The sequence below is a fragment of the Sarcophilus harrisii genome, chromosome 6 (genome assembly GCF_902635505.1).
Source record: "Sarcophilus harrisii chromosome 6, mSarHar1.11, whole genome shotgun sequence".
Lineage (NCBI taxonomy): Eukaryota > Metazoa > Chordata > Mammalia > Dasyuromorphia > Dasyuridae > Sarcophilus > Sarcophilus harrisii.
In genome coordinates this window covers 117,453,508-117,705,489 of record NC_045431.1, presented here as the reverse complement: position 1 = coordinate 117,705,489, position 251,982 = coordinate 117,453,508, and the positions used below count along the sequence as shown (strand labels likewise).

At 34.6% G+C, this 251,982-nt stretch overlaps 1 protein-coding gene across 2 annotated transcripts; it reads left to right on the top strand.

Moving 5' to 3' along the window:
• The first annotated feature begins 110,602 nt into the window (after positions 1–110,602).
• On the top strand, positions 110,603–231,118 carry IRF2 (interferon regulatory factor 2). 2 transcript variants are annotated; one of them, XM_012552092.3, is made up of 9 exons: positions 110,603–110,870; positions 179,077–179,169; positions 188,001–188,100; positions 188,807–188,983; positions 189,260–189,306; positions 196,115–196,232; positions 209,887–210,045; positions 227,588–227,634; positions 229,794–231,118. In XM_012552092.3, the coding sequence occupies exons 2-9, from the start codon at positions 179,083–179,085 to the stop codon at positions 230,100–230,102; spliced, it is 1,044 nt and encodes a 347-aa protein (XP_012407546.1). In that variant the 5' UTR covers positions 110,603–110,870; positions 179,077–179,082; the 3' UTR covers positions 230,103–231,118. The 2 variants fall into 2 exon arrangements, with proteins under 2 accessions (XP_012407546.1, XP_003773081.1); XM_003773033.4 differs by having other exon boundaries at positions 110,608–110,870; positions 209,881–210,045.
• Positions 231,119–251,982: the final 20,864 nt, after the last annotated feature.

Below are 251,982 nucleotides of genomic sequence, written 5' to 3'. Positions count from 1 at the left end.
AATCAATCATATTGAAATTAGAGAACTATTAATCATCATGCTAAATTAGATAACCATTGTCTTATCAATTCCACTTAGTTAACACCTTGTAAGAATCCTGGTTTCAGAGTTCTGGCCCATTGCAAACTAGGAAAGATTTTATTTCATAGTGCTAAAAGAATGGCCCAGGAGGCAGAAAGACATGGCTTGCAGCACTGTCTGAGATATATTAGTCCTGGGCAAATCACTTGACCTGTCAATCTCCCAGGTAATGAAAACTGTAAATTTGGACTTGTATAAGTGTAATGAGTTTCCATTCTGTTTTTTCAGACAGGTGAGCTCAGTCAATCTAATCCAGATTTTTTTTTTAACTGAATATATTAGTATGCCTTCAGTTTTTGTCAAATGATATATAAACATAACTAGAGATTAGTAGTGGCATGCTTTTACTTGCAAAATTCATATTTGGAAATGAACAAGGGAGACTTATAAATGAAGTTTTCTTAACATATAATCCCATCCTTAGTTTCTGAACACATAAAGGACATGGAGCAAAAATTTTTTTATCTGTCAAATAAAACCAATTTGAATATTAAATTTAGAAATCAGAATTCTATTTGGGCAAATATATATGTAAATTCAAGTGTACTCTTTGAGTCATACTTAATCATCAAGGGCAAATAATATTCATTCCCAAGCCAAGGTGCTGAAATGCAGCTTGTTCATCAGAGGGGTGCTTGTCCACACACTGATCAGATGGGCTGGCTCTCAGTCAACAGGAAGACATCTAATGACCTGCTATGTGAAAAACTGAAAAGTAACTGAGTGAGCAACACAAATTAAACAGATGCTAAGGATAAAACTTGAAGTAACATCACATATAGAGATCAGTTTTGGAAAACAGCCAGTGGCCACACCCTCATCAGCTTGGCACACAACAGTCAGTGAAGGAGTGGGTCATTTTCTTGAGTGGAGACAACATGGACCCCGTGGGAAGGAGGCAGGAAGGCCAACAGATTAATGGAAAGAATGGTTCAAGTCACTGCTTCTTCAAGTTATCAGTCTTCGTATACAAAGAACAAACCAAATAGACACAAGGTCAAAGTTTTCCAAACACAGTTGAGAACCTATACAAATATTGACATTCTTTGTTAAAGAATATCAATGCATGTTAAATTTCTTTCAGAGACATGAAATCAAATGAAATAATAGCAAAATTTCATTCCTCTTTAGAACCTTTAATGGATTTACTAAATATAGACTCTAATATAGTCATAGATTTAGCTGAAAGGGATCTCAAAGGTGAGAATACCTAGTCCAACTACCCTGTTTTACAGAGGAGGAAACTGAAGCTCAGAGAGATTGTCTGATTTGTCTAAGATCACATAGGTAAAGAGTTCTTTCCTTAGGACCTCATGCTGTGTATTCCCTTTTATAGATGAGAAAACTGAGGTCAAAATAAATTGAATGAGTAGCTTGAGGACCGATAGATTCTTAATGGCAGACCTAGAACTTCAAACCAAGTCTCTTGAGTTCTACTTAAAACAGACATCACTTAAGTCATTAACAATCTTTCAGTCCAGTGATTTTCATTTTACTGAGGGAAAGAAGCCCAAACTTACAAGAGATGATATTAGTTTCTCTTTTACTAGAATATAAATTATGTTTCTAAATTACATAATTTAAATTCATCATATAACTGTAATGGTATTTGATTATGCTTGTGTGATTACTTTTACAATAAAAATGTTTTACTTTGAGTGTTTTTAACTTCCAAAAATAAATTTGTATCAAATTCACTAATTTTTCTCCTTAATTTTTGACCTTTTTGAAATGAAATACATTTATCTCGTTGCAAACTTAAAATGAAAGTGTCATAATCCATTGAACAGATGCTTGGTGCAAATAATAGCAAACTATGTTCTGGTCTTTATAGTACATCATAGATAAGATTCCAGGCACTGTATCTAAGTGGTAGGATACAATTTCAAGAAAAAAAAAACCAGTAGCTATTTTCATGAAGTTTATAGTCTTTTTTTTCTAATAGCTTTTTAATTACAAGTTATATGCATGGTTAATTTTACAGCATTGACAATTGCCAAACTTTTTGTTCCACTTTTTCCCCTTCTTCCCCCCATTCCCACTCCCTGATGGCAGGTTGACCAATACATGTTAAATATGTTAAAGTATAAATTAAATACAATATAAGTATACATGTCTTAATAGTTATTTTGCTGAGACTTTGAAATAGTATACTATTAGCCTGTGAAGGAAATCAAAAATGCAGGTAGACAAAAATATAGGGATTGGAAATTCTATGTAATGGTTCTTAGTCATCTCCCAGAGTTCTTTCACTGGGTGTAGCTGCTTCAGTTCATTACTGCTCTATTGGAACTGATTTGGTTCATCTCATTGTTGAAGAGGGCCACGTTGATCAGAATTGATCACCATAAAGTATTGTTGAAGTATATAATGATCTCCTGGTCCTGCTCATTTCACTCAGCATCAGTTCATGTAAGTCTCTCCAGGACTTTCTGAAATCATCCTGCTGGTCATTTCTTACAGAACAATAATATTCCATAATATTCATATACCACAATTTATTCAGCCATTCTCCAATTGATGGGCATCCACTCAGTTTCCAGTTTCTGGCCACTACAAAGAGACCTGCTACAAACATTCGTGCATATACAGGTCCCTTTCCTGTCTTTAAGATTTCTTTGGGATATAAGCCCAGTAAAAACACTGCTGGATCAAAGGGTATGCACAGTTTGATGAAGTTTATATTCTAATGGAAGACTGCACAAAGGTGTGGGTGGGGAGAAGACAAGGGAGAAGGGAGGTTAGTAAGTAGATGGAAAAAGGTATGGAGGATCAAGCTGGATATAAAGTAAGAATGATGGAGACCCCCCCCCAAAAAAAAAAAAGAATAGTGGAGACCCTTCTTGAAATTTCAATCTGGACAAATCAGGAGATTGTGCTTCAGGCAAAGGTTTCTTCATAATTGGAAGTTGTTTGGTAAGAAAGTAAAGAATCTCTGACAGTGAATTGAGACAAGAATTTAACTGCCAAGTTAATCAATAAATACTCAGGTCCAAATTCTGAAATCTAAGAAAGGACCACAGGAAATATTTTAAAAGATGGTGGTTTATTTCAAAGGTATTCATTATCAGATAGAGGGTAGACCCTCACAGCAAATTTACTGCTTGTTTTAAATCAGTAATCCCATATACAACATGGACATTATCCATCCTCCCCCCCAACTTCTTGCACTCAAAGATACACTGTTAACCACTCCATTTGCCTTTACAATGGAAGAAAGTTCATATCCCTTAGGTTTTTACCATTGAATTCCCTATGCTTAGGAAGTTTCTTATAGAATAGCATAATGGAATATAATAGCTAATCAACATAGTCGAGGCTGTCCATTTTCACTCTTTTATGATAATCTCTCTGAAAAGATTTTCTCTTCTTTGAGGAAGTGGTCCAAGACACATGCCATACAAGAATTTAAAAAGTGAATGCAGAACTGATGTTCTTCACAATCCCTATTCACTATAACAATACTTTTGAGAATATAGAACAAGGTAATAAATGATCAGGTTAAGCAAAAAAAAAGAAAAGTACAAACTGAGTCTCTCGGGTCCCGGAGAGAAATTCCCTCTTGAGCTCTTCTTTGAGGAAAAAACATTAAAAACAGTCAACTATCCCAAAGCCAGAAGTAACATAAAAAGACAATCTCACATTCTTATTAAAAAAATATTATTTACAATTTATAATTGGGTGTTTCCTTCCACAGAGTCCTGTGCTGATGTTTTATTACAATGTAAAGAGGATTCTAGTTCTCAAAAGCTCACTTAATGATATGTTTTTGTAAGTTTTACTTTGTAGTAAGGGCTTTGAGAATAGTCAGTCCCAGGATCAGACTATGACTGTTTTCCAGGATCCTAGCTAACTACACAGAGAGGCTACATTTTCCCCAATTTAGCAATATCATCATCCCAAGATCATTTTTTTATTTTTTAATAATTATAACTTTTTATTGACAGAACCCATGCCTGGGTAATTTTTTTACAACATTATCCCTTGCACTCACTTCTGTTCCAATTTTTCCCCTCCCTCCCTCTACCCCCTCTCCCAGATGGTAAAGCAGTCCTATACATGTTAAATAGGCCACAATAGATACAATATATGTGTGCAGAACCGAACAGTTCTCTTGTTGCACAGGAAGAATTGGATTCAGAAGGTAAAACTAACCTGGGAGGAAAAACAAAAATGCAAACAGTTTACATTCATTTCCCACTGTTCTTTCTTTGGATGTAGCTGCTTCTGTCCATCATTGATCAATTGAAACTGAGTTAGATCTTCTCTTTGTCAAAGAAATCCATTTCCATCAGAATACATCCTCATACAGTATTATTGTTGAAGTATATAATGATCTCTTGGTTCTGCTTATTTCACTTAGCATCAGTTCATGTAAGTCTCTCCAAGCCTCTCTGTATTCATCCTGCTCGTCATTTCTTACAGAACAATAATATTCCATAACATTCATATAACACAATTTACCCAACCATTCTCCAATTGATGGGCATCCATTCATTTTCCAGTTTCTAGCCACTACAAACAGGGCTGCCACAAACATTTTGGCACATACTGGTCCCTTTCCCTTCTTTAGTATCTTTTTGGGGGTATAAGCCCAGTAGTAGCACTGCTGGATCAAAGGGTATGCACAGTTCGATAACTTTTTGGGCATAATTCCAGATTGCTCTCCAGAATGGTTGGATGTGTTCACAATTCCACCAACAATGCATCAGTGTCCCAGTTTTCCTGCATCCCCTCCAACATTCATCATTATTTTTTCCTGTCATCTTAACCAATCTGACAGGTATGGGTAGTGGTATCTTAGAGTTGTCTTAATTTGCATTTCTTTGATCAATAGTGATTTACTCCAATAGCATTTAAAGGAAAACTGGAAGGAGAACACTGGCAGGTTGGCTACAAGATAGTGAACTGGTCATGCCATCACAATCCTCCAAAAAAAAAATCAAAAATGAACTTTAATCTCATGCAATCCCTGTTTATTTCTGCAGTTGTGGGAAAGTGCACAAATGGTGTAAAGGATTATATGGGTTTTACCTGGAATGATTTAAATGAACTGATGCAAAGTAATGTGAGCAGAACAAAGTTATCTACATGGTAACAGCACTGTTGTATAAAAATCAATTATGTCATTACATAGCTCCTCTGAGTTATACAATGATCCAAAGGACTCATAATGGAAAATGCTATCCACATCCAGAGAAAGAAATGATGGATTTGGAATGAAGATGACAGCATACTATCTTTACTTTTTTTTTCTTTTTCATGTTTTTTTTCCTTTTGATCTATTTCTTTTTCTAGCACATTATGAAATGCAAAATGGATAATTTTGATTGTATTAAATTAAAAAGCTTTTGTACAAACAAAACCAAGGCAGTCAAAATTAGAAGGGAGGCAGAAAAAAATTTTTATATCCAATGTTTCTGATAAAGGCTGCCTTCCTAAGATCAAATTTATAAGAATACAAGCCATTCCCCAACTGATAAATGGTCAAAGGATATGGACAATTTTCAGATGAAGAAATTGAAGCCATTTCTAATCATATGAAAAATGTTCTAAATCACTATTGATTAGAGAAATGCAAATTAAGACAACTCTGAGGTACCACTTCACATCTCTCAGATTGGCTAAGATGACAGGAAAAGATAATGATAAATGTTGGAGGGGATGTGGGAAAACTGGGATACTCATACTTTGCTCATGTAATTGTGATACAACTATTTTGGAGAGCCATTTGGAACTAAGTCGACCTTTTGATCCAATAGTGTCTTTACTGGGTCTGTATCCCAAAGAGATCATAAAAAGGGGAAAAGGATCCACATGTGCAAAAATGTTTGTAGTATCCCTTTTTAGTAATGACAAGGAACTGGAAATTGAGTTAGTTGGGGAATGGCTAAATAAGTTAAGGTAAATGAATGTTATGGAAAATTTCTATAAGAAATAATCAGCAGAATAATTTCAGAAAAGCCTGAGAAAACTTACATGAACTGATGCTAAATGAAGTGAGTAGAACCAGTGGAACATTGTATACTGCAACAACAAGATTATGTGATTATCAATTGTGATGGACTTGACTGGTTTCAACAAAGAGGTGATTCAAGGTAATTCCAATAGATTTGCGTTGGAAAGAGCCATCCACATCCTGAGAGAGGACTGAATGTGTATTACACCATAGTATTTTCATCTTTTTTTGTGGTTGGTTGTTTACTTACTTTTTTTTTTCATTTTTCTCCCATTGAGCTGATTTTTCTTGTGCAGTGTGATAGATGTGGAAATATGTTTAGAAAAATTGCACATGTTTAATCTATATAAGTTTGCTTGCTCTCTTGAAGAGGTGGGATGGGAGAGGAGGGGAGAAAAATTTGGAATAAAAATTTTGCAAAAATGAATGTTGAAAACTGGCTTTACAATTTTCAATTTACAATTACAATTCTCAACGGTTCAGTGCTCCAAGGCAATCTCAATAAACTTTGGATAGAAAATGCCATCTACATCCAGAGAAAGAACTATGGAGAATGAATATAAATCAATGCATGCTATGTTCACTTTTAAAATTTTTCTTCTGCTTTTTTCTCTCATGGTTTTCCCCTTTTGTTCTAATTTTTCTCTCTGAACATGATTCATAAAGAAATGTGTATTTTTAAAAATTAATGTACATGCAAAACCAGAAAAAAGAAGACAATTTTAAAAAGTAAAAAAGAAAGAAAAAAGAAAGAAAGAAAGAAAGAAAGAAAGAAAGAAAGAAAGAAAGAAAGAAAAAAAGAAAGAAAGAAAGAAAGAAAGAAATTGTCTTTACATGCATTTGGAAAAATAAACTGCTAGTATGCGGTAAGTGTCTAAGACTGGATTTGAACTTGGGTCCTCCTGTCTTCAGGGCTGGTGCTCTCTGCTTCCCTTCTAATTGGCTGTATTAATTTTGTTTGTGCAAACTCTTTTTAATTTACTGTAATCAAAATTATCCTTTTTGCATTTCATAATATTCCCTAGTTCTTCTTTGGCCATAAATTCTTCCCTTTTCCATAGATCCGAGAGGTAAACTATCCCTTGTTCTCCTTATTGTCTTATAGTATCAACCTTTATGTCTAAATCATGAACCCATTTCAACCTTATCTTGGTATAGGCTGTGAGATATTGGTCAATGTCTAGTTTCTGCCATACAACTTTCTAGTTTTCCCAGTAATTTTTTGTCAAATAGTGAATTCTTATTTCAAAAGCTTGAGTCTTTGGGTATATCAAACACTGGATTGCTATAATCATTGACTATTGTAAATTGTGAACCTAATTGATTCCACTGATCTACTACTCTATTTCTTGGCTAATATCAAATAGTTTTGATGATCACTGCTTTATATGTCTGGTACAGCTTAGTCACTTTGTTTGCTTCTTTTCATTAATTCTCTTGAAATTCTTGACCTTTTGTTCTTCTAGATAACTTTTGTTATTATTTTATTTAGTCTATAAAGTGCTTTCTTGGCAGTTTGATTAATATGGCATTGAATAAGTAGATTAATTTAGGTAGAATTGTCATTTTTATTAGAGAGACAGAATATCTAGTTCATTGATCTTTTGGTATGTTGTCTCATTATTGTCATTCTCTAGGATGAAATTATCAATTGTTTCTAAGATTTGTGGTTTCATCTACTCATTCTTTAGGATTAGATTATTTAGTTTCTAATAAGTTTTGGTTTATTTTTCCATGGCTCTTTATTATGGGCAATTTTTATTGCAACATGATATGAAAAGTTTGCATTTACTATTTCTGCCTTTTTGCATTTGTTTGTGATGTTTTTATGCCCTAATACATTGCCAATTTTTATGTAAATGCTATGTATCACTGAGAAAAGGTGTATTCCTTTCTGTCCCCATTCAAATTTCTCCAAAGGTGTATTATATCTAACTTTTCTAAAATTCTAGTTACTTCTTGTTTATTTTGTGGTTAGATTTATAGTTATGATAGACTTCCTCTATCTCCCACTAGTATAATTTTGCTGTCTATTTCTTCTTGCAACTCACCTAACTTCTTCTCTACGAATTTGGATGCTATACCACTTGGTGCATATAAGTATATATATATATATATATATATATATATATATATATATATATATATATATATTAGTTTTGATATTACTTCATTATCTATGGTACCCTTTAGCAAGATGTAGTTTCCTCCTTATCTCTTTTAATTAGAACTATTTTTGCTTTTGCTTGATGTGAGGTCAGGTTCCTACTCCTGCTTTTTTTTTTTTTTTTTTTTTACTTCAGCTGAAGTATAATAGATTCTGCTCCAATCTTTTACCTTTATTTTGTATGTAACTGTTTCAAATGTGTTTCTTGTAAACAACATACTGTACAATTCTGCCATCTGTTTCTGTTTTGTGGGAGAATTCCTCAAATTCACATTCACAGTTAAGATTACTAATTACTATTTCTGACATCCTATTTTCCCCAAGTTATACTTTTCTCTCTCCTTTTAGCTTTTCCCTCCTCACAAGTTTTTCTGCTTCTTAATATCACTTCCCTCAATCTATTTTCCCTTTTTTCAGCCCCATCCTTTCTTATTCCTTTCCCCTTCTACTTCTGCCCTCCCTTCTACTAGTCCTTTTCTCTTTTCCTTCCTACTTCCCTATAGAGTGAGACAAATACTAAGAATGTCTGTCATTCCCTCTTTGAGCCAAATCCAAAGATTCAAACAATGCTCATCCCCCTCCTTTTTTCCTTCAACTGTAATAGGTCTTTTGTGCCTCTTCATGTGATGAACTTAACCTTTTTTACCTGCCTTTTCTCTTCTTCTAGCACAATCCCCTTTCCACTCCTAATTTCTTTTTTTATATCATCAAATTAAAGTGAACTTATGCTTACACTTTCTCTCCAAGTATATCCCTTCTAACTTACCTGATAGAAATATAGTTCTCAAGAGTTACAAGTAACATCTTCCCATGTAAGGATGTAAACATGTTAACCTTTAAAAATATTTCCCCCTCTTCCTTGTTGACCTTTTAATGCTTTTCTTAAGTCTTGTATTTGAATATCAAATTTTCTGTTCAGAAATTTGTTTAATTCCAAGCTAGCTCCCTGGAAGCCTCAGGATTGGCCAGAGTTAGGATAAAGTAAAAGTCCTTGGTCTTTTCGGGGAGAAGTGAAAGAAAAGGCAAACTGCCAGGAGTTTTGCCAAAAATCTCTTCTCGATTCTGGAATCCAGAATTGCCACCTCTCTCCTCCTCTTCCTGCCTCCAAGTGACTCTGGCCTGTCTCACCCCATCTTCTAATCCTTGCCTACAATTATCTCAACACAAAACATTGAGCCAGCATCAAGTGTGAGAAGACCCATTTATCCAAACATATGCTAATAGTGTCAATTGTCTCATATTGAATAGGTAATTAACCTTTAGTGCTTGGTTGTCTGGGTCAAGTACACCTTTTCATAGTTTCAGCCCTTTATAGAAATTATTGAAAATTTCCTATTTCATTGAATGTTTATCGTTTACCCTGAAAAATAATACTTAATTTTGCTGGGTAGTGGATTCTTGGTTTTTAGTCTAAGATTCTTTGCCTTCTGGAATACTATATGTCAGGCCCTCTAATCCTTTAATGTGGAAATTGCTAGATCTTGGGTAATTTTAATTATGGATCCTCAATATTTGAATTGTTTTCTTTTGGTTGCCTGCAGTATTTTCTTTTTAATCTGATAATTCTGTAATTTATCTACTATATTTCTTGGAGTTTTTATTTTGGGGTCTCAGGAGGTGATCAGTGAATTCTTTCAATGACTATTTTACCTTTTGGTTCTAGCTTATTAGGGCAGTTTTACTTGATCATTTTTTGAAAGATGTTGTCTAGGCTCTTTTTTTTTTCATCATGGCTTTCTGGTAGTCCAATAATTCCTATATTGTCTTTTTTTGATCTATTTTCCAGGTCAGTTTTTTTTTCCAGTGAGGTATTTTAGATTTTCTTCTATTTTTATTTTTCATTTTGCATGTATCATTAAGTCATTCACTTTCTTTTGTCCAATTCTAATTTTTATTGAATTATTTTCTTCAGTTAACTTTTTTTTTTAAAACCTCCTTTTGTATCTGGCCAATTGTACTTTTAAAGAAGTTGTTTTGTTTAGTGGATTTTCCCCCCCATTTCTCCAATTCTATTTTTTAAGGAATTATTTTCTTTTTCCATTTCATCAAATCTAGTTTTTAAAGAGTTGCCTTTTTTTTCCAACTATTATAATTTTCTGCATAGCTCTCATTTCTCCCCCTTTTCTTCTATTTCTCTTGTAAGATCCTTTTTTGAACTCTTCTAAAAAAAAACTTTTTGATCTGGAGACAAGTTCATATCCCCCTTTGAAACTTCACCTGAAGTCTTTTTTTTTTTTTTTTTCTGTCCTCTTCTAGGTTTGTGTTCTAATTTTCCATGTTTCTAAAGTAACACTTTATGAGCTTTTTTGCTTTTTTGCTCATAACTAAAGGTTAAGGTCTGCTCCTAGGGCACAAGGAAGCCCTACTGAGCTTCCTCTGCAGAGGGACAAGGACTTCTCTTTTTTTTTTTTTTTTTTTTATTTAATAGCCCTTTATTTACAGGATATATACATGGGTAACTTTACAGCATTAACAATTGCCAAACCTCTTGTTCCAATTTTCATCTCAACCCCCTCCTTCCCTAGATGGCAGGATGAAGTAGATGTTAAATATATTAAATATAAATTAGATACAAATAAGTATACATGACCAAAACGTTATTTTGTACAAAAGTCGACTCAAATATTTACAATTACTTGTGAAAAATCAAAAATGCAGGTTTGGCATAAATAAGGGATTGGGAATTCAATGTAATGGTTTTAGTCATCTCCCAGGTTTTTTTTCTGGGCAAAGTTCAGTTCATTCCTCCATTAAAATGATTTGGTTGATCCCGTTGCTGAGGAGGCCTGGTCCATCAAATTGGTATCATCTAGTATTTTGAAGTATATAATGATCTCCTGGTCCCATTTCCTCCAGCATCAGTTTGTAAGTCTCTCAGGCCTTTCAAATTATCCTGTTGGTTTTTTGAACAAATTTTATAATATTCATATACCAAAATTTTTCAGCCATTCTCCAACGTGGACTCAATTTAGTTTCAGTTTTTTAGCCACTCGAAAAGGGCTGCCACAAACATTTGCACATACAGGTCCTTTCCTTTATAATCTCTTTGGGATAATCCCAGTAGTAACACTCTGGATCAAAGGGTATGCACAGTTTGATAACTTTTTGTTCAAACTCTCTCAAAATGGTTGGATTCGTTCCAAACTCCACCAACAATCTTGTGTTTTCCGCATCCCCCAACAATCATCATTATTTTTCCTGTCATCTTAGCCAATCAGGGGTGTGGTATATCTTAGAGTTGTCTTAATTTGCATTTCCCTGATTAATAATGACTTGGGCATCTTTTCATATAATAGAAATAGTTTCAATTTCTTCATCTAGTTGTCTGTTCAATCCTTTGCCATTTTCAATTGGAAATGGGTTTTTTTATAAATTAGAGTTAATTCTCTATATTTTGGAAATAAGGCCTTTATCAGAACCTTTGACTGTAAAAAACCCAGTTTATTGCTTCCCTTCTAATCTTGTCTGCATTAGTTTTGTTTGTCAAAAAACTTTTCAGTTTGGTCTAATCAAATTTTCTATTTTGTGATATAATGATTCTAGTTCTGCTTTGATCATAAGATTCCCTTCCCGGTCTGGGAGGTAAACTATCCTGTGTTCCTCTAATTTATTACTAATTTCATTCTTTATCCCTAGGTCATGACCCATTTTATTATCTTGGGTATTTAAGTATGGATCAATGCCTAGTTTCTGCCATATTAGTTTCCAATTTTCCCAGCAATTTTTATCAAACAGTAAGTTCTTATCCCAAAAGCTGGGATCTTTGGGTTGGGACAAGGACTTCTCACTGACTGCAGTGATGCCAGTGTTGCTGCAGATTTCCCACTGTGCTGGATGAGCCTGGCCAAGTTCCTCATGCTATGCTGAGGATTGGGGGCTCACAATTTGCCTTCTGTAGTCATGTTGGTGGTTTCACAACTGGGCTGTTGATCTGAGTCAGGACAGAATAGCCAACACCGCTTAGTTTGGCTAAGAGCCTCTCATCAAATTCCCTGCAGTAGGCCTTCTTGCACTTTGCCTGTGCTGGCCCCTGTTCCCCACTTCCCAGTTGAGGTAGACCTTTCCTGAAGCCCTTTCAAGATATCTTAAGCTGGAAAATTATTACACTCTGAATATTTGTGGGTTCTGTGACTCCAAAATCCACGTACAGGTTTGATCTAGTGCTATTTCTAAGGAAAGCTGGGCAATATCCTATCTACTCTCTGATATCTTGCCTCTAAATCACTATCGAAAAGAAAAATGCAAATTAAGACAACTTTGTGATACCACTTCACATCTCTCAGTTTGGCTAAGATGACAGGAAAATATAATGATAAATGTTGGAGGGGATGTGGGAAAACTGGGACACTAATACATTGTTAGTGGAGTTGCAAACTGATCCAACCATTTTGGAGAATTTGTAACTATGTCCGAAGGGCAATCAAACGTTGATCCAGCATCTCTATTGGGTCTATATCTAAAAGCTATCATAAAAGGGTAAAGGACCCAGATGGGCATCATGTTTGTAAACAGTCCTTTTTGAAGTGGCAAAGAACTAGAACTTGAGTGGATGCCCATCAGTTGAGGAATAGCTGAATAAGTTATGGTATATGAATGTAACATAATATTGTTGTTCTATAGGAAATGATTAGCAGGATGATTTCAGAAAAGTATTGAAAGATTTATAAGAACTGATGCTTTGTGAAATGAGTAGAGCCAAGAGCACAGTGTACACAATAAAAGTTATGTGATAATCAACTGTGATGGATTTGGCTCTTTTCAAAAATGTGTTGATGCAAAGCAATTGCAATAGACTTGGCATGGAAAATGCCATTTGCATCCAGAAAGATTATGGAGACTGAATGTAGATCCAAGCATAGTATTTTGACCTTTTTTTTTTAATATTGTTATTTGTTTGCTTTTTTTTTCTTGTATTTTTTTTCCCTTTTGATCAGATTTTTCTTGCACAACCTGACAAATATGGAAACATGTTTAAAAGAATTACACGTTTAATCTGTATAAGTTTGTTTGCTGTCTTGGGAAGTGAGGGTTGGGGAAGAAGGGAGAAAATTTTGGAATACTAATTTTGCAAAAATGAATATTGAAAACTGTCTTTACGAATATTTGGAAAAATAAAATGCTATTAAGAAAAGTTAAGACAAACAAATGATAGTTACCAATATGGGAATCATTTTGGAATAAACTGTATTTGAGCATAAACATGACTTGATTGAGTAGGAAGGAAGGAAGGAATCAAGGATTTATTAAGTACCTCATATGTACCAGGGACTACTAAGAGTTTTACAAATATTTATTCATTTTATCTTCACAACAAAGCTGGGAAGTAGGTACTGTTATCATTCCCATTTTACAAATGAGAAAATTGAGACAGGTTGAGAGAGGTTTCATTTCTTTAGAGATATACAACCAAATGAGGCCATTTTTGAACTCAGGTCTTCCTCACTTCAGGCCCAAGACTATGTCTACAGGACCATCTCTCTGTTTTCAAAGTAAAGATCAAAATCAACAATAAACTGACCATTCATTAATCTGTTAATGCTTCATTATGGGAAAATTATAAAGAAACAAACATGGACATAGGCTATAACTTACTAACCTAACTGATAATAAAGCAATCTCCATAACAAGGAACGGTGTAAGAGTCTGAAAACTTCCTCATTTAGCCAAAGACTGGATCTCCTTTCCCAGAGAAGGAATTTGGCTGCCAAGTACAGCACCAGTTTAGAATATGAACATAATTTTCAAAATCTTACAGAAATATCTGACATTAAGTATTGAAAGCAAGCAAGAAAAATGGGGGGAAAATTAATTTGAAGAAAGCTTGTTATCTCCCAACCAGGAACTCTTACAACTCCATTATTTTCCTTTTCAAGAAAAAGTTAAGTTAAACTGCTAAGTTAAACACCCATGTAGCCACAACTTCCTTTCCCCCCGATTTTTGATAACAAGGATGGCAAGACCGATTTCTCCAACAAAGTTTCCCTTACCATTTCTGTGTATTGTTCTTTGTTTCATGGTTTGTCAAGACAGAATAGTTTCAGCATATAAAACATATCCATTAAAAAGAAAAAGAGTATTTCAATGCAAAAATAATACAATCTAGAAGAGATAAATGGGGGTAGTCCCCTTTAAAATAACCACAAATTGCATAAAATAACTGGAAATCAATCTAGCAAAGTACATTTAAAACATATTTAGATGTAATTTAAAATGCTCCTAAAAGTCAAAAAAAGAAAAAAGAACGTAAATAACTAAAGATGTATTCGATGGTATGACAATCCTACCTAAGTTTTTTTTTTTACAGACTTGATGCTATAACAATAAATTTACCAATATGATCCTTGACTAAGCTAGACAATTTTGTCATATTAAATGAAAAAACTTTAGGATCTAGAATATCAAGGAAAATAAATAATAAGGAAAAGTGAGGCTGAAAAGAGAATTAAGTAGTTTCAAACTTCATATTATAAAGTCATAATCATTAAAACAATTTGCCACTAATTAAAGAATAAAACAGTGGAACAAACTATATAAATAAGAATCATAAATAATTGAATTTAATGTAGCATTTGATAAATCTGAAAACATTTTGAAGAATTCTCTAATGAGAATTATTGGGAATACTGGAAAGCAATTTTGAGAGAAATTAGACTTAAATATTTTCATGCTCCACAATAACTTCAAAATAGGTATGTGTTCTGAAATTAAAGGTCCTTTCATAAAAAAATTAGAAGTTAATAAAATTAGATACCTTTTCACAGATATGGCTAAGGGGCAGATTCTCAGCCAAATAAGAAATAAAGGAGATAATAAAAGATAAAATAAATGATTTAGATTACATGATATTGCAACTGGAATGAGAAGGAAAAAGCAGAAGACTAAGGAAAAAAATCTTGATATTAAATATCTCTGAATAAGGTTTGACATGAAAGATTTATAGGCAACTAATAGAAATATATAAATCAAAAATCTGTTTTTCGCATCTCTTAAATGAGGAGGATGGAGAATGATAGGTAATTTGACCATTCTGGCAATCTAAAATTTCCTGGATTTAGGGCCCAAGGCAAATAACATTCTGTAAATCCTGCCAGGTTACCACCATTTTTGTTTGTATTCTAGTGAAATCAAGCTTGAAAATCACCAAAATAGAGAAAGAAAATCTATCAATTTCCCTAGTGAATATTGATGCAAAAGTTTTAAATAAAATATTGTCAAAGAGATTATAGCAATTTATTCTTAGGTTAATATGCTATGACTAAGTAGGATTCATGCCAGGAATATAGGGCTGGTTCAATATTAGAAAAATTTATCAGCTTAATGGACTATATTCACAAACAGACAGAACAGAAACCACATGATTATAAGAAAAAAATTGATAAAATAAAGCACAAATTCATATTAAAAACATTAGGGCAGCTCTAAAGGGAAAAAAAAAGTGCCACAATATTGTTTGTGGAAGAAAAAGGAACAGTGCTACTAGGTTTGCTTTAGTGAGAAGGAGGGAATTTATAACGGTTATAATTATGTCTACATTTTGGAACTTTAGTTCTTTTTAAATGTGCCATTTAGTTTTATTCTTTCCACTACAGATTATAAGAATTATTGATTATGTGGGGGAGTGGAGTGTTGTTTTTGTTTTTTTAACACCATAATTATTCAAATCAATTGTGGTTTATCACAGATTCACAGATAATTATCACCATTTTACTTTGAAAAAACAGAGAAAGAGATTAAATGACTTTCTCAGGTAAACAGCTACTGTCTGAGGACTCATTTTGAACTCATGTCTTCCTGATTTCAGGCCAAGATCTCTGTGTATTGAGCCTCAAATAACAACTCCTTTGTCTTTGAAAACCTTTCACAATCTATTCCAAGCTACCTTTTCATATTGTTATTACCCTACCACCCAAACAACCCTCTTTGCAGAGATTATTCCTCCTGCCTCCAGCATATATTATTTCTTCATGTATTTGGTCTAGTTGAGCCATTCTTTCCATCTATATTTTCTGCATTTTTTTTTGTTTGTTTGTTTAGTTTTGTCCTACTCTTCATGACCCCATTTGGGATTTTCTTGGCAAAGATACCAGAGTGGTTTGTCATTTTCTTCTCTAGTTCAGTTTACAGATGAGGAAACTGAAGGAAACAGGAAGGAAACCCTAACCCTAATCCTAGGATTTGCCCAGGATCACACAGTTAGTAAACCCTCATGTCTTCTGACTCTATGCCCAGCATTCTATTCATTATATTAACTAGCTGCTTCATTTTCTGTATTGCTATTTCTAATGAGCTCTAATTGGAGCTCATTATAGACTGACATTACCATTAAATTCTGGTACTCCACTTTGATGGATGGAGAAAATAATTTGTTACAGAAATATGGAGAGATATTTTCCATTTTTCTCCTTTTTGTTATCCTTCAGTTTCATCCTTAGATGGTCTCAAGATTACCTGACTTAATTGGACCTCTTACCAAGCTTTCTCTAAAATTGTTTTTCTTCCTACTATGTATTTCTGTTTTGTGAAGCATTAAGATACAGACTCTTTAATGACTTTCCTCTATAAGATTTTATTAATACCTTTGTATGAATATTCCAGCAATTTCTGGATATTCTGTACTCCCCATCTACCCTTGGAATTGAGCCCCCTCTTGTTGGAATCTTTACAAATTGTTAAGCCATTAGAGTTGATAGAGACAATAATTATCTAATTTAGCATGGTTCATTATGATTGATTTGATCTTAGGAGATATTTTGGGCCAGAACTTGAAACAAGGTACTAAGTACAACTGATAGAAACAATGCTTGTGTTCACACCTTTAGAGAGCTCATAGAAGCAAGAAATATTTAAGTATTCATTGGAGTTCACATGTTTGGGAGATTTCAGGGTTTAGAAAGAGATATTGGAATTCATACCTCCCTTAATCCCTGCTTCCAGAAGGCGGAGTCAGCCTTTTACACTCAGCATAAATACAGCTCCAGTGAGCCACTTGAGAGAGTTGCTTGGGAACATTGGCTGGGGTTGGAGAGGAGCACTCTGGGAGGAAGCCGACAAGCCTCTGAGACAAGAGAAATTCATTGCATCTTCCACCTTGGTGCTGGCTGGAGGCTGAAGAAAGCAGAGGCAGAAGCCAAGGACAAAGCTGCAAGATCTCTTGGAACCAAGCAGAGAGACAGGCCTCTGAGCTAACCGGGCTATATTGAAGGACACAATAAAAGATCTGAACTTTTATCAGCTGGCTGCGATTTTGGGTGATTATTTACTTGTAACTGAAACTAAGGCAGCCTCCAGAAAACCTTCCCAAGAAACCTGCTCTCCCAGAGAGAACCATTATATTATATTTTAAAGAAGAAAAAACACCAACACCCTTTTATAGCATGAGAAAAATTAAGTAAAATAACTGCTACATTGTATATGGCAATATATACAACACTGTCTTTACCAAGAGAATTCAGGTTTGTTTTCTTATCTGTTCTCTGCAACCAAGATTAGTTATTGCAATTATTCAATGTTCAGTTTCCTTTTAATATTCTGTTTAATTGTATTATTAAAATAAAATTGTGTATATTGTTTTTATGTTTTCATGCATACCATTCCTCATCAGTTCAAACAAATCTTCCCACATTTTTCTGAATTCTTGTTAGAGTTTATTGTAGCACCCAAGGCAAAAATGATTTGAAAATGGAAATCATGCCCCGTTTTTATAGATGAATTTCATAATAAGAGAAGACAGTCCTATAGGTACACATTTCTAAAAAGAAATGAGTTTATAATCCTGTTAGATGTACATTTTAAAAACAGTATCAAAGCACATGCAGCTGCCCTTTTCTACAACCCGGTTGGCATTTACTGTGGTCACTTCTTACAGGAGAGCTGATACTTCTACCTAGGAAAAACAGATGGGAAATCATAATTTGACTTTAATTAGCTTGGTAGTAGTGGCTAAGTTCTTTAAAACCATTTTTGCAGTTCTTCCAACATTGACTATTCCTGTGTTTTGCCATATTTTTCAATTTGTTGTGTTTGAGGTGAAATCTCAGAGTTTTTTTGAATCGATTATTTGGAGCATTATTTCATATGGTTGTCAATGGCGTATTATAACTTACAAGTTATTCCTCAATAAATGGTCAAAGGTATAAATAGGCAGTTTCAAGATGAACAAATCAAAAATGTTCCCAATTACTATTGATTAGATAAATGCAAATTAAAACAACTCTGAGCCTCATATTCATAGATTGATTAATATAGCAGAAAAAGGAAATGATAAATATTGAAGGGGATGTGGGAAAACTGGAACATCAATGCACTGTTAGTAAAATTATAAACTGGCCCAACAATTCTGGAGAGCAATTTGGAACTATAAAACTGTGCATGTTATTTGATCTAGTAATAATGGTATTCTAGATCTGTATCCTAAAGAGATTTTTTTAAAAGAGAAAATAATCTAAAAATATTTAGAAGAACTCTTTTTGTGGTGGCAAAGAAGTAGAAATTAAGGAGATATTCATCATTTGGGTGAACTAGTTATGGTCTGTGATTGTAATGGACTACTATTGTACTATAAGAAATGCTGAGAATTCTGAGAGCAGGATGCTTTCAGAAAAACCTGGAGTTAAATAACCTGATACAAAATAAAATGAGCAGAACCAGGAGAACATTGTACACAGTAACAGCAATATTATATAATGATTAACTATGAATGACTTAGCTATTCTCAGCAATAGCTGAGATCCAAAACAATCCCAAAGGTTCATGATGAAAAATGCTATCAACCTTCAGAGAAAGAATTGATGAAGTCTAAATGAAGACTGGAGCATATTGTTTTTACTTTATCTTTTTTCTGTGTTTTTTTTGGGAGAGGGCCTATATTTTCTTTTACAACATGACTAATATAAAAATTTGTTTGTATGATTACAAATGTATAACATCAACTTTCAGAAGGGAATGGAGGAAGGAAGGGAAAGAATATGGAACTCAAAATTTTAAAAAATGAATGTTAAAAACTTGGTTATATTTAGAGAATGAAAGAGCAAAAAAGAAATGTCTTGAAAAAAGAATGTTTTAAATCCCAGTTTCTTATAAACTATGATTTGCAACCCCATATTGGGGTCTCATAAATGAATGTAGAGGTTACAAAATCATGATTATCAACAATGTTTGATTTGCATATATATTATATGCTTATGTAGCTGGGGTCATGTAAAAATTTCTCAGGTGAAAAGGGGTCACAAGTGGGAAGAGTATAAGAGTTCCTATTTTTAAACCATCCTTTCTTCGTAAGCCTGCAGTTCCAAAAGCCTGTTCCTTTATTCAATTTTAGTTCTCTATGTTAAATAAATAACATAGCCAGCAGATGGCGCTGTGTGTATAGTTAATAATTATAAGCCAATCTGCTTGGAAAAAATTTAGAGAAAAAAAGCAACTTCAGGGTGCGGGATGGAAGTGGGGTGTGAATCTCTGGATGGAATTCTTACTTAGTAGCCATCAAATGTCAATGTGGAGAGCAGTTTGATCGAGGAACATTTTTCTCTCTTCCCTTTCAGGCATTTAGTGAAACTGATTCTTTTCTGGTGGTTGGCCACCAGGAATATCTGGGATTGTAAAATTTCTTAAATTCCCTACTTTTTCTTCACCTGGCCCCCATCTTGAGGAGAGTACAAGGGTGTGTCAGACAAAGCTCAAAGGTTACTTATTCCAAGTGACCTATGGATAAAAATAATTATTTTTGAGGTTTTCAGTGTGGGCCAGGAATACCAATTCTAAGCAGCATATTTTTCTCTCTGTGATTTTAGAAATCTTAAAAATTCATAAGTTAATAATATTGTAAAAGTTCCGAGTCCCCAGATGATCATTATTTTCTAGGTTGGCAATAAGACTTCCAAGAAGGCTAAAATCTGCAGATACTAATTTAAGAATCAAATGAGCTTTATCTGAGAAAACCATCATTAAAATTTAAATAACCAGCGAGGTGGCAGTGTATGAGCCTGGAATATGGAAAACCTGTGTTCAAATCCAGCCTCAGTCAATTAGTAGTTTACGTGATCCTGGGCAAATCACTTAACCCTCTTTGCCTCAGTTTCCTCATCTATAAAATGAGTTGGAGAAGAAACAGCAAACGACTCTAGTTTCTTTGTCAAGAAAACCCCAAATGGGGCTATAAAGAGTAGGGTACAACTGAAAAACTATTGCACAACAACAAAGCAAATTTAAAGAAGCAGAAAAACAGTAGTAGATAAAGCCCTTGTTTACATGTGGCAATAAAACAAAAGGCAGAAGCAGAGAGTAGAATAGTCACCATTATTTTAGTCGATTCTTGAGTAAACATAGTTCAGTGGCTCATTACTGGATTCACTTAGTAAATTGAAATTTAAGTCAGGAAATGAATAGCTACTACAAGGTTTAGGGCTAGTTCACTCTGACAGCAGCTGCAGTGACCTCTCTCTCTGTCCTCCTCACAGATCACTTGTATTCCAAAAGAAAGATTTAAAATAACAGCTACAGCAAAAACCAAAGCAAAACAAAACAAAACAAACAAGCAACAATAACAAAAAAAAAAAAAAACAACTCCAACATCTAATTAAGAGTCTAAGATAACTCCACCTCTTCCAAGTGAGGAAAAACCATACAAATTCCATTAACCTTTTGGTTACCCATCTTTTGCTTTATACTTAGTAGCACACCACTTATCTACCACCCAGTGCTTCTATGCCATGTATTAAATTTGAAATTAAAGTTCTCCAAACACTAGATTGATTTTTTTTTTTTGGTGGAGGTTTGGAGGTTTTAGAGAGTAGTTTTCAGTATCCATGGAGACATTCTTAGGATATCAAGAAACCAGGTTTAGAAAAATACCTTGGACTTGAATCTCTAAAATCTTTATTCTTAAGTTTTGATGGTAAAAGATTGAAGTATATTGCAAAAACCAGCTACAAATGCAAAGAACTTCATAAGTTTCCAAACTTATAATCAGTTTCCTTATGCATCAAATGAGATAATATAAAGTGCTTCCCTCTGTGAAGTGTCTGGCACATAGCAGACACTAATAAATGCTAATTCCCTTCTTTCTCTCTAATTCTAGAGTTTTTTAAACCTGGTAATTTATTTGGTATGACATTGAATAGGTAAAATTGTAATTTAGAAAATTATATTTGCTTCACCTACCCTTGAACAACAAATATTTAATTATTTAAATCTGAGTTTATTTGTAGAAAAAATATTTTATATTAATGTTCATATAGTTCATTTTGGCAGATATATGTTCAGATATTTTATACTTGCTGAGGTCTAGATTTGGGGTACCTAAATGAAATTAGGGTTTAGTTGAGGTCTAGTGGCAAGTTTGGGGTACAGGGAGTCAAACAGAGCTCCCCTGAAACCCCTTTGGATTTGGTGCAAGGATTCGGCGGTAAATGAGATCTAGTGGCGGCACAAGTCCCCAATAAAAGCATTTATTAGCTCGAGAGCTAGATTGATAAAAGAGGCTTATTATTGACTTTGGAAGTAAGGAGATAGATGAAGGTAGAGATAAGGAGGGCACCGGACAGAGGGTCCAGCGGACAGAGGGTCCTCACATGGCTAGCATGTTTGGAATCTTTGCAAAGAGAAGTCACTTAGCAAAGGTTTCCTTATCAGTAAAATGGAATATGATAATAGTACCTACATTCCAGGGTTGTAAAAATCAACCAAAATATTTGTAAAGTTCTTTGCAAACTTTAAAATTCTATTCCTTATGGTCATACCAAATATTACCAAAAAACTAAGCATTTTGTTATAGGGAACTTTCTTTTGATAGCTCTATAAGCATTGGAATCATTAGAAAATGTTTCTTTGGGAATGCATTTTAGTAAGTGTGGTCAAACATGTGATAGCAAGCTTTTAAAGAATATTTGAAGAGCATGGTGAGGCCCAGTCTATACTGTATAAATCCATCCATCAAAAAGCATTTGTTAAGCATGGACATGCCAAATATTGCTAGGCACTAAAGACACAAAGACAAAAACTAGTCAGTGAGAGGGAACATGGCGGAGAAGATACAATGTCAATTAGTACCTGTTACAACAATAACTGGTAATAACTACTAAACTTTTTTTCATGTTTTTTTTCACTTTTTTTTTTGTTTTTTTCCCCCCACAACACGGCTAATGTGGAAATATATTTTGCATGATTTCATATATATGATGCATATCATATTGCTTGCCTTCTCAGTAGATGGGGGAAAGACTGGAAGACAGGACAGAATCTGAAACTTTAAAAATTTATATAATTTTAAAAAGAACTGTCTTTTATCTCTTTTTGTATCCCTAGCACTTAAAATCATCCCTGACATACAGTAAGTGCTTAATAAATCTTTGTTGTTGTTTTCCTTCATTTTCTTTCTTTCTTTTTTTTTTTATTATAACTTTTTATTGACAGAGCCCATGCCTGGGTAATTTTTTTTACAACATTATCCCTTGCACTCACTTCTGTTCCAACTTCTCCCCTCCCTCCTTTCACCCCCCTCCCACAGATGGCAAGCAGTCCTATACAAGTTAAATATGTCACAGTGTATCCTAGATATAATAAATGCGTGCAGAACCGAATAGTTCTCTTGTTGCACAGGAAGAATTGGATTCAGAAGGTAAAAATAACCTGAGAAGAAAGACAAAAATGCAAGCAGTTTAATTCATTTCCCACTGTTCTTTCTTTGGGTGTAGCTGCTTCTGTCCATCCTTGATCAATGAAACTGAGTTAGATCTCTTTGTTGAAGAAATCCACTTCCATCAGAATACATCCTCATACAGTATCATTGTTGAGGTATATAATGATCTCCTGGTTCTGCTCATTTCACTTAGCATCATTTCATGTAAGTCTCTCCAAGCCTCTCTGTATTCATTCTGCTGGCCATTTCTTACAAAACAATAATATTCCATAACATTCATATATCACAATTTACTCAACCATTTTCCAATTGATGGGCATCCATTCATTTTCCAGCTTCTAGCCACTACAAACAGGGCCACCACAAACATTTTGGCGCATACATGTCCCTTTCCCTTCTTTAGTATCTCTTTGGAGTATAAGCCCAGCCATTTTCTTTCTTTTTTTAAAAAAAATTAATTACAGTTTTTTTATTTTCAAAACATATGCAAAGATAATTTTTTTCAACATTGACCCTTGAAAAACCTTGTGTTTCAATTTTTATCCCCTTTCTCCCCACCCCCTCCCTTAGATGGCATGTAATCCAATATATGTTAAACATGGTAAAAATATATCTTAAATCCAATATATTCATACATATTTATACAATTATCTTGCTGCACAAGAAAAATCAGATCAAAAAGTTTTAAAAAATTAGAAAGAAAACAAAATGCAAGCAAACCACAATAAAAAGAGCGCAAATGCTATGTTGTAGTCCACCTTCAGTTCTCATAGTCCTTTCTCTGGGTGTAGATGACTTTCATCATTACAAGCTCATTGGAACAGGCCTAAGTCATCTCATTGTTGAAAAGAGTCACATCCATCAGAATTGATCATTGTATAATCTTGTTGTTGCTGTGTACAATGATCTCCTGGTTTTGCTCCCTTCACTTAGCATCAGTTAGTATAAATCTCATCCTTCTGATCATTTCTTATAGAACAGTAATATTCCATAACATTCATATACCATAATTTATTCAGCCATTCTTCAACTGATAGGCATCTACTCAGTTTCCAGTTTCTTGCCCCTACAAAAAGGGCTACCACAAACGTTTTTGCATATGTGGGTCCCTTTCACTCCTTTAAGATATCTTTGGATATAATCCCAATAGAAACATTGCTGGATCAAAGGATATGCAAAATTTGATAACCCTTTGGGCATAGTTCCAAATTGCTCTCCAGAATAGTTGGATCTGTTCACAATTCCACACAATGTATTAGTGTTCCATTTTTCCCACATCCCCTCCAAAATTCATCATTATCTTTTCCTGTCATCTTAGCCAATCTGAGAGGTGTATAGTGATATCTCAAGAGTTGTTTTAATTTGCATTTCTAATAATTAGAGCACCTTTTCATATGACTAGAAATGCTTTCAATTTCCTTACCTGAAAATGTTCATATCCTTTGACCATTTATCAATTGGAGAATGGCTTGAATTCTTATAAGTTGAAGTCAGTTCTCTATACATTTTAGAAATGAGGTCTCTGAACGTAAAAATATTTTCCCAGTTTATTGCTTCCCTTTTCATCTTGTCAGCATTAGTTTTGTTTGTACAAAATTTTTTTTAACTTAATGTAATCAAAATTATCTATTTTGTGTTCAATAATGATCTCTAGTTCTTTTTTTGGTCACAAATTCCTTCCTTCCACAGATCTGAGAGGCTATCCTATATTCTTCTAATTTGCTTATTATAATATCACTCTTTATGTCTAAATCATGAACCCATTTTGACATTATCTTGGTATATGGTGTTAGGTATGGATCAATGCCTAGTTTCTACCATACTAGTTTCCAATTTCCCCAGCAGTTTTTGTCAAATAGTGAGTTCTTATCTCAAAAGCTGGGGACTTTGGGTTTATCAAACAATAGATAACTATAGTTATTGATTATTTTGCCCTGTGAACTTAACTATTCCACTGATCTACTATTCTACTTCTTAGTCAGTACCAAATGGTTTTGATGACTGCTGCTAATTTATAATATAGTTTTAGATCTAGCACAGCTAGGCCACTTTCATTGGCATTTTCCCCCTATTAATTCCCTTGAAATTCTTGACCTTTTGTTCTTCTAGATGAACTTTGTTATTATTTTTTTCTAGATCTGTAAAATAATTTTTTGGGAGTTTGATTGGTGTGGCACTAAATAAGTAGATTAATTTAGGTAGTAGTTTCATTTTTATTATATTTGCTCAGCTGAGCACTTGATATTTTTTTCAATTGTTTAGATCTGACTTTATTTGTATGGAAAGTGTTTTGTACTTATGTTCATATAGTTCCTGACTTTGCTTTGGCAGATAGATTCCCAAATATTTTATATTATTGACAGTTATTTTAAATGGAATTTCTCTTTATATCTTGGTAATATGCTGATGATTTATATGGATTTATTTTTTTTATCCTGCAACTCTCTTAAAATTGTGAATTATTTCTAGTAGTTTTTTAGTGGATTCTCTACAGTTTTTTAAGTATATCATCATATCATTTGCAAAGAGTGATAATTTGGTTTCCTCATTATCTACTCCAATTCCTTTAATCTCTTTTTCTTCTCTTATTGCCAAAGCTAACATTTCTCATCCCATACAATATTAATAGTAATGATGATAGTGGGCAACCTTGTTTCACCCCTGAACTTATTGGGAATAGTTCTAGTTTGTCCCTATTACGTGTCATTGCTTACTTATGGTTTTAAATAGAGACTGTTAATCATTAAAAACATTTTTTTCTTTACATTTTATTTTTGAAAGCTAAGTTGATTGTCACAAGTTTTAACTAACAAATGTTGTATTTTTTCAATGTATATATTTAAAAAATAATTCAAGACAGACGTCAGGATTAAATTGTCTTTTCTCTAAGAATATGCCTTTTAATAATAGCTTTTCTTTTTCAAAATACATGCAAAGATAGTTTTCAGCATTCACTCTTGCAAAATCTTATGTTCAAATTTTTCTCCCTCCCTTCCCCCACCAGCTCCTCTAGACAGCAAGTAATCCAATATATGTTAAATTTGCACAATTCTTTCTAAGAACATTCTAAAGTAATTCTGGAATAGTCTCAAAGACTATTTCAAAGAAAGATCTCAAGGGTTCTACTGTCATGGAAAACATTTGAATATTGGCTGCATCTTCTATTAAAAAAAACTAACTAAAAACACTTATGATTGCCTTTATGAACATCTGATTAATTTTTTATTTACATTAATCCCTAAATAAACATTTCTTAAATCCTTTCTTTTTTTTTCTTTTCTTTTTCAAAGCTTTTTGTTTTCGAAACATATGCACGGATAATTTTTCAACACTGACCTTTGCATAGCCTTATGTTTTAGATTTTCCTCTTCTTCCCCCCATCCCTTCCTCTAGATGGCAAGCAATCCAATATATTTTATACATGTTAAAATATATGTTAAATCCAATATGTATTAACATATTTATATAATTCTCTTGCTGCACAAGAAGAATCAGATCAAAAAGGAAAGTAAATGAATAAGAAAACAAAATTCAAGCAAACAATAACAAAATGAGTGAGAACGTTATGTTGTGATCCACATTCAGTTCCCACAGTCCTCTCTCTGGGTGTAGATGGCTCTCTTAGTCACAAGATCATTGGAATTGACATTAGTCATCTCATTGCTGGAAAAAGTTCATCAGAATTGATCATCATATAATATTGATGTTGCCCTGGTTCACTTAGCATCAAGTTGATATAAGTCTCTCCAGACCTCTCTGAAATCACCCTCCTGATTGTTTCTTATAGAACAATAATATTTCATAACATTCATATACCCTAACTTATTCAGCCATTCTCCAACTGATGGACATCCACTCAGTTTCCAGTTTCTAGCCACTACAAAGAGGGCTGCCATAAACATTTTTGCACATGTGGGTTCCTTTTCTTCTAAGATCTCTTTGGGATATAGGCCCAATAAAAAACACTGCTGGATCAAAGGGTATGCACAGTTTGATAACTTTTTGAGCATAGTTCCAAACTGCTCTTCAGAATGGCTGGATCTGTTCACAATTCCACCAACAATGTATTAATGTCCCAGTTTTCCCACATCTCCTCCAACATTCATCATTATCTTTTCCTGTCATCTTTCCAATGTGAGAGGTGTGTAGTGGTATCTTAGAGTTGTCTTAATTTGCATTTCTCTGATCAATAGTGATTTAGAGCACCTTCTCATATGATTAGAAATGGTTTTAATTTCTTCATCTGAAAAACTGTTTGTTCAACTGTTTGACCATTTATCAATTGGAGAATGTCATGAATTCTTATAAATTTGAGTCAATACCCTATATATTTTAGAAATGAGGCCTTTATCAGAACCTTTAAATGTAAAAATGTTTTCCCAATTTATTGCTTCCCTTCTAATCTTGTCTACGTGAGTTTTGTTTGTACAAAACCTTTTTCACTTAATATAAACAAAATTATCTATTTTGTGTTCAATAATGAACTCCAGTTCTTCTTTGGACACAAATTCCATCTGAGAGGTAAACTATCCTATGTTCTTCTGATTTGCTTATAATGTCTTTATGTCTAAATCATGAACCCATTTTGACCTTATCTTGGTATGTGGTGCTTGATGTGGGCCAATGCCTAGTTTCTGCTATACTAGTTTCCAATTTTCCTGGCAGTTTTTGTGAAACAGTTCTTTTTCCAAAAGCATGGGTCTTTGGGTTTATCAAATACTACATTGCTATGGTTGTTGACTATTTAGTCCTGTGATTCTAACCTATTCCACTGATTGACTACTCTTATTTCATAGCCAATACCAAATGGTTTTGATGCCTGCTGCTTTATAATATAGTTTTAGGTCTGGAACAGATAGGGCTACCTTCATTGGCATTTTTTTTTCATTAATTCCCTTGAAATTCTTAACTTTTTGTTCTTTCAGATGAACTTTTTAAAATTATTTTTTCTAGGTCTGTAAAATAATTTCTTGGGAGTTTGATTGGTATGGCACTAAATAAGTAGATTAATTTAGGTAGTATTGTCATTTTTATTATATTTGCTTGGCCTATCATGAGCACTTGATATTTTTCCAATTGATTAGATCTGACTTTATTTGTGTGGAAAGTGTTTTGTAGTTGTAGTCATATAGTTCCTAACTTTCTCTTGGCAGATAGATTCTCAAATATTTTGTAGTATTGACAGTTATTTTTTTTTTAAAGTTATCAAATTTATTGGCATAAAGCTGGGCAAAATAACTCCTAATTATTGTTGTTTTTTAAATTATAGCTTTTTATTTACAAGTTATATGCACGAGTAATTTTATAGCATTGATAATTGCCAAACCTTTTGTTTCAATTTTTCCCCTCCTTCCTCCCACCTCTTCCCCCAGATGGCAGATTGACCAATACATGTTAAATGTTAAACTATAAATTAAATACAATATAAGTATACATTTGACAGTTATTTTGAATGGCATTTCTTTTTGTATCTCTTGCTTGATGAACGTTGTTGGTAATATATAAAAATGTTAATGATTTATGTGGATTTATTTTGTATCCTGGAACTTTGCTAAAGTTGTGAATTATTTCTAGTAGTTTTTAAGTTGATTGTCTAGGGTTCTCTAAGTATACTGTCATTTTATCGGCAAAGAGTGATAATTTGGTATCCTCATTACCTACTCCAATTCCTTTAATCTCTTTTTCTTCTTTTATTGCCAAAGCCAACATTTCTAATACAATATTGGATAGTGGGCAACCTTGTTTCATTCCTGATCTTATTGGGAATGGTTCTAGTTTATCCCCATTACATATGATACTTGCTGATGATTTTAAATAAATGCTACTGATCATTTTAAGGAAAAGTCCATTTATTCCTATACTCTCCAGTGTTTTTAATAGGAATGGGTGTTAGATTTTATCAAATGCTTTTTCTGCATCTATTGAGATAATCATATGATTTTTGTTAGTTTGGTTATTGATATAGTCAATTATGCTAATAGTTTTCCCAATATTGAACCAGCCCTGCATTCCTGGTATAAATCCTACTTGGTCATGGTGTATTATCCTGGGGATAACTTTCTGTAATCTCATTGCTAATATTTTATATAAGATTTTTGCATCAATATTCATGAGGGAAATTGGTCTATAATTTTCTTTCTCTGTTGTCCCCTTATCTGGTTTAGGTATCAGCACTATATTTGCATCATAAAAAGGATTTGGTAGGACTCCTTCTTTCCCTATTTTTTTCAAATAGTTTGCATAGTACTGGAATAAATTGTTCTTTCAATGTTTGGTGGAATTCAGCCCTGAAGATTTTTTCTTAGGGTGTTGATTAATAGCTTGTTCTTTTCTTTTTCTGAAATGGTCCTATTTAAGTAATTTATTTCCTCTTTGTTAATCTGGGCAATCTACATTTTTGTAGGTGTTCCTTCATTTCACTTAGATTATTAAATTTACTGCCATAAAGTTGGGCAAAATGACTCCTAATTATTGATCTAATTTCCTCTTCATTAGTGGAAAATTCTCCCTTTTCATTTTTGAGACTAACAATCTGATTTTCTTCTTTCCTTTTTCTAATCAAATTAACTAAAGATTTATATCTTTTGTTTTTTTTTCATAAAATCTACTTTTAGTTTTTTTATTTATTAATTCAATAGCTTTTTTCCTTTCAATTTTATTAATCTACCCTTTTATTTTCAGAATTTCAAATTTGGTATTGGGGGTTTCAATTTGTTTTTTTTCTAACTTTTTTAGTTGTAAGCCCAATTCATTGATCTTCTCTTTTTTAAAATTTTATTCAAGGAAGCATCTAGCGATATAAAATATCCCCTTATAACCACTTTGGCTGCATCCCACAAATTTTGGTATGTTTCTTATTATTGTCATTCTCTTGGATGAAGTTGTTGATTGTGTCTATGATTTGTTGTTTCACCCATTAATTTTTTAGGATTAGATTATTTAATTTCCAATCAATTTTTGGTCTATTTTCTCCTGGACTTATTATTGCATGTGATTTTTATTGCATCATGATCTGAAAAAAATGCATTTACTATTTCTGCCTTTCTGCATTTGATTTGGGTTTTATGCCCTAATACATGATCAATTTTTGTATAGGTTCCATGAATTGCCAAGAAAAAAGTAAATTCCTTTCTGCTCCATTCAATTTTTTTCAAAGATCTATCATACCTAACTTTTCTAACATTCTGTTTACCTCCTTAACTTTTTTCTTATTTATTTTGTGATTCTATTTATTTAGTTCTGAGAGAGCCAGATTGAGATCCCCCACTAATATAGTTTTTCTTTCTATTTCTTCTTGCATCTCTCTTAACTTCTCCTCCAGAAATTTGGATGCTATACCATTTGGTACATATATGTTTAGATTGATATTGCTTCATTATCTTTGGTACCCTTTTGTAAAATACAGTTTCCTTCCTTATCTCTTTTAATTAGATCTATCTTTGCTTTTACTTGATCTCAGATCAGAATTGCCATCCTTGCTCTTTCTATCTTTGCTTTTACTTGATCTCAGATCAGGATCGCAATCCTTGCTCTTTCTATTTTACTTGAAGCATAATAGATTCTGTTCTAGCCCTTTACCTTCACTCTGTATGTATCACTCTGCTTTAAATGTGTTTCTTGTAAACAACATATTGTAGGATTCTAGCTTTTAATCCAGGCTGCTATCTGCTTCCATTTTATGGGAGAGTTCATCCCATTCATATTCACAGTTAAAATGACTAATTCTGTATTTCCTGCCCTCTTATTTACCCGAAGTTATGCTTTTCTATTTCCTTTCCTCCTTCCCTCCTCCTCATTATTTTGCTTTTGATGACCACTTCCCTCAAACAGCCCTCCCCTTTTAGAGTCCCTCCCCCTTTTTTATACTTTCCTCCTAATACTTCTGTTTTCCCTTCTATTAGTCTTTCCCTTTTTTTTCTCTTTTCCCCTTGCACTTTCCTATAAGATGAGACAAGTTTCTCTGTGAAACCAAATATGTCTGATATTTTCTCTTTGAGCCAAATCTGATGAAAGTAAGATTCACACAATGCTCATCCCCCTCACTTCTTTTCCTCAATTATAATAGGTCTTCTTTGCCTCTTTGTGAGATGTAATTTCCCTTATTTTACCTCCTTTTCCTCTTTTTCCAGTATGATCCCCTTTCTACTTCTAGTTTCTTTTTCATATTATCATAATAAAATCAAATTATACCCACACTCTTTAATTATACCCATAATAGAAATAAAATTCTCAAGAACTCTCTCCTTTTTGCCATTTTATTCTTCTCTTGAGTTCTGTGTCTGGAGATCAAATTTTTGTTCAGGTCTGGTCTTTTCATCAGAAAAGGGGGAAATTCACCTGTATTATTTCATGTCCCTCTTCTTTCCTGAAAGATAAAGTTCATTTTAGCTGAATAGCTTATTCTTGGCTATAATCCAAGTTCCTTTGCCTTTTGGACTATCAGATGCTAATTGTGGTTCCTTGATATTTACATTGTTTTTTTTTTTTTTTTTCCTGGATGCTTGTAATATCTTTTCCTTGGGGCAATAGTTCTGAAATTTAGCCACAATATTCCTTGGGATTTTAATTTTGGGGTCTCTTTCAGGAGGTGATCAGTAAATTTTTTCAATGGCTATTTTATCTTCTGATTCTAAGACATTAGGGCAGTTTTCCTTTTATGATTTCCTGTAAGAATACATCTAGAGTCTTTTTTTTTTTTTTTTTTCATCATGGCTTTCAGGAAGTCCAATAATCCTTCGATTATCTCCTAGATAGATCTATTTTCCAGGTTATTTGTTTTTCCTGGGAGGTATTTCATATCTTCTATTTTTTTTTTCTTTTTTTGTTTTTGTTTGACTGATTCTTGAAGTTTTATTGAGTCATTCACTTTCATTGGTTCAATTCTAATTTTTAGTGTATTTTTTTTTCATTTATATTTTTTAGCTTCTTTTGTATTTGGCCAATTGAATTGTTTTGTTCATTGCATTTTTTTCATTTCACAAATTTTTTTTCATCGAATTGTTATCTTTATTATATCTATTTTGTAAGGCATTATCTGCTTTTCCATTTCATCAAATCTATTTTGTAGGGAATTATAGGCTTTTCCCATCCCTTCTTGCAAAGATCTCATCTCCTTTCCCTATTTTTCTTCTCTCTTTTAAGATCCTTCATGCAATCTTCTTCTTCTTTTCTTTTTTTCTTTTAATTTAATAGCCTTTTATTTACAGGATATATGCATGGGTAACTTTACAGCATTAACAATTGCCAAACCTCTTGTTCCAATTTTTCACCTCTTACCCCCCACCCCCTCCCCTAGATGGCAGGATGACCAGTAGATGTTAAATATATTAAAATATAAATTAGATACACAATAAGTATACATGACCAAAATGTTATTTTGCTGTACAAAAAGAATCAGACTCTGAAATATTGTACAATTAGCTTATGAAGGAAATCAAAAATGCAGGTGTGCATAAATATAGGGATTGGGAATTCAATGTAATGGTTTTTAGTAATCTCCCAGAGTTCTTTTTCTGGGCATAGCTGGTTCAGTTCATTACTGCTCCATTGGAAATGATTTGGTTGATCTCGTTGCTGAGGATGGCCTGGTCCATCAGAACTGGTCATCATATAGTATTGTTGTTGAAGTATATAATGATCTCCTGGTCCTGCTCATTTCACTCAGCATCAGTTCGTGTAAGTCTCTCCAGGCCTTTCTGAAATCATCCTGTTGGTCATTTCTTACAGAACAGTAATATTCCATAATATTCATATACCACAATTTATTTAGCCATTCTCCAACTGATGGACATCCATTCAGTTTCCAGTTTCTAGCCACTACAAAAAGGGCTGCCACAAACATTCGTGCACATACAGGTCCCTTTCCCTTCTTTATAATCTCTTTGGGATATAATCCCAGTAGTAACACTGCTGGATCAAAGGGTATGCAACAGTTTGATAACTTTTTGAGCATAGTTCCAAACTACTCTCCAAAATGGTTGGATTCTTTCACAACTCCACCAACAATGCATCAATGTCCCAGTTTTCCCGCATCACCTCCAACAATCTTTTTTCCTGTCATCTTAGCCCAATCTGACAGGTGTGTAGTGGTATCTTAGAGTTGTCTTAATTTGCATTTCTCTGATTAATAATGACTTGGAGCATCTTTTCATATAACTAGAAATAGTTTCAATTTCTTCATCTGAGAATTATCTGTTCATATCCTTTGACCATTTTTCAATTGGAGAATGGCTTGATTTTTTATAAATTAGAGTTAATTCTCTATAAATTTTGGAAATGAGGCCTTTATCAGAACCTTTGCCTGTAAAAATATTTTCCCAGTTTATTGTTTCCCTTCTAATCTTGTCTGCATTAGTTTTGTTTATACAAAAACTTTTCAGTTTGGTATATTTGAAATTTTCTATTTTGTGATCTGTAATGATCTCTAGTTCTTCTTTGGTTCATGCAATCTTCTAAGATAGCCTTGTGAAATAGGGACCAGCTCATATCTCTCTTTGGAGCTTCATCTGGAGTTGATTTGCCTTTAGGACCCTCAGAATTTGAGGTCTGTTCTTCTCTCTCTCCATAAAAGCTATCAATGGTGAGAGTTATTTTTGGGGTTTTTTTTGCTCATTTTTTAAAGACCTGAAGTCTGCTCTTAATGAAAAGGAGCAACAGCTGCTTGTTTGTCCTGAGGCAGTTCTGCTGATTGATTTCCGGTGCTGAGTAATTGTATCTAGGTCTTGCCTTCTTCCAGGACTTAGTGGTTTACAATTTGCCAAACCACCTGCTTGCAACCAGGACAGAGTAGCCTAAGAGGTTCACTGAAGATTCCCAGGTGCATGGAAGCTGCAACACTCGGACTCCCCACGCCAGCTCTTTGCCCTCATTCACTGTGCTATCTGGGCTGGGCAACCTGTCCCTCTGCCTGTTTGAAACAGACCTGTTCTGAAGTTCTTTCAAGGTATCTTCTTCTGGAAATGTGTTGTACTCCAAATATTTGTGGGTTCTTTGACTCCAAAACCAGTTTAGAGGCTTAACTCTACTATTGGTTTGAGAGAAGGTTAAAGGAAGTCACAGAAAGTAATGTCTGCTCTCCACAATCTTGGCTCCACCCCCTGACTTTCTGCTATTGATCATTTTAAGGAAAAATCCATTTATTCCTATGCTCTCTAGTGCTTTTTTTTTTTCAATAGGAATGGGTATTGGATTTTATGCTTTTTCTGCATCTGTTGAAATAATCATATGATTTTATTTAGTTTGGTTATTGATATAGTCAATTATGTTCACAGTTTTCCTAATATTGAACCAGCCCTGCATTCCTGGTATAAATCCTACTTGGTCATGGTGTATTATCCTGGGGATAACTTTCTATAATCGAGTTGCTAATATTTTATTTAAGATTTTTGCATCAATATTCATGAGGGAAATTCGTCTAATTTTCTTTCTCTGTTTTCACCCTACCTGGTTTAGGTATCAGCACCATAGCTGTGATATAAAAGGAATTTGGTAGGACTCCTTCTCTCCCTATTTTTTCAAATAGTTTGCATAGTATTGGAATTAATTGTTCTTTAAATGGTAGAATTCACATGTAAATCTATCTGGCTCTGGAAATTTTTTCTTAGGGAGTTGATTAATAGCTTGTTCAATTTCTTTTTCTAAAATGGTACTATTTAAGTAATTTATTTCCTCTTCTGTTAATCTGGACAATGTATATTTTTGTAGGTATTCCTCCATTTCACTTAGATTATTAAATTTATTGACATAAAGTTGGGCAAAGTAATTCCTAATTATTGCTCTAATTTCCTCTTCATTAGTGGAAAGTTCTCCCTTTTCATTTTTGAGTCTAACGATTTGATTTTCTTTTTCAACTGAGAAAGTACAGTGTGTTCAGAATATTGGATACATATTTCCACTTTTATCATGCTGCACAAGAAAAATCAGATCAAAAAGGAAAAAAATTTAGAAAGAAAAAACCAAGAAAACAACAAAAATGTTGAAAATGCTATGTTGTCATAAAACTTGGATTTCTTAGGAAGAAAGATGCAATCCCGAAGTTTCAGTGTGTATAGTGTTAAGAATGGTAGACAGAGTCAGGAGAGCTGGTGTCATGGTCAACACCCAAGGACCAGCCTCAGAAAGGAAGATATATAACAAATACTGGGGGTCTGCTGTCCTCTATGTATTGAACAATATCTGTTAGGCATGGATTGCCTAATAGGTATTATGACAACAATATACATAGTACTTTGTGTACATTTTAAATAGTGTTTTAAAGCTTGCAAAGTACTTTAAAAATTCTCATTTCATCCTTGCTACAACTATGGGAGCTAGGTGCTACTAATATCCCCATTTTACAGATGAAGTAACTAAGACAAAAAATTTTTAAGTGGCTTGCCCTAGATCATAGAACTAGTAAATGTCTAAGAGTAGATTTGAATTTAGACTCTAAGTCCAAAGCTCAATCTATTTCATCAGCTATCTGCTTTGGACCAAAGTACATCTGCAATCACTCTCTCTCTGATCCTCTCCTAGAGTCCAATTACTGGTCAAGGAATAAAACTTGGCAAAAGATTGACTTCCTTGTGTGTCTAGTTCTGCCACTATTGTTGGCAGGTAGGAAAGCTTTTTGCCATGTGATTGACAGATATAATTGCATAGAACCTTGGCCCCAGATAGTGATGGGGCACTTACATTCTAGTAACTTAATTCTCTTTTGTTATTTGTTCTAATACTTCTGATGCCTTGTTTTTATTGGTCCTGGATGGACAACAGTTATCTTATGTATGGTTATATCTCTTGAGAATTCCAGGTTCTGTTGTCTCTGTTTATCCAGGGTAGAGATTCTTCAACTTTTTAGTCTCAAGGCCCCTTGTTTATATGATTTAATTTGTCATATGAGGATTTAAAACTAATAAAAATTTAGTGTATCTATATTTATTAATTTTAAAATAATATTTAATTGATCTACCACATATTAACATGAAACATTTTAATGAAAACAAAAGAAATTAATGATAATAAATTGTTTTACATACTTTTACAAATCTTTTTAATGTCTGACAACAGAAGACAGATGAATTCTTAAATCTGCTTGTACATTCATTCTGCTGCAAGATGTTTTGGTAAGTATAGGGAAAAAATCTAATCTCACAGAAACATGTGGTTGGAAAAAGAAGTTGTATTTTCATAGGCAATTAACTTTTTAGTATTATTATGAAAATAATTTTGACCCCTGATCTCTATAAAAGAATCGTAGGGACTCCCAGAAGTCTATAGACTATACTTTGAGAAACACTCACGTATATATCTACATGTATTTATGGATTAATGCAAATACACAAACAGATATACATATATATGCACATGTGTAAATATAAGTATGTATTCATGTGTATGCATGAACACATATATGTTATAAGTATATGTATACCCTCTGCTCCCCATTTATTTGCTTCACCTGCAAAATGGTAATAATAATGATATCTGCCTCATTGTCTTCCCAGAGCTGCTGTGACAACCAACAAGAAAAAAGATATAACAGTACTTTTGAAAGTATAATATTCTTTTAAAAAAAGTCAGCTCTTTTTATGGTTTTAACAAAAATCTAATTATGTACATTTAAGTTATTTACACTACAAATTATCTATGTATATCAGAAAACATCCAGTGCTGCTCAGAGACCCTCCCATCTGGGATCACGGTCATGTGCCCACTTCCTATAGCAATTTTCCTTATCATAGAAAACATGGTCTATGCCCTGCTTAGCTAGGCAGATTATTCATGGTCATCAATGATATGTTATTACTAATTACTCATTACTAATGTGAGTAATTTAGAGATAAATCAATATATACTTATTGATTTTGTTATTCACTACAGGACTAATTATCGAATCATTAATAAATAACTCCTAGTAATAGGTTTTCTTTTTAAATTTTCAACAGTATTTTATTTTTCTAAATACATGTAAAGACAGTTTTCAACATTCATTTTTGTAAGACTTCGTGTTCCAATTTTCTCCCTCCTTCCTTTCCCTGATTTCTGAAAAATCAGATTAAAAGAAAAAAAAAACTACGAGAAAGAAAACAAAGAAATAAACAACAAGGGTGAAAATATTAGACTTCAATCCATACTCTCCCTCCATAGTTTTCTGGATGTGGATAGCAGTTTCCATCCCAAGTCTATTGGAATTGTCTTGAATCACCACATTGTTAAGGAGAGTCAAGTCCATCATAGCTGATCATACAATCATGTTGTTACCATTATAGAGTGTTTTAAAGTTTAGAAAGGATTTTCCTGAGGTAGGGCAAGGATTACTATCTCTTGATGAAAAATGAGAAGCTGTGGCAATGACTTACCCAGGGTCACATAACTAGGGAATGTCAGAGCCAGAAGAAGAACCCAGAGTTTCCACATGAATGAATACAGCATTAAAAAAATAAAACATTTATTAAGCACTTACTTTATGCAAAGGACTGTGTTAAGGTTTGGGTATACAAATCCTAAAGGTACAGTACTTGAACTCAAGGAACTCATGTTCTAATAGGGGAGATATCTGTGAAAGTTTTCATTTGCATGTCAGATGGAAAGATCCCATTGTCCTTATGGTGCAGCAACAAAACCACCATAAATCAGTAGTGCCTCTTCTTTAATTACCTTTCCTTTAATAAATCACATTGGCTTCTGGTGTTGATCACTTTGACAGTGCCAAGGACTTTTGTGGCAAAAATGTTTTCTCCTTGGTCTTCGTTAGCCATGATGATGGCACCTGCAAAAGTAATATCCAGGCTATCTCTTCACAGGAGTTACTTCCCAGCATGATGTCTGAGGACTCTGAGATGAAAGCATTGTTTTTCTCAGGCTCGTGGGCTCAGGGTCCTGGACTGATTCCATCAGGATTTGAGAGGGGATAATAGTCAGGATGGTGGTGATGTTCTAAATGGCCGGACATATGATACTTTTTCTCTTCCTCATGGTGCCTGGCTGCTTCAATTGGATTGACTTGATTGCCTTGTGGGAGAGATGCCTGATCTCCTCTTCACAGGAGCCACCTCCCTGGATGATGGTCTGTCCTGTTAAATTAACCCATTTTTCATGGTTAATTAAACTAATCTCTAGCCATTTTAATAATGCAGATTAATGACAATATGAGGTGATAACATTAGTCAGTTCTCTATGCTGAAGTTCCTTTTGTTCTTTTATAAAATTATAGGGATAAAGGGATAAAATTATAGGAGTTCATGCTAGGACCTGAAACTTCTCCATAGCATTGAAGTTGAAGACATTTTTGTTTATTAAAGCTACATGGAAGATGAAAGAAAATCAAAGAAGGAATGAGATTGCTATGTAAGACAGATAAAATGATGATGTTTAACCAAAAAAGAAGCCAAAATAATTTAATTCTTCTGATTTCACTTCAAAGGAAAATAACCTTTGTATAGAGAAAGGTGGGAAAAATTTGTCATATGCAGTTGAAACCCAAGATAAATGAGGGGACAGCTCTTTGTTCTTAATGTACTTATCATGTTATAACTATCCCAAATAAACTTCATCCCATGGTAGTGGAAGTAACAGTAAGTATGATTATTGAGTCAGTATTAATGAATTTTGAAAGATCATGGAGAATGGAAGAGAAGTCATAGAATTGTAGAGTGGTAAATGTTTCATTTTCCAAAAAGGGAAGAAGGCGGCCTTTGTAAGTTACATACAACAGTGAGTTTTACTTCATTTCTAGGAAAGATTCAAAAACTTTTAACAGTGAACTTTTTTTTTTTGCTCTTCTGAACCTGACAAACACCAAAATTTTTTTTCTTTGTACAAATGAAGGTTGTAGCTGTAGCTGTGAATTTTTATTATATACACCTTTTTTAAAAAATATATACTTAATAAATTCAAATTGCTTTCCAGAATGGTTGCAATACTTCATTACTTCATTAATAATATATTTGTGTGCCTGTTCTTTCACATCTTTTCAAACAATTGTTAATTTTCCCTTTTTTGGTCATCTTTGCTAATTAATGAGTATCAGGTGGAAACAGAATTGTTCAATGTGCGTTTCTTTTATTATGGGTGATTTGGAAAATTTTCAATATGGTTTCTGATAGTTTGCTTTTCAATTGTTTTGAGGAGCACCAATTCATATCCTTAACAATTTACCTATGGGAAGAATTGCTGTTACATGAATTTGATTTAGTTTCTTAATATATTTTATTTTAAAATATATTTTGGATAACAAACACCCTTAAAAAAAAAAAAAACTTTGACTCCATCAATGTCCTATGAAAATATGAAAGTTCCTAAGGAGCATTTTTCTCTTATCCCTCCATTTAAATGTTAGCATCCCATTATCATATAGTCCCTTCCCATTGCTCAAATTTACCTTTCCAGGTTACTTTGAGTTCTTGCATTTACATTAAAAAATTCTCATTCTGCTCTGATTTTTAAAAATTTATTTAAAACAAATAGGAAAAAGAAAAAAAAACCCAGAGAAATAGAAGGAAAAAAATGGTCATGTATAGAGCAGAACATGAGACGATTCAAAATATCAACAATAAATTTCCATTTCAAGAAAGCATATAGTTATAAACAGAACTGTCCATCTTTTCTTTGTTTCCTTGTAGATTTTCTTTTGTTCTCTGCTGTACACTTTTTTTTACTTTTTACTCCCCTTTCTTCCTCCCATCTCTCCCAAACAGGTTACAATTAAACTCAGATATATATATGTATGTATTTACCTCTTCCTCTCATATATATATATATATATATATATATACATATATATATATATATATATGTATATACACACACACACACATTATCTCTTTTTCCTAAGAGTTTTCACTAACTCTTCTACTTTATTTCTATCTGCTAGCTTGCCTTTCCATTGCTTAACCTTCCCCCATCCCCCAGGATCATTCCCATATATTCTCCTCCCACTTTTCCCCTTCCTTTTTATTCATCCCTTTATCATTAATCTCCACACTTGATCCTACTCCCATTAATCTAAATACCCTTCTATACCCTACCTTTCCCCACTTATTTCTTTATAGATTTTGTAGGGTGTTATTCCCTGCTAGGGCTATGTCTGAGTGTGTGCATGACTCTGTGTGTGTGTGTGTGTGTGTGTGTGTGTGTGTATGTATTTCTCTCTTTAACTCACTCCCAATTTGAATACGATTTCAGAACTACCAACCCTACTCCCCTATCTAATTCTTCTGTGTCAGTTTTTGTTCTCACTCCTCATTGGTATAGCATAATTACTACATAACAGTAATTTTCCTATATAGATTTGCTTTTTAGAATCACATCATTGTCATTTCTACTTCAACCATTTTTTTGGGTTATCCAATTATTAAATACAATTTTGATATATGATTTACATTTCTATATGTAAAATATAGTTTGCCCTTAAAAATTAATCTTTGATGTTGGTTTTTATCTGTCACATTTTCTATTGAGTTCTTTTGAATTTACTGATTGTCCATTTTTTTCTATATTTTTTCTGAATATAATATTTCTGGTCATAGGCTTAGTTCTTTTGATTGTCGATATATAGTATTCCAGGACCTGAAGCTTTTTATTGGGTGATTTGAATTGTAGCTTTAGCATATATGCATTTTTGTTGTTGTTGCTGCTTCTATAATCATCTTTTTGATTTGGGCATTTTGAAATTTAGCAGTGATGTTCCTGAATATTTTCCTTATAGGATCTCTTTCAGGTAGTGATTGGTGAATTTTTTCTATTTGCATTTTCCCCTCTTGTTCTACCATTTCAGGACAATTTTCTTTAATTATTTCTTGTATTATCGTGTCAAGGTTCTTTTTTTTTTTTTTGGTCATAGCTTTCAGATAGTCCAACTATTCCTCTATTTTCTTTTCTTGATCTGCTCTTCAGATCTGTTGTTTTTCTTATGAGAGGTCTCACTCACCTCCTCCTCTATTTTTCATTCATTGTATTTTATTTTATTACATCTTGATCTCTTATAACTTCACTGCCTTCCCCTTGCCCAATTCTAATTTTCAAAGAGACATCTTCCTTAAGATTCTGGATCTCCTTTTCTAGTTGGTTATCTTTTCATAATCTTGTTTTCCTTGGATTGTTCATTTAAAAAAAGTTTTACCTGAATCTCTCTCATTTGATTTTTAAAGTCTTTTTTTGAGGTTCTTCTATGAATTTTTTTTGGGCAGATAATCATTTAACATTACTCTTGCGGTAGAAGAAATTTTTTTCTTTTACTTCAGTATTCTCCTCTGAAGATGAACCCTAGTTTTCCCTATTCCCATAATAACTTTCTATAGTTGAATTCTTCCTCCTTTGCTTGCTTTCCCTCCCCTTCTAAAAAAGGGCTTGTTAGTGTAATTATCTTAGTTGTGGGATGGGGAGGATGGTACCTCTGGCTTCCAATCTTTCTTCAGTTCTCTTCTCTGACCTGAAACCCAAAACCAAGAACTTCATCCTCCTATAAGTTCCTTCAGCCAGTGGCTTACCCGCCTTATGCTTCTGCAATTACCTTGTGTGTGCTGGTTTAGAGCAGCCTATGCTCTGGACTCCCTGCTGGTTAAATGAGATTCCTTTAACATTAATTGCTCCTATCAGTTAACAGAATGGCTTATGTTTGCACAGTATTAATACCTGAATATTTGTTTTTGCTTTTTAAAGTTTATGGCTGTTTTAAGGAAAAGTCATTTGTGATGCAGTGTCAAAGATTCTATTGCTTAGCAATTCAAGAAACTTTTAAGAGATTTGTTAGAACTACAAGTTCTCTGAAAATGATTATATTTACCAAGGTCTCCATCTGTCTTCAGCAAAATTATTTAATATTTATTTAAGTGCATAATGGTCTCCTTGTTTAATGAATATGATGACAAATATATTCTATAACTTTCTTGAAGTACCATTTATATATATATATATATATACATATGTATGTATGTGTGTGTATATATATATATATATATATATATATTATATATAGTTCTGAAGCCTCTGATCGATGAAACTTACTATTTAGATAAAATCTCTTGGGATTGTAACTAATATTGTTTTGAGTTTTGAATTTGGGAATAATTGTCTAATGAATTATTAAATCAGTAACCCACCACTTGAGGAAATTATCATAAGTTACTTAGAGAAATGTGATCCTGAATTGTTACAGATGGAAGTCTGTATCTGCACAAGAATTGGGAAAACAACCTTGGCCTTTGCTCAAGCTGGGATCCTTCTGACTCAGTCTTCCAGTAATATATCTTTGAAAAAGAGCTTACCTAATTATTCCTGAGGCTGGCTTATAAGGTCGAATTGTTATAATTGGTTATCAAACTGAGCTAAAGATGCTTTACCCTATCATGTGTATGCTTTCAGGCTGAGGACTGAAGAATCAGTTTTGATGATATAAGCCCCTGTTTTTTTCTTCCCATGGCAAATTTCTATAATTCGAATAAATGGTCAATAGGAGCTATGAGCACAATTCAATTATGTAATATCTTGCTGTTTTCAATCAAAAATATGTAGTAATCATCTCCTAAATAATTAGGTTATTGAGTATTTGGCTTAATCATCTATCTGATACTAGATGTTTGTGTCTGTATGAAATAAGGCCTTTAAAGGTTTCCAAAACAATGTAACAATGTAAGAACATTAACATGATTGTTTGTGAGACTTGTTATTTTATTATTTTAATATTTGTCTAAACTGTATGTCCTGTGACACACTCAGTTTCCAGTTTCTGGCCACTACAAAAAGACCTGCCACAAACATTTGTGCACATACAGGTCCCTTTCCCTTCCAGATGCTTTTTTATCTTGTTTAATTCTATAAAACAGTCTATTGTTTAAGTGAGGCCTGAGGATCATTTTATATTCTTATTTATACCATGGTCTGCCATTGCCAAAGAATTCATTAGGTAGCATCCAAGCTATAGTTGATGAGCCTCTCTGAAATTTATTAAACTGCTCTGTAAAAACCAGAATCAAACTGGAATGTATTCAAAGTCTTTCCAGCTGGCAGAATCAAGTTTATATTGTTGGTATAGCCTTTGGCAACCTGTAATAAAGTATTGGAGTATGTGAAAGATTTTTGGATATAATTTTGTGTATCTAATTGCATTGAAGTTTTCAGTTTCTCTTAAAATACATAATTGAGTGTCATTTTCTGACGATTCTTTTTATTTTCTCTTTGTTAGGAATGCCTCCTTTTCATTCAAAATCCTTTTTTTTTTTTTTTTGGCAATTTGATTTTTATCTCTTTTAAAAATTAGTGATTTATCAATTTTCTTTTTTTTAAAGTCTGGTTTATACCAGACTTAGTTTTTTCTAACTTTGAAAATTATTTATCTAAGAATGATTTTCCCCCTAAGAACTGTTTTGACTATATCCAAATAAATTTTGGCATGTTGTCATCTTATCATTTTCTTCATATAATTATTATTTTTATGATTGTTCTCTGATTACTTATTCTTCAGGATTACATTGTTTCTAAATTTAAATGCTTTCTTTTCATTTCCCTCAATAATTATAATTTTTGTGCTGTATTTTGTAAAGAATGTTTTAATTATTTTAAAAACATTTCTACCTTTCTACATTTATGTTTGTTATGCCCTAGGAAAGGGTCAGTTTTGTAAAGTACTATAGGAAGCAGCTATTTGCATCAGACTGGTTGACTCCTTTTTACAAATCTTGTCAAAAACTTTGAGAATGTGGCTATATAAGATGATGGTAGCTCATGAACTCTAATTCCACCTTCTCATGATACTGTAATGAAGGAAGGGTTGAGGTGACCCTAATCCGATCTCTTCATTTGAAACACTAATCAAGATTGTCTTTCTATTATATGGAAATTGCTTACTTCTCTCTATAAAAAGTAGAATTCAAAAGATTGAATCCTGGATGGTCCATCAATGTGTGCTGCCTTGGTGTGTTAATAAATTTCTTTTGTTTTACTTCCTGAGTTTGCCTTCATTGATCAGGGTGAGATAGTAGCCTAGATAGCTTTCAACATATCAGGCAGGAATTTAGAGTCTCTTAACCTATGCAGTTATTACTGAAAGAGTCCATTCTGGCTTGCAACTAGTACCAAGGCCTTTGTCTGATCCAGACTCTCCCCTAGTGGTTAGCTAGCCATGAAGTAGTTACAGAATTAAATTCTCTATACTCTGAAAGGATAAGAAAAATTAAATCCCATATTCAAAATTTGAATTTTTTCTTATTTGTGCACAAAGAAACTGAAGCTGAACACATAAGGGGAGGCAGCATAACTATGGATCCTTACCCAGTATTGGGTTGTCCAGGAACAGAAAAGTCAAAGGGATATTAGTACTAATATGGGAACACAGAGTAAGAAGATTGATGATTTCTGCTTAGGCATACTGTTAAAAGTTTGGAAAAACCAGGAACTGGTTGTCCAGCATAGATTGGACTTGGTAATTGAGGTTTACGATTGTGGGGGAAACAAATTTGTGCAGATAAATATGATTGTTAGTTGAACACATTAAAAACCAGACTTGAAAAACTAGAGCCTAGGAGGGGAAAAAAAAAAAAGGAAAAAGCAAAGACCCAACTTTGAAACTTAAGAAAATACTTTTGCAGGAAATAACCAGAAAAAGAAGAATTTAATAGGCTCCATGAAGGAGGTTAAACAGGGAGTGGGATGGACTTGGTGGGCTTCCATTTATATTCATAAGATTTTTTTTACCTTAGAGAAGTTTGAAGATGAACACTTTTTTTTTATTTTTTTATTTACAAGACATATGCATGGGTAATTTTTCATCATTGATCCTTGCAAAATATTCTGTTCCAACTTTTCCCCTTCTTCCCACCACCTCCTCCCCTAGATTGCAGGTAGACCAATACATGTTAAATATGTTAAAGTATATGTTAAATACACTATATGTATACATATTTATACAGTTATCTTGCTGCACAAGAAAAATCGGATTTAGAAATAAGGTAAAAATAGCCTGAGGAGGAAAACAAAAATGCAAGCAGGCAATAACAGAAGGAGTGAAAATGCTATGTTGTGGTCCACACTCTTTTCCCATAGTTCTTTCACTGAGTATAACTGGTTCTCTTCATTGGAACTGATTTGGTTCATCTCATTGTTGAAGAGAGCCTTGTCCATCAGAATTGAACATCGTATAGTATTGTTGTTGAAGTGTATAATGATCTCCTGGGTCTGCTCATTTCACTTAACATCAGTTCATGTAAGTCTTTCCAGGCCTTTCTGAAATCATCCTACTGGTCATTCCTTTTCTTTGTTGTTGTTGCCTTTTCATTTTTTATTTGAAAAAAACAAAGTAAGAAAAAAGAAAACAGAAAAGAAATACAAAACAAAAGAGTATTGTCATGTGCCCAGCAGAACATCAGGGAGGATTCAAAATATATAACAAATTGTCAGATCAAGAAAGTACATATACATACATACATATATATATATATGTAGAAGAAATTATATTCATGAATGATCATTTTTTCTTTACTTCCTTGTAAATTGTTCTTTGGTTCTCTGCTGCACACCTTATTTACTTTATTCTTTTTTCCTCCTTTCATCCTCCCTATCAGTCCCAAGCAAGTTACATTTAAGAAAAGATAGATTTATGTATACAAGATATATAGATATATACAACATATTCACATCCACATCCACCACATATACACACACATCTTTCCTATCCTTGCTGCTTCTTTAATTAAATTCTGCTCCAAAACCTGCTTTGCTATTACTTAATCACTCTCCCCAACCAAGGATCCTTCTCTTGTCTTCTTCCCCTCACCCTTTGCTTTCTCCTCTGCCCATCTCTCCCCACTTATTTCTTTTCTTTTCTTTTCTTTTTTTTATTATAGCTGTTTATTTACAAGTTATATGCATGGGTAATTTTACAGCATTGACAATTGCCAAACCTTTTGTTCTAATTTTTCCCCTCCTCTCCATCTCCTCCCCTAGATGGCAGGTTGACCAATTCATGTTAAATATGTTAAAGTATAAATTAAATACAATATAAGTATACATGTCCTACTGGTCATTTCTTTTTTTTTTTTTTTTTTTTTTTTTTTTTTTTTTTTTTTTTTTTTTTTTATTTAATAGCCTTTAATTTACAGGATATATACATGGGTAACTTTACAGCATTAACAATTGCCAAACCTCTTGTTCCAATTTTTCACCTCTTACCCCCCCCCACCCCCTCCCCTAAATGGCAGGATGACCCTACTGGTCATTTCTTACAGAAATTAATATTCTTTAACATTCACATACCAAAATTTATTCAGCCATTCTCCAATTGATGGACACCCCTTCAATTTCCAGTTTTCAGCCACTACAAAAAGGGCTGCCACAAATATTTTTGCACATACAAGTTCCTTTCCCTTTAAGATCTCTTTGGGATATAAGCCCAGTAGTAACACTGCTGGATCAAAGGGTATGCACAGTTTGATAACTTTTTGAGCATAGTTCCAAATTGTTCTTCAGAATGGTTGGATACATTCACAATTCCACCAACAATGTATCAGTTACCCAGTTCGATGAACACTTTTGTTACCCATAAAAACTGAGGTGAGACAGCACTGAAAAAGGAGCTTAGAGGATAAAAAAAAAATGTCTCCTACTGTTTTTTGATTAGACTTTCAGTGGGAAATAAGGAGGAAGAACTTCTGATATTAATTGTCAACTGGATCATAACCAACCTATAGAAAAGAATAAGTGAGATGTTTACCCTCTTAAAATATTGAGGAGAAGTTGATTAGAACACAAAATAATTGATTTGATTCACTGCATTATTTTAAAGGAACCAAAAAGATTTATGGGGAGGGAAGAAGGCCATCAGGAATTTTTGAAAATGAGATAACTGAAGGCAGTGGGCTCTGAATTTTGAAATGTTGGCACTTAATACCCCTTGGGAAAATTGTGATTCTGAATTGTTACTATTTGTGATTATAAATTCAGATTTGCTTTGGTTGAAATTTGTCCTGAAACTAAATTATAATCTCATTTACAATAAGATACACTTTCTTGTTAGGATAATTGTGATAATCAGAACTTAATGCAAAACACATTTGCTAGTTGGCAATAAGGCATTCTGGGAAAATGCTGGGATCAGGAAAATCTGATCTCAGAATTTTATTAGATGCATGACCTTTAACAAGTTGCTTTACTTCTGTTTACCAGTTTCTTAATCTATAAAAGGGATGATAATAGCATCTACCTCTCAGGCTTGTTGTGATGATCAAATGACATAGTTGTAAAGTGTTTAGTGCAGTCCCCGGCATGTGGTAAGCACTATATCTGTGTTAGTAAATGTAAGCACTCTTACTTACTGAACTTACTGAAATGCAATCAGTATGGAATGCCAAAGTTATAAAATGAATAATTTTCTGTGTAAAATAATTTGGAACTGCATTCAACTGAAATGATGTCATTTGTTTTATGTCATGTTTTGTAGACATGATATTGTGTGTGTTATTAGTTTCTAAATTTTTTTAATAAAAACTTTTTATGTTATAAAATTTGGGAAAAGTAGGCTCTTTTAATCTAGATACTGTTAGATTATGAGTTGAGCTATTAAAAGAATGTGTTCAAAAAGTTTGAAAACAGTTAAATATTTAATTAGGTATATTTTGCTTTTAAATGGATAATGTCTTACTTTTGGGAGAAAAGCAACAAAAATGTCTTTAATTATCCTTAACTGTACACTTTCTTGAGACTTTCTGTTTGGGCAAGAAAATTGGGGGATTGACTATGTATTGTCTTCTTACTGAGAGATTTTAGAATTTCCTAGGGAATCTTTTTAAGTGACTTGGAATCAGAAGAGTGGATCTCTTATGAGGAGCCCCCTTCAAAGATACCTCAAGAACAAAACCTATTCTAATGTCTAAAGGACAATGTGAATTTCCATAATGACATGGAACATTTGAGAGTCAAAATGTACTAACTGCATGGACATTGGGAGTGAGTTACAAGGTAACTTGAGATTACTTAATATTGGTGATAATTGCAGTACTTGAGGGTTTTTCCCTATAGTGTTTTGTCTAGAAGAAAGGCATGCCCTGATTCCTTTTATTTATTGATTGGGGATAAAAACCATTTCTCCTGTATGTTTTTGGCTAGTTCAAAGTCTTCTGTTTTACAATAACCTCATCTGACCAAAACCTGAATTATGGAATGTCAACTATTTAATAAAATAAAGTTGTGCTTTCTAAATTGACTTAATTTGTTTTCATCTACTAAATGGGAATATGTGAAACTCTTATCTAAAATTAATCCATTATAAGCCTTTAAATGTAGATTAATCTTTAACCTAACATATTTATCTATAGGACTTAAACAAGGTTTGTTTCCTTAAGAGATGTATAGAACTATGATTCTACTTAACTATATTCAACTTTGAAATCATTGAAGTAAACATGGGTTATGGTTTTTGTGATAGCCGTAGCTACACTGTTTCCTGTTGTAAATTTAAGTCTCCTATCTTATAGCCAGTAATATTTATTCAAATTGATTTGACGGAAATAGCAGAAATTGTGTTAGTACCAAAGGGGGATTGTGGAAAGTCAGCTATTTGTAATGAGTCATTCTGGATGACTCCTTTTAAAAAACTTTTGTTTAAAAATTTTGAGTACATGGCAGTATAAGGCAGTGATACACATGCTCACTAATTCAGTCTTCCCATGACATTGTAACAACGGAGGAGCTGGGGTGACTCTGATCCCATCTCTTCACTTGAAATGTGGACAAATCAATATTATCTTTCTGTTATATGGAAATTGCTTACTCCTGTCTATAAAAAGAGGCACACAGATCAAATGCTTATTTTCCACCAATATGTGCAGCTTTGGTGAGTTTTTAATTTGTTCTTTTTCTAGTTTTTTTAGTTGCATGTCCAATCCATTGATCTCCTCTTTCTCTATTTTATTCATATAATTAGAGATATAAAATTTCCCCTAAGAATTGCTTTGGCTGCATCCCATAGATTTTAGTATGTTGTCTCTTGGATGAAACTATTGATTGTTTCTGATTTGTTGTCTGACCCAGTCATTCTTTAGAATTAGATTATTTGATTTCCAACAGGTTTTCAGTCTATCTTCCCCTGGCCCCTTATTGAATATAATCTTTATTGCATTGTGATCCCAAAAGAAAGCATTTATTATTTCTGCTTCTCTGCATGATTGTAAAGTTTTTCTGCCCTATTATGTGGTCAATTTTTGTGTAGGTGTAGTGTTCTGGTTGGTTTTCTGGAGGTCTCTGGACCAGCCTTTGTTAAAGCAGAGTAATCACCACAAGAATAGCCAGAGATAAAGTCCAAAAATCTTTATTGTCTTCTTCACAGTCTTGTCTCCTTGCTTGGGACCCAGTCACCTATCTGGACGTCCTCTGGAATATGTCTTGGTTTCTGTGGGGGAGGCAAGAGGACCACCATGATAGTCTCTGTCTTGAAGTCTCCCTGAGTCTGGAAGCTTGTGCTCTAGTCTCCAGCCACCACAAAGGTGGGAGATAGAATGAATGTCTCTGGCTGAGTTTGTCCCAGCTTATATACTCTATTATAATTACATCATTTAGGTATGAATCTTGTAAAATAGGTATCAATCTTGTAGAATTATATTAAGTACTAAGTACATGTACTCAACTAGAGAACTACTAATCACCATGCTAAACTAGATAACCATTGTCTTATCAATTCCACTGAGTTAACACCTTGTAAGACTCCTTTCCTAAGTATATTTTTCCAGAGTTCTGGCCCATTACATGTAGGTGCCATGTCTATCAAATCTAGTTTTTCTAAAATTCTATTAACTTCCCTAGTTTCTTGTTTATTTTGTGGTTAATCTAATTCTGAGATGGGGAGGTTGAAATCCCTCACTAGTATAGTGTTGCTATCTATTTCTTCCTGTAGCTGGTTTAACTTCTCCAAGAATTTGGATGCTCTACCACTTGGTGCATATACATTTAGTATCAATACTACTTCATTTCTATGGTACCCTTTAACAAGATGTAATTTCCTTTCTTATCTCTTTTAATTAGATCTATTGTTATTTTTTTGTTTTATCTGAGATCAGAATTGCTACCTTTGGTTTTCCTTTCTTCCTTCCTTCCTCCCTCCTTCTTTCCTTCCCTCCCTCCCTCCCTCCTTCCTTCCTTTCCTTGCCCAGGGTCACACAGCTAGGAAGTGTTAAGTGTCTGAGATCAGATTTGAACTCAGGTTCTCTTGACTTTAGGGTCGGTGCTCTATCACCACCTAGCTGCCCCCTACCTCTGCTTTTCTCTGCTTTAGCTGAATCATAATAAATTGTGCTCCAGCTTTTTACCCTTATTCTGTATGTAACTGTTTCGAATGTATTTCTTATAAACAACATTTTGCAGTATTCTAGTTTTTAATGTTATGATTACCAGCTTTGTATTTCCCTCCATTTTATTTTCTTCCCTGTATTTACTTGTCTTTCCACCCTGTCCTTCCTTAAGAGTGCTTTGTTTCTAATCCATCCTACTTCAATTTGTCCTCCCTTCTATCACCCCTCCTCCCTTTTACTCCTTTCTTTCAATGTTTCTATTTTCCTTTGTATCCAACCCCTTCTTTTCTTTCCTTTCTCCTCCTCTTTCCTTATAAGGTAAAATAAATTTTTATACCCAACTGAGTTAATGTTATTCTCTCTTTAAGCCAAAACTGATAATTTTAAGCTTCAGACAATGCTCATCTCCCTCTCTTCTTTCCCTCTATCATAATAGGTCTTTTGTGGCTCTTCATGTTATCTAATCTGTTCTATTTTACATCCACTTTCCTCTTCTTCCAGTACAAACCTTTTTCCATTCTTAAATGTCTTTTTGTTTAATATCATCACATAGACTCCAGTCATATCCACACCTTCCATCCATGTATGCCCCCTCTAAATGCTCTAATAAGATAAAAATTCTCAAGAATTACTGATAACATTTTCCCATCTAAACAGTTTAACCTTACTATATATATATATATATATATATATATATATATATATATATAATCAGTTGGAGAATGGCTGAATAAATTTTGGTATTTGAATGTTATGGAATATTATTGTTCTGTAAGAAACGACCAACAGGATAATTTCAGAGAGGCCTGGAGAGACCTACATGAACTGATGCTAAGTGAAATGAGCAGAACCAGGAGATCATTATACACAGCAACAAGACAACTATACAATGATCAATTCTGATGGACATGACTCTCTTCATAAATGAGATGACTCAAACTAGTTCCAAATGTTCATTGATAAAGAATGCCATATACACCCAGAGAGAGGCCTGTGGGAACTGAGTGTGGACCACAACATAGCTTTTTCACACTTTCTGTTGTTGTTTGCTTGCATTCTGTTTTCCTTCTCAGATTTTTTTTTCTTTCTAGATCCGATTTTTCTTGTGTAGCAAGATAACTATATAAATATGTCTACATATTTTGGATTTAACATATATTTTAGTATATTTAACATTTAATGGAGTACCTGCCATCTAGGGAAGGGGGTGGGGATAAAGGAGGAAAAATTTGGAACAGAAAGTTTTGCAAGGGTCAGTGTTGAAAAATTATCCATTCATATGTTTTGTAAATAAAAAGCTTATATATATATATATATACACACACACACACACACACACACACGTGTGTGTGTGTGTGTGTGTGTGTGTGTGTGTGTGTATTTCCCTCCTGTTTACCTTTCTATGCTTCTCTTAAGTCCTGTGTTTGAAGATCAAAATTTCTTTTTAGTTCTGGTTTCTTTCAATAGAAGTGATTGAAAGTCTCTTACTTCACTAATCTTCAGTGAAGATACATTTCCTTCTCTGAAAGATGATGCTCGGTCTCTTGCTGGGTAGTTAATTCTTTGTTGTAACTCCAGGTCCTTTGCCTTCTGGAATATGGTATTCCAGGGCTTCTGATTCTTTATTGTAGAAACTGCCAGATGTTGGATAATCCTGACTGTTGCCAGAAATTATAGCTCTGGAGTTTTACAATAATGTTCCTTGTTGTTTTCCTTGTGGGATCTCTTTCTGGAGGTGATCAATGGATTCCTTCAATGACTATTTTATCCTCTGGTTTTCGTATACCAGGGCAGTTTTCCTTGATGATCTTTTGAAGAATGCCATCCAGACTCTTTTTTTGGGTCATGGCCTTCAGGCAAACCAATAATTTTAAAATTGTCTTTCTTAGTTCTATTTTCCAGGTTGGCTGTTTTTCTAATAAGGTATTTTACATTTTCTTCCATTTTTTCATTCTTTTTCTAGTTTGTTTCATTGATTCTTGATATCTCAGAATCATTAGCTTCCATTTGCCCAATTCTAGTTTTTAATGTGTGCTTTTCTTCAGTTAGTTTTTGTATTTCTTTTTTTATTTGATTAAATCTACTTTTCAAAGTGTTTTTTTTTTTTTTCATGGATTTTTTGGGGCATTTTTAAAGGAATTGTTTTTTTTCCTTTTCCAAACTGTGGACTCTCTCGTATATTTCTCTCTTCTTTTCTTATATTTTTTTCTCCTACCTCTCTTATTTGTTTTTTAAAATCTTTTATGATTGTGTCTAAGAAGCTTCTTTGGGTTTGAGATCAATTCATATCATTCTTTGAGATTTCCTGTGGGCATTTTGTCCTTGTTTGGTGTTTTTGTCTTCCCTGTCACAATAGTAGCTTTCTATGGTTAAAGTTCTTTTTTTGTTTCTTGCTCATTTTCTTTCCTTCTCTCTTTCACACCTCTTTTGTGCCTTTTATGGTTGAGCTCTGCTCTCAGGGTAAAAGGGGTGCTTCCCATGCAGCTGTGAGCCTTGGCTTTGAATACAGGGGCCCCTTGTGTTAGGTGTCTTGCTCACATGAGGGGTAGCCCTAAGGACTTTCTCAAGAAAACAGTCTGATTTCTCTAGCTGGCGATTTGCTTTCTGAGCTGAGACTGAAGGCTACCTCACTGGTCTGCTCTGCTACTGAGCCAGGACTGAAGGTCTCAGTTGCTGATCTGCTGTGATTAAGACACTGGCTTTCCCAGATACTATTTGAGCTAGACTAAACACCCTTTTCACCCTAATAAGATTGGTCTTTCTTGAAGTCCTTCTTAATCTCAAGTGGAGAATGGTTTCATTCTACCAAACTCTGTTCAGAGGCTTGGTTTCATGTGGTTTTCAAGGGAAACTGGAAAAACTTGAGTAGCTTTCTGATTTCACTTCAACATCTTGGCTTTACCTCCAGAACTCCCCTTGGTGTGATAATAAATTCCTTTTGTCTTTTTTCCTGAGTTTGCTTTAATTGATTAAGGTAAGACATGCATATTCCTTATGATTCATATTTTGTTATCACCAAAGGGCTATCATATGTAGTTTTTCTAATGTTTTGGTTAGATCTTTACCATTTTCCATTTTTTCCTTTTCTGCTGTTTTCTTGGATTTGGAAGGGGCATATTTAAGTCCCCAAAGATTATTGTTTTTTTATGTAGTTTTCTTTACAGTTTGATTAGCTTTCTCTTTAAGTATACCATTTGGTATATACATATCTAACACTGATATTGTTTTTATTTAGGATGCCTTCAAGCATAATATATTATTTAAAAATTTTCTCCTATCTATATTTTTACAACAAATAAAACACTTGAAATAATGGTTAGAAGTGGACACGGAACAATTGATTCATTTAAGATTAGAAAAGCAGTATAACAGGATTGTATGTGGTCACTGAATTTATCTTATTAGCAGAATATATCTTGTGAAATGCCAAGTTGGATGAATCAAAAACCAAAATTAAAGTTGGGAGAAATATGAACAATATCTGATGTCAGAAAGTGAAGAATGAAGAACCCTTTCACAAGGATAAAAGAGGAAAATGCAAAAGCTGGCTTGAACCTTAACATTTAAAAAATACTCAAAAAACTAAGATCATGGCAACTAGTTCCATCACTTTCTGGCAAAAAGATGGAGAAGAATGGAAGTCATGTTAGATTTTATATTCTTGGGCTTAAAGATCACTATAGATAGTGACTACAGCTAGGAAATTAAAAGATACTTCCTATCTGAAAGGAAAACTGTGGCAAATATGGATAGTGTCTAAAAAGCAGAAATATCACCTTGCTGACAAATGTCTATATAATCAAAGCTATGATTTCTTTTTCAGTAGTAGTGAAGAAATGTGAGAATTGGATTGTAAGAAAGTTGAACAATCTCAAAGTGTGGTGAAGCAAACCACTGTCAATATTAAAAGTAATTAATTCAGACTGTTCTTTGAAAGGACAAGTCCTGGAGCCTAAAATACACAGTTTAAATACTGTGGCAACATAAGAAGCCAAGATTCATTGATACTGGGAAAGGTGAAAATGAAGAAAAGGAAAGCAGATGATAAGAGGATAGATTTGTTGTTGTTTAGTCATGTATGTCTATTTGTGACTTCTAGTGACTTCAATGTCTTCCTCTTTCTTTAAGTTCTTTTGTTTCCTCTTCATTGTATTCACTGTAGGCTCAAATCAGTTTTGAATGAAGGTAGATTCCTGTGGCATTTTTTATGAAAGTGATAGTAGAAGCTTTGACTACTATGATCTTGGCACTAGGACATGAAAAAGTTACAAGGTAGAAAAGTCTGAAAAACACCATTGTAGACGATAAGGTAAGGTGGGAAAAGAACCAGATTTGAAGGTAAAAGATTATAGATTTGCAACTAGAAGGGACTTCAGAGGCCTTCCAGTCTAAGCCCTTTATTTTTCAGATGGTAAAACTGAGGCCCATAGTGGAAATAACTTTTCCACAGTCACATAAGCAGGAAGTGTCAGAGGAAGGTTATGAACCCAGATTTTCTGGATGCAATATACAGACTTCCTATGGCACTACATTGCTTCAGAAGCTTTATCATGGCTCTGCTACTTACTAATTCTGTTACCTGGGGTAAATCAGATATTTCTTTTGGGCTTCAGTTTATTCATCTTCAAAATAATGGGACTAAATCAGATGAACTCTTAAGATTTTTGCCAGCTCTCATTTCTGGGACTGTACTGGTTAGGGATCAAATTAAAATATGATACATTTTACTGAAAAATCTTAAGTTAGAATGATTAGATTGCCCTAATTTGAGAATAATGGTCCATATCAGGATATTTCATTTATTTTGGATATTTTATTTATTTTTATTGGCAGCCAGGCTTGGGTATTTTCTCTCCACATAAGAAGTATGTTAAGAAAACATCTTGTACCATTTATCTCTTTTTTAATCCTTGCTTTCCCTTAGCATTCTGTATATGAACAAGATTTGGTTTGTATGTAATGGCTGTTGAGCAAATTTGAAAATAAGTGGGTTTGCAGCAGTCAGAATGAGAGAAGTAGCAGGGTTAGAAAATAGAGTGGGAAGCTAACGAGCTATGGAACGGATGAGTCATCACAGTTCAATGTTTCAGAAACAGCTCAGCCTGGCCAGCTGTGTACACAGGCCCCACTATGCCAGAAAACTAATCAATGCAAGGTCCTAGTATATTCCTGAAGAGGTGAGAGATGGGCAGTTCTGATATAAAAAGGAAACATGCCTCTGTGGCAGATGCCTACTCAAGGATTCAAAGATGGAGAAGAAGGTTAAGGTTGTAGGAAAAACACAGAAAAAGTCAATATTTTTAAAATTTGATAACCTTCAGAGAAATTAAGCTAAATGATTTCTTATGTTTCAGATTCAAAGGTGGACCTTTAAGTTTAATCATTTTTCACAACAGAGTATGCAAAATGCTTATGTCACACATGTGCCAGCCAAATCAACCCCATGTGAAGTGTGTTTTCCATTAAGTATAATTCAAATTGCTCAAGCCGTCACCCTAGGATGAACTAAGGACCTCTGACATCAACCAATACAAGTCTAGATATGCCTATTGCCATGATAATAAGACTCTGAGGAAAAAATCTTAGACTTAGCAAAAATATTTAAATGAAAAGAAAAAGAAATTAAAAAAAAAATCCCAAGCCAATTAACATTAAAAGCATCAATATCACTCCTTTCCCAAATGAGTGTGCTCCCAGGAGAAACCAGTATACAATAAAAGCAGCCATAGAATAAAAATAAGGCAAATACAAATAAATGCAAGGTAGTTGGAAGGTACAACACTAGCAATTAATTGATATAGGAGATTGAAGAGGGAATACATTCTAAGTATGGAGAATGGTCAGTGCAATGACAAAGAGATTGTTGATGGAGTGTTCTGTGTTGGGAACAGAAAGCAAGCCAGTTTGACTGGATTACAGAGTAGGGCAAATCATATAACCTCCTACTCTTGGTTTCTTCAACTGTAAAATGAGAGTTCTAGACTAGCTGATTTTAAAATTCCTTTCTATTTCTAATCTATGCTGTTCATCAATCTTTGATACCAAGTAAACTTCAAGAATTGGAATCCCTGGCTATCTCCTTGTTTGCCTTCAATTTAACTTTTTTTTTTTTTAACCATCTCTTCATCATTATAACATTCCTTAAATACTTACATAGTATCCCTTGGGAATTCAGTATTGACCTTCTGCCAAAAAACCTCAATCCTGGTTTCTGGGCTTCATAGAAAATGCAGTTACTTCTAGATGGGCCTGTACCTGTTACATAGCATAATGGGAATTGTAGGCTGCTTCTCATTTGCTTCTCTTCCTTTAAAAAATTTAGGTCTGTGATTTTATCACTGTAGAGAACTTATAATGTAGAGACTTCCTGTACCCATGCAAATCGGTCACGAACTCTAATTTTTAGACTTAGAGAGTTTCCAGGGGGTGCGGAGGCTATCAATTTTCCATGACCACACAACTACTATGTATCAGAGCAGGGCTTGAACTCAGAGCTTTCTCATGTCTCTATCTACCTTGTCATGCTACATCATAGATAAATTAAAATGAGTTAATAAAAGGAATAGACCGAAAAAAAAAATAATGTTGCTTTATTTGGCTAAAACTACTAAGACAAAATTTCTTAACATTGTATCCATGCACCAGATTTCAGGAGGTCTGTGAACTTATATGGAAAGTTCACTAACTTCTTTATTTTCGCTAACTTCTAATTAAAATAAATAAAAAACTTCTAATTAAAAAAATAAAATAAAAACTTCTATTATGAATGTAAGCAATGAATCATTATTTACCAAGCTTTCAAAAAGATCAAAGTCCCCCAAAGTTAAGGATTCAAATTAATAATGTTATCAGAAGAGATCTGTCATGGGCCAGAAAGAAGGAAAATAATACGATTATAAATAGGTTTCACTATCTACACATTAAAGAAGTCTTTCCATAGCCTAACTCGCTATAATATTCTAGAATCTTAACAAGGACAAGCTTTGGGAATCTATAGTTTTTTAGAGGAAGTCCTATTGACCTACTATTGTCAAATTAAGTTGTTTAAAAAAAGTATTGTTTCTAAATAGGAAGACCTCTAAACTACTTAAGTGATTTTATTAATCAAAAATTGGTTACCAAATGCCTCTTTGTCCTTGATGCCCATCCAAGCTTGTTGAGGGTATTGGAACAAGTTTACCAATTAAAAAAATAACATCTAAAAACAGCTGGGCTGGTGCTACACATCTGTAATCACAGTCCCAGAGAAGCTGAGGAGAGTTCAGGAATTCTGAGCTATGTCAGATTGGGCTAATCAGATGTCTACTCTATTGACATTAATATTTAGAGTCTTTGGGAACAAGGGACCATCAGGGTACCTAAGAAGAAGTAAATTTACCCAGATTAGCACTTCTCAGCTCCCATGCTTATCACCTGTAGAATTGGCTCCATGTAGCCCTTATACTACCATCCTAGGTGAAATGGGGAGACCCAGTTTTAAAAAAAAACAAAATCAAAGCAACCAATCAACCAGGGATTACAAAAGCCAGTCAAATCATGTAAAAAATATGTTACCCCACAAATGATAAATTCAGAGTAATTCAACTGAGCTAGAATATTGAATATGTGAAACAAATTACTATATGGTAAGACCAGAAAAGGAAATTGGTGTCAGATTGTGGCTAGACTTGAATGTTAGTTTTAAGTAACTTGAAATTTGTATAGTAGACAATGAAGAACAATTGAAAGTTTTTTTTATTTGTTTTTTGTTTTTTTAGTGGAGGAATGGCATGGTCAGAGAAGTCCATCAGGAAGATTTTCTTGTTGTTCAGTCCTTTTCAACTGTCATCTAAATCTTCATGACTCTATTTGGGGTTTTCTCAGCAAAGATAATGGAGTAATTTACCATTTTCTTCTCCAGTGTGTTTTACAAAGTGAGGAAATTGAGGCTAACAGGATCAAGTGACTTGCCCAAGATCAGACAGCTAGCTAGTCAGGTTAGATCTGATCTTAGGAAGTTGAGTCTTTCTGACTCCAGGCCTGGCATTTTATCCACTGCACCACCCAACCTGTATTGTTTGTTAGCTAGAAATTCTGGCTGACATTTGTTCTTCTGTTTCTTTGGAATGGCATGGTAATATTTTACATATATAAGTATTCTCATCTCTCAATATAGTTAGTGTAGAGCACTAGATATGGAATCAGAAAGACCTATGTTCAAATTCAGCCTCAGATACTTAGCTGTGAATTTAATCTGTCTGACTTAATTTAATCATCAGCAAAATGGAAATAATAGCACTTGCCTCTGAAGGTTGTTAGAGGGATTAAACAAGATAATATTTTAAAATGCTTTGTGCACTTTAAAGTGTCAAATGCTAGTTATTATTAGTAGTATTGCTCAGTACTTACAAGGGAAAAAAGGAAAATGTCATTTTTTATCTTTATGAAATTTGTTGCCTGCAACATATATTCTAATACTTTAGTAATGAAGTATACAATGTTATGAAAATCCATTTAAGTTTAGGGCTCTTCATCAGGCTGCAGCAGATTAATAAAAGATAGGAGGAAAGAGTAGGTAGCCCCTATTGATTGCCTGCCCTGAAGGCTTTTGGGACATTCACTTATTGCAGGTCCCAAGGGCTAGCAGGTCAAGGAAATTTCAAATTCTCTGAAAAAGTGAAAGGTTTCTTCAAAACTTAATATACACTTTTGGATAAGAATGTCATTGAAATATGCAGGTTGACAGGATCATTTGATATTTAGTTATGTCTAGAAAGGGCACACTGAGCTGAAACTCATTTCTCTGTCCTATTTCATAATGACTTTGAAAGGGGTGAAAGGGTAAGCTGAAGGGAACATATATGTGCCTATTTTCTTCTTGCTTTTTTTATCTCTTGTTCACTTATCACCAAGTTCTCTTCTACAAGTTGTGTCTCACACACAACTGACTTCTTTTGCCTCACAGTTAAGTGTTATGGGGATCTGAGGAAAACAACTGACAACTTACAAATTTTAACATGTGTGAACCAATAAAATTTGAAAACAAAGCAAAGCATGGTGGTCAGCATCAAGCACAGGCAGTCACTGATACGCACAGATGAAAATGAATGTAACTCATTATGCTGTAAAATAACAACACACAGAGAGTTAAATAAAATTTTGCTCTTCGGGAAATTCCTGTGGTTGTCTATCAGGTAAAACACACATAGAAGAAACCATTGTCTGTATTCAAGTTTATGGTTTGGGCCAGCCCTGTTGGAATTATCTCTGGGAAACAAGTCTTAACATCACAAGTGAGAGATACCATATATGAGTCTGTTGTTCAGTATTCTGAGACACATGACAGTTTGGTAAGAAAGGTGGGGAAAAAAGTGATTCCACCTCCCCTCCTCCCCCTCTTATTTTGATTGTAAGAAGTGGAGACTCACTAACCCACCAACAAGTGCAGATGTTTCCTGATTCATAATAATGGCAGGAGACTATTGTTTCTAGAGAATCTTATCAGGGTGAAGGGAAAGGTTGCTTGGAAATCATGGGGTTCTAAGACTCTAGATCTAGATTAAAAGGAATTTACAATTCATCTGGTCCAACCCCTTTATTTTTACTGATGAGGAAACCAAGTTCCAGAGAAGTAAAGTGACTTGCCCAAGATGATGCAGCTGTAACAAAGCTGATTTCTGAAAATCTGGTATTTAATTTAAAAAGTTATAAACTTAATAATTAATGTCAAATGATTTTACAGAATAAACCTGTAAAATTTTATATCTACAATTTTAAAGTATATATTTTAATTTTAACAAAGTTATAGCAATCACCTCATTAGTTTCCATATCCTGTTCTTTTTCTCTCTGTAATTTCTGTCTTGTTGCTTTTATAATTTTTTAAATAATTTTTTCACACATGCATTCTACATTTTTTATGATTCTACTTTTACTCTGCATTACTTCAAATATGTCCTCACATTTCTTTGTATTTCCCATATTAGAAGGTTTAATATTTTATCTAAATTCAATCCTAGGTTGACTTTATTTGGAGCCTGTACTGTAAAATAGAAAATATTTTTCTTTGGGCCCAACACAGTTTCCCACATGACTGTTTAAGACTCCATTTTAGATAGTGAGGAAGCAAAGGAAATAGGAAATATTTTCTATAGAGCATTTCATTCCTACATCTTAGGCCAGTGGAATGTGATAGGAAGAAATGGTCCCTGCAAAGGATTATTACCTTTCCTAACTGTGGGGCTACAATAATGCCATCCAACATCAGCATTTTAGGTAAGTAAAAAACATTTTTACTTACCTAATGATTAAAAATTATCTCTTCTAACCAAACACAAAACTTTGTCTGTCAAATGCCTGCTTTTGCTTTGGAAAAGACAAAAGGTGATGAGGCTTATGAAACAGGCAGTGCGCATGCAAGCACACACACACACACACACTTTATGATATCTGGAGCTGGCAGGAGGTAAAATGGAATGGAATAAGAATTTTATACAGTGCCTATGATGTGCCTGATACTATGCTAAATATTTTTCAAATATTATCTCATTTGGTCCTCACAATAATCTTGTAAGGTAGATACTGTTATTCCCATTTCACAATTGAAAAAAGTCAGATAAAGGTGAAGTGACTTGTCCAAGGTCACACACAAGTAGCTGAGTCTGAATTTGAAATTAGGCCTTCCTGACATAAGGCTCAGGAGTATCACCAAAAAAAAGTTTCTATATGAAAAAGTTTCAGCTGAGAAACTGGTTGAAAAGAAAATAAAGACCTCCAAAGCAAGGGAGCATTAATTATGAAGCACAGAGGGGCCAGATGAATCTCTTCTCAGGCATCACAAAGGACAAAAGAATCCTTATTCCTTTGTCCCCAAGAAAAGCTGTGATTTTATTTGGTACAATGAAAGAATAAATAAAGCATTTATTATGCTTGCATTTACTATGTGCAAAAGATAGTGCTAAGCACTGGGGATTCAATTAGAAAAGTAACACAGTTCCTGGAAGCCATATCTCAAGAAGGAAATAGAAGATAGAAGCTTTCAACTGCAACTGAGATGGAGACATCCCTATGGTCCTTAAGCAGATATTAATGCCTCTTCTTTTATTTGATGTTATTATTAAATGTTACCAGGGTCTGAGGAGAGATGCAGTTAAGGTGGTGAAACTGGTTTGACTTACTTGGCACAGGATTCCTATGTCTCATGCTGCTCAGTATTACCTGTTCTGTGTGTGATGATAACCAAAAATGACCAAAACCCAAGTAAATTAACACATCCTCTTGATTTTTAACTGTGGATTGCATCCATATTTTCTCATATAAGAACAATATGGCATAGTGGATGAAGGGAGAATCTTGAGTTTGAAAATCTGTTTGCAAATCATGCTTCTGTCACATATTAAACTCTATGTCCCTTGGCACACCATTAAACCTCTCAGCCTTGGTTTCCTCAACTGAGGAAACCCACTTCATTGAGTTGTTGTCAGGCTCAAATGAAACAGATAGTGGATATAAATTATTTTTCAAACCTTAAACCACTATATGAATTTTAATTATTCTTCCCAAGTCCTTTTGATACACTTGCAGGTCATTGCCAGATCTAAAGTATAGGCATGAGAGAAAGGGAAAAAACAAGAGATGGGGAAAAAAATGTACTAGAAGAGGAAGGGATAAGGAAGACATGAAGTGAAAAGAAAAGAAATTTGTATATATGTTGGAGAGTGGGAAAGTGCTACCATGATTCTACCAGAGTATAAAGACATTAGGTTGTTGGCTTTAGTCAAGATCTAACCTTGAAAACATGGATAAGTCTGACCTCCTTGATTCCAGTCCACATGGAATCTTGGGGAGCCTATGTCTGGCAGGCATAATGGAAAGGCCCTCCCTTCCATTTCAGAGAACATACTGCTATACTCTGACAATTTCCTGTCAGTTTACTTCATGGAGATGAAAAATCTTTTGATACACTTGCAGGTCATTGGCTGCTGAGCCAGAACTAAGAGTGCAGAAAAATAGCACAGGCAGACCTCTCATTCCCTTCCCTGTGGGTTACTGGGTAGTGGTGGCGATAGATCCTCACCAAAGCACACGGAGGGAAGCCCCATCTCTGCTCAGCTGCTATGTGCTTTCCTGATTCAATAAATTCAACAGATATGTTATCAGACAATGTGCTAAGTGCTGGGGATACAAAATAAGGAAAGACCAGGTTAGTAGCTTTATAAGATCAGATGTACTTCTAGAGATCTAGCAACTAGAGATGCCAACATAAGTCTGCTAGGAGCCCTAGCAGGCAAGTCTGTTGAAGTGCCAGTTCTAAGAAGTAATCTGTTTGATATAAGAATCTACAGCCAATCCGTATCCCAAAGAGATCATAACAGTAGGAAACAGTACATTTTTTTTCCCATCTCTTGTTTTTTCCCTTTCTCCCATGCCTATACTTTAGATCTGCCAATGACCTGCAAGTGTATCAAAAGGACTTGGGAAGAATAATTAAAATTCATATAGTGGTTTAAGGTTTGAAAAATAATTTATATCCACTATCTGTTTCATTTGAGCCTGACAACAACTCAATGAAGTGGGTTTCCTCAGTTGAGGAAACCAAGGCTGAGAGGTTTAATGGTGTGCCAAGGGACATAGAGTTTAATATGTGACAGAGGCATGATTTGCAAACAGATTTTCAAACTCAAGATTCTCCCTTCATCCACTATGCCATATTGTTCTTATATGAGAAAATATGGATGTAATCCCCATGTTCATAATGTTTGTAGCAGCCCTTTTTGTAGTGGCAAGGAACTAGAAACTGAATGGATGCCCATCAATTGGAGAATAGCTGAATAAGTTAGGGTATATGAATATTATGGAATATTATTGTTTTATAAGAAACGATGAGCAGACTGATTTCAGAAAAGCCTGCAAAGACTTACATGAACTGATACTGAGTGAAGTGAGCAAAACCAAGAGAACATTGTACATAGAAACAATAAGACAGTATGATGGACTTGGTTGTTTTCAACAATGATTCAAGGCAATTCCAATAGATTTGGGATGGAAAATGCCATCTGCATCTAGAGAGAGAACTATTGAGACTGAATGTAGATCAAAGTATAGTATTTTCACTTTTTGTCATTTGTTTTGTGTTGGAATCCTTACAAAGTGATGTCAGTTGCCTAATTTAGCATGGTACTTAGCAAATCCTCTAGTTCACTAATGTATTTAAGTATTCATTGGGATGTGCCTGGGAGATTCACGAAGTTAACTTTGTAACTTTGTGAATTCACACCTCCCAGAGTCACCCTTTAAGAGATCATATATAAGAAGCTGACAGAGGCTCAGTCAGAAGTTAGTTCTGAACATTGCCAGGAGTTGGAGAGAAGCACTCTGGGACAGACACAGAGGCACTCTGGGACAGACAAAGAGCACTCTGGGAGAGCCAGAAACCCTTTCTTGGAGGCAAGACAGATTCATTTCAACTTTCATTCCAACTTTCACCTGGGTGCTGGCTGGAGACATTCCGAGTTGAGCTAGAGGCAAAAGACTAGCCAAGGGCTCTCGGAACCAAGGAAAGCAGAAAGATAGTCCTCTAAGAAAACTAACCGGGTTTGGAAAGAGATGAGAAATAAACATTTGGATTTTATCAGCTGGCTGCATTTGGAGTGATTATTACTTTTAACTGAAATTAAGGCTGCCTCCAGAAAACCTCCCCAAGAAACCTGCTCAGAGAGAACCATTATATTTTAAAGAAGAGAACACCAGTTTTGCTTGGTTTATTTTTTTCTCATTTTTTTCCCCTTTTAATCTGATTTTTCTTGCACAACATGACCAATATGGAAATTTTTTTTAAAAAAGAATTACATATTTAACCTATATCATATTGCTTGTTATCTCAGGGAGAGGGGAAGAGGAAGAAGAAAAATTTGGAATAGAAACTATTATAAGAAAGAAGAATGTTGAAAATTATCTGTACATGTATTTGAAAAAATAAAATACCAATAAAAACTGGGAGGGGGGGGAAAGAATCCACCGCCAAGACACCTGCAAACAAGAGGATGACTCATCCTTTTGGTAAGCCAAGCTCAAATATGAACTCGATGGGGCACTGTACTGTGGGGGGAAAAAAAAAAAAGCCAAGAGGGCCTCCTTGGCCACAAGTATCCTTAACATCTTAGTTTAATATCTTTGTGCTTTAAGTGTGGGCTTACCAAGAAGTTTATGCATGTGGTACAGCTGTGGGACAGAACTTTGTGAACCCATCACTTTAAGTCTGAGCCCACTCCATTGTCAAAAAATGATTATTAAGTGTCACTCTGTGCCAGGCACTATGCTAAGCCATGGGGCCACAAAGACATGCAAAAGACAGTCCTGACTCTAAAAGAGCTCACAAGGTAATAGGAAAGACAACAGAGAAAGAGAAGTTGAAAGGAAAAGGGAAGAAGTAGTTAAGAATACTCTGTGTGTGGGTATGGTGAAGTCTGGGATCCTGATGGAAAATGATGAAGTATCTGCCCTGGGCTGAGCCTTTATGGAAAGGATCTGAGAAAAGACTTTTAATACAAAAAAGCTTGAAAGCATGGTATTTATAAGGGGACAACTATCATAGAGATAGTTGCATCCCAAATCAAAGAGGAATTTCCCAATAGATAGAAGATAATGCAGATACTTTTGTTTCCCAGTAATATTGTGCTAATTGCAAAAAAACAAAACACCAAAGCACATTATATTTTCTTAAATGAGATACATAATCACTTTAAAGAATTTGGCTTAATTATCCACTTGAGAAAACCAAATAAATAAATAACATCCAGACTCTGATGTGCAGTCATTATTTCTTGAACTTTACCATCAGTATATTTCACATGTGTGTGTATGTGGATATTAGATATAAATGTTCATATACAGAATATATATCTAAACATATTCAGAAAGGCCTGGAGAGACTTACATGAACTGATGCTGAGTGAAATGAGCAGGACCAGGAGATCATTATATACTTCAACAACAATACTATATGATGACCAGTTCTGATGGACCAGGCCATCCTCAGCAACGAGATCAACCAAATCATTTCTAATGGAGCAGTAATGAACTGAACCAGCTATGCCCAGAAAAAGAACTCTGGGAGATGACTAAAAACCATTACATTAAATTCCCAATCCCTATATTTATGCACACCTGCATTTTTGATTTCCTTCACAAGCTAATTGTACAACATTTCAGAGTCTGATTCTTTTTGTACAGCAAAATAACGTTTTGGTCATGTATACTTATTGTGTATCTAATTTATATTTTAATGTATTTAACATCTACTGGTCATCCTGCCATCTAGGGGAGGGGGTGGGGGGGGGGTAGGAGGTGAAGAATTGGAACAAGAGGTTTGGCAATTGTTAATGCTGTGAAGTTGCCCATGCATATATCCTGTAAATTAAAAGCTATTAAAAAAAAAAAAAGAAAAAAAAATAAACATATTCAGAAAATCTATATCAAGATATGAGATTTTTGCATCTATTTCATATTATATGTAGATTTAAGAGATTTGGATATCACATAGAACATTTTTATATTATATATCTATACTAAACATCCATTATATATTTAGATATGCTATTCTGACATTTATATTACATATGTACATTTATATATCAAAAATATATATACATATCTAAATATATGAAAACATCTAGGTATGTAGATATAGAGATATTTTAAAATATAATTATATATTTTGATATGAACATCTAGAGTTATATTCTCTATATAACTATATGTCTACATATAGAGCTAGATATACATAAAACATACCTATACATAGTCTAGGTATCTATAAATATATAGTTATATTTATATTCTATATGCAAATATATGTGGATATTTATAATAAATGCAGATGAAGGGAAAAGTCCTATACCCCCCCAAAATACTCCAAAAGTCTTAGTGCAGTTTTAAGCTTTAGGATATATTTAATAGCATTTATTAACATGTAAATATATATCAATTATATTTATTGTTTGTTTTTGCTGAGGCAGTTGGGGGTTAAGTGACTTGCCCAGAGTCACACAGCTAGGAAGTGTTAAGTGTCTTGAGTCATATTTGAACTCAGGATCTCCTGATTTCAGGACTGATGCTCTATCCACTGCACCACCTATCTGCCCCTATAAATTATATTTAGATATTAGTATGATCTGTTTTTAGAGTCAAAAGGCTTTTCCCTTCTAATGACCCCATCTCCTTTTATATACACAATTAAGTACGCATAGATACGTATAGCTATGTAGTAGATACCCAGATATCTCACTGAATGTATCTAGGTGTGTGTGTGTGCATACAAAAAATATACATAGATATATAGAATATATTATGAAATAGAATATAAATTTACATATGTATATACAAGTATATGCATACACATATATAAATAAATAGTTAATAGAATATAAATTTGTATATACACGTATCCATAAGTACATGCATACCCATATATCCAAATATATAGACTACATAAGCTACAATTTTAGCATATGTTTGCATATATATGCATATGCAACGCTTATGTCTATTTTCCCCTGTGTCTGAATTTCTAACGAAAAGGTAAGCTGGGGCTGAAGGGGAAGAGTCGAGGGGACCAGACTTGGGGAAACCTGACAGTATTTTTGATGATCCCAAGATTCTTCCGGAAACAAGAGCTCATTTTGTGGGGGTGGCCATTGGGCGATAGGCTGCCATGAACTCCTTCACAAGTTATGAACAGAACACGTAAGAAAATAAAAAACGAAGATCTTCTAAGTCCAACATAAGTGACAAACCGCTGCTGTCATCGAGGACAGAGAAAGAGGGAGAGAACCCGAAACCCGCAGAATTTAGTTAGGACCCACATTTGCCGGGCTCCGCTGCGCTGGGTTCTCCCAGGCCGGGGACTCCGGGACTCCGGACATCCGGGAAGAAAGCAGGCTTCAGGTTCCAGCCGCACCGGATCCGCGAGAGCGGACGATCTGCGTGCACGCACGTCGCGGCGGAAGCCGGTACGTACGCACGCGCGCGCGCACGCGCACGCGCACGCTCCCATCCTTTCCTGCCCACGGGCACGCTCGGGCGTCTCCCCGGAGGAGCGCCGCTGCTTCGGCCTCCCGGTCCCTTAGGGGGCGTCTCGGCGATGGGCCAGTTGAGCAGCCAGGGCCAGAAGGGCCCGGGGCTTAGGGCTGGGACTAACGCCCCCTGCTGGCGTGGCGGATGGGGCCGCGGCGTGCGGCGCGCTTTTCGCAGAGCGCTGCTCCTCCGGGGTTAGGGCTGGGGAGCGGAAGAGGGTGGACTCCGATCTGGGATGCGGAGTTCCGCGGAAGAGCTCCTCCAGGGAGGGAGCGTAGAGGAGGACGGATTTGTCATAGAGAGCCAAAAAAGGGGCTCCGAGTTGGGACGGGAGGCAGACGGGGATGAGACTAGGAAAGGAAGAGCTTATCGATCGGAGCCAGGAAAGAAGGAGCCCTTTACTGGGATGCTCTGCCGGAAGTGAAGGAGTGCATCAGAGGCATGGGGGAGGGGTGACAGCTGTAGGAATTGGGGCTAGAAAAGGGTGAACTTCTCAGAAAGATGAGGGAGGGAGGGAGGGAGGGACAGAAAAGCATGGTTTTTTCTTAGGAATGAGGAGTATGTGCAGAAGAATATGGGACCATCACAGCATGGGGGGGGGAGGGGGCAGAAAAGTGGGTGGGTTAAGGGTGGGATTTTTCCCTTTTTTCTTCCCTTTGTTATCCCTTCCCCCCCCCCCTTTTTTTCTTTTCCTTTTCTTTTTTGTTCTTTTCAGTTTTCTTTCCCTTCCCCCTTTGGCTTTCTTCTGTTTTTTCTTTCTTTCATTTTTTTCTCTAGTTTTCTAAATAAACTATATTATCTGTATACAAGAATATTTAACAGTTATGTAACTCTTTAAGGTTATTTATATAACTTTATTTCATAGACGTAGCCATATACACATATATAGTATACACATACAAATATATACACATGCATATATATTTTTGTATCAAGTAATATCTGTGAAATAGGGACAATTTGCAGAATTCTGATTTTCAGATGAGAATAGATATAAAGTGTTAGCAAAGTGTAAAGACCATATGTAAATATTAATATATTGTGAATCTCTCATGCACTGCATATATATGTATATATACATATTCATTTGATCCTTACAAAAACTCTGGAAAATAGAAGCTTTTATTCCTATTTTAGAGATGAAACAGGGTAAAGTTTAAATAAGAGACTTCTCCCGTTGTTCAGTGTCTGAGACAGGATTTGAACTTAGGTTTGAACTGATTCTCAAACCAGAACTCTATTCAATAACCTAGCTGCCTTTATACCTCCAAAGTAATAGATATTTAGGTCTATTCCTTGTCTGTATTTTCTTAATTTTTAAAAATTGTCTAATATTTATAAAACTGAGTTAATGATGGTGAAAATATATTTGCTTTAACCCTGTTCATAGTTGCAGAACTTCTAATATTTGTCATCACAAATACTGCTAGCGCTTTTGTTATTTTTCTTGAGGATTTTGTTTTGGCTTTGGCCTATTTTTTCTTTCATAATGTGGCTGCTGGTATTTTTTTACATGAGTACATCTAACTCTATATCAGATAGCTTGCCTTCTTGATGAGGGGTAGGTGGGGAAAGAATTTAGAACAAGATTTTTTAAAATGAATGTTAAAAAATTAATTTTACATGTAACTGGGGTAAAATAAAATATCAAATAATTTTTTTTTAGTCAATTAATTTTAAATTTATTTTCTACAGAAATGTGTAGCTCCTCCCGCAAGTTTTTTTTTTTTTAATAACTTTTTATTGACAGAACCCATGCCAGGATAATTTTTTACAACATTATCCCTTGCACTCACTTCTGTAATTGATTTTTCTCTTCCCTCCCTCCACCCCCTCCCCCAGATGGCAAGCAGTCCTATACATGTTAAATAGGTTACAGTAGATCTTGGATACAATATATGTGTACAGAACTGAACAGTTTTCTTGTTGCTCAGGGAGAATTGGATTTAGAAGGTATAAATAACCCGGGAAGAAGAACAAAAATGCAAGCAGTTTACATTCATTTCCTAGTGTTCTTTCTCTGGGTGTAGCTGCTTCTGTCCATCCTTGATCAATTGAAACCAAGTTAGATCTTGTCTTTGTTGAAGAAATCCACTTCCATCAGAATACATCCTCATACAGTATCGTTGTTGAGGTATATAATAATGTCCTGGTTCTGCTCATTTCACTGAGCATCAGTTCATTTAAGTCTCTCCAATCCTCTCTGTATTCATCCTGCTGGTCATTTCTTACAGAACAATAATATTCCATAACATTTATATACCACAATTTACTTAACCATTCTCCAATTGATGGGCATCCATTCATTTTCCAGCTTCTAGCCACTACAAATAGGGCTGCCACAAACATTTTGGCACATACAAGTCCCTTTCCCTTCTTTAGTATCTCTTTGGGGTATAAGCCCAGTAGAAACACTGCTGGATCAAAGGGGTTATGCACAGTTTGATAACCTTTGGAGCATAGTTCCAAATTGCTCTCCAGAATGGCTGGATGTATTCACAATTCCACCAACAATGTATCAGTCTCCCTGTTTTCCCAAATCCCCTCCAACATTCCACATTATCTTTCCCTGTCATTCTAGCCAATCTGACAGGTGTGTAGTGGTATCTCACAGTTGTCTTAATTTGCATTTCTCTGATCAATAGTGATTTGGAACACTCTTTCATATGAGTGGTAATAGTTTCAATTCCATCATCTGAAAATTGTCTGTTCATATCCTTTGACCATTTATCAATTGGAGAATGGCTTGATTTCTTATAAATCAGAGTCAATTCTTTATATATTTTGGAAATGAGTCCTTTATCAGAACTTTTGACTGTAAAAATATTTTCCCTGTTTGTTGTTTCCCTTCTAATCTTGCCTGCATTAGTTTTGTTTGTACAAAAACTTTTCAATTTGATATAATCAAAATTTTCTATTTTGTAGTCAATAGTGATCTCTAGTTCTTCTTTGGTCATAAATTCCTTCCTCTTCCACAGGTCTGAGAGGTAAACTATCCTATGCTCTTCCAATTTATTTATAATCTCATTCTTTATGCCTAGATCATGAACCCATTTTGACCTTATCTTGGTGTACGGTGTTAAGTGTGGGTCAGTGCCTAGTTTCTGCCATACTAATTTCCAATTTTCCCAGCAATTTTTGTCAAATAATGCATTCTTATCCCAAAAACTGGAGTCTTTGGGTTTGTCAAACACTAGATAATTAAAGTTATTGGCTGTTTTGTCCTTTGAACCTAACCTATTCCATTGATCAACTAGTCTATTTCTTAGCCAATACCAGATGGTTTTAGTAACTGCTGCCTTATAATATAATTTTAGATCTGGTACAGCTAGGCCATCTTCATTTGATTTTTTTTTTCATTAATTCCCTTGAATTTCTTGACCTATTGTTTTTCCATATGAACTTTGTTGTTATTTTTTCTAGGTCATCAAAATAGTTTTTGGGAAGTCTGATTGGTATAGCGCTAAATAAATAGATTAGTTTAGGTAGTATTGTCATCTTTATTATATTTGCTCGCCCAATCCAAGAGCATTTAATAATTTTCCAGTTGGTTAGATCAGACTTAATTTGTGTGGAAAGTGTTTTGTAGTTTTGTTCATAAAGTTTCTGATTTTTCCTTGGCAGATAGATTCCTAAATATTTTATACTATCAGTAGTTACTTTAAATGGAATTTCTCTTTGTAACTCTGACTGTTGGATTTTGTTAGTGATATATAAGAATGCTGATGACTTATGTGAGTTTATTTTATAACCAGCAACTTTGCTAAAGGTGTGGATTATTTCTAATAACTTTTTAGTAGAATCTCTGGGGTTCTCTAAGTATACCATCATGTCGTCAGCAAAGAGTGATAATTTGGTTTCCTCATTGCCTATTCTTATTCCTTTAATCTCTTTCTCAGCTCTTATTGCCAAAGCTAGCATTTCTAATACAATATTAAATAGTAACAGTGATAGTGGGCAATCTTGTTTCACTCCTGATCTTATTGGGAATGGTTGCAGTTTGTCCCCATTATATATGATGCTAACTGCTGGTTTTAAATAGATGCTACTGATTATTTTAAGGAAAAATCCATTTATTCCTATACTCTCAAGTGTTTTTAATAGGAATGGATGTCGGATTTTATCAAATGATTTTTTTGCATCTATTGAGATGATCATATGGTTTTTGTTAATTTGGTTATTAATATGGCCAATTATACTGATAGTTTTCCTAATATTGAACCAGCCCTGCATTCCTGGTATAAATCCTACTTGATCATGGTGAATTATCCTGGGGATGATTTTCTGTAGTCTTTTTGCTAATATTTTATTTAAGATTTTAGCATCAATATTCATTAAGGAAAAAACCTACCGCTAGTTTTTGGAGTCAAATACTTGCTTTAAAAATCTGAAAAATTTTATTAATGGATGATGTATCTTGAGCTTTTTCTGTTTATATTGTTGAGGTCTAGATTTAAGGAACCTAAATGAGATTAGGGTTTAGTTGAGGTCTAGTGGCAGGTTTGGGATACAGGGAGTCAAACAGAACTCCCCTGCAAACCCCTTGGATTCGGCACAAGGATATAGCGGTAAATGAGGTCTAGTAGTGGCGCGAGTTCCCAATAAAGGCATTTATTGGCCCGGAGAGCTAGATTGATAATAGAGGTTCATTATTGGGTTTGGAAGTAAGGAGATAGGTGAAGGTAGAGATAAGGAGGGCACCGGACAGAGGGTCCAGCAGACAGAGGGTCCTTACATGCCTAGCATGTTTGGAATCTCTGCAAAGAGGGGGTCCCAGCGTCTCCCTTTTATAATGGGAGATTTAGCTGGAGGGGCTTTTGGGTATAGCCCCAAAGTTGGCTCAGATCCAGGTGGGGCTGGGACAGGTCCTATCTTCTATAGGAATTCAAAGGGACCATGATTTGTGAGTCAAAGGGTAGTTACATTAATTAGAGGGGTTTGGGAATCAAAGATAGAAATCTTTCCCACATCAATATAATATTGATTTCATATTTCATATTGGTGTCAAAAAGTTTTTTTAGTAAAATAAATTTGTACTTCTGATGTGAATTCTACTTAATAATATACATTGTTATACTTTATATTACATTATTTTCATATTTTTACAGAAATTAATGATAAAGGCCTTTACTTTTTTTTCATTGCCTGCCTAATGGCTGGGAATCAGGACTGTATTTACCTTCCTGAAATAATAAGTTAAAATGTCACATTTATTTTTAAAAATGTATATGATATATTTTTAAAAAATTCTTTGAAGGATAAAATTAACTTATGAAGATACATCCTGATATATAGTATATTAAATATAATTATTTAAATATTTAAAAGTATTTGAGTACTATTTTGGCTGTATTCTATAATTATGTACTTAACTTTATCACTTTATAAATATATATGTATATATAAATATAATATATAAAATTTCTGTAATTTGCTCTCTAAGCAAACCTTTGTTTTCACATAATTATTTTTCTTATTAATCAGTTTTTATTTCTTTTTAATCTGATATTAGAGTAGTTAAGAGAATTAACATAACTGGGAAGACCTAGATTAAGGTCTTATCTCTGACATATATCTGATTATGTGACCTTAAGTAAGTTACTTAACCTATTTGGTCTAGTCGCTTCTTCTCTAAGACTGTAAGTAGAAAAGGTGCTAAAGTGCAATGGTAGAAAGCATTCTGCCTTGTCAGTTATTTGTACCCTAATACATCAATGAATTTTTGTCAATGTTCCATGAGTATCTGAAAAAATATGTATATTTTCCATATTCCTATTATAAATATATGTCAAATTCAATCTCTTGAGCTCTCTATTCAGGATTGCAAATTATTATCTTTTTTGTTTGATTTATCATACCTTTTGTACAGTGGTATTTGGGAAAATTTGGAACCATTGGAATGGAGAAGACAGTATAGTGGAGTTGGAGGTATTATGGGAAAAGAAATCTGAAATGGAGAAACTTGGGCATTTATCCATTTGAATCCCATCTCTCATTTTGATAGCAATTGGTTCTGCATTGAATGCAGTGTAGTGATAATAGCAAACACAACTTGAACTTGCCTTTTGTGATGTAAAAAGAATCACTCAGGGTTTTGTTATAGAATCTTTGCTTTGTAGTTTTCTCTCCATTCATTCCCATGCTTGTTCAAGTTTTGAAATATTCCAGGAAAGAGGATCCTATTTAGCTTTCTAGCCAGAGATCCTTCCTCATCTTCTGAAGTCATTATAATTATAGAATCATAGGATTGAAATGGAATTTAAGAGATCATCTGCTTCTAAGAAAGGGATTTATCTATAATCCTATAAAGTCTTAGGCTTAAATGAGGCAATTCTTACTAGAATTCATAAGATCATAGATGTTAGAGCTATAAAGGACCTTGGAGTTTATATTAAGAAAGCAGACTTAAGGAGAATGAAGGGATTTATTTAAGGTAATATAGGCAGAAAGCTTTAAAACAGATTGAAACCAACATCCTGATATCTTACCCTATCCCCTCATCTCTTTCTGCAATGCCATGTGACTGCTGTGCATTCTCAAACTTTTTTTTATTGTTGCATAACACACAGCCTGATAGAATTTTGAATATTTGTTGGTATCAACTCTTACCCCTCAAATTCTAGAATGTCCATTGAAAAGGGCTTAGCTCAGATGTTGAGGAGTGAATGATCCACAAAAAAAGCTGATTAAGTGAATTCTCAGCAATTTCTATGGGATTAGAAGATTAGAAGAAGGGGGTCCTAAAAACAATCAAAATTCAGAAGTTTGTTTTGTTTAAGTATTTAGGAAGTGAAAGTAGACTATTCATTTATCAGTGTTTATTGATCATATTCTCCATTGAATTCTGCTCTAAGGCTTCATCTTGGCTTGGAGTTTCCTTGCCCAAAGGTGATGCCAGTAGAATGTAAGCTCTGGCTCCTACCAAAATGGAAAGACTTTAAGGACAAACTTAGAATCAGAAATACCTGAGGGGTGTTATGGAGTGTTGAGGGAGGACTAGCACCTCTGCTGTGAGGGCTTTGTGCACCGTGCATCCGCCTTTGGTGTGTCCCTGGCACTCAGCTCTCATCTGTGGCTCCAAGAAGCTGTAGCATGCACAGAGCTGTCATAACCTGGTAAAACTCTCTTAGATAGACTAAACCAGACTGAGGATAACTGAAATGAAATCCTATCTGTGATTTAGGAGACTGCCTACCCCAAGTGTGTGAAGACTTCTCCCTAGGTGAATGGACAGATGAGAACAGTTCTAGTGGCTATGAAGAAGGTTGATGGAAGTGCTGTGGAGTACTTGGAGCTTGGTCAGACATCAGACACACCAAAGTCACCCACTGCTTCCCAAGCTGTCACCGGGGGCTCTAACTTTTGTCTTGCTATGGTATTTTGACAACTTTGGAAGAGAGAGTAATGCTGATGACTGACTGTGCATCTCTGTTACACTTAAAATCCTGATAATACACAGCTTGAGACATCCTTGTGATATCATTAGTCTGTTTTAAAAAAGGATGAATGAAAAATTGTTCAAATCCCACCTTAAATACTTATTATTGTATAAGGCTGAGCAAATGACCAGGCTTCTCATTTCCTTATGGGACTCATTAAGTTTTTATAAAGTTCCTTCCAGGTCTAATCACCTTGTATAACTCTCATCATAAAGTGGGAGGGAAACTTCCCTTTATTGAAGGTGTATTCCCTTTAATATTATCACTCTGAAACTGTGTTCCCTTTACTGAAACTGTATTTCTTTTTTGATCTGTGATCCCTTTTGAAATCACTGCCCTTCCTGGGGAAGGTATATCCCCCCCCCCCAGATAAGTTATCTTTTGGGGATGCTAGAGCCTTTGATTCAATTGACCTACACTTTGAGCCAGCAATAACACTATTGGGTCTTTATCCCAAGGAAAACATAAAGGAGGGAAAGGGATCCACATGTGCAAAAAAGTTTGTAGCAGCTTTTTTTTGTGGTAGAAAAAAACTGGAAAATGAGTAGATGCCCATTATTTGAGGAATAGCTGAATAAGTTGTGATATATAAAGATAATGAAATATTCATGTTCTATAAAAAATGATGAACAAGCTGATTTTATAAAGGCCTAGAAATTGACATGAACTGATGCTGAATGAAAAAAGCAGAACCAGAAACATATCACACCCAATAACAGCAAGATTTTGTGATGATCAGTTGTGAAAGTGCATCTTCTCAGCGGTTCAGTGATCAAAGGAATCCCAATAAACTCTGAAAATGCCATCTGCATCCAGAAAAAGAATAGATGTTGAATGTAAATCAACACATACTATGTTTACTTTTTTTCCTGTTTTTTCTCTTTCATGGTTTTTCCCTTTCTGATTTTTCTCTCACAACAGGATTCATAAAGGAATGTACATTTAAAAGTTAATATACTTGTATAACTACAACAAAATAAAACAATAAAATTTTTTAAAAAAATAATGACCTAGTCATAAATAGTGTCTTCATGGTCCCTGGGAAATATCCAGCTTGTCCAGCAGGAATTCCACAAAAATCTATCTAAAATGAAGAGAAATCAAGACATGATTAATTTAAATTTACTACATTGGTTTCCATTTTCACAATCCTGGTCAAAAAGCACCCCTTTGAAATGTTAGTTCCAATAAGAGATCTGGGCTGGAAACTGATAAGCATCTAAGCCTGGGAACCTTGGCTTCCTGAAGCCTCAAGACTCCTTAAAAAGGACAGTATCTGGACTCATTCCTTGCAGAGGCAGGACTTGCCATGCCAAGGAACCTATCTCTCCTTGGCATAGCTGCCTTCGAGGACCCTCTGCCCATTGAGAAGACATTCTCTTTTCAGCGTTAATCCCTCTTTATCTTTCTCACCTATTTCACTAACAGGACCACACCCCTCTTTACCTCTCTGTCTGGATTTCACTGCTAGAAACTTTATCTTGCTTCTGAGGAAGTCAGCCTAGGATCCTAGCAAAGGCTGGCTTCTTAGTTCCAACAATAAAGTTTCATTTCTGCCATTAATAATTTGGGATTAGTGAATCCTTTCACTTTAAACCTGCGGCCTACCGAAAGGGGATTTTTAACAACTCTCTTATTGCCACTAACCTCATTACTGGGAATTGAGGGGATACAAACCTCATCAATCAGAGGATAGCCTTAGCTGGGTACAGAGAAGTATCTTTGTCAACCAGATTTTTTTAAAAAATCAACTCAATGTCATTTTGTAAGGCATGAAAAAAAGTCTGTGATCTGCAGTCAAAGTAGGGTCCACATTTATGTCACTAGAGATCTTTTGAAGAATGAAGTGCTGAATTATTGACACTGCATGGTTTCATTTCTTAGTTTCCTATTGCAAACTCGGTATAACTTAGTGATCTACCTAAATAATCAAGCATAATTTGTCTTTGATAAATAATTTTAGGAAACTGGAAACTGTTGACACTTAAGTTATGTATATTTGTGTATGTGGCTATAATATTCATAATCTCTTTTCTTGTTTATCTGCTGTTCTGGAATTGTTTTCTAATAGCTTTACGTGTATAGATCTCATTCTGTTACTATAGTAGAAAAAGCTCTGGAGATAATGATCAAAATAATGGAGTTAGTAGACCTAGGTTTGAATTTTTTTCTTTACCACATACTTTCTCTGTGACCAAATTATTTAAAAAATTAAGTAATTTTTCTGGGCCTTAATTCACCTATAAGGATGTTGGTTTCTTCTAAAAGATCTAGTGTACTCATTGAGTCTTTTCTGTCACTTTCCCCCTCCTCCATTCTCTTTCTATATCTATAACTCAGTAAATACTTTTGGAATTGAATTGACATATGAATATCAGTATAATCATTAACAAATGCAGATTCTGTTTCATTTATGTGTGGTTTGATAAATTATGATGTTCATGTTGAGCTCTAGAACACTTGATATCTAAGTTGTACAAGAGGCTGAACCATTCACGCTGGGAAAAGAGTAGATGAAAAACATATCTTGCCCAGGTTAAAGCATGCAGGAAGACACCCAAAGTGACTGGTACATAGTAGGTACCTAATATTTTCTGATTGACTGACAGTCCTGGTGAATTGTATGATAAGGAACCTGAAAAATCTATGTCAAGAGGTCTTAACATTTTTGGTGTCAAGGATCCCTTTAGACAACAAGGCTATGGATTCCTTCTCTGATTTAAATGCACAAAATAACAAGAATAATGATAGCAGCTAGCATTTAATAGTGCTTTAAGGTTTGTGAAGCACTTTAGAACTATGTCATTTTGCCCTAACAGTCCTTGGAGGAGGTATGTGCTATTATGATCTCCATTTCATAGATGAAAAGCTGAGCAAATGGGTCAAGTGATTTGTCCAGGGACATATAGCTGCTAATTGAGATCAAATCTGAATTTGGGTCTTATTGATTCTGTGCCTGAATTAAGACTTTGGAGATAACCTGTTTGTGACAGATATTTGGATACCGCTTAATTTTATTTCTAGTCTTTGTCCCTGTGTTTGGTATAATATGATATAATGTAATAATGATATAATAAAATGTTATAAATTATATATAATTGGAGTGAGACTGTTACTTGTTGACATTCTACCCATCTTTCTGAGGTCCCCTATAAAGCTCAAATGATGCTTTCTAATAATAATAGCTAGCAATTATACAGTACCTACTATGTGACAGGCACTATGCTAAGCTCTTTATATTATTTCATGTGATCCTCACAACCTTTGAGGGAGGGAGGTACTATTTTACAGTGAAGAAAACTGAGGCAAGTAGTTAAATGACTTGCCTGAGGTCACATGACCGGTGTCGGAAGGCAGATTTTGAACTAAGGAGTTGCTGACTCTAGACCCAACTCTATTCACTGAGCCTATACATCTAGCTGCTTCTTTAAAGAATTCTTTTTTAGTAGGACTAGGCAAGAGTGATCTTGTCCTCATTTCAACTTCTGGACCTATTTTTGTGGATTTTACTTATATACTTAGCACATTCAAATATGTATCAAAATTATGTTCTATTACTTACATGAGAGGCAGTTATAGAGAAAAACAGGTTAAGCCAATATCATCCGAGACTTTAATTACTTCCTGAAAATTTTACTTAAAAAAATTGAGACATGATATCTTGTCCATAAAAAAGCATTGTGATTGTAGTGGATAGAAAGTTGGTCTTGTAGTCAGGCAAAGTTTTGCTTCCCAGCATATCAGCTTTTGAACTTGGGAACTTAGCATCTCAGTTATTTAGGTAATTCCATAAGGCTATTGCAAGGGGTGGTACAGACTGGCACCTGTGGAGAGAATTGCTTCACTGGGAGTTTAATACATGAAGTCACAAATCTGCCACAAACATTATTTCTTTTTTGTTTTTTTTTTATTCATATTTAACTTAATTACAAAAAGACCAAATAAAAATTTCCATGTACACAGCACAACATAAAAAGGGGATTTAATATGAAATCTAGAATCTACTTCAGTTTATTTTTTTTTAAAAAACTATTAAATACTACACATCATTTTCAAAACTACTCTGCTTTTCTATGTTTCCTTCCACATTTTCTTTTGTTCTCTCATGGGCACTTTTTATTTTTTCTCCCCCCTCACCCTGCATAAGAAAAGGACAGTTGGCATATAAAGTTTGTATATGTGTTATATGTATGCATATAGTATATAAATGTGTATACATATTTATATGTATGCATGTATCCACACATACATATATAAGACCTTACCACACATATTTCTGTTTTTTAGTTCTGTCTCAGAAGTTGAAAAACATCTTCCTTCACAGGTCCCTTGTATTTAACTTAAGTATTTATAATACTAAGAATAACTTAGCTGTTCACAATTGTTCTTGGAATAATACTGCTGTTACTATTATATACATTGCTTTGTTGGTCCTGCTCATTTCACTCAAAATCTTTCCATGTTTTTCTAAAACCTACCATCATTTCTTATAGAACAGTTGTATTCCATCACAATCACATACCACAACTTGTTTAGCCATTCCTTGATTAATGGGCATCCCTTCAGTTTCTAGTTTTTTTGCCACCAAAAAGAAAGCTGCTATAAATACTTTAGAACATAAGGGTTCTTTTCCTTTTTCCCTGATCACCTTGGGAAACAGACCTAACAGTAGTATTGTTGAGTCAAAGGGTATAAACAGTTTTGTAACTCTTTGGGTATAATTCCAGATTGTTCTCCAAAGTGGTTGGATCAGTACATAGTTCTACAAACAGTGTATTAATTTCGTACTTTTTCATATCCTCTTCAGCATTTGTTTTCCCCTTTTTACTGTCTTAAAATTGTTATAATTTGTATTTCTTTCATCAATAATGATTTAGAGCATTTTTACTTGAATATATATATAGTCTTAATTTCTTCATTAAAATTGCTTACTCATATTTGACCATTTATCAATTGGAGAATGATTTATAGAGTACAGATTTGTCTCAGTTCACTATATATTTGAGATATGAAACCTTTATCCAAGAAACTGTCTATAAAAATTCTCTTTCCCTCTGCCTTCTGCTCTTTTTTTTGACCTTGGCTACATTGGTTTTATTTTTATAAAAAATTTTAAATTTAATATAATCAAAATTATCTTTTTTATACTTCACAAAGCTCTTTGTTGATTCGTAAATTCTTCAATAGATAATGTATTTCATGTTGTAGTTTTCTTATACTATTTCCTTTTATATCTAGCTAATATAACTTACTTTAGCTTAGTAAATGGTGAAAGATGTTATCTATACTCAATTTCTGCCAGATTGCTTTCCAGTTTTCTCAATAGTTTCAACTGGTTCTCAACTATTTTAACCAAATAGTATATTCTTATCCCTGAAGCTTAAATCTTTACATTTGTCAAATACAAGGTTACTATAGTAATTTATTATCATATATTGTATGTCTACTCTGATCCACTGGTTCACCTTTCCATTTCTTATCTAGTACCAGTTAGTTTTGATAATTACTACGTTATAATATAGTTTGAGATCTAGCACTGGCAGACCTCCTTCCTTTATATTTTTCATTAATTCCTTTGATATTCTTGACCTTTTGTTCTTTCAAATGATTTTTTCCCTAGCTCAATAAAATAACTTTTTGTAATTTAATTTAGATAGCACTGAATAAGTAGATTAGATAGAATTGTCATTTTTATTATATTGGCTCAGCCTGTCCATGGACAATTAATATTTTTCTAATTATTTAAATCTGACTTTATTTGTATAAAAAGTACTTTATAATTATGTTCATGTAGTTCCTGGTTTTGTCAGACATATTTTTAGGTACCTTATACTGTCTATAATTTATTTTTTTTTTTTTTGCTGAGGCAACTGGGGTTAAGTGACTTACTCAGGGTCACACAACTAGGAAGTTTTAAGTGTCTGAGGCCAGATTTGAACTCAGGTCTTCCTGACTTCAGGGCTGATACTCTATCCACTGCATCACCTAGCTGCCCCTCTACAATTATTTTAAATGAAAAATCTCTTACTACCCTTCTTGCAAGGTTTGTTGGTGGTTATATAGAAATGCTAATTAATGATTTATGTAGGTTTATTTTATCTCCTGCTCCTTTGCTAAAATTATTGTTTCAACTAACTTTTTGCCCATTCTGATTCCTTCAATTTCTTTTTCTTATTATTATTGCTAGTATAGTATTGAATAGTATTGGTGATAATGGGTATCCTTGTCACTCCTGCGTTTTGAAAGATTTCTAGTTTATCCCCATTAAACATCTGCTGCTGCTGATTTTAGGTAGATACTTCTTATTTAAAGGAAAAAATCCTTTTATACCTATGCTTTCAAGTGTTTTTAATAGGAATGAATATTACATTTTGTTAAAAGCTTTTTTTTGCATCTATTGCTATTTTGCAATCTATTGTATAATAATGATTTTTATTATTTTTGTTATTGATATAACAAATTATGTTATTAGTTTTCCTTATGATAAACCAATCCTGCATTCCTGGTTATAAATACAGTGTATAATCATTATGATATTTTGTTGTAGTTTCAGTATTTTATTTAGAATTTTTGCAATTATATCCCATTTTCTATAATTTTCTTTCTCTATTTTTCTTCCTGTTTTAGAGATGAACACTATTTCATAAAAGAATCTCTATTTTTGTTCTTCCCGTTTTAGGTATGAACACTATATTTATTTCATAAAAGAATTCTTTGCCTTTTATTCCAAATGACTTATTTAACATTGGAATTAGTTGTTCTTCATTTATATGGGGAATGGATGGGAAACAGTCAGGGGCTTGCCCAGTGTCCCATAACTAATAACTGTCCCAAGACTGGATTTGAACTGAGATTCTCTTGACTTCAGGGCCAAATTAGTCAATTTTAAAATATTTGATAGAATTTATTTGAAATCTATCTGGTTCTAATGCTTTTTTCTAAAGAAGCTTATTTATGGCCTATTCAATTTCTTTTTCTTAAATAGGTTTATTTAATTATTTTATTTCAACTTCTATTAATCTAGGCATTTTATATTTTTGTAAATATTCTTCCATTTCACTCAAAGTGTTAAATTTATTGGTATGTAATTAGGCAAAATAAGTATTAATAGTTGATGTAATTTCAGCTTTTAGTGGTATATTCACTCTTTTCATTTTCGATACTAGTGATTTGGTTTTCTTCTCTTTTAGTCATGTTAACCAATGATTTAACTATTTTATTCTCCCCCCATAAAACCACTTCCTTTATTTATTAATTCAATAATTTTTTTTAAGCTTTCAGTTTCATTAATCTTAGCTTTAGTTTTTAGGATTTCCAATTTGGTGTTTAATTGGGGATTTTTAATTTGTTTTTTTCCAAGTTTCTTTTACCCATCTAATGATTTGCTCCCCTTCTATGATTTAATTTTCAAACCACTCATTCTTTTTTTATTAGGTTGTTTATTCTACTAATTTTTAATATGTGTTTCTATGGTCCCTTATCAAATATATTTTTATTGTATTATGATTTGAAAAGGTGCATATTTTTCCTTAAAAGTAATAAATATTTCTTATCAATTTTAAGCATAGTATAGTAGATTAAATACTAGAATGGAAGTTGGAAAAACCTGGCTTCAAATTCTATCCCTGAAGCTTACTGGCTTTGTGATTTGTGAGCAAGTGACTTACTTTCTCTGAAACTCAGTTTCCTCATCACACTTACGAGTGAATGGACTTGCCAACTCATTATGTCATCATATTGTGGGGCCATCTATAATAAGTCCAACATTATGCCCACAAAAGCAGCTCTCACTAGGATCTCCTTAACAAGACACCTTCAGAACTTACAAATCTCTTCCTTGCTACTAGACCTTTCCATCCATATTTTAGCCATATCTGTTTTCTCTAATTGGAAATGTGAGCTCTTAGAAAAAGGATTGTTTTGTTTTTTACACATAATCTTCTTGTACCTTTTAAAAAATAATAGATTTTTATTTTTACACATACATGCAAAGATAGTTTTCAATATTAATTTTTGCAAAAACTTTTTTTCCAAATTTTTCTCCCTCCTCCTCTAGACAGCAAGCAATCTAATATAGGTTAAATGTGCAATTCTAAACATTACCATATTTATCATGCTGTGCAAGAAAAATCAGATCAAAAGGGGAAAAAAATCAAGCAAGCAACAACAAAAGGTGAAAAATATTATGTTTTGATTCACATTCAGTCTCCATAGTTCTCTCTTTGGATGTGGATGGCTTTTTCCATCATAAGTCTTGGAATTGCTTTGAATCACCTCATTGTTGAAAAAAGCCAAGTCCATCACAATGGGGGGATCATTTCACAACTCTACCAATAATGCATTGGTGTTCCAATTTTCCCACATCTGCTCCAACATTTATCATCTTGTCCTTTCATTTTAGCCTGAGAGGTGTAATATAATATCTAAGAGTTGTCTTAATGTGCATTTATCTAATTAATAGTGATTTAGAACGTTTTTTCAAATGACTAGAAATGGTTTTAATTTATTTATCTAAAAATTGTTCATATCCTTTGATACCTGGAGGGTACTATTAGATAAGATTAGACAGGTTGTCCTGTTGAGTGGAAGAGAGTGGAATAAGCACTATGGTGCTACAGTGGCCAATGTATACTAAGCGCTTCACAAATATTATCTTATTAGGTTCCAGGATAATGGCAGTGGGAACAGAGAGGTAGAGAGAGTGAGACAGTGCAGGTGTAGAATCAACAGGACTTAATAACTGTCTGGCTGAGAAAGAAGGGAGCATTAAGGACATCTGTAAATTCATGAATGTGACAGGACAGGGTAAATGATGGTATCTACAGAGAAATGATGAACTTAAACTGTGGAATAGATTTTTGGTGAATAATAATAATAAGCCATATTTGAATAAGCATCCAGGTGGGATTTTTCTACATTGACATCACTCTGGTATGAAGAGAGTACTTATCCTTAGGGGGAAGTGGAAAATTTCCTCTTTATAGTAGGAATTTATATGCAAAAGTATATTTTAAAAGTAATATATATTCATATCTCACATACTGCCTGTACTGATGCTTAATAAAGAGGTGCTGTGATACACTGGAAAGAATGATGGATTTGGATCTTTATTTGAATCCTGGCTCTGCCACTTACTACTTATGTGATCTTGAGCAAGTGATTAAACTCTCTGGGCCTCAATTTCCCCATCTATTAAATGATAGAACTGGCCTCAGTGATTTCTGAAGCCTCTTCCAGCTCTTAATCTATTATCCCTTGCAACTCAGAAACTAGTTTGGGAATAATGTGTGGTCCTTATGTTTAAAAGGATTCATATATTTAACCTATATCTGAATGTTTGCTGTCTTGGGCAGGGAAAAAATTTGGAACACAAAGTCTTACAAAAATGGTTGTTGAAAACTATTTTTACAGGTATTTGGAAAAATAAAATACTATTGGGAAATGATGTGATCTAGAAGAAAGAGTTGGATTTGCTATTTTCTGACCTGTGATCTTGGGAAAATCAGTTAACTCTCCTAACTTTGCTTACCTTTCTCTTAGTTCTAGTTCTTTGCTCTGTTGATTATCTATTTGTCTTATATATAGCTTATGTGTATATAGTTTGTATGTTTATCCCTTTAGACCATGTCTAAACTCTGAGACCATTTTTTTTAGCTTTTCATTGTGTTCTCAGCTCTTTGTATTATCACTGAACTCAGAGTGCCTGACACATAATAGTCAGTTTGTACAGTTGTTTTTAGTGGTTTCAGTCATGCTCAATTCTTCATGATCTTGATGAGGTAAATAAGACTCCAATAAATAAATTCCAGATCCTTGATAGCTTTGTGGATCCTAGGAAGGGGCAGGTAATAGGAGAGGGCCTGAATTTTAATATTTAAGCTATAACCTGAAGTAAGCAGAGAGGAGCACTGACAAGATAAGTGGACTTTTATAGCAGTAGGCCCTGGTTGAATACCTTGTCAAATTCAATACCTTGTCAATGCAAGCATTGACTTGTCCTCACAGTTTCAGTATCCAATCAGAAGGCCAAGTTATAATATCAACCCCTGAGGTTATTTTCCTTCTATAAAAGACCATACTTATATTCCAGTTACTTACTGTCACAGTAGCTAATTCCTTTTAGGAACTAACTTGCTAACAAGGGTCATAATAGTGAATAAAGTGTCACAATAGCTAATTCCTTAGGACTTAGCTTGTCTTATTAACGTGTTCCCTCTTGTTAATGGCTAGTTCTGTAAGTAACTTGATCTCTATCTTTCCCCTTTTTAATTGCCAACTTCTCTTTCAGAACTTAGCACACCAGTCAATGACATAATAATAAAATCTTTGCCCCTTCATTCAGAGATGTCCTAAGTCTACAAATTCTCTGACACCTTGCAACACTGGTCCCAAACCCAGTTACATGTCAAGAAAATTTATAGCATTCATTTTTATAAAATTTCGAGTTCCAATTTTGATAAAGTTTATACATTGCTATCATGTAAAATATTTCCATTGTTGTGAAAGAAGATAATAGATCCAAAGGCAGGGAAAAACTGCTAGTGTAAGTAAAAAAAAAATGCTTCAATATACATTCAGAGTCCATTAGTTCTTTATCTGGTTATGGCTAACTTTCCATAGTGAATTTTTTATACATGTCTTGGATCATTGTGTTGCTGAGAAGACCTGAGTCAGTCATAGTTGATCATACAATGTTGCCGAAACTGTGTACAATGCACTAGTTTGTATAAGTCTTTCCAGGTTTTTCTGAAATCAGCTTGCTCATAATTTCTTATAGCACAAGAGTATTTAATTACATTCATGTACCCTAGATTATTCAGCCATTCCCCATTTGTTTGGTAATCCCCTCAATTTCCAATGTTTTCCACCATGAAAAGAGCACTATAAACATTTTTGCAATATGATCTTTCTCCTCTAATGATCTTTTTAGGATAGTGACACTGCTGGATTAAAATGTCTGCGTTTTATAGCCCTTTGGGCATAGTTCCAAATTATTCTCTAGAATGGTTGGATTAGTTCACAACTCCACCAGCAGTGTCCCAGTTTTCCCACAATCTCAACATTTATCACTTTGATTTTTTTGGTCATATTAGGCAATCTGAAATGTGTGAGGTGATATCTCAGGGCTGTTTTAATGTGCATTTTGCTAATGAAATAATTTAGAATACTTTCTTGTATGTTTATAGATACCTTTGATTTCTTTATGTAAAAATTGCCCGTTCATATTCTTTGACCATTTATCAATTGGGGAATGACCTGTATTTTTATAAATTTGACTCAGTTCTTTATAAATTTGAGAGATGAGGTCTTTATTTGAGGCACCTGATATAAAAATCAATTCCCAGCTTTCTGCTTTCCTTTTAATCTTGGTTTTGTTTTTACCAAAGCTTTTTTTTTATCTTAATATGATCAAAATTATTTATTTTGCATTTTGTAATGTCCTCTGTTTTTTGTTGGGTCACTAGTACTATTTTGCTGTCTATTTCTTCATATAACTCATTTAACTTCTTTAAAAGTCTGGATGCCATACCATTTAGTACATTTATGTGTAGTATTGATATTGCTTTATTGTCCATGATATCTTTTAGCAAAATGTAGTTTCCTTCCTATCTTTTTTTAATTAGGTCTGTTTTTGCTTTTACTTTGTCTGAGATCAGGATTGCTACTTGCTTTATATACTTTCAGCTTAAACATAAAAGATTTTCCTTAATCTCTTACCTTTACTCTCTGTGTGTCTGCTTCAAATTTCTTTTAAACAACATATTGCAGGATTCTGTTTTTTTTTTTGATCCAATCTGCTGTCTGTTTCCATTGTATGAGTTATGATTACTATCTATTTCTTTCTTTCCATTCTCTTCTTCCTCCTGTTAGTTTTCTCTTTCCTTTCACCCCTTCCCCCCTCACCAGTGTTTTGCTTCTACCACCTCTCTTGATATGCCCTCTCTTTTCTTACTTCTTCTCTTCAATCAACCTCTCCCTTCCTGCTTTCCTTAACCATCTCCTCTCCTATTTCCCTGTCAGGTAAAATAGATTTCTACTGATTGCATATATTATACATTCTTTGAGACAATACTACTGAGAGTAAGATTCATTGCCCACCCTTCCATCTTCCTCTCCACTGTAATAGGTTTTTTTAGTCTCTTCATGTGAAATAATTTACACCATTGTAATTTCCCCTTCCTTCTTCAACCAATGTATTCTTTCTCATACCTTTATTTCTTGTGTCATTTATTCAAATTCACCTTATACCCATTGTCTATGTAAATTCTATCTAATTATATTATTAGTGATACAATTTTTAAGAATTATAAGTATCATCTTCCTATGTGCAGATGTAAACAGTTTAGCTCTGTTGAATCCTTTATGTTTTCTTTCCCTTGTTACCTGTTTATGCTTCTTTTGGGTCTTGATATTGGAAGTCAAGTTGTTTATTTAGTTTTGGTCTTTTCTTTATGGAAGCTTGAAATACTTCTATTTCTTTCTTTCTTTTTTTTTCTATTTATTTGAATGACCATTTTTTTTCTTTGATGTATTATATACTTCATTTTGCTGGGTAAGTGATTCTTGTTTGTAGTCCTAGCTCCTTTGCCTTCCAGAATATCATGTTCCATGACCTTCAATCCTTTAAGGCTGCAGCTATGTAATCCTGTTTGTGATTTCCTGATGTTTGAATTGTTTCTTTCTGGCAACTTGTAGTATTTTTTCCCTTGACCTTATGGCTTTGAAATTTGGCTACAATGGTCTTTGGAGTTTTTATTTGGGATCTCTTTCCTAAGGTGATCTTTGGATTCTTTTAATGCCCATTTTGCCCTCAGGTTCCAGAATATCAGAACAGTTTTCCTTGAAAATTTTTTGAAAGATGGTGTCTAGTCCTTCCTTTTGATTACAACTTTTAGGTAGCCCAATGATTCTGATTGTCACACCTGGATCTATTTTCCAGGTCAGTTGTATTTCCCATGAGGTATTTTACATTTTCTTAGATTTTTTCAATTCTTTTGAATTTGTTTGATTGATTCTTGATATTTCAATAAGTCATTAGCTTCCACTTGCCCGGTTCTAACTTTTAAGCTGTGGTTTTCCTCAACTGGCTTTTGTACTTTCTTTTCCATATGGCCAGGTGTACTTTTTAAGAAGTTGTTTTCTTCAGTGGATTTTTGCATCTCTTTTTCCATTTGGTCAATTCTAATTTTAAAACAATTTTCCACGCTGTTGACTTTTTTTCCCCCATAATTCTCTTGCATCACTTTTATTTCTTTTCCCATTTTTTCTTCTGTCTCACTTAATGTAATTTTTAAGTTCCTTTTTTTGAGCTCTTCCAAGAGTTCTTTCTGGGCTTGAGACTACTTCCTGTTTTTTTTTTTTTGGGGGGGGGGTTTATCCATAGATATTTTGACATTTTTTTCCTCTTCTGAGTTTGTGTGTTGGTCTTCCCTGTATCCAAAATAACTTTCCATGGTCAGATTCTTTGTTTTGTTTTTCTCCTCATGTTTTGTTTTGTTTTTTCTCTTCTTCCTTTCTTTTAAATTTGAGCTCTGCTCCCAGTGTGGAAGGATTACTATCTCAGGCTTCTTGTGCCAATGACTGTAGGTCCTGGCCTGAGTCCCATGGGAGACCCTTCTGTCTGGTGCTATGCTGGTGGAGGCTGTAGGTGTCTGGGAGTTTATCTGGTGTGGAGCCGGGATTGTAGTAGTGGTAACTTAGTGCTGAGACCTGTAGTAGTGGTAAGTGCTGAGACCTGATGGAGTGTTTCTGCATTTTCTTAGGGCTAATTGTTTTGAGCTAATACTATTAGAGGACTAGAGACTATTATAGGCTCAGCACAGAACATCAAGAGTGGTCTGTATTCTAGCCAAATTGGCTAACTTCTTGTTTGTCCATACATGGCATCCACTTATTGTCTCTGCCTTTGCAAGGCTCTTCCTCAAGTCTGGAATATACTTCTGTCTGTGTTTTAGAATGAATTCATAGCTTCCTTCAGGGCTCAACTTAAGTGACACATCTAAAAGAGGCCTTTCTTAATCCTACCTTCTCCACCTCCCTAGTTTTTAATGTCTCCTACAATTTTGTCTTTCATTTGTTTCAGGCATGTCTTTGATTCTTTATGACCCACTTGGGATTTTCTTGGCAGAGATACTATAGGGGCTTGCCATTTCCTTCTCCAGCTCATTTTACAGATGAGATAACTGAGGAAAAGAAGGTTAAGTGACTTGTCCAATATCACACAGCTAGGAAGTGTCACAGGTTAGATTTGAACCCTGAAAGAGAAGTCCTTCTGATTCCAGATTGTCACCCTATGCACTACAGCACCACCTAGCTACCTCTTGCTAGTACTTTGTATCTATTTTATATTATATCATAAAAGCTGGAATTGATTTTCTCTTTTTATCCCTGGTGGTTGGCACATTGCAGGCTCTCAACAAATACATACTGATGATAATTGATAGAGAGCTAGTCTTGGAGTCAGAAGTACTCAGGTCCAGTCCTTCCTCTGAAGCATACTGACTTTGTGATCGGGCAAGCATTTAACTTCAGCATGCTAAGCTAGGGGGCACAGCAAATAGCATGCTAGGCCGGCATCAGGAAGACTTATCTCCCTGAGTTCAACTCTGACCTCCAACACTTCCTACCTGTGTGACCCTGTGCAAGTCACTTAATCCTATTTGTCTCAGTTTCTTCATCTGTAAAATGAGTTGGAGAAGAAAATGGTAAACATTTTGGCATATACAAATCCCTTTCCCTTCTTTAATATCTCTTTGGGATATAAGCCCGGTAGTAACATTGCTGGATCAAAGGGTATGCACAATTTGATGACTTTTTGGGCATAATTCCAGATTGTTCTCCAAAATGGTTGGATTCGTTCACAACTCCACCAACAATGCATCAGTGTTCAGTTTTCCCACATCCCCTCCAACATTCATCATTATCTTTTCCTGTCATCTTAGCCAATCTCACAGGTGTGTAGTGGTATCTCAGAGTTGTCTTAATTTGCATTTCTCTGATCAATAGTGATTTGGAATACTCTTTCATATGAGTAGAAATAGTTTCAATTTCATCATCTGAAAATTGTTCATATCCTCCATTTATCAATTGGAGTATGGCTTGATTTCTGATAAATTAAAATCAATTCTCTATATATTTTGGAAATGAGGGCTTTATCAGAACCTTTAACTGTAAAAATGTGTTCCCAGTTTATTGCTTTCCTTCCAATCTTGTTTGCATTAGTTTTGTTTGTACAAAACCTTTTTCATTTGATATAATCAAAATTTTCTATTTTGTGATTAATAATGATCTCTAGTTCTTCTTTGGTCACAAATTCCTTCTTCCTCTACAAGTCTGAGAGGTAAGCTATCCTATGTTCCTCTAATTTATTTATAATCTCGTTCTTTATGCCTAAATCATGGACCCATTTTGATCTTATCTTGGTGTATGGTGTTAAGTGTGGGTCTATGCCTAGTTTCTACCATGATAATTTCTAGTTTTCCCAGCAGTTTTTGTCAAATAGTGAATTCTTATCCCAAAAGTTGGGATCTCTGAGTTTGTCAAATACTAGATTGCTATATTTATTGACTATTTTGTCCTATGAACCTAACCTATTCCACTGATCAACTAATCTATTTCTTAGCCAAGAGTATTGTCTTTCTTGACAAACATTCACTGCTATTCTTTGAACAATATTGCCTTTAATGTATACAACCTTCTCTTATTCTGTTACTTTGCTAAAATTATTTCAACTAATTTTTTAGTTGAATCTCAAGCTACCATCATATCACTTGCAAAAATAAATAGTTTTAGTATTGATTCTGATTACCTCAATTTTTTCTAACATTTCTAGTATAATATTGAATAACATTGGTGATATTTCATTCATGATTTTACTGGGAAGGATTCTAATTTATCACTATTACAGATAATGTTTGCTGGTGGTTTCAGATTTTCTTAAAACTTGAAAGAAAAATCCATGTATTCCTGGAATATGTATTCCTGTGCTTCCATTTAAAAAAAAAAAACAAACAAGAATGAGTATTGTATTTTATCAAGTTTTCCAGCATGTTGACATAATTCTATGATTTTTGATGATTTTTTTAACTTTTTATTTTCAAAATATATGAATAGTTTTCAACAATCACTTTTGTGTTCCAAATTTTTTCTCCCACTCTCCCACCCCTCCTCTAGCAGCCAAGTAATCCAATATATGTTAAATATGTGCAATTCTTCTGCATATATTCCCACAATTATCATGCCGCACAAGAAAAATCAGATCATAAAGGGAAAAAAATGAGAAAGAAAAGAAAAAGTAAGCAAACAACAGCAAAACAGGTGAAAATACTATGTTGTGATCCACATTTACTCCCTACAGTCCTCTTTCTGAATGCAGATAGCTCTCTGCATTACAAGCCTATTGGAATTAGCCTGAATCACCTCATTGTTGAAAAGAGTCTCATCCAACAGACTGGACCATTGCAGTCTTGTTTTTACTATGTACAGTGTTATCTTGGTTCTACTCACTTCATTTAGCATCAGTTCATGTAAGTCTTTCAAGACCTTTCAGAAATCATATAGCTTTTATAGAATAATATTCTATAATATTCATATACCAGAACTTATTCAGCCATTCTCCAACTGATGGGCATCCACTCAGTTTCCAGTTCCTTGCTGCTACAAAAATTTTTATATATATGGATCCTTTTCCCTTTTCATGATCTCTTTGGGACACAGACCCAGTAATGGCACTATTGGATCAAAGGGTAGGCACAGTTTTATGGCCCATTGAGCAGAGTTCCAAATTGCTCTCGAATGGTTGGATCAGTTCACAACTCCATCAACAATGTATTAGTGTTCCAGTTTTCCCACATTCCCTCCAACATTTATCATTATCTTTTCCTTTCATCTTAGCCAATCTGAAAGGTGTGTAATGGTTTTAATTTCTTCATCTGAAAATTGTTCATAGCCTTTTGACCATTTATCAATTGGATAATGGAACATTCTTATAAATTCGAGTCACTTCTCTATATGTTTTAGAAATGAGACCTTTATCAGAACCTTTGGATGTTAATTCCTTCCCCCACCCCCAGTTTTCTGCTTCCCTTCTAATCTTGTCTACATTGGTTTTGTATGTACAAAACATTTTTAACTTAATGTAATTATGACTATAATTATCCATTTTGCTTTCTATAATGTACTCTAATTCTTTTTGGCCCAAAATCCCTTCCTTCTTCATATATTTGAGAAGTAGATAGACTATCTTTTGTTCATTTAATTTGCTTATAGTATCGCTCTTTTTTTCTAAATCATGAGCACATTTCAACTTTATTTTGGTATAGGGTGTTAGGTGTTGGTCAGCCCCTAGTTTCTACCATACAATTTTCCAATTTCTCCAGCAATTTTTGTCAAATAGTGAGTTCTTATCCCAGAAGCTGGGATCTTTGGGTTTATCAAACACTAGATTACTATAGTCATTAACTACTGTGTCTTATAAACCTAATTATTTCACTGATCAACTACTCTATTTCTTAGCCAGTACCAAATAGTTTTGATGACCACTGCTTTATAATATACTTTTAGGTCTGGTAGAGCTAGGTCATCTTCATTGGCACTTTTTATCATTAATTCTTAACCTTTTCTTCTTCCCTATGAACTTCATTATTTTTTTTTCTTGCTCTGTAATTTCTTGGCAGTTTGATTGGTATGGCACTCAATAAGTAGATTAATTTAGGTAGAATTGTCATTTTTATTATATTAGCTCAGCCTACCCATGAGCACTTGATATTCTAGCAGTTATTTAGATCTGATTTTATTTTTGTGGAAACTGTTTTGTAATTGTGTTCATCTAGTTCCTGACTGTTTCTTAGCAGGTAGATTCTCAATTATATTATCTACAGTTATTTTAAATGGAATTTCTTTTTGTATCTTTTCCTGCTGGACTTTGTTGGTAACATGATGATTTATGTGGATTTATTTTGTATCCTGCAATTTTGTTTCCTCATTACCTACTCTAATTCCTTTAATTTTTTTTTCTTTTCTTATTGTTGAAGCTAACATTTGTAATACAATATTGAATAGCAATGGTGATAGTGTGCAATCTTGTTTCACCCATTACATATGATACTTGATGATTTTAAAATAGATGCTACTGATCATTTTAAGGAAAACTCCATTCATTCCTATGCTCTCTAATGTTTTTAATAGGAATGGGTTTTGGATTTTGTCAAATGTTTTTTCTGCATCTATGGAGATAATCATGATTTTTGTTAGTTTGGTTATTGATATAATCAATTATGCTAATGATTTTCCTAATATTGAACCAGCCCTGTATTCCTGGTATAAATCCTACTTTGTCATAGTGTATTATCCTGGGGATGAGTTTCTGTAATCTCTTTGCTAATATTTTATTTAGGATTTTTGCATAAATAATTCATTAGGGAAATTGGTCTATAAATTTCTTTCTCTGTTTTGACTCTACTTGGTATCAGCACTATATCTGTCATGAAAGGAATTTGTTAAGACTCCTTTATTTTTTTCCAAATAGTTTGCATAGTATTGAAATTAATTATTCTTTAAATGTTTGGTAGAATTCACTTGTAAATCCATCTGGCCCTGGAGATTTTTTCTAAGGGAGCTGATTAATAGATTGTTCAATTTCTTTTTCTAAAAAGGCACTATTTAAGAAATTACTCTTCTGTCAATCTGAGAAGCAGTATTATTAATAATATAATTAATATAATATAATACTTATATATATACTTGGTCTTATATATATACTTATATTATCATATAATATAATAATACGTATTACTTATTAATTTTCATAAGTGTTCTTCTATTTCACTTAAATTATCAGATTTATTGTCATACAGTTGGGCAAAATAGCTCTTAATTATTGGTCTAATTTCCTCTTCACTGGTAGAAAGTTCACCCTTTTCATATCTAATCAAATTAATTAAAGGTTTATCTATTTTGTTGATTTTTTTCATAAAACCAACTCTTAGTTTTGTTTATTAATTCATTTTCCTACTTTCAATTTTATTAATATCCCCTTTTATTTTCAGAATTTCAAATTTGGTATTTAATTGGGGATTTTAATTTGTTCTTTTTCTAGCTTTTTTTTTTTAGTTGCATGATCAATTCATCTATCTTTTCTGTCTCTATTTTATGCAAGTAAGCATCTAGAGGTATACAATTTCCCCTCAGAACCATTTGGCTGCATCCCATACATTTTGGTATGTTGCCTCATTATTGTCATTCTCTTGGATGAAATTATCAATCGTGTCTATGATTTGTTGTTTTACCCATTCATTCTTTAAGATTATTTAATTTCCAATTAATTTTTAGCCTATTTTTTCTTGTAAATGACATGTAATTTTTATTGTATCATGATCTGAAAAAATGCATTTACTATTTCTGTCTTTCTAGTATTTGATTTTGAGCTTTATACATGGTCAATTTTTGTGTGGGTTCCAGGTATAACCAAGAAAAAAAGTATATTCTTTCCTATACCAATTCAATTTTCTTCAAAGTTATATGGCATCTAACTTTTCTAAAATTTCTATTTGTAATTGTGTTTATATAGTTCTTGACTATTTTGAGTGGAATTTCTCTTTCTCTTGCTGCTGGACTTTGTGGGTAATATATAGAAATGTCAATGATTTATGCAGTACTTTACATTCTCTTCTATTTTTTAATCTTTTTGGTTTTGTTTGATTGATTCTTGATGTCTCATTGAGTCATTCACTTCCATTTGTTCAATTCAAATTTTTAGTGAATTATTTTCCTCAGTTAGCTTTTTTACCTCCTTTTGCATTTGGCCAATTGAACTATTAATGAGTTGTTTTGTTCATTGGATTTTTTTTCTAATTTCAGCAATTCTATTTTTAGGGAATTGTTCTCTTTTTCCATTTTGCTAGATCTACCTTTTAAAGAATTGTGTTCTTTTTCCATTTTGCCAAAACTAATTTTTAAAGGAGTTTTCTTCAGATAATTTCTGTATTTCCTTTTCTAAATTCTCCCTCAAAGTTCTCATTTCTTTACTCCATTTTTTCCCCTAACTTTCTTTTAAGATATTTTTTGAATTCTTCCAAGAGAGCCATTTGAGTTGGAGACCAACTTAAATCACCCTTTAAGGGTTCATCTGGAGATTTTTGGGTTTAAGATCTGTTTTTCTCTGTCTCAGTTATCTGTGATCAGAGCTCTTTATGCTTTTTTGTTCATTTTTAAATGTTGAAGTTGAAGACAAAGGATAGATTGTCACAAGTTTTTACAGGTAACTAGCTTCACACTGCCCCCAGGCCAATGCTGTAGGCTTCCTTCCTGTGCTGAGTGAGTGTGGTCAAGTCCAGCATTATATTGGGGTTAGGGACTCACTATTTGCCTTCTATAATTACATTGTAAGTCTCACAGCTGGTCTGCTGATCCATTGGCTTCTGAATCAAGACAGAGTAGCCAATACTGTTGTATTTTGGCTAAGAGCCTCCTACTGGATTCTCCCAGGGCATGGAGGCCTCTCTGGCCTGGGTCCTTGCTCTGCACCTGCACTGGGACACCTCCTCCCTTTTTGATTGAGACACATTCTTCCTGAATATCTTCTGCTGGAAATTTGTCACCAAATGTGTGTGGGTTCTGCCACTCCAAAACCCATTTGGAACCTTGATCTGAGGGAAGCCAGGAAAAGCTCAAAGACGTGTCTATTCTCTGCCATCTTGGTTCTGCCACCAATGATTTTGTTATTGATGTAATCAATTATGTTAATAGTTTTCCTAATATTGAACTATCCTTACATTCTTGGTATAAATCTCTCTTGGTCACAATATATAATCTTTGTGACATACTGTTAAAGTCGCCTACTTAGTATTTTATGTAGAATTTTTGTATACATTTTCATTGGTAAAATTGAGCTATAATTTCCTTTCTCTGATTTTGTGCTTCCTGGTTTAGGTATCAGCACTATGTTTGTTTCATAAAAGGTTTGGTAGGACTCTTTTGTCTATTATTTCAATTAATTTATTGAATATTTAATATGACCTTTAAATGTTTGGTAGAATTCATTTGTAAATCTACCTTGTCTGAATTTTTTTTTTTGGGGGAAGCTCATTTATGGCCTATTCAATTTCCTTCTCTAAGATAGGTTTATTTAAGATATTCACTTTCTGCTTCTGTTAATCTGGGCAGTTTATTCTTCCATTTCACTTAGATTATTAAATTTATTAGCATATAATTTCATCTTCATTAGTGGTATATTAATGTTAACTTTTTATTTTTAATTCTAGTGCTTTCCTTCCTTTTAAAACTCATATTAACTACTGACTTATCTACTTTATTTTTTTCCTCATAAAATTAGCTCTTGGTTTAATTTATTAATTCAGTGACTTTCTTACATTAAGTTTTATTAAAATCATTTTTAATTTTCAGTATTTACAATTTGGTGTTAACTAGGGATTTAAAATGTCTCCTTTTTGCATTTTTTTTAATTACAGAGGCAACTAGATGGCATAGAGGAAAGAGCACCAACCCTGGAGACAGTAGGACCTGAGTTGAAATCCAGCCACAGCCACTTAACACTTGCTAGCTGTGTGATCCTGGGTAAATCACTTAACCCCAATTGCCTCACCAAAAAAAAAAAAAAATCACATACCAATTTATTGAACTGCTCTTTCTCTATTTTATTGATATAAGCATTTAGAAAAATACATTTCCCTCTCACGACTGCTTTTATTGCATCCTGTAAGTTTTGGCATGCTGTTTCATTATTATAATTCTCTTTAATAAAAGTATTTATTGTTTCTATGACTTCTTCATTGGCCCACTCATTCTTTAAGATTGGTTTGTTTAGTCTCCAATTAATTTTTAATTTCTTTCCATGGCTTTTTATTGAATGAAATTGTTATTGCATTTGGCCTGAAAAGGATTTAATATTTCTGCTTTTCTGCATTTGACTATAAAATCTTTATGCCCTAATATATAGTCAGTTTTTGCACAGATGTAATGTACCACTAAAGAAAAACAAGCATATTCTTATCTGTTCCCATTCAGTTTTCTCTAGAAGTCTATCATATCTAGGTTATTTAAAATTCTATTAATTATCTTGAGTTCTTATTTTTCAAGTATCTAATTCTGAGAGGAAAAGTCCCCCATTTTTATAGTTTTGCATTCTTTTTCCATCTTTAATTCATTTACCTTTTCCTTTGTAAATTCAGAAGCTACAGTTTTTGGTGTATATATATTTACTGTTCATGTTACTTCATCATATATGGTATAACTGCAACAACTACTGTATTACTACAATGTAGTTTCCCTACTTATCTCTTTTAGTTAAAAAAAAATCTGTTTTTGGTTTTAACTTTGTCTGCTTTTTTAATACCAGCTAAAGAACAATAAATTTTTACTCCAGCCCTTTATTTTTTACTCTATATGTATCTCAGTTGTGTTTTATGTAAACAACATACTGTTGGGTTCTGGTTTTTGATTCATTTTCTTCTCCATTTACATTTCATGGGTGAATTCTTCTCACTCACATTCATAGTTATAATGATTAGTTGTGTATTTCCCTCCATTCTATCTCCCTCCCCTCCTTCCCCCCGTTTATCTTTCTTGATATCTTTTTACTCTTTCCCTTCAGAGAACTCTAATTTACTTCTGATTACTGTCTCCCTAATCTCCTAAGAGTTCCTCACTTATCCTATGTCCTTTCTCTCCTATTTCTTTGTAAGTTAAGAAGACTTTTATACTCAACTAGATGTATATGTTATTCCTTCTTTAACCCAGTTCACAGACTGTTACTGTACTCTCTTCACTCTGTCCTTCCCTTCACTGTAAAATTTATTCCATTTGTCTCTCTTATTATATGAAATAATTTGCTCCATTTACCTCTCCCTACACAATTTTATTTTATAAGATCTCATCATAATCAATTCAACTCCAAGTCCTCTACTATGTATATTTTTCTAACTACCTTAGTAATGACAACATTCTTTTTTAAGTAGTATTTTATTTTTCCAAATACATTTAAAGACAGTTTTCAGCATTCACTTTTGCAAATTGTTCCAAATTTCTCTCTCTCCCCTCTTCCCCAAGACAACTAGGAATCTCATATAGGTTAAACATGTGCAATTCTTCTAAACATATTTCCATTTGTGTCATGCTGCCCCCCAATTTTTTAAAAAAAGATTTATCAATATCACTTTCCCATCTAAGAAGTAAATAGTTCAACCTTGTTAAGTTTTTAATGATTAGTCTTTTATGTTTATCTTATGTTTCTCTGGATTTTTGTATTTCTAAATAAAATTTTCTATTCAGTTCTCGTCTTTTCCTTAAGAATGCCTGAAAATACCTCAACTCATTAAATATCCATTTTTTTCCCTTGCAAGATTATACTCAGCTTTACTGAGTAGGTTATTCTTGGTTGCTAAACCTGATCAGTCTCTTACGGTAGAAGTTGCTATTATTGGGTTTTCTGACCATAGCTCCACAGTATTTGAAATTGTTTCTTTCTAACTGCTTGTAATATTTTCTCCTTGACCTGGGAGCTTTGAAACTTAGCTACAACATTCCTGTTAGTTTTCATTTTGGGAACTCTTTTAGGCAGTGGTCATTGGATTTTTTTTTCAATTTCTACTTTAAACTCTAGTTCTATAACTTCAGGACAATTTTCTTAATTTCTTGAATCATAACATCTAGGCTCTTTTTTTGATCATGACTTTCATGTAGTCCAACAATTCTCATATTATCTTTCTTTCATCTGGTCCATTTTTAAAAAATGAAATATTTCATGATCTCTTCTATTTTTTCATTCTTTTATTATTATTTCTTGATGTTTTATAAAGCCATTAGCGTTTCCTTGTCCAATTCTAATTTTTAAGGAGTCATTTTCTTCAGTAAGTTTTTAGATCTCTTTTTCCAATTGATTGACTTTATTTATAATTGTCTTTGTTTTCTTGCATTACTTTGATTTTCCCCAACTTTTTAATTTCATCTTTAAAGTTCCTCTGCCTATTTTATTTTTAAAAATACTTTTAAAACTCTTCCAATAACTCTTTTTGGGCTTGTGACCATCAAAAACTTTTCTTTGAAGCTTTAGAAATAGCTGTTCTGACTTCATTGTCTTCTGAGTTTGAACCCCAATCTTCTGTGTCACCCTAGTAATTATGGTCAAGTTCTTTCTCTATTGTTTACTCATTTAAAAAAAAATAACAGCCCATTTCTTGGCTGTTAAGTTTATGTTATGGTTGGGCTCTGCTCCTTGTATGTAGGGAATACTGACTCAAGCTTCAGGATTTTTATGCTATTGTTTTCAGAACTCTATTTAGAGGGCTTTTGATTCTTTGGCTTTTCAGTACTATGAGGCACAGGAAGGTCTGGTATGGTCACTACTGTTTTAGCACATGCTCTGGTTTATGCATGGCCTCAACATATTTTTCTTTCCCCTGAGCCATGAGCAGAGCTCCCAGAATAGCTGTCACCATAAACACATATGTTCCCTGTAATTCTTCAGGTGACTTTGTTTTGGAACTGAAATCAAGGATTCCTCTTTCCTGGAAGTGACCATACCTAGCAGGGCCCTTGTCTCTCTGTGATGGGACTCATTGGTCTATGCTTGATCCTCTTAACCCACAGTCAAGTCTGGGACTGTGTTTGACCAATACCTCTCAACTCCTGTGGAGGTCTCCCTCCCCCTCATCCTCTACATCGCAATCTTCTCCTGATCACCATTGGATTCCTACACCCTGTGGGAAGAAAATTACTCCCATCCAGACCATCACCCAGGTAAGTCAGACCTTTCCTGATGTCCTCCCAAGTTGTTCTAGTCTGCTTTATCCCAATTAAAAAAATTTTTTTTTACCACTTTAAAACTCATTTTGAGGGATTATTTTAAGTTATTTGGATGGAATTTGTCTTATTCTGCCATCTTCCCATAATTCACTTCTTTTATCTATTTACATTTCATATGCATGTTTTTTCCATAGATAACTCCATAATTACCCCCCTGTTCCCATCTTTTTTTTTGGGGGGGGGGTGAGCCAATTGGGGCCAAGTGACTTGCCCAGGGTCACACAGCTAGTAAGAGTATTTGAGGTCGGATTTGAACTCAGGTTCTCCTGATTCCAGAGCTAGTGTTCTATCTACTGCACCATGTAGCTGTCTTTATCCTTATCCTTAATAAAGATAATTTTAGCTTTACCTAAGTAGGCCATTCTGCAGACCTCTAAGTAAAAAGATTTTTAGGAAATTCAAATTTAGCTGTGGATGTGGGGAAGGGAGGCAGGAAAGGGACTTGTGGAGGAAGAGAGCCAGCACACATGGGAGCCAGGAATAGAGAAGTGAGAATAGGAGGAGGAACACAATAGGGCTGAGGCCAGCCATTTGGAGGCCTCACTGAAATGTGTTCTTACACATTGGGAGCAGTCACATGAGGTCGGACTCAGAAACTATCTGTAATGGACAGTTACAGACTGGAAGGGGAAAGAAACATAGCCAGCCTGGTCTTATCTCCAAAATGGAGGCCTTGGAAAGAACTAACCAGTGGAAGAAGGGACCAGTGAAAGGATGTTAAGGGACTTAGAGGGGACTTAAAAAAAATTAAGACAAGAGTAGTGATGAATAAACCAATTATGCCTTTTACTGTTCTTTTAACCCATAAAGGGGAAGGCTCAGAACCTAAAGCAAAAAAAAAAAAAAAAAAAAAAAAAAAAAAAAAAAAAAAAAAAGGGGGGGGATGGGGGATGAAAGAAGAGAGGCTACAGGGGAAACAGCAATGGCAAAGACAGAAAGATTAAACTGTCAGTCATTGGGACTTTGAATGTATTGGTCTTCAAAAACAGGAGGAGTTGTAGGGTACTCATCAGTGGGCCCTCAGAGAGGCTGCACTTGCACAGTACACCCAGCTCCTCTAAACTATTTCTCTTGGTCTGTGCATTTACTATATGAGTTGCAATCACTTTAACCTTGGGCAGCAACCTGAGGCAGCTGAAGTTTATGGGTTTTAGAGGGAGCAGACAGATTCTTGCTTAGGTAAATTTGTTTGGCTCCCCATTTCTGAAATCACAGTCAGAGAGATGCCTGAGAAGCGTCTTCTGAATCAAAGAGGAAGTACAAGCATTTGTCAAGGAAATTTTCAGGGCCTGGAAGGGTGTGAACATTAGAAAAAGAAGACATTCCCAGTGTCTAGTGTTGAGGCAGTCTTTCTTATATGAGACTGTGGGTTTCACAGAGGTCTATAGGCTGTACCTCATTTTTAATTACATGACCTCTTTTGTTGGTGGCCTTCCTCTAGGAATGTAATGTAGTAGAGAGGCTATTGGACTAGTCAGGAAATCCTGGATTCTAATCCTGCTTCAGATACGTACTATGACTGTGGGCAAGTCACTTGATGTCTTTGGCCACAGTTTTCTCAGCTGTAAAATAACTTGATTAGATTGAGTGGTTTCTAGGGTCTATTGCTGTTATAATCCTATGAACTTGGGGGCAGTATCTGAGCCCTCTCAGATTATCTTTCTTTATCCCTTATTCTTGCCACAGGACTGGCTTACCCCCTCTTTCTGATGAGACATTTCCTTAGTGCTAACCCTGATGCTGTATTTTAAAATTTTTTTTGGACAGAGATCACCCTTAGAAATACACTGTGGGGGGTGGCTAGGTGGTGCAGTGGATAGAGCACCAGCCCTGAAGTCAGGAGGACCGGAGTTTAAATCTGGTCTCAGACATTTAACACTTCCTGGCTGTGTGACCCCGGGCAAGTCACTTAACCCTAATTGCCTCAGCAAAAAAAGAAAAGAAGAAGAAGAAGAAAAAGAAGAGGAGGAGGAGAAGGAGGAGGAAGAGGAGGAGGAGGGGGAGGAGGAGGAGGAGGAGGAGAAAAAAAGAAAGAAATGTACTGTAGTCTTCCGGTACTCCCCTCTTTATCTGGGTCACCTGAAACTTGGATTCTTCAGATGTTGTTATGTTATGTGATTCACAATCATAAAGCATCATGGGAAGAATGTTCATGTTGAAAAGATGGGTCTTTCCACCCATCCACCCATTAGGATGGCTAAAAAGCAGTGTGTAATTTCCCAAATGCAAGGCATTCCAATTCTGGATTCAACCTGTTGTTCTTTTGCTGGGGAGGCAAAACTGGAAAAATAACAATTTCTGAAAGTGGCTGATAAGATACTGTTTTGCTTAAGAGGATTTACATTCCAAGGAGTTCAAAACCTTTAAATGACACATTCTTAACTTTTTTTCATGTCATGGATTCCCTTACTAATCTTGTGACACCTATGTCCGCATTTTTTTTAAATGCATAAAAAACCAAAGAAATCAATTATATTGAAATAAGGAGAAATTTTCTCCTATCCCCTGAAAGAAGCCATGAATCTCAGATTTAAGAATTTGAATCTTTAATGGGAAAAAAATTCCTAAGGAAAATTGCAGATATAAAGTGAACAGGTTGGAAATTTTGGGTGAAAGGAGGAAGAAGAAGGGAAACCTTGTCTAGCCATCTCCCAGATCCTCAATGCTATCATGCTATTTGTCTTTTTTTTTTTTTAACAGGAGGATCTGAGAAACTAATTTATACTAACATGTTAATGATCTGTGGCATTAATCTTGGGAATATATATATATATATATAATTTTATTTTCTTTTAAATAATTATAGCTTTTTATTGACAGAACCCATGCCTGGGTAATTTTTTACAACATTATCCCTTGTACTCACTTTTGTTCCGACTTTTCCCTTCCCTCTCTCCACCCCCTCCCCCAGATGGCAGGCAGTCTTATACATGTTAAATATGTCACAGTATATCCTAGATACAATATATGTGTGCAGAACCAAACAGTTCTCTTGTTTCACAGGAAGAATTGGATTCAGAAGGTAAAAATAACCCAGGAAAAAAACAAAAATACAAATAATTTATATTCATATCCCAGTGTTCTTTCTTTGGGTAGCTGCTTCTGTCCATCATTGATCAATTGAAACTAAGTTAGATCTTCTCTTTGTCGAAGAAATCCACTTCCATCAGAATACATCCTCATACAGTATCATTGTTGAGGTATATAATGATCTCCTGGTTCTGCTCATTTCACTCAGCATCAGTTCATGTAAGTCTCACCAATCCTCTCTGTATTCATCCTGCTGGTCATTTCTTACCGAACAATAATATTCTATAACATTCATATACCACAATTTACCCAACCATTCTCCAATTGATGGGCATCCATTCATTTTCCAGTTTTTAGCCAACACAAAGAGGGCTGCCACAAACATTTTGGCACATATAGATCCCTTTCCCTTCTTTAGTATTTCTTTGTGATACAAGCCCAGTAGTAGCACTGCTGGATCAAAGGGTATGCACAGTTTGATAACTTTTGGGGCATAATTCCAGATTGCTCTCCAGAAGGGTTGAATTCGTTCACAATTCCACCAACAATGCATCAGTGTCCCAGTTCTCCCGTATCCCCTACAACTTTCATCATTATTTTTTCCTGTCATCCCTGTTTTCCCACATCCCCTCCAACATTCTGCATTATTTTTCCCTGTCATTCTAGCCAATCTGACAGGTGTGTAGTGTTATCTCAGAGTTTTCTTAATTTGCATGGGAATATTTATATTTAAATGAAAGGACTGATAGGATAGAGAACAATGATAATACACAAAAATTGAATCTCTAATAGTGGTCTCCCTAAGATCATTTCATGGCAAATGGAGGAAGTAGTAGCACAAGTTGACTATTTCTAAAGAAAGCAAATCACATTGATTGGATATTTTCTAGGAACTGTGAAATGCAGACAAGAGTTACTGATTTCCTTGGGCATAATTGGCAAAAGGGAATTTTTTTTGGGGGGGAACAACAAACCTTGCTACTTTCCTGGGGGCTAAAAGAATGGAATCAGAATAAAGATCTTTTCTCCCTTGTATATCTGGGGAAAACAGGTCCTGGAATAGGAATGGCTTTTGGCATCTGGTAAACTGTACAATATTTAGAATCAAGGGATCCAGAAGTGAAATTTTTTTCTCCTAATCTGGACAATGGGAGATGCTGACTTTTGTGTACCTATATTTTCCTCTCAGTTTATAGTTAATACTTGTAGCTATAGCAAAGTAATTTGTATTGCAGTCAAGGCAACTGTCCAGAAGATTGTGTCTATGTGTGTGTGTGTGTGTGTGTGTGTGTGTGTGAGAGAGAGAGAGAGAGAGAGAGAGAGAGAGACAGAGACAGAGACACAGAGAGAGAGAGAGAGAGAGAGAGAGAGAGAGGAGACAGAGAGACAGAGAGATAGAGAGAGAGACAGAGAGAGAGAGAGACAGACAGACAGACAGAGAGACAGAGACAGAGACAGAGACGGAGTTTTTGCCTGCTGTTACCTATCTGTGAGCTGGTTGTTTCTCCCAAGAGAAGAGCTGTTTCATTTGTGTCTTTGTATGTACTTAAATTATTTTAAAAGTTATCTCTCCTAGTTGAGCTATAACAAGCATAGGGCCCAACACATAGTAGGCACTTAATAAATGTTTATTGTTGTTTTTCACCCTTTATTTTTGAAGAGGACTGATGACATCATGGGTAATATCTTACTTAACTCATGCATGATTTGGATTTAAGTGGGCAAAATTTTACAGCTGTCAACCTCATTCTCTTTGAGAGAAATCAAAGTTCAGTGGCAGGACAAAAGTCAAGATGACTGGTAATGGTTTGGGATGCAGTGAATGATCTTGGTAATCTTAAATTTGACTGAGTTTTAAGTGCTCCACAGCTGTCTTCATGGCCATTGGAGTAAATTGCTGTCATCTGCCCATTCTTCTGGTATAAGTCTTCACATCCCCCAATTCACCCATGGGTTTGAGGTCTATGGTTTACCATCAACATGGTTTAACCTATCTGTCATGATGTTTTAATGGAGTGTGGCTGCTATACATGTTATAGCTTCTTGGATTCTTAAGGGAGAGTGAGGTGACAGATGGACATCAAAGATGGATCAGCAGCCCTAAGAAAGGTTCTCACACCAAAGATGCTAATATTCCATTAAATAAATACTAACTTGTATGCATTTATTTTCATGTTTGTTTCTCCATGTGAGTTCCTCAAGGGCAGAAACTTTTTAAAAAATTATCTCTAGTGTCTGTCTCTATAAGTTCCTAATAAGTGATTGTTGATTGACTGATATTACAAATAAAGAAATCTTGCCTTAGAGGGGTCATATGACTTATTTGTCTATGTTTCCTGAATTGCCAAGGGGACACGGCCAGTAAGAATCAGAATTGAAATAGTACTCTTGCCTCTAAACTACTTGCTTCTCAGCCCTCTCGGTGATGGGCAATAATGTAAGCAACAAAGACTTAAGAACTCACATTGTTTTATCCTTTGTATACAGTCAAATTGATACTTTCTTATTTTTTTTAATTAAATGTATTTTATGTGTTTTTTTCTGCTCCATTAGTTGTAGAATTTTTTAAATTAATATTGAAAACTGTTTTCATAAATATCATATTATTCTGCTTTTACTAAAGTCATACTCCAATGAGTCTTAAGGGCTGTGACATCAGGCTGGAAAGGTCCTAGACATCCAATATACTGTCTATTGTATAAGGTACCAGCTAAGTGGAGGGGACCCAAGTTCAAATCTACCCCAGCATGCCTACTAGCTGTAGACCTTGGGCAAATCATTTAATACTATTTATCTTAATTGCCTCATTTGTAAAAAGAGCTGGAGAAGGAAATGGCAAACTACTCCAATATCTTTGTCAAGAAAATCCCCAAAAGGGGCCATTAATAAAACAACAACCCAGCAGTTTTGAAAAGGGCTTATCACCAGAAAGTTGATTGATAGGTTCTAAAGGTATTTTGGCACAGTGACCCATAGAATGGACAAAAAACACCAAATAGTCATTCTGTTTTAAAAGTGATAACTGCAGTATCTGAAGATGGAGGAAATGATGATTAGAATCACAGTTCTTTTTCAAATAAGTAACCCCCCCCACTTAATAATATTTTGTTTTTTCCAATCACATGTAAAGATAGTTTCATCTTTATAAAATTTTGAGTTTCACATTTTCTTTTCCCTCTCTTTGTCCCTTTTCCAGTCCTCAAGATAACAAGCAATCTTATATAGGTTCTATTTGTACCATCAAATTAAATATATTTCCACATTAGTCATGTTGTGAAAAAAGAATCAGAACAAAAGGGAAACACCACAAGGAAGAAAAAAACAAAAAGAAAGTGAAAATAGTATGCTTTGATCTGCTTTCAGATTCCATAGTTCTTTCTCTGGATGTGGATAGTATTTTTCACCAGGAGTCTTTTGGAACTCTTTTAAATCATTGTATTATTACTAAGGAGATTAAGTCTAAGTTGATCATTGCTCAATGTTGCTATTATGTACAATATTCTCTTGGTTCTGCTTATTTCACTTAGCATCAGTTCATGTAAGTCTTTCCAGATTTTTCTGAAATTTGCCTGTTCATTTCTCATAGCACAATAGTAGAATCACAGAAGCACAGAAGACTAGTGTTTCTGAGTTCAAATCTGATCTTAGACACTTACTAGCTATAAAGTCAATTAACTTTATTTTCTTTAGCTTCCTTACTGGTAAAAGAGCTAAAGAATGAAATAGCAAGTTGCTTTAGTATCTCTGTCAAGAAAACCTCAAATGAGATAGATCATGAAGAGTTGGACATGACTGAAACTGAGCAACTAAATGGTATAATGGATAGTGTCTCAAGTTTGGAATCAGGAAGATTCATCTTCCTAAGTTCAGATCTGGCCTCAGCCACTTACTAGCTCTGTGACTTGGGCAAATCACTTAACCTTCTTTGAATCAAATGGTATAATGGATAGTGTCTCAAGTTTGGAATCAGGAAGATTCATCTTCCTAAGTTCAGATCTGGCCTCAGCCACTTACTAGCTCTGTGACTTGGGCAAATCACTTAACCTTCTTTGAATCAGTTTCCTCATCTGTAAAATGAACTGGAGAAGGAAATGGCTAAAACCATTCCAATATCTTTGCCATGAAAATTCCAAAGGGAATCACAAAGAGACCATTGAAAACAAGTGCACAATAAGCAAAAATAGTAGTTAAAGAAGATGAAAAAGAAAAGTTTTTTGAAATTTCACAAGATATGACAAACTATGTCAACATATGACTTCAATGTGAAAGTAGGCCTTGAGAGGTGAAATATATCTTGGAAAATTTATTTCTGGATGAAAGACAAGAACCAAAGATTTGTAAACAAAATACTTTTCACAAAAAGTTAAAAATCATTAGTTGTCGTGATATAAAATGAAACTGAGTATATACTAAGAGTAAACATAAATTTAGCAGTCATTTCAAAATTATGTGTTCAGATCATCAGATGATTAGAGGTTCAAATAGTGACCATAATCAAAGGATAAAAAAGAATATTGATTCTAAGTAGAGTAGTTCCAATCCAACCTTTTAAAACAAGGTGCCAACACTGAAAAAAACAGGAAATAGATGAAAGTAAAGGTTAAGAACTCTTTTGTCCTTTTGTAAAAGTTAAATGGATAAAAATCATTTACCATGTGGTAGATACTGAAAGCATCCAGCAACCACCTCAGTCAGAAGACATTTATTCTCTTTGCCAAGTGACACAACATTGGTAATCAAAAGCAACCCTCCTTTCTAATACAAGCTCATTTGTAAAACATCACTGAGGAGGATTAAAGAACACTAGCTGGAAGATCACAGGAAAAAATAATGATGAATGTTGGCGGGGATGTGGGAAAACTGGGATACTGATGCATTGTTGGTGGAATTGTGAATGAATCCAACCCTTCTGGAGAGCAATCTGGAATTATGCCCCAAAAGTTATCAAACTGTGCATACCCTTTGATCCAGCAGTGCTACTACTAGGCTTGTATCCCAAAGAAATACTAAAGAAGGGAAAGGGACCCATATGTGCCAAATGTTTGTGGCAGCCCTTTGTTTGTAGTTTCAACTAGAAAATGAATGGATGCCCATCAATTGGAGAATGGTTGGGTAAATTGTGTTATATGAATGTTATGGAATATTATTGTTTTGTAAGAAATGACCAGCAAGATGAATACAGAGAGACTTGGAAAGACTTACATGAACTGATGCTAAGTGAAATGAGCAGTAACAGGAGATCATTATATATTTCAACAAAGATACTATATGAGGATATATTCTGATGGAAGTGGATATCTTCGACAAAGAGAAGATCTAACTTAGTTCCAATTGATCAATGATGGACAGAAGCACCTACACCCAGAGAAGAAACACTGGGAAATGTAAACTGTTTGCATTTTTGTTTTTATTCCCAGGTTATTTTTACCTTCTGAATCCAATTCTCCTTGTGCAATAAGACAACTGCTCGGTTCTACACACACACATATTGTATCTAAGATATACTACGACATATTTAACATGTATAAGACTGCTTGCCATCTAGGGGAGGGGTGGAGGGAGGGAAGGGAAAAGTCGGAACAGAAGTGAGTGCAAGGGATAATATTGTAAAAAATTACCCAGGCATATGTTCTGTCAATAAAAAGTTATAATAAAAAAAAGTTCTTCCCTAGGAAAAAAAAGTGCAGTAGCTGGGTTCCCTCATACACACAACTTCTAAAAAGTAGTCAAAGAAGTAACAATGAGTGAATGAATGAAAAAAAACATTTTTCAAGCACTATGTATCTCCAGCACTGTGCTAGGTGTTGGGGATTCAAGGAGAAAAACTGATCCATGCCTTTTTTCCTAGGAGTTCAGTCTAATTGAGGAATACAACACATAAAAGCAAATTCAGCTGTAGGACAGATGGAAAAGGTCAGCACTGGTGAGATGCTAAGGTCTAAAGATCCTTAGGTTACATAAGGAGTTAAATCCATAGTACCAAGGGTCCTATAGGGCAAGGTAGATTCTAAATTTTGGAGTATGTAAGACCTAGTAGTTTTCCATCTCTCTTTAGAAGAATTGGTAATTATTCTTCTTCTCATCTAGATTTAAGATATTTTATTCCAGATAAGATAATTTACTCCAGAAGTGAATTCAGATGATAACATATTCCTAACAGGATTTCTGGGATACTTTAATGAAATAATAAAATATGCAGCAAACCTCAAAATGCTACATAAATTTAAGTTATTATAATTAATATTGTTAGCCCCAACAGGATTCTCTGTTAATGAGGTTCTTTAAAGCCTCCTATTTGCATTGCAAATTGCATTGAGTCCAGGAACATTACAAAGTCTTCATCAGGGGAAACTAAGGGAATGTGAAAAAAAAATTAGTCTTAGTATTGGGGAAACAGATGGCAGAAAAAAAAAAAGCTGCTCAAGCTATGTCTTAACAGTCCATCATATAACTCCATGAATGAGCAATAATAATGATAATAGCTGGCATTTATACAATACCTTAAGGAATGCAAAGTACTTATTTTATTTTAATCTCATAACAACCCTGTGAGATATGTGTTATTATTCCCACTTTACAGAAAAAAGAGGCACAACAATATTAAATGACGTGCCCAAGGTCACTCAAGTGTGTATAACAGAATTTGAACTTTCTGACTCTGAAGTCTAGTTCTATATACATAGTTCCCAGCTGCAGGAATAGATCTTGGACATTTACTCATGGCTGGACAATGAGCTGAGCTCAGAAGACAGTGGCTAAGTAGGTCATAGAGCCACAGAACAAGAGTGAAAGGTATCTCAAAGGCCAATCCCATCATTTTACAGAAGAAGAAATTGAGGCCTATTGAGGTAAAGTGATTTGTCCAAGCTGAGACAGTTAATATCATAGAATGTGACATTAGATCCTCTGACATAAGAATCAATGCTCAGAGCTGCCTCCCTGAATTGCAAATGCTTTCAATGATTCCAAATTATCCCCAGCTACAGAAACTGCATCATCTCAATATCAAAATCCTTCAGGTGTTGCTATACGACTGCAAATCATGAAAGGACCACTCAATCACTGAAGAATCAGCATTAGAAATAGGTGAGAAAAGGCAAGGGGAAAAGGTACATGGTGATGCAGTGCACAGTGTTAGGCTTGGAGCCAGGAAGACTCATCTTCTGAGTTCAAATTTGACCTCGACATCTGTGTGACCCTGGGCAAATAACTTAACCCTATTAGTCTCAGTTTCCTCATCTGCAAAATAAGCTGGAAAAGGAAATGGTGAACCGCTCCAGTATTTTTGTCCAGAAAACTCCAAAAACGGGGTCACAAAGATTTGGACATAATCGAAAAGAATAACGAAATGTTTACATAAGCTATAATTAGATACTAAAGACTAGTCCTCTTCCTCCCCGAAGTAGTTTAAAAGACTTTAGAAAGTAGGTATATTCACTTGGTTAAGTACCAAGATGTACAACTCTAGTGGTAGGTAGAGTGCACACAGAAGATATGAAAAGCAGCATTCGATTAGGAAGAATCCCAGGGACAGTTTATAAGAAAAGATGGCTTAGATGAAGATGGAGCAAGCCTGGAGGCGCTAGTTTGCCAAGGTTGAAGTACTGGTCCATCAAATACCAAAGTACCCGTAGCTCCAAAACGGAAAAACAACCCTCCCCACCCCCTTCCCCAGTATCCTTACCAAATACAAGTCTCTTGCCTCCCCTAAGCCCCACCCAAATCACCCTCTTCTCAAACCTTTGTTACTTCAGCTTAAGGAGATGCTGGATATTTTCTGTCACTGCTTCTTGACTGTGGCTCGAATGAAAACCTCTCTCGATTTTCGACTTCCCTCCCCCTCTTCTGTGTGTGTGTGTGTGTGTGTGTGTGTGTGTGTGTGTGTGTGCGCGCGCGCGCAGCAGACCCACGAGCAGTTGCAGGTTGGAAGGAAGTGAAAATGAAATTGACTTTTCTGAGAAATGATGAAAGCGGCCCTGTGGGCCAATGAGAGGCGGTAGCAAACTTCCCTACCTCTCCCAGCGACGGCTGATTTCTACCATCTTCTTCCTCCCCTCCCCCGTTCCAACCCTGCTCTCCCCACCTCCCCAGTTGCACAAGGCGAAACAAACAGGGCCGAGGAGGAAGGGCGGAGGGAGGAGGGCGGAGAGAGGAGAGAGGAGGAAGGAGGAGGGAAGAGGGGGATTTCCAGCCTCTGCTCTTTGCAGTTTCCTCTCCTTGTTTTGCTTTCGATCTGGACTGTTCTCAGGCAAGCCGAGGGAGTAACTTTTAGTTTTGCTCCTGTGATTATTTCCACTGACGGGTTTTCATTTTCCATTTTTTTTTTTTTTACACAACCCTAGCAACACTTTAATCGTGCAGGGATCACACGGGTAGCGTTGAACAAGCAAGCACACAGTGAGAGAGAGACACAGAGAGAAAGAGAGAGAGAGAGAGAGGTAACAATTATTTATTTATTTTACAAATAATGGTTGTGTCTATGTGAGGGGCTGTCTCTCTTATGTATGCTGGTGTGTCTGGGTGATTCTCTCAGGGGACATGTCTATGAAGACACATACGTGGGTCTGTGTGTCTTCTGTGTTTGTATGAGGTGGGGGAGAGGGTTGACACAATGTTCTTCTGGCAGGAGATGCCCTCGTCCCGGAATATTCATCTCGAAGGTGGATCCTCTGCATTTTAGGGGAAGCTGCTGCCGCTGCAGTTGCTCCCCGGGCTGCTTGGAGGAGGAGGCGGAGGAGGAGGAGGAGGAGGAGGAGGAGGAGGAGGAGGAAGAAGAAAAGAAGGAGGTTGGAGGTGGTAGTGCTGGTTTAATTTCACTTTTGGATTTGTAGACGTCGAGAGGTGACTCCTTGGACACGGAGGTTGAGCCGTGCGTCCCTGCCTGTCGTACCCGCCGTGGGGTTGTGTCCTTGGCCCGGGCCACGCAGACGATCTCCTCTGTGGGGGCTGCCCCGGAGGCTCCGGGATGGGTGGGGGGTCGATGCTCTTCAGTCCTGGACACCCTCGCGAGCGGGGCGGGGAAAGGACTAGCAGCCCTTGGAACCGTTGGTGCGCCCGCCGGAGGGGCTAGTTCTGGGCCTCAGCTCGCCCGGCTCCCGCCGGGGGAGAGGACGCCGTGTCCTTCTCCCGGGCCCTGTCCTCGGGGGTCAGCCCAGATCGCCTAAACTATAATGGGGGCTATCGGCCTGCAGGCCCCCGGAGCGGGGGAAGGCGAGGGGCGCCTGGAGCTAGGCCTGGCTGCGCGCTTGGGGCTCAGCAAGTCCCGTGCTCGGGGATAGCAACCGGGACAGGCCCAGGCTACCCCAGGGGCACGGAGAAGGGGTACGTGACTTTGACGCAGCGCGCGCTGGGAGACAGCCTGGTTACCCTAGTGCTTGCTGCTGCCTCTTCTCCCCGGCTTGCTCGGGAGGGACGGCCCCGCGGGCCAATGGCGAACCAGCACCGAAGCCGGTGGGAGAGGAACCGGCCGAGCCGGGTTAGGGAGCGGGGTGCTCAACAGCTGCTTTCAGGCATGGGACACCTGGCGGCGATTCCGGAGCCTGCTTGAGGGAGTGGGGGTCACTAACCAGTCCGCTGCCCCTGTTCTAGTTGCAGCCAAAGAAAAGAGACCCTTTCTCCAAACTGGATCCTATGTGTTTCACCAGGGTAGTCCTAGGGCTGGCTGAGAGAAACAGAGGGGAGTGGGAAAAGGAATCTCCAGGGCTTCAATGAAGCTCCATGGGTATAGGAAAGCAATGGCATTTCTAGCCTCATTAAGAGTAGCCCAGGCATTGGCTGGCTGCCTCTTGCTTCTGTAAGTGCCGATCAGATTGGATGTGCTTTTGATGAATGGCGAGCGAGGGTGGAGGACAGCTGGATTTCCTGTTGTTGATTTTCAGGAATTAATAAGGTTGTGGTCAGGCTTTCAGTTATTCATTAATTTTCCTCGGAACCTAATGGTCTAATGTTTTGGTAATAAAGATCTCTGTCAACTCCTTTAAAAAAAAAAAAGATCTCATATGTCCGTGGATAAATGGGATCATAAGATTTTCGAATTTGTAGAGACCTGAGATCATTTAGTCCAGGAGTTTTTATCCTGTGGTCCTTGGGCCACCCTCCCGTTTCCAGAAACCAGGATGAAGTTACATCTTTAATTTCACTAATCTCTTATGGAATAGAGTTATGTAAAAATATTATCTTGAGAAAGTCCATAGGCTTCGACGAGATTGCCAAAAGAAGTCCATGAAAACAAAAAAAGTTAAGAACATCTTTTGGTTAAATCTTTTGGTTAAAAGTCGAAGGATTTAGGTAATTTATTCAATGACAGGGTGGCAGATTCAGATTTCCAACTCAAGACAGTGTTTTTGAATTCCACTGGAGAACAAATTTATTGTTGTAGTTATATCAGTGCATCAATAAGCATTTAAATGCCTACAGTGGACTGCTACTTGCTGGAGATATACCAAAAAAAAAAAAAAAATCTTTAAGAAAGAAAACGTTTTCCAACTTAACACTGATAATGCTAGGAGGAAAAGCTATTGATTTCAATAGCAAAGACCAGGATTTAATGGAAATTAGTGAGTGATTGTAATTTATAGCTTAGTTTATTGTGCAAGAAGTTAAGTGCAAGGAAAACCCTAAAATGTAGCAGCATATAATGCTTAATTGTTGTGATTTATGTTGCTATAATAAGAACTTTAAATTAGAATAAAATTGCATTTTGACTTTATTTTTCCATTTGACTCCCCTTTTCTTGGGTTTGGAAATAATAAAAAAATTATTTTGTACTTCAGGACTAACTATAAATGCCATTATAATCATTCAGGTATATGGGAGGCAAGCCATGGCAGAAAACTGAGTTGTCACAGTGAAATGATAGTGATATATGCCATGCCTACAGATTTCTGACTCCTGAATAATGATGTCATAGTAAACCTGTCCCCATTCTTACTTGCTCTGTCATTTGTACCGCTTGGTTAGTTGGTAAATATCATAAAGCATTATCCCTATTACAGATTAATATAAACTAGCTTACTTAATTTTGGATTTGATCTGTATTTATTTTTTTCCCTTTGCCTACTGGGCTTGGTTTTTTATTTACAGGAACTAATTTCTTAAAATCTTTTTTTTTAAGGAATCCTATCAGATATTATTAAAGTAACAAATCCAATTGTTTGTAGACCACAGGAAAAGAAATGTTACTTTGGATTAAATGTTTATTTTTCCTAGCTATCACACTGACTGTAAAATTTAGAATTGGAAGGATTTTGCTCTTTATGAGCAAACATAGACAGTAAATATAGAATTAAGCACGAAGTATTTTATACAGATTATACCAAGGAAATTGTTTAATTATGAAATACAATGCATTTTTGAATTTTCTCATGTTAAAATAAACGAAGGCGTCCATCTCAGTGCCTTTGCTTAGGTGTCTTCCAGCTTACATAGAAAGAGGGGGAGGTCCTCACCACCATCATCATAATCAGGCTCATTTGAGGCTGACAATTTACAAAGCCTGCCAAACAGACTTGGTCAAATTACTATGGGCATTATTTAAAGGCTAGTATTTGGAGAAAGAACATTGGTCTTAAAGTCTTAATGGATATTTGGTTCTCAAAGTAATAACTAGCTTGTAACAGTGGTAAAATTATATAATTAATCTGGGTTTTAGTTATTTTCACAATATAGGAGCTAGATGAGATATTCCCTAGTAAACTTTCTATGCCTAAGATTGTATCATCTACATTTGTCCATCCCTGGTTATGTCTACATTGTCAAACGAAAACAGAAGTTGATTCTTTTTTGACTTTGTAACCCTTGATCATTTCAATAATTGATAAGTGATCATCACTAATCCATTTTAATAATATTGGTTCAACCTGCCTTGTGAAGAAAATACTGTTGTGGCAGAGAGATAATTTGGTTCTTCCGTTGAGAAGGATCAACAGGAAGGAATTTGTTTTCTAAGACTAGCTCTTTGTGAAGAGAGCTATTTTGTTATTGTTGTTGCTTTGTTTTAGCCTCAAACTCCCTTTTTATTGGCTTGGGTATTCATTGTTTACCAGAAAAAAAAAAAACAGAAATTAAAGGTTGAACAAGGAGCCTCTTTGTCTACATCAGTCTTCTCAGGTCCCCGTGTGTTTTTCAGCTTGACCTGTCAGCAGGAGGAATGGACAGCTGAAGTTCTCCCATCCCATTTGAATTTTCACTAGTCCTGTCTTAACGATGAGACCTGTTTGGCCGTGAAAAAAAATGCTTTGGTTACAGTTTATGGAAGGTGGCTGCTCTGCTATACAGTGCTAGAGATGGAATTAGGAAAACCTGGTTTTAAATCCAGTCTGATAATTTACTTGCTCCATGATCACTAACAAGTCACTTTTAACCTCTTTGATCCTGTTTTCTTACCTGAAAAATAGACATAATAGTGAAGAGTTTCTATTTTATTCCACAAGTTTGCTGTAAGATTCAATGAACTATATACCCAATTTCAACACTGCAAACATTAAAGCATCTTATAAATATCTTTATTATTATTAGAAACAATAACTACTATTTATAGAATTTATAGAAAATACTATTTATAAAAACAGTATGTTGGCACTGTATTGTACTTATACAGCAAATTAAATAAAAGGAGAAATTTTATGTTCGACTTGATTTGACTCAATTAAATTAGATTAAATTGAGGGTTTTCTTTTTATTTGTTTTTTAACCAAGCTTACTATATGCCTAACATTCTGTTAGGTCTATAGTGTATGTAAAAGAAAGTGGTTTTCAAGGAGCCCTTTATACTCTTAAAAATTATTGATGACCTTGCAAACAATTTTTGTTTTTGTGGATTATACATGCTTATACTTATGTATTGGAAATGAACACATCTTAGTACTATTAGAGATAGCTAGGTGGTGAAGTAGCCAGCACTAAGCCTGGATGACTTGAGTTCAGTTCCTGACTCAGATACTTATCTGTCTTAATCTCTGTCAGTCTCAGTTTCTTTATCAGTAAAATGAGGCAATTAGTAGCATTCATCTCAGATAAATAGTGTGAGGATCAAATGAGGTAACATGTTTTGTGAACTTTCAAATGTTATAGAAATTAAAATAGCTTTAACCTCAGAGACCTCCTGAAAGAATCTAGTATCTGTGGACTTTGAGAACCAATGCTGAAATATGCTATTTCCATACCTCAAATCTGCAAATTATTGTTTTTCATAATCATTGAAGATGAGTATTTGATTGGACCAAACCCCCAAGCATTTAAACAAATATGCAATACTTGTACATATAGACAAATAATGGCGTTTTGTCAAATGCTTTGCAATTTTGAAGTGAATTTTCCTCTATTTAGATTGGATTTATGAAGAGAAAAACTATGAAGAAGAAAGAAAAATATTTTCTGATACTCAGTTAAGGTGATAATGGGAATATAGTTGAAGATAGATTGAGAAAATAAAGATATTCCTAGTCTAGATGGATAGTAAAATAATGGTTCCTGAATATTGAAAATATTGGGAATATTGAGATAAGCTAGCAAGCACACATTTACTCAAGGAAGAAATATTAAAGCAGCTTGGTTTAATGGAAAGACTGATAGACTTTAGGACAGTAGCTCAGTTTAAGTACATAACTTTTAAGTGTTTACTATGTACCAAGCGCTGTGCTTAATTCTGAGGATACAAGTAGAATAAAAATCAAAGATAGTGCATTGTAATGGAAGAAGCCATCATGTAAAAGGGATTGAAAAGGAAGCCTTGGCTATGGTATTAAAGTGCTGATCTTAGCACTTCTTCAAAATGTTGGTTCCAAGAGAAACTAATGGGAAAAGCATTCCCCAAGGAGGTAGGGGAGGGGTCTTATAAGATGAGGAAGTGTGGGACTTGGCTTCAAGCTCATATCTATGAGCTGTATTACCTTGATCTTTTAGCCTCTAAAATTGGAATATTACTTTCAGAACACACCTTACAAGATAGTCACGAAGAAAATCTTTGGAGATCTTAAGGTACTACACAAATGACTATATAAATGAGAGTTGTCAATATGATAAAGTAGAGAATGACAACTTAATTTGGAGTAGCCTTGCTCCCCAAATCCTTTGGACAGGCTGCTTTTATGAAGTGGTAATGGCTCACTTGATTAAGAGATTATCTGTAAATTTTTGTAAATTAGGGAAGTAGTGGCATTTGTTATGACTTAGACAAAGTTGGGAATCAGGTGAGAACTAACAATTTGGTGTGGTACTTTTTCAATGCCTAAGTCATCTAATGTTCTTTTAATTTCTAAATATTTAAGCTGTGACAGGTCACAAATAAAGATAGAAGAGACTGGATTTGTAGTCAGTTCCCATAAGTTCACTCCTAAATTTAGACCCTGAGAAAAGATGTGTAAGTCAAATTTCATTTTTCTTTTCAGTTATTTTTTTTTTAATGAAAGGATAGGTAAGAGATTTCTAAAGTCGTTTCTAGCTCTAATATCATTTTTAGTATTTATTGTTCTAAATCCCCATCATATTCTAACAATTACTAGCTGTGTGACTCCAGACAAGACACTTAATCTTTGTGTACTTCAGTTTTCTCATCTCTAAAATGGAAATAATAATAGCATCTACCTTTGAGAGTTTTGTGAGAATAAAATGTGATGTTTGTAAAGTGCTTTACAAATCTTAATGTGCAAATCTTCATCTTAATAAATTCTAGCTAATATCATTATCATAAGTTTCCTTTTGACTTCAAAATTCTATGTTCTTAGGTCTCTTTGAGCTCTAACACTCCTGTCTTAAGGTTTGTTGCAACTTTAACTTTTTTTCCCTCTTTCTATGATCTTAAAGCCTTTTCACTCAATCTCTGACATTCTGCATTCAGAAGCCCCTTTTAATTCTTGCGTTTTGTGCTCCAAGTCTCCTTCTAGCTCTGGTATAACATGCTCTAAGATTTCTTTCAGTCCCAGCTTTCTGTTTGGCATTGTTGTTGATATTTAATTTTTTAAAATTAATTTGTGTTGTTTTTTACATTACAAACATTTCCAGATTGTTTCCACTTTGTAAGAGGTCTCATTACAAAATTAAACAGCTAAGTAAAATTAATATTGCAATGAGGTCATCTGAAGGTGCATGAAACACACATCTATAGCACACTTCCCCCTCATTTATTTTTTTTTAAAGAACAGAAACCTATTTATTCTCCTTTTCATTGTGTGCCTAATTAAAAAAAAAAAGGGAAAAACCAATTCTCTCAGTGTCTCTCTGTGGTGTGGTGTGTGTGTGTGTGTGTGTGTGTGTGTGTGTGTGTATCATTAGGGACCCTAAATCTGTCCCCTCTCTGTTGTGGGTAAATGTTCTATCATCAGTCCTCTATAATCATGAGTTGTTATTCTATTGATCATATTGGTTTTACACCTTTAAAAATTGTTTTTTTAAAATGTTATTGTCAACTGTGTGAATTGTTGTTCTGGTTCTGCTCATTTTATTCTTAATCAATTTATAAAAGTCCTCAAAATTGTTCACTGTTATGACAAGAGTATGAATTGTTCTCCTGGTAGTGCTTTCCTTCATTCAGTATCAGTTCACAAAGTCTATGTCTCTGAAGTAAAACCTTTCTTTCTTTCAACTTGTTTAGCCAGTTCTCATCTGATGGTCATCATCTTAGTTTCCAGGTGATTTTTGCTACCACAAAAAAAGGCTGCTATAATTATTTTTGTACATGAAAGACCTTTTCCTCTTCGATATTTTTTGGGTATAGGCTTGTCAGTGATATGCGGCAGAGTATGCACTATAGAGTAGCTTTTTGATGATAACTCTATATTGCTTTCCTGAATAGTTGTGGCCCATTCATAGATCCACCAACAGTACATCAGTGTATCTATTTTTCCATAAACCCTTTGCATATCTCTAATTTGGAGTTTTGATAATCGTTGTTTTTTCTATGACAACTGCCTGTTCATCTCCATTTATCATTTGGGGAATAGCTTTTTTTCTTATAAATTTGGATAATTCCATAGATACACAGTCAGTTCCATGTATAAATTTGCAGAGACACAGACACACACACACACACACATATCTTATCTATTTATATCATGGAAATGTGACCTTTATCAGAGAAAATTTTCTCTAGTTAAATTTCTTTTTTAATCTTAGTTTTATAAGATTTGTTTGTGCAAAACCTTCATTTTTTTGTAATATGAGTAATTCACTTTTTATTTTGTGATTGTCTTTTCCTGCTTTCCTTTTGAAACATTCCTCCTTCCCCCATCCATAGATAATTGATGGGTAATTTTCTTTTACATATTTCTCTAATTTGATTTTGATATGGCCTTTTATATCTAGGTCAGGTGCCTATTTGGAGCTATCAAGGGTGAAATATTAGTCCAAATCTATCTAATTTCTTTCCTGTTCTGTCCAATTTCCCCAGCACATTTTGTCAAATAAATGAGGAGTCCTCATGGTAGCTAAGATTTTTGTGATTATTAAAGATTAGTGTATACATTTGCTTCTTTATCTGGCATATATATCTAATCTGTTCCACTGATGGACCTCTCTATTTTTAATGAAATTTATTAAAAACACTGCTTTCTAGTGTAGCAAACTACACTAGATCTGGCACTGCAAGACCTCTTTTGTTGCCATTTCTTTTTATTATCTTTCTTGAGATTCTTGACTTTTCTCCTCTATATAAATTTAAGTATCATTTTTTCCTAGTTCTTTAAAGTAATTCTTTGGTAATTTAATTGGAATAACACTAAATAAATTAAGTGGTAATGTTATTTTTTGTTATTGGGTGTGCATGAGCAATTTATATATTTTCAATTGCATTTATATAGTTCTTGATACAGTAGGCTTTCAAGTATTTTATATATTCTACAGTAATTTAAAGTGGAATCTCTCTATTTCTAACTGAGTTTTATTGGTTTTATTGATATTATGTTGATATACTGATGATTTGTGTAGACTTGTCAAATTTGCTGGCATTGTTTTAATTAAACTTTTTATTAACTTTTTAGGATTAAGTATACCATCTTATTATCTACAAAAAGGGATAATTATGTTATTTCTTGCCCTATTGTTATTCCTTTGATTTCTTTTTCTTATTGCTATAGCCAGAATTTCTAATAATAGGTCAGATGCAGGAGGTGACAATGAACATACTTGTTTCATCATTGAATTGATTGAAAAGGATTCTTGTTTATCTCCATTGAAAACAATGATAGCTCTTAGTTTGAGATATATACTATTTATCATTTTAAGGAAAGATCCATTTATTCCTCTATTTTCTAATCATGTTAAAGAAAAGTAGATGATATATTTTGCCAGAAACTTTTTATGCATTCATTGAAAATATCATGTGATCGATTTTTCATTTTGTGATTAATATGATTTATTGAGTCTATAGTTTTCCTAATATTAAATCCAATTTTGAATTCCTCATGTAATTCTAGTCTAGCCATAGTATATATTCCTTTTTATATGTTGTTTTAGTTTCTTAGCTGATATTAGCATTTAAAATCTTTTCATCTATTTTCATTAGAGATATAATTTTCTGTTTTGATTCTCCTTGGTTTATGTGTCAAGATCATGTTTGCCTCATAGAGGGGATTTGTTGGGATTCCTTGTGTGTCTGTGTGTGTGAATTTACAATTTATGTAATATTGCAATAAATTGTTACTTGAATATTGATAGAATTCACCTATGAATTTGGTCTTGTAACCTTTTTCTTTGGTTTCTGTGGTTTCTTTCATTTCTTCCTCTGGAATCAGATTGTTTAAATTCTTTTTATTTTAATTTGGGTATTTTATAGTTTTTAAAATGTTGATTTTTTTCATGTAGGTTGCTTTTTGTTATTGTTGGCATATAATTTGGCAAAATAGCTTCTAAGAATATGATTTTTTTCTTAATTATTGTGAATTTCCTTTTCACTTTTGATATTGGAAATTTGATTTTCTCTTTAAAAAATGTTAATGGTTTATCTATTTTATTATCCATGTGAAAAAAACCCTCAATAACTTTAAGCTTAATTTTTAATGTGTTTTAAAAATTTTGTTAATTTCTAATGTGATGTTAAGGATTTCTATCTTGATATTTAAGTATAGTTTTTTATTTTGATGTTTTCTAGTATTTTTATTTATATTCTCAAGTGATAAATCTGATCTTTTATCGATTTTGTTAATGAAAGTGTTTAGGGATATGCATTCTTCTCCCAAGGATTGCTTTGCTTCATCCCCCAAATTTTGGAATATTTTCTCGTTGTAGCTATTACCTTTAATGAAATTATCATTTTTATGATTTATTCTTTTAAAAAATGGTTAAGATAAGTTATTTTGTCTCCATTTGCATTTTAATCTTTTTAGTAGCCAACTTTAATATAATTTTCTGCTTTCTATATTTGTTTGTGAGAGTATATGCCCTCAGACCTGATTGCATTTGTAAAACATGTACAGTTGAAAAATATGTACACTCCTTTGTATTTCCGTTCAACAACCACCAATGCTTTATCATATTTAACTTTTCTAAAATACTATTCAGGTCTTTAACTTTCTCTCTGTCTTTGTGTCTCTGTTTCTTCGCCTGTCTGTTTGTCTGTCTGTGTCTGTCTCTCTGTGTCTCATATGTTTACACTTTTGTAGGGCTGATGAGATAGTTTGTCTATTTCCTTATAATTTACTTTTTCCTTTAAATATTTAGAAGCTATACTATAGGGTACATATAAATTAAGTGTTGAACTAACTTCATTGTTAAGTTTTCCTTTTCAGTGAAATAGTTTTTCTTTCTATTTCTTTAAGGTCAGTTTGTGCTATTGTTTTGTCTGAAATCATCATTGCTCTCTCTGCTTTTTTTGTGTGTTTAGCTGAATCATAATATATTTTGCTCCAACCCCTTATTTTTATTACCTTATGTCTTTATGTTGTGTGTTTCTTACAAAGAACATATTGTTGGATTTTGCTTTTTAATGCATTTTGCTAACCACCTCTAGGTGAATTAATTACATTCACAGTTATGATAATTAATCATTTATATCTCTGTTCTTTTATTTGCTTATGTTAAAATAACTCTATACTGTTCTCTCCTCTTTTAGTTCATTATTATACTTTCTTTTTCTTTTTTTTCCCTTTTAACCTTCTTTTCACAATTCCCTCTCAGAGTTTAAGATTTGTTTTACTTATGACTAATCCTTCCCTGAATCTGCCTTCTCATATCTCTTTTCCCACTTCCTGTTCTTATCCTTACCTCTGTTGAATTTAATGTATTTCTACATCAGATTGTTGATATTCCCTCCTTGTGTGTGAGTAGTTCTACTTGCACAACTCATCTGAGTTAATGTCTTAGCAAATTCTCCCATTTTCTCTTCCCATAGACTCCCTACCCAAGCCTTCTGACCCTCCCCCCCCTTATATCTTCAAAATATAACAAAACTATTTATAGGTCAATAACCCCTTTGACATTTTACAGCTTATCTTTACAAAATTTTATCATATTGTTCATTTGGAGTAACATTTTTATTTTTTTTCTGACTTCCATATTTATATTTTGAGGTTTCTTTTTACGGTGATTTTTAAAAATCCTCAGTTAGGAACATTGAAAATTTTTTGTTGTTGAGTTTTTTTGTCTTAGACCTTTGTTTTTTGACTTTTGAAATATTTTGATCTATATTTTCTGTTCCTTCAAATGATAGTTGGTAAATCTCATGTGATCATGATTGTGACTCCTTGATATTTGATTTCTTCCTTTCTGTATTTTTTTATTTGCTTATAGTATTTTTTCATATGCAAATTCTAGATTTTGACAATGACATTCCTGAGAGTTTTTATTTTGGGGTTTCAGGAGGTGTTTTGTAGGTTCTTTTTGTTTTTACATTTTCTTGTTCTATTATGTCTGGACAACTTTCTTTAATATGGCATCCAGCTTTCTCCCTTTCTCTCCTTCTCCCCCAAATGGATTTCAGGTAATAGGTAATCTTGTGATTCTTAAGTTATCTCTCTTATGTATTTTCCAGGTCAGATGTTTTTCTTTTCTTTTCTCATTCTTTGGAGTTGCATTCTGGAGCTGTTCATTTCCATTTTGTTTGGTTTGATTCTTAGGGAATTTGTTATTCGGCAAGGTTTTGTTCCTTTTTTATTAAGCTGTTGATGATTTTTACCACTCTGTTCTTTGTAGCTCTCATTTCTTTTGCACTTTTTTTTTTTTTACTCCCATAATGTCTTCAAAGAATTCTATTTATTCTTGTAGGAAAGCTATTTTTTCCTTTGTGGTTTTGGTTGTATTTTTTGAGTCATTCTTTTGTAGGTTTGTTTTTTCCTTGTTCATCTCTGGCATTATAAAAGGCATTTCTTTCTTTTCTTTTCTTTTTTTTTATTTTTATGTGTGTGTTCTTTTTTTGTTACTGAGTCTTCAGGAATTGAAGTCTAAATCTTCCATACTCTAGGGAATCAAATCAATTGGAAGACCTTTTCCTTTACTTTGGTCTTTAGGCTTTTTTCTTAACCTTGGACTTGTTTTTCCTTAGTTGAATGGAGTTCTTTCCCTTGAATGGGGAGAGAGAGAAAGGAGAAACTTTTTTTCTTTTTCTTTTTTTATTGTAGTAAAATTATTTATTTTTAATACACATTGCTTTATGAATCATGTTGGGAGAGAAGAAACAGAACAAAAGAGAAAAACTATGGGAGAGATAAAAAAAAAAAGAAAAGGTGTGAACATAGCATGTGTTGATTTACATTCAGTCTTCTTAGATCATTTTCTTGATGCAGATGGCATTTTCTGTCCAAAGTCTATTGGGATTTCTTTGGATCACTAACGTACTGAGAAGAACCAAGCCCTTCATAGTTGATCATCACACATTCTTGCTGTTATTGTGTACAATGTATCTCAGGTTCTGCTTGTTTCACTAAGCATCAGTTGACGTAAATCTTTCCAGGCCTTTCTATAATCAGGTTATTCGTCATTTTATATAGAGCAATAATATTCCATTACCTTCATGTACCACAGCTTGTTCAGCCATTCCCCAATTGATGGGCATCCACTCCTTTTCCAGTTCTTTTCTACCACAAAAAGAACTACTACAAACATTTTTGCACATGTAGGCCCCTTTCCCTCCGGAGAAACTTTTAATTCTCATTTAAATCTGGGTATGCCTTCCTATAGTGGGAGGGATCTTGTTGAGAAATAGGGAAGGAAGAGAAAGGTTATTGTCCTTTTTTCTACGATCTTTTCATTTTTTAATTCACCTGAATGAAAGCTTCCTCTCCCCCACCCCCCACCCCCCAGTTTATTTTTAAACCTTAATAGTGTTGTTTTTCAGTTTTACCTTGTACTCTCAGGGAGTTTTTTTCCTCCTAAGGCAGTTGAGTTTTTTTTTTTTTTTTAATTAACTGTCAACTGAAGCTTAGCCTTTTTTTTTTTTTTAAATTTCAAACTGAGGTAACGGACAAATTATATTACAGAAATATAAATTCAGAAACTCAAAACAAAAACAAAAATCCAAGCCCCTAAAGAAAAAAAACACTAATTTAGCTTCCTAGTTCACTTATTTTAGTCTAGTGTATATAAGTACACTATGAATGAAATTCATAGTGAATTTCACATTCACACACAGAATGAAATTTGTGGGCAAGAGAAATAGGAAAAGGTGTCAAGTAACTGATGGAGAATCTTTCTTTTTTTTCTTCCCTCCCTCCACTCCTCCTCTTCCTCCCACTCTCCCTTCCTTCCTTTCTTCCTTCTTCCCTCCCTCTCCCTTTTTCCCTCCCTCCCTCTCCCCCTCCCTCTGTCTTTCTCTTCCCTCTCTCTTTCTTTCCCTCTTTCCCTCCCTCCCTTCTTTCCTCCCTCTCTTCCTCCATCTCTCTCTCCTTTCCTCCATCTCTCTCTCTCCTTTCCTCCTTCTTTCTCTCTCACCCTCCCTTGCTTCCCTCTTTTCTTCCATCTCTCCTTCCTTCCATTCTTCCCTCTCACTCTCATTCTCTCCCCTTCCTTATTTCTTCTTTTCCTCCCTCTCTCATTGCTTCTCTCTCACTCTTTCTCTCTCTCTCTCCTTCTCTCTCTCTCTCTTTCCTTTTCTCTCCTTCTCTCTCTCTCTCTCTCTCTCTCTCTCTCTTCCTCCCCCCTCTCTCCTTCTTCCTCCCTCCCTTCCTTCCTCTTCCCCTTCCCTTCCTCTCTCCCCTCCCTTCCTCTCTCCCCCCCTCCCCTCTTCCTCCTCTCTCTCTTCCTCTTCCCCCAGCAATATGAATAGCAAAGACAGGGAAGCTTTAGCTTCTAGAAGGTATGAAAGGCAAAGGGAATTTTGGAATGACCCAAAAAGATTTCAGTGTTTTATTTGCCAGTGAAAAAGTAATGTGTATATGTAATATGTATAAAGTGCAAATTTGCCTTCAACTAAAAGAAAAAATGAAAAAATCGGGAAAATACCCCGCTATACTTCAGAATGCCAGGGAGAAAAAAGAATTCTTTGAAAGATTGGGGGAGGAGTAGGGAAAGGTTAAAGTACTTCAAAAAGAGGAAACCTGAAGAGGCAGAATTAAAGCCCAACCTGTATTAGAAGACTAGAAGAGGATGTGACCTAGAAAATAAATAGGAAGAAATGCTGAAGTCTTGTATCTATGGAATAGGCCCCAAACTTCCCCAACGGACATAGCTAGACCTTAATAGATGGAAACAATTTCTTCGGTTCCAAGGAACAATTAATTGTATGAGTAACCCACTGCCTTTGGTGTTTAAGAACTCTAATGAATGAGGCTGAGTTAATGTTGGCCCACTAGAACAATGCTTTAATAGTATATTCAGGAGATTACTTGTTAAACCCTGGGACTAGCTACCTATTATAATGTAAACTCATTAAATTGTAAGCCCCTCCAGGGCTAGAACTGTGTGCTTGTTTTTATTTTTACTTCTTTTGTATCCCTGACTTTTAGTCCTTTGCCCAACACTTAGTGGATACGTAATAAAAGTGGATTGATGCTTATAAGGACATAGGATACTATCAAAAGGAGCCCAGAAAATATTTCTAAAAATGATGGATTGTAGAAGTTCCAGAAGAGAAAGGTTGATTGTAAAAGGAATAAGTAATTAAGGAAATGGTATCTGAGAACTTATTCAAATTTCTAGACTACATCTTAGTATAACAATTATAACTAACATTTGTATAATTCTTTAAGGTTTACAAATACAATCTCATTATCTTTACAGGGTATCCCCAAAATCTTGAGTGTAGTTTTAAGCTGTAATAGACTATAGACACTGCCTCCTCCTAGTCTGTGCCATATTTAGATGTAGAAGTAAAACATTAAAATAAGTCAATCATTGGTCAGAATTTGGAAGACTTTTGTTTCTTGAATGGATTTAGATATTTGTTTTTATCTTGTTTTATTCTCATGATGTGACCTTCTTTTCTAGACATGCATATTAATGAAGACCTAATCATTGTTGATAGAGTTACAGCATACAAGCACCATATACATTCTCCATCTTTCCCTGTGATTTAGATTTCAACTCCTTAAGAGCAGAATCTGTGGTTTAGCTATTGTTGAATGTCCAGTGCATTATGTAGTGTTTTGCAAGTAATAAATACTTAATAAAGCATTGTTGAATTGAACAAGATTGGAGACTTAGAAAATTTCAGAGCAGCAGGAACATAAAGACCATTTACTTAAGTGTCCTTTTTTAGTTGTTGTAGTTATTGTTGTTTAGTTATATTTCAGTGGTGTCTCACTCTTCATTGACCGCATTTGGAGTTTTCTTCACAAAGATACTGGATTGGTTTGCCATTTTCTTCTCTAGCGCATTTTACATATGAATCAAACAGGATTAAGTGAGTTGTCTAGGGTCACACATCTAGTAAATGTCTGAGGCCAGATTTAAATTCAAGAAGATGAGTTTTACTGACTTCATGTTGGGCACTCTTATCTACTGTGCTTCTTAGCTATCCTTTTGGAAGTATTAGAATGAAGTAAAGATTGTGAAGATCTTGTAATTCATTTTATAAAGAACCAGTCCTGAATTCTGGGCACCAGTGTTTTAACTGAAAATGACAGATGCCAACAAGTTTTTTTTTTTTAAATTGAAGCTAGGGGTGCCAGGCCAGCCAGTCCTGAGTCTCATGTCCTCAGATTTTCAGAAACAGAAATTTCATTTTATTAACTTAATAAATTGACAAAGCTCTAAAAATTGATTCATGCTAACCAGAATGCCTTTATAGGATAAGATAACAGTATCCATCATTTATTCATGTTGCTCTTTCCTTGGGGGGGAAGAGCCAAATAATGAAACATCAGAAAATTGGTTCATGATCATAGAATCAGTAAAAAAAATTAGAAATTGCTACAAAGTTGTTAGCACAAAGTTAATATGTAGCAGAGAGTACTATCCTTTCCCACTGATTAGAAGTCAGAACTCCCACACACTTGTAAACAGATTTGTAAGAAACATTGGAAAAAAAACTCTTTTGCTCTCTAACCCCTCCCTTTTTGACAGTGTAAAACATCCTCTTTCCATTTATATTTGATATTCATATATTATAGTTTCTAGAATTATAGTTCATTTCACAGTAGTTTACATTTAGATTTGGTAGCTTCTTGGGAGATAAAGTTTCTCAGCAACCATTTATAAATAATCTCATTGTGGGAAGATTTCCATGGACGATTAAGCCATATTTTTATAAAATTTCAGGAGGAGATGGTGAGTAAAGGGAAAGCAGTGTGTATATTAAATAGTTGTTTGATTATAATAAAGGAAGTAATTTTTTATTTCACACTGGGAAAGGGTATGTATAGACTTAGTAAATGTCTATAGTTTGGGTGCATGACTGACACCTCCAGATCCTGGGGGGCAAACCTTAACAAAATTTACAACTACTTTTTAATCGACATATATTTATTTACTCATTGCTTATTATATGGTAAGTATTGGTGCTGTTGACAGAAGGGAAGTTATCCCTGCCCTCAGGGAACTTACTGGCATGGCAGATAAAAGAGTACTTATTCAGAAAGATCTGAGTTCAAATATATGACCCTGGGCAAGTGTCTTAACCTAGTTCACTTTCACTTCCCTAACTGTAAAACAGGGATAATAATAGAGTTACTTTGAAGGAGTGTCCTGAAGATATAATGAGATATTTCTAAAAAGTGCATACCACATAGTAAGCACTATACAAATGTTTATTCTTTTCCTTCATCTTTACTCTTGCTCCTTAACAGTCTACCTGAAGAAACAACATGTGGATAAAAAGTAAAGATAAGTTTTTTGAGTGAAAGAGACACTCTAGCAGCTTGTAGGTTCAGTAATGATTTTATGTCAGAGATGGTAGGTATTTTTTTAGCTAGACTTTGAAGGGATTCTAAGAGATGAAGATGATGAGGAATGGTAAAAGTTCTATTTTGTCTGAAGTGTAGACTATTTGGAGGGAGATAAGAATGGGAGGTAGAGGGAGATAAGAATGGGAGGACATGAATGGTGCCTCAACCTTTATTCCTGAGATTGTGGTTATTCAGTTGTGTCTAACTCTTTGTGACCTGTGAACCATACTATCTGTAGGGTTTTCTTGGCAGAGATACTGGAGGGAGCTACCATTTCTTTCTCTAATGGATTAAGGCAGACAGAAGTTGAATGACTTGCTCAGGCTCACACACTAAGGAAGTATCTCAGACCAAATTTGAAATCAGATCTGATATCAGGGATAGGAGACAACAAAAGATATGAGAGATTGAATGAGTGAATATGAAGAAGGCTCATTTGTCAGGATTGTGGAGGATGAGAAAGGAAATGATGGCTAATGAGACTAGAAAGGTAGGATAGGTTGGAGTGAGAATGATGAAGGACTTTAAATGCCAAAATGAAATATTAATTTAATCCTAAGGGCAAGATGGAACCACTGGAGTTTATTATAAGTAAAGATATGATCTAGTGCTTTGGCAGAAGTGTGGAGTACACATTGTGGGGAGAAGAGATGTGAGGCAGGAGGATCAATACTTATATTCTAGTGATGGCCTCCATGAGTGAAAATCAACGTTGAATAGGTAAGAATTGATAAGATGTGGCAACAGAATAGGTAGATATACTTGTGAGATTGCATGAGAAGGTGAGGATGACCCTGAGGTTATGAACCTAGGTAGAAGGATAATGATGTTCCTGACTGAAATAGGAAAATTTGGAAGAAAATTTAAAAGAGTGGTTTTGGATAGAAAGATAATGAATTTTGTTTTTTATGTTTTTGATTATATTATAATAAAAAGTTTACTTTTGGCTATAAAGGTACTTAGTTTTGGACTTAAAAAGAGATGTTAATTAAGGATCCTTTTGATGCTAGGTCTTTGCTTTTTCCTAATTTTCCTAATTCAATTCAGTAAGCACTTAAGACCTAAGTCTACTTAGGTGAAGGGCCTTTTGTTTGATGCTGGTGGTCCCAAGCCAAAAAAAAAAAAAGAGTTCTGCCCTCTAGGGATTTACATTTTGTAGTATGGATGAAAGTTCATGTTCTGGGATAAATACACATTGTATATAGTCATGTAAAGTAATTTCAAGATGGGCAGCATGTTACTAATTAGGGGAGGGGAAGCCTCATGTGGGAGAATGCACATTAATTTCTTTCATTATTTAGCCCATAATAAACTGTCATTGAATTGAAGTGAATTGACAAATTATCTCCCCTAGAAAATTGTAAGCATTTTCATGTCAATGATATAAAACACATGTGTCTACAATATATAAAGCTCAGTATTAGATAATAAGAATTAGTCCTTTAACCCTAAGGAAGATTGCAGTTTAATAGGGGATCAAGACATGTATAGCAATAATTTTAAAACAAAATAAGATCTAAGAGAGGCACAAAGTACTGAGAAAGAATCATATCCTGGAGATAACCACAGGAGGAGGTGACATTGGAGTTGGCTTCAAAAGATGGAGCTTGGGGGTAAAGGGTTGTCAAGGCACAAAGGGACTAAATTCTTTTTTTTTTTTTTTATTATAACTTTTTATGCCTGGGTAATTTTTTTTTTTACAACATTATCCCTTGCACTCACTTCTGTTCTGACTTTTCCCTTCCCTCCCTCTACCCTCTTCCCTAGATGGCAAGCAGTCCTAATATATGTTAAATATGGCACAGTATATCCTAGATACAATATATATGTGCAGATCCGAACAGTTCTCTTGTTGCACAGGGAGAATTGGATTCAGAAGGTAAAAATAACCCGGGAAGAAAAACAAAAATGCAAACAGTTCACATTCATTTCCCAGTGTTCCTTCTCTAAATGTAGCTGCTTCTGTCCATCATTGATCAATTGGAACTAAAGTAGATCTCTTTGTCGAAGAAATCCACTTCCATCAGAATACATTCTCATACAATATTGTTGTTGAAGTGTATAATGATCTCTTGGTTCTGCTCATTTCACTCAGCATCAATTCATGTAAGTCTTTCCAAGCCTCTCTGTATTCATCCTGCTGGTCATTTCTTACAGAGCAATAATATTCCATAACATTCACAATTTACTCAACCATTCTCCAATTGATGGGCATCCACTCAGTTTCTAGTTTCTTGCCACTACATAAAGGACTACCACAAATATTTTTGCATATGTGGGTTTCTTTCAGGGGGAACAGGTTTTGAGAGAAAAGATGAAAATTCCTAGAGGTTAGACATAATATCTTATGCTTTTTATCTCCAAAGGGCTTGGTGTAATGCTAAACAAAGAAATGAATGTATTTTAAGTTCCTTTAGGGTAGGAAGAGTGTTTTAGCCCTCAATATATATTTCCAATTTTATTTTTAGATCAAACCAATTATACATAGTTATATTTCATATATAAAATATGTGATATACAATAAGATTATTATATAAATTATAATCTAAACATAATAATGACTGAACATCAGCAATATGTAGGATCTGAATTTGGAATATTCCTTATAAAATCATCTACTTAAACCTCTTTATTTTTCAGATGAGGAAATTGAGGCCCATGGAGATGAAATAACTTGCCTAAGGTCATCTGGTTAGTAAGTACCAGAGCTGGGATTTCAACCTAGATCCTCAGGCTCCAGATTTACTACTTTTTCCACCTTCCCACAAAACCATCAATCATACCATGCACTAGAATTTTATATATTAAAGCTAAACTCTAGTATATTTATACCTTCTCTTAAAAACATGTTATCTTATTTATTGAACAACATTAGGTTTTATTGTTCTATGTGAAAGACAGTTTAACATATATAGAAGTTCTGATCACTTTTGCTTGTTGTCCCAGCATCTTTTTAAAAGAAATTAATATTTCATTTTTCCCAATTACATGTAAAAACATTTTTAAACATTTGGTTTTTTATTTGAGTTCCAAATTCTTCCTTCTTTACCCCATTGAGAAGGCAATTTGATATATTGATATATAGTTGATATGTTAACTATATGTATGATTCTGCAAAACACATTTCCATATTAGTCATGTTGTAGAAGAAAATACAGACCAAAACCAAAACAAAACAGCAAAACCAAACTAAGAAAAATAAATAAAATAAAAAAAAATGTTTCCATATGCATTCAGATTCCATCAATTCTTTCTCTGGAGGTGGATAGCATGTTTCATCCTAAATCTTTGAAATTGGTTGATTCAATTCACAACTTGACCAACAGTGCTTTGGTGTCCTAAGTTTTTCACATCCTCTCCAACATTTATCCTTTTCCTTTTCTGTCTTGTTAGCCAGTCTCTGAGAGGTGTGAAGCGGTACTTTGGAGTTATTTTAATTTTCATTTCTCTATTCAGTCATGATTTAAAGCATTCAAAAATATGATTACAGATAATTTTGATTTCTTCTTTTAAAAACTGCCTATTCACATCTTTTGAGTTTTTATTAATTGGGCAATGACTTGTATTCTTAGAAATTTGGACTTAATTGTCTATGTAATTTTAGAAATAAGGTTTTTATCAGGGAAACTTGCTGTAAATTTTCTTTCACAGTTATGATTACAGTTTCCCTTAATTCATTTCCTCTTAGTTTATTATTATTTTTCCTTTTCCCCTTTTCCTCCTCAAAAGTGTTTTCTTCTGATCACCACCTACCCTAATCTGTCCTTCCTTCTTCCAGTCTCCCTCCTTCTTCTTTTATTTCTTTCCCTTCCTACTTTGCTGTAGGGTGAGATAAATGTCTGTACCAACTGAGTATATATGTTATTCTCTCTTTGAGCCTGTCCCAACATCTTTTAAACCTTCCCGTCCCCCAACAACAATAACAACAAAAAAACCAGTGACATCAGCCAATTGTTTGGTATACTTACTTAACCTAATAAGAACTAACAGCACTGATATGCTTATCTAATAAGGATTAATAGCACTGGTACGCAATGAATAAACTTTCAATCTGTAAGGAAAGGAGATAGACAAAAACAATGATTTGCCTTAACATGTATCATTAACAACATATATATTATATTTGTGGAATAAAATATGCTATAAAATAAAATCTCTAATATCATCTTTGTATTGATAAGGGGAATTTTCTAGGCATATATATCTAAAAAATATAGTAGTATAGTCAGGTAGTGAGCTGGAAGGATGATGGATGGATGGCTCAGGATAGCTTGAGAAACACATTCACATGCCTTGGATCTTAAAAGCACCTGAAGAGAATCTCCTCTGTGAAGAATTTATAGAATGGCATGGACAAGAGTCGGAGAAGATGAGAGAAAGGGTACCAGATAGGTTTTGACCTGTGATAGTGGATTGTCTATAAAATTCTAACATGTTTAAAATAACCTTGTATAAATGCCTTTCTTTTTCCTATCTGACAAGCAAATTCTATTTAGCCAGCATTCTTAAGTGTCTATTATGCACAAGGCAGTCTGCTTGAATTTCATTGTTTGTTAGAAAGTAAAGATTTTTTTATCCATAGCCAAAATAACCTATTTTTTACAAGAAGTAAAAAATGCTTAGGGAAGTCTTTTTTTTTTTTTTTCCAGAGTTACATGAATCATTTTAATGAGGCCAGCCAGCTAGAATAATGAAGCATAAACCAATCTTTCAACAAAGAAATTCTTAGCTGCTTGATATGTCAAAGCTTTCATCATTGTATTTTTCTAACATAGACACTGTATGTTAGTTTTTAAGGACTTTTAGTAGTTAAAAAAGTTATAATTAACAAAAATTTTAAAACCCAATTTCATGCCCATCTCTACCTCCCCATAATTCTAAAGTGAAATTTTGATTAACCTTTCTCATGGATAAAAGACTTCCCCACCATTTTTAATGGGTATTTTTATAGCATTTTATTTTCCCCCAATTACATGTTAAAACAATTTTTAAAAACATTAAAAAAAATGTTGAGTTCCCAATTTTATGCCTCTCTCCCTGAGATGGTAAGCAATCTGGTGTAATTTAGATATGTGCAATCATGTAATCATTTTGTACAGGAACTCAAATAGAAAGAAAGAAGGAAGAAAGAGAATCAGAAGGAAAAATGGCATGCTTCAGTTTGTATTCAGACAGTATCACATCTCTAGAGGTAGATAGTATGCTTTATCATAAATTCTTTGGGATTGTCTTGGATCATCCTATTACTGAGAATAGCTAAGTCATTCCTAGTTTATCATACAATGTTGCTGTTACTATGTACATTTTTTTGATTCTGTTCATTTTACTTTGCATCAGTTCATGTAAGTCTTTTGGACTTTAAAAACTAAATTAATTGCTCATCTTCAGGTCAATAAATAAGTGTGATATAGTACCTACAACATGTAAAGCACTGCTAAAATAGTTTATAATCTAGAAGAATGTAATTTCCTAGAGGGCATGAAGTACTTTTTCTTCCCATTGTATTCTCAACTTGTAGCACAGTGCTTAGCACAAGATATGTGCTTTATAAATGCTTACTGATGAAATAATGTGCAAATAATTAATGCAAAATAGAAAATAACTGTAAGAGTAATATAACATTTTAGGAAACTCATAAGGAGGGAGCTAACCTTTTATGCTGGAAGGATCAGAAATGGCTTCATGGATGAGATGGTGTCTATGCAGTACCTTGAAGGACAGAGAGGAGGATTCCAACAGAATTTTAAAGGGGACAGTTTTGAACAAATGGGTGACAAAAGCATAAGATACATGAAGGTACTAGAAAAGAAAATATAAATTATAGTATATTGTAGAAGGTCTTGTATATTGACTGGCATTGGGGATTCATTAGAAGGTGTTTGAACTCTGAAATACTATGTTCAGACCTGGGTATTAGGGAAATTAATCTGACCAGTGGCAGATGAAGTGGAATGGGTTAGGCTGATTAGAAGGCTATTATAGTAGTCCAGATAAAAAGCAATTTGGACCTGAGCTAGAGTAGTGGCAATGGGTTTGGAAAGAAAAGGACAGATGGAAGAGAGAGAATTAAAAATATTTAGAATTCATAGTTGGGATAGCTCATAAGGGAGAGACAGTAAAATCTTGAATGTTCCAAGAGTGGATCCAGGGCAAAGGGCAGCATCTTTGCCAGGAATAGGGAAGTTATGAGGAAGTTCAGGTTTGAGGAAAAAGTGATTTCAAGAAAGCCTAAAACTCATTCTCTATCTCGCTCTGTGTCTCTGTCTCTCTATATATACAGTTTCTGTCTCTCTGTGTGTATCTCTGTTTCTGTCTCTGTCTCTCTCTGTCTCTCTGTCTCTGTCTTTGTATTTCTCTGTGTGTCTCTCTCGGTTCTTTACAACAGCTGTCAATATTCAAATAGAAGTGAATATTAATCAGGTGTATGTGAAGTGGGAATTTTGCATTGGAAGGAATCCTGGATTTAGTCTGAGGATAAGAGATCAAATTCCACCTCTTCTACATACTAGCTCTGTGACCTTGGCCTAGTCACTTAACTTCCATGGATCTCAGTTTCCTCAACTATAGAATGAGGGTGTCAGACTGACTTGTACTTATAACTACTCTCCCGTCTTTAAATCTATGAGCTTTTAATGCATTTGCAGAAGTCACAGATCCCTCTGGAATAGGGAGAAGTCCCTAGATAGTTATCAAGACACTATGATATTGCTGCTGCTCCCCCTTTCTGCAGTATTTATGATTGGAGATATGCATAATTATTGGGAGACTTGAAGGGAGATCAAAGTATTTATTATTGGAGAAATGTAGCTATTGCAGAAACTTTTGATTTAATTAAAAGCTTTTATACTTATCTTCAAATGGCAATTGAGAGTTTTTAAATAGACAAACTTCTTTGGACTTAATCCATAACAAAAAAAAAAAAATAAGGGAAGATAAAATGAGGCAGAACTCTGAGGGAATTACAATACCTGGATTATTTTCTGTTTTCTGATCCCCGTGAGAATTGGAGTGAGAGAACCTACATTTGGATCATAGCGAGGCTGCTTATTAACTGTGTGATTTAGAGCAAAATGTTCATAAGCTTTATGAATCTCATTTGTAAAATAATATAGGAGACTTAACAATGTGATCTTAAGCATTCTCTTTCCCCTCTATAATGCTTAGAGAAGGCATTTGATCTGGTTCTCTCCTTTGCTTCTATCACTACCTTGATTCATTCATTCATATCATTCATTCATTTAATATATTCATTCATCAGCCCTACACTTGGCATAGAACTTGCATTTAGCTATTTTTATTGAATATGCTATTCAATTATGCTCTGGATTATCTTCCATTATCATATTTGTATAGAATTTTTTGCATGTAGCATTAGTTTCTTGACAGGATTTTTGCTTTTCTTTGGATCCCTAGCACTTGTATGTGGCACAAAATGGAGTTTTAATCTATTCTTGTTGATTTGATTATAAATAACCCAATTTTCATGGTCAAGTAAAGGAGGCTATTAAACAGTTTGGTGAAATTTGCAACTCAGAAACCCATTCTAACTTGAGCCTTTCGTTAGTTCCCCACTGACTAGCATGATTTTTAAATTCTGAAACATACTTGGTCCAGTTGGTTTTGAAAGGAATGGCACTGTGGCAACTAATAGGTATAGTAAGAAAATGCCAAAAAAATGCATATTATCTTGATATTTTTTTCTATTTTGTTTGTGAATGTAAAGATAACATGACTGTCTAAAATTTAGTATAAAATAGCTCAGTAGTTATCTAGTGAATTTTAGTTAATACATAAAACCAATTTGGATAATTTGGGCCATTTCCCTCTTTTATATAATAAATTCATTTTTTTGTTTGAACATTCCTTATTATTACTCTGGTGTCCCATTTTTTTTGTCTCAGAAGGACAGTTTGAAAAATTCATTCTAGTTCTTTTCCTGGGTTTTTGTGAAGTGGGACACTTCAACTTCATTTATTATGGCAGTAGTCACTGGAAAATATTCTCCTCATAGAACTTGAGGGCACATTCTTTTACCCTGTGTGACTTAAATGAGAGAATCAGGATATTGTTTAGTTTTTAAAATACCATTGTTTCCAGACATGAGTAGGAGGAAAAGCTCAGACTGGATAGCATTTGGGAAATTGTACAGTTGTTTTAAGTGATGGCATATGGCTATGCTCATCTTTTACTGTTATTTTTCAGCAATGTTACATGGCATTGTTTATCACATTCTTGAGAGAATCAAAAGTTATAATCAACCAAATAGGGAAAATGCCTGAGTAGCATATTGGTAAGGATGATTTACATGTGGGAAGTGTAGGAGATATTATTGAGTAGAAGCATAGAACCAGGAAAGGAAGTGAGTCAGTCATATAGTGAAAAGAGACTAAAATGAATATACTGAGACATTCATTGGATGGATCTTCCTTCTTTGGAAGTTTGTGAGCAAGATCTATATATACAATAGCTACAGCAATGAATGATGCATTCATCAGAGTACCAACATGACTATTACTTCTTAACATTGTTTATAAGAATATATCAAAGTCTAGCCCTTCATAGAAAATCATTTTATGTTAGCATTCATTTATCATGGCAAAGAATACCATTGTCTGGAATAAAGAATGCTATTTGTCTGTGACTTGCTCATTGAAAGCACTGGGGGATATGATAGATTATTATTATTTCTTATGGTGTATTTGAAAATGATTTTTGTTCTGTTGTTCAGTAGTTTCAACTGCCTTCAGATCTTCAGGACTCCATTTTGGGTTTTTCTTGCAAAAACACTAGAGTGGTTTACCATTTCCTTCTCCAACCCATTTTATAGATGAATAACTGAGGCAACCTTGTTTGCCTCAGGGTTAGATGATGTGTCCTAGGTCACTTAGTTAAAATCTAAGACTAGATTTGAACTTAGGAAGATGAGACTTCCTGATTTCAAGCCCAGTGCTCTATCCATTGTGCTACCTAGCTGCCATTTGAAATGATAGATCAGCCCTAACTGATAAATTCCCAGCATTTTCTTACTTTATCGTGAGTATACAATATTGTATCACTTATTTATTTGGAAACATTGTAAGGCCTTTAACAAAAAATAAGACTGATAACAAGAATACTGGGTAGCTGAACTCTACAAGATGAATTAAGCCCATTAGTTAATAAGAAGAGCCTAACTTACCTGTTTTCTTTTCCTTCCAGGGCTTGAGAACCTTGTTTACAGACTTTCTTGGCAACTAACTAGATCTAAGGGTAGGATTCTGGCCCTAGTTTTATGGACAAAATTCTGTCTATGGAGAGAAATTCAGGAAGACCTGAGTTCAAATGTGATCTTAGACAATTACTGGATAGTGTGGCTAGTAAAAGGATAATCATAATTAATAATGAGGATAATAATACCTACCTCAGAAGGTTATTTTGAGACTAAAATGAGATGACATTTTAAAAAGTGTTTTGAAAATCTTAAAGCTCTATATAGATATCAACTATTGTTTATTCAGTAAGTATTTGCTATCTCAGTGTCCAATATAGGCACATTCTGAGGGATTTGGGAATCAATTGTTCCTCTGTAATTTAGTCTAATTGTCTAAGGCATATAAAGGTAAGATGACTTGTCCATGGTCAGGAGATACAAAATAAATTGTCTCTGCTTTCAATGGTTTATGATTACATAGAGGAATTAATTTTTGTACATAAGTAATATATTTAATTATGCCTTTACAACGCCTAAAAATGCCTTTAAAAGACAAGTAGGGAGAACTTGAAGAGAAGAACATTCCATATGGAGTGGATAGTGTGAATAAAGAATTAGTGCTGGATAAGTATAGAATATGTGCCCCTTCTTCCCCTAATGGGCTATGTGCAGCCCAAGGAGAAGTGCGTTATTGTGAGTAGGGATGGAAAGGATTTTGTGGAAGTTGTCATTTGAGCTAGTCTCTATAGGATATGTAGGGTGTATGGGGTGTTCGAAGAGGACTAGCACTTCTAATGATGAGGGCTTGCTGAACTTTTTCAGTGCTGCTCATCCTTCTTTGGTGTGCATCTTTTACTTGTGGCTCCAAGAAGAATACAGCATGCATAGATAGTGGTAACAGCTTGATAAAACTGTTTTGGCAGATGAACTAAACCAGTGTAACTGACAGGCTCAAACCTATTGGTGAGTTAGAGAGATATCTACCCTAAGCATATGAAGACTTCTCTGGCTCAATAGGTGGATGAGAACAATTTGTTCCAGTGGCCTTGAAGGTTGGATGAAGCAAGCACTGTGTAGCACTTACAGCTTGGTCAGGCATCAAAGGTGCCAAGATCATCCATTCCATTCTGGGCTATTACCAATCATCCTGTCTGTTGTTGTGTCACTGGACTGAAGTGAGTCTGGAAAAGAGAATAAAGCTAACCACTTTATGCAACTGCTTCACTTAAATATAATTTATTTATGAATCAAGACATCATTTTCATTGATGTCATTTGTCTTCTTTGAAAATGAAGGATAAACAGCGACAACAATAATTCATGGTATTTCTGGCAAATCAGTATGTGAAAAACTGAAAAGGATGAAAGCATAAAAAATAGCAAAGGCCCTGGGCATTTTGGTTGGTGGAAAGTAGGCCATTTTAGTTGAGAATGTAGAGTACATATATGAAATAAGGCTAGAAAGGTAAGACAGTATCACATTGTGGAGGGTCTAAAATTTTTGGCAGAGGAGTTTGAATTTTATTCAGTAGGACACTGAAAGTATTTTGAACAGAATAGTGACATGACCAGATCTATTCATAAAGAAGATTAATCTGGCAGCCCAATGGATGATGGATTAGAGAGGGTAGAGAGTAAGACAAAGATTGTGATTAGTGATTGAAAAAAAAAGCTTATAATGGAAAGTGCTAAATCAATGTAATGGTACAATGCAGAAAATGAGTTCTCTATTTCAAAAAAAGATTTTGTTTAGTACATGTATTGTTTACTTTTATTTTTTTCTCAGTTACATGTATTCAAAATTTTTTTTAACATTAATTTGGATTAATGCTGATTTCTAAATTCTTTTCCTCCTTCCCTTCCCTTCTTCCTGAGAAGGCAAGAAATTTGATACAGATCATATATGTGCAGTTATGCAAAACATTTTCATATTAGTCATGTTGCAAAAAAAACACAGACCAAAAAAAAATAAAGTTTTTAAAAATATATTAAGCAACTTTAAAAAAAATAATAGTTAAAAGCACCAGAGTTTTATAAGAGTACATAGAGTTTAGAGTTGGAAGGAACTTCAGAAATCATCTAGTTCATTTTAAAAATGAGGAAAATGAGACCTAAAAAGGTTAAATAGAATGCCTAAGTTTATACAGTGAGTGAGTAGAAGAGCTAGTATTTAAATCTAGCCCTCTCAGCTCCAAATCCTTTAGTGTTCCTTCTCAACAATTCTTTCATAATTCAGCATCATACTCTTAACTGGAATCTTTTTTCTAAATCCTTAAAGGAGGGCATTTTAAAGGTCTTGAATATTAAGTTGCACTATAAGATTTGGTCAAAGGGGAAAGCTATCTATTAATCCTTAGTAGTGCCTAGCATTTGGGTGATACTGCTGCCTTTGGAAAGAACCAGATATGTATTTGAGAATGTCAGCAGTTTGCAAGCTAGAGAAAGTACGGGGAACAAAAAATTGTATTATGAGTAGTTGCCTTATTTTGTTTTATTCTTTTAAAGTGAAATGTATGATAGAGGTAATTATCTGTATAACTGAGGTAAGAAATCTAATACAGAATAAAGATAAGGGTGAAAAGGACAAGGAGTTTTAAGAAGGATGTTGGATCTGCCATCTCTTGCATGAACAGTGAATGGGTGACTCATTGAGATACTATCATATCAGATAGTCAATACTTATGGACTTTGTTAATTGATGCCACCAGGGCTTATTCAAGGAGAATGACTCAGAGATTCACCAGATAGTTTGAAAAAAAAAATAAGCAAAGACTTGCCTGTGCCTTGTAACTGACTCATAGTTGGACTGGCTCAGCTCCCTTCTTTCTTCAAAATTCTGATTATGTGATGAAAGAAAAAATGCTTATATAAGCTTCCTTGGAGCTATGCAGATAAAAAAAGATGCTAAAGATTTATATATTCCTGTGCAGTGATAAAACTTAAAGACTTAAGATAGTTGGGTTTCTATCTCTAACATCAAAGAAGAAGAGCATAGATTCTTTAAATTATAGAACATTCTTTATTTCTTATTCCAGGCAAAACTCTAGAATAGATTATTAGAATGATATTTTTTTTTGAACAATTTGAAAGGGAATCAGTGATCACTAAGCATCATCATGGGTATCATAAAAACAAGTTAGATGCATTCAATCTCATTTCCTTTTTGGACAGATTTGCTAGACTGATGTGAAAACATGAGATTAATAACACAATCTATCTAGATTCAAAATTGGTTGAATAGATCTAAAGGGACATGTTATTGACCTTGTTTTTATAAATGACACAATGGAGGAGGATTTGTAATAATTTGGTTGCCCAATGTTAGATTTCAAGTGAATTTCCATTTTCCAGAAAGATGTGAATCTAAAGACCATGTCATAAAATAATAGAAGTTTAATAGCTGACTTCCAATATTTGAGGACTCATCCTGTGGAAGAAGAATTGTTTTTATTTTCTGCTTTTCCTGTGGGCATAACAAGAACTACCAACCAAATGGAAACTTCAGGGAAGCAGATGTGGTCTCAATATAACGTGCTTCCTAACAATTGCAGCTGTCCTAAAGGGAGAGTTTCCTGTTACTTCAGGTGTTCAAGGACAGACCAGATGACCATTCGTTTTCCAGGGATGGAATAGGGGAAATTCATGTTTTATACTAAGATTAGATGATTTCTGAAGTTCCTTCAATTTTTTTCCTTAATTGTCCAAAGCCTTCCACTCTAAAGAGTAGACTAGTCATGTACCACCTGTACCAGAATCATTAAAAATAGGAATTCCATTTAATTAGAGTTCGAGGCCATCAGTCTGGATTTTTTGATTGAACTGAATGAATTTTCTGTGTTGCTTATCTTTCCACTCCTTTTACCCCAGGATACTTATAGCTTTATTGAAGATCTTATTAAAATTAAATTGTGTAGCATAATTTAACAGCTGACTACTGATAATTCAAAATAAAAATTAAATAAATTTCTTTTAGGACTTCTGCATGTTCACAGTGAAATAGGTTGCTGAATTGCTATTTTTAGTTAATATAGACAGCAAAAACAAATAAATCATCTAGCTATTTTTGAACTGGATTATTCAAATTATTTCCTCAGTTCTTCACTTGGCTTTTCCTGTTTAACATAAACGTACACATATATTTGGCTTTAGTGACATAATGAGGCATATTTTCCATGTTTGGAAGACACAAAGAAAGAGTGATGGGATTAGAGATCTACTGTGATATATAGACTTCCAGTAATTGTGTTTGGAGAACAGAGTTCAACTTCATAGTTATTATTGATCATAACTTGAATCCTTTGTGTGGCACATATTTTGTGCTGAGCTGAAAGTCTGGACAATCATGATTCTCTTTCCTCTTTCCCTTTAACCTCTTCACCTTTAAATTCCTATTGGTAACTGTCTTTGAATATTCTAGCATCTCATTAAAATTTTTTCTTTGAAATTTTCCTTTTAACTTTAATAGTGTCTGTTGGTTATTTTTCTGGGCATTGAGCCCAGTTTTCTTTCTTTTAAAAAATTTTTAAATATATTTTTTAATAAAGCTTTTTATTTGCAAAACGTATGCACGGATATTGACAACATTGACCCTTGCATAGTCTTGTGTTTCAGATTTTCTCCTTCTTCTCCCCACCCCCTTACCTAGATAGCAAGCAATCCAATATATATTAAACATGTTAAAATATATGGTAAATCCTATATGTATAAACTTATTTATACAATTCTCTTGCTGTGCAAGAAAAAAGAGATTAAAAAAAAGAAAGTAAATGAGTAAGAAAACAAAATACAACAAAAAGAGTGAGAATGTTATGTTATAATCCACATTCATTTCCCACAGTCCTCTCTCTGGGTGTAGATGAGCCCAGTTTCTTATTTTTATTTCATTATTTTAGTTTATCAGAAGTGTTCTTCAGCATCATAGAAGACATCTCAAGTATTATGCACATGGAAGAAGGATTCACTGTAGTGGAGTTCTCTTGTTGCCTCCATTTATTTGCAGAGGGCATTGTGTTTTGTATTCAGGTTTGGAATGCTACAGGCCCCTCCCAGGTCAGAGCAATCAGCCAGAGCAATCAGCCTGACCACTCAGGAAAAGCCTAGAAGATCAAAAATTTCTATTGTTCAGATGATGACTTGAAATTATATGGACTATCTTTTGTATATGTCTGTCAGCTTGAGTGAGATAGAAAAACTCAGTCTCAAAAAAAAAAAAAAAAAAAAAAGGAAAGAAAGAAAGAAAAAGGAAAAGGCAGAGAAGAAGAAAGAAGTGTAGATTAAATAATGGATAACAGAAAGCTGTGTGATGGATGCAAGAGAGGTCCTCAATCCGATCTGATTTATAAATCGAAGCTATCTATAGCTCGAAGATGGGCTAATTATGCTTTGATAATGAGGATAATGGATGGAATCTAGAACATATTAAAAACTTAGTGGGAGTGTTAGAATCTCAATGGACTGTTTATGGGAAAACATGAATGAGAATTGAGGTACAGGATAGAAAGGCATGCCTGAATGTATTGTAGCTTACTTCATTTAGAGAAGTACCAGCAGAAGAGATCACAGACTCATTGAAGTGGTACAATTGGAAGAGCATTGGCACTCTAGTCTGACAACCTGGGTTCAAATCCTGCCTCTGTCACTTAATACCTTTGTGATCTTGGACAAGTCCCTGTCCCTTCCTCATTCCTCATTACTCAAACAGGATTAGGGTTGGACTACATGACACTTGAGGTCCCTTCTAGTTCAAAAATCTATGATCCTATTATTTTATAAGTATTGAAGCAATTGACACTTCCCCAATTATGGTTTTTTTTTTGGATATGTGTGTTCACAGCAATTTTATTTATTATATGTTATGTATAGGACAACATCTCTGAGTGGTGAATTAAACTATTATGACTAAGTCTTTCCTACGGTTATAATTATTTTATAGAAAATGATAGTTTTTTCTTTTGGATAAAATGCTTCAATTTCACTAAAAGGAATCAAGTGAGTTGTATTTGGTAAATGCATATGTGCTATAAATTAAGTGATATGCACTAAAACTATGCAATATAATTTTCTCTGGATTTGATTTTATTCATAGAGGTAACTATTGGGGAGTAATATAAACATGATATGTCTCTATTCTCTTTCTTTTAAAAATAATAACTTTTTACTTTTCAAAATACATGCAATAAGATAATTTTCATTATTCACCCTTGCAAAACCTTGTGTTCCAAATTTTTCTCCCTCACTCTTTACTTCTCATCTTCCCTGGACAGCAAATAATTCAATATAGGTTAAATATTAGGTTAAACATGTATAGTTCTTCTAAACATATTTCCACATTTGTCATGCTACGCAAGAAAAAACAGATCAAAGGGGGAAAATGAGAAAGAAAAAAGTTAACAACAAAAAAGTGAAAATAATATCCTTATTATTATTATTATTCAGTCTTCACAGTCTTCTCTCTAGATGCAGAAGGCTCTTTTCATCACAAGTCTATTGGAATTGCCTTGAATCACCTCATTGTTGAAAAAGAGCTAAGTCCAATCTTGTTGTTGCTGTATACAATGTTCTTTTGGTTCTACTCACCTCACTTAGCATGAGTTCATGTAACTCTTTCCAGTCTTTTCTGAAATCAGCTCATCATTTCTTAAGGAACAATAATATTCCATTGCATTCATATATCTTAACTTATTCAGCTGTTCCTCAGTTGATGGGCATCTACTCAATTTCCAGTTCCTTGCCACTAGAAAAAGGGCTGCTACAAATATTTTTGCACACATGGTTTGTTTTCCCTTTTTTATAATCTCTTTGAGATACAAACCCAGTAAAGATTACAGTTATGTTTTTTAAGAGGTATTACTACAAATTATTACTGTTTAAAAAAAACGAACTAAAAAACAACAAGGTGTGTGTATATATATATATATATATATATATATATATATATATATAATAGTTCAAATACTAAAGCCAAGGCAACTTCCATTTAATATAGTAAAGACCTTTCTTGTTAATATAATTAATTGGAATTAAATTCACAAATGGAATGCCTCCTATCAGCATTTAGCAACAATGCTATGGAATTTCAGGAAATATTCCCTGAAAAAAAAATAAGCTGGCCATAAAACCATGGTGGCATAAAGGTATAGCTGTACCTTTCAGATAGCATAGTTATCTGAACTATGCTATGCTATGCTATGCTAGTGATGGGTTTGGTGTTTGTGTCTTCCTGCTAAGGAGAAAATATATAGGAAATTTGTCAGCAGTGTGAAGTTTTTTTTGGCCTATCTGATTTAGCTTTGGGTGTTTTATTAGGGTTTTTACTTGTCAGAGCATTTTAAAATCTATGTTCTCATTTCATTATTAATTTTTTTCACTCTGTAAAAAAAGATAGGGCAAATCTAATAGCTGTTTTATAAATGAAGAGACAGGTGCAGAACCATCATGTGGCTTTTCTGATTCCTGAGTCTCTTTTGTTCATCTTAGTTCATTAGAAATTTCACTTTCTCAGATAACTAAAATATACCTGGTTAGTAGAAGAGCTGTAAAAAAATTTAAGCCTTCTGCTTTCAATCCCATTTTGTTTTCATAAGATCTTGATCTGTGATGGGATCCAAAGGCTTTCTAATAAAGTAATAGGACTTTAAAAGTTTGGGAGTTTTGAAATTCATCCAATACCCGCTTCCACTGTTATTTGTTTCTTTAATATTAATTTATTCAGCAAACTTTTGTAAGCTCATAGTATATGTACTATATACATGTGCCTAGAGTGTACCCTTTTTGTGGAATAAAGGATCCATAAACATTGGCCTAATCAGTCATGGAATTTTATCTTCCTCTCAATGCATAAAACTTTTCTCCATATAGTTACCAGATCTCAACTTGAAGGGTTCCAGGGTGAAGGGAAACTCATTCCTTTTTATAGCAGCTAGTTTTATGAGCTTTTGTGTTGCATACATGCTGTCCCCTCTTTCCCTTTCCAGCCCCAGTTTCACCCTTACACAAAATTCTGAATTCCCCGAACAACAGTGGCACTTAAGTTTTTATGGCATGGATCATTTTGACAGTTTTGCAATAATGTTTTTAAATGCTTGCAGCAAAATACATGGGATTATAAAGGAAACCCATTATATTGAAATAAATTTGATCAAAATAAGCATTTTTAAAGTTCATGGACTCCAAACTAAGAACTTCTGCTATATAAAGTCTTATAGAGACTCATCCACTTCCAGAGATGGGGACAAATGTTTTATTTCTGCTCAGGAAACAGGAAGAATGGCAAGGTTTGGAATCTGGAGCTATTTCCCATAGATTCATCTCTGGAGAACCCTCAGTGGAGTTCAGTCTTGCTTTAATTTAATTACTACTTAATGAGTTTCCAGAAATATTAGAGAACCATAGAATCTTAAAGTTTGAAGTTCCTAGAGATGGAAAAGACCTCAGAATCCATCTAATGCAACCCCATATTTTAGTGACCCTAAGGTAATAATCCAACTTCTCTCAGGTTAGTCTAGCCTTTTTACTTTGAACTGTCTCCTCTTTATAGCACCCTCAATATTTCCATGCTCCCCTTGAATGGTTTTCATTATATAATTGAAACTAAAACTAGGGATTTCCATTTATAAACACGTAAGCTTTTGTGAAGTCTTACTCTAGAAATTACAATCAGCAGTTCACTATAAATGCTTAAAATAGAGATTCTCAATCTGGGGTCTTTATTGTTTTTGAATATTTTTATAATTGTATTTTAATATAATTTGTTATTTTTGTAAGCTTGTGTAATTTATTTGATGTTTTTGAGAATATTATTCTGAGAATGGGTCCAGAGTATGAGGGTGCCAAAGGGGTTCATTAGACAAAAAAAGTAAGAATCTTGGTCTTATTAATATTTTAATTAGTTAGCTACATCTCTGTGTTGCATGTTTAAGGTCATGCTTAAGAGGCAGAGACCATGATGAAGGGAGGCAATGTGACAGGTGTGTTACTCTAGATGACATCTCATGCCGGGCAGATGCTCAAGAGTGAACAAGTGTCAGTTGCCTTTTCTGGGAAGAAGGAATAGAATTCTTTTATTAGCAGAATTGCATCTTCAAAAAATTGGGAAGCCATTCATCTGAACTAGGTCTAGTTCATAAAATGTTGGATTTTCCCCAAAACACAAATAGCCAAAAACTTTTAAATTGCCAGTATTTGATTGCAACTCCCCAACAAAGGAATGAATGTGGGCTTATTATGTGAAATAAGCAAGGGGGCAACACATTATTTTTCTAACTGTGAGTCGGATAAATTAGAACTGTGTATAACTGTGTCAACTGTGTATAATATGGCTGAGACAGCTCCTAATTAGCAGCAATAGAAACTTACATTGAAGGTTTGCAAATTTTAGATCCCCACAACAATCCTGGGGGGAAAGTGCTCTCTTTTTTTTTGTAACACAAAACAGAACAAATGATTGTGACTGTTAACAGTCAGGGCTTGAACTTGATTCTTTTGAACATAAGTAAAGTGACTTATTTTATCATGGTCTCTCTCATGACCTTAAATATGCGGCACAGAGATGTAGCTAACAGTGCTTAATATATATGTATGTATGCATATATTACTGAACACATGAATATAATTTGTGAAAACATTTAAGGGCAAGAACAAATTCAAAAGTGATTTTTAAAAAATGCCTGCACCTTAGCAGACAGCTTCCAAAATGGGAGACCAGCAGCATTATTTATTTTTTACTGGCGGTAATAGGGTGATGGATGGATAGCATAGTTGAGGGAGAGGCAGTTTGGATTTGGTGTAGAATGTCTTCCAAACTGTGAGCCATTACATTTTTTTCCTTCAATTACATGTAAAAATAATTTTTAACTTTTATTTATTAAATTTTGAGTTCCAAATTCTTTTTCTCCCTTTCCCCTTCATTGAGAAAACAAATAATTTGATATAGATTGTGCATATGTAGTTATACAAAAAAAATTTCCATATTAGTTATGTTGTAAAAGAAAAAAGATCAAACAAAATCCAAGAGAAATAAGGTTTAAAAAGTATGCTTCTGGTCACTTCACTTTGCATCAATTCATATAAGTCTTTCAGGTTTTTCTGAAAGCATCCTGCTTTTTAATTCTTATAGCATAATAATATTCCATCAGAATCATATACCATAACTTGTTCAGCCATTTCTTAGTTGATGAGCATTTTTCAAATTCCAATTCTTTGCCACTACAAAAAAGCCTTTTATAAATATTTGTGTACATAGAGGTTCTTTTCTTTCTTTTTTAAAAGTCTTTTTGGGAGACAGACCTTGTGGTGATATTTCCAGGTTAAAGAGTATGCATAGTTTTATAGCTTTTTGGATATAGTTTCAGATTGCTCTCCAGAAAGGCTAGACCAGTTCACAGCTCCAACAAAGTATATTAGTATCCCAGTTTTTCCATATCCACTCCAACATCCACAGCTAATTTGATGGGTATGAAGTGGTACCTCAGAGTTGTTTTAATTGTATTTCTCTAATAAATGGTGATTTGGAGCAATTTTTCATATGATTATAGATAGCTTTGATTACTTCATCTGAAAACTGCCTGTTCATATCTTTTGACAGTTTATCTGTCAATCAAGGAATGACTTGTATTCTTATAAATTTGATTCAGTTCTCTAAATACTTGAGAAATGAGATATTCATCAGAGAAATTTTTTTCAGTTACAATTATTGTATATTTTCTTCCGTCCTGTTTCCTCCTGTTTTTTCCTTCTTTCTCTCTCCTTTCTCCTTTTCCCTTCCCAACAGTATTTTCCTTCTGAACAGCGCAAACCTTATCTCCTCTCCCTTATATTAGTCCCTCCTTCCTTTATTCCTTTCCCCTCCTATCCCCTGTTGGGGCAAGCTAGAATTCTACACCCTATTATGAATGTTATACCCTCTTTGAGTCATTTCCAATGAGATTAAGGTTCAAGCACTGTCTATTACAACTCCATTTCCCCTCCATGGTTAAAAGCTCTTTCTTGCCTCTTTTATGTCAAGTAATTTACCCCCATTCTATCTCTCCCTTTCACCTTTTTTCAGTGCATCCCTCTTTCTTACCCCTTAATTCTATTTTTAGATGTTATTTTATTACATTTAGCTCACAATCATGCCCTCTATGTATACCCCTAACTGCCCTAATAATGACAAGGTTCTTATGAGTTACAATTACCACTTTCCCATGTAGGAATATAAACAGTTTAATTTTATTTATTCTCTTGTGATTTCCCTTTCTGGTTTACTTTTTTATGCTTCTCTTGAGTCTTATATTTGAAATTTAGATCTTCTAATCAGATAGTCTTTTCATTGAAAATGCTTCAACCACTTCTATTTTATTGAAACACTCCCCATCCCTATACTCTACCCTCCAGTCCCCACTGTCCAAGGATTACACTCAAATTTGCTGGGTAGGTGATTCATGATTTAATCCTAGCTCTTTGAACTTCTGTAATATCAAGCTCTCTGATCCTTTAATGAAGAAGCAGCTAAATCTTGTGTTTTCCTGACTGCAGTGCTGTAATATTTGGATTGTTTCTGCTTGCAATATTATCTTCTTGATTTGGAAAGTCTGGAATCTGGCTATGGTATTTCTGGGAATTTTCATTTGGGGTCACTTTCAGGAAGTGATCAGTAGATTTTTTCAATTTCTATTTTACTCTGTGGTCCTAGACTATCAAGACAGTTTTCCTTGACAATTTCTTGAAATATGATGTCCAGAGTCTTTTTTGATTATGCCTTTCAAGTAGTTCAAAAATTCTTAAATTATGTCTCTTGGATCTATTTTGCAGGTCAGTTGGTTTCTAATTAGACATTTCATATTTTCTTCTATTTTTTCTATTTCTATTTTTTCATTCTCTTAAATAGTTTTATTATTTCTTGATGTGTTATACAGTTTATTTCAATACCAAAAAAAGGTGAAGTAATACTTGCCTTCTAGAACCTTAGTTGCTCTCAGGAGATAGAAAGAGGCAAGATAAGACCAGGGCTCAGGGAAAAGATGAATGGTGATATATCCCAGTAGCCCCATTAGGTTTCTGGTTATCATTTGAAAATTATTGAGACTTAACACATATTTTCTAAAAATAGTTGAAGGAAATTCTACTGGCACAGGAAGTGTGAATTATTTAACCCAGTGTCTTGAACTCTTTCTTAAGTTTTTCTATGCCTTCAGCAAGTTACCATCCAGGTGGTTACTGATCTCTGTCGAAATCAATGTAAATCAGGGTAGTTTTTTTTTTCTTTCTCAGAACAAAATTAATTTTAACCCGAAATAGTAATAGTGGATGTTTAGGGCTGCAGAATGAAAACGTCTTTCTAAAATTAGCCCTGTCAAAGAGCAGTACTGAAGTATTATTTTGTATTCTTTTTTTTTTTTTCTGTTAAGATCATGAGTCAAAGCTGCTATCACTCAATGGTTTGATTTTTCACTCTTGTCATTGTTCTGAAAAACTTATTCTGTTAACTAAGTTAGGATGAAGAAAACCATTTTTTGATTAGAATATTGAAAATAGAATGAAGTTCACATGACTGTCCATCCAAGATTTCTCTACTTCTTTCCAGAGACTGGCAGTTGTTCAAGTGACACTTTGGAGAACATTTCTCACCAGATTGTCATGTTTATTGGCTGACTTCAAAGTATATAATACTTAACTAAGCACTGAATAGATTACCTTGTGCATCAGAGACAAAGATATATTTCAAAAGAACCCTACTACTCTTAGTTATCAGGGTCAGGAAGGGCCCACAACTATATTTAGATAAAATAATTTAGATGAATTAATATTTTTGTTTTGACTTCTACTCTTCCTTCCTCCCTTCCCCAATCTTCTTTGTAGACCTTTTCCTCTTTTATATTGCTGTCATTTGTTGATTTGAGGAAGCAGATCAATCAATTCATCCACAAACATTTGCTTACTATATTTACTCTATGGCAATGAAAATACAAACATAAAAATTAAAGTCCCTGCTTTATTCTATAGAAAGAAGGAGATTCCCATTGTTTCCAAACTCTGTGCTCTCAAGTATTTCCTATTCACTCATTTTGGAAAGGGGCTGCCAATCAAAGAATGAGTATAAAATGGCCAGTAGTTATTTGATACCATGATTGGAGGATAGCCCACTTCTTGCCAAAACTTTTGGTTTCATATATGGACCCATTGATATAAACAGTACTCTAATAACTTCAGACTTGACACTGGATATTTCTGATTTTGAAAGCCACAGTAAGACCAAATCAACTTGATCTGAGTGACTGTCCAACTTGTATGAAGAAAGCTCTGGTTTGAACTTTAGATCTGCTTTTAAGTGATTGTCTAGAACTACTCTTCCACTATACCACTGTCAAACAGCCCACTTACCTGTCCTCCAGTCTTGTAGTTTGTCTGGAACTAGGTCTTGAGCCTAGTAAGTTGATGTTTATAAGTTAATATAATGTAATATAACATAATCCAGTATCATATTATATGATGTAGTATATAGCAAACAGACATTTGTTATATTCTAATATCTGTATTTAATGCCTGGCTTTCCACTTTTATGAATTTATTGTTTTACAACTTTTAAAACATTGAATAGACAATTTCTGATTAATATTAATAGTTTGTTGTTGTGATTTAGTTGTTTTCAGTCATATCTGACTTTTTGTGACCCTATTTAGGATTTTTTCAGCAAAGATAATGGAATGGTTTGCCATTTCTTTCTCTTAATAACTCATTAATGACCTCCAAATAATCTACCGTACTTCTGAAATGAGATCTCTTTGAAAGGAAAAAAATAAAATGTGAAAAACAATTCCACAGTTAAATTATATTAAAAATAAAGTTTTTAAAAAACATTTCTTTTAATTCATTGTATAGTGTAAGGAGCACTGGATTCCATGTCAGAGTACCTGGGCCTCTTTCTATCTTGAACAAATTTCCCCTTCTCTAAAGAAAGGAAGTTTGTCCTGGATGGAATCCCCTTGAGCTTCTAGATTTAGGAAACATTATGATTCTATGAATTGTTTTTGTCATCATTGTCTTTGGTAAGCAAATAATTAACAAATAAGTGAATCTAAGAGAGAGATTATAAACATCACTTAAATTTTTATAAGTCAGATTTTGGAGAAAAAATGTGATCTATATTCAAAATAATTCAACTAGATATAGAATATTATATTAACAAAATTCTTTATAGACATTGATTCATTTGCTCCCTACCATAATCTTCTGAGTGCAAGCATTATCTCCTTTTATTATTGAGGATACTGAAGCTAATAAACCTTTTAAAGCTCATATTTTGTATGTGGTTGTTGATATGTTCCCACAATTCTGATTTTCTGATCCCTACCACAGGATTCTTTTTATCCAGTAGGGAGGTATGTGATAGAGAGGAGAGAGTACTGAGCCTGCAGCAAGAACAATTGGCTCAAATCTGATCTCAGATATCTATGAGAGGAGTGTGACCTTGAATAAGTCACTTAATTTTTGCCTTAGTTTTCTTAACTATAAAAAGATAATATCAGTATCACCCAGAGTGGTAAAAACCAATTGAAATAATATTCATAAAGTGCTTAGCACAGTCCTTGACATTTGATAAATGTTTGTCCCTTCCTTCTCCACTTCTGTAAAATGGGGATAATAATAGCACCTCACTGAATTGTTATGAGGATCAAATGAGATAATATTTATAAAAGCTTTTAGTACAGTGCTAGCCCATACTTAAAAGATGTCAGTTCCTTCCTCCTCCTCCTTTCCATTAATTACTTAAAGAGTAGGTGTGCCATTGGTGAAGAGAAGCAAAGTTATTCTCAGGAGGAGGAGATGAAGCCCACATAGTGAGTAGACCTGGAAGAAAGGAATTTATTTCACTCATTCTTATCTGATATAAAAGGTAAATTCTTCTATGAGAAGCACCCTGAATGTGGGGCATATGCTAGTTATACTAGACATTTTTCCCTGAGGAAAGGTGTGGTAAAATGGCCAATTAATTTTTTATGGAGCTTTCTCTTGTTAATTTAGAAAGTTTGTGCAAACAAGGTTTCTTAGGGGTTTTTCATACTCTTTCTAAAAATGTATACTTTCCATGTGAAAAATACTTACAAATATACAACTCTTGAGATTGTGGTTATGAATGTTTTCTCCCCCCATTTCTCCCCCCCCATTCACATTCCTCATTTTTGCCAGCAGCTTTTTTGACCACCTATCTTATGTATATTCACATTGATCCTGGAGTTCACCAAAATCACTTGTTCTTTCTCACATGAACTGTGGACTAGCCATGCCTCCTTATCCTGTACCTGTATTTTTGACTTGTTGAATCCAGGTCTAGGCCTTCAGATTTGTTCTATTAAATATCATCTTATCAGATTTTACCCATTGTTTAGCTTTTTAAAATACACTTGCAACTTTATTTGCAGAAAGAAAGGCCCTTGTTGTGAGGGCTGTGAATTTATCTAACTTTTCTAAAAGACAATTTAAAATTATATTTTTTTAAAAGGCTACTACACTTTATATGACCTTTGACCCAGTGATACTACTACTAGACATATATACCAAAGAGGTCAAAGACAGAAGTAAAGATTCCATAATATACAGTATTTAAAGCATCGTTTCTTCTCCTCCTCCTCCTCCTCCTCCTCCTCCTCTGAGGCAATTGGGGTTAAGTGACTTGGCCAGGGTCACCCAGTTAGGGAGTGTTAAATGTCTGAGGCCAGATTTGAATTCAGTCCTCCTGACTTCAGGGCTAGTGCTCTATCCACTGCACCACCTAGCTGCCTCTCGCATCGTTTTTTTCCTTTCTTTTTTTGTTATACTAGCTTGGAAGTGGAAGAGAAGTAGATACCCATGGAAAGTAGTTGAATAAATTGTAGTATATGATATAATGTTATTGTCCTCTAGAATGATTTACCTGAAGTCTAAGAAACTTGGGAAAACTTGTATAAGCTGATTTAGGGAACCAAGTGAACAGGACTAAAATACCTGACCTATTTTTATTATACACATTTGTATATATATTTTTACAAATACACTTACTTTTGTTTTTATGTCACTTTTTCTACTGTATCTTATGATAAAGAAATATGAGATACAGTAACTCAAGAAACATGAGGTATGTACATTTAGAGGCATCTTTACTCTAAATGTTCATATGGATTAATTGTGCCCCACCTGTGATAGAAAACTTCTGAGCTTATATTGGTCTGGTCAGCCACCTTGTCCCTGACATAGTGATGTCATGTTGGTCCTCTTTGAGCAAAAAAGCAACACATATAATACTTTTAAAAAATGATGGATTTTTCAAAAGCCAGCAATACTAATCAATACATGGAAATTTTCCTATCTTATTCTAAAGTCTTTCAATACAATGACCAATTGTGACTTTAGAGAACCAGTGGGAAGCAATAGACTATATTTTTAAAAAGCATCAATACAGCACTTTAAGAGGAAAAAAGAAGTGTGCTATACTTTTGCTGCACTGCAAAAGCATATTGGAAGGAAATGCTTATAAAGGGAAAACTGTGCCTTTCTTTTCTCCATCTACCATATGGAAAGAATGCTTGAAAAATATACTATATCTTTGAGTGCATCTGTCTTAGAATTTGTGTTCTTTTCTCTCTGGTTTTGCTGAATTGAAGAATCTAATGCCATCAGGTCTTAAAAGTTGTTTCTAAAAATTTATAATTTCTATTATCTTATGGCTCATAGATTTATAAGATTTGGGAATGGAAGAGAGATTAGAGGTCATTCCTTACGAGTGACTCATTTTATAGATGAGGATACTGAAGTTCTGATGAAAGTTACTCAGATGGTGATTTGAACCTTGGTCCTTTGATTCCATCTAAATCCAATGCTCTTTCTTCTGTTTTTACTCTGTACTACTTGATTATGATAATTTAAGAATACATATTTTAAAAAAGACTGCTTGTTTTTTTACTTCTTGCCTTATTAGACTGTTGAAAAAGTGAAAAAAAATGATTCCTTTCTGGGAGCGGTGGGAAGGTGTTGAGAAATTCATTAGACCATAGGATTTAAAGTTGGAAGATTACTTTGAGATCATCTAGGTCACTCCCTTTATTTTACATCTGGGGAAGCTGAGAACACAAAAGTTAAATGTTATATCTAGCATGACTTTAACATTAATAATGAAATTGGGATTTGAACCTTAGTCAACTATAATGTGCTATACACTAAAATATATATATATATATATATGTATACATATATATTCTAGAATTTATAATTTAGAACCTTAAAAACATATGCCTTATTTCCACTGGATATGTTAGTACATAAGTTAAAAAAAACAACAACAAAACCCCAAACCACTCAACAGTCTTCAAACAGCTGCACATTTTTATCTTTCCAGTTGATACATTATGTTCTTTTTACTGCTTTTTAGTTGAATATTTTTATTGTTGCTATATTTTGTCTCCCCCCCCAAAAAAGAACGTAATAATAATAATAGGCAGAAAACTGTATTTGGAGGCTGAGGATCTAAGTGCAAGTTTCAGTTCTGCTACTTACTGCTTGGTACAATCTAGAAGAAACTAGGTGGTATAACAGATAGAACCTTGAGCTTAGAATCAGGAAGATTTGAGTTCAAATGTGACCTTAGATGCGTATTAGCCATGTGACCATGGGCCTTAACTTCTGTCTGCCTCAATTTCCTCATATAAAAAAATGGGTATGATAATTAAAGTCATTACCTGCCAGGGATGTTGTGAGAATCAAAAGGGAATAATAGGCTCTTAATAAATGTTTATTCTTTGCTTCTTTTTTCAAAAAAAAAAATCACTTTTCTTCTTTTTGGCCTTAGTTTCCTTATCCTTAAAATGAGGGGATTGATCTATATTATCTTTTAAATTTCTTTGAGTAACTAAATCCATAATTCCAGTATTATGAAGCTATTGAATGGTACTTGAATAATTTTTGCTTTTTTACAATTTGGCATAGCTTAATAATAATAATTATAATAGATCATATATATATATATAATATCATTTATAATGATAATAGATGATAAAACTAATATGGTAATACCAACAAGATTTTTTAAGTAGCACTCATAATAAAATTGAAATATTAAAGACACTCGTAGCATGACTTCTGTAAGGAAGGTAGCTGAATCATTGAGTTGGCACTCAAGGTATAATTCCAAACTGATGGTTCTGTTGTGTCCTCCCCAATCTCTCTCTCTCTCTCTCTCTCTCTCTCACACATACACAAAGTGGCAGAGAGAGACTGAGAGACAGAAACTCAAAGAGACATAGAGATGGAGACAGAGAGACACAGAGAAATGGAAAGATAGAGGCTTTGAATTCCAGATTGAGTTTGCATTTTCTCCTAAAGCCATGGAGAACTCCTAAAGTTTTTTAAGCCAGGTGATGATACAGTCAATGATGCCATACTTTAGAAGCATTATTTTGGTAGAGGATGGGCTAGAGAAGAGGGAGAGACTAAAAGGATGCTATTGCAATAGACCAGGCTAGATTTGATAAAAATTTGTATTATTATAGTGACTAAATGGGTAGAGCACGGGACATCTATCTCCTGCCTCCTCTATTTTTCTTAGGTTGAAGAGGGGAAGAAGACCTATTATAAAGTTCTTATGATAGTCTAGGAAAGAGGCCATTTTTACCTTAACAAGAGGGATGCTCATATAAGTAGAGCATTTTCACCATAAGGTTGACCTGATCTGACGACCTCTGCCTCTTCAATTACTATTTGTATTTCCTTCTTCAGTTTTTCATTTATTATTTTTTTGTCTGGTCATAAAGTTCTCAAGGTTAAGGGCTGTTTCATATACTATGGAGATTCTAATCTTTACACTGTATATGCTGCCTCTCTTAATTTAGATTAAAACTTTATTAGGGTTTTTAGCTGTGCTAGTATGATCTAAAAGGATTTTTATCCATCCTAAGATTTCTGGAACAGTCTTGACTTCCGTTCAACTTAACAAAACATTTCTAAACTGTTTTTCATAAGATTTACACTTCTCTTCAAACAACAACAATGTGAAATAAGTAATAAAGTAATAAATAAATAATAAAAATAGATTAGCCCTATTTTACAGATGATAAAGACTGAGGCTCAGAATTGTAATTGATTCACCCATGATCTGTGCTAGTAAGGATTCTAGCTGAGTCAAACCCAGCTTTCTTAAGTACAAATCCCCAGATCTTTCCTATACACCTGACTGGCATCTGATTACCTAAAGTAACCTCCCTCAGTTTTGGGGGGAGGGGAACCTCTAGGTACTGGGCAAGGATTGCTCTTCCTTCATCAAAATTAGTTTAGCATTTAAAACTTAGAACTGACTTGTTTATCTTTGCAGCTGGAATTGTCCTGAATAGTAATGATCCCTAGCAAGGAATGCTTATTTGTTTTTTTCAATAGAACACTAAGGTCTTATGATTTCCTCTTTGTGGCCTAGTTTTAGCCACCTCATTTACTTTCATATCCCAACTAGACATCCCTCCCCCAAACCCCACCCTATGGGTCACTAAGGTACATAAGCAGTTCCAAAGGTGAAGGAATCAAAAGCATAAGTGAAATGGCTTAATTTCTCTTTTCAGTGTTATTTTTTTTAAATGCTTGTCCTAGTCTTTTTTTCTTTTTCCCCCCTCCTTGAATGGGATTTCTTATTTATTTTGGATTGGTAATACTCCATTTATACTAATAGATCCTTGCTCAACAATCTAGTTTTAGGAAGTCATCTGAGGCATTCGTCACACCATCTCATGGATAGGAGAGACCTGAGTCCAGGTATTCTGATCTCCAAAGCCAACACTTCCTCATATCCTAGGTGCCTCTTCTAAGTTCTTTATAGTCTTAATAAGAACTCACATTTCTATAACAATTTTTAAGGTTTGAGTACCCTAATTCCCATTTTATAGGTAAGAAAAATGAGGCTTAAGGGTATTAAGTGATTGACTTGTCACACAGCTAATATTAGAAGCAGTCTAGTAACCCAGGTTTTCTTACTACAAGCCCAGTGTTCTCTTTAATATAACATAGAACCTTTCTTACATAAGGAGACAACAATCTGAACAAGTTTGGCTCTGGTACCAGGTCTGGAAACCACCAGGTCTGGAAACCATTTGTATATTCCAGTATTAATGGAGAGCCCCTAATAGTCTTTGTAGGCGGATTCCATTTCTCAGAGAATTTTTATTTTTATACATAAGTGCCAAGAGTTGGATTCTTTCTGCAAGAGTTAGATGTCTGAAATAGGACTTTAATATTTTGAAAGATTGATGATTTCACTGTACAGTGGTTTTAGTACTGTGCCAGCACATAATAGGTACTTAATAAATGCTTGTTTCTTTCCTTTCTTCTCTATAGTGATAGAGAAGTCTTGATTGTCAAGTCATTGTTATGTTTGCATTTATACTATTATTAATGATTTATCAGCTTCTTTCAAACGGTTGTTAATAGCTTGTAATTCTTCTGAGAATTATTTGATATTATCCTTTGCTTTTGGTATTGTGCATTTCTGTTGGTTGTTTTAGATGTCAAACACTTATTAGTGATATTTGATATAAAGATTTTTCCTCCCAGTTAGCTACTTCCTTTCTCATTCTAGATGCGTCAATTTTGTCTGTGCAAAACTTCTCAATTTCATATAATTTCAAAATTATCCTTTTTACCTCTTATAATTAATTCTATCTCTTATTGGTTAAGATTTCATCCATATAATTTGCTTATTTTTAAATTTTTTATAGTATCATGTTTAATATTAATAATAGAATAATGTTATTATTCATTTGGAATTTATTGTGGAATGTTATGTATAATATTGTTCTAAGCCAATTTCTACCAGTTCTTCTAATTCTTATGAGAAAAAATTCCTTTCTGGGAAATTTATAATTTCGGATTTATCGAACACTGAATTATTGAATTCAATTCTTCTTCTTTGTCTAATCTATTTGATTTTTCATTTTTAATGAGTACCACATTGTTTTGATTATTGTTGCAGCATAATATAGTTTTATGTCTGAAAGTGCAGTCCTTTATTCATATTTTTATTCATGGTTTTCCTTGATATTCTAGATCTTTTTGACCTCCAAATACTTTAAAAAATTATTTCATCTAGCATTGTATAGTATCTTGTTGGTAGTTTGGTTGATATAGCATGAAATCTACAAATTAATTTTTCTGATATTGTTATTTTTATTATATTGTCATGAATCAGTCATGAGCACTGAATATTTCTTCACCATTTTAAATTGTTATTTTAAAAAAGAATCACAAAGGTTTTGAGTGTGCTTTAGTAGATTGATTTTCAAATATTTTATACAATTAATAGTTATTTTGACCTATTCTATTATTGATGCCTGAGTTTGATTATTATTTTTTTAGTTTTTTAATCTGCAAATTTGCTGAAGCTATTATTTGATTCAATTTCTTTGCTGATCACCTAGATTTTTCTAGGTATGTCAACATGTAATAAACAAAAAGGATAGTTTTCTTTATTCTTTGTCTATATTGATACATTTGCTTCCCCCACACCCTTGTCTTAATGTTTTTATCACTAACATTTCTAGAACTATAATAAATAATACTGGGAAAAGGAGGCATCCTTACTTACTTCTTTATCATAGCATTTAGTTCCAGTTTTCTTTTTCTTTTTTGCTGTGATTTGTGTTTACATTGTTGTAGTCACTGTATATATTGTTTTCCTGGATCTGTATACTTCATTTTGTAATCAGTTCACATGTTTTTCATGCTTCTCTCTATTGTCATGTTGTATAGCACAGTGATCTTCCATTATATTCATATGCTACATCTTGCTTAGCCATTGTCTTCTTAGTTGAAACCTACTTTTTCTCTAGTTTATTTGCTACTATAAAAAGAGCTATTGTAAATATTTTGGTGTATTTAGGGCTTTTCTTTTTATTTGGCTTCTTTGGGCGGTGAAGTCTAACTCAAAAGATATGGGTTTGACATACTGGTTATGACATTTTAGAATGTCAAATACAAGATTGTTCTGAGAAGGCAAGAAAGGTACATTTGAGAAGAAGAAAATTCAAAGTACATTTTTCATTAAGATTCTTTTCCCGATTTTGTCACCAAATTAGGTGATGCTGATCTATTTATTTTTACTTCTTGTGTTTCAGTTAACTCATCTGTAAAATGGGGAGGTGAAGCCAAATAACCTGGGTTTGAGTTCCCTCTTTCCAACATTTATTACCTATGTGGCAGTGTCACTTCACCTTTCTCATATTGTTTCCTCATTTAATAGGGATAATAATGTTTTCATTTAGTATCTTAAAGATTTAATGTGAAGAAAATGTTTTGTCAACTATAAACTAGAGTTATTTTAGATGACCTTTAAAAGTTCACATTTTTTGGTTCTAAAATTATAGAGAGATACTCATAATGCCTACATCTAGTTATTTTTAGAGAAAATGTAATTATTTTGGAATGGAAAGTGAATTCTTCTGATGTAGGCTATAGGATTTCAGAAGAATAGGACTTTCTAGAGGTGTGAGTAGGATAATATTTGAGAACTATTTCCCCCCTTTTTTTCTTTGGGTTTATAAAGAATTTTTCTGCCTTTTGACTAATAACATGAGGAAGAAACATTGTAGTAGACTAGAAAGAATGTTGGTTCTGGAATCAGAGGACTTAAATTCCAATCACATTTGTCATTTTTATTAGAATATATGTAACCTTAGACAAGTTACTTCTTCTTGGGTTTCCTACATTTTGAAAGGAGGATGATCTCAAAGGTTGTTTTTAGCTTTAAATCTGTGATCTTGAGTGTAAACGGTTTGATTGAAATTTAAAAAAATTCTCAATAGTATTTTATTTTCCCAAATACAAAGATAGTTTTCAACATTCATTTTTGTAAGATTTTGTGTTACAATTTTTTCTCCTTCCCTTTCTTATCTCCCCACTCTCCAAGACAGCAAGTAATCTAATATAGGTTAAATATGTATAATTCTTTTAAACATATTTCCATATTTGTCATGTTGTGCAAGAAAAATCAGATCAAAAAGGGGAAAAAAGCCACGAGAAAGAAAAAAACAAGAAAAATACTATACTTTAACCCATAGTTAGTCTCCATAGTTTTCTGTCTAGAGGTGAATGGCATTTTCCATCCCAAGTCTGTTGAATCCCAAGTCTTGAATCACCATGTTGTTGAGAAGAGACAAATCCATCACAGCTGATCATCACATAATCTTGCTATTACTATGTATAATGTTCTCTTAGTTCTGCACTCTTCAGTCAGCATCAATTCATGTAAGTCTTTTTAGACTTTTCTGAAATCAGCTTGTTCATCACTTTTTATAGAGTAATAATATTCTATAACATTCATATGGTTTATAAAGGATACCCTAATGAGCATCCACTCAATTTCCTTGCCACTACAAAAAGGACTGCTACAAACAGTTTTGCACATGTGGGTTCTTTTGCCTCTTTTATGATCTCTTTGGGATATAGACCCAGTAGCAAGATTGCTAGATCAAAGGGTATATACACAAAAACTATAGTATCTTAATCAGATATTCTTTTAGCTGCATCTGAAATGTGCTTTTAAGTTCTTAGAATAATATTCACAGCCACAGAGTTAATATTTAATGCTTCATAAATTTGTTGATGGAGCTATTTTCATCCTTAGTCTGGGAGATGCTAAATGATATATATGACATTAATATAATGCTAGCTTCACAAGCCAGGAAAATCACAAAGTAAGATCATGAAGCTAATATCTTATCATTTCCATGTTAAGTCCGTTTTCTTTAGCTATGTGACCACAGATAACTCTCTTCACAGTAGCCTATAACAGAGGTATCAAACATGCAGTCCATGTAGGCTTGTAGCCCAGAAAATTCCTAAATGTGACCTGAACCAAATTAAATTATAATTGGAAAACATTTAACAAAATAAATAAAAATGCAGTAAAAGAGATAATATTACATTTTAAAAATAAGTCAGTATGTTATCCTTATATATGGTTTAGTGTCCTCCCCTTTCTATCTGAGTTTGACATCATTGGTCCATAAAGTCCCTTTCCCCTCTAAATTTAATGATTCTATTATTAGAAAAGTTACGGAAGCACTGAGTTTAAAGTTTTCCCACTCCCCACCTCCCCATGGCAAGTAATGAAATATATGTTAAACATGGTAGAAATATGTTAAATTTAATATATGCATACATATTTATACAATTATCTTGCTGCATAAGAAAAATAAAATCAAACAGGAAAAAATGAGAAAAAATAAAATGCAAACAAACAACAACAAAAAGAGTAAGAGTGCTATGTTGTAAATCACACTCAGTTCTTATACTCCTCTCTCTGGGTGTAGATGGCTCTCTTTGTCACAAGATCATTGGAACTGGTCTGAATCATCTCATTGTTGAAGAGAGCCATGTCCAAAGGAAATGATCATGGTATAATCTTGCTGTTGCCATGTACAATGATCTTCTGGTTCTGCTCATTTCACTTAGCATCAGTTCACGTAAGTCTCTCCAGGTCTCTCTGAAAACATCCTGCTGATGACGGTTTCTTACAGAACAATAATATTTCATAACATTCATATACCACAATTTATTCAACCATTCTCCAACTGATGAGCATCCACTCAGTTTCTAATTTCTTGCCACTAAAAAAAAAGGGCTGCCACAAACATTTTTGCAAATGTGGATCCCTTTTCCTCCTTTAACATCTCTTTGGGATATAAATCCAGTAAAAATACTGTTGGATCAAAGGGTATGCACAGTTTGATAACTTTTTGGGCATAGTTCCAAATTGCTCTCCAGAATGGTTGGATCTGTTCACAGTTCCACTAAAAGTGTATTAGTGTCCCAGTTTTCCCACATCCCCTCCAACATTTATCATTATCTTTTCCTTTCATCTTAGCCAATCTGAAAGGTGTGTAATGGTTATATTTACTTCTTTACAACTTTTCTCTATTGGTTTTGGTTTTGTCCTCTTATTCCAAAATAAGTTTCTTGAGAACAAAGACTGTCTTTTGCCTTTCTTTGTATCATCTGGACTCAACATGATGCCTGGTACATAGTAGGTGCTTAACAAATGGGTGACTGACTATTATACCTCTTCTTTATTTACCCCCCTTCCCCTACAAAAGAAAGCATTCTTCCTTTCTTCTATTCACTTCTATCAGATCTTTCATTCTCTAGGCCAGGGCTTTTAAACTTTTTCCACTTACCATCCTTTTTGCCTGAGGAATTTTTATGCAGTCCCAGGTATATAGATATATAAAAGAAATATACAAATCAAATATTTATTGATAATAAATCATAAATTTGTGACTTTCATATTCAGGTGTGTGATCTCATGTTGGGGTCATGACCCATAGTTTAGGAAGCCTTACTCTAGGCTAAGAATTTCCTGTCTCAAATAGGAATTCTCTGTATTTTCCCTTATTTTGATTCTTCCTCAATACTACAATTTATAGTAATATAATAATAATGGAAATAGAGTTCTGGATATCTGATTCAATTCATGCTTGAACAAGTCATAAATGGGCTTTACTTCACTGGAGGTCATTGAAGAAGCTGGATGAATTTGGTGGGAGAGCATCAACTTTACTATTTGATTATTTTAAAAGGTTCTGTTATGTTATATATAAATCAGTCAAGAAATATTTTTTAAGCATTTATCCTATTTCAGACACTGTGTTGATACAAACCCAATCCTAGTCTCCTGGTACTTATAGTCTAATGAGGGAAACAACATGTAAATCATTAGATTCTTACAAGATAATTATAGAGTAGAGGAAAGTAGTCTGAAAGGAATGGGGGTGGGATGGGAAAAGGCATTAGCATCTGGGAAAACTTAAGATAGTTTGCTTCAAAAGGTAGAATTTGAACTAAGTCCCAAAGGAGCCAGAAAAACCCTATTATCCTCTCTAGTCCTAAGTTTTCTGATGGATAGAAGGAAGAATGTGACTTCATGTAATATTTTAAAAGAGATACCACATCAGATGTAGCCCACAATACTCCCGAGTCCTGCCCATTAGAAGGCAGAGGATTTAAGACAGAAATTGCCAATGAAAAGGCGGTATTTGAATGCAAATCTTCCTGACTCTATCTCCACTTTTTTGGCAGGCAGTGTAGCTGGTGTGGGAAATAAGAGTACTGGTTTTGGAATCAGGAAGATGCCTCAGATAACAATCCTCAACTTTCATGGGGTTACCTTTTTTTTTCTATTTTTAAATTTTTTTTCAATTCTAATTATTTTTATTTTTTTTATTATAGCTTTTTATTTACAAGTTATATTCATGGGTAATTTTACAACATTGACAATTGCCAAATCTTTTGTCCCAATTTTCCCCCTCCTTCCTCCATGGGGTTAACTTTTGTAGAAAGTAGTGCATAAGTCAAAAATACTAATGCTGATACATTCAACTTATGAGACATAGGAAGATAGGTTTCCATGAGCACCAAAAAACTGTAATATTTTACTAGAGATTTCTGAAAACATCCTTTTCTGCATATGATTCTTTACAACAAAACATTAATTCTGATAATATGCACTTTTCTTAATGCAATAACTGTGAAATAACCCACAAAATAATTACACAAAATAAAATGAGTAGCGTACAAAATGTTTTATTTTGTAAAATCTGTGACCTTTTGTGCTAAGATCTCAATTAAAAAGACATTGATTTCAGAAACTTTTCATTGCACATGGAATCTACAGTACCATAAATACTGTATAGCAAATAAAATTCTTAAAATTGAAACATTTTTTTAACCTGAACCTTACATGTCATTGTGTCAACTGGTGGTATGAGGGTGTTGTACTGTATAAGATACTGTTGTAAACCTCTTTACCTTGGCCACCCTCTGAAAACTGAAGGAGAGGTTGCCAAGGTCTCAACATCAACTATGACACTGGTATTTATGATTGGTGAATGGTGTTGGAGACAGTCCATATACCAGTTTGAAATAATTTGTGCTCTGTTTGAAATTCTTAAGGGTCTTGAAGTATGGCCACTTCACAAACTTATGCCCATTGCATCTCTCATTTTTTCTTCTACTGCCCATGTGCACAGTTTTCAATACAAAAGTGAAAATGATATTACTAGTAAATTACTAAATTACTAGTAAAATCATGGGAATTCTTGAAGTTGTGAAAATTAAATGCATAAATGTTGAAGATCAACTTTCCTTAATAGTTGTATGATTCTGGGCTAGTTGCTTAATTTATGTCCGAATCTTTTTATTTATGTTCCAGGATCAAATGAAATAATCTTTTTAAAATTGTATTTTATTTTTCCAAACACATGCAAAAATAGTTTCAACATTCATCTTTGCAAAATCTTGTGTTCCAGATTTTTCTCCTTTCTTTCTCCTTTCCTCTTTCCCAAGAGTGCAAGCAATCTGATATAGGTTAAACATGTGCAATTTGTCTAAACATATTTCCATATTCATCATGCTGCACAAGAAAAATAAGATAAAAAAGGAAAAAACTATGAGAGAAAGGAAAAAAACACTTAAACACACAACAACAACTCAATGAAAATACTGTTTTGATCCACATTTAGTCTCCATAGTTCTCTTTCTGGATGCATATGGCACTTTCCATCCCAAATCTATTGGAGTTGCCTTGTATCACCTCCAAATGAGATCATCTTAAAGACTTTATAAATGCCTCTCTTATTATTTCTGCTATATCTGGATATGTAATGTGAATTATGGCAGAAAAAACATCTAGGTTGGAGCCAGGTGGAGGAAGACTTTAAATAGTTTATTTTTTTTTTATCCTAGAAGCAATAGGTGTTGATGATTTTTGAACATGAGGGTATCATAGTAAGACCATGTCTTAGGAAGATTATTTTGGTGGTTGTGTGAAAAACTAGTTGGCAAGAGTAAATTGCAAAGAGATCAGTGAGAAAGCTATTACAACATCCAGATCAGAGAGGATGAGGATTTGAAAGAGGAATGGTTTGAGTGGAAAGAAAGGATTGGATGGGATAAATGTGGAGGTAGAATTGAGAAAATTTAGCAACTAATTGAGTATAGGGATTGAAAGAGGGGGAAGAGCCCATGATTATTCCTGGATTCTTAGGGTGACAATAGCAAAAAAAAATGGTATGAAGGACTGGGTTTATAGGAGGAAAGATAAGAGTTTCATTTTTGACACAATGAATTTGAAATGCTGATTAAATAGACAATGGAGATGACAAACAGTGGTTCAGATGACTTATTATGTTATACTATGTATGGGAGCTGAAAGAATAGAGAAAAAGGGAATGGACATGAAAGATATGGTGGTGGTAGAATCAATAATATTTGCTCAATTATGGGATATATGAGCGGTAAAGAAGAGGAACGTGTTTATAAACACCTTGAAAACTGTTTGGATAGTGCTCCTGCAGAAAGAGTTTAGTAATGATAATCTGAATTACTATTAATAATAATAAAATTATTTTTTTTTACCTCTGTGGGCCACATATTATATAAAATGAGGGGACTGCATTTCATGACTTCCAAGATGTTTCCCAGCCTAAATCTGTGATAGGATGGGACTTTTATGAACAGTATTGTTCCCACTATGCCATTTTTATTCTGTGGACTTTCACTTTCTATTAGTTTTGTTTTCATTCTCTGGAGCATTTTCAATATACAAAGTGCTTATCATGCTCTGGGGCAAATATTTCATCCTGCTGTTTTAGGGGAAAAAAGACAAATCAGTAACTAGGCTGGAGGTGCAGGGAGCCCGTTACTAAAGATATGCAAAAAAGCAAGTCTATTTAAGCTGCTAATGTGGTTTGTTGTACCTTTGAGTTCATGGAAGTTCTGGCTAGCCATAAGAAAAGGGAATATGTTCAATACAGAAAGTGAAACTATTGGGAATGCCAACTTTTGGGGCTTTGGTCAAAACTTTATTGGATGTGTTCTGCCAAAGAATGTAGCATTTCTAAGACTCCAGAGACAGGATGTCTAAAAAAATGTCAATCCGTCTGCAGATTTTATTCTTCCGACCTTTCATTTAGCATTCCCTCAGGCAAAGAGTTTATGCAGTACTTTTGGGGATCCAAACTTTGGTTTTTATAATTTCCCAATGTGCCATGCAATTATCAATTAGTGCAGCATTCAGAGAAGTGGTGAGATTGAAAGAAGTTGGAAGCAAATCTTTTTTTTTTTTTTTTTAAAGGCATCACTTATATTATCCCATGAGAAGAAATGTACTTTGTCTCTGCAATTTCATGAGAGTTCCTTGTACCTCACTATATCACTGTTTATACTGATAGGCAGAATTCACAATTTAAAGGAATTATGGACTGTCACTTCTCACCTACATGGAAATGAAGCTATTTGCTTGGATATTGGATACTGAAATGGGCCTTCACTTAAAGAGTGTGTGTGCGCGAGGGCGCGCATGAGTGTGCATGCATGTGTGTATATATGTATGTTCAGCAGTGCACAAATTCTTCCATGTTGTGTATTGCTGTTTGTATTGAAAAAAGCCATGGTATCTGGTTTAGTTATAAACTGATGGCAGAATAATTTCTTAAACATGGCAGAGAAAGTTGAGAACTTTCCAGACTTGAGTTTGCTTGCTTAGATTGAGCTGTTTATATATTCCTTATCTCCTGATAAATTAGTTTTCCAGGAGAAAGAACCTTTTCTTTGTATGGGGAAGACAAGGTGGGGGAATCCGTTTTCAATCTCATATTCTTGCTGATGAAGAAAACTTTCCCCTCCTGACATGTTTCCATAAGCCCTATATCCTTTCTTAAGTTGCTGTTTAAGAGTCTCTTCTAGCTGGCGTAGCTCTTTCTTGAAAAACACTGACAGTTTTTTGGTTCTGATGTTATATAGTAAATGACTGCTTAGAGCACTTGTGTGTAGTTGGATTAGTTTGATTGCCATCACTTGAAACATGAAGAGGCAGCATGGTATAATAGTTAGGGGCAAGAAAACAGAGAGGAGAGAAGGAGAGGAAGGGGGAATGAGATAAAAGGGGGGAAAAGAGAAGAAGAAAGAGAGACAGCAAGGGAAGAAGAGAAAGAGAGGGAAGGAGTAAGAGAAAGAGAGAGAAAGACAGGGAGAGAGACAGAGAGAGAGTTTACACAATCATATTTTCAGGGCTGTGGTATCACATCTGTGTTTATTATTGAGATTCAGCTAGAAGAGGTCACCTACCAGTATTGAAACAATGGAGAGACAGCATAATATAGAGGAACTATTACTAGGCTCGGTCAGGAGACCTTAGTTCAAATCTTCTCTCTGTCACATATTAACTGTGTGATTTGGGGAAAGTCATTTAATCTCTTTGAGTCTCAGTTTCTTCATCTTTAAAATAGATGGGATAAAGTCTGCATTGTTTTTTGTGTTGTGCTATGGGTTATTAGGAGGAAAACATCTTGTAAATTTTAAAGTGTTACATAAACATGAGTGATTATTATTATATAAATTTCAGTCTATTGCTACTTAAGCATTTTTACCAGACTGACTTCTGTGAATCCATTGCTCTTTGATGAACCTCATCCTAGAGGAGTTTGAGATCTGTATTTGATGTTTATTGGCAGAAATATTGAACCATAAGTTGTATGGCTGTAGGCAACACCTAGAAAATGACATATTTGAATAAGGTTTATTATTAGGGAATTATCAAGATTCTACCAGGTCAGCATACCAGTTTTCTCTTTAGTGTCCCTAAGATCCCTTGTCATCTCCTTTTCTGTCATAAGATAACAGATATAGGAGAGATTGGTCATTTGTTTTTTGATGACAACAGTACTTTTTGGGGAATATGGCCCACTCTTTCCTTTAAAACCAAGGTATTGAGAAGGTTGCAGTTACATTCTGTGGAAGGGGGCAGTGAGAACAAGAAATAACAAATTCATGGGAAGCAGACGATGCTTTCACAAAATTTGGTAAATATCTTAACTCTACTGTCAGATATTTTATATTATCATAGAGAGACAAGAAGACAGGACTGATCACCCATTTTCAAATCCTTCCTGTTATCTTAAACTTACTAAGGACAGATAACAGTTGTTATCTGCTGCCTCTTTTACTTTTATTCTATTATTTGTATCCACTCTTCTTTTTATTTGTATTGCAACTATCCAAGTGTAGTCCTCTTTCCAGACTACAACAGTATCCTGCTGACCAGTCTTCCTACTTCCTCAAATTCACACTCCATATCCATGCCAAATTTATCTTGTCACTCTGCTGTCCCAGACCTTTCATTGGCTCATTACTGCATATCAAATAGAATCTGGAATATTTCATCTGATATTTGAAGCCTTTCAAACCCTGGAAACCTACTCCTTTAGTTAGACTTACTTCACACAGCTGGTATAGGTCATTAGATTCCATAGGACACTTGAGAGGAATCTTAGATTTAAGTTGCACAGAAATTTAATTGTCAAATTTCAACCCTTTAGTGGCAGCATCTTATAAACTTATAAAGAAGTAGAAAAAACCAAATCACATTTCAGAAAGCACTACTTTGACTTCCACAGCATTTCTCATTGAAGATGGGAAATTTAAAAAGTTTGGATTGATTATGTCTATATATCAAACAGTAAATAAACTGATAGTTGTTAGAATTATGTTATCTGCCAAAAAAATAGAGAAAATAAATGGTGGATTCTTATTACAAACAATTCTATAGTTTCCTGTAAAAAAATTTAGGAAGACTAGTTCTGGGCAAAGCCTTTGACATGGAAATCTGGTCTCAAGTACAACCTTAATAAGAAAAAAATCAGATTTTAAAACAAAAAAGGATTAGATAATAATACATTGTATTTTCAATTTTGCATGGAATAAAAAGTCTATTTTTTTTGTGGATCCTACATTTTTATAGGGTGACTTTGAGAAAATAATGACTAGAAATGTTAAGTAGCACTGTTTGTAATAATTAAAATTGGGAATGGCTGAACAATTTGTGGTATAGGGATGTAATGGAAAATTATAGTATTATAAGGAATACAAAGAATTTAAATATGTGAAGACATATATGAAATGGTACAAAGTGAATAAAGAAGATCCAGAAAAATAATAGACATACTGACTGTAGCAACACTAATAAAGACAATAAGCAATAAAACTCAGCTTAAGTGTAATGGAGGACATTGGTTTTACTAACTCATTATTAAAGGGCACAATTCTTCCAGGGATTATATCTCTATCCTTCTTGTTTTGGTTCACTTATTTTTAGGTTTCATATTTAGTGGTTTGTTGTGTGTTTATGCTTGTCTGTCATATTAAAAAAGTTAATTGCATCATCTAATTCAGTTCTCTTATTATGCTGCTAGGAATGGCAAAGAAAGGAAAAGAGAAGTTACTTAAAGTAATAAAACTAGTTAATGACAGCTCTGGGAAAAACAAAACAAAAGAAAATCTTGTCTCCTTCATCCTGATCCAGTCTAAATTGCATTACTTTTTAGTATTTATCCTTCAAAATATTTCATTTCAGACCAGCAAATATATTTGTTGAGAATATTTAAGCATTGCAGTATATTTCTGGCACATTAATTATATATTGACTTTTGCAGTTAGTATTAAAGTATATTGATGTTGAATTTTGATGGTTACATTCTAATCTAAAAATAACTTTTCTGGTTTAATCAGTCATAAGTTATGCCAAATTACTACCTTCTCTTTTAAAAGTAACTTCAGTGATTCAAGTAGAAGGAAATGATCTCACTCACCAGATGCTTATCTTTTTACTTTCTATAAGCTGGAGAAAAAAAAAAAAGCAAAACTGATTTGATAAAAGGAGGTAAAGTGCTTGGCACATGAATGTTGGAAATTATATTGCATTGAATGACCCTTGTCCTTATGGAAGATGCAGACTTTGTACTCGATAGCTTTTTATCTCCATTTTAAAATCTTGATATAGTGTCTTTTTATAGATCTGCTAATAAAGCCCCATCTTCATGAGTTCAAATACAGCCTCATCTAGTTACTATCTGTGTGAGCCTAGGCAAGTCACTTGACTCTGTTTGCCTCAATTTCCCTTTTATAAAATGAGGTAGAGAAGGAAATGGCAAAACCTGCTTCACTATCTTTGCCAAGGAATGTCCAAATAGGGTCATGAAGAGTTGCACATTACTAATATGACTGAACAACAACAAAGGATCCAAAAGCTTACTAGTGGGCATGGGTGAAGGGGCATTTGATGATATTAAAAAGGGTTTCATCTCTATCTATGCCTTCATGCTTCTGGAGCTGCAAAAAGTTTTATGTTACTAGAACATGCATGATCAACACACCTGCTCTTACATTCTTTGCACTACCCTCACTAGTCACCAGCCCTGCACACTCTTCTTCAGCAAAAAAAATATGAACTGAGGCAGAAAATATATAAGTATGATCTGGAGAAATGAACTTCTTGTGATCAAAATCCTAATTGAAGCATGGAAGCACCACCTTAGGGGGATTTCCTCCTATTGTTGTCCAATAGGAGAACCCTCACACTGCATAGCAGGCAGTTCAGTCAGTGCAAAGTCTTCTAGATGCTGTGCAGCCTATTTGGTGAATTCAAGCATTTGTGTAATTTGCATTAGTGACCTCATTTGCACCTTCATGGTTATGTATAGTAAAGAAAATAATGTTATGTTGTAAAAAAGAGAAAAATATTATTTTTTAAACTTGATAGTATTTTATTTTTTTAATTACATGTAAAAATAATCTTCAATATTCATTTTTTGAAGATTTTTGAGTTCCAAATTTTTCTCCTCTGTCCCTTCTTTTCCCTCTCTTCAAGAGACTAAGCAGTCTGATGTAAGTTATACATGTAAAATCATTTAAAATATATCACTGTATTAATTATGTTATGAAAGAAAAATCAGAAAGGGAAAAAACATAGGGAAAAAAACCAAAAAGTCAACATAAGTATGCTTTGATCTGAATTCTATCTCCATAGTTCTTTCTCTGGATGTGGATAACATTTTCCATCACAAGTGTATTGGAATTGTCTTAGATCACTATATTGTTGAGAAGAGCTAAATCTATTATACTTGATCATCACATAATACTGCTGTTATTATGTATAATATTCTCCTGGTTCTGCTCACTTCACTCAGCATTAGTTCATATTAATCTTTCCAAATTTTTCTGAAATCTTCCTACTTGCCATTTCTTATAGAACAATAGTATTTCTTTACATTTTTATATCACAATTTGTTCAACCATTCCCCAATTGATGGGTTTTCTCTCAATTTCTAATTCCTTGCTATCACAAAAAGAACTGCTACATGTGAATCCAAGAAAAGTATCCTTAAAAGTGTTTGTGAATCTGCTCCAGAAAGTGCTAAAGTACATTTCAAGTGCACAATGAAAAGTGGTTAAATTTGTGAGTAAATGAGATGGTGGTCACTCCATTCTCTCCCGGCTTCATGGGGCAAACAACCATTTCTCTACCCTTAACTATCCTAGCTAACAGCAAACTGCCCCATATAGGAGTTCAGAGCCTGAACAGGGACAGGGACATGAATTTTTAATGGGGAGATAGTGCTGAAAGGAATATTCAGGACTGTTGCCCCTTTTCCTTTTTCACCTGTAGTTTTTTCTGACATTGCTGCCCCCGCCCTCCCTCTGCATTGCTTATCATTTCCATAAAATGAATTCATATAAGATGAAAATTTTATGGGTTGCATAGTCACTGTTATAGGAAAAGTATGCATAGTAACAGAATTAATGTTTTATTGTAAAGGATTGTTTGCAGAAAAGTTTTTTCAGCAGTCTCTACAGTTTTTGGTGGTCACAGGAACCTAGCTGCTATAGGTATAGCTGCTACAGAACCCTATTTGCGATAGATTCAGTTATCAACATTTGAATTTTTGACTTTTGTGCTCACCATTTTCTAGGAATGGTACCCCCATTAAAATTAAAGATTGACTCCATGTTCGGGGACATCCATCCCCATTGGCAGACAGATGATGTACTGCTATAAAACCTGAACTTGGCTACCCTAAGGATGATTCCCCCAACAGGTTCTTTTTCTGATAATAAATCTTGGAGCTACTACATCTGAACCATATATTTTAGCAGTAATTGACCTTATAGCAAGTGTGGTACTATTTTAACAGATACTTATATGCTTTTTCAGCAAGCATAATGTTTATGCTTCCATAGCCTTCCATACCAATGGGGTATATATGCTACCCTTTTTTCTTGTATATGTGTCTTCTGAAAGTTTGTGAGAAATGTCTACTTTTGTCACAGAAATCCAGTGGTAAGGTTCTGGATGTTAAATGATATGTCTATATCATATAGGTAATAAGTCTTAGATTTGAACTTAGGTCTTCTTAAATATGTGCTTATTATGCCTAGGATCCAGTGGGGATGACAAGCTGAAATGCTTTAACTCTGGACAACTTCCATCTTTCCCTGGTTGGTAATAATATTAGGGGAATCTCTCTCTCTCTCTCTCTCTCTCTATATATATATATATATTTTAAATATATTTATATATATATATATTTGTGACAGAGACACAGACAGACACAGAGATCATTTTATAGGATTTTAATTCAGAAAATTAAAACCATTCTGGTCATTTCTGGTCACACACTAATGCCTCAAAGCTGACTGTCTTATTGAAATAAATGGATTTTCTTCCTTTTGTCTTAAAAGATATATATATATATATATATAGAATTAACTTCATGACACTGCATAAGTGTAATTTGAAATTGAGTACAAATTTTAATTGAGTCAAATGGATTTTTCAAAGAGGATTATTTTCTGCTTGTGCTGTTCTTTTCTATTAATATATAAGTGAATTTAGGATTAGGTAAAGAATTGGCTTTGTATTCAGAAGGAAGTCAGAGTCAGGTTATGAAGGAAAATTCACTTCTGAAATGCATAAACCAATATACGATGAGGACTTTAAGAAACATTCGTTCTTTTCAAGTATGTGAGAGATCAATATGTTATCTTTCAATGTTGGTTTTCATTTGTTAACTCTTCTAAGGGCAATCTTTTTTTTTTTGGCAAAAGTTCAAACAATGTTAATAATGTTACTGTAGAACTTATCTTTTCAGCATTTTTCTTTAAAAAAATTTTGTAACGACACCAAGAAAATAACTAATTTTCATCATTAATAGATGTAAAAAATGCCATGTAACAATACACATGCTACATACATAAGAACACGTTCATTTAAAAAATCTTATTTAATATTTTATTTTTCTCAATTACATGTAGAGACAATTTTTAACATTTATTTTTTAAATTTTGAGTTCCAAATTCTCTCCCTCAGTCCCACTGCCTCCCATCTCTCTTGAGAAGACAAGCAATTTGACAGGGATTCTCGTAGCCATCTACAGTCAAGACATATCTGAAAAATAACCCCTTCTGTAACACACTTGACAAGTGGAAGTTAGAACTTCCAACAATTCCTGCCTTTGGGGAATTTACCATTTGATCATAATAGTCAAACCCCACATAAAAGTGCCTTTTAGCCAAGCTCCATTTTAATGTGGAAGCTGGAAAGTGAGTAAGGAGAACACCATGAAGTAGTCAGCCCAAGGCATCTGAGAATAGCCAGCATAGGAATCAAGAATGAGTTGGAATCAGTTCCATTTGTTCAATAATGAATAGAACCAGCTACACCCAGCAAAAGAACTCTGGGAAATGAGTGTGAACCACTACATAGCATTTCCAATCCCTCTATTTCTGTTTGCTTGCAGTTTTGATTTCTTTCTCAGGTTAATTGTACATTATTTCAAAGTTCAATTCTTCTTGTGCAGAAAAATAACTATGTATATGTATATATATATATATATATATATATATATATATGTTGTGTTTAATATATACTTTAACATATTTAACATGTATTGGTCTACCTGCCATCTGGGGGAGTGGGTGGGGGGAAGGGAAAAGTTGGAATAGAAGGTTTTGCAAGGATCAATGCTGAAAAATTACCCATGCATATATCTTGTAACTAAAAAGCTATACAAAAAAGAATGAATTGAAAAGTCCAGTTCCTGATCTCTATGAAGGAAAGGAATTTACTTCTCCATTCCCCCAGACTTCTTGTCAAAGGAGAGACAAAACTAAGAGATTTGGGAAGGTACTGAGGTTCCAAAACTGAGTAAACAGCAAGATGAGATTTTAGGTGATCTGCTTAATCCTGGGAGGAACATCTTGTTCTTTGGTATTGAAACCAAGCAGAGAGGTGCCAGCTAAGAGGCACTATTTTTATTCTGATAATAATATGGAGGGACCATCACGGTTTACCACTAATTCTGCTTCTGCATCCTGACATTCTCTAAACCTTAACATCTTCCCTGTCTCTAAGCCCTATATAAACTCCAGGGCATTATCATCTGACCTATCAATGTAATTTAAAAGCTGTCTAGATTTTTGTCATCTACCCCGCTGCCTCAGAACCCTTAGGTCTTCTGGATATGCATTTAATTATAGATTTTTATTTTCAAAATATATACATGAATAATTTTTGACATTCATCCCTAGAAAACATTGTGTTCTAATTTTTTCCCTTCCTTTCCACCCCTTCCCTCAGTTGACAAAGTGATCCAATATATGCAAAACATGTACAGTTCCTCTATGCATATTTCCACAAATATCATGCTGCACAAGAAAAATCAGATTCCAAAGAAAAATGAGAAAGAAAATAAAATACAAGCAAACAACAACAAAAAGAGTGAAAATACTATGTTGTGGTTCACATTCAGTTCCTCTCACCGGGTGCAGATGGCTTTCTTCATCACAAGACCATTGGAACTGGTCTGAATCACCTCATTGTTGATGAGAGCCATGTCCATCAGAATTAATCATCATATAATCTTGTTGTTGCCGGGTTTAATGATCTCCTGGTTCTGCTCATTTCACTTAGCATCTTCTGCATATTTTCACCCATCCTATAGTTGAAACTCTCTTTTATATCTTGTCTCCTTCAGCTGGAGTGTGCAATTCTTGAAGGGGGAGACTGGTTTCTTTTTTCTGATGCTCCCTATGCTTGATACATAGTAAACACTTAACAATACATTTTAATTCATTCAGCTAAGGAATTTTTATGGGAACTGTAAAAGGATTTCTGAACAGGGAAGTGATGTGCTCAAACATTGATTTAGAAAGATTAATTTACCAGTCATGTGCAAGAAAAATGGAAAAGAAATGACTATAGGGAACTGTTACAGTGTTTACACATGAGATAATATGGGGTTGAATTAAGGCAATAGAAATGAGAACAAGGTAAGGATTCATGAGAGACTTTATAAAAAAGATAGAACTTGGTGCCTGATTTCCAGCTTGCTAGATTGCATGGTATAATAGACATAATGGGTCTGATACAATAAATTCATTTGGTCAGAAAATGTTATTTATGCACAGGAAATAGTGTGGATGAATCAGCAAATAGCTTTACTCAAGATGCCTTGATTTAATAATGTTATCTTATTTATGAGAAGATAAAAATATAGGATTTGGAATTGAAGGGAACCTAAAAAATCTTTTAGTCTTGCTTCTCATTTTAAATAGGAGGAACCAGACACACAGAAGTATCAAATAACTTTTGAGATTGCACAGTTAATAAGTAGGAAAGGCAGGATTTGAATCCAAGACTTTTGGCTCCAAATTCTTCTATTCCATCAACCTTATTTTCCAACACATTAAACTTCACTTGACATTTCAAATTAAATCATCTCAAAGCATATCATCACTATACTTTTATTCACTTAACTCTCAAGGTTGTGAGAATCAAAGAAGATAAACATGTATAAAATTTTGCAAACTTTAAGGTTCTATATAAATTCTAATGATTTATTATCAGTTATTATGATAATAGTAGTACCAAAATATCATTTCAGTGAATAAACACTTATTAATAGAAACAAAAATATCATTCAGTTAGGTAAAAGATAGTCCCTCAAAGAGCTTATATACTCTTCCTTACAGAGTTCTTAACATGAAACTCAGTAGCAAGAGACACCAATTTTCACATATGACTGATGGTTTTGTTTATGTGTAGGTTTGTTTATGCTTGATTCTGCTGGTTTATTACAAGGGAGCTTTTTTTTTTTTAATGGGAGGGACTGTTGGGAGGACAAAAGTGGACTAGTGGTAGCAGTGCTGGGGAAAAATAGAAGAAATATTAGAGGGTAATGAAACATTTTTTGCATGCCAGAAGATAAGAGAAAATATCTTTAAAACAAAATAAAGACAAATGGGACAGTTTTTTACAACAGGTTGAATTTATTTTATATATATATGAATCTAGGTAGATATAATGAAGACTTGCAGATTCCTATCCAATTTTATTATTCGGTCCTTTGTATTTGTTGATGTCAAGTACAGATTAAGAAACATTTCAAAATTAAATAAAAGTCTAAATAACAAAAAAATATTTCATATAGTGTTGCTATGAAGTATTTATTTCCCTCCTCAAGACTTCCACACTTTTCCCCTTTCTCCTTTAACTTTTATTTACCTGGGAAAACTGAAGCTGACACAAGCTCTTCTTCCCATTTTCTTTTCAGAACTCCAATATTGACACAAGGGAGCAATATCCAGGGAAGGGTATTTTGGTTTAGAGAGTTACCAGTTGTTGTTACAGAGATGTGGGTGTATAGCTGCATGAGATGCCAATTATATTCTGGTGTGGAACCAGGTAGTGATTTAGATGACTTTGTGTTCCTTTATTTATCAATTTAGTTTAACCCTAAAGGCAGCCGAATGAGTTAACTTTTTGTAAGGAAAAGGGAAGAAAATTACCTGAAGTATGTTAATCTTATTTACCTTCTACATTGAATTTGGTGAAAAGCAAATTAAGCTTCATCTTTGCCCTTACTTCTTAGGTTAGATTTTACTACTCATGCATCCACTTGATTTGTGATTTCATCAATGTGGCAACTTCACCTAATGATGCAGATTACAATTCATCCACTGCTTATGCATTCTGTGCAAATCTTTTCCATATCTTCCAAGAAATCTGCAATAGGGGATTCACTTAATGTGCTTGGGACCTTCCTCTTATTCCTGTGACTTCATGTGGATACTAACAGAGCATGAGGGCCATCCACTAGTTGTTTCACACATTTTTTATATGAATGATTTATCTTTTTTTATACACCTCTATGATGATTTTCTTAATACATCTCTGCTCTTTCATCATTTCTTGCCTATAATGTGTTACAAGCATGCTCATTTTTACCCTGCGTGGAGACAGGATGAATGAGAGAATGCACAGAAATCAAGAATGTACTTTTAATTGTAAATACCCACTAGTTATTGAAAGTAGATCAGGAAAGGCTTCCTGGAAAGGAATTTTAGAAGAGAACTTTGGAGAGAAGAATTGTGTTGACTGATTGAAGGGAATTTCTAGGCATAAAATAATTTGAAGTTAAAATAGGATAAAAGAGCAAAAGGAACAGATAGGGAATACTTGATTAAAGCCAAAAGGATGATGGGGGGGAGTAGGATGTGACGAAAACAGGGACAGAATATTAGAAAACTTGGAAAGTGGACATAAAATTTTTATATAGGATATATAAATGAATTAAGGAAAAATAGTATTTATGTAGTACCTATCATATTTGTTCCAGGTAGTGTGCTAAGTGCTGGGAATAAAAATACAAGGAGACATTCCTTGATCTCAAAATATATTTGTATTGTAATAGAGGAAACTCTTTTTTTCTTTCTCTAAAATGCATGAGTGGTTGTATATACATACACATACATATTTATGTATAAACACATATGTATGTATAAATATACATATACATATACATGCATATATGAAACCAAGAGAAGGATACATTGATATGTGTCAATATATTTATGTAGAGATTGATATATGAGAGATATATCTATGGATATTGATATATCAACATATATACATAGATTATATATTATTGATAAATCAGTCTTTATCTCTGTTTTGTTACCTATATATTGATTTCTAGCAATCTCTTTCTCTTCCTTCCATATCTGTCTATGGGATGAAGAAAGAAAGGATTATTGGTCTGAGGATGTACAGGGCTTGTAAGTGGATTAATAGGTCCAAAAGTTGCTATGTTTTTTTTGGTAGCAATCATCAGGTTGATTTGGCTGCTATTCCCAGAATAAAAGGAAAAACAACAACAACAACAACAAAAACAGGGGAAGAGGTGACAAAGGAGAGGCTAGGGACAGATAACAATTTGTCTAGGTAGATCCAAATTTCCAGGAAGATAACTAGGCAGGATTTGGCCTGGAATTGACTAGATTCATTATTTAGGAGTATTTTATATACTCTCTTGTTCCTATATAGTGGCAACTCAATGAAGAGATGTGTGAGAATTATATGTGTGTGTGTGTTAACTCAGTAGATAAAATATTGGTCCAGGAGTCAGGAAGGCCAGAGTTCAAATGTGACCTTAGACACTTAAATAGCTCTGTGACCTTGGGCAAGTAACTTAATTTCTGTTTGCTTTAATTCACTAAAGAAGGAAATAGCAAACCACTTTGCAGAGAAAACCCCATGTATGGCATTGGCCTGCTGTGATCTGTGGAGTCAGAAAGAGGCAAATGTGACAATGACTGAACAACAACAAAATACAGTAGTTCATATGTCAAAAAGAAATGGAATGATTGTAAAGACTGCAAATATTGTAGGAACAAAAATTTAGTGGTGGAAGGGATATAGGATACAATCCTTTCATTTTATGGAGAAGGAAACCAAAGTCAGGGAAGGTTTCTTGTTCAAGTTTACACAGCTAGTATCAGAGGTGAAATCTGGGCTTAGGTTCTTTGACCTTAGACAGAGAATACTTTTCATAATAGCAAAATCGCTTCTCAACCTAATTATGTCTGTAATGGTCATCTCATTCTTGGAAGTATGGAATGGGGATATTTTAAAAATACTGTTTGGTTGACTGGTTATCTAGTGTAAAACACATGCTAAGTGTCTGAAATTATATCTGTGTGATGATGGGTATGTCTCAAGAGATATGAATAGATTGGTTCTGGGAGATTTTTTTTTGCTATCTAGGCATCTTTCCTTAGGGGGATTGAATTGGCAATTTCACCTGACAGTTGATATAAAATGAACCAGGAGGAACTCTTCCCCTCTCCCAGGCAAGGAAGAAGTGCATTTTGAGCATGAAGTGAAAGATAAATGAATACCTCCAAGATAAAGAGCCTGGATTTATCCCCCCCCCCCCAAATTGTACATTGAAGACAGAGGTAGAGATCAGAGAAGAATGCAGAACTTTGTTGTGTTAACTGTGAATCCTATTGCAAAACCATCTAATGTGGTCTTTTTTCCTTCTTTAAAAAGGGAATTATGCCGGTGGAAAGGATGCGAATGCGCCCATGGCTGGAAGAACAAATAAACTCTAATACAATACCAGGGCTAAAGTGGTTAAGTAAGGTAAGATGGTTGTTTCTCTGTGTGTGGGAGGGTGTATGTGTTTGTGTGAGCTTATTATGCATATGGTCAGATGAAAATCAGAGGAAGCTTGATGTCCACATTCAGAAAATTAGACATATATGACTTGCTGTGATTGTTTTTTTTTTTAAACTAATTTGAGCTTCTTAGCCTTGGGATGACATTTTTATTAATTTGTGTTTCTTGATAGCTTAGACTCTTTCCCTCCCTTTTTGCATTTCTTATCATCCTTCTGATGCTCCTTTTCTTCATGTCCTTTACTACCAGAGTATACTTCTTGAGACAGAAAAGATGACGAAGGGCTTCTGTAGGATTTCAAAGTAGCAAGAGACCTTAAGATTTCTTCAGAATTTTATTCCTTAAATTAGCGTTAACTTAAGTAACATTGGACAATGTTATTTTACCAGTAAGGAAACTGAGACCCAGAGATAAAGCAACTCATTCAAAATGCTCAGTGACAGAACAAATTCAATACCAATGTTCTGAATCTAAATCCAAGACTGTTTCCACCATATCATCCTACTTCACCATTGTAACCCTAGGAATGGTTTCTACTTGAACTGACTGTAAGCCAGATTTGAAACAGGGCATCTTTTGCTTGGAGATAGTACTCTTCTTTGTGATTGATTGTTTGAAATAAAAAAAATATTGGAACCAGGGAACATGGCCTGTGGTTCTATGATTTAAAAGGTACTTGATATTTTAAAAATGGTTAGTTAGGATGGGACCTTTCTTTTCCTGTTTTAAATGGCTAGGGACCTTTCCTTGTTAGATTGGTAATAGTCTTAAGGTCACCCAATAGAGTATCATTTAGTGGTTTAATTAAGGTAGTGCCCTCATTATCCTAACTTTTATGATTAATGAAGTTCTCAAAGACTTAGCATTATAGAATTTAGGAAACCTAGTGATCATCTAATCCAGACCTTTCATTTTACAGATGAGAAAATAGAGATATACAAGGGTTATGTATCACATAGATCATGAATAGAAAAGCTGAGATTTCAATTCAGGGCTTTGGGGGTTCTAGTTTAGTCAGTCACTAAGCATTTGTTGAAAACCTACTATATGCCAGGCACTGTGTTAAAAGTTTTTTAAACTTTAAAGTATAAGGTAAGCATAAGTCATTATCATTATCCAGCTTGGTGACAAAGCAGAGAGAGCAATAGCCCTGGAGTATAGAAGATCTGATTTCACAATCTGGTCTCACCAGCTATGTGACTTTGGGAAAGTCACCTAACCCTGCCTCAGTTTCCTCATCTGTATAATAGGGATAATAATAGCACATTATTGTGAGGATGAAATGAGATAATATTTGTAAAATAAATGTAAAAAAATGTAAAATAAATTTTATCTAAAATTTTAAATTTTTAAAATTTATTTTATTCTTAAGAAACAAAACAAGCATTTCTGTAACCTCTAAGGTCTCTTCTATTCTAGTTCTATCATGCTACCTATGAGCCTAATTTCTTGGGAAGAGTGAAAAGCTTGGGGGGGAAGTGGGGCAGGACTGTGAATAATGCTGACATAAACAGGATATTATGAGCTTCTTTGTGGAGGCAAATTTTGTTTCTGTTACTGCCTTGTAAAATTGTGTGTATGTGTGCTGTATATATTTATGTATGCATATACATATGTTATATCTACATATGTCTTTATTTACATATATTTATATATAAATATAGAGAACATATATAAACCTTCATTTATCAGAAATCCATAGTTCCTTATGCAATCCTCTTGTTCTTTTTTCATATATTCAAATATTTGTGTTTGTTGATTATTAAGGTTCCAATAGAAATTTTTACCCAAAAAGTTGTCTTTTTTTGGGGGGGGAATGGTTTTTTTGGCAAAAATTCTGGAGTGCTTTGCCATTTTTCTTATTTTACAGATGAGGAATCTGAGTTAGAGAGGATTAAGTAATTTACTCAGAGATACAAAGCTAGTAAATAGCTGCATTTAGATCTGAACTCAGGTCCTTCTTGACTCCAGGGCTGGTGCTCTATCCACTGCACCACTTAGTATTTTTTTGTGTCTCAAATAATGTATTTTTTTATTTCTTACAAGACAATAGTATTCCATCAATTTCATATAACACGATTTATTTACTTCTTCCTCAATTGATGGGCATCCCTTTAATTTCTAGTTGTTTTTTTGCCCCCCATGAAGAGTTGTTATAAATATTTTTGTATATATAGGACCTTTTCCTCTTTCTTTGACAATCTCTTTTATATATAAACCTAGCAATGGTAAGTAGCTGGATCAAAATTACACTATTAAATAACTTTTTCAGTATCATTTTATACTATTTGCCACAATGGTTGTGTCTAATCACAAATTTACCAACAGTACACCAATCTTCCTATTTTCCCAGAGCCCCTTTAGCATTTATGCTTTTCCTTTTGTCATCTTTACCATTCTCATTAATGTGAAGTGAAATATCAAAATTGCTTGATTTTCATTTCTCTAATTTGTAGTGATTTGGAGCATTTTTTTCCCCATAGGGTTGTAGATAGCTTGACTTTTTTCCCCAAGAGAACTACCTCTGCATCTCAGACCAATTATCTATTGAGGAATGTCTGTCATAATACCTGACTAATAACTAATGCCTAACTCCTTTCCATCCTCCCTTCCTCCTTATCTATTCTATATCATCCTTTTATCTCCCTCTCTATCATATCAATCCACCTACCCTATGTATCTATTCTCTATAAAACCATCCACCTATATTCCTATGTATCTATCTACTTTTTCCCTTCCCTATCTGTCATCCATCTATCTATCCTATTCTCTATCTTCTTTACTCATTTTTGTTGGGGATATAGGAGTTGAGTTTTAGATCTTTCTTACTCCATGTTCAGATAAAGTTGAGGACCTTGATGTTTTTTTTTTCTCCTTTTTATGCCTTATCTTTCAAAGGGACACCAAATTATCCTCTCCTATGATCAATCTTAATTGAAGTCCTTTCATTTGGATGCGAAAAAAAGAAGGAAAATCTTGAAAAAATCTACTTGAGGCCATTTCCTTGTGAAGAAAAATGAGAAACATTAAGGCCATTTTCTTCTACACTTAAAAATCAAAATATTATCTGAATGAAGGTTTTTCCCTCACTTTTTTTTGCACTAGAATTTTTTTTAGTTCATAGTTTTTGCTTACTTTTTTTTTCCTTTTCTTCTTAGAGCCAAAGTCTATCAGTTTTACTTTAGTCCTTCAGGTGATTTCTCTCTGTTGCGATTACTTAAATTAAAATAAAGTCAAACTAAATTAAAATCATAGTGAAAGGATATCGGAAAGGAGATTCAATGCTTGGGATTTATTATACAACCAATCTGTGGCTTTTCTTATCTGTTCCCACTTTAACCATTATTTCTTTTTGCCCAGAGGGTTATTGTGGTGGTGTACTTCTTTTTTAGAATATATGATGGTTCTCTGGGAGCAGGTTTCTTGGGGAGCAGCCTTAGTTTCAGTTCAGATCAATAATCACCCAAATGCAGCCAGCTGTTAAAATCCAAACATTTATTTTCTCCTTCCAAGTCTTGTCTCTTTCCTTGGGCCCCGGTAGCTTTCTTAGAGGCCTCTCTCCCTCCTTGATTCCAAGAGCTCTTGCAGCTTGTCTTGTAGCTTCTGCCTCTAGGTCAACTCTGACTCGTGGCTTCTCAATCTCTAACTGAGGCTCCCCTCTCAATCTTTTCAACTGAACTTTCCTGACTGAGTTGAGTTGTTTTTATGCTCTTTTAGAGGTGTAAACTCAAAAGTTGACTCCTCCTCTGAGAGTGGGATTATGGGAGGTGTGAATTTGGATATCTTATACTGAACCCTGAAATCTCCCAAATGTGTGAACTAATGTGTGAACTCTCAAAGATGTTAACTTAAGCATACAAGTATTACTTCCATCAATTCCATTGAGTTATCACCAGGATTCCAACAGGTTATTAATAGTCTTCTAAAAGTTTTCATCTCTCCAGTCCATTCTCCTTGTAATCCATATAACCCAGAGGTGCCTAAATCATCTTCCTAATGTACCATAATGATCATATCTCATTTTTATCAAAAAAATATTCCAGGACTTCCCATTGAGTCTGGCATCCAAAGTCCTGCAAACCTATCCAATTATTATTTTTTCCCTACTATACTACCTTATTTATTCTGTAATCTGGTCAAAATGAACTTCTCACCATTCCCTGTTCTTATCTTGCCTTTCTGGTCTCTGTGTTTCTGCTCATTCTATTTTCTATGCTTAGAGTAGCCTCTTTTATCTATTAAAGTTACTTCTGTTTGAGAATCTTCTCCATGAATTCTTCATTGTTTTCAGCCCTGTACAAATTATCTGTCCTTCCCAATCTTATTCTTCTAACTAAATCTGAGACTTCATAATTTTATGATCTAAATTAATTATAATATTGTATCTACCTTCTTTTTGTCCCTGTCATATTTAAAAAGGTGTGTTAGACTGGAAGCTTCTGGAAGCAAGGTATTGCTATTTGTTTTATTTCTGAATTCCTCATGCTTAGTACAGTGGCTTGTGAAATAATGGGTTTTTAATAAATGAATTAAATTGTTGATCAATTTTAGTTTAGTTAAATTTAGTTTAAGTTAGTTAAAGTTAGTTTAATTAAAAATACTTATTAAGCACTTTGTGTAAGGAACTGCTGGTAAAAACATGTATTATAGAGGATGCTCTAAAGAGCAGCATTTAATAGTGGGAAATAAATACCTGTTATACCTTGAATGAAGGGAAGATGGAGGACATAAACATTTCTCTAGCACCTACTATATGCCAGGCACTGTGCTAAATGCTTTAATGATGAATGAATGAAAAAATATATTTTAAGCACTTACTAATTATGCATATGTATATTAAATACTTAATGATATATTAAATCCTTAATATATACATACATACATATATGTATATATACATGTAGAAAGTATATATGTCTATATAGTACATATGTAATTAGTACTCAAGTGTATTCTAAGATATACAAAGTAGGATGATCACAGATTTGCAGTTGGAAACACCTCAGAAACAATGTAGTGTGGCCTCTGCATTTTGCAGTTGAGAAAACTTAAGTCCCAGTAATTTGACACAATTGATACCTGTGGCGGAATTTATACCAAGGTATTCCGACTCCAAATCCAGGAGCCCAAATATCATGAGAAATAGAGTCTTCTAAGAAATATCATACTGTCTGACATATGTTTTCTTGAACAATAATAACAGTAACATTTTTGTGTTTTGAAATTTATAATTTTATGTTCCCATTTTACAGATGAGTTTGAGAGAAGTGAAATAAATTATACAAGGTTATATAGCTAGTAAAAATCAAAATGGAGATTTAAACCCATCTTCTAATTAAAAGATTTGTGCACTTTCTACTACTTAACTTCTTCATAGAATTTCAGCAGTATACTATAAGATTCATAACAGGCAACTGTGGTGTAATAGAGAGTGAGCTTACCTTAGAGCTAAAAAGACTGATACACAACAGATTGTGTGACCCTGGACTACATACTATTACTAAGTAATTGTTATTGGGTAATTAGTGAGTTGTGTCTAACTCTTTGTGACCTCATTTGTAATTTTCCTAGCAAAGATATTGGAGTGGTTTGGCATTTCTTTCTATACCTAATTTTATAGATAAAGAAACTAAACAGGGTGTCTGAAGCTGGATTTGAACTTAGGTCCTTCTAACTCTACTATCTACTGCACAATTAAGCTGCCCTAATTGCTTAGTGGTCTAGACTATTCTCAAAAACCATAAACTGAAGAGAATGGGCTGATTCGAAATAGTAGTAGATAGTGTTTTTCTCATAGGAACTGCCAATACTCATGAAATTTCAGATCTGGTAAAAAAAAATACTGTCCCAATATTGGCACAAAACAAAGCATTCTAATCTGTAATATGAGAAGGTTGGACTTAGTGGCCTCTAAAGTTCCTTCCAGCTGTAAGTTTAAAATCCTGTGGTTCAGGTAAATCTTTTTTGAAGATGTAGATGTCACTGAAGAGGTTCTGTTATCTTTGGAGGGATTCATGCATTTGGCCCCAACATGAACAGTAAATTGGAATATTCATGTAACTTTTCCAGAATTCCTTTCCTCTTTGGATGTCCTCCTTAATAATGGGCAAATCAGTGCTCTGTTGGATACTGTTAATCACAGCCTCATTGAACAAAATCATCTCTGGAAATATCCCTTAAGTATTCTTCTATGATCTCATTAACACATACTCCAGACACACCTTTATGAATGAGATATCAATTTTGATATTTTGTTCTACCAAGTAAAATGCTTTTTTGGGGCAACCAAATGAATAAGACCTCATATTCATATATTTTTATCTCTCAGTAATAAGACTATAAATACTCTTGTGTTTTTCTCCCCTTCTACTGTTATACTATTTAATAACCAATCTGCCCCTTTCCCCTACCCACCTCTAAAAGCTGAGATCTTAACATTAGGTGTGGTGGTGGTTGAATAGTCAAGAGTTGAAAAATAATGAAAGGTGGCTTCAATCATCTAAAGAAGGTTCTGAAAACACAGAAGTTGGAGGCCATGAGATCCTATTTAGATTTCAATACTATTTAAAGTTTTGACTATGGTTTGAACATCATTAATTGAGCATCTCCTGTGTATTTTAAAGGAAGGTGAGACAGGAAAGAGGGAACATGAGCAGCTGCTAATATAAGAGTGAATTGGGAGCAGACCTAAGGATACATAATCTACTTGATGCTCACAGTAGGAATTACTCACTAATTCTTTAAAAAAAATTACTTAATTAAAAGAAATTTAAACTTAAATATCAAATGCAATAACAGTTATTGTAGGATGAATGGATTGTACATGAATTTTTCATTATATCAATTTTCTTCAATTGAAATTAAAAAAATAATAAAAGAATGTTTATACTGTATTGAAAATTCAAGATCCACCTATTAAAGGTTATTTTCATAGTAAACTGCCTCCAAGTTATCTGATACAGGTAGAGTAGGTTTGAACCCAGGGAACTTCCTTGAATTTCCTCTATAAAATGATTGTTTGGATTCACTGATGCTCCTAAGCCTTTTTCAATTCGAAATCTAATGATCTTATTACCTCTTTTGACCTGGACACAAGGTTACATTAAAGGAAACATAAAGTTTATATAAATTCTCCTGAAAGCCACATCATGAAGACTGTAGCTAATTAAAACTTCCCTCTTTTTTCCCCTTTGGATTTCTTATATTGGTATGCACATGTTTCAGGGTTTACTTATTTCTTCTCCCTTTGATAACTGTATCATCTGTGATATTTGCTATTCTTTTGTGGTCTTCCTTTTTGAAAGTTTTCTTCTCTTTCTTTTCCTTTTTTTAAGAAATTATTTATTTTTTTCATAGCTTTTTATTTACAAGTTATATGCATGGGTAATTGTACAGCATTGACAATTGCCAAACCTTTTGTTCCAATTTCCCCCCTCCTTCCCCCCACGCCCTCCCCTAGATGGCAGGATGACCAACACATGTTAAATATATTAAAGTATAAATTAAATATAAAATAAGTATACATGTCCAAACCGTTATTTTGCTGTACAAAAAGAATCAGACTCTGAAATAATGTACAATTAACTTGTGAAGGAAATAAAAAATGCAGGCAGGCAAAAATATAGGGATTGGGAATTCAATATAATGGTTTTTAATCATCTCCCAGAATTCTTTCACTGGGCGTAGCTGGTTCAGTTCATTACTGCTCCATTGGAACTCATTTAATTCATCTCATTGCTGAGGATGGCCAGGTCCATCAGAATCACTCATCATATAGTATTGTTGTTGAAGTATATAATCTGGCCTTGCTCATTTCATTCAGCATCAGTTCATGTAAATCTCTCCAGGTCTTTATGAAATCATCCCGTTGGTCATTTCTTACAGAACAATAATATTCCATAATATTCATATACCACAATTTATTCAGCTATTCTCCAATTGATGGGCATCCACTCAGTTTCCAGTTTCTGGCCACTACAAAGAGACCTGCCACAAACATTCTTGCACATACAGGTCCTTTCCCTTCTTTATGATCTCTTTGGGATATAAGCCCAGTAGTAACACTGCTGGATCAAAGGGTATGCACAGTTTGATAAGAAAGTTTTCTTCTCTTTGAGATATCTTTGAAAGATGATCCCTTTAAAATTGTGTCACTTCCAGCATTGGTGTTTCTCTATTCCTCAGTTACTCTTCCCGATTCATTTTCTTGAATTCTCCATCAGATGCTAAGATGTTTGAGTCCAATTGGGATTGTTCCACTGTTACCAGTAATTAGAATAGATTATCATAGAAATAATAGCAAATGTAGTGCAATTCATTTCTATTTGTTATCCTACTTTTGGTTTTCATTTTTAACTACTCTTGGAAAGATAGAGCTTAGTTGGACCCCATGCCACATTTCCTACAGGTTTTGGGGATAAATTCACGAAATAGATTGAAATTCTGGTCATCTTACAGTAATATGTGCAAAAGAAAAAGAAAAGAAACACAGAGAAGACCGAAAATCAAAGAATCCAAAAACCATTTGCATTTGACTTTGAAATGCGTTCCACTTTATGAGACATGCATTTGGTATCCACTTAGCAGTGATCCTCTCCTGAAATGTCCTTGTAATGTGTTCTGGGCCTTGTATGTGTTTAGAAAAGTATGGAGTAGTGTTTTAGTTGCCAGGAGTCATTCAGAGAAACAATAATAGATTCTCAGAAAAATAGACTTAACTAGTTATGATTTTAGTATAGTGTTCAAATTGTGGACCAAAATTGATGGCTGTAGTTCTCCTTTACTTTAATTTCCAGGAGAAGAAGATTTTTCAGATCCCTTGGATGCATGCTGCACGACATGGGTGGGATGTTGAGAAAGATGCTCCTCTCTTTAGGAACTGGGCAATTCACACAGGTATGAAAACACCCTTTATTTTCTGGGGTGTGTGACCAGGGGGATGCCATGCTATGTTCCCCGTTATCATTATAAGTTACAAAATATTTTGATTTTGGTCTCATGAAAATATCTGTGAATAATGCATTGCTATAATCCTAGAGAACTCATGGGGCACATGTTTCATCACCCAGAAGGAATGTCATATTTAATTCTTATAAAAGTATCCTTGTAAAGAGACTTCATATAATCTCCAGTGCTGAAGTACCTTGGTCACATTCAACAGTAGTCTGTCAGAAAGGCCATCCATTCTGGCCAGTGATGTTAAATTTAATTTGGGTTTCTGGGGAAAAAAATTATCAGAGATTTCCTACATCTTCTGCACTCCTGATTGGTTACAGTCCCAAGGCAGTCATACGTAGGCAGTTAGGTGGTGTAGTAGATAAAATGGTGGGCTTAAAGTCAGGAAGACTTGAGTTCAAATCCCCCTTTCCCCTGACATTTATTAGCAGTGTGACCCTGGGCAAATCATTTACCTTTTTCATCCTCAGTTTCCTCATATGTAAAATGGAGATGCAATAGTACCTACCTCACAGGGTTGTTGTGAGGATCCAACAAAATTATCTATATGTTGTGTTTTGCAAACCTTAAAACTCTTTATAAATATTAGATATTATTAATTATTTAATTTTTGTTTGTGTTTCTTTCCACCTTGCTACCACATTAGGAAAACATCAACCAGGAGTAGATAAACCAGATCCAAAAACATGGAAAGCAAATTTTCGATGTGCTATGAACTCCTTGCCTGATATTGAAGAAGTGAAGGATAAAAGTATAAAGAAAGGAAACAATGCCTTCAGGGTCTATAGGATGCTGCCCTTATCTGAAAGACCTTCTAAGAAAGGTAGAGAAAGTTCTTTGGGGGATTGGGGATGGTCCCCTTACATCTCTCCCCTCAAGCTCAATATAAACAGTATAGCTTTTCTTTCATAACCTTTCCAAATACAGAACACCTTCATGCTCTTAACTGGCAGATGTAAAATTACCTCTATTTTATCTCCCTGCACACGGATGAAAGAATCTGGTCCTCTGAGAATTGCCAAACCTGTTCAACACAAGGGAAATGTTTGGACTTGCATACTTTTTGGGATTATAATAAAATTATCTTTTGTCATTACAGGAAAGAAAACAAAGACAGATAAAGAAGACAGAGTAAAGCACATTAAGGTAATTTTTGGCTATTAAAAATATAAGAACAATATGAGTCATTTTAATGAATCTGTTTCGTTAATACAAGTAACTGGAATGTCTATAGTGAATTTCCATTTTTGTTTTTTTCTTGTATCATGAAATGTGGTTCATAGCCTGGCTGTAGACCAAAGATGAATCATTTTTATTTCTCTGAGACTTAATTTTCCTCATCTTTAAAATGGGCATGATAATACTTGTATTACTAGTATCACAGGATTGTTGTGAAGGAAAATGCTTTGTAAATCTCAAAGTATTATAAAAATATTTTTAAATAGCTGTAGATCTGAATATGCACATATCTTTTGTTTACTTAAAATCAATAGCAGAATTTTGGATTTATTAACAAACTATTTCAATCATAGATTCACTGTAAGAAAAATTAACACCTCCTTCCTTTGGAATTTTTACCTCCTTTGCCACTCCTGTGTCCTTTTTACCAGCAAGAATGCTTGGAATCGCTATATTCTGACAAACAACCTGCTTCTTTCCATAATGACCAGTATGTCTCTGGATAGAATTCTACAGTATTGAGTGGCCCTGCCAATTAAATAAATAAATCTTTAGGTTAAAAAGAAAATATGGGCTCAAACACTGATTATACAGTGCCTGGCCTTATCAGATATGATGCTTTAATCCCCTCACACTTTCCAGTAGCCAAATACTCCTTAAAGATCTTATGATGAATTTAACATCTAAGAAAGATTGTACCTTTTAGCAATAAATGTGAGTCAGCAGGGGTTATCTAATGTAATTTTAAAATTTTATAGATAATGACACTGAAGGCAAGACACTGAAGACAATTTGCCCCAAATTACTGTCAATTACTGGATGAGCTTAAACTAGACCTCTTAATACTAGTTCGGTGTTTGTTTTAGTTTTTTTTTCCCCTTATGATGCTTAAATTTTTTTTTAAATAAAATCTGTAATTTCATCAGCATAGAATAATACCCAATTAAGAACTGACTTCCTCTCCCAATGAGGATAAGTATCTGCTCTTGTAAGTTACATACAGTCCTTTGGGGGTTACTTGGGGATACAACCACCATGTGTCAAAGCCAGGATTTGAATTCAGATCTTGCTTCAAAGATACCTTTGAATCTGCTGCACTGCCCTGCTTCTCTTAGGAAGCTTTAAAGACCACATGGGTATTATCAAGCAAAAATAACTGGAAAAGGTCCAATTTAATTAATGGGAAAAACTTATTTTAGATGCGAAATTAAAAATGTTAAAAGCCATTTGAGTGTAGCGAAAAATTTATACTAAGTTGCTAAAATTATGTTATCTTTATAATGACAAAAAAACAGATTGGGTAAGAAAGATAAATATTCTGCCTAAGAGAGCTTCTTGAACAAATTTCTTGTGTTACAGATGAAGAAACTGAGGTACAGCAAAGTTAAGCAAGTCAACTAGGGTGAAACAAGTTAAAAAAAGGAGTTGAGTCCTGATTCAAACCAAATATAGGGCTTTTCCTACTGTACCACAAGTTCCCTCTGGAAGGAGGTGAAAATTATATATGTATTCAAGGAAAATTAGAAAGAGAAAGTCTTCTTAGACCATTCTGGTGAAGCTCTGTGTGACAGACTTGACCAAACCCGAGCTGAAGGTCCTCTTATTTTAGGCTCAAATACAACAAAATTCCTTGTGTAATAGAAAATCAAACCCCTCTTCAAAGATTATGCAATGGGATTTGACTTGTACATACTTCTATTCTATTTTTTATAGTCTTCATCCCACAGTTGTCTAAAATTTTATTTTTTTTTTGTCTAAAATTTTAAATGATAACTTATCCTAAATATTGAAACACCTAAGCTGATAAAATATTTAATACTGGGTAATTGTGACATATTATTTTGTAGTGAAGAAGGAGATTGGTATGTATTAAAGTTAAAAAAAAAGTAAAGTAAAAAAAATGTGTTAAAATAAATAATCCTAGCTTCTCCAGAGTAAATTATGAGATTATAATTAGCAGCCACTCAGTAAGTCTGGGCCATGCCTTAGGACTTTTATCCGGTTTGCTAATTACTTACCATTCAAGTCACTCAACACATGTGGTAGCACTTTTCCTTTGTACAGAATATAAGCCTAGTAACTTGTCATTGAGACTGATTGAGGTTTTGGTAGGTCTGTGAAAAGGGGAGACACAGGTTAAGAATAAAAGAAACTTTGGAATTTTTCAGTACAATAATAATTCAACAGTTATGTATCTGAGTACTTGCTGGGCACTTAGCACAGTACTGAGTTTCATCATAGGTAAGAGCACTGGACCTTAGTTCAAATCCAGCCTCAGACACTTATGTTGTGTGACACTGGGCAAGTCACTTAATTTCCCTTGGCTTCAGTTTCTTCATCTGTAAAATATGGATAATAATAGCACAGGATGGATAATAGACATAAAGCAGTTTTCAGTCCTTAAACTTTCTAAATGCTCACTAGTATCATGCAGTAAGGTTTAAGTCATGGTATTGGCCTTGAAAAGAGCTTGCATTTTAGTTGGTGAATCGAGATTAACACAAATGACATGATGGTAAGGAGTGCAAGATAGCTCATAGGAGTTGGTACAATACTACATAAAATACAGGTGCTAAGTAAGGAGAACTTTAAATGTGAACTAAAAGTTGTAAGTATCTTGCAGTTATCATTGAGATTTGGTGAGATTTATGTTCGTGACTTAGCAAGGTAGAAATCTTGTTCAAAAGAACATAATTTAACTTGATAGAAACTTCAGGGCAGTGGCCTGATAGAACATTGTGGTAAAGATGGAAAAAAATGTTAATATTGTGGCACCATACTACCAGGCAGGTGGATCAGTGGTCAAAGATATTGTGAAGGGGTGAGAGAAACTAGATGTGAGAACTTCCTAGTTACCTTCCAATTCTTAGATTCTTTGCTTGAATGAAATAGGAGTCATTGAATGTTTTTGAATAGAGGTTTATTTGTGATCACTTAATCTGATGGTAATATGTAAGAAAGATTGGACGGGACAGATTGAGTTCAGGGAAGTCAGTTGAATCCATCATTTACTCAAAAAGCATTTATTAATTATCTGTTTTGTAACAGACACCATGGTAGGCATTGGGATGACAAATAAAAAGAATAATCAATCTTTTTCTTGAGGAGGTTATGTTCTCACAGATAAATACATAAAAATCTACAAGCATATGCAGAATAAATACAGAGTTTTCAATACAAGGTAGTTATTAGGGAAGAAAAACAAGAGCATCTGAGGAGGATTAGGAGGAAAGGCTTGATGCTTGAGCTGAGTTTTTTTTTTTTTTTTTTTTTTTTTTTTTTTTTTTTTTTGAGTTGAGTCTTGAAGGGAAGATGAGATTCTAGGAGGCAGGGATGAGGAAGGAGTACATTCCAGATAGATAGCTAGTGCAAAGACTTTTAACTGGAGGATGGGGTGTTATGTGTGAGGAGCAGAGATAAAACCAGTTTTCTCAAACCATCATTAGATTGAAAAGATGGCATCTTTGGCTTTAAATATGTTGAGTTTGAGGTGCCATCCAGTTAGAACCAGAAAGGATGCAGGGATGATAAATATCTTATTGCTTGCTTTCTCAAGGGTTGTGGAGGGACTGGAGGAAGGGAGATAATTTGGAATTGAAAAAGTTTTTTTAAGTGAATGTTTAAAGAAAGAAAAAACAAGTAGAGAATTTGGAGTATTTACATGGACATTAGAGTTGAAGCCATGAAAGTAAGTAAAATCTTCAAATTGGAGCTGCTCTCACATCATTCACTTCATTTTATAACAGATATATTGAGTGAGTATTAACATTTGTATTTTATATATGAGAAGACTAAAGCTTAGAACTTAAGTAATTTACCAAAGGTCACAGAGCTAGTAAGTGGAGGAACTGAAGGTATAACTCAGGTCTTTTTGCTCTGTTCTCTTTAGATTTAATTTAATTTACCAACATTTTTTCAGTGTATGCTATCTGCAAAGCACGGTACTAGGCATGGGGGATATAAGGACAAAAATGAGCTATTCTCTTTCCCCTAGGATTGTAGAGTATTTGTATGTATACATGTATGTATACAAATACTACAAAAATCTATAAGATTTGGGTAGAGAATGTGCATGACTATGGTCATTTTCTTCCTATTAGATCACATTGCCTTTCCAGATTTATGACTTTCCTTTTCCTTCCTCTTTCCTTCTTTTCTCTTTCATGTTTCTTCCTTCTTTCTCATTGCTTTAACTGACAGTGCCTGCTTTTAGCCAAAGTGGCCTTATCTCTGTTCTTCACAAACAACATTCTATGATTTTGCACTGCTATTCTCCATGCCTGAAAGATATTTCTTTCCTCATCCCCTGCCTCCCAGAATCCCTTCTTTTCTTCAAGACTCCACTCAGGTTTCACTTTCTGCATAAAATCTTTTCTGATCTCCCCAACTGCTCTTGCTTTGACTCCCAAACTGCTATTTTTGTATTGCATGAATTTGTTTTTATTCTCTTTATATTTATTCTGCATATACATATGTATGTATATGTACTTCTTTTTCTTCACCATTAGAATGTTGTAAGTACCTCAAGAAAAAGGATTTTTCTTTTGATTTTTTTCCTCCACTCTCCCTTTTCTCCCCTCCTTAATGCTTCCCCTCTTGTGTCTTCCCCATTTCTCCTTTCTTTACCTCTTCCCTTCTTACCTCTCCCTTCTCTATCTCTTTTCTCTGCACCTCTCTTGTCCCATTCCATCTCTTCATCTCTTGTTCAATTCTTACATTTAGTTACCTGAAATTAATGAAATATTAAGTCAAAATGATTCAGCATGCAAAGATTCAAGTATTTCATAGAACATATGAAAAATATATTGTATCATCTTGAGGCAGTCTTCTTGGGAGTACACATTGGGGGATAGATTAAACTCCTATTTAACCTTAAGCTCATGAACCAATTGGTCAGAATCTACTTTAACTATTTAATTCATTTTCAACTTTTGCTCATTTCTATCTTGAAAAAAAATAGATATTTGAAAATCAACAACAAATATCTGTCTCATAATACTGTATCCCCCTTAAGGCACTTTCAAAACACAAAATACCATGCTCAGTTATTTTGACAAATGACTGCTCTTTTCAGAATTTGTTCCATGATGCTTTTTCTTATGTGTTACACAGTTACCATAGTGGGAGGGAAACCTTCAAATTTACCTGGGAGCACAATTTTCTAGCCCATACTTCTGAAAACCAAATACCAACTCAGGATGGAGTTTCCCCATCCTGGTGTGTTTAATTAAGCCAAATACTAATAACTTTAAGTAAAAAAAATGACATTTATAAAAGACGTCCTCCTTTTAGGTCCTGTCATGACACTTATTGTGACTCTGAATTTTGAGAGATTAGGTCAGCAGAGCACAAACTTTGGCAGTTCCTTCTTTAGCTAAAACTGTAAGGGCAGACCAGCCAATATATCTCTCACTGAGGACCAGTATAGTTAAGTTTTCAAAAAGACTGACTCATCACCAAAAAATTGACCTACATGTGATGAATTGTTTGATCCAGTAAATAATGGCTGTCTACTGAGGTATTGAGGGAGGTTATAGACAGAAGGCAGAAGGAGCAACCATACAAATGAAATCATGGATTCTTAGATGTATTGACCTAATTTTAGGTATGGTGGTCAAGGGATAGCTCAAGTGGAACATATTAAAATTTAAGTAAGGCATTTTTTATAAGATTTAGTGGTTCTGGGATTTCTAGTCTTGCTTTCCTCCTTCCAAATCTATTTTGAAGAATGATTTGGCCCATGCTATATTTCCCAGACATTTAGAGTGATAGGCCAAATTGATCAAAACATCAGAGATAGCCTTAGAAAACAGCAAATCGCATCTCAGGGAAATAATCCTACATTTGATTTTGTTTCTAGTTTGGGGGGCATAGATAGAGACAGGTCTCTTTACATAGTGTAAACTCTTAAAAAGATGTTGTCACTGACAATGTAAAGTGGTAAAAGGACTATTGGACTTGAGAGGATAAGTCCTGAATTTGAATCTTGATTCTACTTCTACTTAGACAAGTCAGTTTCCAAGTCAATTAACATTTATTAAGTGCCTACTATGTTCCAGGCACTATGGTCAATACTAGGTTTCTTTCCTAGTTTGTTTCCTTATCTGTAAAATGGGAATGATACCCCTTCTATTATCCCTCTCATAAGATTTTTGTGAGAAATGAACCCCTTATCAGAATTTAAAAGTGTTATATGATTATAACTTATTATTAGGGTATAAGAATCAGAAAATGTGAGTCCATATTTATTTAAATTAATGATTCTGGTTAAATAGCTGAGCTTTTCTGAGTGTGTTTCTCCATCTGTAAATCAGTCAGGACCTATCTGGTAGGACTATTATGGGGAGTGGGAGGGAAATATATGTTGTAAGCCTTATTAAACCTCAAGGGGCTACTTAAATGTGGGTGGTTATTCTATTTTAGAGGAAAAAGTGCCTTGAATTCTGAGGAGCATTTCTCAGAATCTTTTTGACTTACGTATTTCTGCTTAGACTGACCATTCTTAACTTTAGAAGCTGATTTTTGCCATGTAAGTGGGTCATAGGCACTAATATAATTTCACAGTTTGAACATAAATGAGGAAAGATGAGAAAGCTAGTCATTCACTGACTTAGACCCATTCTGACTTATGGAAGCAAGGAGTAGCATCAACTAGATTAAAATAATCCTAACATTAAGGAAATCTGGAAGATAGTAAAATTTGAGCTAAGAAAATAGGGTGGGGGAGAGGGTAAGGACATGTTCTCAACTCTTTTTCCCCCCCTTTTCTTCCTAGCAAGAACCAGTTGAGTCGTCTTTTGGGCTTAGTAATGGACTAAGTGAGCTTTCTCCTGAATACGCGGTCCTGACTTCAACTATAAAAAACGAAGTGGATAGCACGATAAACATCATAGGTAAAATGGTTTTGACATTGCATTTTTACACATGTAATATATAAGCCTGGACAGTACATTCTTCCAGCCCCAGACTGGAGGGATCTGACTTAGTAAAAAGGGAAGCTTGAGATAACATAATCTTTTCTTCCTTATACAAATATTCCCATTTCTTTCCACACATCTTCATACGACATAATTTCTTAGTGCTCTTACTGTCCCAGGCCCTGCGTGATGAACATGGTGAACAAAGTATACCATATGTGTGGTCTGAAGAGGGTGAATTAATATCAGTAATGTACAATTATAGAAATCTTCAAGATTTAATAGTAGATTTATGTGAACATGACACATTTTGTATAAGGAACTCCTCCTCTTGTAAGAAGTGAGTTTATTTGGTAGAGGGGGAGTTAAATGATAGAACAGCTACAGGTTAAATCTGTAGAAAAAGCTAAATAAAAATAAATAAAATAAAATAAAATAAAAATGTAACAACTACTTTCCTCTTTAATCTCATACTCACATGCAAGTATAGTTTGATATATTTTGGATTTTTGGATTCTGTAATATTAAATATTTTTTCACAAGTCAAGAATTATCTATTTTTTAAATTGAAAGTTTCAAATATTAAATTCTTGTCCATAAGTCAAGAATTATTATCTATATTTTAAAATTGAAAGTTTCAAGGCTCAGAGAATTTCAGTATTCAAACCTATTTTATTTGCATTTTCCAAGTCACCAGAGGAACTATTCTTAATTGCACTTTGTTTAGAGACCTATTCAATGGTGCCATTTTACTTGAGAATATGCTAAAAAGAAGAATATTCCTGATTTTTCCCTACATCATGTATGTATCATGTACTAAGCAAAGAGTCAAAGCATTTTATTCATTTTGTGGATGAAAAAGTTGAGACACAACTCTTAGATTGTGATAGTTAACCTGGGCTGGTAGGTCATGGAAGACTTTCAAAGTAGAATTCTAATTTCCTTGTTCACCAGTTCCAAATTTCCAAATTTATTGGATACCAAAATGAGATTCTGTAAATTATATGGTAATGAGGAAATCAGTTCTTCTGATTTCTTTTAAAGGCATCCCACAAAGAAACATCCTGGGCTATCTCTATGGGACAATTTAGGATTACAGATTTATATGTCTAGAGCTGGAGGAAACCTCAACAGCTGTCTAGTCTAAGGCATATGGTGGTGTAGTAAAGCACTCAGTCCAGAGGCAAGAAGACCTGAGTTTAAAGATGGCCTCAGGTACTTGCTGGCTATGTGATCTAGACAAGTCATTTTGTTTTACTTTTATTTTATTTTATTATCTGTACAGTAAAGATTATTGTGAGGATCAAATGAGAGCATATATATATATATACATACATATTTATTTTTGATTAAAAAAAATAAAGCCCTTATCACAGTGTCTGGCAAGTAGTAGGTATTATATAAATTCTTATTCACTTCTCATGTAGTTTGATTTTTTTCATTTTAACATTTTGCAGATGTATTTTCACTTCTCCTTTTCAGGTGGGTAAATTCCTATAGGAATAGAGAAGTGATGATTGCTATGAGATAATTGAGAGGAATGATAACTCATTTGCATAGCACTTTCTTTATAGCAACCCTTTCCAGTAGATTATACGAGTTGTCATTATCGTCATTTAATAAATGAGGAAACCATTGCTTAGAGAGGCCTCCATTTAAGTGACACAGACAAAATGATACAATCAGTGATGTAGCCCAGATTTAAACCCAGATCTCCTAACTCTGGGATCTATACTTATATCATTACAACACACTGCTTCTTAGTAAATGATCAGAAACACAATTAGGTGGGTAGGACTGGTACCTTTCTTCCTCCATTCTTTTGGAGGGGAAGGTCAGTCCCTCATGCAGTAAATTTTTACTTGATAGATGGTATGTAATTTTCCTTGATTTTCTTTCTTTTTTTTTTTTTTTTTTTAAGGAAATGATTTTTTTTTTTGGCCTTTGTAGATTTTTGACTAAGAGATTCCTTAACAACTGTACATGTAGCAATCTACCTCTTGCCTCCCCCACCTCCTTCTTTCCAGTGTTATCCTTCTGCTACTGAGTTCATGTGGTTTATCCTTACCAGGCCGTCCCTGCACTTTTTACCTTTTTACTTGCCTTTTCACTCCTTTCATTAGACAAACTCTCTTCCATGCCATTAAAGGACTTGGCTCTCATTAGGTTGTTTGGTTTTCCAATTTTATTTCACTTTTATGGAGTGAAATTTTTTATGTTTATCAAGTGAATTCAATATTAGACAAAACCCCTAACCAAAAGAGATACGGTTATAAGTGCATTTGCTTCATTATGTATTAATTCTCCAAAGGGAAATTTTACTATAAAGTTTATTGTTCTGGGAAGGGTCTTTTTGTTTATATCTTTGTATTCCTCTCATCCTGAATAACCCCTTTCACAGAAAATGAATTAATAATTTATAATAATAATTAATAATAAGAATAAGTTTTTCTTGAAAGTGAATGAATGAAGTATTGGTATGAATAGCAGGATTCATATGTAAAGAACAATGAACCCAACCTCTGTGCCAAAGATTTCACTGCAGGAGTCAGTTGTCTGATTGTAAATACCTGCAATACAATAACAAAACAACAATAGCAACAAAGACATTTCAGTGTGAGTTGGGATGTCCTTTGCCCCATCTTTGAGTCATTCAAAGTGATCCAAGATAAAATGTCAGCTCCTTGAAGGAAGGATTTCTCTTGCTTTGTGTGTCTCTCTCTGTCTCTGTCTCTATGTCTATCTCTTTGTTTCTATGTTCCTCTCTCTATCTTTTCCTCTTTTGTCTCTGTCTCTCTCTCTCACTGATACTTCCTGCTTCCTGCCATTTCACTCTTTGTCTCTGTTTCTTTCTATCTCTGCTTCTCACTATCTACCCCTGTCTTTTTCTCTGTCTCTTTTCTTTCTTTTTCTGTCTCCCTTATTCTTACTCCCTTTTCCCCTGTCTTCACTATCTGTGTGTGTCTCTCCCTCTTTGTTTCTGTCCCTCTCCCTCCCTTCCTCCTCCTCCTCCTCTCTCTCTCTCTTTTATTCTGTCCCTCCTAGCACAGTTCCTGACACTGATTTATTTATTCATTCACTCAGATTTAGTAACAGACACACATACACACAATATGTACTATACGCAGACACAATTTTGAGGAACTCAGGTAATGTGACAAAATTAAGAAGAAATAAATGATCATAATATTTTGCATTTTTATAGGGTTTAAAGCATTTTCACAGAATTATCTCTTTTTTATCCTTCACTAATCACCTCTGTCTTAGAGTTAAAATTCTTCCAATTATGTTGAAGAGAATTTTTTAAGTAACTTACTCTTGGAATGCTAGATTTTGGAGTCAGAAGAATTAGGTTCAAATCCCATTGTGCTATTTACTAGATAAATGAGCCTTAGCAACTCATTTAACTCATGTTCTCATATAAAATGATGGGCTGGACTAAAAAGACTTCTGAATTCTCTTCTAGATTCTAAAAGCTTCTTACTAAGCAAATCTGTACAGAAAGGGAACAGCCTTTCTTGGGCAGTAATGAGCTCCTTCTTAACTACACTCAGATAACTCTGAGGTCGCTTTCATCTCTTAGCTATTGTGAGCACTGTCTTAACAGATGTCTGGCATGATTTATTTGTGATGTATTTTTATCCTTGTACCATTCATGGGAGAAAAGACAAGGCCAAATTCACTTTGGATTGTAAACAGATTTTAAAATCTCACTAACTTCTGTGTTATCACACTTATCTGAGGGAGATAGAGAATGTGATATAACTGTGTGTGTTGATTATGCTTCCTTATTCTCCAAACCAGGGTCAAATATACTTTCTTAATCTTCTATGTCCAAGCAACCAAGGAGAAGGGATTGCCTCTGAGTATCGAGAACAAATTTTCAATTTATTTATTTTTTTTGTGAAGTGTAACAATTACAGAGAAAACTTGTTCACAACGAAGCCTAGAAAAAATGTTTGTTTTTTGAAACAACTCCTTTTCTAAGTTAAGCCCTGGATGAGTTTTTTTTTTGAGGAAGGGGAAGTAGGAGGGCAAACTGTTCTGAAACTACCCAACTGGCATCTTGCCCAATATAGCAGCTCTCTTGTTGAGCCATGCTCAAAATCTCCCTGGTTTGGTATAAAAATTCTGCAGGTGTGAAGGTGAAAAGTTAAGAACATTTTATCTGACTTTGATTAGACTGTACTGTATGGCATCATTGTGTTACAGAGATAACAGGAAGCCTTATTCGCTGCTCAGTAAGAAGAAAGTTTGAAATGCAACAAGGGAGATTATTCATTATTTTCTCTATGCCTGCCTCCCACATGAAAATTATTACTTTCTCAAATTTCTTTATACCATTTTTCCTGAACAAATCTCACACTCCATTGTAAAGATCTTTATTTGTGCACGTTTTTTCTTCTAATGAGGTTATAAACTTCTTAAGAACAGGATGATGTATATATGAACTGCATACGTGCATGCATATGTGTATACACATACACTTAAAATATCCCAATGAATCTATGATCTCATTGATTCAGAAAGTTCCTCAAATATTGGCGCTCTCAACCCACTCATGTCTGCCTACTTTTTTATGAACTATTGTCCACATTCTCCCAAAGGTGTCTGTATCCCAAGGTAAATATCTCTGATGATCATACATCCCCTTGTTCTATGCCTCCCTGAATGTTTATTATCAGAGAGTAATTGAAAATGGCTTTTCTATTGCTATATCTTCCAAGGAATCACCTGAATAGTTTTGATATATGAATATTATTGGGGGAGGAGTATAAAAGAGAATTTAGTGGGTCATCAACTCAGTCTGTTTAGAGATGGTTTTATGCTTATCTTTTACAAATGGTACAAGAATGGTCAATGAACCCTGTTAGCTATTATACTCCATTACATTACCTTTTCCCTTGAAAGCTTGTAAGGTGGCATTTTGTTTTGTTTAATAAAATTTTTTTTATAATCAAAAGACACATTTATATCACATTCTCTATATCCCTCAGATAACTGCAAAATAAAGATATCAAATATAAATGATCACTTGTGAAAACCTGCCTATTCTCTACTAAAACCCTCATCAGGATTGTCCTTGATTAGAATACAGATGACTCTCATAAAGTGCATGGGTGCTCATGTTCTCATGAGCAAAATGTGCTCATCTGTATGTATGTGTTGTATATATTTTTACACATATTGTACATGCATCTATATAAAACTTTTAACATATACACACATATATAAACTATAGTTTTATATAAAACTTTAGGTTTATAAAATTTATATAAAACTTTAGATTTAGAGGATATATTTCATAAAAACCCTGTGAAATCAGTAGTGAAAATATTATTAAGCTCATTTTATACATAAGCAAACCAAGTCATAGAGAAATTAAATGTTGAAGTTAGGAATCAATAATTCTTAGTTTCCTAACTCATTTTCATATCCCCAATACTTACCATAGAGCCATGTGCATAGTAGGAAATTAATGTTTGCTGAATTTGCTGGTTGAAATGGAAAAAAGAAATATCCATTGACCATATGTGAAGCTGATAGAACCCTGGGATTTATTTTTGATTCTGTCTGAATTTTCTAGGCTGGCTAAATGGCCTTCATACAATATTCTTTTTCTATCAGCCAAATAATGCCAATTTGAATTCTGTATCAGAATCATTTTTGTTAGCTAGTAATTATTAGGATTCACTTTTGAGTCCTTTCTCATAGTAGTTGTATGATCTTAGATAAGCTGCTTAAGCCTCTAAGGTATCAGGTTATTTCACTGAGAAATGGGAAAATGGGAACTGAAATTAGTTCTGCCCTCTCCTCAATATGGAAAACCTGATCTCACAAGAGAAGACAAGGTCAATTGTGGATTCCCTTCTCACATTCGACCTTCCAGGGGTGAAAAAAAGAGAGACTTAATTAACTAGCTCTTTAGAGCTCAGTCAGCATTGTAACTCCAGAACAAATATCTTTAATCAAAGGCGTAATCTGTGGAAAGATTTTGAATGAGGGGGCATAACCATTCCTGGACACAGTTGGGCAGTTGGATTTTGTCTCTTGCCCATCCCTCTCAATTATCTTTTTCTTTCCCATAGGGATCCCCAATTCCTAATCTCTCATACTGACCACTAAAGCATCATAAAGCATCAAAATTCAGAACTGGAGCTCAGGAAAGATATTAGTGCTGAATATATGCCATAGACTACATCTGTAAGCCCAAACCCAAGTCTTGAAAACATATTAATTGCAATGAGGAACAAACACTATGAAGACAGAAAAGCATATTCTCCATAGTATTAGAAAAGCAGTTGACATAGTACCAAAAAACAAAAAAATTCAAATCTCAATTAAATTCATCAATAGAGTAATTATTGGTCCCTTCAGTGAATTACATTACAAATGACATTTTTTGAACAGTCATAGTTTTAGTTTAGAAATCCCTGTGGATGCTTTCAAAAACAATATTGGATTGGTTTTCCAACTTTGCTTGAATGTAAAAAGAAAGTCTACAGCTCTACTACTTTTGAGGAGCTACTTAGTGCAGTCCACTGATTCTAAGAAATCAAAATATAGAACATGTGCTCACAATGTCAGGAGGAAAAAAAATGGATCTCTAGCACATTGAATGAATGGTCAGTGATGAATTTGTAGGAAGACATGATTGGGCAATCCCCAGTGGATTGTGATTTGCATTTTGGAAGGGCTCAATGTGATCAATGCTCCATTTTAATATACTCTATTAGGACCATGATGGAGTATGGGGTGCTTAGTGAGAACATATTGACTGATGATCTAGTTGTATGTGGTAGCATATGTCACAGATCTTTACAAGATGGTGGTGAGCTCTACCTTCTGAAGATGGTTATCACGTAAAATCAACTCCTGCTAATAAAATAAGTTATCCCTTTAGAAATTTAGTTAGTGAGGGTTGGAGACTATTTGAAAAAGTAGACTGAGTCCTATAATTGGAATCACAGAATGTAAGAACTGACTCAGTGATAAACCAATTTAGCCTATTTTATCAAGGCACGTGTTTCCCACACTTACTAGCTTTATGTTCAGGAGCCCATTGCTTACTGTCTTTGTTCCTTGGTTTCCTCATTTGAACATTGGGGTAACAATCCTCAAACTACCTGTTTTGTAGTTGTGGAAAGTATTTTGGAACCAAAGTAGTCAATTAGTCTTGTAGAACAGTATTCTTACAAAACAGGTGCTTACTTGGTGGTCAGAGAAAGTGATACAAGGACACTTTGAATGTGTCTCTGAAGAACTTTGGAATTGATTCTGTGACATAGGAGACACTGACACAGGACTGCTCAACATGGCATTCCCACATCAAAGCAGGTGTTGTGTTCTATGAGTGAAGCAAAATTGCATTAGCTTGAAAGAAATGTGAGATATACAAGTTCATAGGGAGTATTTGCGCCTAATTTGTGGTAGAGTATTCCAAGCTCGTTGATCTGATAAGACACCTGATGCACTATATCTTGACTCCAACATAGTAATGTCTTTGAGAACAGACAACAACAATTAGTAGACCTTTATTAAGAACTTACTATGTGCCAGGCACTAAAAGAAAGGTAAAGGACAATCTTTACCTTCAAGGATCTTACAGTTTAATGGGGAGACAACATGCAAACAACTATGTACAAGCATATCATATACAGGATAAGCTGGGGATAATATCATTAAAGGGGATCAAGAAAAGCTTCTTGTAGAAAGAAGAATTTTAGCTGGAGCTTGAAGGAAGAAGAGGGAAATGAGAAAGGAGAATATCTACTAGGTGCCATATAAATGTGAATCATTATGATTTATTTTCAGTAACTTTTCAGAGATTTCATTCATATGAACAGTGTTTTCTTTTCTCACAGGTTGTGAAAACCTGTGGTTTTGCCTTCCTTGAAATTCACTCTGTTTTTTCTAATCCTTGCAATACCTTGCTTATAATTTCAGAAAAGGAATTGCTATAATGGAGCCCAGAATCCCAAGAAGGTGAAACATGAGCAGTTTTATGTGAGGGGCAGAGATCAAGCTTTCAGAGGAATTCAGGGTGGTGGTGGTTGTTTTAAATTAATTTCTATTAATTCCTTAAATATATTTTAGCATAATAAACCAGCAATTTAAGACTTTGTGGTCATAGTGTTTTTTCAGCTTCCCTCTTTATTTTTTAATGCTTCTTTAGGTATTTATGTAACAGTATAAGAAGGAAGGAAGGAAGGAAAGAAAGAAAAAAGAAAAGGAGGGAGGAAAGAAGGAAGGGAAGAGAGGGTAGTAGAGGAAGAGAGGGAAAGTAGAAGGAAAGAAGGAAGGAAGGAATTGAAAATAGGATTTATTAAATGCCCATTATCTGCCAGGCACTATGCTAAGCACTTTATAAACATTATCTAATTTTATTTTCACAACAATCTTTCAAGGGAGATGCTATTATTTTCATTTTAAGTTGAGGAAACTGAGGTAGATAGCAGTGAAGTGTTCAACCCTAGTGTTCTATCCATTCCCCCATGTAGCTTCCTCTATTTTTATGTATGTTCACTTCTATGTTATTTTAGAGGATAGAAGAGCCACATTTAGTTCCCTCACCTCCTACATTAGCCAGCCTAGTGATGTGTGTTATAAATACTTTGTGATAGTAAAGATGAAGGAATTAATGCCCTTTCTAAAAGAGCTGAAAATATAGCCAAGAGCAGCACTGGGAAAAATCTGACTCATCTTTTTTGGTTTGTTGACATATAATTGGGAAGTATTCCAAAAGCTGCTTCAGCAAAGAAAAGGAAGATGTGTCCATCAAGGATGTGTGTGTGAAGTAGCACACAGTCTTCGAGTAACTAACCTCCAAGAGATTAAATGGAAGTTGTTATTAAGTAGTCAGACTATAAGCTAAAATCATAAACACACTTTTTCCCACTCTGGCCCCTAAGGTGGTGGGCCTTGTCAGTATTGCAGATGAAAAAACCGAATTGAAGTAATTACCTCCCATATGCTTAAGTTTTTTAAGCTCTGGAAATACTTAATAAAAAACAAAATGCTAGATCTCTAAGGTTCAGGCAACATCTTCAACTGTCATACTTCTCTGTGGTCCACTATAATACCAACTCTGAAATGAAAGGACTGTGATAGTTCTTGGATACTTCATCCATTCATTCAACAATGCTTATAAAACCACAGGCATATAGAACTTGATTAGAATTGGAGAGAAAAAGCTTAGTTTCATGGGGAAGAGAAGTCCTACACTATTAGATTATGAGTTCTTAATCAGCTGAGGTTCACTTGGTCTTCCTGGACTCTAACCTCAACTCCACAAACAGTCCACAAGGTGAAAGTTTCTGCCATTCCTGCTGAGGCTCCAGTCACACAGCCAGTGTGAGGGATCCCCACTTGGTGATGCTGCGGAGCTGGCTGGGAAGTGTTTGCACTCTACATGGTTTAATACAGGCCTGGGGGTCTTTCTTTCTGTTTTGTCCCACATCTTCATGATTTTTCTTTTTATCAGTTTATGTTTGTTCTGAGGCTCAAATTTGTTCTTTTTTTGGGGGGGAAATCTTGAGAAATCTTGAAATTTGCCAACTTACTCCACCATCTTCCTGGAATCCTTCCTTAAAACTCTTAATCCCTTTTAACACTTAACCACTTAACCCCACTTAACCAATCTTAACCCATTCTTTATACTCTTGACCCCTTTTCATCCAAGAAATTTTTATGTGACGCCAGGTATATAAATCAAATATGTCCTGATAATAAATCATAAAGAAATTTGTTTTAAAACAATTCTTTGATATATATATATATATATATATATAATTTTACTATTTATTAAAGATGAAAGCAAATTTGCATTCTGATAAAGTAATGTGCTTGCTTATTTTTACATAAAGAATTAAATCTTGGCAAAATCTTTGATACCTTTTAGTTTTCCAGAATTTTCACCCTTTACCCTCCTCATTCAGCATATGGGGTTGTGACTCCATATGGGGTTGTGACTCAGTTTAAGAAGCTTTGGTATAAACAATAAGGGGTCAGCTATTGGCTTACTGGACCTGGAGTCAGAAAGACCCTAAATTCTCTAATCCACTGAAGTATGAAATGGCAAACCACTCCAGTATCTTTACCAAAAAAAATCCCATGGACAGTATAGTCAATGGGTCACAAAGAGTTGTACACAACCAAATGATTGAGCAACAACAACAGCAGCAACAAACAATAAGCATTAGGAAAGGCATTTTAAGTGAGCTTCAATGATGTGGATAGGATTTGAATAGAAAGAGAGGAAATAAGAGGACATTATAGTCTTGGACTGCTGTCATTATGAAGACAAACCTGATAATACAAATATTTGTATGCTGTTGTTAGAACTTCTGAGAATCAAACAGAAAGGAATTTGAGTTTATGTGGATCAGGCAGCATTTAAAACTGGTTGATTTGGTTAAAGTGAAATGTTTATACCATATTTCAAAATGCCTCTCACATGACTCCCTTGAATTCTTCCTGCTAGAAATTTCTTTCAGAGAACTTGGTTGAATATATCAAGTCTAAGAGATTCCAAATCTAAGAGAATTTGTTAGACATCATCTTCATTATTCAGACTGAGAGGGTTTGTGGTGGGGACATAGGAAATGAGAAAAAAAAAGAATACCCGAGTTATTAAAGTGATAGGAATTATAAGTAAGAGAATTCTCCAAGTAGGCTACCTTCTGGATCACTTTCATCACTGAGACACTAGCTTCCTTCTCCTTATTTCTCCCTCTTAAATCAATCAATAAACATTTGTTAATCACCTTCTATATTAGTACCTACTGGAGGTCCCTGGATACAATTATAAAAAATGAACATATAGCATAAAACCATCTCTAGTGAAGAAATTCCCCCCAGTACCAAACTGTATTTGGAGTTGTAGCTCTGTGGGATTGTTTTCCCCCTCTTATCCCCTGCCTTTTCCCCTTTTCTTTGGCCAATTAAATCTCTTGATGAAAATACATCTACCCTATTCAGTTCTAGGTCTTTGGATTTAGAAAGCCTAAACTCCAATCCCTATCTGACTGAGTTTCCTCATCTTTAAAGTGGAGGTGATAATGCCCACAGTCTTTAAAATTCTGGGCCTGGAGCCAGGAGGCCTCATCTTCCTGAATTCAAATATGGCTTCAGACACTTGCTCAGGGTCAAGTAACTAATAAGTGTCTGAACTCAGTTCCCTTCTCTGTAAAATGAGCTGGAGAAGAAAATAGCCAACTATTCCAGTGTCTTTGCCAAGAAAACCCCAATGGGTCATGAAGATTTGGACATGACTGAAACAGTTGAATGGAAAATAGCCACAGCACTGACATGGTTGTGAGGAGAGGGTTTGTGAAAACATTTAAAATGCAATATTATTACAATACTATGCCCCTGTGCCTAACAGTGCCCAAGTCATTTTGTCCCTTCCCCTGACGTTAGAGGCAACATTCCACATAGTATGGAATCTCTCACACGTAGTATTTAACATAGTTTTCCCTCTCCCTACTAGCTCCCGCCAAGCTTTAGCTATAACTTTGTTATTTATTTCAACACATGAAGTAGTAAAGTATACAGAGTCTTGCTCAACAAATATTTATATATTAAATTAACTTTTTCTATTTCTGCCTAGACTACTTAGTCTCCCACTGGTCTGGTAGGGCAAATATACCTCATACCTTCCACCTATTAAACTGTTGTGGTTCCCTATTGGCTACAGGAACAAATACAGAATGCTGTGTTTGACATTCAGAGCCCTTCATACCTAGTCCCCTCCTACTTTTCCAGTCTTCATACACATTACTCCTTCACGTGTACATTCAGTTTCCATCACCATCCTCTCTGCCTGAAACATTCTCCCTTCTCCAACCCAACTATTGATCTTCTTGGTTTTCTGCAATTCCCAACAAAAACCCCAACTTCTTCAGGAAGCCTTTCCCAATCTTTATTAATCTTAGTGTTTTCCTTCTTTTAATTACTTCCTGTTTATCCTATATGTAGCTTGCTTCATATATATTCATTTACATGTTGTCTTTCCCATTAGATTGTAAGCTCCTTGAGGACAAGAACTGTCTTTTGTCTCTTTTTGTATCCTCAGCACTTAGCGTAGTGCCTGGCACTATTAGTACTCAATAAATGTTACTGAATGAATGAATGAATGAAAGACTATTTAGGTGATGTCTAAAGAATACTTGAACTAATTGAGAATCTGGAGATCTGGACTTTAAATTCCAGTTCCAGAATTAATTTAACTCTGTAACTATGTTCAAGTCATTTCTTTGTTCTTCAGTTTCTGAAGTTCTGAGCTGGAGATAATATCTACTCCACAAATCAAGTTAAAAGTCCTACATATACAAATATAGGATAAAATATTCTTGTTTATACGTTTGCTGTTTGAGGTAGAATGGAGTCAATTATCACTCATAAAAGAGGTGAGAACAAGCTTTATTGTGGAAGGAAAGAGAGGGAGAGTTAACAGAGAGTGAGTGAATCTTATACTCATTGTCATTATATTCATATTAATTTACTATAGACACATGGGAATTTTTTTCATCTTATCAAATACACTTCAACAGTTTGGTTCAGTGATGTTTACTTAGTGCCTGCTGTATAAACAGGAGGCCCAGGCCAGCTACCTCATCGTAACTTATCTAGCTACAAGACTACATCATGCCCGAATGATGGGTGCCTTCCATCCCTTCCCTTCCCCTCCCCCATCCTTTGTCAGCATCTTTTCTGTATTGTCTCCCCCTCCCCCTTCCCCCAGTCCTAACGATTGTGAACTTCTCCAAGATAAGAATTGACTGGCCTTTCTTTGTTTTTTCAGAGATTTGCACAGTGTTTGGCACATGGTACATGCTTAATAAATGTTTATTGATTGACTAGGCACTGGGGGAAATACAAAATTTAGATAAGAAACAAACCCAGCCCTTATGTAGCTTATAGTCCAATGGGGGTGGGGGAAGACATGACACAAACCCAGGTAACTATAGTGCCTGAGATAAGTGCAAAAAGAGAGGTATCTATGATGGGGAGGGAGAGGTGGGTCATAAAGCACAATGTCAGTGATCTTTAAAATGGTGGTACAAGTGTAGAGAACAGGCAATCAGATCTTGGAGGGCTGAGGCCTAGAGAGATTATATAACTTCCCAACATGGTGGTATAGTAGAAACAGAATTGACTTGGAGTCCACAGGACTTGGCTTCAAATATTGCCTCTGACAACTTAGTACTTTCTTGATCATAAGCAAGTCGCTTCAGTTTCCTCAACTGTAAAATGAAGGGGATGGATTCAGCAGCCTCTGAGGTGTTTTTTGTTTATAGAGCTATCATTCTGTGATTCACGGCAGAGCTGGGATTTCAATTGTTTCTTTGACTACATGTTTTGCTCATTTCTTCATTGCCATGCAGAGCCATCGTGGCTCTTGGGGATTGGGAGATTATGAGCCACTGCTTTGGGAGCTTCACCTGAAAGCTCTGGATGCCCTTTCTGGCTTCACAGTAGATTGCAGGTATCAATATCCCAGAATAGCTGCCCTTGGTCTGAGAGAGGTCTTTTAAATTGAATGTTTTCACTGAAGTTCAGGAGTTTTCAACAAACAGACAAACCTACCTGGGTTAATGAATGACATATCTTTTCTTTGAAGTTGTAGGACAGTCACATCTTGACAGCAACATCGAGGACCAAGTCATTGTCACTAACCCACCTGACATATGCCAGGTTGTTGAGGTGACAACAGAAAGTGATGAACAGCCCGTCAGTATGAGCGAACTCTACCCGCTGCAGATTTCCCCCATCTCTTCCTATGCAGGTAAGCCTTTCTTGGGATGGAATGTTGGGAGAAAACTCCTTCTTGGGCTGAACCATCACTTGATGGTGACTCCCTAGAGCCATCAGCATCTCCAAGTGGTGAATTTCTCTTTGGTCCACATAGATAAATGATCTGAATTTTTTTTTGATTATTTTTCCTTTCAAACATAAGACTTGGGTACCACAACACTCCTGATAGAAACAACAGTCACATCAGCCCCCTATGGATGACTTGTAGGTAATAAGAATTTTCTGAGAGTAGCTAGGCAGAACAACCCTGTTTTTATTATTACTGCATTCAGTTTAAAAAAAACAACAGTGAATACTTACTAGGTGCCTACTCTGCGCTAGCAGGTATGGTTCTAAGAATACAGTGATAAAAATAAAGTAATTTCTGTCCTCAAGGAGCTTGTATTCTCCTGAATACAGTGGGCACAGATAAATAAATAAATACAAAAGCATCTACAAAGTAATAGAGAGAAAAAGAGAGAGAGAGAGAGAGAGAGAGAGAGAGAGAGAGAGAAATATGTCATTAAAAAGGTAGTAACTAAGCTGTTTAAGAGACAGGGGAGGAGGTACTACATAGTGTCAGAAATTCAGTAGGGTATTTGCATGATTAATTTTCAGCTCTACTTTTCTTCACGTCATTCCTTAAATGCCACTTTGTAATAATAGGAGATTAAGCCTTTTTCTAATTCTCTCAGGAATTGTCACATAATTATAGGAATTGGCCCATAGAATTATAGAGGAGGAAAGTTTTATTCAATTGTTTTCTCCATCCTCATGGAAAAGAATGGTGACTATGTTATTATAAAGGTATTCTGTCTGTTTTGCTTCCTTCTCCTGACTCACCCCCTACCTGCTTTTCACATGATTCAATGTGACATTTCCATTTGAGAACACGCCTATGAAGCCCATGTTATTCTTAGGCATAAATGATATAAATTTCACATCCCAAAGAAACAGCCCATGTTCCACTCATTTAAGAATGGGTTAAGAAGCCCTTACTTCAGAAGTAAGATTACCATGTGGACTAATGAGCAAGTCCTTAGTCAACTCCAGTGGAGCCTATCTCTAGTATGGTCTCTAACCTGAGCTTGTAAACTGCCCAGCAGAATGAATGAGAGGTGGGGAGATATAAAGGATTGTTAACAAATCATACAATGGAAAGAAAAATGGAAAACTATACCATTGTGCCTCTTACTATGGACTTTATGTTGGTGGGAGAGGAATGGATACCTGTTCACAGGATATTATTTCTGCTTTAAATGAGGTTTGGAGGCCATAACTAGCTTATTGTTGGTAGGGAGATAGATATATAGTAAGATAGATACATAGAAAAACATGCAGATAGAAATGGAAAGATGGATAGAAAAAATGATAAGTAAATAGAAAAAATATTAACTAGAATTGGAAAGATGGACAACGGATAGAAAAATGATAGATAGATAGATAGACGGACACACAAAGAGAATTATTTATAATAATAAATAGTTCTTAAGCATTTGCTTTGTGCTAGTTACTGTGCTTAGCCCCAGGGATACAAATACAAGCAAGACAATCCCTGCCTTCAAAGAACTTTTATTCTAATGAGGAATAACACATAAAGGAGGAGGTAGAAAAGAATAGGGGAGGAGATCTGGTGTGAAGATGACCAAAAAGTGAGGAGAACTGGTTTTGAGCAAGATAAAATGAGCCTGGGGACCTAGGGGCAGAGTTCAAAGACTCTGGGTTTTTTTTTGGGGGGTGGGGGAAGAAAATGGTGATCAGACCTTTGGGGGGAAAAATTCTTTTAACTGGGCCAATGATTGCATTGATATAAAGAGCTCCTAATGAGGAATTTCTTTCTCCCAATTCAGTAATCACATACTCTACAACTTAGTTTTAGAGAATTACTTGGGGAAATTGGAAGCTAAGTGAAATATGGTCAGGGTCATCCAGCTAGTATATGTTGAAAGTGGGGTTAGAGCTCTTGATCTTCCCAATTTTTAGTTGGGAACTCTTAGCTTTCAAGTGAGAAAGGACCTCCAGGAGCATCAAGAAGCTCATGGAAGCTATGGGAGCTGATGAGGTCACCAAATGAAATAATATAGAGAGGAAAGAGAAGAGGACCCAGGACAGAGTCTTTGGGAACCTCCATGGTTAGTGGGTATGACTTGGATAAAGTCTCTTAAGCTAAAGAGACATAGTTATTTGCTGATCTTTAAGGCAGTGTAGGCAAAGTAAAAGATTTTTAGCAACTTTGGAGCAAGAAGGTTCAGTTGAATGATGCGATCAAAAACCAGACTGCTAAGAGTCTGCAGAAGAAAGTAAGAGAAAGGGAAATGGAGGAACTTATTGTAGATGGACTTGTGAAGGACTTTAGGCACAAAAAGAAGGAAAGATATGGGATCCATGATTGAATCAAGTGAGGTGGGTTTTTTGTTTATTTTTTTGAGGATAGAGGAAACACAGGCCTGTTTGTAGGCAATAGGGAAACAGCTGGGAGACAGGGAACAGTTGAAGATTAGTGAGAAAATAGCTGGTAAGTGGGAAGAAGCAGGATAGAAAAAAACAATATGGGATGGAATCATTTGTGCATTTGTGCATGTACAGGGCTTTGCCTTAGCAAGATTAAAGCACCTCCTCTTAATGTGAATCAATGGTAAAGGAGGAAAAAGTGGCAAAAGGCATCTGAGGAGCAGGGGAGAAGGAAGAGGAAGCTCTCAGCTAATGGCCTCAGTTTTTTTTTTTCTCAGTGAAATATGAGAGTTATCCACTGAGAACGTGAGGGTGGGGAAGTTGGGAGAGGTTTGAGGAGTAATGAAAAGCTTGGGAAAAGTCACTATGATAAATGAGATAGTGAATTGATTAGAAACATGTGAAAAGATTGCTTTGACACAGTGAGAGTCCAGTTGAGATCATATAGCAAAAGTCTGCAGTTGAGGAAAAGAGAAAGGACAAGGTTTAAGATGAAATATGGCTTGTTAGCATAGCACAGTGGAAGAGTTTGATAGCTTAAGAATGGGAGTTGGGTTGAGAGGGATAGAAATACAGGAACAGTCAGTAGGGGATGGAAAACAGGATTCAAACAATGGCAATGATTCTGACAACCAGAATGATAGAGATTGGGTAGAAATGAAAAGACGAGAATCTGTCAATCACTGAACAATGAGTTCAAGTTAGTTATCATTGTTAAAGAGGATTTATCCTAGCATCAGACAGCTAGGTACCCACCCAGACCCTATGTGATCAGTGAAGCTGCTTGACTATTTTCTTTTTCTATTTTTAATTTCAGTGCTTGGTACATGGTAAGCACCTAATAAATGCTTTTTCATCCATTCCTTCAAGGATAATTATCTATTCTTAAGAAGTCTCCTTAACAATCGTGTTAAACTCCTACTATGGATGACAAATTGTGTTATGCACTTTGGGACATATGAAATATAGGAAAGATAAATAATCTCACCCCTCATGGAACATACTGTCATGTAAGAAGACAAGAAACATGCATCTTATGTTGAACTGGTGGAAACAAAGTTCTTAAAGGATTGAGTAACAAGGTCATTATTGATTGTGGGGATCAGGGAAGGCTTCATGGAATAGGTGGTATTTGAATTGAATCCTAAGAACTTTAGCTGGCATGGCACGTGGCAACAAGAAATAGTTCAGCCACAGGCACCAAAGTGAGCAAAGATGGAAGCCTGAGGAAGTAAAGGGTGTGTGTGGATCTGAATTCAGTTCAACAAACATTTATTTTAAACTCTGCAGAGAAATGATCTATTGCCTAATCGCTGATGTTGTGGTAAAGTAAGCACCACAAAAAAATATCCATCAGCTTTTATTTGCTGGGTGATATAATCAAACTGCTAGAAAATAGGAGGCATCTATGATGCAAAGGAGAAACCTCTTAAATGAAAGAGACATAGTTATTTGCTGACCTGTAAGGCAGTGTAGGCAGTTTTATATAAACCGTTTCAGTTATTTTCTTCTGGATAGGACTAAATAGTCTTTTTTTTTTGGAGGCAAAATGTCTCAAACTGATGCCTGTTAATCAGACATCATAGAAAAAGTGATGCAGGCAGTGAGAAGATAAGGCAGATAGGAGACCTTATAAACACTGTGACTTATTGTTTATATGTGTGTATATGTGTGTGTATATGTTACTATATAATATACATATACATACATATATATATGTTTGCTTGTTTTGGGGATTGAATCTATGATTTCATTGGCATAGGGAGTGCCTTTTAAGAAAATTTCTGCTACCAATGCAGAATAACATCTGATTTGAAACTTGTCTAAAAAGTTTGAAAAGTTCTAAAAAGTCTCCAAGTCTAAATTAGAGAGGTTTGGGGGAACCCTGAGAAGTTAAATGGGTACCCATATACCCAGAGGCAGGATTTAAACCCACGGCTTCTCATCTCCCAAGGTGTACTGTCTAATCATTGTACTATCAATTGTACTGTCTAATATTGTACTAAGCAAAAGTTTATTTAAAAAATTCTCCACATTCTGTCCTCCTAAGTGATAATGTCACTGAGAATATTTAATAATTTATTTGCTTGAAGCTAGAAGTCATTTAGAGAGAACAAGGCAGTGTTTTAAAATGAGACTAAAGTCAGGGCAGCTAGGTGGCACAGTGGTTAGAGCATCAACCAGCCTGAAGTCAGGAGGACCCTAGTTCAAATCTGGTCTCAGACACTTAACCCTTCCTAGCTGTGTGATCCTGGGCAAGTCACTTAACCTTAATTTCCTCAGAGGAAAGAAAAAAGAGGCTAAAGTCATCTGAAGAATATGATATAAAAAGGAAAAGTTCATCATAAGAATTCTTAATTTTTTAGAGCTTGGTTGTAAAATGGGATAGCTCTTTTTTCTCCTTTGTTTTTACCTGTTTTGATAGTATATATAAATCTTTGCACATATATTATCATTGTAGGATATTTAAGCTAGGAGGGACCTTTGAAATCAATTAGCCTGACACACCCTCACTTTATAGATGATATCCTAGAAAGATTAAATGATTTGTCTAAGGTGATACAAGTGGTATAATTCTATTTATTAGCTCTCTCAAATTATACTTTTAAAGTGCTCCCTATTTTTGCCACTGTGGAAATGATTGGAACAAAGTGATGGCAAGTGAAATAAACTCATTTTGAAGGAGAATTCCAAAGTTTAATTCAACTAATATTTATTAAACACAACATTGTGATAGTTGCCATTCCTGATGTCACGATTACATGTCATGATCCTACTTTTTGACAAGACATCATTGCAGAAAACTATTACCTAGTCAAGAGAATAGTGTGAGTTTTGAGGGAAAAAATTATCAGAGAAATCAGAGGAAGCTTTTTGGAGAAAGTGACATTTGAATTGAAATTTAAAGACAGGAGAGAAATATAACTGGTATAAGGAAAGGGAGAAAGAATATTCCAGGAATAAATATCAGCATGAATCAAAACATAGAGGCACAAAAGTACAAGGATATATAGCAAATATAGTGATAAATCTTCTTTTTCTTGGATGTGAACTATGTGCAGCAGAAGCTAGAAATGTTGACTAGTAGACAGCAGGAAACCACACATAACTTTTGAGCTGAGAAGTGATATGTTCTGAAAGGTATCTAGGAAAACTCCTCTGCATGAGTTCAAATCCTACCTCAGACACTTACTAGGTGTATGATCCTATGCAAGTTATTTAACCTGTTTACCTTAGTTTCCTTATTTGTGAAATGAGCTGGAGAAGGAAATAACAAACCACTAGAGTATCTTTACCAAGAAAACTCCAAATGGGTTCATGAAAAGCTGGACACAATTGAAAAACAAATCAACAACACTCATGAGGAAGGTAAGTCAAGAAGATTAGATTGGAAGTGGAGGAAGTAGGCAGAAAGACTTATTAGGACTCTCCTTTCAGTGATCTAAGTGAGCCCATTCTTTGTGATGGGAATAACTAGGAGATGACTTATAGGAGATATCATGGAGATCAATCTGTTAAGACTTGATTGTTAATTAGAGGTGAGAGGTGAGGGAGAGGTAAAAGGCCAGTCTAACAATGAGGTTTTGGTCTTGGGAGATTGAATAAATGACTAGTAAATGTTAGGGAAGGGAGCTCCTTTTTTTTTTCTCCCTTGGCAATAAAGATTGCCTTAGCATCTAGTTAGCACAGTGGGTAGCCAATAGTAGGCACCTGAAAAATGTTCATTGAATTGAATTGTGAAGTCAAAAGGAGGAGTAGGGGAAGATTATATCATTCAAGCTAAGGAAAGAGTTTAGGACTAAGAGGCAGAGATCTTGAGGCATCTGCATGGAGATGATAGTTGATGACATGGAAGTGAATGAGATTGCCAAAGAAGAGATTATACAGAGAGAAGTTGAGGGTTGAGGATGAAATCTTGCAGGGCTGGAAAGATGAAGAGCTAGCAAATGAAACATTAGCGTTGAAAGCAATAAGGCAAGAACCTGGAGAGTGGGGTGTTTCAGAAAACAGGGGAAGTGGTTAACTGTGTCAGTTGCTACAAAGACCTCAAGGAAAGTGAAGATGATGACAGTATGATGATTAAGATATCACTGAGAGAGTAACTTCAGTATAGTGAAGGATTATGGTTGTTCAGTTGTTTAGTTGTCTTTGACTCTTCATGATCCCAGTTAGGGTTTTCTTAACAAAGACATTTGAATGGTTAGCCATTTTTTTTTAATAATTATAACTTTTTATTGACAGAACCCATGCCTGGGTAATTTTTTTTTTTACAACATTATCCCTTGCACTCACTTCTGTTCTGACTTTTCCCCTCCCTACTTCCACCCCCTCCCCTAGACGGCAGGCAGTCCTATACATGTTAAATATGTCATAGTAAATCCTAGATACAATATATGTGTGCAGAACTGAACAGTTCTCTTGTTGCACAGGAAGAGTTGGATTCAGAAGGTAAAAATAACCTTGGAAGAAAAACAAAAATGCAAACAGTTTATATTCATTTTGCAGTGTTCTTTCTTTGAGTGTAGCTGCTTCTGTCCATCATTGATCAATTGAAACTGAGTTAGATCTTCTCTTTGTTGAAGAAATCCACTTCCATCAGCATACATCCTCGTACAGTATCATTGTTGAAGTATATAATGATCTCCTGGTTCTGCTCATTTCACTTAGCAGCAGTTTATGTAAGTCTCTCCAGCATCACTGTATTCATCCTGCTGGTCATTTCTTACAGAACAATAATAATCCATAACATTCATATACCACAACTTACCCAACCATTCTCCAATTGATGGAGCCATTTCTTTCTTCAGCTCATATTACAGTCGATAAGACTGAAGTAAACAGGGTTAGATGACTTGCTTAGGGTCACACAAGCTTCGGAAGCCAGATTTGAACTCATTTCTTCTCCAAGTTTGGTACTCTAATTACTGTGCTTTGAGATGCAGATAAGTGGATAATGAGAAAGTAAAGATGTAAATTCTCCAGCGAAACAAATTTTTTTTAAAAAAATATTTTATTGTTATTTTGTTTTTAGGTTACATATACAATTTACATTTACATTTACAAGTTCCTCCCAGTTTGTAAGCGGTTTCTTATAATAACCAAAGTAAAACAGCTAAATAAAAACATAGTACAATGACCTCAAGACATGCAACATTTGTTATTATGGGACATTCCCCCATCTCTCTAGAAAAATCTTTCCCACTCATAAAATGACTCATTTATTTTAAAATTTAAAAAATTGTAAGAAATATATATAGTTAAGCAAAACAAATTTCCTGAAAAGTACAAAAAAGATGTCTCATCCTGTACCCTAAACCTATTACCTCTCTCTTATGGATTACATTTCATCATTAGTTCTCTAGAATGATGGAGGATCATTGGATTAATCATAATTCTTACAGTTTTTAGAATTGTCTGTTTTTACAGTGCTGTTATTATTTAAATTGTTCTAGTTCTGCTCATTTCATTATTCATCAGTTTACAAAAGTTGTTCATTTTTTTATAATATTGATATTTTATTTGGATTTTTTTTCTGGTTCTACTTTCTTTACTCTGCCTCAGGTCATACAAGTCTTTTCATGTCTCTTTGATATAATACATTTCTTAATAGTCTTATGAATTCTATAACTTATTTAGCCAATTCTCAATTAATGAGCAGCCTCATAATTTTCACTTTTTTGACATCACAAAAAGAGATGCTATAAATATTTTTGTACCAATAAAATCTTTTTCTTCTTTCTTTGATCTCTTTTGGGCACAGGCTTAGCATGCTATAACTGAATCAAAGGGCATGCATTCACTGTTCAGTAACTTTTTGTACATGATTATAAATCACTTTCCAGAATGGCTGTATCCATTTACAAATCCACCAACAGTGTACCAACATGCCTGTTTTCTCATAGTCTCTCTAGCAAGTCTCATTTCCCCTTTTTTTCTGTCATCTTTACTATTCTGATGGGTGTGAGAGGGAATCTCGGAATTGCTGTAATTTGCAGTTCTCTACTTAGTGCTGGAGCAGTTTTGTGACTTTTAAAAAGTTTTAAGAGACGTAGTTTGTGGGTAATTTAATCATTTTATTATAAGACTGGCATGTTATTAATAATGGCACTCTCAAATGCCAAAAATCTCTTATGGTGGTGAGTTTACAGTTTATATGTCCTTGGAAGAGCAGGTATTCCTGAGGATGGCAGTCAACTCTGATTGGTTAGCAATTAATGAGAAAATGAATATTACAACGAGAGGTGGGTTATGTTATAATGAGAGCCCTTGAGGTACATGACATTGAGCACCCAAATCTTGGTCAAAGAAATTTATCAATTTCCTTATCACTTGTCTGACAAAAGGTAGAATTCACATTTTCCCAGATCTGTCTGAGTAAATACAATGATCAGGAGTCTACTCATTTGCCTAAACCTAGAATTTCTTTTATGTTTTTGTCTAGACCTTTGCCCAGGGTTTTCCATACCAGTTGACTTCTGGGTGAGGAAGTAGAAAAAGAGAAAAAACTTTGAACCTAGTTCAATAACTAGTCATTAAATGCAAGAGGTAAATAATTATTTCTCTCATTTTCATATAGTTATAGATAGTTTGAATTTTTTTCCTTGAGAACTGCCTTCATCTCCTTAGACATCCAAGAGGGATGATTGTTTCACATAAATTTGTTTATTAAAGAAACTTGTTACAAAGATTTTCTTAGATCTCTTCCCTTTTAATGTTATTTTTATTAAATTTGTTTTTGAAAAAAAATTCAATTTTATAATCAAAATTTCATTTAATCTTCGGTATTCTTTTCTCATTAGTGTTTGGTCATGAATTTTTGAACTATTTGGTATTTTTTTCCAAGTTTCTCTTTTTTGTTTTTTATGTGACCTTTTACACCTAGGTTAGATACATTTGGAGCTTATCTTGATATTAGGTGTTAATTGTTGTTCTAAATCCAATCTTCTGAATTCTTCTTCTGTCCAGATTTTCCAGCATTTGTGTCAAATAGCCTTTTATCATCTCAGTAGTTGAGTTCTTTGTGTTTATAAAATAGAATTGTTAGATACTGGATCCATTTGATTCTTTCTGTTCTGTATCAAATCTGCTCCTTTGATGAATCTCTTTATTTATTTATTTTGCTGAGGCAATTGGGTTAAAGTGACTTGCCCAGAGTCACACAGCTAGGAAATGTTAAGTATCTGAGTCCAGATTTGCACTCAGGTCCTCCTGACTTCAGGGCTGGTGCTCTATCCACTGTTCTACCTAGCTGCCCTGAATCTCTTTATTTTTAAAGTACCAGATTGTTTTAATGACTATTGCTTTATAGTATAATTTGAGCTCCTTTCTCCTTCCCTCCCCCCATTTCTTTTTATTATTTTCTTGAGAATACTTGACCTTTTTAATAGAAATTTCATTATTATTATTATTAATTCTATAATTCTATTGGTAGTTTGATAGGCTTTTTAAAAAGTCAATTAATTTAGGTAATATTTTCATTTAAAAAAATTATATTTGCACATGAGCAGTTAATATTTTCCCATTTATTAAAGTCCATCTTTATTTCTGTAAACAGTTGATTTTAATTCTCTCTATATATAGTTCTCATATTTGCTTGGAAGGTTGGCCCCCAAACATTTTGTACTTCCTGTAATAATTTTAAATGGAATTTCTTATTCTATCTCTTTACTGGATTATATTATTATTATTATTGTATAGATATTGTGATGATTTCTATGGATTTATTTTATATCTTATAAAGTAACTGAAGATATTTATTGCTTCAATTCATTTTTATTAGATCCTTTAAATATAACATCATGTCTTTTGCAAAAAAGTGATAATTTTGTTTTCTCTTGACCTGGTTATTCTTTTGATATCTCTTCCTTGCCTTATTCCTATAGCCAGCATTTCTGTATATAGTGTAGTATATGCAGTATAATGTTAAATAGAAGGGGTTACAACGAACACCCTTGTTTCATCCCTAAAATCATTGGAAAGGATTCTAGTATGTGTATTTTACAAATAATAGTAGATTTTTCCTTTACACATGTTACTATTTGTCATTTTAAGCAAATATATAATAATGAAATAAAGTAGTAGTAATGAAATTAGAACACAAACCCCCTAAAGGTAGGAATTGCTTCTTTTCTTCCTCCTCCTCCATCTTCCTCCTCTTCCTGCTCCTTCTTATCTTTTTGTCTTTACATTCCTAGAAACCAGTACAGTTGCCTGGCATGGTGTAGGCACTTAAAAAAATACTTACTGAATTAAATTGGGAAATTAAAAGGAGCAGATTTAGGGGAAAAGTTTAGATTAATTGAAGCTAGAAAGGAAGCGAAAGGTCCATTTATTCCTCTATTTTCTAACAATTTTTAACTGAAATGGTGGTGTATTTTGTAAAAAGACTTTTTTGCTTTAACTGAAAAAGATGTGGTCTTTGTTGATTTTTTAAAAATTATTATTATTAATATTGTTCATTGAGTTTGTAGTTTTCCTAATATTAAACCAACCCTGCATTTCTGTTATAACTCCAACCTGATTATAATGTATAATCTTTATGATGTGTTGTTTTAGGCTTTTTGCTTATATTTTATTTAAAATTTTTGCATATATATGTTCATTAGAGATATTGGTCTATAGTTTTCTTTCTCTCTTTTGATTATCCCTGAGTGATGTATCAAGACTTTATGTCATAGTGGGATTTGGTAGAATACTTTCTTTTTACAAGCAAAGTACTTATTTTTGCAACAATGAATTCTTTGAGTGTTTGATAAAACTCACTTGATGAGTCAGATGAATTCTGACTTTTTTTTTCCTTTGGAAGTTTCAATTAAAACTTGTTTAATTTCTATCTCTGGAACTGGGTTGTTAAATTCTCTTTTTTTTTGTTAGTTTGGGCATTTTATGTTTTTGTAAAAATTTATTTTATTTGTATTGGTTTTATTGGCATATAATTGGGGAAAGTATATGGATAGACCAGTTCTTCATTTGTTGTAATTCTCTTTTTAAAATTTTTTGATACTGCTAATTTGACTTTCATCTTTTTATTTGTAATAAAATCAGCTTATTTGGTTTAATGTCATCAGTTTTTCTTAAAATAACAATTTTAGTATTATTTAATAATTTAATTCAAAAAATTTTAGAGATGAGGAAGCTGAGGTAGACAAGATGGTTAGTGACTTGCTTGGGATTACAAAGTGTCTGAGGCTAGTTTTTTTTTTTTTCATTTCATGAAATTTCTTTTTTTTCCCCTGTTTTAATATTTTTATTTTCCCAAATTACATAAAATACAGTTTTTTACATTTGTTTTTAAAACTTTTGATGTGGCTGATGTAGCAAATGATGTGGTACCAGGTGATGTGTTTTAGGAGAAGCAACCAAAAGCTGGGCATGTGAAAAACTCACAATGTCCATTCTCTTTGGCAAAAGATAGGTTTATTTAGGAGAAGAGGTTACAGACAAAATGAAGAGATACAATAGACACCAGAAATGGTAAATATGAAATAGAGTTGGGAGAGTTTAGGAAGAGGTTTTAATTAATTATGGATTAATGATGGAAAGGGCAAGTTCCTTAGTGAACCCCATGAGGTTGAAGCATGCCCTTAGCTGGCAGGCTAAACTCTAAAAAGGATATAGCACCCTAAAAGAGTTAGTAAGGAGGAGAAGTGGGGTGAGAAGAAAGACACTATAAGGCATGGGATAGTAAGGAGAAACGCCACGTGGCTTGGGAGCATAAGTGGTGGCAGACTAACCCAAAGGAGTCATGGACCATAAGCAGATTTATAGGGAAAATTAACCCTCAGGGACTTGATGTAATTTGGATTTCAGACTGGATTACCTCCACAGAGGGTGAGACCCCAGAGCTAATGATTTCTTATCAGAGCCTTCTTCCTGCCTGCCATAGGGAATAATTTTATCAGTGTTCTAGTTTCTTTCTGCCAATCACACCCACCATGCAGAACCTCATCACTTTGAGTTCCAGATTCTCTCCCTTCCCTTTCAGACTTCCTCCTTGAGAAGGTATATGTGAAGTTATGCAAAACAATTCCATAAAAGTCATGTTGTGAAAGAAAACATAGATACTCCCCCCAAAAACCTGAGGCTAGATTTATAACTGACACCAGACCCCAGCACTCTTTATCTACTGCATCATTTACCTGCCTATTTATTATATATTTAAATGTTGTTCTTCAAAGCACATTTACTCCCTGAGCACTTTGGAAGAAGGAATAAAATGTTTTTTGAGAAGTCTCCCTATTCACTCACTTCTATTGCTTATACTAATGCTCTCCTCTTGATATACTATACTATAGCTCTCTCTCTTTCATCTAAGAACTGTTCACACTGATGTATTGCTTCAAGTTTTACCATTTCTATTATGATAACCCTGTGAGGTGAATAGCACAGAAATTATTCTAATTTCTTAGATGAAAAAATTGAGGCTGAGAGAGGTGGTTTTATTTGCCTAAGCTGGCAAGTATCAGAGTTGGGACTCAAACTCCAATCCTTCAAACTCTGTTTCCCTTTCCATTGTGTCACACTATCTCTTCCTTATTATTTCATTGATTGTGCAACATGATCCAAGTCAAAAAACTTCTTCACATTCTGTTTCATTTTCTGTGTGTAGATATATGTGTGTGTGTGTATGTGTGTATAAAATAGTTATCCCTATATCTACATAAGTACATGTACAAATGTGTTGTTAAATTCTAATGGAAAAGGAGGAGAAGATGATAATATTTGTGGAGGGCAAATGGAAATGGCACCAAGGAGGGAGGAGGGAGGAGGGAAGGGTGAAACTTGAAGATATTTGGAAGAAGGAAGAAACTTGTCTTTGAACAGGAGGCTGCATTGTGAAAATGGAAAGAGGATCTTGAAATTTGGTCAGAGGTGCCAGGACAGCAAGAAAGATTTGAGAACCAGAGAAGCAAAGGGCATTAAGTCACAAAATGAGACCTTTTAAATTCTCCTTTTTCCCCTGCTGCCGCCTTTACTCCTGCTGACTCAGTGCACAGGTCAGGCAAGTTACTTAATATTTTTCTTCCTCATTTATCTCCTTACAAAATAATTATACTAATCCATGCTCCCAGGAAGGGTTTTTTTTTGGTGAGTTTCAGTGTGAGGATATGATAGGAGAGAGAAAGACAGAGACAGAGACAGAGAGATAGATAGATGGATGGATGGATGAGTGGATGGATGGATGGATGAATGGATCAACAGAGAGATAGGTAGAGGATAGAGGTGGTAGATGGATAGAAAGAGAGAATGATGCATAGATAGATAATAGATAAAATTGGATGGATAGAGGATAGAAACAGAAATGGATAAATAGATATAGATAAATGATATATAGTAGAGATAGGTGATAATAAAAACAGATGATTAATAGGTTATAGATAAATTTTATATATATATATATATATATATATATATATATATATATCATTGTATTTGCTTTAATGTGGAAACCATTTCTACTAATAATTTCTTGTCACTCCAGCCTTATAGATGAATCAGGGTTAGCAGAGATGAATATATGGAGCAGAAAAATATTAGACATAGAATCATAAGATCTCAGAGTTAGAAAGGGACCTCAGTAGGCATCTTATCCAATCCATATATGAAAGGAATCCTTCTTATAACCTCACCAACAAGGGTTCATTCAGACTTTGCTTGAAGACCCCCAAGGGAGAAGAAACTATCACCTCTGAAGAAATCCCATCTCACTTTTTGATTGTTTTTATTTTTAGGTAATTTTAACTGAATCAAACCCAAATCAAACTTCTTTGCCACTTCCACTTGATTCATTATCTACTTAAGATCACTTGAGCTTCCATCTCCAAAATATTTGCCTCATTGAACTTGTTAAAATCCTCATTCTTCTTTCCCCTCATATGCTGTTGTTTAGTAACAATTTCCCCCATCATATTCTTGCAAATATAGCACAAAAATTTATCACATGCTCTTTGCTTTGGGGTTGTTTTTTGGGGGAGGGAGGCGGAAGTGTCTCAGGAGGTGATCAGTGTGTTCTTTTTCCCCCCTTTTTTTCAGTATATTTTTTCAAAAACTATTTTACCATCTGGTTGTAGGATATCAGGGCAGTTTTCTTTGATGGTTTCTTGAAAGATGTTATCTAGCAGGCTCTTTTATTTGATCATGGCTTTCAAGTAGCATTCTTAGATTATCTCTCCTGGATCTATTTTCCAGGTTGGTTGATTTTCCAATGAGGTATTTTACATGGTCTTCTATTTTTTCACTTTTTAAAATTTTGTTTGACTGATTCTTGATGTCTCATTGAGTCACTCACTTCCATTTGTCCAGTTCTAATTTTTATGAATTATTTTCTTCAGTTAGCTTTTTTACTTCCTTTTTCATTTGTTCAGTGGATTCCCCCTCGCCCCTCATTTAACCAATTCTATTTTAAGGGTTTTTTTCTTTAGTATCTGTGTGTGCACACGTATTTCCTCTCCCATTTTGCTAAATCTGTTTTTTAAGGAGTTGTTTACTTCATTCAGTTTTTATGCTTCTTTTCCAAGCTGTTGACTCCCCCCCGCCCATATTCAAACTTTCATAATTCCTCTGCTTAGCTCTCATTTCTTTCCCCCATTTTTCTTCTATTTCTCTTACTTGATTTTAAAAATGCTTTTTGAGCTCTTCCAAGAGAATTTTGAGCTTGAAAGCAGTTCATATTTTCCTTTGATGTAGGCATTTTGCCATTGCTGTAATCCTCTAGGTTTGTGTTGTGGTCATCCCTGTTTATAGTAGCTTCCAATGATCAGGGCTCTTTTTGCCCTTTTGCTCATTTTAAAAAGTTGAGCTTTATTCCTAGGGCACAAGGGAGAGTGTACCAAGCCTTTCTTGCAGGGTGACTAAGGACTCTCACTGACTTTTCATGCTGGGGCCAGTGGCTTTCCCACTGAATTGGGTTGGCTTGGCATGGTCTTGACTGTTATGCTGGGATGCAGGGGCTTACAATTTGCTTTCTGTTATTGGGTTAGAGGTCTCACAGCTGGCTTTCTAAGTCACTGGCCTTCTGCACCATGGCAGAGTGGCCAATGCTACTTTACCTTGGCTAAGAGCCTCCCGCTAGATTCCCTAGATCAGCCCTCCCTGGGCAAATGAGACAGACCTTTCCTGAAGTCCTTCCAAGAGAGCTTAAATTGGAAAATTGTTTCACTCCAAATGTTTATGTTCTGTCACTCCAAAATCCATTCAGAGGCTTTATTTAGCATTGATTCTGAAGAAAAGTGGGGACAGCTTAGGCAATGTCCTGACTTTTCTCTGCCAACTTGGCTCCCCCCTCCCCCTGCCTTCCCCATCATATGCTTGTTGTAAATTTAGGACTATACATTTATCTCTGTCTATTTTTTGTCTTGTTTCATTCTAAGCATTGTTCTAAACCATCTAGATCGTTTTAGAACCTGATCTATCTAGCATGTTATCTATTCCCCTCAGTCTTGAGTCATTTATCTTCATTCAAGTCTTTGATAAAAATGTTGAATACTTAAGAGCTAGAGATATTCTCTTGAAAATTACACTAAGCTATCTCCAAGTTGACATCCTGAGTACTCTTTAGGGCTGATTCCTTCAATCATTTTCAGATCCACATAATCAAATCCACAACTCCTTATTTTATCAGTAAAGAAACTATGAAAGACCATATCAAACTTTGGTGAAATTCAGGTATACTAGATATCTACAGCATCCCTCTACTCTTCCAATCTAGTTACCCTATCATAAAATAAAATGAGATGAGTTTGGCATGAGCTATGTCTAGCAACTAGCACAATATCTGATACATAATTGATATTTAATAAATATTTGTTGATTTAATTGATTGACTTGTTCTTGAAAAAGCCTTATTAATGATCACTGTTTCCCTTTCTGAAGGATGAAAAACCATTCCTTCCATGAAATATTTTAGCATTTTTATCAGGAATTGAAGCTTCTTGGCTTATAGTTTTCAAACTCTATCCTCTTCTTTTTTAAATTTTTTTTTGAAAATCAGAATAGCATTTGGTCCTCTTAAGTCTTGTGGCACATTTCCCATTCTTTACACTTTCAGAAAACATTTATAGACATTCAGCAGTCATATCTGCCAGTTCTTTCAGTACCCAAAGAAAGAGTTCATCTGAGTCTGCTGACCTGAAAGTGCTCTTTTAGAATTTCTTCATTTATCTTGGGGCAAATGAGTACATCATTACTACTTAAATCCAAGATCCAATTCTTTTCTCTTGATATTTATACTTTATTTGGGGAGATCAAATTAAACAACTGAAGAATAATGATTGCATGAATATATATGCAAGAGACTTCACTGTTCCTTAAAAGATCAGAGAAAGGCATTAACAAACTTGGATTGGGGAACAATAAGCTGTGGAGTTAAGATTTCACATAGTACAAATTACTTTTCCAAAGTTAGAGAAGCAGGAGTGTACAAGACAAGAGGGGGTTGAAAGGAATATTGCCACAGAAAGAATAGACAACCCATATTGGGAAATAGCTGGAAATGCAGTGGGAAAAGTAAATATGAGCCCCCGAGTGCCCAGAAATCTCCTTACTTGTTCTTCTCGCTGTTAACTCACATTTTGCAGTAAAAAAGTATTTTGCTTAGAACAACATCACTGTGGTCTCAGCATAATTATACCCAAAAGGAAACAAAGGTTCAGGGGTTAAATGACTTGTCAATTTTGCCATACTTTGTTAGTGTCAGAGCTAGGATTCAAATCTAGGCCAAATCTGAGACTAAGTTTATTTCCATCATACAGTCAGTGAGCTCTTTTAAGGGCCACCTCTTGTGCCAGGGGCTGTGCCATTTCAAGAATACAAATGGTGGCAGAATAATCCCTACCTTCAAAGAAAACAGAATGTTAATCCCAATTTTGCTTGGAAAACAATATCTTCTTTGATGAGACTGTCGGCTCTAGCAACTGATATTCTCTGTGCAGAGGGGTAGGATATTAGCTTGTTTACACATTATTCCTTTTAAGAAAGATAACCATTTTTTCTATGGTGTCTGAACCCAATAGTGTTGTAAATTGTAGGAATTATGGTCTTCTTTCTCTCTCTCTCTTTTTCTCTTTTTTTTATCTCTCTAACAGAAAGTGAAACAACAGACAGTGTGCCAAGTGATGAAGAAAGCACAGAGGTGAGTGTGGGTGGGTGTTGAACCCTAAGAGAGGTGCTTTGGGAAAAGTACTGCCAAAGACTATCTCGGTTTAACATTTGTTAGAGAATGTTTTTGTTGGAGGATAGGGAGAAGTTGTGAGAGTGGGGAGATGTGCCAGAGGCTGGCTTCTGCATTCTGCTCTGGTAAGGATGATGAATTTTAAAAGAATGTCATTGGAATTAGCTGGAAAAAAATTAGTAGAGAAAATAAAAAGGAGAGGAGTAGTGCTTTTTAAAAAATGCATATCAAAAGAAAATTATAAAGTGAGAGGCCTATGTAAGTAGTCAGTCCCACAAGTAACCTTAAGTTATTAGTGGAAATGACACCTGGCCAGATCCATACAACCCAAATCCAATGTACAGAAGAGCTGAGCACCCTGCATATAGCTTGATTTTCTCTTCTTTTCTGTGATCCAGGACCCAAGGCAGTTATTTTTGTGTTTTATCTTGATTCTGGCCCTGCTTCTTTGAGATTTTCCTCCTCCTGACAGTGATTACACAATGACAGGAAATGGCTATGATGATGATGATGATAGAGAGCCCTCTGATAAAATGTGTGTGTGTGTGTGTGTGTGTGTGTGACAGAGAAACACAGAGAGAGAGATAGTGAGACAGAGAGGAGAGGAGGCAGACATAAAAGGGGGGTTTGGAAGCAAAGGGAAGGAACAGGGAAAGAGAGGGAAGAGAAGGGGGATAGAAAGAGAGAGAATGAGACACAAAAAGAGAAATGGAAGGAGAAGTGGGGAGGAAAAAAAGAGAGAAAATATACTTTCCAAGGAAAGCAAAGGACAAAGTGTGGAGATGTGCATATAAATTCTCACTGATCATTCTGGGATCAAAAATCTCAACATGTTTTTCTCAAAGACATATGGCTGGATCATGCTTGGAAGACATTGATGATTGCCTTGAACTAATTTGGAAGCCAACAGGAACACTGAAGCTGCCTACTGAGAAGTTTCTTATTTTATTTTCACTAAACTGAACCTGTGGCTCATCTTAAAGAGTCAGATTAAACATAGCATATTTAGTGTAATGAACATAGAACCCAATTAATTTCTTAATTTGGGGAAAGATAGAAGAATAGAGACTCCAAATTGTTTTGTTACCATCTTTTTCCTCCTTTACATACTGGTCTTATCTTTGAGGAGTTAGTGTGGTCTATACTAGGAAAAGAATTCTTAACCTGGCGGCCTTGAGCATACATACAAACACATACATACATACACATATACAGAGAGAGATGTGTATGTATATATGTATATTGGTTTCTTTTGTAATCCTGTGTTATTTATTGCATTTAAAAACATTCAGAGAAGGGGTCTGTAGGTTTCATCAGATTACCAAAAGGGTTAAAACACAGAATAAATTAAGAAGTCCTGTTCTAAAGCTAGTGGACCTGTGTTCAAATGCTGCCTCTGACGCTTACTAGCTGTGTGACCTTAGGCAAATCAGTTTATCTCTGTGCCAAGTTTCTGTTTTTTCATCCCAAAAATGAAGGGGTTGTGCTAGAATGGTCTCTGAGGTCTCTTCCCACTCTAGAACTCTATTTTTACAGTCAGAGAATGGGAACTGAGCTGGGGGAAATACTTGCTTAAATTACAAATAACCACACACATATTAGTTTTTTAAAATAGTTTTTATTTTCCAAATACATGCAAAGATAGTTTTCAACATTCACTTTTTCAAAACCTTGTGTTTCAAATTTTTCTCCCTCTCTCTCCCCCTCCCCAACACTACAAGCAATCTGATATAAGTTAAACATGCAATTCTTCTAACATATTTTCATATTTGTCATGCTACACAAGAAAAATCAGATCAAAAGAAAAAAAACATGAAAAAGAAAAAATAAACAAAAAATGAAAATGCTATGCCTTGATTCACATTCAGTTTCCATAGTTCTTCTCTGGATGTGGATGGCACTTTCTATCACAAGTCTATTGGAATACACATTTAGTGTTTAGTAAAAAGTACTCTTTAGACTATTGCCAGGTCTGTGACTCTTAAAAAATGCATTTACTAACAACATATTTATTCTCCAGAGGAATAAAACAATTTTAAATGTTTTATTTTAAAACAAAGCAATATAAATATCTTTCTAAAGTGAAAAAAAGCACTTAAAATTGTTCTTTTCTTTGAAAGGGACGGCAACATTGGCTGAAAAGGAACATTGAAGGCAAACAGTACCTAAGCAATATGGGGACAAGAAACAGCTACCTGCTGCCCAGCATGGCAACTTTTGTGACTTCCAACAAGCCGGATCTCCAGGTTACCATTAAGGAGGAAACTTTGCCTATGCCTTACAACAGCTCCTGGCCTCCCTTCCCTGATCTTCCCCTAATGTCTTCAGTCTCTCAAGCTCCTACCAGTAGTCGGCCCGACCAGGAGACCCGGGCCAGTGTCATTAAGAAAACATCAGATATCACCCAGTCAAGAGTCAAGAGCTGTTAAGCCTTTGACTGTGAATTTTGGCCATGGCTGTTGGGGATTTCCTTGTTTTTGTTTTGTTTGCTTGTTTATATTTTATTTTTCTCTTTGAACACCTACTTTAGACAAATCGAAGGGGGAAAAGCCTTGACAATAGAACATTAATTGCTATGTCCTACTCCAGTTCTGGAGCTTTTTTTAAACTCAGGACCCCAGCCTATCAGTAAGTCTCTCTAAAGCCTGTTGGATTTCCCAGGACAGAACTTTGAGCCTGCTTTGTTCAAGTCTCAGGACTTCATAGGACCATCAATATCCTAATATGGGGGCTGTGTCTCTCATAGTCAAGGCCAGGGCAAGATGGAAAGCATTGGAATGAAAGAGAAAATGTGAACTCGCTGGAATTTTTAAAATTTTTTTTGTGTGTGTGAATATGTATATAATGCAGTACTAGCAATATTGCAGTCTGCTTTCTGCACCTTATCTGATGAAAGCACTTACAAATAGGCCTTTTTCATTATCTTGCTCTAAATTAATGGCACATTCAGAACCCCTCTTTTTCCTGTTCTCTTCTCCTCCAAAAGTTATCCATACTACATGTCCATAAGGATGAGGGGGAAAGAATATTGATCTTCTGTACAGATGTCACGTTTTGAGACTGCTTTTTAAAAATTGTTTCTAATCTGCTATGCTTGAATGCCACGCGGTACAATAATAAATCTATCATGAGGATATTATGCAAATTCCCAGATTTGAAAAACACTCTAATTCTAACCAGAGCAAGCTTTTTTAATTTTTTATACAGGGGAATATTTTATTCAAGGTAAAAATTCTAAAGTGAATATAATTGTTTTTTATCTTTTCTACAGCAAATTTATAATTTTAAAATTCATTTTCTTGTTTATCAGCAATTATTATTACATCCTTGTGGCACATTTTTTTTTAATTTTGTAAAGGTGAAATAGCTTTTATGAGCTCGTGTAGCAATCAAATTATCCTGTGGATTGATAATAAATAAATATGATATAAAGTTAAATTTTTAATGAGCATCTTGCCTGGTTTTGTTTATAGTCTGCTTCAGAGCAGCATGGCATAATACCTAAAGAGCCATCCTAAAAAGCCAGGAAGACTTGAGTTCAAATTTCATCTTTTATATATGCTTATTATGTGACTCTGGGCAAATTATTTAATCTCTCAATGTTCTAGCATTTCTTTAAGACAGAGCTCCTCAGTGTGTGTGTGTGTGTGTGTGAGAGAGAGAGAGAGAGAGATGCAATATCGTCTACAGTCTCATGAAACATACAGATTCCTCAATATATTTTTTATCATAATTGAAAGAAATGCTAAATTAAAAATAAAGATGCAATTTTTCATTCCCATCCATGCTTATGGACATTTGGAAATCTTTACAAGTACCCTTTTGGGTTTTGTGGGACCTAGGTTAAGAATTGCTGTGAGATTGTATGTTTGAGAGATGATGCCAATCTGAACTGGTAGAAGGAATTTCCTATTATAATTTATACCAACAAAATTGAGGGTCTGGTTTCTAGCTCTGTTTTAGAACTAGGCGATAAAGAATATTAGTAATAATCTTAATATTAGCTCGTAACTTTTATGTAGCACTTTAAGATTTGAAAACTATTTTTGCTTATATAATCTCATTTAATCTGCAAAACAACCCTATGAGGTATGTGCTGTGATTATACTAATTTTGCAGATAAAGAAACTGAAGCACAGAAAGGTTAAGTGATTTGTTCCCAGTCACCAAAGTAGTAACATCTGAGGCTGGATTTGAACTCAGTCTTCTGGATTTCACCTCCAATACGTTATCTACTTTGCTACCTAGCTATCTCTGCCCAATTCTGACAGAGAGCCAGGATTCTCAGGAGAAGTTGGTTTAAGGAACCTCAGCCTTTTCCTTTAAGATAGACACCTATTAAATGGAACATGAAGTGTTATAAGACAATGTCTGTTTTCTTCCAAAAGAGAAATTAGACCAAGAACTACTGTAGGGAATAATAATTCTCACCTACCTACCAGTGAGGTTTTTGGTACTATTTAAACTGTAGAAAACCCACTGGTTTTCCTATGCCCCTGCCTTGCCTCTTTGAAAGGCAGACTGCCAAAAAGCAAAACTCAATCTACCTCTTCAAGCTTTAGGTAATTTTCATCAAAAAATAAATAAGAAGAAACCAAAGCCCTGAATAGAATTTTTAAAAAATTAAATATAATTTTTCTGATGATTTTTGAATGGCAATGAAAAAGTATATAATATATATGTGTATATATACATATGTGTATGTATATATACATACATGAATATGTTGATATGTATACACACATATATTATGGATTGCATCTTTACAAAAATAATTTCCTGAAACATAAAACCTTTACAAACCATTGCTGAAAAGGAAAAAAAAATCTATGCTTCCTTTATTGACTATAGTACAATAAAAATTATATAAAGGGCCACAGAAAAGAATATTGAAAAGATTAAATAACTTAGTCCTTAAGAATTGTTGAGTCAAAGAATAAACCATAGAAATAATAGATCATTTCATTAAAGATAATTAAAAGGACAATAACAAATAAAAGAAAACATTCCAAAATTTAAAGAATAGTTAAAAGTCCTTAGGTGAAAAATTATGTCTTTGGATCATTAACAAGAAAGAGAATGAACCGATCAGTGAATCAGGATGCAACTAAAATACTAGAAACCTAAATTTTAAACTCCAATTATATACCAAAATAGAAATCTTAAAAATTAAAAAAGAAATTAACAAAAAAAAAGCCTTTGAATAAAAACAAATCTATGTCCTGGGGGGGGGGGAAGCAAACAAACAATAAATTCTATAAATTACTATCTAAACTCTTTTGCCCCCACTTCATGACAACAGAACCAAAAATTTGAACTAAATGGATATTTACAAAGAAAAATAGCATATCCAAATGAACAGAACAAAAGCAGAAATTTTAAAACCACAAATGAACTTTTTTCCTCTTGAGGCAATTGGGGTTAAGTGACTTGTCCAGGATCACACAGCTAGGAAGTGTTATGTGTCTGAGGTCAGATTTGAATTCAAGTCCTCCTGAGTTCAGGGCTGGTGCTCTATCCATTGTACTACCTAACTGCTCCTACAAATGAATTTTTAAAGATAAAATTCTGAGACCAAATGGATTCTTTCAAACATCCAAAGAATAAGCAATCCCAATGTTAAATAAATTACTTGCAAGAAAATTCAAAAGATGGGAATCCTAGCAAATTCGTTGTAGGTCTCAGATATAGTCTTGATACATAAACCAGAGACAATCAAAACTAAAAAAGGAAGCCAGAGCAAAGAGCACATGCAATTTTAAAAAATTAGCAGAGACTAAAACAATATATCACAAAGAGCATACACTATGATCATGTTGGAGTCAAATTAAGTACACAATATTAGGAAAACTATAAAAACTATATGAACAAGGATAGTGTGACTTTTCCAGTAAGCTCAGAAAAACCCCCAAAAAACTTTTGACCCAAATAACACCTATTTCTGAAAATCACTAGAAAAAATAAGGACAAATGGACCGTTCCTTAACATGACAAATAGTATATATCTAAAACAAAGAAGTACCATTATTTGTTATGGAAATAAACAAGAATTCTTTTCAATTACATTGTCACCATTTCTATTTGACATAGTACTAGAAATGTTGGCCATAGCACTGAGGCTAGAAAAAAGAAATTGAGGGATTTTTTTTTAATAATCATAGGTCAAGAAAAAACAGAATTATAACTTTATGCAAATGATATATAGTTAAAAGAACCTTAAAGAGTCAACTAAAAATAAATTGAAGTATTGGTTAACTTTAAGAAAGGTGCAGGCTGTAAAATAAATTCAGAAAATCAGCATGTCTATTCTAATACTATCCAAAAGGAAGAGATGAGACATTCTATTTAAAATTATCACAGAATATATATATTTGAGAATATCTTTTAAAGACAGAAACAAGAACTATATAAATACAACTACAATTGTTCACAAAAGTATAGGATTATTAATTGAGTAGGATGAGCCAATATAATAAAAATGATAATGCTACTTTAACTTACTTATTAAATGCCATATCAGTCAAACTACCAAAAGATTACTTTATGAGAACTAGAAAATAATAATATTGAAATTCATGGGGAGAAGAAAAGGTAAAAAAATCTCAAGAAAAATAATGAAAAGAAATGGGAATGAAGGAGCTAGCTCTGTCAGATCTCAAACTATATAATACAGAGCAGAAATTTCTGAATTCAGAATTACTGAAACAATTTGATAATGGTTAAAAAAAATAGATCCATCAGAACAGATTAGGTTTCTGCACACTGAAGCAAATGTATCTAGTATCTTAGTATCTGACAAACAAAAAGACTTCTGCTATTAGGATAAAGATCCACTATTTGACAAAAAGTCCTGGGAAAATTACATAATATGGAGAAATTAGGTTTAGACCAATACTTCACACCTACATCAGGATAAATTCCAAAGGGGTATTTGACTTTGATATATAAAAAAATGTTAAAGTGTAGATTTTAACTCATTAGCAGATCTTTGGATAGGAAGAAAGTTCATGAGATAGCAAGGAATAGAGAGAATTCTAAAAGAAAAAAATGGAAAATTTTAATTACATAAAATGAAAAAAGTTTTGAATAAGCAAATATAATAAAAATTAAAAGGGAAACAGTTATTTGAAGAAAAACATGTTGCAACAAGTTTCTCTAATAAAGGTTTCATTTCCAAGATGAATAACAAATTATTCAAATTTAGAAGAAAAAAAAACATTCTCAAATTGAGATGAACATGCAGTTCCCAAAGCAAAAAACCCAAGCTACCTATAGCTTTGTGAGAAGAAATGCAAATTAAAGCAATTCTGAGATTCTATCTGGCACTGATCAGAGTGGGCAAAGATAACAGAAAAAAGAAATGTTGGCAGGGTTATGACAAGAGACAGGCATATTGATGCATTATGAGTGGTCCTATGAATGAATATAACCACTACAGAAAACAATTTGGAAATATAATTTAAAAGTAACTAAAGAGTGTGTGTATATTTTTACCCAGTTAAAGCGCTGATAGATAGTTAAAGAACTATACCCAAAAGAAATTTAAAAAAAAAGAGGAAAAGGTCGTTTATATTACAAAACTAATAGCTAGTTTTGTGGTGGAAAACTGGAAAAGGAGCTGCCTATGAATTAGGAATAAGTTGTAGAATATGAATGTGATGGAGTATTGTACTGTCACTGATAAGGAAATGACTGGTTTCAAAGAGAGAGCCCAAAAATTATATGGACCGATTGCAGAGTGAAGTAAGCAGAACTAGAGAATAATTTGTTATAATATCGTTATAACAAAAATGAATGTCTGAAGATTTATATAAACTGATGAAAAGTCAAATGAATACAACTAAGAAAACAATTTAAACATCAGCAATATGGTTAAAAACAAATAACTTTGAAAGGTGTAAGAAACACAATCAATAGAATGACCATTCATGATTCCATAGGACCAAAGATGAAGAATGCTATTCATGACAGAAAGATGATAGGTTTAGGGTGAATTATGAGACATTTATTTTCTATACAGACATCATGGGAATTTGTTTTGTTTGATAATGCATATTTGTTGTGAGAATTTCTTTTCAATGGAAATAGGAGGGAAAGAAAATAGGTTTATGTTCATTAAAAAATAGAGAAGCGATGCTATAGATGTAAAATGCTGCATACACCATCAGGTAAAGGCACTGTATTATCAATTTTACTTAGCTGTTTTTATCAGAAGAAATTTCTCATGAATTAATGTTTAAAAAAAAAAAGCAAAATTCAGGACACACCTGTGGACAAATTTAAGTAAATCTATTATCCTCAATGGAGTGCTCCTCTTCTAGCCTAGCTTATAGATAGCAATAATTGCTCTGCACTGATATTTCCTCCAAAGTATTCTCTGTTAGGGTTGCTGAGCTAGAATTTCAAATCCTGATACATTCTTGTCTTATGTATGTGGGAGAGACTAACTAATCTTCGACCAATCAGTCAGGAACCAACCTTGAAAGTCTGATTGACTCATAAAGTCAGAAAAATAAAACCTGCCTCTCCCTCCCTCAGAGGAGTAAGGGTGGGAGTAAATATGCGTGTAAGGGTGGGTCTCTGACTGGGCATGGGTGTTGAGAGAATTCATATAAGGCACCTTTGTGGAAAGTACAAAGAGTTAATTTAAAAATTTTTTATCCAAGTTTGCATTGTTTATAGATATGATTAGCAGTCTTTAAATTATCCAGCCTTAAATTAGAAAAAGAAATTAATATTTCATTGGTTGGCTTCATGTGGTTGAGAATTCTACCCGAGAATAGTCAATCTACTTTAATGAGTAGTTTCTTTAAAGTCTTATATTGGTTTTCACTGAATTTAAAAATGAGTAAAGAATCCTCAGTCTGGTGGTGTCAAACTCGCTTAGAGACAGAACCCTACAGGCCATGTATTGACTTAGAAAACCACAGTTTAACATTATCTATATTACATTGAATTTTTATTTATTTTGTTAAACTTTTCCTGATTACGTTTTAATTTAGTTCCATCTAGGCAGAATCCAAACACCTCTCCTTTAGTCCTTTAAGAATCTCTTTCTGTTCCAAAATTGAGGAGTCTAGTTCCTTATTAACTTCCTGTAGAGAAATACTGTCTGATTCTAATTATAGATTTATGGGATTGTTGTTCCAGAGCCTTAAAGGATAGCAGGAGGGAAGGAAATAAGGATTTATAAGTAGCCTGCTTTATGTTAGGCAATTACAAATATTGTCTTTCAGGCCATCCAATCCAGTTCCCCCACTTAACAGGTAAGCAAATTGAGGCCTAAGGAGATTGAATGACTTGTTCAGGGTCCCACAAATAGCAAGCATTAGAGGGACATAATTTTCTAAAGAACAACATGGTAAAGCTGGATCCAAATATATGTCACCTAAAAAGAAAAAATGCAAAATGAATAAAATCTAGCTACTGCTCTGGAAATTTTGAGAAATGAATAAGCCTTGTGTGGTAGGTTTTAGTGGGCAAAATAGAGGAAGTCCAGGAAAAGCAGGTCCAGCTGCCCAGGGTTAAGAAGCTCCTCCCCATTCTCCTTTCTTACTTCCTCTTTAATTCCACATACAAACGCAAGGCCTGGTTCTCTTCCTGTCAGCATCACAGTCAAAACAGACTCTAGATAAAATTCTTCCCTGATTATCTTTGTAATGGTTTGTTCCCCACATTTCAACAGCTGTGACCAGTCTTAGTTAAACTGTTGGCAGAGAAAATATAATAAACATACACACAGGTGTGGGAATTTTGAGGCAGAATCAAAATAGTTGAAGGAAACTATCCCATTGCTGATGAGAACCTGAAAAACTGGTACAACTTTGAAAAGTATCAGTGAAAAAACAAAGAAATTTTTCTCCCCTCCAAAATGATTGTTTTCTACTAGTTTGGGGAAAATATGCCACAGGTATGTACTTCTGCTCAATCTTTGAGCTTCAGGAAGAATTTAATGGGGGGGGGGAAGGAGGGAAGCAGTTTCACTGATTCAACCCCAACTTCATCTCTGTCAGTCAGAAGGTCATAGATCTCAAACTGAAAGAGACTTTAGAGATCATCCAGTCCATTGGACATATCATAGGTTAAGAGAAGTGAAATAAAGTGACTGAGATTAGAAAAATAATAACTATCAGGTAGTTTTGGGACCTAGATTCCTTGACTAAGGCCAGTGCACTTTATGAAAAACAAAAAGTTAAATTTTTCCCATCAAAATTTATGGACTCTGAAATCTCTTCACCATTGTCTTATCTGCTACTACACACATACACACACATGCATGTATATATGTGCATATGTCTATACATGCATACATATACACACATACATACATGTATGTGTGTATATGTATGCATGTATAGACATGCACATATATACATATACAAATGTGTCTATGTGTGCATGTGCATATTTAGCAATCACATTTCTAGTTATCTATCAACACACCCATTTGTGGGTTTTTCTTTGTGCTGTTATTTAAATGATCACTATTCTTCATATATACACAATAAGCATACTATACATTAAACCTTGGAGATTAAAATTTTAAAAACAAAACAGTCCTTATTTTCAAGTAGTGGGAGCCAGCTCAGGGCAGGGCAGCGTAGTGCATCTTTACCATCATATCCTTTATGAAAGCCATATTCTATTTCTGACATTGAACCGTTAAAAGAACTCTAGTACCTTTTTTGGAGGGGGGGAATCTTTGGTGTCTTTGACTGCTGAGGAGGTGGGAAGGAGACTGCAGCACCCCCAAAATCAGTTGTCAGGTTTCATCTTCATGAGTGTTGCTCTCATTGACAATGGTTGTAATAATAGTGGTGGGGATTGATGGGGGCAGAAGGACAACAATTCCTGGGGCTCTGGGTTTACCTGTCTGAGTCTTCAAGAAATAGAAAGACTAGTCCATGGCCCAAAAGTTGCTGTTTACATTCTGTCACGGTGGAATTTAATGGAGATGAAGTGATGTGGGTTCTTTATGGGTAAATGTCAAGGTTGATATTGTAGATTAACAAAGAAAAACCAAATAAAGTGGAAATGAATTGCAAATTGCTTTATAGACATATTTCATTTGATCATTCCACTTTACCATGTGAGATAAACTATTATTCCCATTTTATAGACAAGGAAACTGAGGCTGAGAGGATATGATTTCACCAGATACACAGAAACATACTTTGTCTCACCCATGCACAGGTGGCTAAAGAGCACCACCAGGCTTTATTTTTTATTGATTAATTTAAAATTAATTTTCCTTAACATAGAATAATTAAAAGACGATTATATATGAAGCTGCAGATCTATTATGTACAACTTGCTATTTCTTTGTGAGGGAAGGAAAAAAAAGTAATTTAATTCTCTCAGACAGCTTCTATTTTTTCATCTGAAAAAATGAGGGAGTTGGACTAGGGGGGGTCCTTCCATCTCTGTAATTCTAAGAGAAGAATTTTCATGTCTCCTCAATATTTCCTCACCATTGAGCAGCTTGGTCTTCCTGGCTCAGTTCTGATCTCTCTTCATGTCCCCCTATAAAAAGGGACCCTCTGATCCTTTCCAGCAAAAGGGAGCTTTTCAAGGAGATCTTTTATTCTGGCCAAATTAACTCTAACAACAGGTGCAGGGTTTCTGCGACAGTGCTCCTGAAAATAGTGACTGGCAGGAAGGAAGTGGTGAGGCCTTCAAGCTAGTTTTAGCATAAAAGTTAGTCTGTCCAAGAACCCTGGACATAGCCTCCAGGGCTGCAACACATTTCTTGACAGAAGAGTTTGGAGAGTTGTTTAACTACATTTCTTGAGGAAGAAAACATACTCAGACACATACATACATACAGCATAAAGTCCAACATTTCTCTTTCTGTCTCCTATTCTTTGCAGGTCTGGTCAGCTTCTCAACACCAGTCCCATAAACATGTTCAAACAAGGGCTGCTGTCTGGGTGGAATTTATCTTCCTGAGATTGTGCAACGGCAGCTTGTTTAGCCCCTCCTGAATAACATGAACAAAACCTCATACAAACTATACAAGGGCAGCCTGGGGGGTGGAAGTGGTTAGACAGAAAGATAAAACTGTCCCTACAGGTGCTCTAATTGGTTTGAAAATATTCTCTTCCTTGGATTCTTTTTTTTTTTTTTAAATTTCTGTTTCAGTTTCCAGTAAAATTTGCTTTCTGAAAGAGGCTTTTTATAAATGTAAACATTTGTCCACATCAGTGGATTTTCTTGGTCTGCTGCCAAGGGGCTAGAATCATGAATCTGCCCATCTGTGAGTATTAGAGGGGAATTTCCAACCTCTAAAATGGCCTGCTCCATTTCAGACCCTCCAGAGTGAAGTCAATTCAATTTAAAATACTGATTGAACACATATTCTCTGCATTAATAGACCCAGGGCTACAAAGGCAAAAAATACTTTCTTATTCTCAGAGACTATGTTTGATAGTCTATGTGTTCTTGGAAGCTATTTAGAATCCTTAGCTTTATTCATAGATTGGCTCCCCTCAACTTCTAGATCAGGGTTTCTTAATCTAAGGTCTATGAATTTGTTTTTTTTAAAACAATTTTGATTTTCCAATATAGTTCATATTTCAATATAGTTGTAATTCATTATATTTTATTTTATGCATTTAAAAGCATTCTGAAAAGAGGTCTATAGATTTAAGCAGACTGCTGAAGGGGTCCAGAATCCTTTGATCCCTCTAGCTGTTTGTGCCTCTCCATCCAAATATCTATCCATTTAAATATAAGTGTATAAATGTGTGTGTGTTGCACACACACACACATCTGCTTCATTTAGGTTATAAACTCCTTGGGGGCAGGGACTGTGTCATTTTTGTCTTTTCCACATAGCTTCTAGCCGAGGATTTTTAATAAATGTTTGTTGTGTGCTTGCTTGATTCAATTCCTCATAAGGATATTTGACCTGGTTGATTTTGATGTTCCTTGTACCAACCCAACCAAATCAGCCTTTAAAATGTGGATGACTGGAGCTGAACAAAGCAGGCTAGAGCTAGAAGAGCCAGGAATCAAACAAAAGTTTGATTTCAAAGTGAAGGAAATAGCTTTCAAAGAAGGACATGTGCTGGGGCCTTGTCCCTAGTGGCGAGACTCAAGGCAGTCTTTATACCTGACAGTGAGGGTAACAGCAACAATGAGGCAAGTTGGATTCATAGCAGGGCTTCATGAGTGGAATGTGGGCACTTCTCAAAGTTTGTACAGTGCTTGTCCAAGCTCAGAGAAAACATAATGCTGGTCAAAGCAATACAATAATTATGTGGTTTTTGCAGAGGGTGAGATCATCCTGAGGATAAACACAAAGGATTGTTGTTATGTCAAGCTCAGGGCAAGGCTTGCTTACTGAGCCTTAGCTCTAGAAAACAGAGTGTCTCCTAATAAATAGACAGGGCAGGGACTGTGTCACTTTTACTTTTGAGCCTAACCCCTAGTACAGGGCCTTGTGGTGACTGTTGTTGCTTGATTAATTCATTTTCTCCGATGGAGATATGATCTCATTGATATTTATGTTTCCTGCAATGATGAAGACACTATCGCCTTCATAACTGTCCATCCTCTGTCACTCTTTCTATATATTCTCCTTAATTTGGGATTCACCCAATATATTCAGGGCCTTCATTGGTTTTTCCTGAAATCTGAAAAGTACTACTAATGGATCATATGGGCTAGTTATCTGTTACTCCACATTTTTATCACATACACAAAACATGTTAGTAATGATCACTATAATGGCAATGATATTTACATAGATAGGATTTGCAAAGCTCTTTATATATGTTACTTCATTTGATATATATATATATATACATATACATATATATGTAGAGGTAATAATATTATATACTATACTCTATCAGATTGGTGCTATTATTATCTCCATTTTACACCTGAGGAAACTGAAGCAAACAGAGTAAGTGACTTGCCTAGGATCATTCAGCTAGAACGTGTTTGAGATCAGATTTGAACTCAGGGAGTTGAATCTCCCTGATTCCAGGCTCAGCATTCTATGCACTATGGCACCACCTAGATCTCCTATGTTTCCTTAGCTAGAGTTTAAATTCAGTGAGGGCGGAGCTGGAGTCCCTTGTACTCCTGAGCACAATGTTAAATGTATGGTTCAGAGTATGACAAAATGTTAGAACCCCAAAGAATATTAGAGATCATTGAGTTCAATCTGCCTCTTTTTTTTTTTTTTTAAGAGGAGGAAATTGAAGATCACAGAAGGGAAATAACTTGCCCAAGATCACAAATAGCAAGTGAGTGTTAGAACCAGATGTCTAATCCAGATCTCCTGGCTCCAGATTCAGAAAACATCTTTTGGTTATTTCATTTTTTATTTTCATACTGAGAAATACAAAATTCCCAAAGACCCCACAGACCATGAAAAAAACCATACTATGGGCTAATAATAATTTTAATTAAGAATATAAACATGATTCAAATTCTCAGCTAAATCATAACCAGGACCCTGGGAATGAAAAGGAAAGCATGAACTACATGTAGTTCCTCCTTTGATGTACACAGGAGGTAATAATACTACATACTATATATGCCCTGTGGTTGTTTTAAAATATTATGGCTAGCTCCCAATTAAGAAATGGTCAAAGGATATGAATAGACAGTTATCAGAAGAAGAAATCCAAGTTATCAAATAGCCAGAAGAAAAAATCTAAATCAGTAAAAATTAGAGAAATTCAAATTAAAATAACTCTGAAGTATGACCTCACCCCTATCAGGATAGCAAAGAAAAATGACAAATGCTGGATGTCTATGGGAAAATTCACATATTAATACACTGTTGAAGAATTTGAAGTGGTTTAGTCATTCCAAATAAAAATTTGGAATTATACTAATCTGGATATAGTTTTTAACCCAGTGATACCCCAAAGACATTGAAGAAAAAGGAAAAGGGTTCATATATTATTGTTGTTCTGGTGGCAAAGAACTGGAAACTGAAGAAGTATCCATCAAACTGGGGAATGGCTAAACAAATTCTGCTATAAACAAATTTGTAATAGAATACTATTGATATAAGAAATGATAACAGGGGATGACTTTAGGAAAACCTGGGAAGATTTGTATGAATAGAAACAGAAGGAAGTGAAGTGCTATTAATATGCAAGAAAAACAGTTATGGAACATTTAGGAATTCTGATCAACAGGATGATCAAGCAAGAAGATATAACATATTGCTCGCTTCTTGTAGCTGTTATATTCATAGACTGAAATTTTTAAAAATATATTTATATTTTAAAAAATTTTCAGAGATGGCCAAAGGGCAGAATTTGTTTTTCTTGAACATACATGTTTATATAAGGGGTTTTGTTTTTCTTCCTTTTTCAGCTGGTGAGAGGTGGGAAAAATGTGAAGCCGAGAATGAAGATTTTTTAAAGCTTTTTATTTTCAAAACATATGTATGGATAATTTTTCATCATTGACCCTTGTGTTTCAGATTTTCCCCTCCATTTCCTTACTCCCTTCCCTAGAGTGCAAGCAATCCAATATATGTTATACATGTTAAAATATATATTAAATCCAATATGTGTAAACATTTATACAATTCTCTTGCTGCACAAGAAAAAGCAGATCAAAAAGGAAAGAAAATGAGTAAGAAAACAACATGCAATTGAACGACATCAAAAAGAGTGAGAATGTTAAGTTGTGATGCACATTCAGTTCCCACAGTCCTCTCTCTAGGTGTAGATGACTCTTTTCATCACAAGATTATTGGAACTGGCATCTATCATCTCATTGTTGGAGTCATGTTCATCAGAATTGATTGTTGTATAATATTGATGTTGCCATGTACAATGATCTCCTGGTCCTGCTCATTTCACTCAGCATCAGTTCATGTAAGTCTCTCCAAGCTTCTCTAAAATCAGCCTCCTGATCATTTCTTATAGAACAATAATATTCCATCACATTCATATACCATAATTTATTCAGCCATTCTCCAATTGATGGGCATCCACTCACTTTCTAGTTTCTTGCCATTATGAAAAGAGCTGCCACAAACATTTTTGTACATGTGAGTTCCTTTCCTTCCTTTAAGATCTCTTTGGGATATAGGACCAATAGAAACACTGCTAGATCAAAGGGTATGCACAGTTTGATAACTTTGAGCATAGCAGCAAATTGCCCTTCAGAATGGCTGCGTTCATTCACAGTTCCACCAACAATGTATTAGTGTCCCAGTTTTCCCACATCCCCTCCAATATTCATCATTATCTTTCTGTCAGAGAATGAAGTTTTAAATAAAATAAAACTCAGTTTTGAAAAATAAAAAAAATTCTTTAAAAAAACAAGTATTTGTAGCTGAAGGCTTGATTTAAAATAATGCAGCTCAAAATGAATTTCTAGAAATTCTCACCACTGAAAAGAAATGTCAGTCATTTTAGTTACCAATTGGAGCTTGCCAGAAATGTCAGTTGTTAAACTCCAGGAATATGGAGTTGGAGTTGGATGTTTCTAAATTAGTAGAGCTAAGGAGGTGTAAAAAAATGGGAACTGGTTTGAGTTATTGTTTGCCTTTCATTCATTTTTTTTTTGGCTGAGGCAATTGGGGTTAAGTGACTTGCTCAGGGTCACACAGATAAGAAGTGTTAAGTGAACTCAGGTCCTCCTGACTTCAGGGCTAGTACTCTATCCACTGCACCAATTAGCTGCCCCTACCCTTCATTCTTGAAAAGGAGCAAGGACAAGGGGAAGGTAATGTCTTGATTTGCAAGTAAACTGGATTTAAGTGAGACAGAGTTGTGCAAAGTCATCAGCTTCACTCTCTCCTCTGGTCATTGGGAGTCCAGTGGCAAGGCATGTCAAGACAATGGTAATGGCCCAACAGTTCCCATCTGTAATCGAATTATTGACCTTTGTAGTTATACATCATTTCTTATTAAATCTTTTCCTTCCCCCAGTACCCAGTACTATACACTATGCTCTAGTTGGAATGAATTGAATGTGAGGTTCCATAGAGGGAAGGGAAGGGAATAATTATTCATTAAACACCTGCTATGTGATAGGCACTGTCTTAAGCACTTTACATCTCAATTGTTCAGGTATTGTGATGGAGGGAAGGAACACCAGGGTCAATTCCAGAATCACAGATGCTCAGAGTCATCTAAGTTCTGCTTGAAAGTGTCTGCTGATGGGCGATCTCAGTACCCACAGAGGCATCCACTCCACTTTTCAATAGTTGTAAACAACAGGAAGTGGATAGGGATTTTTGGTAATCAACAAATAATTATTCATTTCTTACTATGTTCTAGATTAATGCTAAGCACTGAGAAATCAAATACAAATGGGAAGAAAAACAGTCCCAGCCCTCAAAGAGTTTACATTTCAATGGAAGAAGATAATACAAAAAAGATGCTGAAAAATTGGGGATGGGACATGGTAGAAGTCTGAGCTATAGCCTGTAGAGGAATGAGACATGGTTAGTCTAGGCATCCTCCTTAAACGGTGATTCTAAAAAGAGCCATCCAGTCAGAGAGAGAGGCCATAGACTGAAGGGTACTTCCTGGAGAAGAGTGATGCTGTAGGCTGTAGACCCAAGGAATGGCAGAGCAAATCCCAAATGCATTCTAGAGAGAACTGAAGGAAATTATACAGGGAATTATTTGCTGATTTTATGGCAAGGATGAATGTAGAATGTCATCAGTTCAATCCGGTCCTTTTTAAGTGTTGCTTCTGAATTGATTTTCATGGTAACCAGGATTATAAAAAGGTTGAAAGGAAATCCTTCACCAAGACCTGGTAGACACCCTCCACCTGATTCAGAAATGGTCACACCCAATGGGAAACATTGGCAGAGATAACAAAGCAGCCAAGATCCAATTTCAGTTTGTTTTTTTTTTTTAAAGTAATCAGAACACCAGCTTCTCTGGAGCATCGGAGGCATAAGTTGTCCCAGAGACTCATGAATTCATTATCCAAGTCTGTCTTTCCTTTCTCCACGAATATTCTAGGGTTTTTAGGGGGAGGAGGAAGGAGGGCAGGTGGGGAAACTTGAACAAATTGTTTGTTAGTCTCACTATATTCTTAGAGATGCACCAAAATCAGGTCAGACAAAACAACATTGTGGACAACAACATGGTGGGGGTGGGATGGGGTGGGGAGTGGGGGGTGGGGAAAGGGAGAATTCTAGACCACAAAGCTAACTTTATCTGATTTCATTTATATGAATTCTAGACCACAAAGCTAACTTTATCTGCTTTCATTTATATGAAGATCATACCAGTCTGACTGAAGCACACCTGTCCTGAAGACAGAACAAAGCTGACTCAAATGTCTTTTAAGTCATTAGTCCCTGATGCTCAATTCTGAGACTAGTTTCAGTCACACTCCTTCCATTTTTAGACTAGAAGTCATAGCATGTTTGTCTCTTTTTTTGTTTTTGAGAGACCTTTGAACTAACTCAAAAACCTCACAGACATTAGTTAGTAGATTGAAGGTCTATTGTTAACAAAGAATAAAGGAAAGAAATTGTTTATCAAAATCGGAAATCACATTAGTGACCACCTAGATCAACCTGTACTTTTCTGAGAATAGATTCAGTAACATCCTTATTAGTTGAGTATCTAGCCATGCCCTATCTAAAGAAGCCTGTTCTACTGTGGAGTAGATCTGATTATCAAGAAGCTTTCCCTTGCACCTAATCAAAGCCTCTTTGTAGCTTTTGCTCATCGTTCATAGTTCTGCTTTTTGGCCTTGAGAAGAAAGAACTTTGTCCCTTTTCCATAGCTTTTGAAATACTTGAAAAATTATTTATTCAGTCTTATCTATAACTATGCTTAGCAACTGAGATATAAATTCAAAAGGGAATCCTGTCTCTGCACATAGAGAACATGTCTTCCAATGGAGGACACATATAGGGAAATAGTGATGGAGGAGAGGTGTTTTGAATTGGGAAATTACTGGCAGGGGTGAGCTGGAGCCAGCTCCCTTGTTAAATTTTGAGTGTGAGCATTTATATTTCAGAAATCAGTAGCTGTTACTGCTGGTTTATCAGTTGTCTGGATTTAAAAAAATTAATCAGAAAATATGAATAATGAAGATTAAAATTTAAAAGTATGTTCTCATACATTCTCCTCCACTCTAAAAGCCAGTTGTTAAATATTTATCAGCATGCCACTGTTTATAGTAAGGATGGGGAATGTCTGGCCCAGTCATTTACTAAGGCAATTGTCAATGATAATAAGCTAAAAGCTAGGTACAACAACTTCTCACTGCTTGAGTTATATAAATTGACCATTTTGTATAGCCAATGAATGATATTATACATATCCACCTGGCCCTTGGTAGAAAAAGAAAAGGTTCTCCATCCCTGGTTTATAGGGGTAAGGAGTATTTCTTAGAAGAGTATGGAGGAGCAAAGATAATTGATGTGATGCTGGTTTAACAATTGGAAAGAGGGGGAAGAACAGGGGTATCCATGATGACAATATAGTTATTGAGAAGATGGTTGGAGAATGAAAGGAAGGATGGTCTAGGCTAAGACTAGATATAGTTGATTACTGAGGGTAGTGATTAGTCAGGATGGTAAGATGTCCAGGGTGCTTGTTTCTGGTTAAATCTTCCCAGGAACATTTTCCAGTGTCTGTGGCAAAGTAGTCATAAGCTATCTGGAGAATGAACACATCTATCACACACTGTCCATTAGTCTTTTCTTTTCCACACTAAACACTCCCTGTTCCTTAAACTAGTATGGCGTGATCTCAGTAACCTTCATTGTCCTGGGAACCTTCACTTGGCTGCCCTCCAGTTTATTAATGATCTTCTTATATTTGGCAGCTGAAACTCAATGCAGCACATCAGATGTGGCCTGAATAGGGCAGAAAGCAGAGGAACCATCATCTTCTTCATTATGAGCCTGGTATCTCTCACTACAACATAAGGTCACATCAGCATTTTTGCCTACCATTTTATATAGCTGACTCACAGTTTTAAGTCCTATTTTCTTCTGGAGGATGAATAGATGACTTGAAGATCTGGAGATTTCATTGGCTTAAAATTGGCAGGAGATGGGAAACCCAAGTCATGGTATGCTGGTAAATATTCAGCAGCCAGCTCTCCAGAGAAAAAAATGTAGCAGAACATATTTTAAAAAGAACCTTCTTAGGGGTAGCTAGATAGTACAGTGGATAATATACTGGTTCTACATGCAGCAGTACTTGAATTCAAATCCTCACCTCAGATATTTACCAACTAGATGACCCAGGTGACCCTGGGTAAGTTTAACTATGATTGTATCTTCCTATCCCCCTATAATTTAACCTGCTTTATTAAAATCACTTTTTCAAGTCTAGATAATAAAAAAACCTCAATAAATCAGGGAATTTCCAAGATTCAACAATTGGTTCTGGTTAATTGCTATGAGCACACCTAGGAAATAATCAGATATAGAATAATAGTCCACCAGAACCCATAGAATCTTAGCAGAGATCTAGCTCCAGTGTCTCATTTTATAGATAAGGAATTTGAATTGAAATGACTTGATGAAAACTTCACAGATCTTTTAGTGGCAATTTGTCAGAAGAATATAAGAATAATATAAATTTAAGCTAATGAGAATATGAGAGAATGGGCATTAGTTTCATCCTATAAACCTTGTGGTATAAACCAGACATATAATCACTATGACCCTCTGGTCTTATAAGGTGTCATCTTACTTATTAGCTCTGTGATGGTCCAGAAACACCCTAGAGAACTCACTAGTAGAGAGTATAGAACTCTGTTTTCTAGGAGAGTAATTTTTCACTAGGAGAGAAAGGGTCTGCTCTGACTTGGATCTCTCTGAATTTCAACCTAAGGCTGCTCTTGAATGGCTACAAAAAAACTAAACACAGACCCTGGCGTGACCTGAGATTTTAAGGATTCTTGGAGATAATGGGAATTTTTCTATTTACATATGAAAAATAACTAGTAAGATCAATAAATGTGAATAAAGTCCATTTGGATTATTGATACAATGTTAATGGGTTTTATTCTGAGATGAATAGCCAAGGATGATATATATATATGTATATATATATATATATATTGCTACAACAGATTACTAATGATAAATTGAATGAAGTGTTATAAAAGATATCATTTAAGAAATGTATACTCAAGGGCTCCAGTAAGTTGAATGGCTATGTTATTGGCAGGGGTGGAGGTGGGGAGAGAAGGGGGTGTTATGGAAGGCATGGACAAAGTGAAGAAAATGAAGATGGGTTATGATTCTCATTGAAGAGAATATCCATATTAATCAGATCATGGATCTGCTGAAGTACTGGAGAAGAAAGGATGCATGTCTTAGTGTGTAGGCAAAGAACTATCTAGATGGGTGATGGTTTTGGATTCAGGAAGACCTGAGTTCAAATCCTACCTTAGACACTTACTAGTTGTGTGACTTTGGGTAAGTCATTTAATCTCTTTTAGCCTCAGTTTCCTTATGTAGAAAATGAGGATTATAATAGCACCTACCTCACAGTGTTATGAGGATCAAATGAAATAATAAGTGGGAAGCACTTTGCAACTCTTAAAGCACTATAAAAATTTTATCTATTACTATTATTTAGGAATTCAGAGTTCAGAAGAGATGGTCTGCTCATAACAATCCAATCCAGATAAGCCTTTTGGGCATATAGATGGCACGCAGATACAGCAAGGAATCAGGAAGTCTCATCTTCACAAGCTTCAAACACGTATTAGCAATGTGACCCTGAGCAAGTCACAACTCTATTTGCCTTAGTTCCTCATCTGTAAAGTGAACTGAATAAGGAAATAGCAAACTGCTCCAGTATCTTTGCGAAAACATTCTCCCAAAATGTGGTTATGAAGAGTCAGACACAAATGAAACAAACAGAAACCTTTTAGATGCCCAGTGTTGAATTCTGTGCTGCTAGAAATACAAAGACAAAAAATAAAATGAAACAGTTTCTGTTTTCAAAGATCTTACATTTTATTTGGAGGCACTTATTTAAGTAAATCAAAAAATGTATAATGAAACATTTCTGGTCACTAACAGGCTGAGGGGAAAGGGGATCAGAAAGCAAGCACTTGGCAGAAGCCTTGAAGGAAGGTAGAGATTACAAAATGGGGTAAGAGGGAATGAGGAGGGAAAGCATTTGAGAACTGAGCCACTGCTGTTTATGCAAAAACAATGAGATGGAAGTGTAATGGTGCATCCAGGGAACTGGACGAAGGCTGGTTTGGCTAGAATAGCAATGTGAAATTGGTCCAGTGAGAGAGGTTGGAGACAGATTGCTAAAAGTAATATAGTTTTTTTCACTCCTTGAGGCAATCTTGAAGCTGCTGAATCTTCTTTAGATGGAGTGACATAGTCGAGTAATTGCTTTGAGAATATCAATTTGATACTTAAATTTATAGCTCCTAATTTTTTTTTAAAGTCAGGATCATTAATCTCTACCAGGTCTTCTAGCCCTCCTGTAAGATACTTCAGAGATATCTTGTCTAAAGAAAATTTCTTAAACCCAATCTGACTCTAAAACTTATGATCTCCAATCTTTCTCCCCTCCTCTGTCCAATTTTCATTTGCCTTGATGGATATAATCCCATGTGCTATTATATATCCATTCAGAAATCTGGCCACATGCTTTATAGGGAAATAAGTCTATGGAAGATTAAGTTTTTATTAAATATTCTGTTAGCATGGAATTTGATAGAAATCCTTCTTCTAATGCCTCAGAATACCTTTTCAACTTTCCAGTGCCCCTTTCTAACTTTATCCTTGCATGGGATTAAATACATTCCATACAATTTAGTGAAGCTGGGATGAGTACTCTTTCCCAAAGAGACTTCTTGCAATATCTTGTTTCTCTTTCAGCTCTGTGCTCTCATATTCACAGAGGCAGGGTCAGGCTGCCTTCCCCAAGGTGGGGGGACACAAATTCCCATGAGCTCTTGGGAGAAAGGAAGTTTTGAGACACTAGTGTAATAGTTCTGGTTGGTTTTCTGGTGGTCTTGGGACCAGCCTTAGTTTCAGCTGAGAAATCATCACAAGAATAGCCAGGGATAAAGTCCAAATTCTTTATCTCCTTCACAGTCTGTCTCCTTGCCTGGGGCTTGGGCTAGCTTTCTGAAAGCCCTTCACAAGGGCTTTGGTCTCAGTAGAGAAATGAAGGGGGACAGACCAGCCACCATGGTGGTGGGAGATGGAATGAATTGGCTCTTAATACTCTATTATAATTACATCATTGTAGGTGTGAATTTTGTAGAATAGGTATCAATCTTGTAGAACTATATTAAGTACTAAGTACATGTAAAACTAGATAACCATTGTCTTATCAATTCCACTGAGTTAACACCTTGTTATAGGACTGAATCAATCATACTGAGCCTTAAGTATATTTCTCCAAAGTTCTGGCCCTTTACACACTAGGATATCCTTTGTGATAGCCTATAAAGCTGGGACAGAAGATATCCATCCATGATTTTATTTATTCTATAATAGTCAATAAATATTCATTAATTAATTTTGTGTCAGGCACTGTGCTAAGCTCTGAGGATACAAAGAAAGGCAAATGACAATCTATGTTCTTGAAGAGATCACAGAGTAATGGAGAAGAAGATATTAAAATAACTTTGTACAAACAGGCTATATACAGGGTAAACAGGAAATGATCAGTAGAGGGAAAGCTCTAAAATTAAGAGGCATTGAGAAAAGTTTCCTGTATAAAATGGCCAGGAAAATCAGGAGGCAGAAATGAGGAAGGAGAAAATTCTATGTCCAGGAGACAGAAAAATCTGAATGTTCCCCAAAGAAAATGCCTGGATAGGAGGGGTGGAATATTTTCTTCAAGGAACATGAAGAGACAATTGATCAAAGTGTCCATTGGAGTTTGGGGGTAGGGGAAAGTATATAAGAAGATTAGTAAGTGGGGAGGGAGTGAAGGAAATGATGAAGGACTTTGAATACCAGAAGGTTTTATATTTTATGCTGGAGCTGATAGGGAGTTACAAGAAATTTACTGATTAGCAGATCTTTTTGACAGCTGATTGGAGGACAGAGTGGAGAGATACATGAGTCAGGCAGACCCAGAAGCAGAGAATTACAAAAGTTTAAGTGTGAGGATTCACACCAGGATGATAGCAATATCAGAGAAGAGAAAGGAAAATATTTATAGATTGCTAGAGGAGGAAGGGATCTTGGAAGTAGTTTACTTTTCTACTCTTTCATTTTATAGATGAAAAAACTGAACCCCAAGAAAAATTAAATATCTTCCTTAAGGTTATAGAAGTAGTGAAAAGCATACCCAAGATTCAAATCCGGATCATTTTAATCCACATACAGCATTAACAGCT

Bases quoted from the DNA above. Each gene is read 5' to 3' on its own strand.
- IRF2 (XM_003773033.4), top strand. From the start codon at position 179,083: ATGCCGGTGGAAAGGATGCGAATGCGCCCATGGCTGGAAGAACAAATA. The intron at 188,984-189,259 runs GTAGAGAAAGTT...TTGTCATTACAG, and splicing joins TGAAAGACCTTCTAAGAAAG to GAAAGAAAACAAAGACAGAT. The intron at 196,233-209,880 runs GTAAAATGGTTT...TTTTCTTTGAAG, and splicing joins TAGCACGATAAACATCATAG to TTGTAGGACAGTCACATCTT.